Consider the following 226,423-nt stretch of genomic DNA (forward strand, 5'->3'; position numbering starts at 1 on the left):
TTTTTGAGACAGAGTCTCATTCTGTCACCCAGGCTGGAGTGCAGTGGTGCGATCTCAGCTCACTGCAACCTCTGCCTCCTGGGTTCTAAGAATTTGCCTGCCTTAGTCTCCCAAGTAGCTGGGATTATAGGCCTGCATCACCACGCTTGGCTAATTTTTGTATTTTTTTGGTAGAGGCTGGGTTTCACCATGTTGGCCAGGCTGGCCTCAAACTCCTGACCTCAAGTGATCTGCCTGCCTCGGCCTCCCAAAGTGCTAGGATTACAGGCATGAGCCACTGTGCCCAGCCCCTGTCTTCACTTTGAGTTGGTCATACACTTCATGGAACTTGGGATCTCATTGATGACTTCAGGTATAAGAATCAATGTGGAATCAAAGCTCGAAGAAATTTAGCGCTTGCATTAAGCCTGGTCATTTGAGCTTCCTTTGCAGTCATATGCACTTGGACCATTATCGGCACAGCTGGGCCTATTAGGTCAGTATTTCAAATTCCTACTAACACTTTGTGACACCATATTTGTGCCACAATAAATGTAACTGAGACATCATAGAAGGGTGGAGACGGCATGTGCACCATAGCAACATCGCTGCCTGTTTTGAAAGCACTGAATCAGCTTTTGGCAGAGTAAATGTGGCTATTGTCATGAGAATCCCTGAACAGTGCAACCAGAATGTTGAGCACTACATGATACAGACCACATTCTGGTTTTCCATATGGAGCAGGCTATCAGACTTGGAGGTGATGGTGAATGGCACATGTCCCTTAGAGCTGGGCAGACTGCACAGAGGACTGCTGCACAAATTCTTTTTTTTTTTTTTTTTTTTTTTTGACAGATTACTTTGTCGCCCAGGCTGGAGTGCAATGGCACGATCTCGGTTCACTGCAACCTCCACCTCCCTGGTTCAAGCGATTCTCCTGCATGAGCCACCGCGCCCAGCCTATCCAATAATTTTTAAACATACAATTTTCATTGAGGGCTTTCATTAAAAAAAAAAAAAAAAAAAAAAAAAAAAACCCCAGCTGGCCACGGTGGCTCATGCCTGTTATCCCAGCACTTTGAGAGTCTGAGGTGGGTGGATCACAAAGTCAGGGGCTCCAGACCAGCCTGACCAACACGGTGAAACCCGTCTCTACTTAAAAATACAAAAATTATCCGGGCATGGTGGTGCACACCTGTAATCCCAGCTACTTGGGAGGCTGAGGCAGGAGAATTGCTTGAACCTGGGAGGCAGAGGTTGCGGTAAGCTGAGAGGGGCCATTGCACTCCAGCCTGGGCAGCAGAGCAAGACTCCATCTAAAACAAACAAACAAAAAATCACCACTGTGCAATTAAAAACTAAATAAAGGCCGGGCACAGTAGCTCATGTCTGTAATCCCAGCATTTTGAGAAGCCAAGGCAGGCGGATCACCTGACTTTAGGAGTTCAAGACCAGCCTGACCAACATGGTAAAACCTCGTCTCTACTAAAAATACAAAAATTAGTCTGGTGCAGTGGCGCATGCCTGTAATCCCAGCTACTCAGGAGCTGAGGCAGGAGAATCGCTTGAACCTGGAAGGCAGAGGTTGCAATGAGCCCGGGCAACAGAGTGAGACTCTGTCTAAAAAAAAACACGGAAAAAAAATCAACTAACTAGGAAAAAAGTTTTTTAATTCAAAATCATTTGTGTCTCTTCCCAGTGTCACTATTCTCTGCCCCTTTCTTCATTTTCTGACACCCCTCCAAACTCTTCTCCATTTACCTCTCCTCCCATAAGGTGCACATGCACACACAGTGGGCATTTGATAGTTTTTGACAAGTACCTAACGACTCTCTGGTCTTCTAAATCAGGATTTGGCCTGACCCTATTCTCAGGCCCTCAATCTCTCTCCATCAGCTTTACCAAAAGAACCAGACAAAAGGTGACATCTTATTTGTGGTGTGTGTTCTGTAGTTTGTAAAATGCAAGGGTGATTCTGGGTGTACAAGGGAAGGGCAAGTAGGCCATTAGCTGCTTCCCGCCACAAATACTGCACACGACCAGACACTGCAATAGCCAGGTACTGGGAATACAGACATCAGCTGGGTAGACTCCTCCCTTCCCTCAGCCATCCAGGGTCATTATTTTAAGTGATGATTACAAAGTCGTCAAATCACTCCTTCGCTAATACAGCAAAAGTGTCAGTATTTCAGCATTGTGAGAATGAGACAAAATCATTCTTTTGAGATTATTTATTCTTTTTGAGCCAGGCGTCTTGCTATGTTGCCCAGACTGGTCTTGAACTCCTGGACTCAAGCAGTCTATCTGTCTTAGCCACCCAGAAAGCTGGGATTACAGGCTCTCTGAGGTTAAATAGAAGGCTGAGAAAGGTGTTCTGTCTGAAAATCAAGGAAAGACGTGCGTTTTCTCCTGCTCTTGACAGGTGAACATTTATTAATTCTCTTTCCTTGCACTGAATCATTCAAATAGAGCAACAAAATCTGGTAGGGCTCTGGGTCGTTCTGCCTGAATACCCACTAAGCAGAGTGTGATGAATTGGGACTAATTTTTAAACACTAACTACAGGTCCTGGGACTTGTATGCAGACTCCTGACCAAAGCCTTTGAAGTAGGGGTCGCCTGTTCTCTGTGGCTTGATCAAAGGCACACAGGTGTGGCGCGATGGGGAGGACAATGGAGGGGACAGGGTTCAAACCAGCTCTCCTGAAGCCCGAGTCCTGGGCAAGGCATTCCAATGAGGTGGGTGGGGGGAGTGCGGCCCCGACGCCTCCCAGCAGGGCGCCTCGACTCGGGCTCCCCCGCGGTCCTGGGTCACAAAGGCGGTTGCCAGGCGCCAGGCGGAGAAAGGGCGCCACGAAACAGCGGCTGCCACTGTGGATCGTGCGACCCTCAGAATTCAGCCCCGTGAACCCCCGGGCCTGGATGGTGGGGCTGGGCTGGGGTTCCCACCGTCTCCTCCGCCTCAGCCAGAACCGTCTGGTCCCTGCCCCCGGGTAGGGACCCCCTTCTTCTGGCGGGGACTGGGAGCCTCTCGCTCTTTTGGGCAGCTCCGGACCCTAGGGATCTCCATTTACAGTTCACGACCTCAGCTGCACTTTGGCGCTATCGCCTGCCGGGTTTCCCAGGTGGGGAAATCAAAAGATGGGGTTCCTTGGAACTAGAAGTGCGGTGTGAAGGGGAAAATTTTTTGGTCAGGAGAATCCGGTGTTCCCTATATGGGACCTATTGAGCAGCCTGGGCAGAGTTCGCAGGTTCAAGCCCTTCTGCAGTAGTTGAGAGTGACTTCTGGGCGGTGGGGATGGGGTGAACCATCTTTAAACTTTGTGCGAAGTGGTGCAGGGCCCTAGGTTTAGAAGCCCTCCCGTCCCGTGTTGGTTCTGCCGAATATTTAGACTGACTCCTGACCTCAAGTAATCCGCCTGCCTCGGCCTCCAAAGTGCTGATTGCAGGCCTGAGCCACCGTGCCCCGACCTAGGCTGGACATTTGACCAAGCCCCCACCCCGCCCCGCTCTTTTTTTTTTTTTTTTTTTTTTTTGAGACAGAGTCTCAATCTTCTTGCCCAAGCTAGAGTGCAATGGCCCTCGGCTCACTGCAACCTCTGCCTCCCGGGTTCAAGCAATTCTTCTGCCTCAGCGTACGGAGTAGCTGGGATTACAGGCGCACACCACCATACCCGGCTAATGTTTTGTATTTTTAGTAGAGACAGGGTTTCACCAGGTTTGTCAGGCTGGTCTCCAACTCCCGACCTCGTGATCCGCCTGCCTTGGCCTCCCAAAGTGCTGGGATTACAGGCGTGAGCCACCACTCCCAGCTGTGACAAAGCCTTTTACTTCTGCCTCTATTTCCTCTTAGAAGATGTGGCAAGAAAAGGATCCTGAGATTAAATACTTTTTTTGGTCATATGCTTGGCAGCGTTCATACCTTCTACATACCTTGTCATGGTGGTGTACCAGAGTAGTCCCTCTCTTGGGTGTGCTCTGAAGGTCAAGTTATCAACACCAGAAGCCTTTCACAAGCTGTTTGGAATAGGTAACCATCCCTTGGTTGTCCCTTTCTCATTCTAAAACAGCCCATATATTTGAACACTCAGTAATTTTCAAAGAGCCTGCATAGATCACGAGAAACATACTAGTTGGAGAAAATCAACAAATCCCCCTATACTAAGCATTATCAGGGGCAGGTCTTCTGGTCTGAAATGTCAACAACAGTTTTTTTTTGTTGTTGTTGTTGTTGTTTTTTTAATGAGGCAGAGTCTTGCTCTGTGGCCAAGGCTGGGGTGCAATCGCTCACTGCAACCCCCGCCTCCTGGGTTCAAGTGATTCTCATGCCTCAGCTTCCTGAGTAGCCAGGATTACAGACGTGTACCACCACACCCAGCAAGTTTTTGTATTTTTAGTAGACACGGGGTTTCACCATGCTGGCCAGGCTGGTCTCAAACTCCTGACCTCAAGCGGTCCACCTGCCTCAGCCTCCCAAAGTGCTGGGATTACAGGCGTGACCACTGTACCCAGCCATTGGTTCTTTTTTTAAAATGAACTTTTCTACCTCACAAACGGTGGTGAAGGTGTCAAAATTTTCACAGTATTTCTGGGGCAATTACTGGATAGGATGGGATCTATCTGCTTCTATCTTCTATGGGAAAAAAAGGGGCAGAGAAATACACTTGGCTAGAAAGAAAGGGGAGCTGCTATGCCCACTAACACAAAAGGTAGGTGCTAAAAAAAATTGGCTTCTGAATTCAGTAAAACTTCTTACATACTGGCAATGTTGAAGGAGAATGATGGAAAATTTGAATTTTACTCAGATAAATTTTGAGTTAGCAATATCCTCACAGCCCCCTTTTTTTTTTTTTTTTTGGAGACAGCGTTTCACCCTTGTTACCCAGGCTGGAGTGCAATGGTACGATCTCGGCTCACCGCAACCTCCGCCTCCTGGGTTCAGGCAATTCTCCTGCCTCAGCCTCCTGGGTAGCTGGGATTACAGGCACGGGTCACCACGCCCAGCTAATTTTTTTTTTTGTATTTTTAGTACAGATGGGGTTTCACCATGTTGACCAGGATGGTCACGATCTCTTGACCTCGTGATCCACCCGCCTCGGCCTCCCAAAGTGTTGGGATTACAGGCCTGAGCCACCGCGCCAAAACAATTTTTAAAAAAACACCCACACCTAGAGAAACAAAAATCTTTCGTAATTTTTTGACTGGACTTTGAAAAAGTTTTCCATGCCCAGCCTGGTGTAGCTCTTCTGAGGTGGTATATAAATAGCCCAGGGGTCTGCAAGTTGCTCCTTTATGCTAGAAAATACAGACGGCTTTTGGGCCAGGAGATGATTCTCAGTAATGAACAGTTAAAGCCGGAGTAGATTGGAAGGAATAGCATAAGAAATTCTCTTAATAGACAATGCAAGAGTCCCCTAGAGGGCTTATATAAGTGCAGATTGCTGGGCCCCACTTAGAGTTTTTTTCTGTTTGTCTGAGGTGGGGCCCCAAAATGTGCATTTCTCCAAGTTTCCAAATGATGTTGAAGTTGTTAGTCCAGGGTTCATACATTGAGAACCTCACAATTTTTTTTTTTTTTTTTTTTTTTTTTGAGACGGAGTTTCGCTCTTGTTACCCAGGCTGGAGTGCAATGGCGCGATCTCAGCTCACTGCAACCTTCGCCTCCTGGGTTCAGGCAATTCTCCTGCCTCAGCCTCCTGAGTAGCTGGGATTACAGGCACGTGCCACCACGCCCAGCTAATTTTTTTGTATTTTTAGTAGAGACGGGGTTTTACCATGTTGACCAGGATGGTCTCGATCTCTTGACCTCATGATCCACCCACCTTGGCCTCCCAAAGTGCTGGGATTACAGGCTTGAGCCACCGCGCCCGGCCACAAATTTTTTTTTTTTGAGACTGAGTCTTGCTCTTTTGTCCAGGTGGGAGTGCAGTGGTGTGATCTTGACTCACTGCAACCTTCACCTCCCGAGTTAAAGCGATTCTCATGCCTCAGTCTCCCAAGACATGGCTGGGACTACAGGTGTGCGACACCAGGCCTGGCTAATTTTTGTACTTTTTTTTTTGAGATGGAGTCTCACTCTGTTATCCAGGGTATAGTGCAGTGGCTTGAGCTCAGCTCACTGCAACCTCTGCCACCCTGGTTCAAGTGAGTCTCTTGCCTCAGCTTCCTGAGTAGCTGGGGTTATACAGGCTCCTGACCCCATGCCTGGCTAAGTTTTGTATTTTTAGTAGAGATGGGGTTTCACCATCTTGACCAGGCTGATCTTGAACACCTGACCTTGTGATCCACCCACCTCGGCCTCCCAAAGTGTGAGCCACTGCACCCGGCCTAATTTTTATATTTTTAGTAGAGACAGGGTTTCACCAAGTTGGCCAGGCTAGTCTGGAACTCTGACCTCAAGTGATCCGCCTGCCTCAATTTCCCAGTGTTGGGATTACAGACATTAGCCAGTGTGCCTGGCCACAAATATTTTTGAGACATACTTTCGTGAGCTTGTTCTAATCTCAAGTAATAAGGTCTCATCATGAAGTCCCAGTAGCTTCTGTCACCCTAGAAGATACAGATTCTGTCATTAGCAGCTAACAACACAGCATGGGTCCTAACAGTGGACTGGGATAATCATTTCAGAAAAATCCACTTCCTCATCTATAAAATGGTTAAGACCAACTTCCACAGGCTTGTGAAAAAGTAAGTTATAGTACACATAGCAGTGGCCAGATTCAATACTTGTAATCGTTCCCTACTTCCTTTATTAGAATTACTAACACCCAGGCTGGGTGTGGTGGCTCATGCTTGTAATCCCAGCACTTTGGGAGGCTGAGATGGGTGGATCACTTGAGGTCAGGAGTTTGAGACCAGCCTAGCCAACATGGCGAAACCCTGTCTTTACTGAAAATACAAAAGTTAGCTGGGCGTGGTGGCGAGTGCCTATAATCCTAGTTACTCAGGAGGCTGAGGCAGAATTGCCTGAACCCAGGAGGCAGAGGTTGCGGTGAGCTGAGATCTCACCACTGCACTCCAGCCTGAGTGTGAGACTCTGTCTCAAAAAATTAAGAATTAATACACTAACACCTGTTGGAATCTATTCATGGGAACTACAGATTAAGTTTATGTCAATAGTAAGACAGAGATGGGAATTTGAAAGGCCATACCCTCACGAAAAGTATGCCAGGGAAATTCCATGTTCTGATTTCTCTCCTTTAGGACTGTCAATGGCAGGATACCAGCTTTGGTCACCATGGACCCCACTGGACGAGAGCTTCCAATGGCTGCGGCACACAACACCTACACCTTCCTCCAAGCACCCCTTTAGGGCCTCCCCCTGCTTCCCACACACACCGTCTGACCTAGAAGTACAGCTGTGCTTTCAAGAGGTCACTCTAGTCCTAGACAGTCTGGAATCTGGATTGAGTCCCAAGTTACCCTGCCACACATCAGAGTTGCGAAACATGAACAACAAAGGACTGGTCAGGAAGCCCCAGCCCATACGCCTCAGTGGAGTAGATTCTGTCTTTGGCAGGGTTATCACAGCTCAGCCACCAAAGTGGACTGGGACTTTCAGAGTTTCAGACAAGTCAGCCTTTTGCAAAATCATTAGCAGGGAGCACCAGTGGCCCATTGGACTTAAGGAAGCTCAAATTCAGATGACAGTGACTATGTGCAAACAGATGCTGCGCTCTATCCTTTTGCTGTATGCAACTTACAAAAAGTGCACCTTTGCCTTGCAGCACTCCAAGTAAAGGGTCCTCATTTGATCCCTATTTCTTCATACCATGCCCTTTGGTATGTAGGTACCTGAAGCTTACAGAACCCTGCCCATGTAAATGAAACTGTGACACTGCCCCAGCCGTCTTGCTTTTGTCAGGCAGTGGTGATTCAGGAGCCCCTGATATCCCTTCCCCTTCAAAAAAGGGCCAATGATACAGAAAAAGGGAGAAAATTCCCATTGTAAAGTTGAACCATTTTGAGTCAGACTAGCATTGACATGTACATGATAACCATTAAAGAAATAATATAAACCAATGAGCCTAGTGTGAACTCATGCAAACACCTGAGACCACAATGACTTGCGGGGAAAAGGGGTGCTGAGGATAAAGATGTATGGATTTCTATGTACCAGAGGATGTAAAAAAAATTCTATAGATAGGTCACAGATTCATTTAAAAACAACCTCCCAGCTGGGAATAGTGGCTTACTCCTGTAAACCTAGCACTTTAGGAGGCCGAGGAGGGCAGATCACCTGAGCTCAGTTCAAGACCAGCCTGGCCAACATGGTGAAACCCTGCCTCTACTAAAAAGATAAAGATTAGCAGGGTGTGCTGGCAGGCGCCTGTAATCCCAGAGAGCCTGAGGTAGGAGAATCGCTTGAACCTGGGAGGTGGAGGTTGCAGTGAGCTGAGATCATGCCATTGCATTCCAGCTTGGGCAACAGAGCAAGACTCCATTTCAAAAAATAAAACCAAACAAAACCAAAAACCAACCAAACAAAAAACTTCCCCCCACCAAAACAATAAAAATTAAAAAAAAAAAACAACCCCAAAAACCCCTAACTAACCACACCCTATTACCACTCGATACTGGAGTGTACAAAGGTGGGTAGAAATACTGATATTAAACAATACTTACAGCCTGGCAAGAAAAATCTTGGTAGCAGCATTGAAACTAGGCTTTCTGATAGGCTACATGGAACTCATGAGTGTCTCCATTTTAGCTGAAATGCACTCCTAATGTTCTATTTCTAATAAACTACAAGTAATTTTGTGGCATTGTTTTTTGGAGACAGGTCTTATTCTGTCACCTGGGCTGGAGTGCAGTGGCACGGTCTTGGCTCACCACAGTCTCAAACTCCCAGGCTCAAGCGATCCTCCCACCTCAGCCTCCTCAGTAGCTGGGCCACCACCACTGGCTAATTATAGTATTTTTTTTTTTTTTAAGAGATGGGGCTTTACCACGTTGTCCGAGCTGGTCTCGAACTCCTGGGCTCAAGCAATCCCCTCGTGTTTGGGATTAAATGCATGAACCACTGTAGCTGGCCTTTGTAGCATTCTTATAACTATGTTAGGTATAACTCAGAATATGGAAATAAAACATTTTATGTACAATGTCAACATGAGTGTGATGCTGCTTTTTTATTTTTGATCTTACACGAACACACCAATAAAAAAAAATTTAGGCTGGGCGTGGTGGCTCAAGCCTGTAATCCCAGCACTTTGGGAGGCCGAGGCAGGTGGATCACGAGGTCAAGAGATCGAGACCATCCTGGTCAACATGGTGAAACCTCGTCTCTACTAAAAATACAAAAAATTAGCTGGGCATGGTAGTGCGTGCCTGTAATCCCAGCTACTCAGGAAGCTGAGGCAGGAGAATTGCCTGAACCCAGGAGGCGGAGGTTGCGGTGAGCTGAGATCGTGCCATTGCACTCCAGCCTGGGTAACAAGAGCGAAACTCCGTCTCAAAAAAAAAAAAAAAAATTTAAAAAGCAGCCATTGACAAGAAGTTCAAGTTGGCCAGGTGTTGAGACCAGCCTGGCCAATATGGTGAGACCCCATCTCTACTAAAAAATACAAAAATTAGCAGGGCATAGTGGTGCATTTTAGCAGTCCCAGCTACTCAGGAGGCTGAGGCAGGAGAACTGCTTGAATCCCGGAGGCAGAGGTTGCAGTGAGCCAAGATTGTGCCATTGCACTCTAGCCTGCACAACAGAGTGAGACTCTGTCTCAAAAAAAAAAAAAGAAGTTCAAGTCAATCTTTCAGAAAGATCAGATACATCTCATCTCAAATGAAGTTGGTTCTTACAATAGGAGACGTGATTTTAATTGGCAGAACTGTTAGCACCAGTCTCCATAATTTCTCTGCATAAATCTCAATTCAACTTCACCTAATTCTTGAACAATGAAGCAAATCCAGAAAGATAAATCAGGCAGCTGAGGCAGAACTTAGAACAGAATTTATTTATAAAACTGGTACAAGCCTAAGTTCTAGAATAAATCAGAGTTTCAAAACTAGTTCCCTAACTCCAGAATAATGACTCAAGAGATTTTACTCTGCAGTGTAGCAAGGCTGGGTTTATCCAAACCAATAAATAATGCTATATTAGAATCTTGATCCAGGGATTGTGATGATGTTAGACAATCCGTGATGTCCACAATTAAGTTAATAAACCCCTCACTTTAAGAACAAAATAGGACCTAGCGCAGTGGCTCACGTCTGTAATCCCAGCACTTTAGGAGGCTGAGGTGGGTGGATCAAGAGATCAGGAGATCAAGATCAGCCTGGCCAATATGGTGAAACCCCGTCTCTTCAAAAAATACAAAAATTAGCTGGGTGTGGTAGCGTGTGCCTATAGTCTCAGCTACTCAGGAAGCTGAGGCAGAAGAATCATTTGAACCTGTGAGGCGGAGGTTGCAGCGAGCTGAGATCACGCCAATGCACTGCAGCTTGGGCAACAGGGTGAGACGCCATCTAAAAAGAAAAAGGAACAAAATAGGATGCTTCCAGTAAGAAAGGCAAACGGTGGATTTCAAACTCTAAACACAAAAGGTCAGAGGCTCGCAGAGAAACAGAAGGGGACAAAAATCTGTCTGCGGTCTAATCAGAGTCGTCAGAACTCTCATCACTATCTTGCTCCTCTTCTCCAGCACTTAATTCCTCTTCTTCACCATCCTAAGGGAGAACAAATAAGTATTTTAGGTCTCTGCTCTGGGTGATAAGGGTCCCAGGGGATACACAACTGTACTATTATCACTATTAAAACTAATGATAGACTTTACACCATTTGTAAATAAATTTGTTCTTCTTGACAACAGGAACTGTAAGCCAAGACCAGAGAGGGAGATTGGTCATTTTAATGCTGATTGATGCCATTTGCAACCTAACCAATTTGCATAATTTTATTTATTATTATCTTTCTTTTTTTACACTGTCACTCTCAGGATATATTACTATTATTTTTTGAGACACAATTTCACTCATCACCCAGGGCTGGAGTGCAGTGGGGTGATCTTGGCTCACTGCAACCTCTGCCTCCCAAGGTCAAGCGATTCTCCTGCCTCAGCCTTTCAAGTAGCTGGGATTACAGGTGAGTGCCACTATGTCCAGCTAATTTTTCTATTTTTAGTAGAGACAGGGTTTCTCCTTGTTGGATAGGCTGGTCTCAAACTCCTGACTTCAGGTGATCCACCTGCCTCAGCCTCCTGAAGTGCTGGGATTACAGGTGTGAGCCACCGTGCCGGGACCAATTTGCCTAATTTTAAACAAGCCATGGTCCTCCAGCTCTACTGCATGTATATGACACAGGAACAAAGTGGGCATTGAATATAGAATGAAATATTTATTAAAAGTGCTGGTGTGGCCAGGCGCAGGGAAAAATGGCTGTAATCCCAGCTATTTCAGAGGCTGAGGTGGAGGAATCGCTTGAACCCGGGAGATGCAGGTTGCAGTGAGCCAAGATTGTGCCGCTGCACTCCAGCCTGGGCAATAGAGTGGGACTCCATCTCAACAACAGCAGCAACCAAAAAACAAAAAAAAAAAAAGAAGAAGAAGAAGAAGAAAAGAAAAGAAGAAGAAGAAAGAAGGAGGAGGAAGAGGAGGAGGAAGAGGGGGAGGAAGAAGAAGGAAGAAGGAAGAAGGAAGGAAGAGGAGGAGGAGGAAGAAGAAGAAAGAAGAAGAAAGAAAGAAGAAAGAAGAAGAAAGAAAGAAGAAAGAAGAAGAAAGAAGTAGTAGTGCTGGTGCATCTCAACAGGAATCCAGCACAAAATTGTTTGGCTTAAAATTCTAGTACGAGAGATTTGCTTAAAGTACCAAACTAAGGATATGGTCTGCCTCAAATTCTCTGAGAAAAAGGTAGAAGGGGTATATTAAACAAACAAAACTGGAGACCATGTAAATAAAGGGCTTTTTTTTTGGGACAGGGTCTCACTCTGTCATCCAGGCTGGTGTGTGATGATGGCTCATTGAAGCCTCTACCTCCTGGGCCTGAGCAACCGTCCCACCTCAGCCTCCTGAGTACAGGGACCACAGGATACATCACCATGCCTGGCTAGTCCAAAAAAATTTTTTTTGTAGAGATGAGATCTCAGGTTGGTCTTGAACTTTTGGATTTAAGCAATCCTCCCACCTCAGCCTCACAAACTACTGCAATTACAGGTGGGAGCCACCCCTCCAGGCCAGACTTTACACATTAAATGATCGTTCTGCATCAGACTCAAATTGTATTACAGAGAGGCCCCACAGCAGTGGTTCTTAAATCTGAGCTTTTTGGTGTCTATAACCTGCCTGAATTGTAACAAAATTTTATAAACGTACACTTTTTTTTTTTTTTTTTGAGATGGAGTCTCGCTTTATCGCCCAGACTGGAATGCAGTGGAGCAATCTCGGCTCACCACAACCTCTGCCTCCGGGGTTCCAGTGATTCTCCTCTCTCAGCCTCCCAAGTAGCTGGGACAACAGGTGTGTGCCACCATGCCCAGCTAATTTTTGTAATTTTAGTAGAGACGGGGTTTCACCATATTGGCCAGGATGGTGTCAATTTACTGACCTCATGATCCACCTGCCTCAGCCTCCCAAAGTGCTGGGATTACAGGCGTGAGCCACCGTGCCTAGCTTTATTTTTCATTTTTCTTTTTCATTTTTTTTTGAGACAGGGTCTTACTCTGTTGCCAGGCTGCAGTGCAGTGCAGTGGCACCATGTTGGCTCACTGCAACCTCCACTTTCCAGGTTTAAGTGATTCCCCTGCCTCAGCCTCCCAAGTAGCTGGGACCACAGGTACGTGCCACCATGCCCAGTTAATTTTTTTCTATTTTACTAGAGATGGGGTTTCACCATGCTGGCCGGGATGGTCTCAATCTCTTGACCCCATGATCCTCCCACCTGGGCCTGCCAAAGTGCTGGAATTACAGGCATGAGCCACCACGCCTGGCTTTCATTTTATATGGAGATAGGGTCTTGTTACGTTGTTGCCCAGCTTGGTCTTAAATTCCCAGGCTCAAGCAATCCTCCTGCCTTGGCCTCCCAAAGTGCCAGGATTACAGGCATGAGCTACTGTGACAGCCATATATACATTTTTATTTAGTTTTCTTTAAATTCTCAAAAGCATCTGTACCACAAAAAAGAGTAAGAAGTTCTATTTTTATTTCAGTTCTCTAAGGTGTCAGCTTCTGACTCTGTGCTTTGGCTTTCACATTTCTATTTTTGTATGTTTCAAATGTGTTTAAATGGTTTAACTCATTCTTCTCAACCCTCAGTAAACACTTTGATGACTTCTTTTCTCCCTTGTAAAATGGTTTCAGATATGAATTCACGGAAAATGAGAGGCTATAATGTAGAGAATTGTCAACTCCATAATAAATGCCATAACTTGAGATAATCAGGAACGATTCTAAGATTGTGTGGTTGCTTTTTCTGGGTCCCACAAAATTATATAAGCACAGAAGCTTTTATGGAGGGAATGAAAATGGGATAGAAGTATTTGATATAAACATAAGTAGGCAAAGTTCTACTCCACCAACTTAGAACAATTAACAAAATGCAACCATCAGTGCCAGACTCTGGTGCCTTTTGCAGAGATACCTCTGTGGCTTTACTCTTGGAGACCTGGGATGACACCTCATCCTCACTCTCATCTGCTGTGCTCTCCTGGGAATTTTGGGAAATAATCTCTTCACCCTAAATGTGAATGAACAAAGAAAAATGGTGCGTTATAATGATCACATTTAGGGATCAGGAGAAAAGGCTGAGTTTATAGGCAATACAAAGGAAGATATTCTAGCCATTCCAAACAGTCAAACATGGATACTGACTTGTGATTCAGTATCTAGAAGAGGGACACTCAACTCCAGGTTTCTGAGATGCCCGTGGCTCTGACACAGTAATGGAACAAAAGGTTCATCTTTTTATGCTGGTATCACAACTAGATTTTACAAGGCTAGATTGTATTGGTGACTCTAAGTTGTTGCCGAACATGGTTCTAAAATTTCCCAAATACCTTAAAGCACCATCACACCAACCACAAATGGCCATGCGGAGGCTAAAGGGCAGTACCGTGAAGTGGTTTAAGAACATCAACTCTGGATGAGGACTGTTTGGACTCAAACCCTGGCTCCACTCACTTATTGCTGAATGACAGTAGGCAAATTACTTAACTTCTAGCTTCAATTTTCATACAGAAACAATAGTATCTACCTCATAAGGCTGATGTGAAGAAAGGAAGCTAATTCTCCGTGGTGCTATTTTATATATTTCATATATAACTTACTAGAAAACTCAGATACTGTAAGCATGAAAGAAAAGGGCTTATATTACCTTATCTGAAAAATGCTGTAACTCCAAAGTAGTAGCATAAATAACAAGATTTCAGCTAATCAGACAAGTGAAAAATCTCAGAAACGCTAATTAGTTAAAATTAGAGATTAAATTGTAATTTCAGGAATAAGACAGAGTGGCTTAGGGGAAAAAAATAACTAAACAAAAGAAATGTTTGTCCCTATACAAAAATGTTATTATGAATCTACCCTCAGTGGGGCTTTAAGGAGCCCCTCTGGCTATGGAGAGAGGTTTTTGCTCTGGCTCCTTTATCTCAGAGCCACTATTTATATCAATGGCATGTTTTGCTGCCTTCCTGCCTAAGGAGGAGTGCAGCCTGCCTTACATACCATTTGATGTTATCACAAAGAATGACAGTGGGGGATTGTCACTGGCAGGACCCAAGGCTTACCTGCAAGTCCCGGTTTTTTAGATTGCCCAGCCAGAAAGCCTCTCTACAGTTGTTGAGGGTGAGCATAGCTTTGACCCTGCAAACTAACAGTTCCAGGGTCTTTTTGAGCAGAGGCACATGTTGGGTGAGTCTCGTGTCCTGGTGAATCTGAATGGAAACAAATAACATCTGTCTCTTGTGAGTTTATTATCATGCCTTCACATTTCCTATAGACACTTTTGAACATTGAATAAGAACGTAAGTCCTGCCAATATGGGCCAAAGGTATGTTCCATCAAACAGGAGTAGTTTGGCAGACTAATCCAAAGAGAATGGTAGCTAAAGAACTGAAAGCCTAGAAAACATACTACCAACACCTCTAGTTCCTCTTCATAAGCTCTTACTGGTCGATCATTAATGAATTTACCTAAAATGTTCTTGAATATATATTATACTGATATTAAACAATAGAGAGTAGCCCTGTTTAAGAGAAAACTTAAAAATTCACTGTTCAGGTCTGGCGTGGTGGCTCATGCCTCTAATCTCACCACTTTGGGAGGCTGAGGCGGGCAGATCACAAAGTCCGAAGTTCAAGATCAGCATGGCCAAGATGGCAAAACCCCGTCTTTACTAAAAATACAAAAATTAGCCAGGCATGGTAGAGGGCACCTGTAATCCCAGCTACTCAGGAGGCTGAGGCAGGAGAATCGCTTGAATCTGGGAGGCGGAGGTTGTAGTGAGCCGAGACCGTGCCATTGCACTCCAGCCTGGGCAACAGAGTGAGACTATGTCTCAGAAAGAAAAAAAAAAATCACTGTTCAACACCTTCTAAATTTAAGAATAAGGGGAGAAAGTAAGTAATAGCAACTGGGCCGGGTGCGGTGGCTCAAGCCTGTAATCCCAGCACTTTGGGAGGCCGAGGCGGGTGGATCACGAGGTCGAGAGATCGAGACCATCCTGGTCAACATGCTGAAACCCCGTCTCTACTAAAAATACAAAAAAGTAGCTGGGCATGGTGGCACGTGCCTGTAATCCCAGCTACTCAGGAGGCTGAGGCAGGAGAATTGCCTGAACCCAGGAGGCGGAGGTTGCGGTGAGCCGAGATCGCGCCATTGCACTCCAGCCTGGGTAACAAGAGCGAAACTCCGTCTCAAAAAAAAAAAAAAAAAAAAAAAAAAGTAATAGCAACTGGACTGAAGAATCATTTGGTCTGCCAGTGACTGTAGAACTCTCAGGTTCTGTGTTCATTCAGACAAAACGTGACAATACTCCATCAACTATAAGGCTTCAAGTGGAAAAATCCTTTAATGCTAAGATGTTCTCATAAGACATAGATGCATTCCTTTAAAGTAGCACAGATGAAAGTCTCTAAAAATGGCTGCTTTAGAGCCACCTCCTGCAGAGTCATCACTTATAACACAGACTTCCCACCTAGAGGACTGTGCAGAAGTAAACATATACCAGCATTCTATTTCTCTCACCCAGGAAGTTTCTAGGAGAAAAAGAGCTTTGGAGTGTGAGTCACATTTCAGATGCATAAATTCCCCTCTAGAGGACTGCCCAATCTCAAGCAGCAACTAAGAACTTGCTCTGAATAAACTGACTTTGGTTTTACACCCACACACCCACACACACATACCACACAAAAACCTGCCTCTGGACAGACACATTCCCAGATATAAAGGAAGCAGGACAGTAGCCCATGGATACTCCAATAACAACTGCAGATTAAGCCAAAAGGCAGGCTGCTGATAGGACCTGCCCCCCTTCTTACCTTGGAATGACCACACAGGTGATGAAGCAGCCTTGTGTCCAACTGGAAGGTTTCCAATAAGCTCAGCACATCTTCCTATAACCAATAAGTTTATACATGCTCTATGATATGTCCTGATTTCATCGCAGATGCAAGATACCCTTGCAATCAAAAGCTCCAAAGAGGATAAACTCTGCAGGTTCCAACCTATGCTGATAATCATCTTAATTTGGCCCTCAAGTAGGAAGAATGGTGGCTACCCCTTATTCTCAACTCTTCCACTTCTGTCCCTTGTATAAATCTGAGAGTTCTAAGACCTGCATTTTCGTTTTAAATAGGTTACCATGTCTCAGCTTTCCCTTCTGCAATATTAGGATAAAATAATACCTCCCCTTTCTCTTTCAGAGCTATGAGAGATCAACCAAATATGGTGAATGTTTTGTTCGACTTGTTAAATATGTATTGGAAATTATCTGTTTCTGTCCTTACTTCACCACTCTAGTCCTGGTTGTCACTGGCTAAAAAAGTGTCAGGACTGTTCATTACCAAAGCAAAGGGTTTTATGACACAAATGAGTTTTTTTTGTTTTAATCTACAGAAGCATAAAGGAGTAAGCAAATGACACACTGATACATGACATCCTGAGAGTACAGTAGCACAACAAAATCATGCTAAAAGGAAAACCACCATCAGATTTGGAGAAGTAGAAAGGTGGGTCTGATCCAGAGTAGGTCTCAGTAGTTCAGCCTACTTTGGAATATTCAGTCTCATTTGGGCATCTCTGGCTACAGCTGAAGTAGACCAGAGGACCCAGGTAGAACACTCCCAGCCTCACCCAGGAGTCACCAAGGACATATCTTCTGAGCAACTCTTCAGTGCATATCTTTGTTGTCTGCTCTTAGCTCTTACCCGGTGTTTTCTAAAACTGAAGTCTAGCAGAGGCATACATTGCTTCAGAAATGCTTCCACAAAGAGACGTCCGTACTGAAGAAGAGAGACACACTGTTATCCCTAGCTGAGGTCTCTCATTGGAAGGCCCCTTTTTGAGGCAGAACAGCCTCATCCAGCCCAAGTGCTTTATTTTTGTATTTATATATATATAAAACAAACTGGGAAGGGTCCAAAAGGTTTATTTGGAGAATGTAACTTAACACAAAAATCCAATAGGCCTGTTAAATAAGACCCAGAATTAGGCAGACTTACCTACCACAGATACGGTCAATGGCCAGGGAACTTGCTCAGCTTAGGAGTGAGGACATAGAGTAGAGGGGAGCTTTATCTGAGGGTAACTTACTCCCAAGAGGGAAAAACTGGGTAAAGCTAAGGAAGCAAATGACCAATTTCCAAATTTCCCAATCAGATAAATCACACCTTTCTCCAACACACCCATCTCCCACACTAAACAGGATAGAGTAACAAGGGAAAGAGAGACCAGTAGATAACAATGGGGCGCCATCCACTTGAATGAAAACTTCAGGAGTGGGGAAGTAGCATTCTCCCCTTAACATTCCGACTGGGCTTCCCATCAAATCTAGGGCTAATATAGGCTATTCCCACGCAAGATAAGTTTGCAATTATCAGGATATCAGATCTCACATTTCTAAGGTCACCACACAGACTTTAAAGAAGAATCATCCACTCCTCTTTCCTTCATGTTGCCTGATAAGGAATGGTAGGGAAAGTAACTACTGCTCCTCAATTTTTATTTTCTTATTTATATATATATATATATATATATATATATATAACAAATTGAGAAGGGTCCAAAAGGTTTATTTAGAGGATGTAACAACTCAAAAATCAAACGGATTTTTTATTCCATTTGAAGCCATTCCTCCTATTACTAAGATTCTTACCAAACGTTTTCAAATTCATAGGAAAACTGGCTTCTCCAGTCATCTATCTAGAGTGGGGAAATGTATTCATTGTCTTCCCTACACTGGCATAGATTCTGGAAACTCTGGCATATAGGCAAGATATTGAGGAATTTATCTTAGCTGAGGTCCTCTCTAGAGTGATCCACAGGAAGAATAAATATGTAATAGGGCCCCGTAAGTCTCTCACCTTCAAACATACATGCAGAACAGGATGACTATCAAATACCTGAAGAGGTGAAAGAAAAGAAACCAAGGCTGAGATCTGCTCCTTTGGGCACTCCAGCCTCTTTCCCACTGCACAAAGCACAGCTTTGGGTGCTGTAGAGAATTCTAAAATGGAGGGATGTCAACATTTAAATTAATATTACAAAGCAGAATAAAGTAATCATCACAACGGAAGTTCAAGAAAAGAAAGAGACAAGCAAAGAGAAACAAACTGATTCTAACTGGGGGTGTTGAGAAGATGGCATTATTCAAAGTCCAAAACCTTGATCTGAAGACTGACGAAAGACTCAGTGAAGCTAGGCATGCTGGCTCATGCCTGTAATCCCAGCATTTTGGGAGGCTGAGGCTGGTGGATCACTTGAGCCCAGGAATTCGGGGCCAGCTTGGGCAACAGAATGAGACTCTGTCTCTACAAAAAATAAAACATTAGCATGTGCCTTTAGTCCCAGCTACTCCAGAAGCTGAGGTGGGAAGATTCTTAAGCCTAGGAGGTTGAGGCTGCAGTGTGCTGTGATCACCCTACTGCATTCTAGCCTGGGCAACAGAGTGAGACCCTGCCTCAGAAAAAAAAAAAAAAAAGAAAGAAAGAAAAGAAAAAGAAAAAGAAAAAAAGGGCATGAAAGAGGTGGAGGTGGAAAAGAAAGGATACTTCAGGCTGGGGGCATAAGCAGAGCAAAACCATGATTGAGTGGGTGAGAGTACAGTGTGTCTGAAGAAGATCAAGGGCATTCAGGATTACAAGAGGGAATACATGCTCAGATCATAGATGACCCAAGGCAAGATGAAAATGTTAGGGAATTATAGACAGAAGGAGTCATTAAATAATGCCTACTGGCCGGGTGTGGTGGCTCAAGCCTGAAATCCCAGCACTTTGGGAGGCCAAGGTGGGAAGATCACCTGAGCTCAGGAGTTTAACACCAGGCTGGCCAACATGATAAAACCCTGTCTCTACAAAAAATACAAAAAATTAGCCAGGCATGGTAGCAGATGCCTGTAATCCCAGCTACTTGGGAAGCTGAGGCAGGAGAATCGCTTGAACCTGGAAAAAGGAGGTTGTAGTGAGCTGATATCAGGCCACTGCACTCCAGCCTCAGTGACAGAGTGAGATTCCATCTCAAAAACTAACTAAAAATAATAATAATGCCTGCTAAGAAAAGGGGTTATCCAGGATGAGTAGGGGGACAAAGAAAAATGATGACTCAGGGAGAGCAGGCCCCAAGGAAGAGTGGGAAGAGGAGCAGGGAGAGTCCATTCTGGAAGCCAGGACACTTGGTTTCTGCAGTGATTTGGTGAGATGGGTCAAGGAACCTCCATACTCACCTTTATCAAGTTGATGAGGATACTGAAGTCTCGAACAGCCATGTTCCAGTAGAGGAGCTTCTTTTCATGTATCTGGAGCAGCCAAATATATGGGCACCTCTGAGTCACAGCCAAATACTTCCCTTACTGTATTCCCACTAAGATATAGTTCTTGAATTACTTAGCTATTCTGAGATTTAAGCCAATTATCCTTCCAAAGAGATGTAGCACCAGTGCATCCACAAGATGGTTCTGAGGCCTGCACATGTTGTAGTAACATTAGAATACCTCATAGATACAGACTTTCTAAAAAGTTTCCTCTTCAGCAATTCCCAAGTAGGTAAAAGCCATTGCAACACATACTGGCCATCAGGCCAGGTGCAGTGGTTCACGCCTGTAATCCCAGCACTTTGGGAGGCTGAGGTGGGAAGACTGCTTGAGCCAAGAGTTCGAAACCAGCCTAAACAACACGGCAAAACCCCACCTCTACTAAAAATAGAAAAATTAGGGCCGGGCGCGGTGGCTCACGCCTATAATCCCAGCACTTTGGGAGGCCGAGGCGGGTGGATCACGAGGTCAAGAGATCAAGACCATCCTGGTCAACATGATGAAACCCCGTCTCTACTAAAAATACAAAAAAAAATTAGCTGGGCATGGTGGCGCGTGCCTGTAATCCCAGCTACTCAGGAGGCTGAGGCAGGAGAATTGCCTGAACCCAGGAGGTGGAGGTTGCGGTGAGCCGAGATTGTGTCATTGCACTCCAGCCCGGGTAACAAGAGCGAAACTCCATCTCCAAAAAAAAAAAAAAAAAAAAAAAAGAAAAATTAGCTGGGCATGGTGGCGTACACTTGCGGTCCCAGCTATTCGGGGGGCTGAGGTAGGAGGGGCTGAGGTAGGAGTATCACCTGAGCACAGAAGACAAAGGTTGCAGTGAACCAAGGTCGTACCACTGCACTCCAACCTGGATGTGACTCAGACCCTGTCTTAAAAAAAACAAAACAAAACAAAACAAAAACTGGCCAGGTGTGGTGGTTCACGCCTGTAATCCAAGCACTCTGGAGGACAAGGTGGGCGGATCACCTGAGGTGGGGAGTTCAAGACCAGCCTGACCAACTGGTGAAAACTCATCTTTAAAAAAAAAAGTAAAGAAAAGAAAAAACATATACTGGCTATAGCTTCTCTGCTTCCCTATGCCAGCCCTTTGTTACTAGTCTAGCACCGTTCTAGTTAGCAAGCTGCCAAGATCCACAGTATCTCAAACAGGCTGACTTACCTCATGCCAGTTAGCAGGAGGCAAAATGAACAGTAGCCAAGGAAAAGAGAGCCCATTCCTCACCTCCAACTAGAGGGAAAGGAAATTAAACTAGGAACTCTGCAAAAAATCCTAAATCTCAGAAAGTCAAAACAAAACAAAAACAAAAAACAGCTTGGGAGAAAACTTGGACACAAGAAACAGAAGAATCAGCAACTTCCAAGTAATCCAGAGTCTACTTCTTGGGGTGGCTGTATCTTACTCACCTGCTGCGAGTCTGCTGCTGTGCCAGGCTCAATTTTTTTCACTGTCTTCTCTAGTTCAGCCATCATCACACGGAAGAAAACAACAAAAGTGTGCCTAGAAGAGGGGAAAAGCATGCATGCCCACTGCTTAGAACTAACTGGGAAGAGTCAGGAACCAAAAGTAGCTTCCTTCCCTACCTCTCTAAATGTCCTTTCACCAGGGTCCTTTCTAAGAGGATGGGGGAGGGGAAAGGATTTAGTAATAAGCCTAAGACGACGGCCTGTCAAACAACGGAATTAACTTTATGAAAGGAAGTAGTATGGTAGTATGGAAAAAGCAGTGAAGTAACAGTGAGATCTGAGTTTGAGTCCTGGTTCTGTCTATTTTATTACATGTGTAAGCTTGAGAAGTTCCCTACTTCTCATTTTCCTCAGCAATAAAATAGGGGCAATGATACCAACCTCACAGAATTATCAAAGGATCAAATGAGATAAAATGAAAGTGCTTTATAAACTGAAAAGGCTACAAGTGTTAAGATAACTATTGGTATTCTGAGACACAAACCCATTAAGTGAGACATACATGTGATCACCCAGTTCTCAAGATGGTTAAAATTATTGGAATAATCTCAAATTAAAGGATTAAAGTATGGATAGGAGAAGTTTGGTGACTAAACCTAAATGTTCATTGCCTTTGAAGACTGTAAATTCATTCCTCAACAAGGTCCTTGCAGCTGCACGCAGCTGCTCACGCCTGTAATCCCAGCACTTTGGCAGGTCAAGGCAGGCAGATCACCAGAGGCCGGGTTCAAGACTTGCCTGGCCAACATGGTGAAACCCCATCTCTACTAAAAAATACAAAAATTAGCTGTGTATGGTGGCGGGCGCCTGTAATCCCAGCTACTTGAAAGGCTGGGGCAGGAGAATCGCTTGAACCCAGGAGGCGGAAGTTGCAGTGAGCTGAGATCGTGCCACTGCACTCCAGCCTGGGTGACGAGAGTTTTTTCAAAACAAACCAACCAACCCACCCACCCACTCCCAAAAACCCACCAAGGTCCTCTCACATGTATTAGCTGACAGCCCTTGAAAGGAATGCATAGCAGGCTCTCTTTATTGAATGAAAGATTATATCTACCATGTATATCAGAATTAGATGAGGAGGAGTAAGGCAGTTGCATGGAAGCTACAAACACTGGACAGTATGATTATGATTTTTTTTTTTTTTTTTGAGACAGAGTTTCACTCTTGTTGCTCAGGCTGGAGTAAACTGCAACCTCCCTCCACTCCTGGGTTCAAGCAATTCTTCTGCCTTAGCCTCCTGAGTAGCTGGGATTACAGGCATGTACCACCACGCCCGGCTAAGTTTTGTATTTTTAGTAGAGACAGAGTTTCACCATGTTGGCCAGGCTGGTTTCAAACTCCTGACCTCAGGTGATCAGCCTGCCTCAGCCTCCCAAAGTGCTGGGATTACAGGAATGAGCCACTGTGCCTGGCCTGATAATGATTCTATCTTACAGAAAAAACTGGAGGAGATAACTCCTTTACCTGGTCAGTGTAGGGAAGGTGGAAGACGATGCATCTTTAGGAGAGTTGATCAGTTCTGGGACACCAACACCAGCAATCTCCTCTATTGCCTTCAGAACGCTGTCTGTGTGCTCCAGGTAGATACTGCATTGAGAGTCAAATATTTGACCCATTGATTAACAAAGTAGAAAACAACTGCAGATTCCTCTAATTCCTTTATGATCTGAATTAACAATAAGCAGTAGCTAGCAGTATAAAACAGAACTAGAGAATCTTAAGATCCACGTATTCCAAATTGTGTTCATTTTTAACTTACCAGTGTTTTCAAATTCTCACTAAAAAAGGTCATTTGTCAGTCTCTGACAAACAACAGTAGCAAAATAGAAAAACGCAATTTGGCTCATTGGAAGAAATCAAACATCTTACCAGAGCAAAGCATGGAGCTGGTCATTAGAGATGTGGCTCTTTTCTTTCTCCCCACTTGGCCACACCCGACAGAGGAACTGTCTGGCCAGGGAAGCTGTTAGAAAAGACAAAAAAAATCTTACATTTGGGAACCTGACCTCACTTTTGCTTTTCAGGCTTTTACAATATGATTATTGGTCAAAGGGATTTTTAGTTTAGATTTACTAAGAAGTTCCCAGTCTAACAAGCAATTTATAAAAAGCTGTCATGTTCCTGCTCCACTGGCCCTTTTGTCAGACATAAACTCATTTGTCTAAGGCCCAACATGTCCTACCCCAACCCCATCCTGAAACACGCAAACATGAACATAAATATGGACACACAGAGAAAAGGAATGCTGCTGGGCAGTGGGAAGGCCAATCTTGCTCCTCCTGGGCTGGCCAACAGCAGTGGTCACCTCCAAGATTCAGACCAAACCTTCCCCTTTTAATCAATAGGGAAACATAAAGGTTGGTTTTGCATTTTTTTTTTTTTTTTTTGAGACGGAGTTTCGCTCTTGTTACCCAGGCTGGAGTGCAATGGCGCGATCTCGGCTCACTGCAACCTCCGCCTCCTGGGTTCAGGCAATTCTCCTGCCTCAGCCTCCTGAGTAGTTGGGACTACAGGCACGCACCACCATGCCCAGCTAATTTTTGTATTTTAGTAGAGACGGGGTTTCACTATGTTGACCAGGATGGCCTCGATCTCTTGACCTCGTGATCTACCTGCCTCGGCCTCCCAAAGTGCTAGGATTACAGGCGTGAGCCACTGCGCCCGGCCGGTTTTGCATTTTTATCTGGCTTTCTGATGTGTTGCCAACTAGGATAAGCTGTCTTCTAAGAGCTATAATAAAAGACAGTTAAAGAAAAAGGCCAGGGAAGAGGCTAGTATTTCTTTTACACTTGACCCTCATTTCCTCTTTTACTCCTACTTTATTAACTTCATGGTTTTTATCTCTTTTTGTTAAATGTCTCAGATAATTTTTTTTTTTTTTAGAAAGGAAGAACATGACTAAACTTAAGCCAAAGAGAAAACTAACTGAATAGCTTGTTTAACCAAATTCAGACTAAGCAATGTTAATAGAAATCAGTCAGGTTGTTCTGGGAAAATGACCTTCTTGGTATAGCAAGAGGGCCTGTCCAAGGTTATACGGGGATTTACATGTAAAAATGTCCTGGGAAGCTCCAAGTTTACAAGTGTGAGATATTAATCCTATTCATTTAAAAAAAAAAAAAGGATCTGGGTCCATCACCAATTTTTTCTTTGTTCTGAGTAGAAGCTGTTGATTTCTCCAAAATAACCATCAAAAGTCTGATGAGATAAAGAGCACACTGGAAATTGGGAATACTTTGATGGAAATTCTGCAAATAATGGAAGCTCTGGCTGTAAGGAAACAAGAAAAACAAACAAATGCAATAGTATCCTATGTATTGCAGAGATACTTAAATCCACATGACGTGCTCAGGTCCCTTTTCAGTGTTTGATGGCCTAATCACAATCCTCCTTATTTTCAGGTGCTTTAGTATCAACCTGTTTCAAGGATCTTCATAGAAAACCATATCTTTGTATGGAAAAAGCCAGGGCAGAAGATTGTCCCATGAATGGAATGTTGGCCTTGAAGGGGTCATAGATGCCAAGAAACCCAAACACCATGCTAATATGTACAACCCTAGATAAATTATCTGTTCTTTAAACCCTTAGGTAATACACTGAAAAAAAAAATTTTTTTTTTCCAGATGGATTTTCGCTCTCATTGCCCAGGCTGGAGTGCAATGGTGCGATCTCAGCTCACTGCAACCTCTGCCTCCTCCGTTCCAGCGATTCTCCTGCCTCAGCCTCTTGAGTAGCTGGGATTATAGGCATGCACCACCACGGTCAGCTAATTTTTTGTATTTTTAGTAGAGACAGGGTTTTACTATTTTGGCCAGGCTGGTCTTGAACTCCTGACCTCTGGCGATCCACCAGCCTTGTCCTCCCGAAGTGCTGGGATTACAGGTGTGAGCCACTGGCCCGGCCAATAATTTAAAAAATCTGGGTTCACAGGCTGGGCATGGTGGCTCAGGCCTATAATCCTAGCACTTTGGTAGGTTGAGACCGGTAGATCACCTGAGCTCAGGAGTTAGAGACCAGCCTGGCCACATGGTGAAACCATCTCTAGAAAAATATAAAATATTAGAAGGGCATGGCAGCATGCACCTGTAATTCTAGCTACTTGGGAGGTTGAGGCAGGAGAATCACTTAAGCCCACAAGGTGGAGGTTGCAGTAGGCCAAGATCACTCCAGCCTCGGTGACAGAGCGAGACTCTCCCTAGAAAAAAAAAAAAAAGAAAAGAAAAGAAAAAAAGAAGGAAAGAAATAAGGTCCTGACCTACAGACAGGGATGATAAGCACTGATGACCCAGTGATGGTCTAGGATATCAAGGGAAGTGAGAGAAGAACCAAGTCACTTTGAGAGAAGGGAGAGGGGGCTGAAAGCCATGCCCCTGAGATAATCTCACTTCCCTTGTTCACTGCCTACCCCTCAGCCATATATGGTCTTCCTACAAGACAAGGGGAAAGAAACAGGCTAGTAGTGATAACTAGCTGTTGCCTAATTACCCATCCCAGCTGGGAGACAGTAAATTAAGAGTTGATTACAGACGGTCAATGTTTTCATCATTATTACTTGAAAAGGCTGAGTTTACAGGCTGATGCATGCATGAATAAGCCTGATTATTCAAGGTTTCTAATACTTCAAGATTTATCAGAATACATAGATGAGAAAGCTCACATATGAGGAGAACAGCTGAAAATAATTTCCTTTACAACTACTGAAAGACTCCAGGTTATTTTAAAGAAAGTTGCCAATCCTGTTCCTAGGATTTTCTTGGGATGACAATCTTGGTTATGCAGTCTGACTCACCTGAGCAGTGCCTCCAAAGGCTGGTTGTGTTCTCCCTGCTTTAGTCGGCTACTAAGGACACAGAGGGCTGAGTACAGTAAGCTCTGATTTTCAGGTTGAGAAAGTCCACTCCTAAGGAAGTCAAGGTAAGAGGGGTTAGCTCAGTTTCTGGAAAACTACTTGGATACTATTTAAGGATCCAGGCCTCCAGTCTGTACCATCAATAGTTCATCAGTTTGAAAAAAGAATTGAGAGGCCGGGCGCCATGGCTCATGCCTGTAATCCTAGCACCCTGGGAGGCCAAGGTGGGCGAATCATGAGGTCAAGAGATCAAGACCGTCTTGGTCAACATGGTGAAACTCTGTATCTACTAAAAATACAAAAATTAGCCGGACGTGGTGGTGCGCTCCTATAGTCCCAGCTACTCGGGAGGCTGAGGCAGAAGAATCACTTGAATCTGGGAGGCGAAGGTTGTGGTGAGCCGAGATTGCGCCACTGCATTCCAGCCTGGTGGCAACAGAGCAAGACTTTGTCTCCAAAAAAAAAAAAAAAAAATCGAAAGTACAGAAGTACCAAATTCAATCACAGCTCTAAGTATCATATTAGAAACTGAAGTGCATCCAAAGTAATATTTCCTGAAGTTTATTTTCAAGGGCAAAAAGCTTACACTTTAGAGATGCGTAGTCTTCTTTAAAAACATAGAATTAACTTTGTCAAACTGCTAAAACAACGTCCAGCCCATAGTGGTACTTATCCCTTCTCCTACATTAATGAGTCAAAGCTTGACATTTCTATCTTTGGATTACCTTTCATGTTGTTCCTTCCTTTTCAATCCCAGACCATCGTTTTGGCCAGGCCCCATAAGCACATGTGTGGATCACAGTGACAACTTTATATTTTTTTTTTTTGAGACTGAGTCTTGCTCTGTTGCCCAGGCTGGAGTGCAGTGGTGCAATCTTGGCTCACTGCAACCTCCGCTTTCTGGGTTCAAGTGATTCTCCTGCCTCAGCCTCCTGAATAGCTGGGACTACGGGGACGTGCCACCACATCCAGCTAATTTTTGTATTTTTAGTAGAGATGGGGTTTCACCATGTTGGCCAGGATGGTTTCAATCTCCTGACCTCGTGATCCACCATCTCGGCCTCCCAACATGCTGGGATTACAGGAGTGAGAACCACTGCGCCTGGCCCATAGTGATACCTTTTGAGTGTTCTTTTTACACCCCCTTTCTTTCTTTTTTTTTTTTTGAGACAGAGTTTCGCTCTTGTTACCCAGGCTGCAGTGCAACGGCGCGATCTCAGCTCACTGCAACCTCTGCCTCCTGGGTTCAGGCAATTCGCCTGCCTCAGCCTCCTGAGTAGCTGGGATTATAGGCACATGCCACCATGCCCAGCTAATTTTTTTGTATTTTTAGTAGAGATGGGGTTTCACCATGTTGACCAGGTTGGTCTCTATCTCTTACCTTGTGATCCACCTGCCTCGGCCTCCCAAAGTGCTGGGATTACAGGCTTGAGCCACCACGCCCGGCCTCAATAAACGTATTCTGAGGGCCTATTAGGTGTCAAGTTTGTCTACCATAGCTTCATTGAGGTACAGCTGATGTACAATAAACTTCATTTATTTAAAATGTTGAATTTATTGTACTGAAAAATGGAACGTGTCAAAAAAAAAAAAAAAAAAAGTTGAATTTAGGCCAGGTATGGTGGCTCACACCTATAATGTCAGCACTTTGGGAGCCTGAGGCAGGTGGATCACTTAAGCCCAGGGGTTTGAGATCAGCCTGGGGGCAACATGGTGAAACCCTGTCTCTAACAAAAAAAAAAAGAAAAAAAAAAAAATTAGCTGAGCATGGTGGTACATCCCTGTAGTCCTAGCTCAGTTGCTCGTGAGGCTGAGGTGGGAGGATTTGTAGGCCTGGGAGGCATAGGTTGCAGTGAGCTGTTGTTGGAGGAAGCATTAATTTCCAGCCTGCTGTTTGCTGGTAAAAGAAGTAAAACAGCAAAAAGTTGAAGTCAGTAGTCAGGCAAGATGCTGACTTCACCAGCTTGGCAGGGCCCGAGGGCTAAAAAAATTAACTCCCCTCTCTGTAACTGGTGCCTATGTTACCTATAAGCCTCAAAAATGTTGCAAAAGAAAAAAAAGTTTTTCCTGCTGCCCAAGGACCTTCCCTAAGTCATGCTGGCATAAACCAGACTCCCTACTACTTAAAAAATGCCTTTAACATTTTAATTTACTGCCTTTGTTCAACTTCTACAGCTCTCCCCCTTTGCCTCTTCCGGTGCGCACTACATGTAAATTAGCAAATCAATGAAGGCCAAAGACTAAGGTTGGCTGCCTGGCCAATGGGCAATAACACAGTTTCACCTCTGCTCCCCCTTGGGTTGTAGGTCTTTAAAAAGAAAAAAAAAACCCTGCTTTTTGGGGAGCTTGACTTTTAAACACAAGTCAACCGATGCTCCATAGCTAGCTAAATAAAGTCTCTTCCTTCCTCACTCTGGTGTCTGAGGGGTTCTGTCAGTGTCTCATCCTGCAACACTGTGATTTGTGTCCTTGCACTCCAGCCTGGGCAACAGAGCAAAACCCTATCTCAGGAAAAAAAAAAAAAAAAAAAAAAGACCAGGGAGGTGGCTCAGCCTATAATCCCAGCACCACTTTGGGAGGCTAAGGCAGGTGGATCACGAGGTCAGGAGTTCAAGACCAGCCTGGGCAAGGTGGTGAAACCTGTCTCTGCTAAATAGGCAAAAATTAGCTGGGCGCAGTGGCAGGTGCCTGTAATCCCAGCTACTCAGGAGGCTGAGGCAGAAGAATCACTTGAATCTGGGTGGCAGAGGTTGCAGTGAGCTGAGATCACACCACTGTACTCCAGCCTGAGTGATAGAGTAAGACGCAGTCTAAAAAAAAAAAAAAGGATGGGAAACAAGTTTAGAATATACTATGTAAAACCACAGGCTAAATTGCTAAAAATGTTCCTATTATCAGACCCTAGTGGACATATGGTTTCATTTCCCTTGGGTAAATAAATACCTAGGGATGGAATGGGTGAGTTACCTGGTAGATGCATGCCTAACTTTTCAAGAAACTACCAAACTATTTTCCAGTATGGATATACCATTATAAGGTCTCTCTAGCAGCATATGAGAGCTCTAGATGCTCCACATTCTCACCAACACTTGGCATGCTAAGTCTTTTTAATGTAGCTGTGCTAGTGAGTATGTTATGCTATCTCATCGTGCTTTTAATTTGCATTTCCTTAATAACTAATAACAGTAATAAACATCTTATGTATTTATTTTATTTTTTGTTTTTATAATTTTTAGAGATGGTTTATTTTCTGTGTTAACTTTCCTGGGCCATGGTGCCCAGAATTTTTTTTTTTTTTGAGACAGGGTCTGGTTCTGTTGCCCAGGTTGGAATGCAGTGTTGGAATCTTGGCTCACTGCAACCTCTGCCTCACAGGCTCAAGCCATGCCCAGTTTATTTTTGTATTTTTTGTAGAGACAGGGTTTTACCATGCTGCCCAAGCTGGTCTCAAACTCCTGAGCACAAGTGATCTGCCCACCTTGGCCTCCCAAAGTGCTGGGATTACAGGCATAAGCTACCATGTCAGGCCCTGTTCCCATGTTTATTAGCCATCTATAAGTCTCCTTGATAAATTGTTCAAATTTTTTGTCGCGTACTGCTTTTAAGTACTGAGTACATAAAAATGACAGATATCTGCCTCCATGGAGCTCGGAGTCTAGCAGGAAAGACTGGATGAACAAATAATTATAATAAAATGTGATTAAGTTTTATCATGAATGGATACCAGAGTGTTAGGAGACAACTGGGGGTTAGAGAGGCAGGATGGGTGCTTAAGTCCAGAACTCAAGATATGTGATGAGTCAGAAAAAGTTGTGGATCAAGAAGAGTGGGGGTCCTGACAGAAGAATGAACATGTGCAAAGCCTCCCACGTAAAAGTTATATAGGGTGCTAAAATTAACTCAGTGAGGCTGGAGGCAGAGTGTTAGACAGTAAGTGGAATAGCAGGAGTCAGAAGAAGACCTAGAGGCTAGGTAAGAGAGTTATAACTCAAGAAAAATCTAACAGCAATCAGAAATCAAAATTGGGATAGGATCAAATTGAGTTTGTGTTAGGATGATCACTCTTACTGCCATGTGAAGAATGGACTGAGAGAGGTCAAGTGTGAACCTAGCCCAAGCCAGATTGAGAGATGATGGGAGTCTGGAAGCAGTGGAAAAACAGGGACAGATGACTAGAATCTGAATGCTATTTATAATAAAATCAACAGGAATCAGATGTGGGAAAAAGATGGTGGAGAACAGAGGGAGGGACAAAGAATAATTTCTGGTTTCTGCTTTAGGCAACTGGTGGTACCATTTACTAAGCCAGGCAAAGCTGAAGGAGTGTGCTAGGGATGACACATTCCATTTTGGATGTGGAGTCTGAGGTGTCAATGACACATCTAAGGAGGTGTTGAGTAGGCAGTTGCATATAAATGCCTATAGCTCAGAAGATAAATTTTGGCTAAATTTAAGCTTGGGCAGAATTGACCAGAAATCTTATATAATGAGAACAGAGAGCCCAAGGCCTGTCCCTGAGGAACAAAAGTATTTAAGGGGCACATCACCCTTAGTTCTACTTTTGTCCATGTTGTACCTTCTACCTCCTTTCTTGTTTTGTTTTTTTTTTTCTCTCTAAAGGCCATATACCTTTCTAGGGTTCCCTCGAGTCTCACTGTTTCCATGAAGGTATCATGAAATAGCCCAGCTTACAATGGGTTCAGGTTGTAACCAAACAATGTGGAATTAAAGCATGCTAAAAGAAACTGGACTGAGGATCAGATGGCCAGATTTGTTATACGTGAGCTCATCAGCAAGTAACCTAATTTGTCAAATGGGTTAACAACAGTGGCTCCAAAGGACTCAGAGGGTACAAGATCAAATGAAATAATACAGACAAAAACACTCCCCCCAAATTAAAGCACCACATTTACATAAAGTTTTTGAGCCTTTTCTTTCTTTTCTACATTTCAGTGCCTTGGTAACTGTCAAGGAAAAGCAAGTATACACTCATTTCTCTCCACACTTCCCACATACTCACCAAGCAAAAAGCCCATGAAAAATCTGCAGCAGCCTCTGATAGCAGGAAGACATTATGTGGTACTCTGAAACTTTCACTCCTGATCCATCAACTACATCATGGTTCTCAGCAGCTAAGCACTAAAAATAAAAATGATTTTAGGATAGTTGCTTCAGTAATTTTCCTCATTTTCCTTTTTCTCAACCAAAAATGAAATCTTATATTCACTTAGTGGCGTCTAAGTCTAGGCTTCTGACCTGAAAATAGTTGTGAATGTTCTCCAGATGGTTACACATTGGGGTCAGCAGTTGAAAAACACAACAAACAATTTCTTGGGCAGATCTCAGACGGAGATGTGAGAATCCAATATTCCGGCTTCCTTTGTTCTATAATAAATTCAGAGTTATGGGTGAAGACACTGCTGGATAGCTTCTCAGAAACTAAGGGTTTGCAATGGAGTCAAGTCACCTGTGTCACTAGGTAGGAGCAGATGGGAGAAATGAGTTGTTCACCTATGATTATATTCTGATAGAGGGATAAAAATCCTGCTCTATTTCCCAATAACTGAGAAATTGGCTTCTGAAGAGTAGGAACAGTGTTTGATTGAGACATACAGACCTATCGTAACTAATCAGGTAAGGGTCATATAAAAGCAGAAATCATTTAGGTTGACAAATGTAGAATAGACTCCTTATAATTTTTTTTTTTTTTTTTTTTTTGAGACAAGGTTCTTCTCTGTCATGCAGGCTGGAGTGCGATGGCACGATCACAGCTCATTGCAGCCTTGAACTTCTGGGCCCAAACAATCCTTTTACCTCAGCCTCCTGAGTAGCTGAAACCATAGGCACATGCCACCAAGCATGGCTAGTTTTGGTATTTTCTGTAGAGATGGGGTTTAACCACATTGCCCAGGCTGGTCTCAAACTCCTGAGCTCAAGCAATCCACCCACCTTGGCCTCCCAAAGTGCTGGGGTTACAGGAGTGAGCCACCATGCTCAACCTCCTTCTTGTAACTGGGGGGAAAAAAAAAAAGTAGAAGCCTGGGCAACATGCTGAAACTCTTCTTTATAAAAAATACAAAAATTAGCTGGGTGTGGTGGCACATGCCTGTGGTCCTAGCTACTCAGGAGACTGACATGGGAGGATTACTTGAATCCAGGAGGTAGAGGTTGCACTAAGCCAATATTGTGCCACAGGACTCCAGCCTGGGCAACAGAGCAAAACCCTGTTTCAAAAAGAAAAAGTAGAGCTGTAGTGGGAAAATCCTACAAGCGCCAAGGCAGGAGCAAAAGGCCTCAGCCTATTTCCATGTAAATAATGAAGAAACTAACTAGAAATATAACCATAGTAGTTATTAGTTATTCATATGTGATCTTAGCTATGTACATGTAATCTTACCAGTTATTCACGGGTGATCTTAATTCCTTTATTAATGCCTATCAGGTCGGAAGTGTGAACCTGGGGTGACATTGTGAAATGAATGACACTAAGGCAAGATGCTCTAAGCCCTCTGTCATGCCCACATAAGGGCTGCTGGAGGGTACCTTGGCTGTGTGGCAGCGCCAGCACTGTGAAAGTGCTTGCTGTTTAGCCAGCTAGGGAAGGAGATGTCCAAAATGGCTGAGACATCTCCTTCCTGGGGAAGTTTGGAGAAAACTCTGCTTCTCTAAGCTCTTACGGTAAGGCCTGACGGCTGTCAGGCACACCTACAGACATCTGGGGGCTTAACTGTCTCTATGTGATGCTGTGCTTCGGTGGTCACATTCCATGTCTACTCTTGAGTTCTATTTCTGTACCTGGTTCCTTTTGTCTTAGAAAAGATAATCAGTAACAGTAATATAAATCTTAATGTTTTAGTTCTTTCTTGATAAGGATAGAAAAGGTGCTGATGCATTATGCTCCTTACCTCAATTCAGGTGCCAGAAATTCCTGAGTTCCTACCTGAATGACACCTGATATACTTGACCCTATCACTGCCATGCCCTATCTACCCTGCCCAGAGTCTTCAACCACCAAGGCCCTGCCTACCCCACCCTGAGATTTGCAACTCAATAAAAGTGAGAGTATCCCTGCATTCAGGGCCACTACTGGTCTCCTCAATTTGGGTAGCAGTGGAACCCTGGGCCCAAACTCTCTCTTCTCTATCTCTGTGTCTTGTGTCTTTTATTTCTACAATTTCTTGTCTCTGTACCATCCGGGAGAAGCTCACAAACCCTGTAGGGCTGGACCCTACATAGAGCCAATAGTGAATACAAAGAAGAATGAATCAACTGGATATATTAGTGTTTAAAGGCATATACCCAAGATTTTCATATTTTGTTAATATGCACCACCTAGGTGCACATTTGTATACTGTATACACATCTGAAGTTCTGGCCTCTCTAGACAGCCTACTACTATACTGAGGCAGGGGCCCGGGCTTAGTTTGGGAGGACAGGATTCAGGAATGTTCAGAGCATTTAGAAATACATTTATTATGCTGGGCACTATGGCTCATGCTTGTAATGCCAGCACTTTGGGAGGCCAAGGTGGGTGGATTACAAGGTCAGGAATTCGAGACCAGCCTGACCAACATGGTGAAACCCTGTCTCTACTAAAAATACAAAAATTAGCCAAGCATGATGGTATGTGCCTGTAATCCAGGCTACAGAGGAGGCTGAGGCAGAATTGCTTGAACCTGGGAGGTGGAGGCTGCAGTGAGCCAAGATCACACCACTGCACTCCAGCCTGGGTGACAGAGCAAGAATCCACATCTAAAAAAAAACCAAAAAATGAAATAAGATTTCTTATTCTAGGTGCTGTTGTTTTCTGATTCAGACTTCCTTTTTTTTTTTGAGATAGAGTCTCGCTCTACTGCCCAGACTGGAGTGTAGTAGTGCAATCTTGGCTCACTGCACCTTCTGCCACCCAGGTTCAAGCAATTCTCCTGCCTTAGCCTCCACAGTAGCTAGGACTACAGGCATGCGACATCATACCCAGATAATGTAATTTTTTTTTTTTTTTGCAGACAGTTTTGCTCTTGTTGCCCAGGCTGGAGTGCAATGGTGCCATCTCGGCTCACCATAACCTCTGCTGGGTTCAAGCAATTCTCCTGCCTCAGACTTCTGAGTAGTTGGGATTACAGGCAAGCACCACCACGCACGGTTAATTTTTGTACTTTTAGTAGAGACAGGGTTTCTCCATGTTGGTCAGGTTGGTCTTGAATTCCCGACCTCAAGTGATCCACCAGGCTTGACCTCCCAAAGTGCTGGGATTACAGGTGTGAGCCACTGCGCCTGGCTTTTTTTTTTACATTTTTTATTTTTAGTAGAGACAGGCTTTTGCCATGTTGGCCAGGCTGGTCTCAAAACTCGTGACCTCAGGTGATCCACCTGCCTCAGTCTTTCAAAGTGCTAGGATTATGGGTGAGTCACTGCACTGGTACACTTCCTTTTTTTGGGGGGACGTACTCTGTCACTCAGACTGGAGTGCAGTGGTGCAATCTCAGCTCACTGCAACCTTCACCTCCCAGTTCAAGTGATTCTCATGCCTCAGATTCCCAAGTAGCTGGGACTACAGCCATGCCACCACACCTGGCTAGTTCTTTTTGTATTTTTAGTAGAGATGGGGTTTCACCATGTTGGCCAGGCTAGTATGGAATTCCTGAACTCAAGTGATCTGCCCTCCTTGGCCTCCCAAAGTGCTGGGATTACAGGCATAAGCCACCACACCCAGCCTTCAGACTTCCTTTTCAAAGCAAGATGGATATCATCTGGCAATACAGCTGCACCCATGCTACCCAGTGACCCAAACACAATGCCAGATAAAGTGACAACTTTTTCAGCACTAATATCTCCTTTGTTTCCAAATCCACTAAGCCCAAGTCCTATGCTTCTGCCTATACTAACCTTGAGAAAGGGAATTCTCCTGGCAATAAAAGGTGTCAGCGTACTCTCCAGCTTCTGGGAGAGATCTTCCAGCAAGAAAAGTAGCTCAGGGGGCCCAAGTTGCACAACTTCTGTAGCCTGCCACATGGATGAAAGGATTAGTTTCAAGAATGTCCTAGTCATTTCATGTTAACTCTTTTTTTTTTTCTTTTTTGTAAATGTACAGTGGCAAGATCATAGTTATTCCAGCCTTGAACTCCTGGGCTCAAGTTACTCTCCCATCTCAGCCTCCTGAGTAGCTGGCACTATAGGTGCATGCAACCATGCCCAGCTAATTTTTTTTTTTAAATAAGAAATGAGGTTTCACTATATTGTCCAAGCTGGTCTCAAACTCCTGGGCTCAGATGATCCTTTTGTCTCAGGCTCCAAAACTGCCAGGAATACAGGTATGAACCAATACACCTTGGCCCAGCTAATTTTTAAATTTTTTATAGAGATAGGGTCTCACATTGTTGCCCAGGCTGGTTTCAAACTCCTGGGCTCAAGCAATCCTCCTGCTTTGGCCTCCCAAGGTATTGGGATTACAGACAGGCATGAGCCACCATACCTGGCTATTTCATGTTAACAGCCAGGGTGAAGAATTTTTTTTTTTTTTTTTTAAAGACAGAGTCTCATTCTGTTACCCAGGCTAGAGGGTAGTGGTACGATCTTGGCTTACTACAACCTCTGCCTCCCAGGTTCAAGCAATTCTCCTGCCTCAGCCTCCCGAGTAGCTAGGATTACAGGTGCCCACCACCATGCCTGGCTAATTTTTGTATTTTTAGTAGAGATGGGTTTTACCATATTGGCCAGGCTGGTCTCGAACTCCTGACCTCAGGTATCTGCCTGTCTTGGCCTCCCAAAGTGGTGTGATTACAGGCGTGAGCCACTGTGCCCAGCTGGGTAAGTAATTTGATTTGTATTTATTTTTTTACTTATTTTTGAGACAGGATCTCGCTCTGCTCTCAGGCTGGAGTGCAATATTGTGTTCACAGCTCACTGTAGCCTCAACCTCCTGGGCTCAAGTGATGGTCCCACCTCAGCCACCCAGGTAGCTGGGGATCACAGGTATGTGTTGCCACACATGGCTACTTTTTTTTTTTTACTTTCTGTAGAGACAGGTCTCACTATGTTACCTAGGCTGGTTTCGAGCTCCTGGGCTCAAGTGATTCTCCTGCCTTGGCCTTCCAAAGTGCTGGGATTACAGGTGTTAGCCACCATGCCTGGCCAAGAATCTGACTTTTAACAAAAAAGATCTGAAGTCACTCATGTTGTAATTCCAGTAATTTGGGAGGCCAGGAGTTCAAGACCAGCCTGAGCAACACAGCAAGACCTGTCTCTATTAAAACAAAAGCAAAAACAACATAAAAATGGCCTGTGCAGTGCCTCATGCTTGCAATCCCAGTACTTTGGGAAGTCAAGGCAGGATCACTAGAGGTCAGGTGTCTGAGACCAGCTGGACAACATGGCAAAATCCTCTTTCTACTAAAAATACAAAAACTAGCCAGGTGTGGTAGCAGGCACCTGTAATCCCAGCTACTTGGGAGGCTGAGGCAGGAGAATTGCTTGAGCTTGGGAGGCAGAGGCTGCCGCAAGCCGAGATCGCACCACTGCACGCCAGCCTGACCAACAGAGCAAGACTCCATCTCAAACAAACAAACAAAATAACTAGCCAGGTGTAGTGGGGCATGCCAGTGGCCCTAGATACTTGGAAGGCTGAGACGGAAGGATCACTTGATCCCTGAACCCAGGAGTTCAAGGTTGCAGTGGGCTATGGTCTTGCCACTGCACTCTAGCCTGGGTGACAGAGCAAGACTGTCTCTAAAAATTAAAAAGAGACAAAGGAGGAAATTTCATCCATCTCATATAAAGAAGAGCTATTATGCCCTGTTATATAATAAAGTCAAGCATGTCCAAAATAAATATTCAGAATAATAAAATAGGAATTCAAGACAGTATACTTCAGAAGACATACTTTTTCTCTATTCCTCTGTATACCTTTCCAACTATGGATCTAAGATGCATTTCCTAAATATCCTGTGATTAAAAAAATGAGTTTGAGCCGGGCGCGGTGGCTCAAGCCTGTAATCCCAGCACTTTGGGAGGCCGAGGCGGGTGGATCACGAGGTCAAGAGATCGAGACCATCCTGGTCAACATGGTGAAACCCCGTCTCTACTAAAAATACAAAAAATTAGCTGGGCATGGTGGCACGTGCCTGTAATCCCAGCTCCTCAGGAGGCTGAGGCAGGAGAATTGCCTGAACCCAGGAGGCGGAGGTTGCGGTGAGCCGAGATCGCGCCATTGCACTCCAGCCTGGGTAACAAGAGCGAAACTCCGTCTCAAAAAAAAAAAAAAATGAGTTTGAAAGCCACATGCAGGGTTTGGGAAAATAAAAATAAAAAAAAGACTAATTCAAGGGAATTTCACTTTTCTCTGTTTATTAAATAATTCTTTCATACTTCTTCTCCTCTAATGTTCTGCTACTATTAACTCTGGGCAGGATCCCAGAGTAATAACTATATTACACTGCCAGAAGGAGAATGGGTGAAATATGGTCTCACTGTAAACTGTTCACTCAATACACATTTATGTGGAATCTCCTAAGGGCGAGACAATGTAGAAAGATTAAAAAAAAAAAAAAGGTATTATTTCTTCTCTGAAGGTACCTACACTTGTGTAAATTTCAGGTAAAAATCAATGCTATTTCAAGTTCTCTTAACCTGGAGAAATTCTACTCTGATGAAATCCCATCTCAAAATTTACTTTTTCTGTGAAAATGCTCTCTACTCCCAACTTCAATATAAATATCATTCTCTCACTAAAGTTTCACTAGTCCTTGGTTAAGACCATTAATACGGTATCTGGCATCAATAAAGAAGGTCCTGCTAGCTGTTTCTACTTCTCTGATTAGATTTTTTTTTTTTTTTTGAGATGGAGTTTTGCTCTTGTTACCCAGGCTGGAGTGCAATGGCGCGATCTCGGCTCACCGCAACCTCCGCCTCCCGGGTTCAGGCAATTCTCCTGCCTCAGCCTCCTGAATAGCTGGGATTACAGGCACGTGCCACCATGCCCAGCTAATTTTTTGTATTTTTTAGTAGAGACGGGGTTTCACCATGTTGACCAGGATGGTCTCGATCTCTCGACCTCGTGATCCACTCGCCTCGGCCTCCCAAAGTGCTGGGATTACAAGCTTGAGCCACCGTGCCCGGCCTCTCTGATTAGATTATAAGCTATCTGAAGGCAAGGATCATGCTCTATGTACTACTGTATTGCAAGTGCCTTGTTTAGTGGCAAACACAAAATAGGACTCAGCAAGCATCTTTCAGACACTGAACAAATGTCATGAAAAAGTAAAAAGGGAATTGACCTCTAAAAATCAGAAGAGTGCTCCTCTACAAAAATAATCAAAGTAGCTTATTTTTTATTTTATTTTTTTGAGATGGAGTCTTGCTCTGTCACCAGGCTGGAGTGCAGTGTTACGATTCTGGCTCACTGCAAACTCCGCCTCCCGGGTTCAAGTGATCCTCCTGCCTTAGTCTTCTGAGTAGCTGGGATTACAGGTGTGTGCCACCACACCCAGCTAATTTTTTTTTTTGCATTTTTAGTAGAGATGGGGTTTTGCCATGTTGGCCAGGATGGTCTCCATCTCTTGACTTCGTGATCTGCCTGCCTCAGCCTCCTGAAGTGGTAGGATTATAGGTGTGAGTCACCGCGCCTGGCCAGTTTATTAGTAGTAGTAGTAGTAACCTAAACGTAAGTATCACATCATTGGCATGATATTTTATGTCTAACACATTATTAAAAATCTTATGACTTACAAACACCAGTATGCTGAGGATGATTATTCATCATTACTTTCACATACAAAGGCTTGTAAAGCCAGTCTAACTTTTCTCCTCAGTGTCACAGTGTTCTTTTTGAAATAAGAATAGAACTGAGGAACCTTCTGAAAGAAGATTAAGTTTTGCGATCCCAGCCTGTCACTTACTTCAGTGTGCATTTCGGTATCTAAGATGAATTTGGTCACAAGTCCACAATGTAGAATAGAGAAGACCTCAATGTCCAGCTCTCGAAAAAAAGCATGGTAATTATGTAGTAACAATGATGACTTTTCTTCCTTCCCTGTGAACTCCTGCAGAGAAGTCACAGCAACAAAGAGAATAAATAATACATTAATTAAATTTTAATAAAAATTTTAAAGTGCAAATATGCATTTATTTAATGCAAAAAATTACATTTTCATTATGCCAACAACTTCCTCTAGCCCAAGTCCCTAAATATTCCCAAGACAGAGCTCTTACAGAGCAGATACAAGTCACACATCAAGATCCTTAGCTGGTTTCTATTTAGGAATGATCTATTAAGCAAATCAAGGCATTAAGGTCTAACATAGAAAACTATGAGCTTAGGGGCCAGAATGATCTGGCTTCAAATCCTAGCTCGAGTACTTGTTAACTGTGTGACTTCAGGCAAGTCACTTGCCCTCCGTGGGTCTTAGTTTCCTCATTTATTAAATGTGGTATTAATATTAAACTTGGGCCCTTAGGAGGATTATAGAAACTATACCTCATAAATATACAATAAATGGTAGCTGATAAACAGAAATAATTGGGATTAATGTGGTCCAGGCAATTTTACAAACACATGAAACTCATTCTGTAAACAGTACAAATGTAAAGTAAAAGGGCACTACTGTTAATCAAATACTTCAAGAGAGAATTCAGTGTACTGCTGGGGTACAAAAAAGGGAGTAAAACAGTCAAGAGAATAATTTAAAAAGACAGTCAAACCGAGGCGGGTGGATCACGAAGTCAAGAGATCGAGACCATCCTGGTCAACATGGTGAAACCCCGTCTCTACTAAAAATACAAAAAAAATTAGCTGGGCATGGTGGCGCGTGCCTGTAATCCCAGCAACTCAGGAGGCTGAGGCAGGAGAATTGCCTGAACCCAGGAGGCGGAGGTTGTAGTGAGCCGAGATCGCGCCATTGCACTACAGCCTGAGTAACAAGAGCGAAACTCCATCTCAAAAAAAAAAAAAAAAAGACAGTCAACAGTGTGTGGCAGGAATAAGGACATAGAGTCTAATCCAAACTTTGCTACTAAGGAGATTATTCTAAAGCCTAAGAAAGTTTTGCCTCGCTGTTTTTCTTTGCAAAATGCAGAGAATAAAGCTGGGTTTCTGTTAATCACACCGGGATGTCACAAACCTTCATGAACACCCATCATTCCAATACCTTGTTTAGCTGGCCTCTATGTAATGGCGTAGGGTCACATTCTGCATTTTTCTCTTCTGAAAATGTGTCGGAGGAGGATGTCTTACTGCCACCTGCTTTTTGTTTCCTTTCTTTTATATTAAAAAGAGAAAAGTGCCTCAAGTAATTAATAATCATGTCTGCCAAATATCATTGCCCTCAGAAAGCAACCTCTTGGAAACTGCCTAGAGGTAGAAGAGATAATTTTATAACTCTACATTACAGTGTATTTATAAATCTAATAAAGAGAGGGTTCAATTATGCAATTGCTCCAATTATTGATGCCATGATACACATAACTTTTAGGCTAATTCAATGCAGCTTATTTAGAGACACAAGACAAGAGGAAAAGAACATACTTACCTATTTTTCCTTTCTTTCTGATTTTTGCTGAAACAGCAGCACCAGTATGAGGTGTTGTATCTAAAGTTTCCACATCAAAGTTTCCAAGAGGAGGGACACAGTCTGGGGTGACTGAAACAGAGAAGAGGCTGAAGTTCAATGTGTACCAATGACACACCACCATTAGACTTGAAATTCGGTCACTCGATTGGCTAAAAACTAGTTTCCAAAATTACCAAGTGTGGCTGAATGCTTATGACATATCCAAGTCATCTGACATTGTTTTGGCATAGCAAACTGGCCAGAAATAACACAGAAATATCATACTAATTATGATAAATTATCATAAAACCATTCTAAATAATGATACATAACTATCAAAAAGATAAGGACTAAAACAAACATTTAAATTTAAATGGTGGCCAGGTAGGGTGGCACATGACTGCAATCCCAAGCACTTTGGGAGGCTGAGGTGCACGGATCACCTGAGGTCAGGAATTCGAGACCAACCCGGCCAATGAAGTGAAACCCTGTCTCTACCAAAAATACAAAAATTAGCTGGGTGTGGTGGTGGGTGCCTGTAATCCCAGCTAGTTGGGAGGCTGAGGCAGGAGAATTGCTTGAACCCAGGAGGCAGAGGTTGTAGTAAGCAAAGATCACACCGTACTCTAGCCTAGGTAACAAAGAGAGACTCTGTCTCCAAAACAAAAAAAAAGTAAAGGTGTATATATTGATGAGGTACATGAGCTATATTTTGATACAGGTATACAATGCATAATAATCACATAAGGGTAAATGGGTATCCATCACCTCAAGCATTTATCCTTTCCTTGGTTATTAACAATCCAATTATACTATTTTAGTTATTTTAAAATGTATAGTAAGTAATTGTTCACTGTAGTCAACCTGTTGTGCTACCAAAAACTAGATCTTGGCCAGGTGCACTAGCTCATGCCTGTGATCCCAGCACTCCGGGAGGCTGAGGCAGGTGGATCACTTGTGGTCAGAAGTTTAAGACCAGCCTGGACGATATGATAAAACTCTGTCTCTACTGAAAGTACAAAAATTAGCTGGGTGTGGTGGTGCACAACCCTCGTCCCAGCTACTTGGAAGGCTGAGGCAGGAGAATTGCTTGAACCCAGGAAGTGGAGGTTACAGTAAGCTGAGATTGTGCCACTGCATTCCACCTTGGCTGACAAAACGAGACTCCATTTCAAAAAAACAAAAACAGAACTAGATCTTATTAATTCTATCTAACTATATTTTTGTACCCATTAACCACCCCCATTTCTCCTAGTCCCCCAACCACCATTACCCTTCCCAGTCTCTGGTAACCAACCTTCTACACTATCTCCATGAGTTTAATTATTTTAATTTTCAGCTCCCACATATATGTGAAAATATGTTGTGCCTGGCCTATTTCACTTAACACAATGTCCTCCAGTTCCATCTGTATTCCTGCAGACAACAGGATCTCATTCTTTTTATGGCTGAATAGTACTCCATTGTGTATATGTACCATATTTTATCCATTCACCAGCTGATGGACATTTAGGTTGCTTCCAAAACTTGGCTATTGTGAATAGTGCTGCAATAAACATAAAGTGCAGATTATCTCCTTGGTATACTGATTTCCTTTCTACCAGTGGCATTCCTGGAACATATGGTGGTTCTATTTTTAGTTTTTTGAGGAACCAAACTGTTCTCCAGAGTGCTCGTACTAATTTACATTCCCACTAATAGTGTACAAAGCTTCTCTTTTCTCCATATTCTTACTACCATCTGTCATTGCCTGTCTTTTGGATAAAAGTCATTTTAATGTTGGGCACCTTTTCATGTATCCACCATTTGTATGTCTTCTTTTGAGAAATGTCTATTCAGATCTTTTGCCCGTTTTTCAATCAGAATGTTTTTCCTATACTTATATATTCCAGTTATTAATCCCTTATCAGAGAGTTTGCAAATATTTTCTCCCATTCTGTGGGTTGTTGCTTCACTTTGGTGTTCCTTTGCTATGCAGAGGAGAGAGACTCAACTTTTTTTTTTTGAGATGGAGTTTTGCTCTTGTTGCCCAGTCTGGAGTGCAATGGCATGATCTTGGCTCACTGCAACCTCTACCTCCTGGGTTCAAGCAATTCTCCTGCCTCAGCCTCCTGAGTAGCTACGATTACAGGTGTGCACCACCACACCTGGCTAATTTTTGTGTTTTTAGTAGAGATGGGGTTTCACCATCTTGGCCAGGATGGTCTTGAACTTCTGATATCTGATGATCCACTCACCTCGGCCTCCCAAAGTGCTGGGACTACAGGCATAACCCACCACACCCAGCTGAAACTTAACTTTTTAACTTAATGTGATACTATTTGTCCATTTTTTGCTTTGGTTGCCTGTGCAGTATTCCTCAAGAAGTCTCTGCCCAGTCTAATGTCTTAAAGAGTTTTCTGAAAGTTATTGTTGTTAGTAGTTTCATAATTTGAAGTCTTAGATTTAAACCTATAATTCAATTTTATTTTTGCATTAAGCAACAGATAGGGGTCTAGTTTCATTCTTCTGCATATGGATACTCGGTTTTCCCAACACCATTTATTGAAGAGAGTGTCTTTCCCCACTGTATATTCTTGACACCTTTGCTGAGAATGAGTTCACTGTAGATGTATGACTTTATTTCTGGGCTCTCTTCTGTTTCATTGGTCTACGATTTGTTTTTATGTCAGCATCATGCTGTTTTGGTTACTACAGCTCTATAGTATAATCTGAAGTCAGGTAATGAGATTCTTCCAGTTTCATTCATTTTACTCTGGGGAGCTTTGGCTATTCTGGGTCTTCCGTGGTTCTGTAAAAATTTTAGGATTTTTTTTTTTCTATTTCTGTGAAGAGTATCATTGGTATTTTGATAGGGATTGCTTTGAATCTGTAGATTGTGTTGGGTTATTATTCTAATCCATGAACATGAAGTATCCTCCTTTTTTGTGTGTGTTCTTCAATTTCTTCCATCAATGTTTCAGTTTTCATTGTAGAGATCTTTTACTTCTTTGGTTAAGTTTATTTCTAGATATTTTATTTGTAGCTACTGTAAATGGATTATTTTCTTGATTTCTTTTTCAGATTGTTAGCTGTTGGCAAACAGAAATGCTACTCATTTTTATATGTAGATACTGTATCTTGCAATTTTACTGAATTTATCTAACAGTTTCTTGGTGGAATCTTTATGCTTTTCCAAATATAAGATCATACCATCTGCAAACAAGGATAATTTAATATCTTCCTTTCCTATTTGGATGCCTTTTATTCCTTCTCTTGTCTGACTGTTCTAGCTAGGACTTCCAATACTATGTTGTATAATAGTGGTTTTACATAAGTGGGTATCTTTGTTTTGTTCCATATCTTAGAGAAAAGGCTTTCAGTTTTTCTCTGTTCAGTGTAATAGTAACTATGGATCTGCCACATACAGTCTTTATCGTGTTGAGGTGTGTTCCTTCTACATACAGTTTGAGGTTTTTTTTTTTTCTTTTTTATAATCAAGGGATGCTGAGTTTTACAAAAAAATTTAAAGCATCAATTTGAATATTACATGGTTTTTGTCCTTCATTCCGTTGATATGATGTATCACGTTGATTTACGTAGGTTGAATAATCTTTGAATTATTGTATGTTGAATATACGTTAAACGTATGTTGAATTTATTCCTGGGATAAAGCATACCATTTGGTCATGATGAACGATCTTTTTTTTTTTTTTTTTTTTGAGAGCCTTGCTCTGTCGTCCAGGCTTTGAGCGCAGTAGCATGACCTTGGCTCACTGCAACCTCTGTCTCCTAGGTTCAAGCAATTCTGCCGTCTCAACCTCCCAAGTAACTGGGATTACAGGTGCCCACCACCAAGACTGCTAATTTTTGTATTTTTAATAGAGATGGAGTTTCACCATATTGGCCAGGCTGGTCTCAAATATCTGACCTCAAGTGATTTGCCTGCCTTAGCCTCCCAAAGTGCTGGGATTACAGGCATGAGCCATCACACCCCGCTGATCTTTTTATTGTGTAGCAAGCTGAATTAAGCTTGCTAGTATTTTGTTAGGATTTTTGTATCAACATTCATCAGGGATATTGGCCTGTAGTTTTGTTTTTGTGATGTGTCTTTGTCTGGTTCTGGTATCAGGGAAAGCTAAGTGCTTTATCACCTCACTACTGGCCTAGCAGTACTATGAGTATAGGACACTTTCCTTACCTGCCAAGTACTTTTCCAGGATTATTTGCAGTTCTACAATGTGCTTTAACCGGGTAAGCACCTTCCCCTTCATCTCAGGTGATCTTTCTTGGCAGAAAGCATTCACAATCTGCAAAAAACAAATTACATTCTTATACTTCCAAATGTTCAGATATTAACCTTGTTTGTATTATTTATCCAGAGCTGTGAGATGTCTATGAACAGTAGGATCTTTTGAGTTTAGTCTGTAATAGAAGTGTCCTCAGCAAGGTGGTATAAAGAAATCTCTGGGCCAAAAACAGGAGATTCAGCCAGGCATGGTGGCTCACTCCTGTAATCCCAGCACTTTGGGTGGCCGAGGCAGGGGGATCACTTGAGGCCAGGAGCTAGAGACTAGTTTGGCCAACATGGCAAAGGCCATCACTACCAAAAATACAAAAATTAGCCAGATATGGTGGCACAAGTCTGTAATCCAAGCTACTCGGGAGGCTGAGGCACGAGAATTGCTTGAACCTGGGAGGTGGAGGCTGCAGAGAGCTAAGATTGTGCCACTGCACTTCAGCCTGGGTGACAGACCAAGACTCCATCTTCAAAAAAAAAAAAAAAGGAGATCCTAGTTTTGCTTATTACTAGTTATGTTACAAGGTAGAATAGCCAGAGAGCACACACTTTAATGAAACAAGTTCTATTCTGCTACTTATTAGCTGTGTGACCTTGGCTGAGTCTTTAAGCTTTCTAAGTATTTCTTCAGAAAAAAATGAGTCCAGCACTTGGTATAGTGAAAGTACTTAAAACTTTTTAATTACTTTGAATTCCCTATACTTGAAATTCAGTATGTGTAAATTGAGGGCAATACCTATCCTGCCCACATCATAACAGAGCTGTGGTAATCAAATAAGCTCATTCAAATGCACAAACATTCCTGAAATAATATGTAAGGGGAAGGCAGTGAGATAGAGATGTAAGATGTTGCCATCATTGTCATTATCATTAAACACAGTATGTTCTAATGGGAGGGAAACTACCACCACAGTAAAATCAAAACAGTAAGCACATGCCTGTGCTAGGATGACCAGTAGTTTTACAGTGGAGAAAGTGAGGTCATTCTAGGTAGAAGGCAGCTTGGAGAAAATAAAGCATAGGCAATGTGAAGTGAATTCTAAGTTTCTGATTTGGCTACGTAAGGAGGTATATCTAATTGGGGGTTGGTGGGACATAACAGAGAAACACACAGGGGTTAGTGCTTGGTGGAGACTTTTAGTGAGTCTTGCAGGAACCAAAAAAATAGTTTTGAGAAAAACCATGGAGAGTAAATGAAACATCTTATTAACTCTGCTCACCTCTCGGAACCAGTTGAGAGTAAGAAATATGAGAGAACACATGAATGAACGCTCTTTAGAAGACATGGACTCCAACCTCTCTCCAGGCTCCAGGTCAGTTAGGAATATAGGACAATCTGAGAGAGAACAAACATTTCCAACTACCTTTAGTTCAAGCCAATAAAATCTGGAAGCTACCTCTAGAGCTAGCTCTCCTTGCTACTTACTTTCCCCTTTAACTCATATTTGAAGGCCAAGATCTGATTAAAATATTTGCATATCATGTAGCAAACCAACAAATATAAATAGAAAGTTTTTGCAACAACTGATTTGTTAACATAATGGGATTCTGCATGTACTGTTTTGTCTTTGGAATTCCAATGCTAAACTACTCTGCTGAAGTTGGAAAATTCCTCCCCACATATACCATGTATTGATCTGCCCTTTCCTTAAGTTTACCAAAGAGTGTAAAGAAGAAAGGATCTGATGACTTCATCCTATACCTAGTAGACCATCAATCTCCTCCAAGTTTCCATTATGTTGTCTCTCCACACAAAGTCTCAGTAACCGGAAATAGGGAGCCAGGCACAGTGGAGACACCAATCTGAAAAGGAAAAATCAATTTCTAGACCACACTTCATAGGAATATTACTCCACACACATAGGGAGCGCAACTTTTTCTTTTGAGACAGTCTTGCTCTGTCACCCACGCTGGAGTGCAGTGGCACGATCTCAGCTCACTACAACCTCTGCTTTCTGGATTCAAGCAATTTTCCTGCCTCAGCCTCCTGAGTAGCTGCGATTATAGGCAGATACCACCATGCCCCACTAATTTTTGTATTTTTAGTAGAGATGGAGTTTCACCATGTTGGCTAGGCTGGTCTCGAACTCCTGGCCTCAAGTGATTCACCCAGAACTTAATGGATGCTCCATTAAGAAAATAAATATAATGAGCTGAATTGTAGGATGGCAGAGGTATGAGGAATGAAAGTCCATGTGTTAGGAGAACCAGAAATAAGATAAAGAGAAGGTTAAGAGAGGCAGAGGTAGCCAAGGATGTTCAAGGGAGGGAAAGAATAAGAAACAAAAAAGAATGTAGTCTCAGAATATCTGTTGGCTCACACAAGGCACTATAAATCTCAAGCCAAGGATCCAGAAAAAAACAAGGAATCTTCCCCATTCTCCCTAACCTCTCCAAATACCATTTGTCCTCAGAGAAACTTTTTGACTCAAGTTCCTCATATATTGATGAAAGAACTGTGGAATTCCCTGTGAACATTCAAAACACTAACAGGTTTAGGAAAGAAAAACTATACTGACTTTTGGCCTGATTCCTGTGAAGTCACTGGACCTCCATCTTTTGCAAACTCCTGAGAGAACAGCAGCGGCAGAAGGTTTATGGCAATCCCATCCTGAGTTTCGTATTCTTCCAGTCCGTACAGAGCTTTCACAGGGAATGGAAAGTCACTGCGGAGAAAAACCAGAATTTGATGCTGCAGCTCAGGAATACACAAGGCTATGGGATAAACCACTAGAGCAAACCAATTTCAAACACAACTATCATGGGGAGAAATTAGAAACAGAAGAACGAACAGTGAACCTTTTAGGAATTTTGGAGCTAAGGGTGCAGGAGTGCTGAGGTTGGGAGGAAAGAACCTGTGGGAGTGGGTAGCTGTAGCTGAGGTCAAGGGTATTCTAAAGCTGTATCAGCTACTGACAGAATGTAACTTCACCAGTACAACCAAGCCAGCAGGTAAACAATACCTACCCTTCCGGAACAACACAGATGTCCACTACGAAGGCATCTTGGAAATCATTACAGATGGTATGCCCAACCCATTCCTTCAAGAAGCAAACAAACAAAAAAGGCAGTGCAGGGTGTATTTACTGTTAACCTAAGTCTCAGTTCCCTCATTTCTAAAAAGGAAGTAACTAAATATTATTGTGAAACAGAAAAAAGAGTGCATAAAAAGCACTTAGCACAAGGCCTAGCATAGAACAGAGTTCTCAGACAGATAGCAGCCATCATCATTAACAACCTCAATCTCTTCTTTACTATTGTTATTGTTATTAAGTGAAGGAGGCCTCAGAGAAGAGCCCTGAGGCAGGGTAGGGCAGAATCGCCTTTCCCAATTAGAATTTAGAAGAGCTCACAGAATGATCTCTCTATTTTTGCACTGGAGAGAAAGACTTGAAGAATATAGTAAAGCAGCTCTCATGCTTTATTGCTTTAAGACAATTGGCTTTACCAGGGCTTTTGGATCCAGCTTTTCTCGTTGGATTAGGTTGGCAAATTCATCATAGTAAAGTGCAGAGGCCTGAGGAGACTGCTCACTGCAGGAGTGAACCAACTGCAACAAGGAGGTCACCTGGAACAAAGAGGAAGAATGGTTTAAACCTTGGGCTGCCAATCCTTCCTAAACTCCATTCGCCCCATTCAAGACTAAGTTTCTCACTTTCTTATTTTACTGGCAAAGCTCTATTTCTCACTTGAAGTTTTCCTGAACGTCCTGACCAGTATGTCTCTTTTCAATATCATCCTTTTCCAATCTGTCAGACACTGCAGCCAGATTAATTTTTCTAAAGCAAAGCTTTGATTTAACCATTTCCATGACAAGAAATCCTGAAGAAATACCTCTGCCTGAAGAATGAAATAAAAATGTATTGCTTTGCATTCAAGGCCCTCTGTTTTCTCTCAACTAGCTTTTTCTTTTTTTCTTTTGAGACGGAGTCTTGCTCTGTTGTCCAGGCTGGAGTATAGTGGGGTGATCTTGGCTCACAGCAACCTATGCTTCCTGGGTTCAAGCAATTCTCCTGCCCCAGTCTCCTGAGTAGCTGGGACTATAGGCACCTGCCACCATGCCCAGCTAATTTTTTTGTACTTTTATTAGAGACAGGATTTTACCATGTTAGCCAGGCTGGTCTCAAACTCCTGACCTCAAGTGATCTTCCTGCCTCACCCTCCCAAAGTGCTAGGATTACAGGCTGAGCCGCCGTGACCTGTGGGTAACCCCCCATATAGGCACCGAGGAATGAGAGCTAAGCAGAACACTGGCACAGTTAGGGTTTGAGGAATATCTCACTTTACACTGTTACTACTCAGCTATTTCCTTTTATGTAATCCTTTATATAATCATATATTGTTTATAGAAATAGGGCTTGTAGGCTCCCTTTATATATAATCATATAATAGTTGATAGTGTGAGTGCCTAAAGAATATTTCCCTACATATATACCTATAATTATATCTTAGTTCCTAATCGGAGGAATGCCTAGAGTGGACACAGTACAGAACATGAATTAAGGAATAAGCAGCTTATAATCAGAGGAATGCCTAGAGCAGATACAGTGCAGAGCATGAATTAAGGGAAAAACAGTTATACCAGGACAAGAATCCATGGCCCAGGTGGCAGCATTCAGTATTGTAAAGATACCCGCTGTATGGCAGGCTCGGGGCGAGAGCCACTCCTCCTGATAAAGGAGTTGTAGGACCTTGCTCCAGTTCTTGTGGAAGGCTGCCCTCAGAACGGCAATCCACCTTGGTGACTGTGAACTTTATCAGCTCTTGCTACTGTGCTGCTTGAAAAGCATCTTCCCATAGAACCCATTGGAAGCTGCCAGTAGGTGGCAGTAACCTTGAGAGCTCTGTCATTGCTATGTGATTCAAGCATCCTCCAATAAATCTTCTTAGAAGTAGTTTCCCATAGATAGAAGTATCGCACTCTGCACCCTCTTCACTTCGCATGGCCCACCTTCAAGCCTCGGTGACCTAATGGGGGTGGACCCCTTACTGCACATGGCCCTTGTCTTTGTGGGAACGGGCCCCTTGCTGCATGCTGTCCATCTCCTGGCCTAGGTGACCTAATGGGGGTGGACCCTATGTTTTATTGCTCACGACCCTATCACTATCTTTAAAGAAGATTTCACTCACTGCCCTGCCCCCTAACCTATACACAATAAATACTCACGCTTCTGGACATTCAGGGCTTCGTCACCTCACCAGGCGCCTTGCCAGCCAGCCTCACCTGACTCCGCTTATAGGTGGCGTGGCCCCCTGAGCCCAGCTGCATTTTCTTTGTACTTCGGTGTCCTGTCTCTTTATTTCTCGGATCCTGCGCCTCAGCACAGCATAAGGCTCACCCCACGACCCTGTGAGGCACTTAGCCTTACATTGGGCTCCCAACGTGCTCTCCAGTGAACTGCCTAAACTAGCTTTATATCCTACTTTCCAACTATACACTTATTTGTCCCCATGCTCAACCAAAGTGCTATTCCATAAACATGGCAAATCTTGCTTGCTAAGACTTTGTAATTTAATTAGAGAGATTAAATGGATATAGAAATAAATGTAATGGGGCTGGGTGAGCTGGCTCACGCCTATAATCCCAGTACTTCGGGAGGCTGAAGTGAGCAGATAGCCTCAGATCAGGAGTTCAAGACCAGCCTGGCCAGCATGGCGAAACCCCGACATGGTTAAACTCCGTCTCTACTAAAAATACAAAAATAGCTGGGCATGGTGGCACAAGCCCATAATCCCAGCCTCTTGGGAAACTGCGGCAGGAGAAACACTTGAACCCAGGAGGCACCACTGCACTCCGGCCTGGGTAACAGAGTTGAGATCTGGGCCCAAAATAAATAAATAAACATAAAAGAAGTTCAGGAAAACTTCTTTTTCAAAAGAAGCACTTTCTGGTGAACTGACAGTGACTAGAAGCAATTCCTCAGTTACCCATTAACATATCCAATTACATTATAAGAACTTGGCAGGGCACCGAGGCTCATGCCTGTAATCCCAGCACTTTGGGATGCTGAGGCAGGTGGATCACTTGAGGTCAGGAGTTCGATACCAGCCTAGCCAATATGGTGAAACCCTGTCTCTAACAAAAATATAAAAAATTAGCCAGGTGTGGTGGTCAGTGCCTGTAATCACGGCTACTCTGGAGGCTGAGGCAGGAGAATCACTTGAACCTGGAAGGTGAAGGTTGCAGTGAGCTGAGATCTTGCCATGCACTCCGGAGTCTGAGTGACATGGCAAAACTCTGCCTCAAAAAAAAAAAGAGAGAAGAAGAAGAAAGAAGAAAGAAGAAAGAAGAAGAAGAGGAAGAAGAAGAAGAAGGAGGAAGAAGGAGGAGGAAGAAGAGGAGGAGGAGGAGGAGGAGGAGGAAGGAGGAAGGAGGAAGGAGGAGGGAAGAAAGAAGAAGATGAAGAAAGAAGAAGAACAACAACAACATCAACAACTCACCTGAGTGCACTGCTCATCACTCAGACTGGCTCTCTCTTGGGTTGAACTAGATGATCCACTTCTAAAAACAAAGAATTGTAATTTCCCTTATGTAATATTTTGTAACAATTGGCAATAAGTTTAAGAATTCTGACTTCTCTGGAGTAGGGTAAAGATAAAAGTGTATGAAGGCAGAGAAGAGTATTTATTTCGTCCATATAAAACAGACTAGAGCAAAGAATCGTTATCTATTTTTTTCTTTTCTTTTTTCTTATATATATAAAGGGCAAATTAGTAATAATTAGAGCAAGTGCTTCTTTAGTACATATTATGTGCTGGGCATTGCTCTAACCCTTTAATGTTCTCAACAACTCTATGAAGTAAATACTATTATTATCCTGTAAATGTGAGTCTACAAAGGCAGAGATAAAGTAACTTACCCAAGGTAATTTAGCTAATAAACAAGGAAGCCAGAATTTGACCCCCGGCAAGCAGTATGGCTTCAGTGAATGAACTCTTAAGAGTACACTCTGCAACCTCTTTCCATTAATGTGTCACAGAGGAGCAACGATTATCTGAGCTGCTAGCAGGAGGAGAGCTAGGGAGAATTTACCAAGACAGCTGTAGGTAAAGAAAGGCAGATTTATTAGAGAGAAAGTATGAAAATACGTTGCAAGAAAGCAATGGCCAGCCAGCAATAGAGGAGCTGACTGCAAGGAAACAAAGGCTTGCTGGGGATTTATAGAATAGTATTTATGAGGTATGCTATCTGCTGAAGAGAGTTTTGTGCAGTACTGATGATGCCAAGGTTGCAGTGAGCTAACTTGCAGGTGTCTTGGTGTTAAGTTTGACACAGGAAAGCTGCATGTCCTGGACTATGAAAAAAGGCAGAATTATACATTTTCTCTCTTTGCTTTCTTTGCTCCCACTAGTCTGACTCCTTTTCCCTAGTTAGGATTCCACAATGTGGGTTCTAAAGATGTCTCCTGATGTCTCAGAAAATAATTTCCAAGGAGCATGAACTGAATTGCAAACTGAACTTTGTATAAAGTTCCAGACAGAAATGACACAGCAACGTAGACACCTGAGTTGTCTAGTGCCTATATCAGAAGCAGATACAGAAAAATGCATTCCAAAATAATCAGGTTTCCCTTTTTGTGCAAAGATTTCTAGAATTTTACCTCTAGGCAATCCTTAGTTTTCACCCACAGACTGTAGTGGCTAGGAGCACAATCCAGCAAAAAACATACATGGTATCATATACAGTCACGATTAGGAGGAAACATGGAAAAGTTCCAAAACACATTTGCTCATTTCTCTTATAGTTGTAACATCTACTGTTAAAATGTCTATGTGATGTAATACTTAGTTAGCAAGATTAACTGATCTTAAACCACAGAAGTCAGAATCTCCATGTCTACCTGTCTGCTGCCATTATGCCAGCCATGGTGACAGCACCAATAATCCCAATGAGTTTGTACTTGAATATGGTGCTAGAGAGCTGCTTTCTTATCACCAAGTGCATGTCATCCTGCAATGAGACGATGAAGAAAAATGAAAATGCTGGCATGGCACAGCAAAAGAATGAATGGATATTGAGTTATACAGCTAGACCATAAAGAGTTCTACTGTTTCCTTTTTTTTTTTTTTTTTTGGAGAACGGAGTTTAGCTCTTGTCAGGCTAAAATGCAATGGTGAAATCTCTGCTCACTGCAACCTCTGCCTCCTGGGTTCAAGCAGTTCTCCTGCCTCAGCCTCCTGGGTAGCTGGGATTATAAGTGCCTGCCACCACACCCGGCTAACTTTGTTTCACCATGTTGGCCAGACTGGTCTTGAAGTCCTGACCTCAGGTGAGCCGCCCACCTCGGCCTTCCAAAGTGCTCGGTTTACAGGTATGGGCCACCATGCCCATCCCTCTGTGTCTTTAGCAAGTCATTTCATCTCTCCAAGTTTTAATTTTTACATCTGTGAAATGGGGAAGGTTGTTTTAAGGATTCGAGACAAATTACCAAAATCTTCTAGAACAGTGCCTGGCACATGATGGACATTCAATCATAATAGTTTTTATTATTAATATTTCTATAAGGATATGAAAATTATCATAATGTTGATGACAGCTCAGCTAGAATACTGAACTAGAATAAAATACTTAGGTAAAGATTTAAACATGGAGGCAAGGCTGGGCGTTATTTTTTTGTAGAGACAGGTTTCACTATGTTGCCCAGGCTGGTCTCAAACTCCTGGGCACACATGATTTTCCTGCTTTGGCCTCCCAAAGTGCTGGGATTACAGCCTGGCTTTTTCAGTGAATGATGTCCACAAACAAAAGCAAGCCCAGGTTAAGTTCACATTAGATGGACATGTTTCTTAGGAAACAAGGCAATTATGTGCCCCCACTGCATTCAGAAGCTGAATAGTTTCATGATTAGCTGATCACAGACCCATCTGTACCCTAAGAGACAAAGCTTTTTTTCTGAGGGCAGAGGATTGATCTAATTTATCAGTGCCTCGCAGAGTAGGCCCTTAATGTTTGTGGTAAGAATAAAAAATTGCTGGAACTATGGCTATGTACTCTATTTCCACTACTACACAGACTAGTAAATCTATCATTTGCTTGGTTTTGTCCAGCAAATTTCAAGTAAAGTGGTTTAAAAATACAAAAATTAGCTGGGTGTGGTAGCATGTGTTTGTAGTCCCAGCTACTCGGGAGGCTGAGGCAAGGAGAATTGCTTAAACCCAGGAGGCGGAAGTTGCAATGAGCCACTGCACTACAGTCTGGGTTATCTCAAAAAAAAAAAAAAAAAAAAATTTCCCAACATATTGCCCCTTACCTGGATGTGGCTGCTGGCTTCATTCTGTTTGCTAAACGCCAGTGTGCTGAGAACATAGAAGAGTTTTCGTATTTGCTGAGGGGATATGTTATCTAGATAATCTAAAATGCCCTGTGGAAAAATGATACCAACAATGACGCTAGCAACTAACATTTTTTTCCCTTAAAAATAAAAAAATTAAAATCCCTGTAAGAGAGGCACACATAGATAGCCAGGTATCTAAAACTTTTTAGTTTCCTTAAAAGCTTAAGTCTTAGGCTGGGTGTGGTGGCTCAAGCCTGTAATCCCAGCACTTCGGGAGGCCGAGGCGGGTGGATCACGAGGTTAAGAGATCGAGACCATCCTGCTCAACAAGGTGAAACCCCATCTCTACTAAAAATACAAAAAATCAGCTGGGCATGGTGGCGTGTGCCTGTAATCCCAGCTACTCAGGAGGCTGAGGCAGGAGAATTGCCTGAACCCAGGAGGCGGAGGTTGCGGTGAGCCGAGATCGCGCCATTGCACTCCAGCCTGGGTAACAAGAGCGAAACTCCATCTCAAAAAAAAAAAAAAAAAAAAAAAAAGCTTAAGTCTTAGGCTTGGCGCAGTGGCTCACGCCTGTAATCCCAGCACTTTGGAAGGTTGAGGCATGTGGATCATGAGGTCAGGAGATGGAGACCATTCTGGCCATGGTGAAACCGCATCTCTTTAAAAAAGAAAAAAAAAAAAAAAAGAAGAGCTTAAGTTCTAAAAGCTCTGCTCAGAGCCCAAAGGTTTGATAGACTGGATATAAACTGAGAAAACTCTTAAAGCTTTCTAATTCTCTTATTATCAGAGAGTAGGAACAAATATCAGGAAAGATGTTTTCTTTGTCCTCTTCACTCTGAACCACAATAATCCGGGGCTTTAATAATCTTCTGCTTAGTCATTCTAATGCATCTTCCAGTTCTCCGTTCTCTGTATTTTTTACTTCCACCTTTCCTTTTTTTTTTTTTTCGGTGAAAACAGTATTCTATCAAAAGCTATGTCTTTACCCTATTCCTTGCCACATCATCCCTTCCCAGCTTCTACTCAATGAACTTTTTCTTCTTTCTCTACAGATCTGGAAGGAGTCACAAGGAAACTATTTACTTTGTGACCTTGGAAAATGCTTCAGCTTTTCTCATCTGTAACATGGCAATAACAGCTATATTCCCTTTCATAGTTTGTCTGAGGAAAAAGTAATAAAACAGCTTTGTAAACTTTTAATTTTAAAAAATTTCCATTTCCTCCTCTCTATTGAATCTTCTCTCAGCCTAAAAGCAATCTCAAACCTCCTCATCTAAAAAATCTCTCTTGCAACCAGCTTCTCTCTTAAGCTACTTTTCTTATTTTCTCTTCCTCCTTGATGCTTCTCAATATTGACTCTATTCCCCCAGTTTTCAAGTTACTCTTCTCTGTCTTCCATCCTTACAATTCAACTAACATTGTTCTTTCAAAGGTTACCAGAGCTATCCTAATTACCAAAGCCAATAACCTATGCTCCATCTTCAACTCCTACAGTATCCAACACTTGAGATAAATTCCTCAGTCCTGAAACTCATTCCTAGGCTTTTGCTACCTGACATCCTTCAAGCTCACATTACTCACCTTCTAGTTTTTTCATTTTCCTTCTATGGACATTTGCTTTAGTCTGCCACTTAAACTGCAACGTTCTCAAAATGTCTGTGCTCTTCTAAGCTTCTATGGTCTTCTGCCTCTAAACTGCCTCAGTTGAGCTCACATTTATATGGTTATGAATACCCAAATTAAATCTTCTACCAAAGGGTGCCCCACAGGGTTCCAAACCAGAATTTCCAACTATCCACTAACCATCTACACGTGGCTATCCCAGAATGAACTCATCATACTTCCTACAGAAGATGTTCTCCCTCCTGGTCTCAGGAAAATGACACAACCATTAGTTTTCTAAGATGATAAACTCAAACCTAGTTTTCCTGTTTTTTATTGCCACCATATTCTTAACAGTCACCAAGTCATGTTAATTCTAACACCAAATTGTCTCTTAAACCATCATTTCTTCTACATTCCCATGACCAAAATCTGACCCTACTCTCACTCCCTTAGACCATTTTAGTGGTCTCCAATCCACCCATTATATAGCCTACTGAGTTATCTGTCAAAGTCGAGTAGATTAGGTCAACTCTATCTAAAAACTGGTAATAGCTCCCTATTATCTAGAAAATAAAGTTGAAACTCTTTAGCAGGTTATTTGAGATTCTTTGCAACATGGGCCTGTCCTGTATCTTACCAGCCTCACCTCCCACCACTCCTCTCCATATATATCCTATACTTCAGTCATGCTTGTTTGCTTCTCATTCCTCCAAGTCACACCATTGACTTGGGCAACAATTTGCTTCTGCTCAAACTTTTCTCTGTCTAGAATCCAATTCCCTTACTTGTCAACCATTCCTATCCTTCAGCAATCACTCAAATTGCCTCTTTGAAGATTTCTCCAGCTTCCCAGGCTAAATAATTATTCTTGCTCTGTTGCATCTATAGTACGTTACTGGAAAATTCACCATGTTGTATTTATAGTGACTTGCTTAGGTGTCTTAGTCTTTAATATCAAAGGCAAGGACCTACTTTACATGCACAGCACCCAGAATAGAGCTTAGCCCATAGATTAAGTATAAAGAAGTGTTTACTGAATGAATTAACATATAGAAAAGTCACTTTTTATTTATATTACTCGCCCATTATTTCACCTCCTTCCCACCTCCTCCTACCAATTATATATTCAATATCTAAGGTACAAGAAGCAATGAGATACCTTTACAAAGACAGCATTCATCATCATAGCAGATGGGTTTAATACCACCAACTCTAGGAGGACATCTAATGCAGTATCAACTTCAGCTTCATTCCCACTGCAGATATGGGTCACTAAGGCACCAACCACTTCCTATACAGGGGAGAGTCAATAGACAGTCTAAAACAAAATATGGAATGGCTGCTCTAAAAGGGTTTACCCCAAGGCCTCTTCAATCTCTACTTTGTTAAAATAACAATCAACCCAATCCCATCATCTATTATTTAGTTTTCATTAATGGTGGCTTCAGGAGATATAGGAATAAGCAATGTAACTATTATCAACCACTCTTGACCTATTTCCCATAATTTATCAGTGAGCACTACCTAAGCCCTCCTGATTTTGCTTCTTGGCATAGTTTTCCTCTTTCTTTTTCCTCATATGTATTAAATTTTACACTTTAAGTTGGAGTTATACAAGATCAGTTGAAATTTCTCAAAAAGATGGCACTCAAGGAGCTAAAAGCTTTAAAGGTTTTCTCTATATAGTACAGGCTAGACTCGCATGTTTCCAAGCAAACATGGAATTATGATAGTGTCTCTAAGATATTAAGAGGGTTCAAAAATGTCTTAGATGCCATTCTTCTTTTATACCATCGCTCCATGATAGTCATAACAGAATTATATTCTCAATTGCAACAGCTACCGCACGTCAGCTGCAACTATGGCTCTATTTGAAATTTTTTTTTCATAAATCTTCATTTTAAAAGTTCTATTTAAATGCATTTTAACATTGCTAATAATAGGAAGAATATATGTAAAAACACAAAATAAAGACACTGTTCAGTACTTGCTTTCATAAACATTTTACGCAAGTACAGTCCTCCCTCTCTGGACATACGCTATTAAAATGTGTCTCGGCCAGGTGTGATGGCTCATGCCTATAATTCCAGCACTTTGGGAAGTGGAGGCAGGTAGATCACCTGAGGTCAGGAGTTCAAGACCAGCCTGGCCAACATGGTGAAACCCTGTCTCTACTAAAAATACAAAAAATTAGGCTGGGCGTGGTGGCTCACCTTGTAATCTCAGTACTTTGGAAGGCCAAGGTGGGCGGATCACTGAGGTTGGGAATTCAAGACCAGCCTGACCAACGTGGAGAAACCCCATCTCTACCCAATATAGAAAATTAGGTGGGCTTGGTGGTGTATGCCTGTAATCCCAGCTACTTGGGAGGCTGAGGCAGAAGAATCACTGGAAGCCGGGAGGTGAAAGTTGCCATGAGCCAAGATCACACGATTACATTCCAGCCTGGGCAACAAGATTGAAACTGTCTCAATAAATAAATAAATAGCTGGGAGTGATGGTACGCGCCTGCAATTCAGCTACTCAGGAGGCTGAGATAGGAGAATCGCTTGAACCCAGGAGGCAGAGGCTGTAGTCAGCCAAGATCCTGCCGCTGTACTCCATCCTGGGCAACAAGAGTAAAACTCCATCTCAAAAAAAAAAAAAAAAAAAAAAAGTGTCTCATGTTCTTGGAAATAGGGTTAGAACCTCAAGCATTTCTTGTTCATTTGTTTTTTGCCACAATTTTTTCTAGAGAACAATTCCAAGATTGGAATTATTTACAGCTAAATTTAACTGCCATTCCTGTATTATGGAAACTACCTATTGATGACCCCAATACTTAAGCCAAGGTTTATTTGAAAGAGCCTGGATCTGGATCTTGATTTCAGACAGAGGATCTTAGAGCTCAGAACACAGAGTTAGATCCACCAGTCAAGTCTCTTCATTTCATCAAGGCTGGGACTAGAATTGAGCTTTCCTGAGACCCAGTTCAGAGTTCCTTCCCCTTCAGTAAGTTCCAACCAACAAGAAATAAACATCACATTATTTTCCCTTCCCCTGTTCCCTCCTTACCAAAATAAATGTTTCAACATACCTGCTGGCAGTATGTGTCAAAAAACTTAAATGCATATTTGTATAGAAGACTGCCAAATGAAATTATACTCTGGTCTAGAGAGTGAAGCAAACTCTGAGCCAGTGACAGAATAGATGAACACATATCCTTAAGAACCTTGAGTGGGGAAGAGTAGAGAGAGAAAAGAAGCTGTAGCAAACAGTTAATACACAGCCTAAGAGTTGCTTATCCTTTTGGGATATCAGATTTCTCCTCCCTCTCATTTTAACTTAAGAAATCTTAGGCCGGGCGCGGTGGCTCAAGCCTGTAATCCCAGCACTTTGGGAGGCCGAGGCAGGTGGATCACGAGGTCAAGAGATCGAGACCATCCTGGTCAACATGGTGAAACCCCGTCTCTACTAAAAGTGCAAAAAATTAGCTGGGCATGGTGGCGTGTGCCTGTAATCCCAGCTACTCAGGAGGCTGAGGCAGGAGAATTGCCTGAACCCAGGAGGCGGAGGTTGCGGTGAGCCGAGATCGCGCCATTGCACTCCAGCCTGGATAACAAGAGTGAAACTCCGTCTCAAAAAAAAAAAAGAAATCTTAATATTTGTTTTACACAGAATAATCTTTCACCATTCTGAGTTTTCTCTCAGGACCAATGGGATTGCACATTTGGATAATAATTAACCTTTAAGCTCAAATAAGTTAAATTATAAAGTCTAATAGTACATTCCTATCTGCTCAGTTTGGGATTGGAGGCCAGATCTTCTAAATTCCAGTTTCCTTACACAATCACACCATCCACCAGGGATGCTCCACCTTGGTTATAATTTGAAATAGGTATATTAAGGTTCAGTGTTAACTAAACTGATTTTTTTTAAAAAAGAAGATCAAGAAGAGAAGTGATCATGTCCTACTAATAATGCAATATACATACACAGACATTAATGGACCCAGAGTAAGTAATCAGTTAATAAACATAGCTTCCTTATTGATGTCATAATTTTAAAAAAAAATCTTACATTTAGTACTAAGCTGGGTATAATACTCTATTGGGGAAAATGAAATCAAAAATTACATGTGGGTTTTATCCTATAGAAAATTACAGCCCAAAGCATTTATCATTGGCAGAAATAAACACAGAAAGAACTGCAAGATAAAATAATACAAACATTAAATCTATTCCTAAATATAAAATCTTAAGACTCAATGAGGTGTTCTCATTAGCTCCTAGGCCAAACCCAATCCACTGGCTCATCCAGTTTTCCAAGTTCTATACTGCTAATATCCTGAACGTTCAGCCAGAAAAACACTATTCCCAGCTTATAGAATTCCAGTTTGAATAATTTACATATCTAGAGGACTGATTACCTTAAGTACACAGTTTTGAATAGCCAGAGTGACAGTTCAAATAAGTTCATATTCCTTTTCTACTAGTTTCTACAGGCTGGTCCTATTTTCTTCAAGATTTTTTTTTTTTTTTTTTTTTTGAGACGGAGTTTCGCTCTTGTTACCCAGGCTGGAGTGCAATGGCGCGATCTCGGCTCACCGCAACCTCCGCCTCCTGGGTTCAGGCAATTCTCCTGCCTCAGCCTCCTGAGTAGCTGGGATTACAGGCACGCGCCACCACGCCCAGCTAATTTTTTGTATTTTTAGTAGAGACGGGGTTTCACCATGTTGACCAGGATGGTCTCGATCTCTCGACCTCGTGATCCACCCGCCTCGGCCTCCCAAAGTGCTGGGATTACAGGCTTGAGCCACCGCGCCCGGCCTTCCTTCAAGATTTTTATAAGCTACTTAGGTAGGATACGGAAGGCCAGTTTGTCAAAGTTGCAAACTGCGTTGAGACAGACAATCAAAATGATTAATGCAAAAATAAAATTCAAAAATCTCAATGGGTGTGAACAATGGACTGAAGTAAGACGAAATTTTACATGGGAGTTTTAAAGCTTTCCTTTTTAGATTGTAAGTCAATAATCTCTGACACTTACTAGGTAATGAACACATAATGTACTCTGGAGCAGTTGTTCTTGAATGCAGCCTGATCGAATCTTGTTTCTTAGCACCCTTTCAATGTACTTCTTTGTCTGAGTATTGGTGCTATAGATGATAAAAAGCATCACCAGGTCAAAAACCTATTGTCAGATATGCAACAGAAGAACAGTCAGTAAATCAGTACCTTTGGTACAACAAAACAGCAGCTTTTTCCCATTGAAACACGGAATGGATGGTGCTCATTTGTTCAACAAATTCCCCTGGGAGTATCTATACTTTTCACAAAACCCAGAAATAATTCTTTTTTTTTTTTTTTTTTTTTTTTGTGACGGAGTTTCGCTCTTGTTACCCAGGCTGGAGTGCAATGGCGCGATCTCGGCTCACCGCAACCTCCGCCTCCCGGGTTCAAGCAATTCTGCCTCAGCCTCCTGAGTAGCCGGGATTACAGGCATGCGCCAACATGCCCAGCTAATTTTTTGTATTTTTAGTAGAGACGGGGTTTCACCATGTTGACCAGGATGGTCTCGATCTCTCGACCTCGTGATCCACCTGCCTCGACCTCCCAAAGTGCTGGGATTACAGGCTTGAGCCACCGCGCCCGGCCTCAGAAATAATTCTTAGAGAAATAAAGTGTCACAACTATTAACCACTGGTATCTCTTAAGAATACATTGCAATATACGTGAAAGTGGTATCACTATAGAAGTAACTTTGAACATCTTCACATTTACTAAAATATTCAATCACTTGCCAACTCCAGTATGTATTTTCACTATTATTAGGAAAATCACTTTGTGAAAAGTTGGAAAGCCTGTAAATGCCCATCAATATGGGAAAAGTTCAATAAATCATCAGAGTAATTTTAACTTTTGAAATATTACAGTCATCAAAAAGAACAAGACGAGCTGGGCATGGTGGCTCAGGCTTGTAATTCCAGCACTTTGGGAGGCCGAGATGGGTAGATCACTTGAGGTCAGGAGTTCAAGACCAGCCTGGTCAACATGGTAAAATCCCATCTTTACTAAAAAAAAAAAAAAAATTAGATGGTCATGGTGGCAGGGGCCTGTAATCCCAGCTACTCAGGAGGCTGAGGCAGATAAATCATTTGAACCCGGGAGGTGGAGGTTGCAGTGAGCCAAGATCATGCCACCACACTCCAGCCTGGGTGACAGAGCAAGACTGTCAAAGTTTTTAAATTAAAAAATTTAAAAATTTAAAAAAATAAAAAAGAAAGAGAGAATAAGCTAGATCAGGGATCCCCAACCCCTGGGCCACAGAGTCCGTGGTCTGTTAGGAACCAAGCTGCAAAGCAGGAGGTGAGCGACAGTCAAGTGGGCATTACCACCTGAGATCCACATCCTGTCAGATAGCGGCAGCATTAGATTCTCATAGCAGTGTGAACCCTATTGTGAACTGCACGTGCACAGGATCTAGGCTGCACATTCCTTATGAGAATCTAACTAGTGCCTGATGATCTAAGGTGGAACAGTTTCATCCTGAAATCATGTCCCGACACTGTCTGTGGAAAAAAAATGTCTTCCATGAAACCAGTCCTTGGTGCCAAAAAGGTTAGAGACTGCTGAGCTAGATTATATTTTTTGACAGAGAAAAGACATTCCTGACATGAAGTGGGAAAAAAAGCAACCTGTAAAGTAATAATCAGGCTGGGTATGGTGTCTCATGCCTGCAATCCCACTGCTTTTGGGAAACTGAGGAGGGAGGATCACTTGAGCCCAAGGGATTGAGGTAACAGTGAACTATGATCGTGCCACTGCATTCTAGCCTGGGTGACAGAGTAAGACCCTGTCTCTTTAAGCAATACCACTCGTAATCATAGTTAAGATTCTGCTTTGCAAAAACAATATATAAACATACATATGTGTAGGCATAAGAGTATACCTGTACTTGCATACAATTACAGCTTGTCTATGAACAGAAAAAATTTGAAAGGATGATTATCCCTGAGGAATGGGAAGAGAGTGGAGAAAAACTGTACCTTTTTTTTTTTTTTTTTTTTTTGAGATGGAGTCTCACTCTGCTGTCCAGGCTGGAGTGCAATGGTGCACTCTTGGTGCACCACAACTTCCACCTCCTGGGTTCAAGCGATTCTCCTGCTTCAGCCTCCTAAGTAGCCGGGATCAAGCCAAGGCATGTGGCATCACACCCGGCTAATTTTTGTATTTTTAGTACAGACAGGCTTTCACCATGTTGGTCAGGCTGGTCTCAAACTTCTGACCTTGTGATCCACCTGCCTTGGCCTCCCAAAGTGCTGGGATTACGGGCTTGAGCCACCACGCCCAGCCCTTTAAAACTGTACTTTTTACATCTGTAGATTCCTTGTGGGTTTTTCTCCACAATTAGCTTGTTTACCTAAAAAAGAAAAATTTCAGAGCTAGGTGCAGTGGCTCATGCCTATAATCCTAACACTTTGGGCGGCCGAAGCAGGAGAATCACTTGAAGCTAAAAATTTGAGATCAACTTGGAAAACACAGCAAGACCTACATCTCTACAAAAAATAGAAGAATTGGGCAGGTGTGGTGGCTCATGCCTATAATTCTAACACTTTGGGAGGCCGAGGTAGGGGGATCACCTGGGGTCAGGAGTTCAAGACCAGCCTGGCCAACATGGCAAAACCCTGTCTCTACTAAAAATACAAAAATTAGCCAGGTGTGGTGGTGGGCACCTATAATCCCAGCTACTAGGGAGACTGAGAGAGAATTGCTTGAACCCAAGAGGCAGAGGTTGCAACAAGCCAAGATAGTGCCACTTCACTCCAGCCTGGGTAAAAGAGCAAAACTTTGCCTCATAAATAAATACTTAATTAGCCAGGTCTGTTGGGGCTTGCCTGTGGTCCCAGTTACTCCGAAGACTGAGGCGGGAGGATCGCTTGAACCCAGGAGTCTGAGGCTGCAGTAAGCTATGATGTTGCCATAGAACTCTAGCTTGGGTAACAGAGCAAAAGCCTGTCTCTTAAAACAAACAAACAAACAAACAAACAAACAAAAAAAGCCGGGAGGGTATTCAGGGCATCTTGAGTCTATGCTTCCAGGAAAAAAAAAAAGTTAAAAAAAGGCAAGAAGGATAAAAAAAGAAAAAAAAACAAAACAAATTCTACTACTCCTCTCAACTGAATGCTCCATTCCTTAAGACACATTAGACGAGAAACATTAGATGAGAATACAGTCATTAAAAATAACAATGAATACAATGCAGAAGCACGTGAAATATTTATGACAGGAGAAAAAATGTTAAAAGAAAAAAGAATACAAACTATATTTATACAATTATTACAAATATGTACAAATAGGTATGCAGGCAACCAAGGTGGTCAATTTATGTTTATGCAAAACCAAAAACAGTGTGTTGGAGTACTTTGATATTTTTCACCACAGAAAAATTATAAATTTTTTCACTGCTTTATTCAGCATTATAAAAGCTTTTAAGATAGTCATCCAAAAATTAGATAACACAACCAAAATCCCACAAAACAGATTCCAACCAAAGAAAAATCTTTAAAAGCAACCAATCAGCACCTAAGAAACTCAATCATCTAGGTTTTTTTTGGAGACAGAGATTCTTACTCTGTTTCCCAGGCTGGAGTGCAGTGGCACGTGCCACCAGGCCAGGCTAATTTTTTTTTTTGTATTTTCAGTAGAGACGCGGTTTTGCCATATTCGTCAGGCTAATCTCAAACTCCTGACTTCAGACAATCCACCAGCCTCAGCCCCCCAAAGTGCTGAGATTACAGGTATGAGCCACTGTGCCCAGGCAATCATCTGGCTTTTTGATGGAAGATATTTCTAGAATTAAGAAAGACATAAGATCCAGTACTATCACCTTGACAGTGGACAGACTGATTTACTCCAGTCAGGTCTACCTGGGCAAAGTAAAGAAAAACATGAAATGCCATTATCTTGACAGTGGTGCTGGATGGAAGGAAGGGCAATTAGGCAGATATAGAAACCTAAGACTTAGGTGGTTATTTTCTTCATCTCATCAGTGGGGACTTGGCTTCTTTGACTGCATCTTGAAGTGCTTGTTTAAAGTGTATTTCCCCTTATGGATACTGTAAGCTTATTTTATAGCCAGAGTGAGTAGGGGCAGGCTGTCTGGCCAGACACCACCTCAGATTATCTTTCCCAGACAGCTAATGTTTATTAGAGCAACTACAGAAGAAAGAAAAGGGTGACTGGAAGGAGGGGAAAAAAAGAAAGCGGGAAGGCAAGCTAGCCACTGTCATTACTTTAAGTCTATAATACTTAAAATGCACAGTACATGAATATTACCTTGTGTTCAGACACTGAGGCAATGTTTTCAATTGCCTGAAAAAGCAAGAGAGAATCACAAAAATATTATGACACATCAGCGAAACACGTTTCACCTTAATCAGCATGCCTTGTTATCTCATCTGAGAGCCAATGTGTCCATATGGCAACCATCAGCTATCATTTCCATTTGAATAACTTTTGAGATTTTTATTTCAATTTACCTTATTTATACATCTGTCACTAATTGCCACTCATTTCCTCCTTGATAGTCAAAAGTTCCAAAGATCTCACCTTAATCCAGGCTTCTGAAATTGTTTTCTCATATCTAATAGCTGACTTTATTACATCAAAGAGGAGAATAATACAGCTCTGACCGCTGCCTTCTTGATTTCCTGAGGAACTACAAGTAGCAGAAAGGAAAATTACTCTTCTACCTACGAGAAAAGAACTTACAAGATCTGAGTTCCTGCTCAGTAGCTATGTATCCTGGAGCAAATGACAACCTCATGTGTAAGATGGCTAATAAACTTATACTGTAGTCTGTCTAGGATTGACCTGAATGGCTAAGAAAACATATAAACACATACATACTCACATACATATATGTAATTTGAATAATTATATAATACTAGATGTAAATGTCATAATAGTACCATTATTTGTAGTTGTAAGTATTAAGCTCTAACTCTGACTTTGAGATATCACAAAACTGTGACATCCTATGTGAGGAAAAGGGTGGCAATTATCCATGAGCTCTTTACCTTGCTCGTCCTTTACTTTTCAGCTTTACTTGGGAAGCCTGCAACCGTGATGGTAAAACACAATGCTGCAGATCCAACTTCTCCCGAAGCTCAGAAATTACCTGCAGAAAGTAAATATTAAATGGTGTTCTGTTCATTCATAGTGGGTAGGCACAGTCCAGTCTCTCAACCATAACAATCTCCTGAAAGACTAAGAAAAAACTGTAAATGTTGGACATTTTGAAAAATAGAGTTGATGAGAATAGCTAATGCAATGTCACAGAATGCCATACCCCAAATTTCAGAATTCTGTGAGGTACTACAAAAAAAAGAGTAAATATAACTTACAGCAGCTTATACAGAGTAATGAATCTGTTGAACAGCTTCATTCTCTTCTCTAAATGCTACCTGGATTAGTCAGTATTCTCAGTCTGGGGACAGAGAAGACCAATTGAGACTTACTAATTTAAGTCCCTTTACCTAGGTGTGATGGGATATAAAAGCATACCTCAAGTGCATCCACGGCTGTTACAGAATGAAGAATGAATTTTATTATCACAGGTAAATCCTCCAATCTGATCGATGACAACTTATCCATCACTAATTGGCGGATCTAAAAATTACAAGGACAAAAATTTTATACATTTTCATGTCACTACCTCAACTTTATCCTGAAGTATTAGATAAAATTAGGAAAAAAAAATCACTCCTCTCACTCAGTTTTCCCACTTATAATTTAGGGGAAAAAAAAAACCTTTTGATTTTCCCCAAATTACAATCTTTTAGTTGTTAATACCACAGCTTCGTCAAAAACAGGCAATAAATGTGAAAGAGAACTATTATCTTACATTTAGAGCCTAAATTATCAACTGGCTATTATTCCTCAGAAGCAGGTACAATTCAAGCAATATAGAAGATTTCCATTCAAAACTTCCTGCTTAAAAACAGATCTATGAATCTATCATATAAAACATCTGAAACTTGTTGAGAAAAAAAAAGAGAAAGAGAGTAATCAAATATGCCTCACTATAGTTTCAAAATGAAATGTTCATTACACAAGATTTTTCCCAAGGCAATGACTGACTAACACTTGTTCCAGGAAGTTGGAAAGCTGGCTGTTTCTGGAAAGAAAGTCTTTCCTACCTTCACCAGGAAGTTTGGGTCAAGTCGGAGACTGGAAAGGACATCCAGGATTGGGACAGTGAGTGAAGTATTCTCTATCAGTAGGTCACTGTGAATGGCAGAAAAAGAAAAAAGTTGTGTAATGTTTTAAACACAGCTGCGGAGACAATCACTTGAGAAAATAATTCACTAGAGTATGAAAAGAAACGATATACTTAGTTGCCATTAAATTATACTTTCTAGTATCTTTCATTAAAAACTGTTTTGACTGCAAAAAATAATACATGCTCATTATAAAAATTCAAATAAAAGTAGAAACAAGAAGCCTTCCTTCACAATCCCCACTATCCAAAGAACACCAGAAACTAAAGAGTTTGGTACATACCTTCCCCACAAAAAGAAAAAAGAAAACCCAAAGCATATACAATGAAATGTGATAAGTATGACAAACACATATAGATAGTGCTACAGGAGCACAACGTAGTGAGGACAGTGATTGTCGTTTGTTTTTCTTTTTTGAGACAGGGCTTACTCTGATGCCCAGGTTGGAGTATGGTGGCATGATCAGGGATCACTGTAGCCTTGATGTCCCATATGCAATTGATCCTCCCATCTCAGCCTCCTGAGTAGCTAGGATTATAGGTGCACACCACCACACATGGCTAATTTTTGTAGAGAGGGGGTTTCACCATGTTGCCCAGGCTGGTCTCGAACTCCTGGGCTCTAGCAATCCACCCACCTCAGCCTCCCAACATGCTGGGATTAAGGGTGTGAGCCACTGCACCTGACCAACAGTGATAGATTCTAAAAGAAGGCTATACAAAAGGAGATGAGCTGGCATCAGGCAGGTAAAGTGGGTGGCATAGTGCTTTGCCCAGAGGGAGCATCCTGCCCAAAAGCACAAAAGTAAGAAATCATTGGACGTTTTGGAGGTAGCTTTGCAGACTATAGGAAAGTATACCAAAAAAAAAAAAAAAAAGTTTAAAAAAAAAGTATTACAAATTGAATTTTAAAAAATACTTCCAATATAATAAAAAGTTGCATTAAGATGGACGCGGTGGCTCAAGCCTGTAATTCCAGCACTTTGGGAGGCCGAGGCGGGTGGATCACAAGGTCAAGAGATCGAGACCATCATGGTCAACAAGGTGAAACCCCATCTCTACTAAAAATACAAAAAGTTAGCTGGGCCTGGTAGTGCGTGCCTGTAATCCCAGCTACTCAGGAGGCTGAGACAGGAGAATTGCCTGAACCCAGGAGGCGGAGGTCGCGGTAAGCCGAGATTGCGCCATTGCACTCCAGCCTGGGTAGCAAGAGCAAAACTCTTGTCTAAAAAAAAAAAAAAGATAGAAGCTTTATTACCTAGGGATACTATTCTCTCCTTCTTAAATACTGCCCTACGAATTACTATTTTTCAAATGAATGGCAGTAAGCAATGGGTCTCAGCAAGGAGTCTGATGCAGGGCTGTGCATTACAATGAATAATCTAGGAATCCAAAGAATGTAGATGTTTAATAGGCTCCACAGATGATTTTAATGTGCAGCGAGGATTAAGGACCCTCTGAAGAACATGTTAATGAAACTAAGGGATCATGGTCAACTTCTCCACTGGCCAAATTTAGATACCCAATCCTAAGCCAGACTTCATTCTCATAACAGGTATACCATTTAAAACAAAATACATGGATCTATTCAAATATATACCTTTTTTTTTTTTTTTAAGTCAAATCCCATACCCGACTCATGAAAGTAGGTATCATCCTCTTTTTAGATATGAGACCACATTACTACTGCTCTATGCATACTGCAGTGATAAAGCTCCCACAGTCGAGCCTCGCTTAGATGATGACAGAGTGCTTATCCACCTGAGTTCTTTTCCCACATCAGCGTGCTGGAAATCCCCTAGGATCTCAGGTAGGCTGGTGATGATGTCATGCTGCAGGTACTCTGGAGCAACAGTGATCAGCTGCATGATCTTGGTGGTGAGGTCCTGCAGTTAAAGGACACTATTAGAACTGCAGCACATTACCCAGAATAGACAAAGACTATCTATTTGTGAAATGCAGAACTGAAATTATCTGAGAAATAAATAACACAGTTATCTCTGGACTTTGTAAAACAATCTTTCCAAATTTTTATTTAATAAATAATATCTACTGTTCATATTTGAATAAATGTTTCTGATGAAATTTAAAGGGTGAAAGATCTATAATTCCCAAATTATGAAAATTGGAAAAAGCTAATGGATGGATGGAAAAGTATGAATTTTCTGTTTAGAAAGATAAAAAAACAAGCAAACAACTTCCAAAAGTTTTATTAGATATAAGTTTTATTAAATTCAAGAGATAGCCGGGCGCGGTGGCTCAAGCCTGTAATCCCAGCACTTTGGGAGGCCAAGAAGGGTGGATCACAAGGTCAAGAGATCGAGACCATCCTGGTCAACATGGTGAAACCCCGTCTCTACTAAAAATACAAAACATTAGCTGGGCATGGTGGCGCGTGCCTGTAATCCCAGCTACTCAGGAGGTTGAGGCAGGAGAATTGCCTGAACCCAGGAGGCGGAGGTTGTGGTGAGCCAAGATCGCGCCATTGCACTCCAGCCTGGGTAACAAGAGTGAAACTCCATCTCAAAAAAAAAAAAAAAAAAAAAAAAATTCAAGAGATAAAGTCCATAAGCCTACCTTGCCATCAACTACTCTGTCAAGCCATTTTAGTTGACTGACAATGAGTCGAGGTATGTTGACTTCTTCACTGTTCTTGCTGAAATGTTAGGAAGAGAAGACAAGAAACTTAACCTTTCTGGCCAATATTAACAACAAGCATTAATACTACACAAAATGTTTTAGCATTCAATTAACATTTACTGAATACCTACTATGCATCTGGCACTGTGCTAGACACACAAGTGATACCCAATATGCAGGAGATATATGCTTATGTATGTTAAAAAAGATGTCTAGAAGACACACTAAATATTAACACTAGCTACATCCAGGGAGGGTTTAAAGAGAAGGGATGACAGGGCTAGACAGCATCTCTAAATAATTTTTAAAAAGATGTTAATGAATCTTAAAAACCAAATTATCACAAATATTTTTAAAAGATAGAACATTAAGTAGGGCAAGGTGGCTCATGCCTGTAATCCCAGCACTTTGGGAGGCCGAGGCGGGTGGATCACCTTAGGTCGGCAGTTTGAGACCAGCTTGACCAACATGGAGAAACCCCTTCTCTACTAAAAATACAAAACTAGCCGGGTGTGGTGGTGTATGCCTGTAATCCCAGCTACCTGGGGGGCTAAGGCAGGAGAATTGCTTGAACCCGGGAGGTGGAGGTTACAGTGAGCCGAGATCGCGCCACTGGACTCCAGCCTAGGCAACAAGAGCGAAATTCTATCTCAAGGAAAAAAAAAGTTAAGACACTAATAACATCAACACAGTAAGCGCTTTAAAAAGGCAAGCATAAGCCAGGCGCAGTGGTTCACGCCTGTAATCCCAGCACTTTGAGAGGCCAAAGTGGGCAGATCACATGAGGCCACAAGTTCAAGACCAGGCTGGCCAACAGGCTGAAACTCTGTCTCTACGAAAATACAAAAATTAGCCAAGTATGGTGGCAGACACCTGCAATCTGTTACTCGGGAGACTGAGGCAGGAGAACTGCTTGAACTCAGAAAGAGGAGGTTGCAGTGAGCTGAGATCCTATCACTGCACTCCAGCCTGGGCAACACAGTGAGACTGTTTTAAAAAAAAAAAAAAAAAAAAATTGAAAGTCAAATTAGATTATGTTCATGAAAGTATTAAAAAAAACCATTTATAAAGAAATGTTGGTTCAATTATCATTTCCCCAAAAATGATAGTTTCCACCTTCCTTCCAACCTCCTGTATCTGAAGTTTTTGACCACTTCCATCTCTTTGACAACATGGTCCTTCTTATTGCAACCAATCTTAACTGAAAAACACTGGCCAGAATATAAAGCATTCGGCATGAGCCATTTACCAAAACAAAACAAAAACAAATAAACAAACAAAAAAAAAACATTGGCTGGGTGCAGTGGTTCACTCCTGTAATCCCAGCACTTTATGGGGCTGAAGTAGGCGAATTATTTGAGGTCAGGAGTTTGAGAGCAGCCTGGCCAACATGGTGAAACCCTGAATCTACTAAAAATACAAAAAATTAGCTGGGCATGGTGGCATGCACCTGCAATCCTAGCTACTAGGGAGGCTGAGGCAGGAGAACCACTTGAACCCAGGAGGTGGAGGTTGCAGTGAGCCAAGATCGCACCACTGCACTACAGCCTGGGTAACAGAGTGAAACTCTGTTTCAAAATAAACAAATAAAACTTCAAATTTATTATTACTGGTATACAGGACCCTGAAAAAATTAAAAAGGAGAACATAGAAATGACTATAATCCTGTCATGCCAGAAATGTACACTATTAATATGCATATGTATATGTGTGCATCTTCCTTAACAAAATACTGAACTATTAATAGCAAAAACTACAATTACTTTTGCACCAACCTAATATAAATGCTATGTGTAACCTGGGTTTTTTAAAATTAATGTATGATATTAACTAGTTCTTTTTACAGTTATTAATGTGCATATGATATTTCAATTTTCTGAACATCTCGATTATTTATATTTCTTTATTTTAAACAGTAATCTTTTAAAATAAATGGAATACTTCACAAATTTGGGTGTCACCCTTGCAAAGGGGCCATGCTTATCTCTGTATTGTTCCAATTTTACAATTTGTGCTGCTAAAGCAAGCATTAAACGAATGTTATTTCATTTTCATTCAGTTATTATCTTAGAATAAATCACGAGACATAACATTAGGATTAAAGAGTATGCAAAATCTAAGGTTTTTGACACATACAATCTTTTGCTCTTAGAAATTGATGCCTGAACTAATTTATATGCTCACTAGCAATGTACAAGCATGCCTATTCACTACACTCAACAAGAAAACCATTTGAGAGTAGTTTTGAGACCAGCTTGGGCAACACGGCAAAACCTCATGTCTATCAAAAAACCACGAAAACCAGCCAGACCTGGTGGTACTCACCTGTACTCACAGGCACGCTGGGGGCTAAGGTGGAAGGATCACTTAAGCCTGGGAGGTTGAGGCTGCAGTGAGCCACAATCATGGCACTCCAGCCTGGGCGACAGGGTGAGACCCTGTCTCAATATACACTACAAAATTTAAAAGGTAAGGAAAAGTATTCAGAAAATACCTGATTCCAGCCAACTGTCCTTCTACTAGGGATTATCATAAGCAATAGATACTTTAAAAAAAATTGTTTTTAAATAGAGACAAGGTCTCACTACATTGCCCAGGCTGGTCTTGAATTCCTGGACTCAAGCAATCCGCCTGCCTCAGCTTCCCTATAACCCCTCAGTTGGGATTATAGGTGTGAGCCATCAAACCTGGCCAATAGTTACTTTTAACAGTAATCCTATTTATTTTTACAAAATCATATTAATAGATGAAACTTCAAAGACACTCCAGTAAAATTTTAGTAGTCACTTAAAAAGCATCATAATAACTATGACTTTCAGAGAAACCAACAGTCTTCAGAGTAACCTTTTCAGAGAGAAGCTTAAGTACACCAGGGTGCTTTGAACATTCCATAACAACTCCACTTACTTGTCAAAAAAATATTCTGGTAACTTCTCAAATAAGGTTTTGATAATGGCAGGCTAAAAAAGAAGATAAAGGGAGTTAGGAGATGATCTCAAAATACACAATAGAAATGTATAATCTGTTACTTGGAAGGCTGAGGTATGAGAATCGCTTGAACCTTGGGGAGGCAGAGGTTGCAGTGAGTGGATAGTGGATATCACACCACTGTGCTCCAGCCTGGGTGACAGGAAACCCTGATTCCAAAAAAAAAAAAAAAGAGAGAGACACAGAGAGAGAGAGAAATGTATAATTCTCTCTCCAGCTAGAGCTCCTGGAGGAAACACTTTGCTAAAGTTTATACCTTATTAAAAGGCTATCCATATGAATATTGTCTTTATTTTTAGAATATGCTATTGGAATACAAAGACTTAATTTGTCTTCTGAAAAACTGAAAATGATTATCAAGGCAAAGTTAAAATAAGCAGATAATCAAAATATTATTAAATATGGTAACTGTTAATCCATGAAATGCAGGCTTTAAAAGATGATTAAGTAGGTTGCGAGGGGAGCTCTCCACAGAAACAAGGGAGCTCTTAGACTTAAGAAAACTAAATTATAGTCAAGATTTCCAAAGAAAAGAAAGAGTTTAAGAGTGTGAAAAGATTAACAGTAGGGGAAAAGAGAAGAGGAAAAATGGAGAATGGAGTGGAGGAAAATTTTTCGCTCTATATACATTTGTCTAACTTGAGATATTTAAATCATATCAATGTATTGTCTACTTAATATATTAAAAGAGGTCTGGGTGTGATGGCTCACAACTGTAATCTCAACACTTGGAGAGGCCAAGGTGGGTGGATCACAAGGTCAGGAGTTCGAGACCAGCTTGGTCAACATGGTGAAACCCCGTCTCTACTGAAAACACAAAAATTAGCAGGGCATGGTGGTGCGCGCCTGTAGTCCCAGCTACCTGAGAAGCTGAGGCAGGAGAATCGCTTGAACCTGGGAGGTGGAGGTTGTAGTGAGCTGAGATTGCGCCACTGCACTCCAGCCTGGTGACAGAGCAAGACTCCATCTCAAAACAAAACAACAGGCCGGGTGCGGTGGCTCAAGCCTGTAATCCCAGCACTTTGGGAGGCTGAGGCGGGTGGATCACGAGGTCAAGAGATCAAGACCATCCCAGTCAACATGGTGAAACCCCGTCTCTACTAAAAATACAAAAAATTAGCTGGGCATGGTGGCGCGTGCCTGTAATCCCAGCTACTCAGGAGGCTGAGACAGGAGAATTGCCTGAACCCAGGAGGCGGAGGTTGCGGTGAGCCTAGATCGCGCCATTGCACTCCAGCCTGGCTAACAAGAGTGAAACTCCGTCTCAAAAAAAAAAAAAAAAAAAATTAGCTGGGTATAGTGGTGCATGCCTGCAGTCCCAGCTACTTGGGAAGGTGAGGCAGGAAAATCGCTTGAACCCAGGAGGTGGTGGTGGTAGTGAGCTGAGATCACACCAGTGCACCCCAGCCTGGGCAACAAAGGGAGACTCCGTCTCAAAAAATTAATGATAATAAAATAAAAAGAGAAGAGGAGGAATAAAAGGACAAAAATTAAATTACATAAGCATCTAAAAAGCTAAATGGGAGATGATGTAGATATGAATATAATAAAGATTACCAGGTACTCAGAGTACACAGGATGTAGCTTTAAGAACAGGAATCAGATGCTAAGGGAATAAATGAGACCACCAGGTGTGTTAGGCTAATAAGCACAATTTTAAAACAAACATTGCTCTACCAAACCCATCACAGCAACAGGGCTGTAGTGAAGCTGTTACAAACCCAAATTCCCCAATTAACCCTACTCTATCCTGTGCTCCCACTATTTAGACTTGAGCATACACCACAAACCTCATCCATCAAATGTTCACAGAAAAAGCAACAGTCTCACCTGTAATATGTCAATCCCCAGAAGAAGTCTGATGAGGCTCTTAGAATAAGATGCACCCATACTGTAAAAGAGAAATGTTTTCTACTTTGTTTTCCTTGTTTTAATGCTTTTATCATCGTTTCTCAATAAAATTGGTTAAATACATAATCTTTAAAGAGGATCTACCCTGTTAGACAGGAAATACAGATGTGACCATGGCTCTTAGCAAGGAAGAGGTAGAGATTTGAAATTCTGTCAACACAGGTGAGACACATTCTAGAAAACACTTATTTTTAGCCTCATGACCACAAACTTAGGAATTTTGAAGTTAGGTTTAAACTCTTAGGAAAAAAGAGCTTACACCAAAAATGAAATCTGAAACAACTGCACTCTCCCTCCCCATCCCCATGCAGTTTAGCTTAAAAGACTGAATTTCAGCAAGAGTCCATGCCTCCTTTCCACACCTGGCTTCCTCATCCTGCAGACGTTCACAAGATAAAAGGCAGTTCCTAAAACTGTCTTCATCCTCAATGTAAGACTCCAGGCCATTAACAAATTCTTCTATTATCTTAATAAGGAGATTTAAAAAACACAAAAGAAAAAAATTTTTAGTTTAATATTCGCTGTTAAAAATCATTCTAGCTCATTCTACTTTATACCAGTGTCTTTAAATTCCAAATTCCAGAGTTATGCTGGCACAAGCAAAAATATCAGGGGGGAAATACATACTTTGGGATAGGAAGGGTGTCTCCTCAGGGTCTGAAAGAGCTTCTTTTGAAAAGCTATTTGATCCACAGCTATGCAGAAAAAAGAAGAGCTGGTTACCAGTCTCCTAGCATAGTTTTCCTTCTCTAAAAACCCAAGTTTCTTGCCTGATGAAACCAATAAAAATATTTTCAACCTAATTTCAGAGCCAAATCTTCTAAACCCACATAAAAGACTTAGCTTTGATAGCAGGTAGCCACTAAATGTTCTAAAAAAGACCTGCCATAACCTTAGCAAGATAGAATAATTTGTTCCCCCAAAACAAAATCTTATATGGCTTTATACGTTTTCTTCTGAAATTATTCTGACACTGATAATAGTTGCTTTCTGGGTATCTATTTTTTCATTAGAAAACAAAAAAGAAATAACAGTATGTAACATTTTTCTTATAAAAGGATTAGAAATGCTTTACTTAACATGCAGTAATGAGGACCAAAGACTGTACCATTTTCTTTTTGAGGTGGAGTCTTGCTCTGTTGCCCAGGCTGGAGTGCAGTGGCATGATCTCGTCTCACTGCAACCTCCCCCTCCCAGGTTCAAGCAATTCTCCTGCCTCAGCCTCCTGAGTAGCTGGGACTACAGATGCATGCTGCCATGCCTAGCTAATTTTTTTGTATTTTAGTAGAGATGGGGTTTCACCATGTTGCCCAGGCTGGTTGCAAACTCTTGAGCTCAGGCAATCCGCCCGCCTTGGCCTCCCAAAGTGCTGGGATTACAGATGTGAGCAACCATGCCCAGGCTGACTGTACCATTTTCTAAAAAGCAATTAATCTTTGTCTCAAGATAGATGGTCCTCTCATTTCTAATCTTCATTGCCTCTCTATTTAGAAAACCCATGATTCAGTCCTAAGCTCTTTCATTAAACCCAGAGAATAAAATTAGATTAATATATTACCTAGCTGATTCTGACTCTCTCCGGTTTTAAGAATAATTCCTGATGTCTTAAGAAAGTTTACAAAGATGCTGTCATTTTCTTCAACTTCATTAAGAACCTGAGATTTCTTTGTCTTCTTAGAAAGTGATTGGTTCCTGGTTTCTGAAAACAGACACAATTTTCAAGAATATGGCAAATAGTAAAGGAAAAATTAAAACGTAAACCCAGGCCGGATGTGGTGGCTCACACCTGTTATTCCAGCACTTTGGAAGGCTGGAGAGGGCGGATCACTTGAGGTCTGGAGTTCGACACCAGCCTGACCAACATGAAGAAACCCCACCTCTACTAAAAACACAAAATTAGCCTGACATGGTGGCTCATGCCTATAATCCTAGTTACTCAGGAGGCTGAGGCTGGCGAATCGCTTGAACCCAGGAGGCGGAGGTTGCAGTGAGCCAAGATCATGCCATCCCACTCTAACCTGGGCAACAGAGTAAGACTCCATCTCAAAACAACAACAGGAATGATATAATGGACTTTGGGAATTCAAGAGAAAGGGTGGGAGTTGGTGAAGGATTAAAAAACTACGCACTGGGTACACTATACACTGCTCGGGTAATGGGGACACCAAAATTTCAGGAATCACCACTAAAGAACTTATTCATGTTCTTTAAACCTGTTCCCTAAAAACCTAGTAAAATAAAAACAAACAAAAACAAAGTTAGCATTGCTTTAATAGAGTAGATGAGTGCAATAAATGAACTATCAACCCCCTGACCCCCGCTTCCTTTATGAGACACGGTCTCACTTGCTCACTCTGTCGCCTAGGCTGGAGTACAGTGGTGCTACTGTGACTCACTGCAGCTTCAACCTCCTGAGCTCAAGTGATCCTCCTGCTTCAGCCTACTCAGTAGCTGGAACCACAGTGGGACCACAGGTGCGCACCACCACGCCCAGCTAATTAAAAAATTTTTTTGTAGAGATAGAGTCTTGCTGTGTTACCCAGGCTGGGCTTGAACTCCTAGCTTTAAGTGATTCTCTCACCTCAGTTCCTTAAAGTGCTTGGATTACAGGTGTGAGCAACTGCTCCCAGCCATCAGCTCCTTTTATCTGGACATTAACCACTTCTCGTATGGGCAGAGTGTGCATTGTTTCTTTGCCTCTGGTGTGCTTGCTTTGATATATCTTTCCTCTATACATCACTATTATAGCATGTGTCAAGATAATTTTTTTTTCAAAAGGAAGGAAGATCTTAAAGTTTTTTAAGGGTAGAGACTATGTTATGTCTTTGTGCCTTAACACCTAAATTATGCATAACAGAAAGTCTATAACAGTAATTCCTCTTACAGATGTGGAGACTGAGGCCCAGAGGCTGTGGGGATGCTCAAAGTTATATGCAGAATTCAAGGCAAAAACTGAATCCCAAATCTTCTATTTTCCCTTAATTCTCTGTGCTCTATCCATTACAGTTTGAATATTCTCAGCACTTTAAAAACAGAAACTTTCTATCTCTTTAAATGCCTCACACATTGCTACGGGAAATAAAGCAACAAATGACTAGATACTTACTGGAGGCATCTTCTGTCAGGTTGTCTTTATCCTCAGATTTTGACAGTCTTCTTTTGGAAACCATTTTGACCAATGTCTTCTGCAATTAAATTACTTCCTAGAGCAAAATGAGGGAACGGAAGTTACCCTCTAGAAAGCTAAATTCTGAGAAGTTAAAGGTATCAAAGAAAATTGCTCTATCCAAAAATCAGAGGGGCTCACACCTTCACATTAATGCTATCTAAATCCAGGTGCTAAGCAAATTTCAACTCCTGTATCTGGCCAATACTACCTTCCTTTCAAGATTTATTTTGTTTATTAGTTTCCTCTTAGGCAGATTACTTCACTGTTGCTGAAGGATAAAAGATATAGCTCTCCATCTGAGATTCAAGACCCTTCATTATCTATCCCCAGTCGACCTGTCTTTTTTTTTTTTTTTTTTTTTTTTTTTGAGACGGAGTTTCGCTTGTTACCCAGGCTGGAGTGCAATGGCGCGACCTCGGCTCACCGCAACCTCCGCCTTCCGGGTTCAGGCAATTCTCCTGCCTCAGCCTCCTGAGTAGCTTGGATTACAGGCATGTGCCACCATGCCCAGCTACTTTTTTGTATTTTTAGTAGAGATGGGGTTTCACCATGTTGACCAGGATGGTCTCGATCTCTTGACCTTGTGATCCACCCGCCTCGGCCTCCCAAAGTGCTGGGATTACAGGCTTGAGCCACCGTGCCCGGCCTTTTTTTTTTTTTTTTTTAAAGATGGGGTTTCACCATGTTGGTCAGGCTGGTCTTGAACTCCCGACCTCAGGTGATCCACCAGCCTTGGCCTCCAAAGTGCTCGGATTACAGGTGTGAGCCATCACACCCGGCCACCTACCTGTCCTTTTAACTCATTATTTCAATATTACATGTCAGGAACTGTGCTAGGTGTTGGAGTTAAAACTGTGAACTAGACAGACATGATATCTATCCTCAGGGAGTTTACAGATAGTAACAGATAGCCTTAATGTACTGAACTACGGTTATGTAAGTGCTATAAAAGTAGTTCTGTGAGAGATTACTAGGAAATTTAGACTAGTTGCTAGAAGGGGTGGTAAAGAGAAGCAAGGACATTTCTTAGGGACAATCTCCCTGAAGAAGTAATTTTTTTTTTAAAGTAGAAACAGGGTTTCACCATGTTGGCCAGGTTGTTCTCAAACTCTTGACTTCAAGTGATCCACCCACCTCAGCCTCCCCAAGTGCTGGGATTACAGGCGTGAGCCATCGTGCCTAACCTGAAGAAATGATTTTTAAGCAGGGACTTGAGGGCCGAAACAAGAGTTAGCCAGTAAAAGAGGTATGAGAAGAAGAATCCAGGCAATAAATACTCATACTGAAACAAGGAGATGTGGAGTTAGAAATGAGACAGAGGGCCGGACGCGGTGGCTCAAGCCTGTAATCCCAGCACTTTGGGAGGCTGAGACGGGGGGTGGGATCACGAGGTCAAGAGATCGAGACCATTCTGGTCAACATGGTGAAACCCGGTCTCTATTAAAAATAGAAAAAATTAGCTGGGCTTGGTGGTGCGTGCCTGTAATCCCAGCTACTCAGGAGGCTGAGGCAGGAGAATTGTCTGAACCCAGGAGGCGGAGGTTGCGGTGAGCCGAGATCGCACGATTGAACCCAGGAGGCGGAGGTTGCGGTGAGCCGAGATCGCACGATTGCACTCCAGCCTGGGTAACAAGAGCGAAACTCCGTCTCAAAAAAAAAGAAAAATGAGACAGAGGTAGGGGAGTGCCTGAACCACATGACCTTTTAGTTTATCTTGTAAATCAGAAACTTCGTGGTCTCAGTCCCTTTGCACAAAGGTGTTCATCTGAAGTGCTCTTATTTGCCTGGAAATTCCTACTCAGACCTAAACATTCAATCAAATGTCACCTTCCTTGAAAAGAGTTCCTCCTCTCCCTAAGGGCGTTTGCTATTGCAGCTTCCCTTTTCCACAGGGTATATTTAGGACCCCTGACCTCACACTAGACTGGGGCTCTCTGAGAGCAGGAACCCAGTCTCACTCAATGTCCCTAATGCCCAGCATACTTACTGGCATAAAGAAAACTTCTGAGAATATTCAGAGTGAGAAAAGCTGGCAGGGCAGGGGAAATGCTAAAAGCTAACAAAAACTGTTTCAAGTGCTTTATGTTTAATAATTCGTTTATTTCCCACAAAACTTTCTGAGGTGGGTATCATGATTCTTCTCATCGTCAGTGGCAGAACTGGGATTCTAACTCAGGCAGTCTGGCTCCAGCAGCCGCGCTCTTCACCACCTATACTTACTCTTAAATGATAATACTGACTTATAATAACGGTTAACACTTAGGAGGTACCGGGCACTGTGCTAAGCTTTTTATTTAGCGCCGCCACAGTTAACACGGATAACCATTATCAGCCATCTTGCGGATGGAAAAACTAAGGCAAGTCAGGACGTCCGGCTTCGAAGCACCCGGCCTTAACACGTGTGATACCATGAGGCTCCCAGAGAAGCCCAACAGATGGGAGTTGAGGCCGACCGCCTGGACTGGGTTCATCTGGAAGGGGGTGAGGGTAAAAACCTTTCTCGTTTCTTCCTGTGAACGACGCAGAGAGGTACCTGTGGGAATTATCCCATCTCAGAGCAGACGAGGAGGCCGAGGTTCAGGGCGCAGAGACCCAGAGGAGAACGCCAACCGCGGCCCGGGCTTAGAGATTAGGCCGCAGAGGAGCGGGGCTTCGAGAGACTAAGACCACCGCCCTACTTACCCACCGAGAAGCCGTCGCCGCCCGTCGTTTTCGACCTTCCCGCCAAGCCCGACGCCACTCTGACGCCACCGAGGGGCGCCACGACGTGACGTCAACTTCCGCGCCGGAAGTGGAAGGCCGGGCAGCCCAGCTGAAGTCAGTACCCTGGGCTCACCGCTGCAGCGGAGTTCTGAGCTAGCCCGGCAAAGGGGCGTGGGAAGGCCCGGAGGCGAAATCGAAGAGAAGCAACTGCGCCCCAGAGAAGAGAAGCTCGCCCATCGCCTGCTGGGAGCCAGCTTTCAGTGACGATGGCAGGGCCAGAACTGTTGCTCGACTCCAACATCCGCCTCTGGGTGGTCCTACCCATCGTAATCATCACTTTCTTCGTAGGCATGATCCGCCACTACGTGTCCATCCTGCTGCAGAGCGACAAGAAGCTCACCCAGGAACAAGTGTCTGACAGGTCAGCGCCCTCCCTTCTCCAGCCTACCTCACACTGCCGTGACCTTGGGCAGGAAAGTGCAGGAGTTGTGTCAATTTGCCTGGGTTCACGCCGCGCCCCCACTGGCACGGTGACCTTACCCGTTACCTCTGTGTTTCGCTTTTGTTTTCTGTGAGATGTGGCTGATAGCAGTACCTGCCTCATAGACAGGTGGGAATCAAATTTGATGATGTTTGTAAAACTCTTAGCACGGGATCTAGGACGTATGGAGTGTTGGAAAAAACAGTGCTGTTAATCTAAGTTAGTCGCCAACCCTCGCTAGGTATACCTATGAACTATCTCATCCCACCCTTTCGTTGGGAAGAGTGCCAGGTGCGTTACTGCTTCTAGTCTTTGTAACATCCGGTCAGGTCAGTGTGATAATCCGCGTTCTACTAAATTACTGTTGCAATGGTCAGTCGAGATGCTAAGTACCTAAGCTCTTTGCAAACTGTAAAATTGCCATTAGAGATGTAAGGAATTGTAATTATCATTTCCCCTCCTAGAGTGGAGGCAAGTTCCTCACATAATTCATTGCAGTATTTATTTTTATTTATTTATTTTCGAGACAGAGTTTTGCTCTTGTTGCCCAGGCTGGAGTGCGGTGGCGCCATCTGAGCTCACTGCAGCCTTGCCTCCCAGGTTCAAGCGATTCTTCTGTCTCAGCCTCCCGAGTAGCTGGGATTACAGGCGCCAGCCACTACACCTGGCTAATTTTTGTAGTTTTAGTAGAGACAGGGTTTCACCATGTTGGCCAGGCTGGTATTAAACTCCTGACCTCAGGTGATCCACCCGCCTTGGCCTCCCAAAGAACTGGGAGTACAGGCCTGAGCCACCACGCCCAGCCCCTCATTGCAATATTTATATACAGAGACAGGTATTTGAGATGATTGTAGGTGGATATCTAGCCATGTACCCCTTCATATTAAAATAATAGTTTCTCCCAGCTACTTGGGATGCTGAGGCAGGAGGATTGTTGGAGACCAGCCAGGGCAACATAGTGAGACTTTGTCTCTTAGGAAAAATTTTCAGTCAGTTGTTCTCATTACTTTCAGAAACAATCTCAGGTAAGTGCTGCTGTATCTTTAGCACCTCCCTCTCACTTAATAATTTCTCGTTTTAATAAAGAGAGTAAGCCTCAGGCTAAGAACTTTACACAGGGTAACAGTATGTAGTTAAAATGTAATGTTGTTTTGTTTCTACTGTACTTATTTTAAGTTACTCTCTTTTTTGTGACAAGTAATATTGGGTTTCCATTTGCTGGTAATTTAAAGATTCCTTTAAATTAAAAACATATAGGTAGTAACCGCCAGCTCACACCTGTAATCCCAGCACTTTGGGAGGCCAAGGCCAGCAGATTTCCTGAGGTCGGGAGTTTGAGACCAATCTGACCAACATAGAGAAACCCCATCTCTACTAAAAATAAAAAATTAGCTGGGCATGGTGGCACATGCCTATAATCCCAGTTACTTAGGAGGCTGAGGCAGGAGAATCACTTGAACCCGGGAGGCGGAGGTTGCAGTGAGCTGAGATTGCCCTATTGCACTCCAGCCTGGGCAACAAGAGCGAAACTGTCTCAAAAAAAAAAAAAAACATAAAGAACACATAGGTAGGAAAAAAGTTGATACATAAAAGGTATTAAATATGTAATGGTACAGCACTAGACAAAAATTCTAACATGACATGAGAATGACTCAAGTTTAGGAGGCACTGCTGTAAAATTTTCAGTTAGTTCTTCCCAATTATGCCAAGAAGAATGATAATCATTTACTCTACATCAGGCACTATGCTAAGCACTTATATTCATTAACTTATGGTTTTAAGTTCCATGGTCACACATGGTGACATTCAGAACTTTACAGCAAGTCTTCTGGTCTGGGGCTTTTTCCATTATACCACAGCAATCACGTTATCTTTCTGTGGCATTAGTTTCAGAACTGACCAGAGCCAGCACCGCACCCTGGAGCAAACCTTAACAAGTCAATTTACCACAGAAAGAAAGGCTGTAGAAAAATGCAAAGTGGGGGAAACTCAGACATTTAGCATTTATTGGCACCTATAAATTTTTCTTATTTTGTTCTTACATTAGCACTGAGGTAGTTACTCCTAAACCCATGTTTCCAATTGAAGAAAAGGAAGCCTGGAAAAGTTAAGCAGCTTTCCCAAAGTAACCAAAGTAGGCAAATGTTATGCCTGTACTTGAACTCAGGTCAGTCTCACTCTCAAGTTAAATCCTCTTCAACCATGATTCCTGCTGTCATTGATTCTCTGCCAAAATTTTCTGCCCCTGGTTCACTATTAGAGCAATGGTTCTGAATTATATAATATTGTAAAGCTTTCTTTTGTAACCCCAAAATGTAATTCACAGTTAGTGTAGTCTATATACAAGAACTTTTTTTTTTTTTTTTGAGACCAGATTCTCACTCTGTTGCCCAGGCTACAGTGCAGTGGCACAATTTCAGCTCACTGCAACGTCCACTTCTTGGGCTCAAGCAATTCTCCTGCCTCAGCCTCTTGAGTAGCTGGGATTACAGGCACATACCACCATGTTCGGCTAATTTTTGTATTTTAGTAGAGACAGGGTGTGAGCCATCTTGCCTGGCCACAAACATGTTCTTTTTTTTTTTTTTTTTTTTTTTTTTTTGAGATGGAGTTTCGCTCTTGTTACCCAGGCTGGAGTGCAATGGCGCGATCTCGGCTCACCGCAACCTCCGCCTCCTGGGCTCAGGCAATTCTCCTGCCTCAGCCTCCTAAGTAGCTGGGATTACAGGCACGCACCACCGTGCCCAGCTAACTTTTTGTATTTTTAGTAGAGACGGGGTTTCACCTTGTTGACCAGGATGGTCTCGATCTCTCGACCTCGTGATCCACCCGCCTCGGCCTCCCAAAGTGCTGGGATTACAGGCTTGAGCCACCGCGCCCGGCCGGTCAAACATGTTCTTAAGAAGGAATATAATGGCCAGGTCCAGTGGCACATGCCTGTAATCCCAGCATTTTGGGAGGCCGAGGCGGGCAGACCACTTGAGGTCAGGAGTTTGAGACTAGCCGGGCCAGCATGGTGAAACCCCGTCTCTACTAAAAATACAAAAATTACCTGGTATGGTGGTATGCACCTGTATTCCCAGCTACTTGGAAGACTGAGGCAGGAGAGTCACTTGAAGCCAGGAGGTGGAGGTTGCAGTGAGCCACGATTGCACCATTACACTCCAGCCTGGGCAACAGAGTGAGACTTTGTCTCAAAAGTAAATAAATAAGTAAAAAGGAATGTAACACCCTAGTTGTAACAATCAGAAGAAATAAAAGGAGAATAATTTGTAATAAAATAATTAATGTTTTATAAATGCTTGTGAACAGCTGTCCTAGAAGGTGTAATGCAGAAGTCAGTTGTCTGCACCTAGCTATAAAATCACCGTAATTGGGATAGGCCTCACTGTAGACTGTTAACAGATGTGTTAACTACTCAACGATTACAGAAGGCAGTTCTGCCTCAAAGTGATTTTCCTAGATGGTGTACCACTCTTGGTAAAGTTCTGAGCAAAACAAAGTGCAATTTTCCTTCTAGTTACTCAGTACTTACATACTTGCAAATTTAGTATAAGAACCATGTCCACTTCCCACAATGGAATTATTAGGTTTGAGGCTCAGATAATTAAAAACAATTTGTTGGTCTAGGTGTGGTGGCTCACACCTGTAATCCCAGCACTTTGGGAGGCCAAGGCGGATCACTTAAGGTCAAGAGTTCGAGATGAGCCTGGCCAACATGACAAAAGCCTGTCTCTACTAAAGATACAAAAATTAACCAGGCATGGTGGCGTGCACCTGTAGTCCCAGCTATTCGGGCGGCTGAAGCAGGAGAATCACTTGAACCCAGGAAGCGGAGGTTACAGTGAGCCAAGATTGTGTCACTGCACTCCAATCAGGTTGACAGAGCAAGACTCCTCAAAACAAAACAAAACAATTTGGTGAGATACTCAAAAGTCATGTGGGACATGGGAAAATTCTTTGTGTTATGTGACTGTCCCCAGGACTGAGAGATAATCATTTCTTACGTCTTACAATTGACAGTTACATGATTTTTCCCCTCAATTCCATCATTTTAACGATCAGAAATTTCCACAGATTTCCACGGGCCCCCTAGAGGGCAGTACCACCCCCAAGGAGAACCAACCACTGCTCTAGATAACACTGTTTATCTCTGGTTATAATTGCTGCATCCCTAAAGTGAGGTATTTGGATTATTATTATTATTATATACCAGCTCTGACATGGGAGTGGCTGGGCCTCATCAAGTCATCATTTGACTTGGGTAAAATGCTGTACACACTGAACCAGCCTAAATCCAAGAAAAAGGTGTTTTTTAGTTGTAAACTTTTTTTTTTTCTTTTTTAAGAGACAAGTCTTGCTCTGTCACCCAGGCTGGAATGTGGTGGCACAGTCATGGCTTACTGCAGCCTCACCATGTCAGGCTCAAGTGATCCTCCCACCTCAGCCTCCCGAGTAGCTGAGACTATAAGCATATGCTACTATGCCCAGCAAATGTTTAAATTTTTTGCAAATATAGGGTCTCCTGTGTTGCCTAGGCTGGTCTCAGACTCCTGGGCTCAAGTGATCCTTCCATCTCAGCCTTCCAAAATGCTGAGATTATAGGCATGAGCCACTGTGCCTAGCAGTATAAAATATTTTTCTAAATGTAATATAAATGTCCGTTCGCGGCTAGGTGCAGTGGCCCATGCCTGTAATCCCAGCACTTTGGGAGGCTGAGGCAGGCAGATCACAGGTCAGGAGACAGAGACCACCACCTAACATGGTAAAACCCCATCTCTACTAAAAATACAAGCAATTAGCCAGGCATGGTGGCATGCACCTGTAGTCCTAGCTACTAGGGAGGCTGAGGCAGAAGAATTGCCTGAATCCGGGAGGCAGAGGTTGCAGTGAGCTGAGACTGTCTCAAAAAAGATTAAAAAAAAATACAGTGGGACCCAGCTGGGTTTGGTTGCTCACATCTATAATCCCAGCACTTTTGGGAGGCTAATACAGACAGATCATCTGAGGTCAGGAATTCAAGACCAGCCTGGCCAACATGGTGAAACCCCATCTCTACTAAAAATATAAAAATTAGCTGGGCATGATGGTGCATGCCTGTAGTCCCAACTACTCAGGAGGTTGAGGCAGGAGAATCACTTGAACTCAGGAGGCGGAAGTTGCAGCGAGCTGGGTTTGTGCCATTGCACTCCAGCCTGGGCAACAGAGTGAGACTCTATCTCAAAAAAATACAGTGGGACCACATGATTTTGTATAGTCTGGCCTTGCACACCTCTCAAGTCTTGTTTTCACCACATTTTCTGTAGTTCTCCACTATACGGTCTTTCCTCAGGTCCTCAGAGGCAGAGTGTTTACTTCTATGAGGCTTTTGCCCATTTTGTTTACACCAGCACTTTGCCAAGGTAATCCTCACTCATCCTGAAGAGTCCAGCTTAATCCTACCTCCTCAGCAAACCTGTCTCTCAGACCTTGACTTCCCAGAATCCATCACCTCCCCATTATGCACTCCTGCAATACCATCCATCTCTCTTCCTATGGCATGATAATTGAACTTCACATTTATTACTCTGATTATTTTGTTAATGTCTTTCTCCCTCACTGGACTTTAACCTCTGTAAGAGATTTGTATTTTGGTCACTGTTCTTCATGTCACCTGGTGCTTTGAAGTTCAAGAAATATTTGTTCAATTAAAGAATAAATTTATCCTTGTACAGAACATGAATAGAGGCTTAGGGAATTTAAGTGACTTGCCGAAGATCACATGGCTGGTAAGTGGCAGAGATGGATTGAACACATCTGTTCAACTCCAGATCTTAAGTTTTTACCCATTGCTCTAGAGCTAGTGCTTCTTACAACTGTCAGCGGTGAAGGACCAGTTTTGGGTTTTTTGGTTTTTTTAATTTCTAATCTCTTGTAGGCTAATACTTGTGTAAAATATTTTGATCATGTATTTGGATGTTGTGACGATGTCAAATTATTATAAAAGTCTCTAAATCCTTACTTCCAATGTCTGTGCTTATCACAGACCAGCATTGGTACATTGACCACACTTTGAATATCTTTAGACTAGCACCCAGGGAGGAGAACGTATTACATGTTAACTCTGTAGCCCTGTAGATAAAGTGAAGAACTATATAGCATAATGAGCTCAGGAGGAGGAAGCAGAGAGAATTCCATGAGTGCTCCAGGCGTTGGGAAAAGCTCTATGGAAATGCTGAGGCTTGAAGAAGGTGTTAAGGCATGATGGATTAGAACTTGTAAAGGAAAGCGCACTGGAACATTCCCAGCATGTGGAGAAGCTAGAATATGTATAAGGTGACAAGGGAGACCCCAGGGGTACTGACTGCTTAGAACAAGTGATTTGTATTGAGTAGAGAGAAAAAGCCTAGCACAGTATTTATATGTTCATTTCTGTCCATAATTTTTTTTTTGCATTTCAAGAAGGATTTCCATTAATTTAAGGGCCTTTTCCTTCTTTCCTCCTCTAATGAACCTGAGTACCTAGAAAAGTTAATATTTTGATCTGTTTTATTTTTCATTTGTATCTTAGCAACACCCACTTGTTGCATAACACTAAATTTTTTTTTTTTTTTCCCAAGGCAGGGTCTCAACTGTCGCCCAGGCTGGCATGCAGTGGCACAATCTCAGCTCATGGCAACCTCTGCCTCCCAGGCTCAGGTGATCCTTCTACCTCAGTCTCCTGAGTAGCTGTGACTACAGGCATGTGCCATTAGCCTGACTAAAATTTGTTTGGTTTTTTTTTTGTTTTGTTTTGTTTTTTGAGAGACAGGGTCCTGCTGTGTTGCCCAGGCTGGTCTCAGATGGTCTCAGACTCCTGGGCTTAAATGATCCACCTGCCTTCGCTTTCCAAAGTGCTGGGATTACAGGCATGAGCCACTGCACCCAGCCTTACACAATATTTAATGATGAACTATGGCTTTAATAGTTGATTTAAGATCACCTAGTAATTTCATTTATTTATTCAATTAATGTTTACTGAGAGCTTTTTAATAGTCTGAATCCTGGGTAGAATTTCTATTTGTCCATCAGATAGCAACCCTCTCAAGGCCTGTTCTCATTTCTATATAGGTAGTAAGAAATTCCTTCTTTTATCCTTGCTCCTCTCCCTTTCTTCTGACCACAGATCTTCTGAGCAGTGTCCAACTGCTATTCTTTTCACTCAGAGAAAGTGTCTTCCTAGCTTATTATGAAACAAGAAAAAGTTGAATATAATGTCCCAAATGTACCTTCCTCATTTGTTCAGAGACATAGTCACTTCTGAAAAATACTTTTCTGAAAACCTAATTGTTAGGTTAAATATGTTTACATTGGTTTTAAAGACACTGTATTTTGGAAAGTTTCCACACATAGCTGTTGCCAAATAGGCCCTCTCTTGTGTTTAAATAGGTCTTCTACTTTACTCTCCCGTTTTCTTCTAGTGTTTCACTTTAAAAAATCTCATTGTGTTGGTTGTATTTTTCAGTCAAGTCCTAATTCGAAGCAGAGTCCTCAGGGAAAATGGAAAATACATTCCCAAACAGGTACTCATTTGTCTTTTATTAAAAAGCTCCACGATTCACTGTTGGGCGGTAGATATCTGAATGTTTTATAAGGGGCTCTTTGGGGAAAGCTGAAGGTTGGCAACTTAGTAATTAAGCTGTGGCCCGGTAGTGTTCGTTGTCGTGATGACCTCACCCTTCTTAGGAAATTGTTTTTAAATGTGAATCAGCTAAAGTGTCGGGTCGCCTGCCAAGTAGGCTGACAGCTCTAAGCGGAACAGCATATCCTAAAGGCCTTCTGACTAAGCCCCTGGGGAATAATTTGACAGTTTGCTGTGTCATAGTTCTTAGACTTAAAATGCTTTTTTTTCCTACTAGTCTTTCTTGACACGAAAATATTATTTCAACAACCCAGAGGATGGATTTTTCAAAAAAACTAAAAGGAAGGTAGTGCCACCTTCTCCTATGACTGGTATGTTTGCCTTCACTCATCTTTAAGGAAGATTTTTAAACATGGGTCATTGAGTGGGGTGGGGTGTCAGGGGGAGAGGGCACGGAGGGTGTCATTTTATTTAAATGTCAAATTGCAGAAGATAGTAATCCTTCATCTAATGTAGGGATCTATAGAAATGGAATTCTCTTTTTCAGTTAGATTTTTTGAGAACCCCAGGGTATAAAGTGGATTAAAAAAAATAATAATTCTCAGCTGATGGAGTCAGGGGGTCCAGAGCCATTGTCCCTGGGTCCTTCCTCATTGCTGTTCTCAGAACCCAGGGTTCTGGGGAGTACAGTTGGAAAAGCATTCTAGCGTGGCTCTCACCCAGTGTCTGGATCACCTTGCCGACAGATGGCTGCCCAGCTTCTGCCTGAATGAGGAAGAGTGTGCTGCTTCCAAGACCTGCCATTTTGTTGTTAGATGTGACTGTTTGGTCTACCCTACAGTGTTGGCTCTAACATTTTCTACTTCATTGATCGCAGTCATGTGAAAAATACAGCATGTTAAAAGTAAAGCAAAGTAATTTGCTGTTCTTTGTTGACTCTCCTCTCATTTTAGTACTACTTATTTCTTTAGCTGAGATGGCCAGCTATTTTAAACCCATACAGAAGATACTGTAATTAATTTTTTTTTTAAAGAGTGACTAGGTTTTATGGAGTTAATTTTTTAAACAAGTTTTTAAGAAAATTTACAAGAAACAAAAGACCATTAAATATATGAAAAGTTACTTGATGTCACTAATAATCCATGGAATATCAATTAAAACAAGGTACTCTTTCTTTTTACACCATTAAGCTGTCAAAAGATTGAAAAGATGGACAGGATCCACTATTGTCAAGGTCATAGAAGTTAGGCCCCCTCACCATTGGCAGGAGTGGCAAGAGTTGGAGCCTTGCTGACAGTCTGACAATGTCTATCAATTTTAAATGTACAAATCCTTAGACCTAGAAATTCTAAGATGTTCTCTTACAGAAACACATAAACATGCAGATGTATATGCAAGATGGTTGTCGGCAGCATCATTTATCATTTATTGGCAAAAACAATGGAAACAGCTAGGCGTGGTGGCTCACACCTGTAATCCCAGCACTTTGGGAGGCCAAGGCGGGTGGATCATGAGGTCAGGAGTTCGAGACCAGCCTGGCCAAAATGGTGAAACCCTGTCTCTACTAAAAATACAAAAATTAGCTGGGCATGGTGGTGGGTTCCTATAATCATAGCTACTTGGGAGGCTGAGGCAGGAGAATTGCTTGAACCCAGGAGGCAGAGGTTGCAGTGAACTGAGACTGTGCCACTGCACTCTAGCCTGGGTGGCAGAGCAAGACTCTGTCTCAAAAAAAAGAAAAAAGCAATGTAACCAATCTATAGGTCTACTTAAAAGTGATTGGTGTGACCACACAGTGGAATACTATGCAGACACTGAAAATATTGAGGCTGGGTACAGTGGCTTATGCCTGTAATCCCAGCACTTTGGGAGGCCGAGGCGGGCGGCTCACATAAGGTCAGTCAGGAGTTGGAGACCAGCCTGGCCAACATGGGGAAATGCCATCTCTACTAAAAATACAAAAAATTGCTGGGCATGGTGGCGTGTGCCTGTAAGCCTAGCTACTTAGGAGGCTGAGGCATGAGAATCACTTGAACCTGGGAGGCAGAGGTTGCAGTGAGCTGAGATCGTTCCACTGTGCTCCAGCCTGGGCGATAGAGTGAGACTGTCTCAAAAAAGAAAGAAAATATTGAGAGGGAACTATTATAGCAGAAAATATTGAGAGGGAGCTGTTATACCACTATGGAAATATCATCCACAAATACATTAATAATTATAAACATAGTATCTCTTTTTTGTATGTGTGTATATATACATAAAATTTATAGTGTATATGTATAGACAGAAAGATGGAAGGACATATAACAGACAGTTAAGTGTTTAGGGAGTGGGCTTAGAAGAACTGTACATCATATGTTTTTATGTCATTTTAATTTTTTTAAACAATAAACTTAATTATCAAGTACATTAAAAATGTATAGATAATGAGGAGAAAGTCCCTGAAACAGAGGTAACTCAGTGGTTTCTTGTTGGTGCTTTTTTCTTAGATCCTACTATGCTGACAGACATGATGAAAGGGAATGTAACAAATGTCCTTCCTATGATTCTTATTGGTGGATGGATCAACATGACATTCTCAGGCTTTGTCACAAGTAAGTTACAGACCCAGCAGACTTCATGTTACTCAGAGAAATTCAAGTACTACTGAGACACTAATCTCACAGGTCCTGTGTTTTCTTGTGGAAACTGATAACAGTCTTTGAACAAAAAATTTAATGTGATTATTTTTACGGCTTTTGCCCAAAAATGATCCTAAGTTCATGATTTGGATGCTTTTTAGCTAGATTAGAGTCAAGCAAGTGACTTTGTCTAGCTTACTTCCAAAACTAATATGGTATTCTAGTTGAACAGGATAAAGGGAAGCCTATTTCTATTTTGTTTGACTTCATTTGCTAGGTGTTAGGGTGAATTTTCTATTTGTTATAAGTTGATTTGATTTTAATCACTTTGGTTTCTTAGTAACATAGTTCTATGTATATATATATTCCACTTAGGGCTTAATAGATCAGTGCAGGTTTTTTTCCCAAATTTCAGGACAGCTCAGTTTGAGTCCCTGCTTCCTCAGTAAGCTAGAAGCAGGTATTATTCAGGGAAACTAGAGCACAGTGGTATTTTGACTGTCTTTTCTTCAGAAATTGCCACAGATTTCCTTGTGGAAATTGTTTTCCAAAAGCTATGTGGCACAGAATTCTCACCTCCTCAGGGAAAGATTCACACTTATTCTAAAAATAAAACAACTTAGAGTGGTTGTGAACTTTTTCTTCTCTGCAGCGAAGGTCCCATTTCCACTGACCCTCCGTTTTAAGCCTATGTTACAGCAAGGAATTGAACTGCTCACATTAGATGCATCCTGGTAAGAACTTTCTCTAGTTTAATAAAAACACAAACCACACTTTGGGAGGCCAAGGCGGGAGGATCACTTGAGGCCAGGAGTTTGAGAGCAGCCTGGGCAACAGAGCAAGACCATGTCTCAAAAAACCGAAAACAAAAACCACACAAACCAAACCAAAATCTAAAGCCAGTGTCCCTTAAAGATGAGGATTTCTAATCTGCATACTTCATTGGAATTGGTTTTTAAAGGTTTTTTTTTTTGAGACAAGAGTCTTACTCTGTCGCCCAGTCTGGAGTGCAGTGGCACGATATCACTGCAACCTCCGCCTCCTGGGTTCAAGCAATTCTTCCGTCTCAACCTCCCGAGTACCTGGGATTACAGGCGTGGACCACCATACCCAGCTAATTTTTGTATTTTTCATGGAAACAGGATTTCACCATGTTGGCCAGGCAGGTCTCAAACTACTGACCTCAAGTGATCCACTTGCCTCAGCCTCCCAAAGTGCTGGCATTACAGGCATGAGCCACCATACCTGACCAAAGTTTCTTTTTTTTCATTGAAACTTCACTCAAAATGCCATGGGTGGTTTATGGCAACTTTTACATGAATGTAGCAAAAGGAAAGAATGTGTCACCTCTTTTCTGTCACAACTGGGGGTTTAAGAATGCAGAGGTCAGTGTATCAACCGCTGGAAAGTTAAAAGTTTAAGCCAGGAATTCTGACCAATCAATCATTTTTAGTAATACCCTGGAGCTTATGGGAGTGGAAGTTTGTATTATTATTTTTTTCAAAGTACATTACTACTCATGATAGTGTTAATAGTTTTCATTAGTTCTAGTCATTGTGCTTGGTGCTTTCCATATTTTAACCTCATAGCAACCTATGAAGCCTATGTAGGAATTGACATTTATCATTTTCCATACTCATTTTTGTTTTTATTATATGCAAGCATATTTATTTTATGGAGGTAGAGTAGAAAACCTAAGCTAAAGAAAGCCTAGGTGATATAGTTCAAAACTTGGAATGGCTCTCCCAGTAGCTATAGTCCTCAGTACTGTATTTTCTGAAATCGACCTCTTATCCTTTCTTGTAAGTATGGAACACACCTGGTGGGTCATGCCTGTAGTCCCAGCACTTTAGGAGGCTGAGGTGGGCAGATAACTTGAGGTAAGGAGTTCGAGACCAGCCTGGCCAACATGGTGAGACCCCATCTCTACTAAAAATACAAAAATTAGCCATGCATGGTGGTGTGTGCCTGTCATCCCAACTACTTGGGAGGCTGAGACAGGAGAATCTCTTGAACCCGATGGCAGAGGTTGCAGTGAGCCAAGATTGTGCTGCTGCACTCCAGCTTGGGTGACAGAGTGAGACTCCGTCTAAAAAAAAAAAAGTATTGAACACATCAACACTTGTGATTTCCTCTAGGGAATGGCATTCAGAATGGGAGTCCTCTCTGGATTTTTAAAAATATAGTTCTGTATTGGTGAGACTGCTTTAACAACTTGTATTTCTTCTGTGGTTGTGCTTTGTGTGAATATAGCCCATCCAAGGTGGCTTCTTTACAAACACTGAACAACTTTGGGTGGTAGGGAAGAGGGAACTGAATTCCTTTCTGATATAACTAACCACACCATTTTGCTTTTGCTTTGCCAGGGTGAGTTCTGCATCCTGGTACTTCCTCAATGTATTTGGGCTTCGGAGCATTTACTCTCTGATTCTGGGCCAAGATAATGGTAAGAACAATGTCAGGTTTACTAAGCAAATACTTCCATAGATGAATCATTCATGTTAGAGGCAGAAAAATCTTGTAAGTTATGCTGTTTGATAGCATAGTCAAATAAAATGCCTCCTTCCTTCAGTTTCTGAGGTATTCTGAAAGAGTCTTAAAAATTCCAGGGGTCAAACTGAAGATCTCAGTTTTCTCTGGCAATGACTGGGACAGTATTTGATTTCCCAGAGTATGTGCCATCATATGAGGGATCCACCACCAGCAGTGTAAACCTGTGAACCTAAACCTTAAAGAAGACACAGTTTGATTAGTCAGTTCATTGACTAGAGCCCTTGCCAGTACTAATCCCGGCTCTCTTATTTACTGGCTGGGACCTCAGACAAGTTGCCTAACAACTTACTTAACTTTGAATTCTCTATTTGCTTGTCTGTAAATAAGGACTTTATCAGTTAACCTGCAGGGTTGTCAGGACTGGATGAGGTAGAACATGCAAAGCACTTAGTGAAGTACTTGGCATACAATAATTGCTCAATAACAGGTGGCTGTTATTGTTGAAATTTGAAATAAAGTTTAGAGCTTCCTTTAGTGATCTATCTTCTGCTGTTACTGTCCCCATTTTTCAGGAGACACAAAGTGACTTTCCCAGAGTCATAGCTGATGGGTGACAGAGCCAGTCAGTGAGGCTGTCATCCAGTTCTGTAACCTCTGTGAAACCCATTCTTCCCCTTGGGTGCTGGGGTGCTTGCTGAGTCCTGGCACTCATGTAGTTGTGTCTTATGCTGCAGCCGCTGACCAATCACGAATGATGCAGGAGCAGATGACGGGAGCAGCCATGGCCATGCCCGCAGACACAAACAAAGCTTTCAAGGTATATATATACTCCATTCACCTTCCAAAGCCACAGTGATGCTCAGAAAGGTGTTATCAAGAATTATTTTAAGAACAGGTTCCTTGCAGGGAGTGTTGTGTGGTTCCATCGTTTTAATTTAAACTTAGCAAAAACATATTTTACACATCTCTTTTTCCTGAGACAGAATCATCTATTAAGTAAATTGGAGATTCTTAGTACTTTTACTGGTTTGTAAATGCTCACTGAAATTTAATCCACACTATCAATGATGCTGTAAAATAATCCAGTCGGAGCTGCCAGGTAAATATTTAGAATCTTTTGAACCTTTTTTGAACCCCACAGACATCAGATATAAATTACATTAAAAAAAAAATACTAAGAGCATTTTCACAAAAGGTTCTAGAATTTGCAAAATCCAGTATGATTTTTATAGAACAAAATTACTTTGTTTCATGATAAAAACTAGAAATAGAAGGGAATTTCTGGAGGCTCAGTGACTCATACCTGTAATCCCCGCATTTTGGGAGGCCGAGGTAGGTGGATCACCTGAGGTCAGGAGTTTGAGACCAGCCTGGCCAACATGGTGAAACCCTATCTCAATTAAAAATACAAAAATAGGCTGGGCGCAGTGGCTCTCGCCTGTAATCCCAGCACTTTGGGAGGCCGAGGCGGGTGGATCACGAGGTCAAGAGATTGAGACCATCCTGGTCAACATGGTGAAACCCCGTCTGTACTAAAAATACAAAAAATTAGCTGGGCATGGTGGTGCGTGCCTGTAATCCCAGCTACTCAGGAGGCTGAGGCAGGAGAATTGCCTGAACCCAGGAGGCGGAGGTTGCGGTGAGCCAAGATTGCGCCATTGCACTCCAGCCTGGGTAACAAGAGCGAAACTCCGTCTCAAAAAAAGAATACAAAAATAGGTCAGGCATGGTGGCTCGTGCCTGTAGTCATAGCATTTTGAGAGGCTGAGGTGGGTGGGTGGATCAGCTGAGATCAGGAGTTCGAGACCAGCCTAGCCAACATAGTGAAACCCTGTCTCTACTAAAAATACAAAAAAAAATTAGCCGGGCATGGTGGTGGGCGCCTGTAATCCCAGTTACTCGGGAGACTGAGGCAGGAGAATTACTTGAACCCAGGAGGTGGAGGTTGCAGTGAGCCGAGATTGCAACGTTGCACTCCAGCCTGGGCAACAAGAGTGAATTCCATTTCAAAAAAAGGAAAACTACAAAAATGAGCCAGGCAGGGTGGCACATGCCTATAATCCCAGCTACCCACGAGGCTAAGGTAGGACAGTCACTGGAACCTGGGAGGCGGAGGCTGCAGTGAGCTGAGATTGTGCCACTGCACTCCAGACTGGACTCCATCTCTAAATAAATAAATAAATAAAACAAGAGAAGTTCCTCAACCCGATAAAGGGCATCTATGACAGACCCACTCAATGGTGAAACACTGAAAGCTTCTTCTCTAAGATCAAGAACAAGATAAGGATGTCCTTGCCACTTCTATTCAACATTGTCCAGGATGTACTATCCAGGGCAGTTAAGCAAGAAAAAGAAAAAGTCATTCAGATTAGAAAGGAAGTAAACCTATCTTTGTTTGCAAATGACATGGTCTTGTATATAGATCATCCTAAATAATCCACAAGAAAACTAACAGAGCTAATAAATAAGTTTTAACATACAAAAATCAATGTGTTTCTATATACACTGGTAATGAAGATTTGGAAATGAAAGTAAAACAATTTTATTTATAATAGTATCAAAAGAAATAAAATACTTAGGCCGGGCGCGGTGGCTCAAGCCTGTAATCCCAGCACTTTGGGAGGCCGAGGCGGGTGGATCACGAGGTCGAGAGATCAAGACCATCCTGGTCAACGTGGTGAAACCCCGTCTCTACTAAAAATACAAAAAATTAGCTGGGCATGGTGGCGCGTGCCTGTAGTCCCAGCTACTCAGGAGGCTGAGGCAGGAGAATTGCTTGAACCCAGGAGGCGGAGGTTGCGGTGAGCCGAGATCACGCCATTGCACTCCAGCCTGGGTAACAAGAGCAACACTCTGTCTCAAACAAAAAAAAAAAAAAAAAAAGAAATAAAATACTTAGAAACAAATTTAATGAAAGAAATGCCTTTTGTTAGATTTTAACTGAAAGATTGCTGAAAGAAATTAAAGACTTAAATAAATGGAAAGACATCCATGTTCATAGATTGGAAGACTTAATATTGTTAAGATGGCAATACTCTCCAAATTTTATCCACAGATTGAACACAATCCCTATCAAAATTTTACCTGCCCTTTCTTGCAGAAATTGACAATCTGCTCCTGAAGTTCATATGGAAATTCAAGGGAATCAAAAGAGGCAAAAATGGAGAACTTACATGTCCTGGTTTTAAAACCTACAGCTTTGTAATAGTAATCAAAACTGCACAGTAATAAAAACTGGCATAAGGAGAGATACAGATCAATGGAATAAAGTGGAGAGTTCAGAAATAAACCCATCCATTTATGAACAATTGATTTTCAAAGAGGGTACCAACATTATTCAGTGGGGAAAGAGTAGTCTCTATTCAGCAAATAGTGCTGGGAAAAGGATATCTACATGCAAAAGAATGAAGCTGGGCACCTATTTTACACCATGTATAAAAATTAAGTCCAAATGGTTCAACAGGCATGTGTAGTGCTGAAGAAAACAAAAAAAATTAGGTTCAAATTAGCCAAATATGGTGGTGCATGCCTATAAATGGGAGGACCACTTGAGCTGAGGAGTTCGAGGCTTCAGTGAGGTATGATTGTGCCACTGCATTCCAGCTTGGGTAACAGAGTGAGACCCTGTCTTTTTGTTTTTTGTTTTTTTGTTTTGTTTTGTTTTGTTTTGTTTTGAGACGGAGTTCCGCTCTTGTTACCCAGGCTGGAGTGCAATGGCGCGATCTCGGCTCACCGCAACCTCCGCCTCCTGGGTTCAGGCAATTCTCCTGCCTCAGCCTCCTGAGTAGCTGGGACTACAGGCACGCGCCACCATGCCCAGCTAATTTTTTGTATTTTTAGTAGAGACGGGGTTTCACCATGTTGACCAGGATGGTCTCGATCTCTCGACCTCGTGATCCACCCGCCTCGGCCTCCCAAAGTGCTGGGATTACAGGCTTGAGCCACCGCGCCCGGCAAGACCCTGTCTTAAAAAGAAAAAAGAAATTAAATGGGTCAAAGACCCAAATCCCAAATATTGCATGATATTACTTATATAAAATATTTGGAATAGAAAAATTCACAGAGACAAGTAGGTTAGAGGTTACTGAGGAAAGGTTGGGGGATAGTGGGGAGTTACTTCTTACTGTGTGCATTTTCTGTTTAAGGGGACATAAAACTTTGGAAATGATAGTAGACATGGGTATACATTGTGAATGTCATTAATTCCACTGAATTGTATATCTTAAATGCTTAAAAGTAGCATATGTTATGTTACATATATTTTACCACAATAAAAAAATAAAAATTTGACTGAGTGCAGTGGCTTACAGCTATAATCTCAGCACTTTGGGAGGTCAAGACAGGCAGATCATTTGAGGTCAGAAGTTTGAGACCAGCCTGGCCAACATGGTGAAATGCCATCTCTACTAAAAATACAAAACTTAGCTAGGCGTGGTTGTGCACACCTGTAATCCCAGCTACTTGGGAGGCTGAGGCTTGAGAATCACTTGAACCGGGGAGGCAGAGGTTGCAGTGAGCAGAGATGGCGCCACTGAACTTTACCCTGGGCGACAATGAGACCCTGTCTGAAAAAAATAAACAACTAAAAAACAGTGAGATGCCACTTCATGCCCACTCAGGTGGTTATAATAAAAAAAGATGGACAATAATAAGCGTTGGTAAGAATGTGGAGAAATTGGAGCCCTATCGTTGATGATGGTGCAGCCACTTTGGAAAACTGTTTTTTCCCCATTCCTCAAACAGTTAAAACATAATTACTATATGACCCAGCAATTTCACTCTTAGGTAAATACTCAAGAGAACTGAAAACCTATGTCCAGACAGAAACTTATGTGAGAATACTCAGAGCATGATTCATAATAATCAAAAAGTAGTATAACCCAAATGTCCATCATCTGATGAATCGATAAACAATGGAATATTTTGGAATATAAGGTATGTTGTATGTACAGTGGAATATACACAATGGAGTGTTACTCAGCTATAAGTAAGAGTAGAGTGCTGGATCATGTTAAACAGGGAAGAACCTTGAAAACGTGCTAAGTGAAAGAACATAACAAAAGGCCAGATACACCCAGAATAAGTGAAAAAAAGACACAAAAGATAAAGTAGTAGTTGCCAGAGGTTGTGGAAGGTGAATAATGGGAACCGTCTACTATTTGGTATGTGGTTTCTTTTTGTTATGATAAAGTGTTCTGGAATTAGATAGTGGTGGTGGTTGCACATATGAATATACTAAAAATCACTAAATTGTACACATTCAAGGGGTAAATTTTGTGACATGGAAATTATATCTCAAAAACCCACTCATGAACTAACATTTGTATTTCATGTTAAATAAGCTTTATTTATTTATTTTGAGAGGGTCTCACTGTGTCCCCCAGGCTGGAGTGCAGTGGTACAATCCTAGTTCACTGCAGCCTTGAACTCCTGGACTTAAGCATTCCTCCTACCTCAGCCTCAGTACTGGTGCACGAGGAGCCAGTACTACAGGCGTCCACCACCACACCCAACTAATTTTTTTAAAAAATTGTGTAGAGATGGGATCTTGCTATGTTGCCCAGGCTGGTATTGAACTCCCATCCTCAGGTGATCTTCCTGCCTCAGCCTCCCAAAGTACTAGGATTACAGGCGTGAGGTACCATACCTCACAAGCTTTTTAAAACAATTTTTTTTTTTTTCTTTCTGAAAATGAAGTCTTGTAGGCTAGTCTAATGATAGGTTGTCCAGGCCAGGCTGAAACTCCTGGGCTCAAGCTATCCTTAGCCTCAGCCTCCAGAGTAGCTGCGACTGTAAATACATGCCCTTGCACCCGACTCATAAAGCATTTTTTAGACACTCACTAATTTAAGGCAAAGTAGTCAGATTAATAGAATATTTGTGAAATGCAGTTTCTTGGAAAATTCTGCAAATTTATTTCTGTTCAACATATTACTAGTTTACATGCAAATTATTATATGCCAAAATAGTTTTTTAGTTCACACCATCAAAGTCTTTATTTCCATGATTAGAAATGACTGGACTCCCACAAACTAATGAAGTGCCATTGTGTATCTGGACATAAGGATAGAGCAAGTGTTCTTAGGCGTACTGAAGATCTCCCGAGCCATTATGTCAAAGCAAAGCATGCACAATTTAAACCAGATGACAAATCCCTTGATGAAAGAGCTGAGACTCAGAAAGCATTAATTTGTCTATTGTACATCCCTCAAGAGTACTGTGGGGCACAAAGGTGCTTAGTGAGTGTGAGCTGATGGAGGGACTTTGCAGTCAGACCAAAATTTAAATCTCAGCCCCATTAGTTCCTAGTGCCAGTGACCTTGAACAAATTATTTGACCTCTTAGCCTTGGTCTCCTGATCTATAAATTGAGGCGGGAGGAGAGGATGAGGATAGCAGCATTTCCCTTGTAAGATTGAATGAGCTTGCAGGGCGCGGTGGCTCAAGCCTGTAATCCCAGCACTTTGGGAGGCCGAGGCGGGTGGATTACAAGGTCGAGAGATCGAGACCAACCTGGTCAACATGGTGAAACCCCGTCTCTACTAAAAATACAAAAAATTAGCTGGGCATGGTGGCACGTGCCTGTAATCCCAGCTACTCAGGAGGCTGAGGCAGGAGAATTGCCTGAACCCAGGAGGCGGAGGTTGCGGTGAGCCGAGATCGCGCCATGGCACTCCAGCCTGGGTAACAAGAGTGAAACTCCGTCTCAAAAAAACAAACAAACAAAAAAAAGATTGAATGAGCTTATACATGCAGATAGCTCACTCCAGCTTCTGGCCCAGAGTAAGTGGTCACTAAAGGTTAGCTACAGCTTTCAGTAACAATTCCCTCTTCCCCTGCCTGGGTGTTCTCTTCCATTACAGACAGAGTGGGAAGCTTTGGAGCTGACAGATCACCAGTGGGCACTCGATGATGTCGAAGAAGAGCTCATGGCCAAAGACCTCCACTTTGAAGGCATGTTCAAAAAGGAATTACAGACCTCTATTTTTTGAAGACCGAGCAGGGATTAGCTGTGTCAGGAACTTGGAGTTGCACTTAACCTCATAACTTTGTTTGGAGCTGGCACGTCTCAGAATAAAAAGGAGGATGCAGGAGCTGGCGGGCGTGCAGCAAGGCTTGTTTTTGTCTGGGCTGTGTTCCCCTTTATGTTTGAAACTAGAGGAAATAGGAGTAGTATGGTGGGCAACTTGTTATTTAAAAAATGTTTTAAATGTTCCTTCTGGTGACTCTAGTAATGAAATGCAGAGAAAGGGGGAAACCTCAAGCTACTGATAATGTATAAAATCTTAGCAGAAATCCAATCTTTGGAGGAAATGTTAATTATAACTAATGATTATGTGCAGTCAGCCCGACATCTAGCCACAGGAAACTCCTGTTTTCTTGGGATCCAAACACCCTCTGTTTTACCATTAGTTTTGTTAGTATTGTTAACTTTCATTACACAAGTCAACCATTTCCACTACCAAAGGTTTAGAAACTATGGATGAACAAAATGAATCTCCTTATATTGTTCATTTTGAGCCTACATAGACATAGAGAGCAAATATGTCAAAACCATATTCAAATAAACTCTTTTCAGAGTGAATACCCAGAGCCAGGACAGATACAGCAAACCTTCTATATCCCTTAATTCTGTCCAGTGAAAATCAGTGACCCTGAGGCACTGCCAGATACTAAAGTGCCTTTGCGATCATCAGAGACAGGTTATAAATAATGGAAGATCTTGATCTGGATGTCAGTATATCTATCAAATCCATTGACAGATCAGTGGTGCTATACTGGAAATGGCTACTCCTTTGGATGAAAGACCTCATTTCCCAGTTGCTCGGAACAAAATAGAATTTACATATTGCTGTAAGAAGGGAGAGACAGTAGTTTTTGGTAGAAACATAGAGAAGGGTGCCCAAGAGTAATTCTGTCTGGATTAAAGATCCCAGGGAAGTGACAGGGTGCCATTTCTGTACCGAGGTGAATATAATTTGCATGTTGAGTGCAGTAATTAAGAACAAACAACTCTTGACTCCACAAATTAAACCATCCTGTTTTCTGTTTGCCTGTGAAAGTGTTGCCTCTGTAAGTCACTAACAGCCTTCTGCCAACAGTTTTGACTATCTTGGACCAGTGCCGGAGAGGGTAAGATGACAGAGTTGTGAACCTTGCCCTCAACTCACAAGAGAGAGGCACATAAGAGAGGGCTTTTAAAAATTTTTTGTTATTTTTTTCGACAGTACCTAGCTATGTTGCCCAGACTGATCTTGAACTTGTGAGCTCAAGCCATCCTCCTGCCTCAGCCCCCAGAGTGCTCGGATTATAGGCATGAGCCACTGTGCCTGGCCAAAAGACCTTTTTTTGAGGTCACAGAATCTGAGAATCTGGAATTTCAGACCCTGCCCTCTAGAGTAACATACACGGGCATAGACACAGACATTTCCCTGTAAAGCTTATTCATAATGACCTGCAGACCCAAGTTAAGAAACCTTGACCTTTAAAGATAGTTAAAATGGCTGCTTATGCCAGATATTAAAGGAACAAGGATTCACAGGGGAGCTAACCTTTGCCCTGGGCCTTGAAAGACTTCCTCAGTGTAGAAGGGCATTCCAAGCAGAGAAAACAGAATCAGCAAAAGCCCATGGATTAAACTGTCTGCAGGGCCGGGCGCGGTGGCTCAAGCGGATCACAAGGTCGAGAGATCGAGACCAACCCGGTCAACATGGTGAAACCCCGTCTCTACTAAAAATACAAAAAATTAGCTGGGCATGGTGGCACGTGCCTATAATCCCAGCTACTCAGGAGGCTGAGGCAGGAGAATTGCCTGAACCCAGGAGGCGGAGGTTGCGGTGAGCCGAGATCGCGCCATTGCACTCCAGCCTGGGTAACAAGAGCGAAACTCCGTCTCAAAAAAAAAAAAAAAAAAACTGTCTGCAATTCATTGCACCCCAAGGAACTAGGGAGTGGAGTGGTCCAGTATGCCCTGGAAAGGTCCAGGTTGGGTAGTATGCAAATGGTAATTGGTGATTGAGTGGGAAGCCCCTCATTCCTGTGCATCGGGAGCATTTGAGTCTGTCTGCCTCTTCACCCACACAGGGTTTGGGCCTTTTTTCCTTGTAGCAAAGATGGGTGGTTAAAATGTGTGTGGCCAGCCTGGCCAACATGGTAAAACCCTGTCTACTAAATATACAAAAATTAGCCGGATGTGATGGTGCACGCCTGTAGTCCCAGCTACTCAGAAGGCTAAGGCAGGAGAATCACTTGAACCTGGGAGGCAAAGGTTGCAGTGAGCTGAGGTCATACCACTGCACTCCAGCCTGGGCAACAAGAGTGAAACTCCATTTCAAAAAAAAAAAAATAGTATTTGAGACTTTCCTGCCTTATTGTACTGGTAGTAAATGCACAGACTTGTCCTTTACATCATCAAGTCAAAAGGAAAAGCCAAGTTTGTTTTAGTAGGCTCTTTGCAGAACCAGCACACAGGTTTAGGGAGCAGTGCTTATTGTGTGTGTTCTTGGGAGTTCAATTTGGGCCAGGCTATAAATGAGAATTGCATCTCTTCTAGCCACCTGGACTTACCACCTGATACCATTTAGGACACTACAAATGTCCACTTGCTGATTATGATATACAACAGGGGTGTCCAATCCTTTGGCTTCCCTGGGCCACATTGGAAGGAGAATTGTCTTGGGCCATACATAAAATACACTAACGCTAACAACAGCTGATGAACTAAAAACACAAAAAAGCAGTGTTTTAGGTTTATGAATTTGTTTTAGACTGCATACCAAGCTGTCCTGGGCCACATGCAGCCCACAGGCCAGACAAGCTTGGTATAGAAAGTACCATACGAGGAAAGCTAAATACAGTTAACTACACAACACAACTCAGAAAAATACAACTTAGATTTGAGGTGAGTAGGTAAACCTGCACTTAGGGACAAGAATTGGCTTGATTCCTCTGTTTGGTCTGTAAGGTGTGTGATGGGTATGTGTGTATGTGAAAGAGGGTTACTAACTGGATTAGGAATATTGCAGTTGCAGGTGACAAGTTGAACTCAAGCAATTAAAAAGGAATGGAAATTGACTCAGTAACTAAAATGTCCAGTGGTTGGCTTCAGGCACAGCTGGATCCAGCTGATATCAGGACTCCGTTGTTGAGTTCTCAAGTCTACTTTTTTCTCAGGCAGTTAGTTTTCTTCTAGAGAGAGGCACAAGCTTAGTAATTCTAGTAAAAGTAAAGCACCCCTTTAAAAAAATCTAGCATAAGTTAGGATTGCATCTAACTAATCTGCCTTGGGTCACGTACAGATTCCAGGAACCGTGTAGCTTCTCATAAATAACTACAAGAACAGAAGGTAGAATAGAAGTGATTCCCCAAAGGAAAACGGATGCTGTTGCCAGAAGTGGCATGGGTACCAGACAAAAAAAAAAATCTTACCTTTAATTACCCAAACCATCTGGAATGTTCCCAACAGGAGGTGCTGTCCCTGTCCTTGGAGGTAATTACAGTCTGCAGACATTTGCAGGATTTCTACAGTGTGCTAAGGGCCATGCTAGATATTTTCAGATCTTTCTGTTCATTCAACCAATAGTGAATTGAGCGTTGCCAGGCACTGGACATGAATAAGATGTAGTCACAGACCTTAAAAAGTCAGACTACTGTAGACCATGCTGTGACAGGGACGATCCTAGGGAGTCTGTGGGAGCATCCTGCAGGTCATCCAATCAGGGAAGGCTTTCCAGCAGAAACATCTCAACTAAGATGTGAAGGATCTTGAATTTGCCAGAAAAAAATATACAGACTGTTCCAAACAGAAGCAACAGTGTGTGCAAAGTCCCAGAAGCAAAGGCACTGGTGTTTTCATGGAATTGAAGACCTGGCATGACCCTGCAGTATAGAATATGAAAAGACACTGATTTAGATTGTACACTTAAAACGGGTGAATGGTGTGGGGTGTGAACTATAGCTCACTAAAGCTGCAAAAGTGTCAGGAGGCAGCACTAGGACCAGATGGCAGAGGGGCTTCTAAGTCATCCCTCAGAGGCAGAACTTCAAACAGATGGTGGCAGCAGGAAGCCTTTGCAGGGACTGGTGTGAAGGGATTTGCTGCTGATCAAGGAATGGGATGCAGGAGCAGAAGTGGGTATGGAGAGAACTGCAGTGAGAGTGAGATGGTAGTGCCATCAGAGGAGAAGGCACAGCATTGAACCCATGTCCATTTTTAGCTCCTTTTTCATATTCACTGTGTTGCCTTGCAGAAGACAGTTTCCCTCTCTGAGCCTCAGTCACCCATCAGTCACAAGGGGATCATATGGTGCAGCTGCTTGGAAAAGTCTGACAGGTCCTCAAAAGTTTAAATGTAGAGTTTTCATATGACTCAGCAGTTCCACTCCTAAATAGATATATACCCAAGAGAAGTGAAAACATATTGGCTGGGCATGGTGGCTCATGCCTGTAATCGCAGCACTTTGGGAGGCTGAGGTGGGTGGATCATGAGGTCAAGAGTTCGAGACCAGCCTGGCCAACATGGTAAAAACCTGTCTCCACTAAAGAAGAAAAAAATTAGCTGGGCGTGGTGGTGCATGCCTGTAATCCTAGCTACTCAGGAGGTTAAGGCAGGAGAATCACTTGAACCTGAGAGGCTCAGGTTGCAGTGAGCTGAGATCGCACCATTGCACTCCATCCTGGGTGATAGGGCAAGACTCCATCTCAAAAAAAAGATAAAGAAAGGAAACATATGTCCAGGTTGGGTGCGTTGGTTCATGCCTGTAATCCCAGCACTTTGGGAGAATGAGGCGAGTTGGTTTGAGCCTCCTGTAGCCCCAGCCACTCAGGAGGCTGAGGCAGGAGAATTGCTTAAACCTGGGGGGTAGATGTTGCAGTAAGCCAAGATGGCGCCACTGCACTCCAGCCTGGGCTACAGACTGGGCAACAGAGTGAGACTGTCTCAAAAAAAAAGAAAAGAAAAGAAAACATGTCCACACAAATACATATACATGAATATTCATAGAGTATTATTCATAGTAGCCACAAACTGGGAAACAACCCAAATGTCAATCAGCTAATGGATGGATAAATAAAATATGGTATATGCATACAATGAGGTGTCATTCAGCAGCAAAAACAATGAAGTACTGGCCTGTTGCTGTGGCTTATGCCAGTAATCCCAACACTTTAGGAGGCTGAGGTGGGAGGATTGCTTGAGGCCAGGAGTTCAAGACCGGCCTGGCAACATAACAAGACCTTGTGTCTACAAAGAATAAAAAAATCATCTGGGCATAGTGGCACATACCTATAGTCCCAGCTGCTCAGGAGGCTGAGGTAGGAGGGTGGTTGCTTGAGCCCAGGTGTAGAGATTACAGTGAGCCATGATTGTACCACTGCACTCCAGCCTGGGCAACAGATTGAGACCCTGTCTCTTAAACAGTAAAATAGGGTAGACACAGTGTCTCATGCCTGTATTCCAAGCACTTTGGGAGGCTGAGGCAGGGAGTTGGAGACTAGCCTAAACAACATAGTGAGGCCTCATCTCTACAAGAAAATGAAAAATAAAAAATCAGCCAGGCATGGTGGCACACGCCTGTGGTCCTAGCTACTGGGGAGCCTGAGGTGGAAGGATTGCTTGAGCCCAGGAGGTCAAGGCTGCAGTGAGCCATCATTGCACCACTGCACTCCAGCCTGGGAGACAAGTGAGACCCTGTCTCAAAATTATAAATAATAATAATTATCACTATTTTGCCAGAATTTTATTTATTTATTTATTTATTTTTTTTTTTTTTTTTTGAGACGGAGTCTGCTCTGTCACCAGGCTGGAGTGCAGTGGCACGATCTCGGCTCACTGCAACCTCTGCCTCCCGGGTTCGAGCGATTCTCATGCCTCAGCCTCCCAAGTAGCTGGGATTACAGATGTCTGGCTAATTTTTGGATTTTTAGTACAGAAGGGGTTTCACCATGTTGGCCAGGCTGGTTGCAAACTCCGGACCTCAGGTGATCCGCCTTCCTCTGCCTCCCGAAGTGCTGGGACTACAGGCGTGAGCCACTGCACTGGGCCCAGAATTTTTAAATGTTATGTCCCAAAATAACTTTTGTGGGGGGAGTGAAGAGAGCAGGGGAGTTGGATATTTAAAAGTAAATCACAAATATGTCATTTCACACATAAATAGTAGGTGTAACGGAGTTTTTTACACATGACCCACAAGACCCATAAGCATAACACACATAACCTATAAGCATGTATGTATCTCACCTGATACAAACATGCTTTATACCTTAATATATTCTAAGACCCAATCTGTGTTTGTATTTCTCTAATTGTCTTAAAATGTCCTTTCCCCAGTAGATTTGTTTGAATGAGGCTCCCCATGAGGCCCCCGTGTGGCATTTGTTTGCTATGTCTCTTAAATCTCTTACATAACAGTTTTCCCCTCCCTTTTTTTCAAGACATTCATTTGTCAAAGAAACCATGTTTGTTGTCTCTGTAGAATTCTGTGAATCTTTGAAAATGTTATCTGAATGGGAAATTAAAGCTTCAGATTGTTTTTCACTTTAAAGAAAGATTAAGGGGAATGAGTTAGTGACAGATGCATAGAAAATTAAGCAAATGAAAAACCAAGCAGTACTTACTGCAGGAGAAACAGAATGTCTAGTGAGGGAATTCTTAGACTCACAGTACACTTGTTGAACCAGCTGTGAATAATTGTTTTACAGTTCTCATATTGTAAATGCAAACTAATGATAGCAAAAAAAAAGTACAAAAAAATGTGGAAAGTAATAGAAGAGCTATATTTTCATTTTATCTTCACAGTAGTCAATAGATTAACCCCCAAAACTGGAAATAATTAACATTAGCAGCATAAATCTGATGTGAAAATAGACAAATGCCAGAAGAAATAGCCAGAAGTACCAGAAAGAGTTGAAAATAATTACTTCTAGAAAGTGGGAATTGAGGGAGAGATCCAAGATGGCTGACCACTAGCAGCTCGGGATTGTAGCTCCCAGTGAAAGCGCAAAGAACGAGAGGACGCCATACCTTCACATGAATTCTTGTTGCTCACGCACCAGGAGATTCCCAGCGGAGGAGCCCCACGGGTCGCCAGCGCGACTCTTGTGACCGGCGAGGCGGTTTTGCCGGCGCCTCGGAGCGTCGGTTCTTGGTGCAGAGTCAGAAAAGCACCATCAATCTTAACGCCGCTGATTTAGTCGGCGCAGTGGGTTGCTCAGATTTCGGCGCTGAGAATCAATAAGCCGGACGTCCACTCAGAAAACCAATTACAAAGACGGTAAATACGAAGACCACAGATGGATAAATTTATAACGAAGGGAAGAAAACAGCCAAAAAAGGCTGAGAATACCCAAGATCAGAACGCCTCTCCCTCAACGGGGGATCACAGTTCCTCATCAGCAACGGAACAAGGCTTGATGGAGAACAAGTGTGTTCCAATTACAGAAGCAGGCTTCAAAATGTGGATAATGAGAAACTTCTGTGAATTAAAAGAACTTGTTTTAAACCAATCCAAAGAAACTAAGAACTTTGAAAAAAGATTTGACGAAATGTTAAAAAGAATACACAATTTAGAGAGGAATATAAGTGAATTGATGGAGCTGAAAAACACAATACGAGAACTTCGTGAAGTATGCACAAGTTTTAACAGCCGAATTGATCAAGCAGAAGAAAGGATATCAGAGGTCGAAGACCAACTCAATGAAATAAAACAAGAAGACAAGATTAGAGAAAAAAGGATAAAAAGGAACGAGCAAAGTCTCCAAGAAATATGGGACTATGTGAAAAGACCTAATCTACGCTTGATAGGTGTACCTGAAAGTGAGGAAGAGAATGAATCCAAGCTGGAAAATACGCTTCAGGACATTATTCAGGAAAATTTTCCCAACCTAGTAAGGCAGGATAATATTCAACTCCAGGTAATACAGAGAACACCACAGAGATATTTCTCAAGAACAGCAACTCCAAGGCACATAATCGTCAGATTCACCAGGGTTGAAATGAAGGAGAAAATACTAAGGGCAGCCAGAGAGAAAGGTCAGGTTACCCACAGAGGGAAGCCTATCAGACTTACAGCAGATCTCTCAGCAGAAACCCTACAAGCCAGAAGAGAGTGGGGACCAATATTCAACATCCTTAAAGAAAAGAACTTTCAACCCAGAATTTCACATCCAGCCAAACTAAGCTTCACAAGTGAAGGAAAAATAAAGTTTTTTGTGAATAAGCAAGCACTCAGAGAATTCATCACCACCAGGCCTGCTCTACAAGAGCTTCTGAAAGAACCACTACACATAGAAAGGAACAAACAGTATCAGCCTTTCTAAAAAAATACCAAAAAGAGCATCAATATAATGAAGAATTTACATCAACTAATGGGCAAAATAGCCAGCTAATATTAACTGGCAGTATTAAACTCACATATATTATTATTGATTCTAAATTTAAATTGACTAAATCCCCCATCCAAAGACAGACAGGCAATTTGAATAAAAAATTAAAACTGATCAGTATGCTGCATCCAGACCCATCTCACATTCAAGGATACACAAAGATTTAAAACAAGAGATGGAGAAGGATTTACCAACCAAACAGAGAGCTAAAATAAATAAATAAAAAGCAGAAGTTAAAATTAAGCAACAAAGATCAAAAGAAGCAAAGAAGGACATTATATAATGATAAAAGGATCAATGCAACAACAAGAAGAGCTAAAGATCCTAAATATATACGCATCCAATACAGGAATACGTAGATCAGTACCACATCATATCAACTTAGAAGTTTAAATGAAATGTTGGTTGGCTCCTTGTTTGTTATTCTCTTCCCTCATTTTCTTTTATATCTCCATTATTAAGGACAATTATAGGCATACCCATATTTAGATTGCATTCTAGCCCGGGCAATAAAGCAATACCCCCATTCTCTCTCCCTCTTCCTCTTTCTCTTTCTTCCTCTTCTTTATTCTTTTTCTTAAAAAAAAAATAAAAATAAAAATAAAAAATAAAAAAATAAAAAATAAAAAAAAGAAATGTGAAGATGTATCATACTAAAACACACACACACACACACACACAAAATAAAAAAAAAAGTGGGAATTGAGAGTGAAAGGGAATGGGGTAAGGATCTGATTTTATTTTTTTTAATTTAATTAATTAATTATTTATTTATTTATTCTGTTTTTCTTCACATGTTCTTGATTTAGGATCTGCTGATTTTAAAGTGGCATCAGATTTCACAAAAAAATAACCCTTGGCCAGGTGCGGTGGCTCATGCCTGTAATCCTAGCACTTTGGGAGGCAAAGGGCGGATTACTTGAGGTCAGAAGTTCGAGACCAGCCTGGTCAACATGGTGAAACCCTGCCTCTACCAAAAATAGGAAAATTAGCTGGGCACAGTGGTGCATGCCTGTAATCCTAGCTACTTGGGAGGTTGAGTCAGGAAAATGGCTTGAACCCAGGAGGTGGAGGTTGCAGTGAGCTGAGATCATGCCACTGCACTCCAGCCTGAGTAAAAAGAGAGACAGTCTGTCTCAAACAACAAAAACAAACAAACAAAAAAACCTCTTTAAAAAGATCAGGTTTGTTTAGTTGTTATTGGTGGAAGCTAAAGTGTGAGAATGAATAGGTTGACTCCAGGAACCCTTCAGGCAGAATTTGGCCAGTTTAGTAAAAGAGTATAACTTCCCGTACCCTCAGAGTTCAGGACAGTGGGCAGAGCACAGAGAAGGTTGGCCAGCCTGTACTCTCTCCTACCTGTTCTGCCTTTTGTTTATTTGCTCGTGCCTGCCAGAGCCACTGGCCAGAATGAAAATGCCAGCCAGCTGTCCTGGGCTTTGTCTGAGCAGCAGATTTCATCATTGCCAGCCCCATCTTTGCCTTTTCCTCTGTCTCTTTCCCTGGGAGGTCACAACAACTTCCAGCCCTGTTGGTTTGAAGACAACAGAGATCCAAACGGGAGGACCTAGTTTTATGGACTCAATTAACTCCAAATTCATGGACTCAATTAACTCCTAATGGGCTGCCTGGAAGGCCTGAGGTTTCCATGTCCCCCACTTTCCTCTCTGAGGTTCTTCCAGAGGGGTAGGAGGGTGTCACCACTATTAACAGCACCTGTTCTGGCCGGGCGCAGTGGCTCACGCCTACAGTCCTACCATTTTCGGAGGCCGAGGTGGGCAGATCACATGAGGCCAAGAGTTTGAGACCAGCCTGGCCAACATCACAAAACCCTGTCTCTACTAAAAATACAAAAGCAAGACTCCATCTCAAAAAAAAAAAAAAAAAAGGAGCACTAGTTCTGAAGTCAGACCTGCGGCCTGGCCCCTTAGTTGCTGCATGACCTTTAACAAGTGATTGAACTCTGAGCTTCAGCTTGCCAGCTGCATAATGAAAAACATAACACATAGGGTTGTCATGAGGACTTAAAAAGAGTAATGGTAGGCCGGGCGCGGTGGCTCAAGCCTGTAATCCCAGCACTTTGGGAGGCCGAGGCGGGTGGATCACGAGGTCAAGAGATCAAGACCATCCTGGTCAACATGGTGAAACCCCGTCTCTACTAAAGATGCAAAAAATTAGCTGGGCATGGTGGCACGTGCCTGTAATCCCACCTACTCCGGAGGCTGAGGCAGGAGAATTGCCTGAACCCAGGGGGCGGAGGTTGCGGTGAGCCGAGATCGCGCCATTGCACTCCAGCCTGGGTAACAACAGCGAAACTCCGTCTCAAAAAAAAAAAAAAAAAAAAAAAAAAAAAAAAAAAAAAAAAAAAGAGTAATGGTGTGTAGCATAGTTTTTGGCAGAACAAGTGCTTGGTAAACAGGAGATACTGACCACCCCTTTTATACATGGAGTCATCTTTTATCCCCGCCATCCCAGAGTCTCCAGAAGGAGGCTGGGAGCTCCATCTGGAGCTGAAATACTCCCCATCCACACCTGCGCCTCGTGTTCCCTACTTACATTCACCTCCACCTCTTTCCGTAGGATCAGCTTTCACCTTGGCCTCTGGCCAAAGGGATCCTAATCTCTCTTGCCTTTGTTTGGAATCTCAGAACCCCTGCTGGTTGATGGTTTAGATACTTTGAGATTGGGGCCCCTGGTTCCAAAGAGGGCAGCCAGCAAGCAGACACATGGCCCTGCATGGACTGGGAGGTTAGGCATTCACACACCTGCCCTCCTCATGAGAAACTGAGGAAGGGAACCGAGCCAGCTCCGAGCCTGTGGAGGAGATCCAAAGGAGGCTCCCAGAGAGTTCACAAGAGAAAGTGAGAAGAAGAATCCAGACTCCTCAGCTTCTGTAGGGGGCCCTAGGACTGCCTTCCAGCCAAGACTGCCCACAGGGGAAAAGATACAGGTCCCCCAAAGGACGTTAGGATGCTGTCAGGAAGGGAAATGGTTATTGCACAACCCTCCAAAATGTCAATTCGGTATTATACGTAGAATCGGGATCCAGTTCACTTACTACAAGATTGGAACAACTGGCTAGATCTAACAAGATAAGCAACAAACAGCTGGATAATCCTACATTAAGAGTCAATAAACCAGTTGTACATGAAGAGATGGGAAGACCATACTGCCAAATCAATTGGGTAACAAAGTGAAGCTGCTGCTAGAAATTCAGTTTGAGGCCATGTGAATGGAGTAGAATCCTGGAAAAGAGAGGTGAAAGTTCAGCTTTACTCCCAACTAGGTTCAGTTCCAAGAGTCCGACTTTCAGGGGGACGTTGTTGAGCTGATAAGAAGCAAACAGAGAAGAGATGCCATGTGGTAAGAACCCAGAATCCTGTCTTGCAAGGAACAGCTGAAAAACTGGGAGGGTTTGTCCTGGAGAAAGAAGACTCCAGAGAAAGGAGAGATGCCTTTCCAATTCTGAAGACGCTCCAACAAGAAAAACAGCTGGTCAGGTGATGTGGCGAAATGGGTGAGGCCTGCACTCTCTCCCAGAGTCAAAGAGCTGGATGCAGACCCCACCATTTACCAGCCTTTAGGGATGGAATAGTCTTCAAACGGCAGCGCGCCGGACACAACTGGGGGCCAAGTATTGCTTTGCTGTGAGCCAGAGGTAGGAAGCCACTGGGAGGGAGATGGTAGCTTAGCCCTGGGAAGAATTTTTTTTTTTTTTAGTTAATTTTTTTTATCTGATACAGGGTCTCTTTCTGTCACCCAGGCTAGAGTGCAGTGGTGCAATCTTGGCTCACTGCAACTTCTGCCTCCTGAAGTGATCCTCCCACCTAACCCTCCTGAGTAGCTGGGACCCAGGTACCCACCACCACACTTGGCTACTTTTTAAAAATTTTTTTGGTAGAAATGGAGTTTTGACATTTTGCCCAGGCTGGTCTTGAACTCCTGGGCTCAGGCAATCCTCCAGCCTTGGCCTCCCAAAGTGCTGGGAATACAGGCATGAGCCATCACACAAGCCGAATTTTCTTTTTTTTTCCCTTTTTTGTGACAGTCTTGCTCTGTTGCCCAGGCTGGAGGGCAGTGGTCAGTGCACTCCAGTGACATGGCTTGTGGTCAATGGACAGAGTGGTCAATGCACTCCAGTAACCATAGCTCACTGCAGCCTTGACCCCTTGGGCTCAAGTGATCCTCCTGCCTCAGCCTCCAGAGAAGGTAGGACTACAGCCATGCACCACCATGCCCGGCTAGTGGTTTTTTTTTTTTTTTTTTTTTTTTTTTTTTTTTTTTTGAGGCAGAGTTTTACTCTTGTTACCCAGGCTGGAGTGCAATGGCGCGATCTTGGCTCACCGCAACCTCCACCTCCTGGGTTCAGGCAATTCTCCTGCCTCAGCCTCCTGAGTAGCTGGGATTACAGGCACACACCACCATGCCCAGCTAATTTTTTGTAGTTTTAGTAGAGACGGGGTTTCACCATGTTGACCAGGATGGTCTCAATCTCTTGACCTTGTGATCCACCCTCCTCGGCCTCCCAAAGTGCTGGGATTACAGGCTTGAGCCACCGTGCCCGGCCCCATTTTTTTTTCTTTTTTTTTAATTTTTAAAAGTTAAAAAAGATCTCACCATCTTGCCCATGCTGGTCTTGAACTCCTAGGTTCAAAACGATCCTCCTGTCTAGGCTTCCCAAAGGGCTGGGAGTACAGGTGTGAGTCACTGCACCCAGCCGTACCTCGTTTTTTATAATCACATATGTTTCTTGTGTGGATTTCCCTTAATGAGTTGAGCCTAGCAGTGAATGTTTAGTATATCAAGAGGTGTTCAAAGAAAGACCAGGAACATTTTGACAGTGTCTACCAGCCCTGAAAATGTGCAGACTCGTAGGTTTGACTACCATGCCTAAGCTAGGCAATTATCTGGTAGGTGCACCTGTGCACAAGGCACAATGAGGTCTCTGCAAGGGTGGCTCCTGCTCCATTATCCCTGCTAGTCAAAGGCTAGAAACAACCTGTGTCCAATCACAGGGGTCAGGATAAAGAACACTAGCTAGCTGACCATATGCTGGAATTCTCAACAGTGGATACAAGATATTAGATCTATAGATATTTACATGAAAAATGTACTAGAATATATTGCAAACTGAAAGAGAGAAAGGGGAATTACAGTGGCTGGGCACGGTGGCTCACGCTTGTAATCCCAACACTTTGGGGAGCCAAGGCAGGCTGATCACCTGAGGTCAGGAGCTGGAGACCAGCCTGGCCAACGAGGTGAAACCCCGTCTCTACTAAAAATATAAAAATTAGCCGGGCGTGGTGGTGCATGCCTATCATCCCAGCTACCAGGGAGGCGGAGGAAGGAGAATCGCTTGAACCTGGGAGACGGAGGTTGCCGTGAGCCTAGATCACACCACTGCACTCCAGCCTGGGCAACAGAGCAAGACTCCGTCTCAACAACAAAACAAAAACAAAAACGTGTACAGTATGATGTCATTTCTATTTAATATGTATATGTAACTGTGCATTGAAAAGGATCTGAAGGATACACGCCGAGCTGCAGGTAGGATTTACCTAAAAAGATATAGGGATATAGATAAGGAGGAAGTGAGCTCCCCGTCCCATGAGGTATGCAAGCAGAGGCTAGCTGCCTCGCTTTCAGGGATGCTGCAGAAGGCATTTCCACATCCCTCAGAGGTGACCTCGCTTCCACTCTGAGCCCTGAGAATCCCTGAGCGAGGGCAAGTCAGGGCTGGGAGAAGAGTCCACCCCTAAGGGGAAAGAGTTAAGCAGGGCTGCGCTCCTGTGGGCGGGCTTGCGATCGGCAGCGCCGGGCTCTGTTAGCCGAGTCTGAGCATCTCGGAGGATGCGGCGCGGCGAGCGGCTGCAGAGACGCGCGCAAGGTGAACGCGGGGGCTGCGGCGCGCAGGTGAGGAGCTGGCCCAGGGAGGGGGCGATGGCGGGGCCCCAGCGGGGATCGTGGCCTGCTGCCCCGCTCGCGGGCGCGGGCGACCAGGCCTACACGACGCCCACCCCCATCCTGGACACTGCGGGAAGGCGCGGAGCCAGGGAGAGAGGAGACGGAGGAGGAGGAGGAGGAGGAGGAGGAGGAGGAGAGGTAACCCGAGATGGACCAGCTCCGAGGCTCCCCCGCAGCGGCCTCGCCCTGTCCCTACGCCGGCCTCTCCCCAGTCCCTGCGGCAGAGAGATCCCCCACCCCCACAGCCTCTCCAGCAGTGGGAGCCCAGGGCTGGGCAAGCCGCCGCCTTGTCCGCAGGTGCCCACATCTCTTCGGTTGGCGGTGGTGGGTAGATGGCATGTTTATCTTCAGAGGCTCCTCTCAGCTGTCTTCTCAGCAACGCTTGTTGGACTCTGCACAAGATGAGCCTCCGAGGGCATCACAACCCTGATTGTGTCCACTCAGCTGGCTGTGTGACCTTGGGGGAGTTGCTTACCCTCTCTGAACCCCAGTTTCTCCCCCCTGTGAAGTAGTTATTCCCACACCTCGTATTGGGACGGTGGAATGACATGTTGCTAAGCTTAGCACAGAAGCCTAACTGGGGTAGAGCTGAACACGGGAGCACTGTTTTTAGCCAGTACCTGTGTTAGGGGCCTCTCAGCACACCCCTGCCTACTCCCAATCCTGGAGCTGAGCCCTGTCTCTGGACCCCCAGCACCTAGTCTGGACCAGGAGCCACCAGTGGGGCTCCGTGAGTGTTTGAGAAATGAACTAACAAGGCTTTAAGACAGAGTCTAAACTCGAGTTTGGAGGATGGGTCTCAGAGGTCTTTGAATTCCTTGAAATTGTCCACAACTTTTGGTGAGCCTGGATCTTTTCCCCGGGAGAGCACCTGAGGTTTTCAGTGGCTTTTCGAGGTGTCTGTGAGCCACCACGGGTTAAGAGCCAGGAAGCTTTGGGGACACCTGCTTCCCAGAGAGGAAAAGAGCAGGACCTCTTCCCCTAAACACACCCAGGCTTCAGCTCTTGCAGCCCCCAGGCACCGTCTCCTGGTGGTGGGGCCCCTTCCTGCCTCCCTGGCTCACCAAGAGGCTCTCAGGAACAGGAAAATTTGGGGGATAGCCACCTGGGACTAAGTATATACTGGAGGCCGCAGGTTTGAAACAAGAGGCAGGAGATTATTACAGAATGAGGCTAGGGTGACAAGTGCCCAGGAAGGTCAGAGAAGGAAGGCGGAAAGAGGAATGGCCAAGCTGAAACAAGCCACCATCCCATCTTACCTGGCTGTTTACACTGGCCTCTCTCTCCACTTTTTTTTGTTTTTGTTTTGAGACGGAGTCTTGCTCTGTTGCCCAGGTTGGAGTGCGTGGTGGTACAATCTTGGCTCACTGTAACCTCCACCTCCTGGGTTGAAGTGATTCTCCTGCCTCAGCCTCCCAAGTAGCCGGGATCAGAGGCCCATACCACCATACTCGGCTAATGTTTTTATTTTTAGTAGAGATGGGGTTTCCCCATGTTGGACAGGCTGGTCTCGAACTCCTGACCTCAAACAATCCACCCGCCTCGGCCTCCCAAAGCATTGGGATTACAGGTGTGAGCCACGGTACCCAGCCTCTCTCTGCTTTTTAAAACACAAATAAGGCTTTGTCATCCCCGTGCTTCCCATCCCCTCTAGCTCCCTGTAGCATGTGGAATAAAATTCAGGTGCCGTGTCAAGGCCTACAAGGCACCTGTGACCTTGCTCCCGCCTTCCTGATTTTCATTTTCTGTGCTTCAGCCGCAATCCTCCTGTTCTTTTTTTTTTATTTAGTTAGAGTCTTACTCTGTCTCCCAGGCTGGAGTGCAGTGGCACAATCTTAGCTCGCTGCAACCTCTGCCTCCTGGGTTCAAGCCATTCTCCTGCCTCAGCCTCCCAAGTAGCTGGGACTACAGGCACCTGCCACCGCATCCAGCTAATTTTTGTATTTTTAGTAGAGACGAGTGTTCAACATGTTGTTCAGGCTGGTCTTGAACTCCTGGCCTCAGATGATCCACCAGCCTTGGCCTCCCAAAGTGCTGGGATCATAGGTGTCAGCCACCGTGCCTGGCCCATACTCCTGTTCTTATTTCTTGAATTCACCCAGCTCATTCCTGCCTCGGAGCCTCTGACCTTTCTGTTCCCTCTGCCAAATGCCTTTCCCCCAAATCTTCAAACAGCTGACTCCTTCTTATTCAGCATTTAGCTTAAATGTCACCTCAGAGAGGACATCCTGGTACCTCCTGTGTAAATGGCCTCTCATACATCTCTTAGCCCTGTTTTATTTTCTTCATAGCTCACCTTATTTAAAATTATGTATTGTCTGTCTCTCCCCTAGAATGCCGTTCATGAGGGCAATCTTGTCAGTCTTGTTCACTGCTTTATTCTCAGGGCCTGGCACATAGTGTGTGTTCAAATTACTTGTTGAAATAGTTAAGAGGAATGGAGAGACAGAAAGCTTTTTGAACAGAGGGAAAAGTGAAATGGTTCTCATGCTTTTCAAGCACCGGGTATGGACCTTGCCTGTAAATGTTTTGTTAAGTCTTGTAAGAGCTCCCCCAAGTCAGGGATGCTTATTATCCCCATTTTGCTGATTGGAAAACTATAATGCAGAGAGGTAAAATGACTCCCCCAGGAAATGAAGACATTGGGATTCAAACTTAGGCCCCTCCCCAAAGGCAGGTGCATCCTCCTCTCCCTCTCCACCTGTCTTATTTTTGAAGTGGGCTTTTAGGAATAGGATTTCAGGCTGGGTGCAGTGCCTCACGCCTGTAATCCCAGCACTTTAGGAGGCTGAGATGGGCAGATCACCTGAGGTCAGGAGTTCGAGACCAGGCTGGCCAATATGGTGAAACTCCATCTCTACTAAAAATATAAAAATTAGCCAGGTGTGGTGGCACACACCTGTAGCCCCAGCTACTCAAGAGGCTGAGGCAGGAGAATCACTTGAATCCGGGAGGCAGAGGTTACAGTGAGCCGAGATCACGCCACTGCACTTCAGCCTGAGTGACGGAGCAAGACTCTGTCTCAAAAAAAAGAAAGAAAGAAAAGAAAAAAAAGAACAAGGTTTCAGCAAGTGAAGGAGAAGGGAGAGAGCATTCCCTGCTGAGAGAGCAGCAGCAGCAAAGGCTTGGGAATCACACAGTCCAGCGGGTGTTGGAGGACAGATGAATGGCCTGTGGTGGCCAGTCTTGGCAGGCCAGGAGAGGAGCTTGTGTTCTCTCCTGAGGGAAATGGAGGCCGCTGAAGGTTTTGAGGCAGGGCAAGTGCCACATCCAGCAGTTTTAAAAGCAGAGAAGTTGCTGCCTTGTGTTGCCCTTCCTTCCTGCCAACCCCTTGAGGAAGCCATGGAGACCCTCAGCCCTCACATGTCATTCCCCCTGTTTTTTTTTTTTTTTTTTTTTTTAGGCTCATCCAGTGAGGACTGGAAGGTGGGGGCTCTAGGCCCAGGCATCGGAGTAGACCATGGCCTCCAGCCCATGGGGCTGTATATGTGGCCTCCTGCTGTTGTTGCTGTTGCCGCTCCTGGGGACTGGCCCTGCCCTGGGCAGGGGCTTTCCCAGGCCACTTGAAAACTCTGAAACCCCTATGATCCATGGAGCCCACCCCAAGGGTTCTGTGGCCTCAGAGCCCCAGGACTTAGACGTCTTCTGGGAGAACCACAGAGCTGAGAGTCACAGGAACTCTGATGTCCACCGCGCCCCTGCTGCAGAGATGCCTGAGAAGCCTATGGCCTCTCCCCTTGGCCCAGCCCTGTATGTGCCCAAAGCAGCCCCTGGAGCTCAGAGAGAACGACTCTCAGTAACTGATGACCTCCAGATGGCTCCAGGGCCAAGTTCCCATGGCTGGACAGCACCTCTGGACTCACAAGAGCTTCTGGAGCAAGAAGCAGTGGCTCCCCACCCAGTGGGTCCCCCTCATCTTACTTTCATCCCCACAACTCCCAGACTTCAACTCAGGGTAGCCACAGTTCCTCCCTCCCTACAGCATGGAGGCCAAAAGGGACAGCGGCCACCTAGAGATGAGGGTCTGAAGGCCAAAACCAAGAGCCAGGTCCCACCTACTTCTCCCTCAGACCACCAGGGCCCACCCCACATGCTCGTTCCCCACTCAGACACTGTCAAGAGGCCAGTGCTGGAAGGACAGGGTGGGTTTGCGGAGGACTTCCCGGACTTCCAGGAGGCAGCTCAAGGCCCCTTCTTCACCCAGCAGGATCCAGCAGGCCCTGATGTTGGCTCGGTACCCCCCGCTGAGGTGGCCTACTCACAGGAACCAGGGGGCCAGCCAGACTTGGCATTGGCCAGAAGCCTTCCTCCTGTTGAGGAGCTGCCGGTTGAGACCCCCAAGAGGGCTGGAGCTGAAGGGGCCTGGGAAGTCAGCTCCCCAGGTTCCCTGCCTAAGCAGGGTGACCTCCCTGACGTTAAGGATTCACCAGGACCCCAGCCCATGGCTCCTCCTGCCTCAGAGGCTCCTGATGGGCAGTCCAAGCCAGGTGGGTATCAGTGAGGGTGCTGAATGATGTTCCGGGGGAACTGGATGCCTCAGTTCTGTTTGACCCTTGGTCCCTCTAGGTCTCATTTTCCTCATTGTGGCAAATGAGGGTGATTGTGCCTCAATCCTGAGGGATTAGGTTTTGAGGACTGTAGGAGGGTCAGGTACGGTGATGACTGCTTTGTCATTTCAGAGATAGCAGCAATGAATGGAGCAGACCCCATCTCCCCGCAGCGGGTGAGAGGAGCTGTGGAGCTCCCAGGCACCCCCAAGTCCCTCATCCCTGGTCCCTCAGACCCTGGCCCAGCTGCAAACCGAACAGAGAGCCCCATGGGGACCCTGCAGCCAGGTGAGGGCATGGCTGGAGTATGGGGAGAGGGGAATGTTCTGTTTAGTAACTGAGAACCTTTGTTGGGGGTGTATGGAGGTGGAGGGAGGGGAATAAATGGAGACAATCACCTGGAGTCTCCCGGGGCTTCCTTCAAACAACCTAGGATAATAAACTCCTATCACTGGGGAATCTGGGAGAAGTCATTTGCCCTTTTGGGACTAGAATGTTCTAATATGTGACATGGATATGTTTAGAACCAAAAAAAAAAAAAAATTAGTTGGGCGTGGTGGTGTGTGCCTGTAGTCCCAGCTATTCTGGAGGCTGAGGTGGGAGATCGCTTGACCTAGAGGTCAAGACTGTAGTGAGCCCTCATTGCACCACTGCACATTGGCCTGGGTGACAGAGTGAGAACCTGTCTCAAAACAAAACAAAACAAAACAAAAAAAGCAATTCCAATGCCTAAGCCATGTCCCAAGAAATTATTATTCCTTGGTCTCCAGATGATTCTAATATGCAGCCCATGTGTTGAACTGCTGGGGTACTACTTCCCTGATAGCAGCATTTAATAAAAATGATAGCTGACACCCACTTAACACTTATTGGGTGTTGGGCACCATGCTGTCTTCTCTACAACCCAGTTAGGCAGATGCTGTTATCTCCATTTTGCAGATTTGCTTGGAAAAGTTAAATGACTTGCCAACCACACTAGAGGATGATAGAAAATCAAAAGCACTTTTCAAAGGGCTATTTTAATATTGTTATCATTGCAGATGAAGCCGAGGAGTGGCCGGGGCGCCCCCAAAGCCATCCCCCAGCACCCCCAGTCCAGGCCCCCTCGACGTCACGCCGGGGCCTCATTCGAGTCACCACGCAGCGAGCCCTGGGCCAACCCCCCCCTCCGGAGCCTTCAGCCAGCTCCATGGCTTCAGCTCCGGCCTCCAGCCCCCCAGCCAATGCCACTGCACCCCCGCTACGCTGGGGACCCCTGCGGCGGGTGCTGAGTTTCTCCTGGGAGCTGCACGTCTACGGGGTTGGGGTGCTCTTTCTGCTGCCCGCGTTGTTGGCACTGGCTGCGCTGGCAGCTGCCCCGTCAGGGCCCCGGCTGGCATTGGTGGCCGCGGTGCTGGTGTTGGTGGCTTCGGGGCTGCGATCCGCCTATATGCTGACCGACCCTTACGGCTCGCAGGCGCGGCTGGGCGTTCGCGCTGGCCTGGTGCTCTACAACCTGCCCTTTCCCTTGCTGCTCACAGCGCTGGCCGCCCTGACGCTGCTCGGCCTGGGCGTGGGGCTGCCGCCACCACTGCAAAACCCACTCCTGCTGGGAGCAGTGGCGTTGGTGCATGGTGTGGGTTTGCTAGCAACAGACCTGCTGTCCCCATGGTCTGCACTCAACCTCCTGACGCAGGGCTTGTCGTGCGCCTGGGGCGCGGCCGTGGCTCTAGGCACTCTCTGCCTGTGCCGTCGCCGCCTGCTGGATGGGCCGCGGGGCTGGGATGCCAGCCCTGGCCCTCGGCTGTTGGCTGTGGCGGGCGCGCTGGGGCTGCTGGCCAGCGGCTTGCAGCTGGCGGCCGCGCTCTGGCTGTACCCGGGCCCAGGCCGCGTGGGCCGCTTCTCGTGGGCCTGGTGGGGTGTCCACTTCTGGCTGCGCCTCCTGGAGCTGACTTGGGCGCTCACCCTGGCGCTGGCCGCGGTGGCTGCCGCGAGACCCAGGCCGCCCACGGAGCACGCTTGCTGGGCTAAGCTGATGCGTCTGGCGTGCCCGGCGCCATCGGGCAAGAGCGAGGTGCCCGAGCGTCCCAATAACTGCTACGCGGGGCCCAGCGGCATTGGTGCAGGCGGCTTGGACATCAGCAAGAGCCTCATCCGCAACCCGGCGGAGAGTGGGCAGCTGGCCACACCTAGTTCAGGCGCCTGGGGCTCGGCTGCGTCGTTGGGTCGCGGACCCCAGGGTGACCCGGGATTGTCCCGCAATGGTGTAGGTCCGGCGCCATCGCTGAGCGAGCTGGATCTGCGGCCGCCCTCACCCATCAACCTGAGCCGCAGCATCGACGCCGCACTCTTCCGCGAGCACCTGGTGCGACACAGTGTGTTCCAGCGCTGCGGCCTCCGCGGCCTGGCTTCCCCGCCGCCTGGAGGCGCTCTGCGGCCGCGCCGGGGCAGCCACCCCAAAGCCGAGTTAGACGACGCAGGCTCCACGCTCCTCCGCTACCGCTGCAGGTCGCTCAGTGATGTGCGCGTGCGCGGGCCGGTCCCACGGCACGTAGTGGACGAGCCCGACGGGGCGGCCGCGGCGGCTTCTGGCAGCTCCCTGGACAGTTTCTCCAGGGGTTCACTCAAGATCAGTTGGAACCCCTGGCGCCATGGGCTGTCGTCGGTGGACAGTCTGCCCCTAGATGAGTTACCCAGCACTGTGCAGCTACTGCCTGCCCCGACCCCGGTCGCCGACTCTACAGCTGCTCGGCCCGGGGACGGCCCGGGAGAGGTCCAGCCGCGCGGCAAGTCCGGGGAATCCCGCAGCGCTTCCAGTGATACTATCGAGCTTTGAGGATCGGTCCTGACACAGGGCCAGGACCCTGCCCGATGCACACAAGGCATGGCCTACTGGGACAGTTGAGCCTTTAAAAAAATGGGCATCCTGGCCTGGTGCGGTGGCTCATGCCTGTAATCCCAGCTCTTTGGGAGGCTGAGGCGGGTGGATCACGAGGTCAGGAGTTTGAAACCAGCCTGGCCAACATAGTGAAACCCCGTATCTACTTTAAAAAAAAAAAAAAGCCGGGTGTGGTGGCATGTGCATAGTCCCAGCTACTAGGGAGGCTGAAGCTGAAGAATTGCTTTAACCCGGAAGGCAGAGGTTGCAGTCAGCCGAGACCACGCCATTGCACCCCAGCCTGGGTGACAAGTATCGAGAGACTCTGTCTCAAAAAATAAAAAATAAAAAATAAATAAATGGCATCCCCAGGCCTCCACTGGACCACAGTTCCTAGGGACAGCCAGGTGTGAACCCACCCCACCCCGTTTTTTGTTTTTAATATTTCTATTTTTTTTTCAGCCAGTATTTTGCACAGAGGCCATGTCCTATACGGAATACAGGGTGGATGTGCATGGATTTGGGCATGAGGAACAGGGAGCAGGTGCCCCAGACTCTCCAATGTGGAGTGATAAGCCTCACTTGTCTAGACTGACTGTCCTCTTTGTGCCAAAGAAATAAACCCTTAGGAACTGTCTCATGCTTCCCTCTGGCCATGCCAGGATTCTGTACTCACAGGAGGAAGAAGAAATTGGAGGCCCCGCCTCCCAGTCATTCTGTCCTGTGTATCGAAGGGAGGGGAGACTTCGAGGAAAGGTTGCTTGAGGCTTGGAGGCTCTGGTCATAAAGGCGACCACAATTTTATTGAACATCTCCTGTGTACTGTTCAGGTCTTCATATTTATCGCCTCACTTAATTCTCACGTTAAACCTGACTGGAAAGCATTATGAAGCCCATCTGAGAAAAGAGTGACGTTCAGAGGTAAAAGTCATCTTTCCAGGGTCCTTTGCCAAATGACAGCTGGCATGGAACCCTCCTAAAGCTGGTTCCTCTATCCTCCTTCTCCTAACACCACTTCAGGGGCAAGCTCTCTTTTCTCCACTCGCCATCAGGGAAGCCTTCAATTTCCCATGATTCTAGGAAATTTCCCCAAGGTGGGGGTGGTAGTAAGACTGAAGTCTTTTCACTTTCCAAGACCTTTCTTTATTTCCTGAGATGAATAAATAAATGGCAATGGGGGTAGGGATGTGGTGAACACAGAACAAGAGCTGGCAGCATGCAGCTGGCAGGAGGGGGCTATGATGGCCCCACCTCTGAGAGGACCCCCTCATCCTGAGCAGGGGCCAAAGCTCACTAGAAGCCACCATTAAGGAAAAACTTCAAATTCACACATTGTGAAGCCTGCCAGTCCCCCAGAGGTGAAGAGCTCATGGCATCCACCTTCAGGGCTACTTTTTACCACAGGGGCCTTGTCTGCCCAGGCATGGGTAGCTGGGTTGCTCTGTAAGGCAGGTAGGGGTGCTTACCCCCCTCCCAAAAATAAATCAAGCTGTCCTGAGTGTTCAGCAGGAGGGCAGCCCAAGCTCTGGGAGCAGCATGGGTGGGAAGAGATTCTATAGGTGGTAGCTGAGATTATCTGCCCTTGATGAAGCCCTCCAGCACACGGTCACTGCGCTCTGACAACCAGTAGCCAGTCATGGCTGCCACAGCCCCAATGAAAATGGCGGTGAACACCAAGTCGCCCTTAGCAGCCAGCGTGGCCAGAGCACAGATGATGACGCCAAAGAACATCTGCTGCAGCACCACCAGCTCGTCCTCTGTCATCTCTGAGAAGAAGCCTGCCGACTCTGCAGAAGAGCGAGAGACGCAGCCTGGCACTCCAACCCATTTGTGGCAGTTCTTGGAGCCTCCCCAGGACTCCCACACACCTGATCATCATGGCCACCAGGCCTGTCCAGCAAGCCAGGCACACATTTACTGCTCAAAACCACTCTGCAAGGGGTAGTTATCATTCCTGTCTCACTAAATGGGAAAGTGAGGCTCAGAGAGGTAAAGGGGATTGGACTTGCCAAGGCTATGTGGTGGGCAAGTTGGGAGCAGAGCATTTATTAATTACTTGTATGAGTCTCACTTCAGGGTCACACTGTCTGGATTGGGATCCCAGCTCTGCAACTTGCTTGCCACATAGCCCTGGGAAAGTAGCTTCATCTCTCTGCATCTTACTTTTTACATATGTAGAATGGGGATGAGAATAAAACCTCCAGCATCAGGTTGTTTCAGGGGTTAAATAAGATAAGGAATGTACCTGGAACAGCATCTGACACAGTGACTGCTGGGGAAATGGTCCCTGTCATCATCGTTGTGATTACCCTGCATCTCACCACAGGCCCAGCCTAGGACAGCTCTCAGCAGGCCAGGGCAAATACTGGTCCCATTGGATAGATGAGGAAACAGGTTAGGGAGGCAGACTGATTTGATGCCAAGTCTGATTCCCTTTGTACCCTGGAAGATATAAGGCTGCTGAGAGCCAATATGGAGATCAGATGTGGAGCCCAGTCTCAGTGCAGCCTCTGGGGGGCTGGGTGGCAGCAGGAGTGGGGCAGGGCCTGGAGTTGCCACTACTACCTGGGGAAGGGACTTGCCTGCCTTCTCTTTGAATAAGGACCCCCGCTCTCCTGCCCCAGGGCTCACCTGGGATCTGCTCCTTCACACAGATGCCCTCCATCTGCTTGTAGCCCTCAGCACAGATGCAGCAATAACCGCCCTCGGTGTTTTGACACTGCTCATTCTCTCCTGGACACACCTCGGTCTCACACTCATCCACATCTTGAGGGGAGAGAGGGGTCAGAGTTCTGCCAGGGTCCCCCAACTCCATCTTGTCCACCTCTCAACACTCCCCTCTGCCCTTGCTCAGGCAGCATTCCATCCTTCCTTCCCCTGCCCACCCATATTCCAGTCCCCTCTCCATTCATGCTGGGTGAGGCACTCCCAGGTGCCTGTGTCCCATCAGCAGGAGACTTACCGAGACACTTGGAGCCCACCTGCTGGTAGCCAGGGCTACACTTCTTACAGCGGCCTGGCCCTGCCCCCATGCAGCCTAGGCAGGCCTTGGCACAGTCTGGAGAGAGGAGAGAGAGATTTAGGTAAGATGTGCACCTAGGCCCAGGGGAACCATGCTCCAGAAGAGGAGGCCTGGGGCTGCTCTGAAGCCTGAGAAGGGGAAGGTTTGGAGAGACAGGTGTGGAGCAGCTCCTCCTCCCCTCCTCACATCTGCTCCTTTGCAGAAGTAGACACTGACCTCGGCACTCATAGGAGCCTTCAGTGTTCACGCAGAACTGATCGGCTCCACAGCTGGCTCGCTCTGTACCACATTCGTCAATGTCTGCAGAGAGGTGAGCAGGATGAGAATTTCAATCTCTATTCAGTAGGCAAGCTGGGGCCAGGGCCATTGGGGAATGGTCTTGCCTGGGATTAAATATGGCAGAGACTGCACACTGTCTACCAACAACATAGAAGCAGACATACAGGTGGACTTCAGGCTGCCCAGCCAGAGAACACATTTTCTAACCTGTCTTGAAGCTAAGTGTGGCCCTGTAATTGAGTTTTAGAGAACAGGATGTTAACAGGAGTGATGTACTCCACTGTTAGCTTGGCCTTAAAACAATGGGCTTGGACTCCTCAATGCACTTACTTTCCCTTCCTGAATGCTGGGACATGGGACATGGAGATGTCCAGGACTCAGCCTCAACCACGCAGACAACACGCCAGGGGATGACTGTGTAGTAAGTTAAAGGAATGATCTGGGTACTGGAATGACTGTGACTAGCAGAGCTTCCTTGCCAACCTGGACCACTCACTTTGGGACTGAGATATGAGGGAAAAAAATAAACCTCAACCCTCTAGATTCTTTTTTTTTTTTTTGAGACAGAGTTTTACTCTTGTCGCCCACGCTAGAGTGCAATGGTGGGATCTCAGCTCACTTCAACCTCTGCCTCCTGGGTTCAAACGATTCTCCTGCTTCAGACTCCTGAGTAGTTGGGATTAGAGGTGCCTGCCACCACGCCTGGCTAATTTTTGTATTTTTAGTAGATACAGGGTTTTGCCATGTTGGCCAAGCTGGTCTCGAACTCCTGATCTCAGGTGATCCACCTGCCTTGGCCTCCCAAAGTGCTGTGATTACAGGTGTGAGTGAGCCACTGCACCGGGCCAACCTCTATATTCTTTAAGCCACAGTCTTTTGTGGATTTTTGTTATAGCAGCTTAGCCTTTACTCTAGTCTATATAAGTGGCTAGGCTGGGACCAAACCAAGTCTTGAACCCAGGTTTCCTGATCCAAAGTTCAGAGTCCTAATTCTCCTGGCCAACCCTTCCTCAATTTTTAAGCCTTGGCCAAAGTAGCACCTCATCCAAGAAGCCTTTCCTGATTCCCCATCACCGCTTCCACTCAACTAGATCAGAGGCATCTCTCACTGTACACAGGGACTATACTGCACAGTACCTGTGTACTGGACTGTTAGTATCTGGTTACTTTTCTGCCTTCCCAGCAAGGTTGAGATCTCCATGAAGGCCTAAGCTAGCCCAGGCCTGTATTCAACAAATGCAGAGAAGGAGGGACCAAGCCCAGGCCCCTGCCCATCTTCCCCAGACCTAGCTAGGGCCCCACTTACCTACACACTTGAGGTGATGCAGGGCCCAGCCCTTCATGCATTGCAAACAGTTTGATTCCTCAGGTCCTGAGCATCGGGCACAGGGGCCAAAACAAGCTGGGCGGAAAGGGGTCAGCATGAGGATCGGCAGCCAGGTGCCCCATCTGCCCCGGCCCAGTGCCACACATTTTGGCTACCTACCCGAACATACCAGATGGCTGGCGTTGCGTTCTGCCTCAAAGTAGCCAAGGCCACACTGGCCACAGGCCTCACCCCCATAGCCGGCTTGGCAGTCACAGCGCCCGCTGCCCCCTCGTGTCCCTTCCCCTTCACACTGCCCGTAGCCACCACAGGGCCTCTCTGTGCCCCCAGGACAGGCTGTGGGAAGACATCAAACCAGGTGAGGTCATCTATACAACCTTGATACACAAGAGAGTATGTTCTGCTCTGCATATCATTAAACATTTTTGGAGAAGAAAATTAATTTTAATGACATATTTTGTCATAAAACTGAAATGTACTAATTTCCTCTTGTGGAACAATTAGGTTATTTACAAACATTTTATTTATTAATTTATTGACAGGGTCTCACTCTGTTTTCCAGGCAATGATGTGATCATAGCTCACTGCAGCCTCAAGCTCCTGGGCTCAAGCAATCCTCCCACTTCAGCCTAGGGGGAATACGGCTGTACCACCATGCCCCACTGTTTTTTTTTTTTTTTAAGAGACAGGGTCTTGATATGTTACCCAGGCTGGTCTCTCAAACTCCTGGCCTCAAGTGGTCCTCCTGCCTCAGCCTCCCAAAGTGCTGGGTTTACAGGCATTAGCCACTGCAGCAAATATTTTCTTTTATAAAGACTGAATTTGCCATCTTTGTAGCTAGCTCTTTATCTGCAGCTTCAGGAAAGACTGTTCTAAAAGAGGCTGGTAGTAAGTTCAGCTCTTGTGCCAGGACCGTGAGGATGGATGGTGACCGTGGGGGCTCCAGGGCAGCACCCGCCCCTCCCTAGAAGGAACTGATCTGGCATGAGAAATGAAGGGGATGGAGTTTATCGTTTCTTTAATACATGATGATAACCACACTGCATCTGACTCAGTCTAGCCCCTGTGCTTTCTCCAAGCTTTTCCCCACTGATTTGCCCATCTCCCCAGCCCTGTGAGGTGGGCAAGAACTGAGGTCCTGAAAAGTTATGAGTAGCCTGAGCTAACACAGCCAGCTAGGGACAGGGCCAGCAATGGATCTCTGGCCTCGGCAGTCCCCTCCCATCCCCAAGAGCAACTTAAAAACTCACGGAGGCAGGAGGGCCCGAAGGTGCCTGAGGGGCAGCAGAGCTTCAGGGAATCTGAGCACAGCCACTGGAAGAGGTCCGGGGCCTCCTGCTGCCTGAGGCAGGGACAGGATGGAGGGAGGTGGGGAGGAGGTGCTGACATAGTGTCACAAGTGCTGTTCCCAATCCCCACCTCCTGAATCTGTGATTCAACCCAGCTTGGACATAAGACCCACAAGGCCATCTGACCAATGCCCTTTCCCAATTTGGCAGAGGGGTAAACTGAGGCTGAAAGTGGCATCCCCCTGCAGGTCCTTAGCAGATCTGAGTTTAGAAGGAACAGAACCCGGACATGGGCCCTCAGCATGCACCCCGCCAACTTCTTGGCCAAGCCAAGGCCTTAACATCAGGCCCAACTGTGACCTACTCCCAGGAAAGGCCCCCTTGCCACTCACTTGTGAAACCACCAGTTCTCCACCAGCTCTTCACTCAGCTCCAGCAGGCGATGGCATTCGAAGTCCGACTTGCTGCACACGCCCTCCAGCACCTCTACCAGGCGGGTCTCACTGACCAGACAGGGAAGGGCTGGTGGGAAACAAGCTCCATCCCACCCACCATCCTCCTCAGGTCTCTCTCCACCCTTCCTCTTGCTATGACAATATCAAAGGAGAGGCCATGAGGTATAATGGAAGGGGTCATGATTCTGGGAAGCAGACAGACCTGGGTTCAAATCTAGTGGTAGGACCTTGGGCAAGTCACTTAATCTCTCTGAACCTCTTTGTTTTCTCATCTGTAAAATGAGGACAACAATACCGTCCCTGCAAGTTTGTTGTAATATACATCAGTTCCTGCATCCGAGCAATGGAATATAATACCCTTGCTGGATTGATATGGTTAAAAATACATCCTATAACTAGTGTTGGCAGGGATGTGGAGAAATTAGAATCCTCCTACACTGCAGGTGGGGATGCAAAATGGCATCACCACTGTGGAAAAGCAGTTCCTCAATAAGTTAGACATGGAATCACCATAGGATCCATCAATTCCACTCCTGGATACAGACCCAAAAGAATGGAAAACAGGTGTTCAAACAAAAACTTGTACACAAATGTTCACAGCAGCACTATTCACAACAGCCAAAAGGTAGAAACAATGCTGCTGTCCATCAACTGATGCATGGACAAACAAAATGTGGTACAGCCAAACGAGACTATTACCCAGCCATAAAAAGGAATAAGTATTGATATATGCTACAGTATGGGTGAACCCTGAAAACACACTAAGTGAAACAAGCAAGACACAAAAGGCCACATATTGTATGATTCTAATGAAATCAGCAAATCCTAATTTCTGCTTGACTAACACAAATTAGTGACTGTCAGGAGCCAGGGGAAGGGGAGAATGGGGAGTGACTACATAATAGGTATGGGATTTTTTTTGGGAGGGGGTAATGAAAATATTCTAGAACTAGATAGTGGTGATGGGAAATTTTTATGTATATTTTACCACATATATATGTGTGTGTGTGTGTGTGTGTGTGTGTGTATATACATATATACATACATTTGATGCCTTATAACCTGTATTTAAAGGGTCTGACACAGGGCCTGGCATATAGGAAGTGATTTAAAAAACCAAGCAATGCAGGAGCCATTGTAAAGCCAGAAGTGCCACTGGGGTTGTCTTGGCCAATCCCCTCATTCCTGAATAAGAAAACTCAGGCCCATGGAAGGAAAAGAGAAAATGACCACTGTTACTTAATAACAAAAACTTTTATTTCTAGTGGACATCCCAGTTAACCCTTTCCACACTCCTATGAAATAGGCAAATCAGGCATTAATAGCCCCATTTTATAGGTGAAGAAGCTATGGCTCTGAGAGATTAAATGACCTTCCCTAGGTTACAAATGGTAAGAACCAACAACCAGGTCTAACTCTGAGTCTTTGCTGACTCTTCTTTCATTTAACTTTGAAAAACTGCAGGGCTCAGGACTCAGGGCTCAGGGCTTGACTTTCTATATCCTTCCCATGGCTTTCTTTACATACTGACTATATACTGACAACTCTCAAATTCCTGTTTCCAATTCCTACTCTTTTCTGAATTCCAGACTTGGATGGAGTCTACTTGGATGTCTAATGGACATTTCAGCTCAATATGATCAAAGAACACCACATCCTGCCCCTCCCCTAAACCATCTCAGTTTCCCCTGTCTTACCATCTTAGAAAACCGCTGCACTATTCACTATTCACCCAGGTGATCAGAGAAGGATGAAGCGTTCGCCTCAGCCGGCGGGTGCCGTGGGCCCCAAAATCTAGTAAGCATCTTTTATTCTGTTTCTCTATACCCCATAATGAATCCATCACCAGATCCTATTGTTCTCTCTGCAAAATATACCTAGAATGTGACCCCTTCACCATGTCCTCCACTAGATGCCACACTAGCTTGTGTTGCCTTCATGCCTAGACAATGCACTTGCCTCCCAAACTGCTACTTCCTGCATCCTCCGCCCTTGCCCCCTACAGTCTGTTTGCTACATAGCAGTGTGAGTAATCTTTAAAGGTATAAAGAAGACTGTATCATTTTTTCTGCTCATAACCTTCCAAGAGCTTCCCACTACACTTCGAAAAAGAATCTAAACACCTTTCTGTAACCTTCAAGGCCTGAACCTCTGCCTTCACCTTCTACCACTCTCCCCTTTGCTCACTCCACTCCAGCCACTTTTTGAACATACCAAGCTCAGTCCCATCCTCTGCCCAATTCCCTCCCTGTCACATAGCTTGCTTCTTCACTTCAGGTCTCTCTGTTCAAATGCTACACTTTGAACACCTTGCCTCCCACCGTCCCACAGTCTACTGTGCTTCACTGTTTGTTCTTCATCTGACTTAATATTAGTCACTTACTCATTCACTGCTTATCTTCTCTATTAGAATGTGAGCTCCAGGAAAATGGGATTTTGCTTGCCTTGTTTACTGCTATATTTTAGAAGTTCGGTGACATTTGTTGAATGAATAAGTGCTCCCCAAGAGTTCCTAGCCCTCCACCAGTAGAGGAGAGATTTGGTGGGGAGGAGACTATACACCCCTCCCCCAAAAAGCCCCTTACCTGTCTTTGTATTTGGACAACTTCTCTTCCTCCCAGGCAGTGTTTCCACCTCCAAAGTTGTCCCGGATGGTTCTCTCCAGGCCCTGGAAACAGAAAATTAGTAATAGCTAAGTACAGTGCCTGGTATATGCTAGCACTCACTGTTCTACTAATCAGGAAACTGAGGCACAGAAAGGCAACCTGCCTAGGGCTATACAACTAGTAAAAGACCAACATGAAACTTGAATCCATGCAGATTTGCATCCTAGGGTTCCCCACTCTAAATCGCATTGTTACAGTAGCTGGGCCCCCTTCCAATGAGGCTGCCGGTGCACCCACCTTGTTGAAGCTGTCAACCAGTCCCCGGCAGGTATGACACGGATGGGGCTGAGGCGGGGGAGAAGACTGGGGAGGTGGAGAGGGCTGGAGCCAGATGGGGCCTGGGAGGCTGAGGAGGAGGCTCAGGCCCCAGAACACTGCTGGGACCAGGCCCTTCCGGGGCCGTGAGGCCATCTTTACCCAGGCTGGGGACCTGCAGATAAAGGGCGTGGAGAGGCTTCACTGAAGGAGTCAGGCCCCACGTGAGAAAGAAAAGGGTCTGTGCTGAGGTGCTGCGGCGCTGGGAGCCCAGATCTGCGTTATTACAACCAAAAGAGGCCAAACTGGGTACAGCAGGGGCTGCGGGGATGGGCGGGGAAAGGTGCATAACAGGCCATTCCAGAAGGGAGAGAAGTTATTCCCATTAGCATGGGGTGGGGAGAGGAAAGTGGCCTCGCTCCTTGGCAAGGGGGCAGAAGTCAGCCTCTTGTTTGCGGGCCTGATAAAGGCTACTGGAGGCTGGATCCGGAGAATTAGGGAGAAGAGATCAGATTCCAAGTAACGAAGCAGAGGCGGCCAAAGGAGTTGTCTTGGGGGAGGTGTCCGGCACCCCGGGCTTGGGGGGAGGAGCCCGGATCCGGTTAGGAAGGGAAGGGGTCAGGTTCAGGGCCTCGCAGACTGGCAAAGGCACGGCACACGAGCCGGCAGGGAAAGATCCAGACCCAAGTAGGCCACAGAGGAGGATGAAGCGTTCCCCTCAGGCGGCGGGTGCCGTGGGCCGTCTACTCACTGCGTCGCTGCCGCAGCCTGCGTAAAACGTACAACCCCCACCCGCGCCGCAGCCCAAGGGGCGGAGCTTGCCGCCCAGCCAATGGTGACGGGCCATGTGCCATTGCGTCACCCCACGCCAGCCAACCAGAGGCGGCACCGAGCTGCACCTGTCCGGTCTTAAAGGGCCGCGGGGCTAGGGAACGCCGTTTGCCACACCCGCCGCGGAGACACGTGTGGGCCACATGGGTAGAAAAACAGCGTCTACCTTTATTCAAGTCTCGTCCCCCGTCCCAGGTGCCACCCAGCGTCCCGGCCCAGGGGTCCCCGGAGGATGGAAGTAGCTCTCCAGGGCTGGTTGAAGGGCCCGGGACACTTGTTCCGCCCTCTCTCGGAGCCGCCCGGGACGCGGGGCGCTGGGCCGCTGCAGGGCCCCCAGGAAGTCCGGTAGCTGGGAGGGCAGTGAAAAGACCGGCACGGTACGGAAAAGAGCAGGCACGGCGTCCGGGCGGAGCAGCCTGTCGAAGCAGGCCGCCACGTAGCGGCCGGACGCCCGGCCTTGCAAGAAGTCAGGCAGCACGCAGCTGAGCGAGGCGCGGAAGGCGTCGTGCGGGCCGTGCGCCCCGGGCGCAGACACTCCATCCTGTAGCCACTCGCTGCACAGCGCCACCGCCCCGGGCGAGAAGAGCAGGACCACCATGCCGCCCTCCTGTAGGGTCTGGCGCCGCTGCGAATGGAACCAGGCCACGGGCCCCTGCGCGCTGAGTTCACGACGGCTCCACAGGTCTACGGCCACGCGCAGCGGCAGCTGGCACAGCGCCGACGCCAGGGCGCCCACCAGGCGCTCGAAGCTTGAGTCATCGGCTGAGTAGAGGAGCAGAGTCGCGCGGCTTCTGGCGGCTGCTGCCGAAGAAAAGAGACGGGGAGGGAAGAAGTGAGCTGGTACAGCCCTGGCCCCGCGCTCACCCCGGGGGCGGCCCCCCGCCCAGCGCTTGCGCCCACTCACCCCCCTTGCGGACGTCCTGTTTCAAGAGCCTCAGCCACCCTGGTAAGGGAGAGGGGCGGAGGCAGCTGATGAGCTTGCCTGCCACCTTCCCTCAGAGAACTCCCAGAGCCACTCTGGTCCTGCCCCTGGGGAATGGGGAGCCGGGAGGCGCTCACCTTTCTCGTGGTCCTTTCTGAGTAGGAGGAAGAGGGAAAGCGCAGCGGCAAAGAGTAGGCAGGCCAGCCACACGAGGGCCCAGCGCTTGTGGGTGTCTGGGAGACCCAGGGAAGAAGAATTAGAAACTTACATTCGCCCTCCACAGAGAAGAAAAACTGAGACTTAAGACAAATGAATTGACGGCGGGGCGTGGTGGCTCACGCCTGTAATCCCATCACTTTGGGAGGCCGATGCGGGAGGATCACAAGGTCAGGAGTTCGAGACCAGCCTGGCCAACATGGTGGAACCCTGTCTCTACTAAAGATATAAAAAATGAGCTGGGCATGGTGGTGCGCCTCTGTAATCTCATCTACTCCGGAGGCTGAGGCAGAAGAATTACTTGAACCCAGGAGGCGGAGGTTGCAGTGAGCCGAGATTGTGCCACTGCACTCCAGCCTGGGCTACAGAGTTAGACTCCCTCTCAAAAAAAGAAAAAGAAAAAGAAATGAATTGATTTGTGCAAAATCCACAGCACAGTGTCAGAGCCAGTGGATGAATATAGCTCCATTTGTGTAGGGGTCTTTGAATAAGTAACGTTACCATCTTCCTCAGTTTTCTCCTCTGTGAAGTTGTACCTACGTCACAGGGTTGGTGTGAAGACTAAATATATTAATAAATATAAAGTACTTAACACAATGCTGAGCATCTTACGTGCTAAAATGTCAGCTCATATTATTCTCTCCTAAGCTAGGGTTGCTGGGTCCTTGATCTTACTGTCCTGAGTGTCTGCAACAGCCTCCTGCCTGGTGTCCCAGCCCTGTTTTTTTTTAGCCTCCAGTTGATTCACCACATGGCAGCCTCAGAAATCTTTTAAAACTATAAATTGGATCGTAGCTCCTGCTGCTCTTAACGTAAGATTCAAATTCCCTACATGGCTCCTGCATCTTTACCTCATGACAGAAACCTGCCACATTGTCCAACACCCTGTAGCCACATTGGCCAACTTGGAGTTCCTCAAAAAAGTACCCCACGATTGAGAGGAAGATTGCAGTGAGCCGAGATCATGCCACTGCACTCCAGTCAGGCGACAGAGGGAGACTCTGTCTCAAAAAAAAAAAAAAAAAAAAAAAGTACCCCACAGTCTTCACAAAAATGTATCTCTACCCCCTTCCTCTAGCTCAGTTTTCAGAGTTCTGCTGGAACTTTCCCCCTGAGCCCCTCACCCATCCCAGGTCAGGTCTGCATTGTATGCATTTGCAGTACTGAACACTTGGTGGTGCTTCAGTAGCTCACACTTTAAATGAAGTGACTGGCTCATGTCTTGCTAGTCTAAGGGTTGTGGCCAGAGAATTTATTGATTGATTGATTGATTGATTGATTGATGTTCCTGGGATCCCTGCAAGCTCTCATCATTTTTTTTTTTTTTTTTTTTGAGACGGAGTTTCACTCTTGTTACCCAGGCTGGAGTGCAATGGCGCGATCTCGGCTCACCGCAACCTCCGCCTCCTGGGTTCAGGCAATTCTCCTGCCTCAGCCTCCTGAGTAGCTGGGATTACAGGCACATGCCACCATGCCCAGCTAATTTTTTTTGTATTTTTAGTAGAGACGGGGTTTCACCATGTTGACCAGGTTGGTCTTGATCTCTCGACCTTGTGATCCACCCGCCTCGGCCTCCCAAAGTGCTGGGATTACAGGCTTGAGCCACCGCGCCCGGCCTCTCATCATATTTTTTGAGTGAATGAAGGAATGACCCTCTGGTTTATCTGATCTCAGGGAAGGACAAGGCCAGTGGTCCCTGTCAAGATCCCTGCTCCTGGTACAGAAAGGAAAGGCAGTTCTTACAATACTCACATTTGTCCATGGGGCAGGCCCATATTGCTCCCAGGTCATCATTCCACAGCTATAAGATACAAACAGAACAAATCCAGTGCACCAGTTGGATGTTCAGCATTCACCAAGCTCTGGTGGCCTGATCTCCAAATTCCCATCAACTATGCGTATCTCCCGGCTACGGTTCCTGCAGGTGCTCTGCCTTTGCTTATGCTGTGCCCACTGCCTAGGCTATGACTTCTTCCATGCCAAACCTGGCTTATAGGAAGAAATTCTTCCCAGAAGCTCTCCCTGGAACCCAAAACTTAGCACCCATAGGTATGGTTATCTGTTTATGGATGTCTAGCTAACAGTGTGCTCCTTGGAGAGAGGAACTATGCCTCCTCTACTCTTAACTCTCTCAGGGCTGAACATAAAATAAACCTAAATAGATAGTAGATGAGTGCTAGTTTTAGGCCTGAGGCCCTTAGGCATTGAGGTGGGGCCCTTCTGCTACCTGCTCACCTGCAGACACTGGCCTGACTGCAGGTCTTGTAGCAAGTACTCTCCAAGGCGAGCTGCCATCTGCCAAGCCAAAGGACGGGGGCACTGTTACCTGGAGGCAGCACCCTTAGGGCAGCATCTACCAGGCTACAGCTGGTTAGAATGGGGTAGAGAGGACTGGGAAACTTTGATGATGCCACTGAATAGGGCCCAGGTCTGAGTCACCCCCATGTTTCCAGAGACCAGCACAGGGTGGATGGAGTAAAAATTTGAGGCCAGGTGTGAGATACATCTGTAGAGATCTGTGGAGGAGGGTCACTCAGTCCTTACCGTGGAGGTTCTGCTGGGCAGTGAAGTACAGCCACTGGGTTCCAAGGCACAGAGGGATCTGTTGTCCTGGGGGCCTCTTGTCTCCAACAGTAGCACATCATCATTGAGAGGCCCCAGGGAGTCTGGAAGGGGTAAGAGGCCACTCTGACCAAGACCCAACCTTGCTGGGATTGGCTACTTTCCCACCTCCCATGCTGTGACCACCCCTAGGAGATGGCCCTGCCTCAGCCACCCCCAGGCCCCACTCACCAGCCCACAAGCACTCTTGCAGCTGCAGCTTCTCCCAGCTGTTCACCTGCTGGGAAGAGACCATGGTTAGGGCCACTAAGAAAAGCAAAAGCTAAGGCCAGAAAGACCAGAACAGTGCAGGCAACAGGAGGCCTGTTGGGTTGGGAATCTACACTTGACCTGACCTTAGGCAGATAGGAGTTCAAGGCTGGGTAATTAGGAGTCAATTCATCTTTCTCTGTGCTAAAGGGTCTTCTGACCCTAAAGCTCTTTTCGTGTCTTATAAAGCATAGCTCCTCTCTCAACTAACCTTCTCAAAGAGATTTCCTTCCCACCTGACCACCATGCTAAAAATTGCAACCCCAATCCTCCCTTATCCCTTTTCCCATAGTATTTGTATGCAATTTTAAGGTATTATATAATTTATTTACAATGTCTATTGGCTGCCTTTCTCCATTACAAGGTAAGTTCTACGACAGTAGGGACATTAGGATCTATCACAAGTGCCTAAAACAGTTACTTGTGCTGCTCAAAAAATCTTGAATGAGTGAATATTCTTATAATCACCCTTTGAAACTGTAGAGCAACCCCTTCTACATAAATGGAAATAGCATACTGATAGCAATAATAAAAGTGGCTACATTTATTGAGCATTTAGCCTGTACCAGTTTCTAAGGGGAAGCACTCCTCTTATTTCATCATCACAACCACTCCATGAGGCAGTTACTGTATTATCATCTGCATTAAACAGATGAGACTGAAGTTTAGAGAGGTGAAGTGACTTGCCCAGGGTTCCACACACTGCTAAAGTAAACTGGAACTCCCAAAGAGGAAGCTGGCAACCACTATGCTTTAACAGCCCAAGAACAAAGACACCTTTGGCTGGAGGTTTGCTCAGGTCCAGCCCCCAGCCTAACGCTGTGCACCCCCTTCTGACCTGAACACAGAGGTTAGGGTGGCCTTCTAGCAATGGGAACTCGAGAACCTTCTGTGGAAAGAGAGGAATGGGTGAGATCACAAAACGGAGACCCCAGTTTCCCACTCTCCCCTCACCACGGGAGCCTCTGTTTTGCTTACGTTCACAGTGATATTCTCCCAGGAAAGCGGCGGGACCAGTGGCTGGCAGGGTTCCCCACCCGGAGCCTGCCAACACAGTGCCGCTTCAGCGGGCAGTGGGCACAGTGCCTCCAGTCGCCAGCTCTGCAGAGTCAGCAGTCGCAGCCGGGCGGCACGCCAGAGGTTCCGGTGTGCGCGTGGGTCTGCAAGGAAAGGGCGCAGTCACTGCGTACCAGGCACCTATCGATCACACAGCCTCAACCCCAGCCCCAGGCCAGTCAGCTCACCCTCCCTGAAGGGGCAGATGTTCGTCCTAAAGGAGTCAGGTTCCAGAGGCCACACCTGGAAAGGAAACAGGGGTCTGCTCAGGTCAGTTCCACCTAGCCACCTCTCCATGGGCATGTGCCCAGCCCTCTGCTAGACACTGGGGACACAGTCATTCAGCGGATATTTTGCAAGCACTTGCCAGGTCTTCTTGCCTTTTACAAAACCTGGAGATGCTCACATCCTTTCTTCCAGCAAACATAATGGCAGACACTGGCAATGTCTTAATTCAACAAACTTTTAATGAGTGCCTACCATGTGTCTTACCAGTATGACAGGCACAAGGGACCTTGGATAATTAATTTTTTTTTTTTTTTGAGAGGGAGTCTTGCTCTGTTGCCCAGGCTGGAGTGCAGTGGCCTGATCTCAGCTTACCACAACCTCTACTTCCTGAGTTCAAGTAATTCTCCTGCCTCAGCCTCCCGAGTAGCTGGGACTACAGGCCCAAGCCACCATGCTGGGCTGATTTTTATATTTTTAGTAGAAACAGGGTTTCACTATCTTGGCCAGGCTGGTCTCGAACTCCTGATCTCGTGATCTGCCCCCCTTGGCCTCCCAAAGTGCTGGGATTACAGGCATGAGCCACCATGCCCAGTGGATAATTAAATTGAATTCATTCCACAATCACTTTGTGAGCACCTACTACATGCTGGGGAATGTGCTAGATTCTGAGGACACATTCATTTATTCTTTCAACAGACATTTTAAGAGATTTTTTTTTTTTTTTTTTTTGAGGCGGAGTTTCGCTCTTGTTACCCAGGCTGGAGTGCAATGGCGCGATCTCGGCTCACCGCAACCTCCGCCTCCTGGGTTCAGGCAATTCTCCTGCCTCAGCCTCCTGAGTAGCTGGGATTACAGGCATGAGCCACCATGCCCAGCTAATTTTTTGTCTCTTTAGTAGAGACGGGGTTTCACCATGTTGACCAGGATGGTCTCGATCTCTCAACCTTGTGATCCACCCGCCTCGGCCTCCCAAAGTGCTGGGATTACAGGCTTGAGCCACCGCGCCCGGCCTGAGATGTTTTTATTATGTGCATAGCTCTGTGCTAAGCACTAAAGATAATATATTAATTTATTCATCAAACCTTTAATTAGAAACACCTACTGTGTGGCAGGCATTGTGTTTGACAATGAGGACATTTAAATCACAGCAAACATCTCATGAGCATCTGCTGTGTCCTATGGCTGTGCTAGGCAGTAAGATTGATTCATTCACCATTCAACAGTGAGGACCCTCATACTGTTACCTTGTTTAAAAGCAAAGCAAAACAAAACAACGAGTAGGCAGTATATGCCAGGCACTGTGCAAGGCTCTTGCAAAGTTATTACATTTGAATTAGATATGCTTTGCTTGCCTTCAAGGAGATCACAAACTCACACTTGTAGTAAGGATAAAATATGTATGTAAATTAGTAAATCACTCATTTCATAATATTTATTGAGCATCTGTTGTATACAAGAAGATGCCCAAATAAGAAAGGAAGTGATTGAGCTGGGTGTGGTGGCCCATCTCCACAAAAAAAAAAATTAAAAATCAAAACAGGGTTGGGCATGGTAGCTCACACCTGTAATCCCAGCACTTGGGAGGCCAAGGTGGGAGGATCTGTTCTGTTCATAGCACATGCTCTGCCCCACAGGGGAACACAAAGACAGAACTGGAGTAGGGAAAAGCCTCAAGGAGAAGATGACATTTGAATGGGGACTGAAGTTTAAATAGGAGTTCTGTGGAAGATCAGGGAGAGGATTCTGGGAATGTAACAGATAGAAGGCATAGGACAGCAAGGGTCAAGGGAGGATCAGCCACCCCAGGGAGCCACAGTCTCCACCTCAATGAAGGGTTTGAAGAATGGTGAGACCAGGAAGGCAGGGGTCACCCCCATCATCATCTTCCCATTCCTCTTCTGTCACCCAGCTGGACTCTGCTCCTACCTGAATACAGAGACAGGGAACCAGATCTGTGTGGTTCAAGGTAATGATCTGTGGTCCAGTCTGTGGAACAAGCAAAAGGAAGGAAGTTGGAGAAGATAAGGAGGAAGAGGAGGAGGCCAAGGTCAAGGAAACCAGGAAGGCAGAAGTTCCCCCACCAGGGTTCCCTTGCTTGGTATGAGTCCTCTTCAAGGGTCCTCTTTGATAAGGCACTGCATCCTTTGCATGGGCATCAGCCTATAGTGGGAATGGACTTGGGAAGGGGGCGGCCTCACCAGGTTTTTTTGCCACCAGGGTTTTGGGGGACCCTGGACCTGCTTCCAGTACAGGAAGAGGCTGAAGTGCTGCTCCTCGGAGACATTTAGGACCAGGCGCGCATTGTCACCATCTGCAGACACGTTGAGCCAGGGCAGGGCTGGTGGAAGAGGCAAATACAGCACAGCTTAGACTTCCTCATCTCTTCTGCATACCCAACTGATGCTTTGGCGTTTCCTTCAAACTCTTTAGACTGGAAGGCTCTTGGAGGGCAGAGCCTGTGTCCTCATCTCAAACCAGACTTTGCCCCTAGTAGCTGCCCAGAGCCAAGCCAGAGGAGGCCCCAGTGTGTGGTCTGAGGACAGCTCTTCTCCCTGCTTCTCCCTCTGCAGCCAGAAAGATCTTGTAACCTCTTTAAAACAAGTCCTTTTCTTCTGGTCAGAACTGTGACCTCTCTGACCTCACCTTTTGCCACTTGTGTCCTTTTCTTTTTTTTTGAGAGAGAGCGTCTGGCTCTGTTGCCCAGGCTGGAGTGCAATAACATAATCTCAGTTCACTGCAGCCTCCACCTCCTGGGTTCAAGTAATTCTCTTGCCTCAGCCTCCCGAGTATAGCTGGGATTATAGGTGTGCCCAGCTAACTTGTATTTTTAGTAGAGACAGGGTTTTGCCACGTTGGCCAGGCTGGTCTCGAACTCCTGACCTCAAGAGATCCTCCTACCTCAGTCTCCCAAAGTGCTGGGATTGCAGGTGTGAGCCACCTCGCACAGTGTATGGCACTTGTGTCCTTAACTTGCTGCAGAGTTATTAAGGACCTCCTTACTGGCCGGGCGCGGTGGCTCAAGCCTGTAATCCCAGCACTTTGGGAGGCCGAGGCGGGTGGATCACGAGGTCGAGAGATCGAGACCATCCTGGTCAACATGGTGAAACCCCGTCTCTACTAAAAATACAAAAAATTAGCTGGGCATGGTGGCGCGTGCCTGTAATCCCAGCTACTCAGGAGGCTGAGGCAGGAGAATTGCCTGAACCCAGGAGGCAGAGGTTGCGGTGAGCCGAGATCGAGCCATTGCACTCCAGCCTGGGTAACAAGAGCGAAACTCCGTCTCAAAAAAAAAAAAAAAAAAAAAAAAAAAAAAAAGGACCTCCTTACTATTTCTTAAATATTCCTGACACACTTCCACCCCAGGCACTTTGCACTGGCTATTCTCTCTGCGTGGAATCCTCTTCCCTCAGATACATGGCTCCTCCCTCACCTCTTTAAGGTCTCTGCTCACCAGAGTGAGGCCATCCCTGACTTCTGCAACTCCCAACCTACCTCTCCCCCTTCTGCAAACTTTCTCCTTATCTCTAATCACTGTCTAACTTATTGCATTATTCACATCTCCATGTATTTGTCATGTCCTTCCTCATCCCCACCCTCACCCTGACACCCAGCTCCATGAGGGTGGGATTTTTGTTATCTTGATTTATTGATTCCTTAATATTTTCAGTGTCCAGGGATTTGCCTGGTACACAGAAATTACATAATAAATATCTGTTGAATAAATGAATCGACATCTACTGAATGAAGGAAGAAATGAAATGCATGATATATATCTGTATTTTTAAAACTCTGGTGTTGAGTAGTCTCTAATGAGTTGCCAAAAAGGCAGACTAAGTTTAATTTTAAGAAGCCAAAAAGAAAATGAAGTGGAAAAAATTCAATAGTTCAGAAAACACCACAGTATTTATATATTGATCTGGGTGCTTGTTATGCAAGTATATACATATATAAAAATGAATTGAACTGGACATGAAAATTAGTACACTTTACATACTTTAATGTATGTATGTTATGTTATACACAATAAAAAAGAAAATACAAAACCCAAACAAAATCCAAATAGCACATGGGAAAAAAGTCAGACCCTTGACTTTCTTAGCTTTTATTTCAAGTTTTTTTTTTTTATTGTGACAAGAGTTTTGCTCTGTCACCCAGGCTGGAGTGCAGTGTTGCAATCTCAGCTCATTGCAGCCTCTATCTCCCAGGCTCAAGCAATTCTCCTGCCTCAGCCTCCCGAGTAGCTGAGACCACAGATGCACACTACCACTGCCCAATTACTTTTTGTATTTTTGGTAGAGATGGGGTTTTGCCATGTTGCCCAGGCTGGTCTTGAACTTTTGAGCTCAACGATCCTCCCACCTCAGCCTCCCAAAGTGTTGGGATTACAAATATAAGCCACTGAGCCTGACCCAAGATTCATCTATTTCCAGTGCTTAGCACAGAGTAGCAGCTACTGCAATTAATGTGTTATGAATGAATGAATGATTGTGTTCTGCGAGCTTCTGAGATGTGGCAGCCCATATCTGAAATGGACTCCAAGGTTCTCTCACACTCCAGACCCTGCCCCTCCCTCCTCCCAGCCCACTTGCCCTATCCCCTACCCCAGCAGCTCCGGATGCTGTTCCGGACTTCGAGCCCCCTGCAGTCTGGGGAGAGATCACAGAAGAGCCTCCGGTGGGGCTGGGGGCCAAGGAAAGACGAAGGGCAATCTGGCTCCCAGAGGGGAATTAGGAAGGGCTCCCCATCCCCTAGATACCACCCACATCTATCTGATGCTCAGAACACCTTCCCTAGGGGCTGGAAAGCCACATTACCCAGGGAAAGAAGGCCTGAGGGACTGACTCTGGGAAGGATATGAGTTCAGACTCCTGCCTGAGTGTGGATGGAGCTAGCAGAGGGTGAAAGCAGGAAGGGAGTGGCCAGAGGGGACAGAGGCTAGGGGTCCAGGACTTGGGGTCCACTTACCAGGCAGCTGCTGTGTGAGGTTGAGTTTCTTCTCATACCTGGGCTGAGTATAGGACCAGATTTGCACCTCACTCCCTAGGGCAGCCTCGAAGCAGTCATATACTACAGATCCCTGTGAGGAGACGGTGGGGAAGGCTGGCGGTGCAGGGCTCAGAATCCAGGCCAAGGGCTGTGGGATCATCTTTAGGGACCACTCTGCTCACTGCCCTTCTCTCCCAACCAATGACTGTATTTATACTGTATAGGCTGGAATCTACCATTCACCTTTCCTTCAAGGGGCCTCAATTCTAAAGCACATGTCCTCAGTAAGAGGGTCACCAGGGTGGGAAAAGGTCCTAGCCATTTAAATCCCTGCCCCAACCCTGCTGTGCTAATCACCTGGCCAAAGCCAAGGAGATGAGACACCACAATGCAACATGGGACACCCCTCCCCACAGAAATGGTTCTCACACTTGACCCAGTGCCTCAGTGGTCCTCACAACTGCTGGTGACATGGGCCAAGCAGATGTTCTCCCAGTCTACAATTCTCTAGATAAAAAGATATCAGCTGGAAGCTGGAGGTTGGAGGGGAAGCCAAAGGGTTTGAGTGATTTGACCCCGTTGGAAATAGATCTTCCAAGCACATGTAGCCTCCTGAGGCAGGGAGAAGCCCCAACACCCTGCATCATGGTACTTGCACCATGGTATGTACCCCATGGTATGTATGGCAGACTCTTCTTTTGGTCCAAGAGTACAGAGAAGTGCATCCAGCCCACAGACCTCCTCTCTCCAAACCTCACTTTCTTTATCTGGGAAATGAGGATCATAATAATGCCTAGTTCATCAAGTAGTTTTGAGGATTACAAAGTTATTATATTTATTGAAACCCTTCAGTGCCAGGCATTACAGCCGGTGTTTTACCGGCCTCAACTTATTTAATTCTCAGAACACCCATGTGAGGTGGGACTATTTTTTTAATGTGGCCCCCCCAAAAAAATTTTAGAGATATTTCACAAGGAAGTTACACTAACAGCCAATAAGCATATGAAAAAAGTGCTCAACTTCATCAATCATTGGGAGGCACAGATTAAAACCACAATGATAAAACAGCACATATGCAGTAAAATCATTACAATTATAACACCTATGCTTGTTTTGGCACCACATATACCACAATTGGAACAATACAGAAAAGATTAGCACAGCCCCTGCCTGAGGATGACATGCAAATTCATGAAGGATCCCATATATATATATAATTCAAATAGATTAATTTAAAAATAAAATAAAATTGCATCACTGAGTGTTGGCAAAGATGGGAAGCAACTGGAACTCCCATCCACTGCTGGGGAGAGGGTGAAATAGTAGCGGTACCCTGGAAAACTGCTTGGTGTTTTCTCACAGTCAAGCACATGAAGTAGGACTATTCTTATCCCCATTTTACAGACATAAAAATTGAGGCATATCAGGCTGAAGGGGCTTTCCCCTTCAGCACTGATCAGAATCAAAAGAATAGTCCTACCTCACATGGCTGTTTTGAGAACTAAGTAAGTTGATACCTATAAAATACTGGCTATAATGCCTGGTACTGAGGGGGTTCAATAAATTTAATTCTTTTGTAATCCTCAAAGAGATAATGCATATGAAAGTGTTTTATAGATTTTAGGTTTAGAAGGTGGTTATTATTATTTTGCATACCACAGACTGACCAAACTGCACAAGGGCAGCAGGCACTTGCACCTCCAGCAGGACGCAGCGGGCTGTAGGGTAGGCCTGGAAGGAGAGCACGACTTGGGCCTGGAGAGAGGCTGTGGGCAACAGGGCAGGGATTGGTCAGGCCTAGGAGCGGCAGGCCAGGCCTTGGCACGGGGCAGTTGGGCCAGCCAAGTTCTCCTCACCATTCCTAGGCGTCTCAAGCCCTGGGTCAGCTGCTCCTCCAAACTTTTTCTCATCTTCAGGCTCTTCCCAGTGACCTAGAAGGATGCAAGAGCAAAGCCCCCGGTGAGGCCCCCTGCTCTGGACTGGCTTTGGCACTGGCTTCCTTCTGGAACGCCCAGTGCTGGGAAGCAGGGGCTGGGGAGACCACGTTGGCCTGGGGGTCCTCCCAGTGTCCTCCAGGAGGATGCCCAGCACTGCCCGCGAGATCCCCTGGCCCTCATGCCCACCCCAGACATGCTCACATGTGCACACACACTGTCACAGGATGACTTGCTCACCATGCACAGCCAAGTGGACAGCCACACGCACGCAGAGGTCACAGTCGGTCTCCTGGCCACACCTCAGCACCAGCTCTGTCTGCAGGTGTGTAGGCACCAGCACGGGGCCCAGAGCAGGCACGATGTCTCCAGGCAGGCAGAGTATATCATTGTCTGTATATGGAGGGGTGGATGGGAGCTGAAGCTGTTCTGAGCCCAGAATTTGGTGGCACCTAACATACCCAGAGAGCCAAGGAACTTGGCTCTCCTGGGCTGAGGTGGGCCTGGGACACCTCAGCTGAAGCTGTTCCGAGCCCAGAACTTGGTGGCACCTGACATACCCAGGAGAGCCAAGGAATTTGGCTCTCCTGGGCTGTTGCCATGGGCCTGAGACAGCTCTACTCCCTCCAGTCAGCCTTGGAAAATCTTTTTAAAAGTAGGGATACTTACCCCAGAGTTGGCAGGAGAGGCCCTGGGAAGGAGGAAAGGAGAGTCAGAGTTTGTGCCCCCACATCTAGGCACTGTTCTCTGCCTGAGACCTCAACTTACATTTTTCTGGAATTCTGTTTTCCCAGACCCTCCCAGAAGAAGACAGACCCAACTCTTGCCCCTTCCCCATTCTTCTCTTCTCCCATCAGCACCAGACAGACCAGACAGGGCAGTTCTGGCAGTGGCAGCAGTGACAGGAGCCAGGCTAGGGCTTTGCTGAGCCAAAAACGGAACTCTGGGCCTTCCCCCATCTCCTCGGGGTTCCAGACTCACCGGTGAGCAATGAGTAGCATCCTGAGGCCCCACAAGCCTCTCCAGAGGAAGGACCATGGGGCTTCGGCCCAGTGCCAAGGACAGCAAAAACCAGGGTACAGGCATCTTCCAGGTTCCAGGCGGCACACAGGCCTGAGGTCCTGTGCTGCCCCCCAAAGGGGGGCAGACACCTGACCCCTGACCCCAGTCAGCCCGTGTCTGTGTGTGGCAGGGGCTGGAATCCTTCCCCAGCCTCCAGAGGAGGCAGTGGGGGCCGAGCTGGAGAGTTTGCGCACTCCCTCTCCTGGGAGTCGACTCTCGTCCTACTTCCAGCCTGGAGTGCTTTCGTTTTGGCTCCCGGCAGGCAATCGGCTGTTCCCGCCCCTCTCTGTCCCTCCCACCAACACCAGGCTTGGGAGCCAGCAGCCTTGGACTAGGGTGGTGCCCGCACCTCCTCCTTTTTTGGCTCTCCTCCCCCTCTGCTGACACCTGGCTGGGAGGGGCCCCTGAAGAAGGCAGCGAATGCATCATGGCTGAGTAAGGGAGCTCTTACTCACCCCAGGAGCCCCAAGGAGGACACAGCCCTGGGGTCCTAGGCCCACTAGGTCTCCCCTTACTAGGCACCCTTGGTCCCCTCACACACTCCTTGGGCCTCAGTGAAACTTTGTGGGACAGGAGCTCTAAAAGCACAGCCAAAAGGGCACCAGAAAGTGGGCTTTTCACCACTGCCTGGCCTAGGCTCAAATGTGGTATGAGGGCTAGAAGGAACCCAGGACCCAGGGCCCAGGGCCTGGCACACAGGGGTCCGATCTGTGCTGTTGCTGTGGGCCGGTTGTGTGACAATGGACATACCACCTGGCAAAGCCTCTGTTTTCCTCTCTCCTTTTGGAAGAACCACTGGAGGGATCAAGGAGATTGCCCCATCCTCCTTTGCTTTTGGAGGCATTGCTTCTAAGAATGTGATAGATATCATGCAGTGTGGATACTGAAGATTTGCACCCACAAACTGACACATACCCCCAGGCAGGCTCTTGTGGATCCCAGCCCCAATAGAGAGGCACATTGCGTTTTCCAGTTTGTCATGTTTGTTTGCCTTTATTCATCTTTTTGGATCTTAGTCCCCCCGCCCTCCCAGCACCCACCCATCCCATCACCAGTCCCCATTGTCTTAACCACCCAGAGCCAAAAGCCTCTTTTCCTAGGTCTGGAGTCCTCGCTCCCTCTGGGCAGAGCCTCAGTGTGGGAAAGGGACTCCCTGGCCCGCAAGGAGGTTTTCTCTCACCTGCCCCCGCCCCACTTCAGAACTGATATGGCTCCTGCCTCCCCTACCCCGGGTCCTACCTCTCCAGCCTGGACTGGGGCATAAGCACACTGCTCTTTCTGGAGTTCTGGAGAAAAAGTGGGAAGCCCGCCCTCCCCCATCAGAACAGGGATTAGAGGAGCTTTCTGTCAAGGGAAAGTATGAGGAGGAAGAGGGACACGCGCGGGGACTCGGCTGGGACTTCCAGCCTGGGAGGCAGGGAATAAGGCTTTAAGGCCAGTCGTCCCTGGTCCCTGGGGCACTCCAAGGATTCCAGAGTCGAAGGCTCATTCAGGGGTTCCCTTTATGTTGTGACCGCAGACACCCGGGACTGCGGTGGAGCTCTGCTCAACCTAGGTCTGCGAGTTGGGCGACCTCTCGCTCGAGCTGGCTGCACAGCTCTAGACGGCTCCGCCGGCGCGGCAGTGCCCCGAGGAGTCCCCAGCTGGTGGCTTCCGCGGAAGGCTGCGCGTCCAGCGCCCGCAGCAGGCGCGGCAGGTCGCGTAGCAGGCGGTAGCGCGGCAGAGCGCGCAGCGGCTGGGGGATGTCACCCTCGGCGCAGAGCCGACTGAAGTAAGCGAGCAGCAGCAGCGGGCGCGGGGCAGCGTGGAGCAGGGCGAGCAAGGGCGCCGTGCGGGGGTTCGGGTCGCTGGTGGGGCGGAGGCCTGCGCTGCTCCACAGCAGCAGCACAGTGCCCTGCTCCCGCGCCACGCGCTCCCGTGCCGCCCAGAGCCACGGCAGCGAGCCCACGCGCGCCACATGCCTCCCCTCCCACAGGTCCACGATCACGTTGCGCCCGCTGCCCAGCGCTGCCCGCAGCAGTTCAGCCAGCGCTCCCACCAGGCGCCGCTGAGCCTCAGAGTCCGCTGTGTGCAGGAGCAGCACTGGCCGTGCTGGGCGCCGGCCTGGTGGCGGGGAGCAACAGATGAAGGAGTGTGAGCTGAGGGACAGCTCAGCTCTCTCCTCTCCAGTCTCTCAGGATACCGTAGGGTGCTCGCCTCTCGCCTTCACCCCTTATTTGTTCTCGGGGTTGGTACACAAAGCAGCCCTAGACTATAGGGTGCCCCTGGGCTAACTAGATAAAGACGCCCCTCCCAAAGACAGGGCCAGGGCTCCAGGCTGGATAAGTACAGCGCAGGCTGGATTTCTGCCCCACTAGCCTTTTGTCCACAGACTCTGTACAGTGACAATCGGCTCACTGGGCCCTTTGCCCTACCTTAACCATTCTGCCCACTTGGGTACCAGAGGCTACCTGCTTGGGTAACAGAGACTGGGTGCTGTGCAGAAAGCTCAGACAGGGGAAGGTGAGGGAACAGCTAGTCTCGGAGCTGGGCAGGTCTCACTTCAGTGAGCTTACCTGACTGTGGGCGCCGCCGGCAGGTGAGGGCCAGAACAACACCCAGTAGGGCGAGGAAGGCCAGCAGTGCCAGGATCAAGAGCCCCAGGTGTCTGTTAGAGACTGAGTCAAGTAGGGTGAGGCCCACCCAGTTCCTCAGTGCCCAACCTCCCTCTTATCTCCCTCTCCCAAGAACTTACCATCTGGACACAAAAGGTGCTTCCAGGCAAACTGGACATCTGATCGCCACACCTAAGGGCACAGAGTCCCACACCCCTGTGAGTCAGGCATCTTCTCCTCCCAGAGGAGCTGAATGAAGCATGGAGCTAGGGGAGAGGGGAGTTGCACTGGCTAGGGAATTCTTCTGGGGTGGGTTTGTGTCTGCTCCAGCTCCTGGCCTGGCACAGAATAGGTCAAGGGTGGCAAACTCAAGTGTGACAGGGGCCAAACTCGAAAAGTAAACTCAAAGTTGACCAAGGCTGCTGTGAGGACCTGGAGAGCACAGGCCCTGACTGAAACAATCAAGACGGCACTGAGCTCCAGGCATTGTCACCACACCAGAATGTGGACACGCACCACCAGGTTTTCGGACTTTTCAACAGAAGCCAGAAATCCAGCTTTGTTTATATATGCATAATAGTGGTAATATTAGTAATAGTCAGGGTAAATAGTGGTAAGCAATTTCTTTCTTTCTTTTTTTTTTTTTTGATACAGAGTTTTGCTCTTGTTACCCAGGCTGGAGTGCAATGGCGCGATTTCGGCTCACCGCAACCTCCGCCTCCTGGGTTCAGGCAATTCTCCTGCCTCAGCCTCCTGAGTAGCTGGGATTACAGGCACACGCCACCATGCCCAGCTACTTTTTTGTATTTTTAGTAGAGACAGGGTTTCACCATGTTGATCAGGATGGTCTCGATCTATTGACCTCGTGATCCACCCGCCTCGGCCTCCCAAAGTGCTGGGATTACAGGCTTGAGCCACCGCGCCCGGCCGCAATTTCTATTTAAAACACTGGTGGTCAAACCAAACATTTTTGCAGAATGGATTTTCCATGGGTGCGTGCCACCAGGGAAGTAGAAGCCAGGGCTCTGTATGTAGAGTGAGGGTAGGTTTTCTTACCAGGACACAGCACCCTGGCCTCAGGAAGGGAATGATGAGGTCTAGTGTCACTGGGCTTGAGCCCTGGGCCTGAAGAAACAAAGAGCAGAAAGGCTGTTCCCAGGGAGGTGGATCTGGCCCTGTCCGGCCTTAAATCTTTGCCCCTGCTGTTCCTCCCCACCACACCCCAACCCCACCATCCTACAACGCTTAGGCCAAGTGCCATCTCTGACAAAAAGGCTTCCCAGCCAATCTGGCTCCCACTGATCTTTCCCAGAGCTCAGCTCCTGCTGCAGTCAAGCACTTGTCAACAGACAGACTCTGAGTGTGTCCTCTGTGCCAAGCCCTGAGAAAAAAAAAAGGCGGGTACAGACATTGTCTCTGTCCTCTAGTGGCTCACAAACCAGGGAGGGTAATTTATCTGCTGCCTCACTTTACTCTCCTGCACGGCAGAAGAGGTATCACAAGGTATCATTGAAAAGAATTTAAGTTTTGCTGGGCACTGTGGCTCATGCCTGTAATCCCAGCACTTTGGGAGGCTGAGGCAGGCGGATCACCTGAGGTCGGGAGTTCGAGACCAGCCTGACCAGCATGGAGAAACCCTGTCTCTACTAAAAATACATAATTAGCCGGGTGTGATGGCGTACGCCTGTAATCCCAGCTACTTGGGAGGCTGAGGCAGGAGAACCACTTGAGCCTGGGAGGCAGAGGTTGCAGTGAGTCAAGATCGCACCATTGCACTCCAGCCTAGGCAACAAGAGTGAAATTCTGTCTCAAAAAAAAAAAAAAAAAAAGAATCTAAGTTTTGGGGGTCAGGAGACCTGGGTTCAGGCTTAGCTATTGCCTTTGTAGTCCCTAGCTATGTGGTCTTTGCAGGGAGAAAGGTTACCTCTCTTTCCTAAGCTTCACTTTTATCATTTTAATTTATTTATTTTTGAAACAGAGTTTTGCTCAGTAGCTCAGGCTGGAGTGCAGTGGTGGAATCTCAGCTCACTGCAACTTCCATTTCCCCAGTTCAAGCTATTCTCCTGCCTCAGCCTCCTGAATAGCTGCAATTACTGGTGCATGCCATCATGCTGCCACGCTAATTTTTGTATTTTTTAGTAGAATGGGGTTATGCCATGTTGGCCAGGCTGGTCTCAAATTCCTGACCTCAGGTGATCTGCCTACCTCAGCCACCCAAAATGCTGGAATTACAGGTGTGAACCACTGCGCCTGAGTACTTTCCTCATTTTTATATGGGGGATAGTACTCTTTATTTTACTGGGTTATTGAGAGCATCAGATGGGTATAGGCACATGAATGTCTTTTTAAATAAACACAATGTATATTTTTTTATTGGTAACAGCTATTATTAATCTGTGAGCTCCTTAACTGCTATATACTTGTATCTCCCAGAGCCTGCTACAGGGTGGGCACAATGCATCCTGAATTGGATAGAATTTTAATTAAAAACTTTTTTTTTTAAGAGTCAGCGTCTCATGCTGTCACTCAGGCTGCAGTACAGGGGGATGATCATAGCTCCATGCAGCCTTGAACTCCTCACCTCACACAGTTCTCCCGCCTCAGCTGGGACTACAGGAGTGAGACACTGCACCTGGTCATCTTAAGCATGACTTAGTCTTACATATTTTGTTGCTATCACCTGACTGCTTGGGAGTGCTCATACAATGTAAAACAAATGAGTAAGTTGCAAGTGAGCATTTAACAAAGAACTGGAAAGAGGTAGTCATGCTTAGTCAGCTTGGTTCTGTGGTATTGAGGGTGTATTTGACTGTGGTTTTTATAATAGACACATGGAACAGATAGTCTGATAAACTGCACCTAGTCCACAAAACAGGTGAAATCTGTCAGTAGTTTACAGGATTGTGCAAAGAACCCGTCAGCTGCTTGGGCTCTGCCTCCTGGGATAGAGAATGTCTGCACAGGTCCCTCATGGAGGCAGGAGAGTAGTGGTAGTGGACAGCTGGGTTCGAGGGAAGGCATCAATATAAAATGTTGTTTGGGTAGGCTACAGCAGTGGTCCCTGACATTTTTGGCAACAGGGATTGGTTTCATGGAAGAAAATTTTTATACAGGTTGAAGGGGTTGGGATCAGGTGGCAGGGGATGGTTTCAGGATGAAACCACCTCAGATCATCAGGCATTAGTTTCTCTTAAGTAGCTTGCAACCTAGATCCCTTGCATGTGCAGTTCACAATAGGGTTTGTGCTCCTATGAGAATCTAATGCAGCCACTGATCTGACAGGAGGTGGAGCTCAGGCAGTAATGCAAGCTCACCCTCCACTCACCTCCTACTATGTAGCCCAGTTTCTCACATGCCACAGACAGGTACTGGTCTGCGGCTCAGGGATTGGGGACCCCTGGGTTATAGACTACCTGAATGTGGGAGGGCCAGTCCCTTGCCTCTGTTATTGCTGTAAATTCAGAAACTGAAAGGATTAGAAACTATTCCCTTGAGGACCCCACTATCAGCAAGTCAGCTGAACGAAGGCTGATCATGTAAATAAAGTAACCAGATGGTAGGAGTCAGGGATTTGTTTGTTTCTATCTTTCCAGGGTCTATTTCAATGAGGTGACAAGGAAATTGCGAGCTGTGCTCTGAGCAATAGGACCTAGTAAAGGCGAGGCCATACCTGGCTTACAGTGTACACAGGGGGCACCAAAGTATCCTGCCCCAAGTCTTCATGGCTCCAGGCAGCACTGAAGGTGGCATGTGTTCTTGAGGAGAAGTGAAGGATCAGCTGCTGGGCTTGGGTATCCATGCTCACATTCCAGGATGTGAGAGATCCTGTTTGGGGCAGGGTGGGGAAGGTTGATAAGAGCTGGGCTTCAGGTGATGAATTCAAGACTGGGCTAGGGTTTAGCTTGGTCACAGTTGGGTGAAGATGAAATGGGGCAGGAGCTCCTGGCAGAGGTCCCTTATAGGCTCACCAGTCTGGTGGGGGCATTCAACATGGCTGCTGTTTCCAAAAGAGAACTGAAAAATAACAGGAAGCACAGGTTAGCAAGTCCAGGCAGTACCCAGTACCCCCACATCTTTTCTCAGCCATGGTTGTACCTTGAAGCAGAGCTGGGGGTGCAGGTCCACCTTCTCCAAAACATACCACTGTGGGAGGAGAGGAGAATTTGTTAGGGAGAAAATCCCTGGGCCCCAGCCCTGCCCTTCCTAGTCCTGCGGGGGGCAGGGGGAATCCTTACCCCCTCTGACTCTTGAGCTGTGGCATTCGGGAAGTCTTTGCAAAGGGTATGCCAGTCGTGCCTCTGGCAGAGGGCAGCTTCCAGCTTCAGTGGGCAGCGGAGTGTCACGGCCATGACCATCTGAGTGTGCTGGCTGTAGTCGGTGAAATGCACTGACTTCCAGAAGTCTGAGCCATCTGGGAAGGTGTCAGGGTCAGTGGGTAAGGGTCAGCCCTGCTTCAGCCCTACCTTGCCAGCCACATCCTGGGGATAGCAGGAGATGATGTTTGCAAAAGTAACCAGCACTATTCCTGGCCTGAACAGGTATTCAAGCAATCAGTATTCCTTTCATTATCTTTTTCTTTTCTTTTTTTGAGACAGAGTCTCACTCTGTCACCCAGGCTGGAGTGCAGTGGTCTGATCTAGGCTCACAGCAACCTCTGCCTCCCAGGTTCAAGCAATTCTTATGCCTCAGTATCTGGGATTACAGGCATGTTCCAACAAGCCCAGCTAATTTTTGTAATTTTAGATATGGGGTTTCACCATGTTGGCCAGGCTGGTCTCGAACTCCTGACCTCGTGACCCACCTGCCTCAGCCTCCCAAAGTGCTGGGATTACAGGTGTGAGCCACCATGCCCAGCCTCCTTTCATTATCTTTCTGTTTTGTTTTGTTTTTTTTTTGTTTTTGAGACAGATTCTCACTCTGTTGCCCAGGCTGGAGTGCAGTGGCCTGATCTCAGCTCACTGCAACCTCTGCCTCACAAGCTAAAGCAATTCTCCTGTCTCGGCCCCCCAAGTAGCTGGGACTACAGGCATGTACTACCACTCCCAGCTAATTTTTACTATTTTTAGTAGAGATGGGGTTTCATCATGTTGGCCACGGTGGTCTCAAACTCCTGACCTAAAATGATCTGCCCGCCTCAGCCTCCCAAAGTGCTGGGATTACAGGTGTGAGCCACTGCGCCCGGCCTTATTATCTTTCTATCCAGCTGTCTCTCTCCTCTCCTTCCCAGGCCTACATTCTGGCCAGCTCTTTGCTTCTCCCCAAACTCGAAATCTGCTTAGGGTCCTCTCAGAACCAGGAATGCCTTCCCCTCCTATCTCTGTTTCCAAATCCTGCTCTTTTTCTGACCCCAGCTCAGGTGCCACTTACTTCCCCTAAGAGGCCTTCTCTGCTTACGATGGCCCTTCTTAGGCTTCTCCCTTTCCTGAGTTATTGCCCTACAGCCTAATCCTTATTTATAACCCTGCCCTGTAAGTTTTGTAAGCTGCTTTGTGCGGTCACTTGTGTCTGAGTGTCCTGCCTCTCCCTGAGAAAAACAACTTGAATACAGCACTTCAGACATCAATGGCCACTTTCACATGTAATATTTAACTCAAGCTTCACAAACACTTTGAAGGCAGAGCAGGTATTGAGATTTTAAATGAGGAAAATGAGGCTCAGAGAACAACTGACAGAACTGGGACGGGAATTGGGTCTTCTGGCCCATCCTCTCAGGACACCAGAATCTCCTAGGCCTCATATTTCTAAACTTCTTACAGTGCTGCAGCGCTTAGCACTCTGATCTATTGGCAAGCTGACTGGTAGACTTGGCAGCCCTCTTCCCCTGCTGACTCCAGGGAAAGTATCTGCATACCTTCTGGGGGCTTCGACCAACAGGTATGAAGGGTGTTTATGTGTGTGTGTAGGAGACAGAGACAAAGGGTGTGTACATGCATAAGGGTGCATGTCAGCCACACTCACAGGCTTCTGGCCAGCTCTGGAAGGGACATCTTTTGCGCCTCACAGTGTCCTCTTGCAGGTATGATGCCTGGGGGAACAGGGGAGCAGGTGGGAAGGGTCAGAGGAAAGGCTTTTCCAATCTCCCTCAGACCTAAAACTCATTCCAGCTTTCCCTTATTGTGAAACAAGCTGCTGGAGCAGGTTAGGCACTGAACAAGGTGGGCAATGTGGGGTGGGGACAAGGGTGGGGAGGAACTCCAGAACACAGGAGAGAGATCAGCAAGTGAGGGGCTGACTCCTCTTCCTCCTAAAGAGAACTATCTCCAGAAAGAGGGAAATCCTGAAGTCACATTTCTCAGCTTTGGCCTTCTCTGACCTCCACTCTCAGCCATCCCCGAAGTACCCAGTGCTCTGCCGGCTCCTGACTGTGGAATACCCAAATGCTCACCTGTTATCCACCCTGGCAATTGCTCATGGCTCTAGGTCTCTGCCAGCACCCTCCCTTAGGTCTCCCAGGTGACAATCTTCCTTGCCTTTTCTATCTAGTCCAAAGAAAATGTTCTGCTATGTTCCTTAGACTTGTAAAGAGAGAAGGAGGACTGCCACAGAGGCTTAGAGGGGACAAGACTTCTGGGGGCATATAGAACCTTGCAGTGGCTATGCACACACTCCTTCCTTGGCTCCTCAGAACACATAGCAATGACAGCTGTCTTTCTGGCTCTGTGGGCTCAGGCCAGGTCTGGGCCAGGGAAAGCTGGGTTTGGATGGGGCTGAGGTTGGAATCACCCTAAGAAGGTCCAATGTTCAGCAGGATCCTTCCATCTCTGACCCAGTGTGGCTCACAGCCAAGCTGGCACCAGTCTTCTAAGCATGCCAGTAACACCCAGTCCTTTTAAAACCTGACTTACTAGAGATATGCTTGACCAACTGTACTACCTTGGGGGCCTAGGAGCAGAGCCATGGACAGCCCACACCTTTTCCTTTGCTCACCTCTATGCACAGACAGGGCAGAAGGAATTCGTAAGACAGTTCTACGGTGTGGCCCCCAGAAACGATTTTCTGTGGATAAAGCACCAAAGAAAGACAAAAGATGCCTGAGAAAGAGCACAGCACATAGATAGGGCAGGAGGGAGCTGGGATCTTGGTCAAAACACACCATGTTTTCCCTCTTATATGAGACACTTGTACTAAGAAATTTCCTCTCAAAGATTCTCTGCTTAGTAATCTAACCATTACCTCTAGGTGCTCTAGGTGGAGCTGCGGGGAAGGAGACTGGAATACATTCCTTTATTGAGGCCCTACTATATGCCAAGACATGTGGTGGGTGCCAGAAACATTATATCAATTAACTTCATGCTAGCATCACAGTGACCTTATGAAGTATCCTCGCTGTTATAAAAATGTAGAGAGCTGAGGGCTCAGGGGTACAGCAGCAGTCCTTGCAAATGGTACCAACTGTGTACAATGGCATTCATGACAAAGGGAGGTTGAGGTGGGATGTTAGGGCCCAGGTTGGGAGAATGGGGAACATCTTTCTCTGAGAGACAGGAACAAAGGGAAGGAGATGGAAAGGTACCAAGGCAGATGTGACCATTTTGTTATGTTCTCTGGGGGGAACAACCTCTTTGGGGAACTAAAAAGCCTTTTCAAAAAAAAAAATTTTTTTTTTTTTGAGATGGAGTCTTGCTCTGTCATCAGGCTGGAGTGCAGTAGCGCCATCCCGGTTCACTGCAACCTCTGCGTTGTGGGTTCAAACGATTCTCCTGCCTCAGCCTCCCAAATGGTTGGGACTATAGGTGTGTGCCACCATGCCCAGCTAATTTTTGTATTTTTAGTAGAGGTGGGGTTTCACTATGTTGGCCAGGATGGTCTCAGTCTCTTGACCTTGTAATCTACCCGCCTCAGCCTCCCAAAGTGCTGGGATTACAGGCATGAGCCACTGTGCCTGGCCTTAAATTTTTAATTACAATTCCTTTTTCTTACTTGTCACTAACTTGAAGCTCAAGAAAAGGCTGCTTAATGCCTGAGTCACACTAAGAATCCTCTCTCTGGGGATAAATACCATACTAATTTCTCTGTTCATTTATGGTCATTCATTGCCGCTCCAGGTCTCTGCCTCCCTTTCCTTTTCTTACAGGTGACAAGGCCCTCTGCCTTTTCTGTCTAGTCCAAGGAAGTCTTCCTTTTATTTTATTTTTTTAAATGTAGCAGCAGGATTTCACTATGTTGTCAAGCTGGTCTTGTACTCCTGGCTTCAAGCAATCCTCCTGCCTTTGCCTCCCAAAGTGCTGGGACCACAGGTGTAAGCCACCATGCCAGGTCCAAAGAAGTCTTTTTTTTTTTGAGACGGAGTTTCACTCTTGCTACCCAGGCTGGAGTGCAATGGCGCGATCTCGGCTCACCGCAACCTCCGCCTCCTGGGTTCAAGCAATTCTCCTGCCTCAGCCTCCTGAGTAGCTGGGATTACAGGCACATGCCACCATGCCCAGCTGATTTTTAGTATTTTTAGTAGAGACGGGGTTTCACCATGTTGACCAGGATGGTCTCGATCTCTTGACCTCGTGATCCACCCGCCTCAGCCTCCCAAAGTGCTGGGATTACAGGCTTGAGCCACTGCGCCCGGCCCAAAGAAGTCTTAATCATAGAGTCTTCAGCTTGTAAGGAGGTCTTAGACAGTTTACCTTCCCTTTCTGGGCCTCAGTTTCCCCATTTGTACAACGGGTGGCCTCTCTTGCTAGCACTGTGTGATCAGGCTTTTTATAGGGGGATGACATGCCATACCTGGACATCATAGGGACTGCTCAGCTCTTCACACTGCAGTGCCCACTGGTGACAAAGACGCACACTGACCTCAGGGCCTGAAGGTATAGTCACCCGAATAGCCCGGGCCTCATGCAGCAAATCAAAGGAGAACTCGGGCCCTGGGGAGAGGAAGGACTCAGTGGCCTTATCTCTTGACCTTAGCATCGGTACCACTTGGCTGAACCCATCTCCTGTTCCACCCTGTCCCCACCTCTGTGCCTTTGTGAGTCCAATCTAGGAAGACTTTTCCATGCCTCTGGATCCGAAGGTTGGGTTCTTTTAGAGCGAAATGCCTTGTGGGAGATATCTGGGGAGGGGATGGAAATGTGATGGCTCTTCTCAGACAGGCAACGACTAAGCAGCAGCTTCCTCTAAAGGCAGAGAACAAGGTTGGTCTCAGGCCAGGATTGGGAAACCTGGCTTCTGTTTCTGCCTCTAGAACCTGAGGTACTGCAGGCAAGTTGCTCAAACTCTTTTGGCCACAGTTTCCCAGCTGTGTAATAGACAGAATACTTTATCTCCATACTCTCTCACATGGCTGGAGAACCAAATGAGAAGCCAGAAAGCAAAGGTCTGTGGGGCATTGGGTAGGGCTGGAACTGACAGGGAGAGTACCTGAGCAGGTGCTGGGATCTTGTGTTTCCTACAGAACTTGAATGTGGAAGACTTTTTGGACTTCTGCACCAAGAGGCCGAAGAAGCTCCACTGAAGACCTGTGTGTGGGGCAGGGAGACATATTTACTATTTAGCCCCCATTACCCCTCCCCTACCTGGAGATGTGGCCCCATGTTAGATAGTAAGTCATTTTAAATCAAGGAGGGTAAGGGTATCAAGTTCTTTAGTCTTGAAAATTATGATGCAATCAAGAAAGGATTAATTTCTGAAGTATAGAAAAAACGATATATACAAAGATATTCATTTCAGAATTTTTTTCTTTCTTTTTTTTTTTGAGACAGGGTTTTGTTCTGTCACACAGGCTGGAGTGCAGCGGCACAATCACTGCTCACTGCAGTCTTGAACTCTTGGGCTTAAGCAATCCTCTCACCTCAGCCTCCTAAGTAGCTGGGACTACAGGCATGTGCCACCACATCCAGCTAGTTAAATTTGTTGTTGTTGAGACGGGGTCTAACTATGTTGTCCAGGGTGGTTTCAAACTCCTGGGCTCAAGTGATCCTCCCATCTTGGCCTCCCTAAGTAACTGGGAGTACAGGCAAGCATCACCATGCATGGCTAATTTTTAAAAAGCATTTTTTTCAAAGAGATAGGGTGTCACTATATTGCCCAGGCTGGTTTTGAACTCCTGGACTCAAGTAATCTCCCTGCCTTGGCCTCCCAAAGCATTGGGATTACAGGTGTGAGCCACCACGCCTGGCCTGTAGCATTATTTCTTTCTTTCTTTCTTTTTTTTTTTTTTTTTAAATAGAGTCTCGCTCTGTTGCCCAGGCTGGAGTGCAATGGTGTGATCTCGGCTCATTTCAACCTCCACCTCCCAGGTTCAAGGAATTCCCCTGCCTCAGCCTCCCAAGTAGCTGGGATTATAGGCGTGCACCACCATCCCTGGCTAATTTTTGTATTTTTAGTAGAGATGGGGTTTCACCATGTTAGCCAGGCTGGTCTCAAACTCCTATTCCTGACCTCAGGTGATCTGCCCACCTCAGCCTCTCAAAGTGCTAGGATTACCAGGCATGAGCCACAGTGCCCGGCCCTATAGCATTATTTCTAACAGCAAACAATGAGAAAAATTAGAAACTGCCCATTCTTTTGTTTTTTAGTTTTTTGTTTTTTTTTTTTTTTTTTTTTTTTTTTGACACAGGGTCTCACTCTGTCATCCAGGCTGGAGTGCAGGCACTATCTTGGCTTACTGCAACCTCTGCCTCCTGGGTTCAGGTAATCCTCCCACCTCAGCCTCCCAAGTAGCTGGGACTTCAGGTGTGTACCGCCACATCCAGCTAATTTTTGTATTTTTTTGTAGAGATAGGGTTTTGCCATGTTGGCCAGACTGGTCTCAAACTCCTGGACTCAAGCGATCTACCCACCTTGGCCTCCCAGGGTGCTGGGATTACAGCCGTGAACCACCACACCCAGCCCAGAAACTGCCAATTTTTTTTTTTTTTTTTTTTTTTTTTTTTTTGAGACAGAGTTTCGCTCTTGTTGCCCAGGCTGGAGTGCAATGGGATAATCTCGGCTTACTGCAACTTCTACCTCCAGGGTTCAAGCGATTCTCCTGCCTCAGCCTCCCAAGCAGCTGGGATTATAGGTGCCTGCCACCACGCCCTGATTAATTTTTTTGTATTTTTAGTAGAGATGGGGTTTCATCATATGGGATAGGCTGGTCTTGAACCAGGTGATCTGCCTGCCTTAGCCTCCCAAAGTGCTGGGATTACAGGCGTGAGCCACTGTGCCTAGCCCAGAAACTGCCAATTTTTAAGAATACAAGGGCATTTAGTATGTACCAGGCACTGAGCTGAGCAATTAAAATATAGAGTTGAATAAGAAAGAAGATCCTGCTTTACAAATAGAAGGTAATAACAGTAAATTCATAACTTTTAATTCCAAGAATCTCAGCTGAAAAAAATTAATACCTTCACAAAATTGTACGACCGCACTTGTGAATATCCGTCATAGCATGCTATTTTAGGATGATCCAAGTCCCTTTTGAGGGTAAAACAAGAAAAATATCTGTTCTAGTTAAGCCCCACTTGCCTCAGCCTAGGTGGCCCTTCAGAATGTTCCCAATTCATCTCTTCACTGAGAATAGTCCAAGGAGCTGTTTCTCATACCTGAGTGACCTGACAGTAGATGCTGGCACAAACAGCGGGAACAGTGCCAGACTCGTGCACACCAACGCTTTGTGGAGAAGCAGGCCCACCAGGTACGGCAAGGGATATGGGCAGAACTTGCTGGGAAAGATGGAAGGGAAAGCAAATGATAGGGTCTAAGGAGGTTCCTCCTACCTCAGACAAGCTGGATTTGAGGCCAAGCTCTGTTACTTACATCCTGGAAGTGTAACTTTGGGGGTTACAGGACCTGTCAAGGGTCAAATTCCTCATTCATAAAGCAAGTCTGTTATAAAAATCAAAATGGGAAAATGTCTTGTGCATGGGAAAATGTCCTGTGAAGTAGAACATACCATAAAACAGGATTATTGTTGTATTACTGATAGAAGTGAGGGACCAGTTAAAGGGAGGAAGCAATATTTACAGAGTGCCTGGAGATTTACCCATGTCTCTTATCTAATCCTCCCTACAGATCAGAAGTAACACTACATTTTAGTGTACAATCATTTCTACTATGCTACTACCCCTCAGAAACTGAGGGTCAGTGGAGGGGGCAGGTGCACAGTCTGAGGCCACATGGGAGTCTGGCAGAACAGCAATGTGAATCCAGGCTTGTCATGATTCCAAACTTTTTTCTTGATATTGTGCTACTTCCCAGGTTGGGAACCAAAAATTAGAATGGAGGGCTTGCTGGGCATCTGGAAAAACAGTGGGCATGGGGAGGAACAATGGGTCAGGAAATGCGACTCACCAGTGAAACTGTCATCCTGAGGCAAAGGGCCCAGCAGGGAAAAGAAAGGAAAGAGCTATTATTAGGAGGGACTCCCAAAAGGAGCATTCCTGGGTTCTTTGCCTCAAATCAGCGAATTCTGAGCCCCATAGCTAATAGCCCATACCATCTGGCTCTTTTCTTCCCAGCTCCACCCCGTCCAGGCCTTCAGCACAAAGGATCTCGACTACCCCTTTGAGACTATGTAGAGGATACACCGAAGCTGTCACCAGAGCACAGGGACTGGGGAGGTAGCACAGGGACTGGGGAGGTAGCACAGGGACTGGGGAGGTAGCACAGGGCAGGCAGGGGAGCAGCGAGCTTTATGGCTGTGCCAGGCAGGTGTCCCTACCTGGCAGCAGCACCTTACCATGTGGGAGGCCAGAGGACCCCGGGTGTTCCAGTGGGGCAGGTGGGGACAGCCAATACCAGCAGAGTCAGAGAGGTCAATGAGTATCAGGAGGAGAGGCAGGAGCAGGGCTGCTGGTCTGGAGCTCCCCATGGGCTTCTATGCAGTTAAGGCTCCTGGAACATGGCTGCATGGCCTGAAGGTGGGTGGCAGGGCCTTGCTGTGCAGCAGCAAAGAACACAGAAACAGCAGGAGCCCTTGCCTGAGCCTGCCCGGGCCCCGCCCTGACCCCGCCCTGCCCGAAAGCTCCTCCTCGATCCTAACCACCCAGCCAGGCCACATTCCTTCTCCTCCAAGTGGAAGGACTGAAGGAAGCTTATGCCCCCCAAAACCCTACTGCCCCCACCTGAAAGACAAGGGGCTCCTGCTGTGGCTGAGAAGTAACAGGAAAGGAGCTAGCATCAAGTTGGGGGGCTCACCCATTTCTTAGCCCCTCCTACTCCTGAAACACACTGCAGATTTGACCCACCATCAGCACACTCCTAAACTTGTGTCTCCCACGGACGAGCTTAACCCCTTTACTTAGAGAATTAACAGATCTCTGGGTGCTAGAGATACAGAGGTGACTGAGGCACCGTTTAGAGAGGGGAGAAAAAAATGCACTCTGGGATGTATGTAAACCCCATATATATCTTGGCTTCCCACCTGGTTAACTCTCAGGACTATAACCGAGCTCTCTCTACCCATGAGCCAGGTCCAGCTCTTCTACGCAAAGGGCTTCATGTCAAAGGGGCCTCTAGCTTCACCGACCTACTAGTCACTACAGCCTGATCAGGAAGCCCCAGAACTCACAGCTGAGACCTGGAGCAGAGGGAGCGGGCCCCATGCACTGACCTGGTTTCCTTGGTTTCCGGTGCTGGAGAAAGGCTGACGAGGCTCCATCTTTGTGGGAACCCTCCCCATCATCCCACAGCTTCCTCCCCCTCATGGAGCATTTGAACTGCTTCAGCCCGCACCTTGGTAACACACACACTGGAAAAAAAGTTTGGGGCACATCTAGCAAGTCAAGGCATCTTGAGATTGTTATTATCCCCCTGTAACTCGTTCTAGACCACCTTTCAGTAGCCTAACCCCAGCCTGCTTTTGGCCAATTCTATTCGTCTTTAGGTTCATTGTCTGAAGGCTGCATCCTACCCATTATCCTAAAAATACCCTCTAGCTTTTGAGTTCATGAAAGGATTAAAAACTCTTATTCTTTATGTTTCTCCAAGACTAGCAGTGGATATCATGATGTACTGTGTAACTGAATAAATGTCACGATACATTTCAATTATGTAATTTATCTATTTCACACTTCACAAAGCACTTTCATATTTAATCCTTCTAACCCTACCTTGTGAGACAGGTGATAATTATTGTTTTCATTTCATAAAAAGAGAGATAAGGAAGCAGACTGATAATGACTTTGTCAAGGTCAAAGTCTATATCCCAGGGAGCTCCACTTTTGCTAGGCCCTCGCAACTCAATTCTTTTTTTTTTTTTTTGAGATGGAGTCTCACTCTGCCACCCAGGGTAGAGTGCACTGGCACAATCTCAGGTCAGTCCAACCTCTGCCTCTCAAGTTCAAACATTTCTCCCACCTCAGCCTCCCGAGTAGCTGGGATTACAGCTGTGTGCCACCACACCAGGCTAATTTTGGTATTTTTAGTAGAAACGGGGTTTTACCATGTTGCCCAGGCTGGTCCCGAACTCCCGACCTAAGGTGATCCAAGCCCGCCTTGGCTTCCCAAAGTGCTGGGATTACAGGCATGAATCACAGTGCCAGGACTTTTTTGAGATAGTCTCGCTCTGTCACCTAGGATGGAGTGCAGTGGTGCAATCTTGGCTCACTGCAACTTCCACCTCCTAGGTTCAAGTGATTCTTGTGCCTCAGCCTTCTGAGCAGCTGGGATTACAGTTGCGCACCACTATGCCTGGCTAATTTTTGTATTTTTAGTAGAGACAGGGTTTTGCCATGTTGGGCAGGCTGGTCTTGAACTCTTGGCCTCAAGTAATCCACCCGCCTCAACCTTTGAAAGTGCTAGGATTACAGGCATGAGCTGCTGTGCCTAGTCCCAACTCTCTATCATCCTATGGTCTCCTCCCCTCCCATGGCCTCATCCTCCTTTGCTTGCCTGACATAGACCCTAACACAGTATTGCTTTTTGGCCTTGAAGCCAATCTCTGCAAATAAAACAGTAAGATCTGAAGGGAGGAAAGGGTGGCTTGACATACTGAGAATAGATTAGGGAGACTTCCCCCAAATTCTGCCTAACTCACAGTGGTTTAGAACTATATAAATTATTTTTTCTTTTATTTTTTCTTTTATTTTTTTTTTTTGAGACAGAGTCTCACTCTATCACCCAAGCTGGAGGACAATGGCATAATCACCACTTACTGCAGCCTCCACCTCCTGGCCTCAAGTGAATCCTTTTACAGGCACATGCCATTTTGCCTGGCTACAGCATCTGGCTATGATGCTCAGGCTGGTCTCCCAACTCCTGATCTCTAGCAATTCTCCTGCCTCTGCTTCCCAAAGTGCTGGGATTACAGTTGTGAGCCACGGCGCCTGGCCAATAATGAGTTCTCCTAATGCTGGAGGGATAAAGTGAGAAACTTGATTCTAAAACAATCCTTCTTAACTGTTATCTTCTGATCTCTCACAGAGAAAATATCTCCTGGTTAAGCTATGGGAGGAAAAGCAGAAAAGAAATAAAGAAATGGAGAAGGAAGGAAGGGAGGGAGGGAAGAAGGAAGAAAGGGAGGAAGGGCAGAAGGGAGGGAGGGAGGACGGGAGGAGAGGAGAGAGGGAAAGAGGAAAGAAAGGGAAGAAAAACAGCATTCCAGGACCCGCTGGAAAAGTAAAAGGAATAAAGGTGAGAAAGAAATGGGAGGAAAGCAAAGGAGGTGGGCATTTTATTTATTGTCTTGCTGGTTTATTTATTGTGGACACTGTTCCAAAATGTATTTAAGGTAAGAAGCACAGGGGTGAATTCTGGCACAACCTAGGGATGGGGAGGGATGGGATCAACATTTGCTGAAATCCTACTATCAGGCTTTGGGTCATACATTTTGCCCAGTTTGTTTGTACTACAACCCTTGAGTTCAGTTTTATTACCCCATTTTACAGACTGGGAAATAGGAAGATTAGGTAAAGTCCAAACACAGCTAAGAGATGAAGTCAGCCCCTCACTTGTTGATCTCTCTCCTATGTTCTGTAGTTCCTTCCCATATTGTACCACCCAGGCAGCTTGCATCATGGTTAGGTAAAGCCAGAATGAGTTTTAGGTCTGAGTGAGACTGGAAAAAGCCTTTCCTCTGACCCTCCCTACCTGCTGCCGTTCCCCCTGGCATCCTACCTGCAAGAGGACACTGTGAGGTGCAAAAAAATGTCCCTTCCAGAGCTAGCTGGAAGCCTAAGTGTGGCTGACATGCACCCTTGTGCACACACATGCCCTGTCTCTGTCTCCTACACACACACTTCACACCTGTGTTGGTGGAAGCCCCCAGAAGGCATGCAAGTACTTTCCCTGGAGTCAGTAGAGGAAAGGGGCTGCCAAATCTACCAGTCAGCCTGCCAACAGATCACAGAGCACTGAGCGCTGCAGCACTGTGAGAAGTTCAGAAATATGAGGCCTAGGAGATGGTGTCCTAAGAGGATGGACCAGAAGACTTGGGTTCCCATCCCTGTAAATTATTCTTCTCTGAGCCTCACTTTTCTCATCTGGGACTTACCACTATGTCTTCCTGGCTCTTTCTGCCAGAGCACACTACTTAGCGAGATCAGAGGGTTTCTGGACCATGTAGTTCTCAGAAAGTACTAAACTTAGCAGTGCGATACAACTAGCAGGGTTAACAATGTAAAGAAACTGAAATTGTTGGAAAGAAAGGAAAGTAGATTTTATAATCATGAGTTACCAGTGGTTAGACTTGTAGGAGAGTTGGGATTGTTTGGCAAGTGTCAATAAGGGAGGAGCAAACGTGGCTGGAATAGGTGGTGGCCAATTGGAATAAAGGCAACAGAGGTGTGTTGTAAGGCCTGACTCAGCTGTAGTTTGTGTCAAAATGAGCTGACCAAGACTTCATGCTTAATAGCCTTTACTTGGGGACCAAGTCAGGAGCTCAGGAAGTCCTGGCAGGCCCCTGTACATGCTTAGGAAAGAGTGCACTGTGGGGACCTTGGGCAGCTGTTTTTCTTATCACAGCCTTATCTGTGAATGAACTCTGGTCAGACCATGGAACAGTAGCTCCAGGTTCTTTCTGTAATGGCCAATTTCTAATGTCTTCTGGGACAACTCTGTTCACTGATAGGGAACCCTGGGCAGGAAGGCCCACCAAGTAGATCATTGTCCACCAAGAGTGGACAAGTATCCCTTCTTTATATCTGCTCTTCCAGAAGGATCAACCTCCAGAATTTTTTTTTTTTTTTTTGAAACAGAGTCTTGCTCTGTCACCCAGGATGGAGTGCAACGGCACGATCTTGGCTCACTACAACCTCTGCCGCCTGGGTTCAAGCGATTCTCCTGCCTCAGCCACCTGAGTAGCTGGTATTACAGGCATGTGTCACCATGACCGGGTAATTTTTGTATTTTTGGTAGAGAAGGGGTTTCTCCATGTTGGTCAGGCTGGTCTTGAACCCCCAACCTCAGGTGATCCACCCGCCTTGGCTTCCCAAAGTGCTGGAATTACAGGTGTGAGCCACCAGCCCCGGCCAACCTCCAGAATTCTGAGGCAAGAAATTACTACTGAGAGATACAGACTCCCCAGTCTTAATGAGGAAGCCATCACTGCTCATCAAGAGAAGGCATTGTTACTTATTAAACCCCAACTATGTACTAGCCTGTTCATACAAAACTACCCTGGGGGTAGCTAAAATGATGCCCATCTGTCAGATCAAAAACAGAGGCTCAGGTATCCTGCTCAAGGCAAAAGTCAGTAAAATGTCTGGCTGGAATTCATACCTATGTCATCAGTCTAACATCAGAAACTGTTGGCCAGGCACAGTGACTCATGCCTGTAATCACAGCACTTTGGGAGGATGAGGTGGGCAGATCACTTAAGGTAAGGAGTTTGAGATCAGCCTGGCCAACATGGTGAAACCCCTTCTCTACAAAAATTTGCCAGGTATGAGCAGACATTGCGCCACTGCACAGCCTGGGTGACAGAGTGAGTCTCAAAAAAAAAAAGGAAACTGTTCATTCTACTATACCACATTGCCGTGATGATCTCTAATAGTCCCTTCAACTCCTATTTTCTCTAGTCCTATAAATATCAGGAAATAACCATCTTTCACATTTGCATAATACTACACAGTTCATAAAGCACTTTCACAATATTTCACCTTATCTTTTTTTTTTTTTTTTTTTTTCTGAGACACAATCTGGCTCTTGTTGCCCAGGCTGGAGGGCAGTGGCGCAATCTTGGCTCACTGCAACCACTGCCTCCTGGGTTCAAGCGATTCTTCTGCCTCAGCCTCCAGAGTAGCTGGAATTAGAGGCACCTACCACCATGCCCAGCTAATATTTGTATTTTTAGTGGAGACAGGGTTTCACCGTGTTGGCCAGACTGGTCTCAAATTCCTAACCTCAGGTGATTTGCCTGTCTCAGCCTCCCAAAGTGCTGTGATTACAGGTATGAGCCACTGCGCCCAGCCACCTTATTTGATCTCTAAAACAATCTGTGAAATACGGAGGGCTGATTTTAGTCCTATGATTGGTAGTTGCATTGGTACTTGAACATGTCTTCTGATTCAAATAATGTTCTTTCTACTAAATCAAGATCCAATAAGGGAATCTTGTTTGCTTCAGGGAAAACTACAACCATGAGGCAGGAAAAAGTAATAGTAAAAGGAAAATTGCAACCACCTAAGAAGCAGAAAACTAACATAAACCAAATGATTTTGGGTGGTTTGCATTGTTGACAATAATTTTCATAATGGGTCTTTAACAGTACTCTAAGTCCATAAATTACCATTCCAGTGCGGTAGCTCACGCCTGTAATCCCAGCACTTTGAGAGGCTGAGGTAGGCAGATCATCTGAGGTCAGGAGTTCAAGACCAGCCAGACCAACATGGAGAAACTCCATCTCTACTAAAAATACAAAAAATTAGCCAGTTGTGGTAACACATGCCTGTAATCCCAGCTGCTCAGGAGGCTGAGGCAGGAGAATGGCTTGAATCCAGGAGGCGGAGGTTGTGGGGAGTCAAGATCACACCATTGCACTCCAGCCTGGGCAACAAGAGCGAAACCCCATCTCCAAAAAAAATAGTAATACCATTCCAGTAACCAAAGAAATTTCAAACTATTTGCATCCCAATTCTTTAAAAATGAGCAATCTATGTCTGGTGCACATACTAACTCCATTATTCATACATTTCCATCTACTTCTGCTCTCCAAATTTCATCTCTACTTCAGTTTGGTTTTATCCTCTGTGAAATACACCCTGACTTTAGTTTACAATAATTCTGTCAAGAATGCATGTGAGGCCAAGCACAGTGACTCAGGCCTATAATCCCAGCACTCTGGGAGGATGAGGCAGGAAGATCACCTGAGGTCAGGAGTTTGAGACCAACGTGGCCAATATGGTAAGATCCTGTCTCTACTAAGAATACAAAAATCAGCCAGGCATGGTGCCACTCCCAGCTACTCAGGCTGAGGCAGGAGAATCACTTGAACCTGGGAGGGAAAGTTGCAGTGAGCCCTGATCACCCCACTGCACTTTAGCCTGGGGAACAGAACAAGACTCTGCCTCAAAAAAAATAAATAAATAAAAAATAAAAAAATAAAAAGAATTGCATGTGTCTTTTACACCTCTTGTGCAGTACCTAAAATCCATAAGATAAGAACTCAAAAGCTGGGTGTGGTGGCTCATGCCTGTAATCATGAGGCAGGCAGATCACAGCATCAGGAGATGGAGACCATCCTGGCTAACATGGTAAACCCCGTCTCTACTAAAAATACAAAAATTAGCCAGGTGTGGTGGCATGTGCCTGCAGACCTAGCTACTCAGGAGGCTGAGGTAGGAGAATTGCTTGAACCTGGGAGGCAGAGGTTGCATTGAGCTAAGATCATGCCACTGCACTCCAACCTGGGTGACAGAAGGAGACTGTCTCAAAAAAAAAAAACAAAACAAAAACAAAAAACAGGCCAGGCACGGTGGCTCAAGCCTGTAATCCCAGCACTTTAGGAGGCAGAGGCGGGTGGATCACGAGGTAAAGAGATCGACACCATCCTGGTCAATATGGTGAAACTCTGTCTCTACTAAAAATACAAAAAATTAGCTAGACATGGTGGCGCCTGCCTGTAATCCCAGCTACTCATGAGGCTGAGGCAGGAGAACTGCCTGAACCTGGGAGGTGGAGGTTGCGGTGAGCCGAGATCGTGCCATTGCACTCCAACCTGGGTAACAAGGGCGAAACTCCGTCTCAAAAAAAACAAAAACCAAAAACCAAAAACAAAAAAAACAACAAACTCAGAATTCACGTTCCTTGAAGGAACCAGAAAGCTCAATAATTAACATATTAACTGGGTCTAAAGGGATAATTAATAAAGCAATGTAAAAACAGAAAAGGGAAATTTTTAAGCAAAGGAAACTGGGAAACCATGAAACCTACATGGGGATCCATAAGAGGTTTAGTTGACTAAGACAGTGTGAGACTGGAAGTATTAGGAAATAATGCAGGACTGATGGATTGGGACCACTTTGGAAATCTCAGAGCTTAAGGCATTTAAGTTGTACCACTTAATAGTAGGGACTTAATGATCATGGAACAGATGTTCCAGAGCTATACTCTTGGTATACTCACTGGAACACAGGGATGTAGAAAGAGGAATGGGTATGAGGCAGAAAGGCGAAGGTCTGTTTGGGACATACTGATTTTGAGATGATAATTATGACATCTAGAGGAAGAGGTTTTAGAGTTGCAAGTACTGTCACCCAGGCACAAGTCACGCCTGTAATCCAAGCACTTTGAGAGGCCAAGGCAGAATTTCTTGAACTTGGTACGTAGAGGTGAGCTATGTCGCCACTGCATTCCAGCCTGGATGAGGGAAATAAAATCCTGCCTTAAGAAAAAAAAAGTGACTCAGTAATAGTCACTAGGTACATACATAATGTTTATAGAACAAAATAATGACTACGACTCTGGAGAGGGCAGAGCTCCACAATTAGAGATCTGGGCATCATCCAGAGACAATAAAGTCAAGTGCAAAGAGATACATTTCTTCCATGTGATAAATACTGTGCGTCCGAATTTTAGGTGTGAAAGCACCTTTAGTTTAATCACAGATCTCTCCCTGTCTTTAATGTACTTGCTCCACCATTAGATAGTATGTTCACTGGTTTCACATGAATAACAAGTTTCTACTAGATTATAAATAAACTCCCCATAAACAGAGGTACTTTAAAATTCTTTTGGTTGCCATTAGACAGTAACAGACTCATTAACTCTGAATGGTAAATGTGAATATCCAACTAAAAGAGCCCATAACCTAAGCTAGATAAATGAGAATGGACCATTTCATAGATGGAGAGATTAAATGTCTGGCCCATGGTAGTTCTTACCAATCAGCTGTAGGTTAGAAATATGACTTAGGTTCCCCCTGCCCAATCTACTTGTATGGCCATTGCTAGATTTCTCAGCTTTTATCCATCTTCTCGTAGTGTCTAAGGCCACACCTTTCATACTCTATCAAGCACCAAACACAAGGCACAGTGGGGACAGGGCCATTTTTATTGAGATTTTTAATTAAAATGGTTTGCAGAAGAGACCACAGCCTGGAGGAGGAACAGCTTCCCAAACGCTTCCTGACCATGACCTACAGATGAAGAATTTGATTTATTCCCTATTTCCTTCACTCTTGGTGGCTAAGGGGTAATGGCTGGAAATGGGGAGAATGACTGAGAGGAAGCAAGGATGAAGCTCATTCTTAAAAGAAAAACCTCAAAACGCCCCAACTTCAAACAACTGAAGTTTGTTTCATAGCTGTTGGTCACCCAGTTCTACCCAACCAGGAATAAATTACAGTTTTGCCACCTCAGCAGATTGCAACAGCTTTCCAGAACTTTGGCCTGGTCTGCACCAGGTACCAACATCACAGCTGCTAAAATCACCAGAAGGGATTTTAGAACCGCTCTATTCCTGTCCCTTCGTTCAATGAGAGGTCCAGGCTTCACCCCTAAGAGCAGTCCATTGGGCTTCATTTACGCTTCTTCTCCTGTGTGCTGGTGAACCAAGAGTCTAGGAGCTTCTTGCTGTAGTACAACTGCCAGGCATGCACTTGGACTGCCAACACCAACACCAGGTACATGATGGAAACAGCAGAAAAACCAAAGAGGAAACGGTAGGCCTTGCCATGGCGGTAGAGCTGCTGTGCAGCAGGGAACATCTCCATGCTGCCATAAATGAGAGGAGCGATGGAAAAGAGCCCCATGCTGATCATGGAGAGCACCAAGTAGCTAATGTTGTTGCGAGGAAAAGAGAGAAGGCCCAAAAGAGAGGGCAAAATGCTCAGCAAATACGGGTATTCCCACTGATAGGGCATGGCCACCTGATCATGTGACAAGAGCCTCAGGTGTCCCACGCTCATCTTTGCAACCAGCAGCAGCCATATGACCAGATGTACGTAGATCAGCTTCTTGATTTCATACTTGAGGGTCACACTGTGGGGCAGAGCAGAGGGAGAAGTACCTTTCAAATTTTTCTCACCACCAACTATATGCCAGGAAACTGTACTGGACACTGGGATACAAATTTGAATAAAACAGCCTAGAAGCCGGGCACAAAGAACAGAGGAGGAAAAAACTAATTAGAAAACGAAGTGAAAAAGTTCTAGTAAATATATGTTTCAAGATATATGGGAACACAGGAAGGAGGAATCACTCTGCCTGGGATGGAATGTCAGAGATGGCTGTCTAGAGGCAGGTGGTATTTGAACTAGGCTCGGGAATGAGTGAAGATGGACATTCCATGCAGGAGCACACAAGCAAAAAGACACAAGTATTTGTGTTCAGGAAAGCAAGTGGTTACGTGTGGCAATAACACATTGTAGGAGAGGAGTAGAGGGATATGAAGTCGCAAAAACTATGAAAGAGTTAGTTTAAAGGCAGAAGAGGCCAGGCATGGTGGCTCACAACTGTAATCCAAGCACTTTGGGAGGCTGAGGCAGGACTGCTTGAGCCCAGGAGTCTGAGACCAGCTTGGCAACAAAATGAGACCCCATCTCTATAAAAAAAAAATAACAATAATAATAAAATGGCAGAAGAGTAACTCAGAGCTGTGTTTAGCAAGATGACTCTGACTGCACCACAGTATTAAAGCCTGGAGGGAGAATGTATTGGCAGAGAGGAAAGGCACTCAGGCTGCTCATACTTCCCCAGCTAGATTTTTCATCTAAAGGAAGTACATACTTATTCTTCTAATTCTCTCAGGTCCCAAATGTATCCTCCTCATACCCTTAAGGGCAATGTTTCTGCTCTGGGCTAGCAGGAGAACACCTGCTTAAGTTGTGAGGCCCCCTTCCCCTGGGGCCTAGAGATGTGAAGGAAATGAGGGTTTCAAGAGCTTATCATTCTTCAAAACTCGGGAGAGAAAGATGTGAACATTCTGGGGAGATAAATGGATTTAAGGAAGTAAAAATTTTTAAATTTTTATTTAAAAACATTTACTGTAGAAAATATGGAAAGGTGAAAACAACAACAACAAAAAAAAACCCAGTCACCTCTGGACTTCGAGCTCCATGAAGGGAGGGTACAGTTTTGTTTTCTTTTGTTTTTGTTTTTTTTTTTTTAATAAAACTGTTCATTGCAAGCATAACATGCATACAAAGACCATGTCTGCTTCTGCCCCCTATTATAGCCTAGTGTCTAACACAGTGTATGATGGCTGGAAGCTCAGCAATATTGTCGAACTAGTAATCGAATGTAGAAATACCCCTTACATGGGAGTGTTTATAAAATTCATTTTAGACAAGGAATCTTTAGGAAAGGCTGCCTTTTACTGTCTGTATTCCCCCAAACGGCCCAAAATACAACACCTACCATATATTACGTGGTAGGCCTTATGCTACTTCCTTCACACGAATTACTGCTTACTCTCTCACCAAAACCTAAAAGGTAGATTATTCTCTCCCTTTGCAGATGAGGAAGCTGAGGCTCAAATTAGAAATTCGGTTTCGAAGGTGACACAGCGGGGCCAGCATCGACGTGACTTGGGAGCCCACGCGGGGCTAGATCCCGTCAAGGCACAGGGCGGATCAAGGGGTGGAGCTCGCGGGGGCGATGGGGCTTTCCAGGATTGGGGACAGGCCCGAAGCCGTCACGGGAGGAGGGGACTTGGCACGTGCGCGGGGGCTGGCTGGGGAGCAAGACCCTGAGGCCTGGCGGCGTCGTTCCCCAGGCCCCGCAGGTTCCCGCGGGGGAGAAGGCCTCCGTGCTCCTCGCCTCACTTCATACCTCATCTGGTAGTGCATGGCGACGCGCTCCCGGTGCTCAAAGTCGCTGCCGTCGGTGCCGGCCGCTCGCGGGCCTGCCCGAGACGCCATTGTGCCCGCCCAGAACCCCCGAACCCCTCACGAGGACCTGCTACCGCAGCGGCAGCGCCCAGAAGCCAGCGGACCCGACTCACGCCGCCTCAGCGTCGCCACCCAAAAGCCGCGCGGCTAGATGAAGAGCACTTCCGGCCTCTCTGTCTCTGGAGGACCGACTCTGTGATCACTCCTCCCCGCGCAGGCGCCCTCGTTCTCTCGGTCCTGTCCCGCCCAGCCCCGCCTCACGCGGAGCGCGCCGGAAATTAATCCTCAGCTTTGGCGTGTTTTTGCTGGCGCCAAGAGGCCGCCCGAACACTTTTACTTTCTTAGCCTGTACTACGTTTAGGACACCATTGTCCACCCTTCCCGGAGGGGGAAACTGATACTTGGAAGCATTCTATGACTTTCCCTGTAGCATACACACATCATTCACACAGCCTCGCAACCTGTAATCCCAAAACTTTGGGAGGCCGAGGCGGATGGGTCACGAGGTCAGGAGTTCGAAACTAGCCTGGGCAAAATGGTGAAACCCCCGTCTCTACTGAAAATACAAAAATTAGCCGGGTGTAGTGGTGGGTGCCCGTAATCCCAGCTACTTGGGTGGCTGAGGCAGGAGAATCGCTTGAACCCGGGAGGTGGAGGTTGCAGTAAGTTGAGATTGCACCACTGCCCTCCACCCTGAGGGACAGAGTACAGAGTGAGACTCCCTCTCAAAATGTTTCTCACATTTAATCATTGCAAAGAGAAAATGGGAACCTCTCAATGAGGAAATCTGGCTTGTCCCCCTTAACCAAATAGTCAGTTAATTTGATCAACAATGAGATAAACTGGTATCTTGTGCCTCTTAATAAACTAAGGACACAGCATCGCTTCTATGATGTTTCTGCCAAAAACCGCTAACTGAATCTCATCTGAAGAAATGACATAAATCCAGACGGAGAGACAGTGTAGAAAAGAGCTGGACTGTACTCAAAAACATCAAGGCCATGAAAGAAAAATTATTTCCAAATAAACGTTATCCGTAAAGACAAAGTAGAATGACGGTTGCCAGAGGCTTGAGGGGTGAGCAGGGAATGGGGAGTTAGTGTTTAATGTGTACAGAGTTTCAGTTTGGGAAGGTGGTAAAAGTTCTGGAGATGGATGGTGGTGCTGATTTGTACAACTGTATGTATGAGCTTAATGCCACTGAACCGTACACTTAAAAATTACTCACATAGGATGGGGCGAGGTGGCTCACGCCTGTAATCCCAGCACTTTGGGAGGCTGAGGCGGGTGAATCAGGAGGTCAAGAGATCGAGACCATCCTGGTCAATATGGTGAAACCCCGTCTCTACTAAAAATACAAAAAATTAGCTGGGCATGGTGGCGCGTGCCTGTAATCCCAGCTACTCAGGAGGCTGAGGCAGGAGAATTGCCTGAACCCAGGAGGCGGAGGTTGCGGTGAGCCGAGATCGCGCCATTGCACTCCAGCCTGGGTAACCACAGTGAAACTCCTTCTCAAAAAAAAAAAAAAAAAAAAAGTACTCACATAGTAAGTTTTATGTTATGTACATTTTACCACAATAACAAAATGCTAAGCAAAAATTTAAAGAAAGAAGTTGTGTTATCTGAATAAAGAAAGAAAAAAGCATGTACTCTGAGCATCCATACTCTGCTATGACCTGGGGACACAGAAATCAACATGGTCCATTTCCCCTGAGGGATCACAGTCCATGAAGCTAAGAAATAGAAGAAAGCACAGTGGGCTGAGGGAGGAAAGACAAGCCCTCTCTCCCAGACCTGGAGGGTTAGGAAAGTCTCTCTGGAGTTTAAGCAACTGAGCTGAGGTCTGAAGTCTAAGTGGGAATTAGCTAAAGAGGCTGAGGCAGGAGGATTGCTTGAGCCCAGGAATTAGAGATCAGCCTGGGTGACATAGCAAGATCCTATCTCTAAAAAAAAAAAATTAGCCAGGCCAGACGGCATGTGTCTGTAGTCTCAGCTATTCAGGAGGCTGAGATGGGAGGATCACTTTAGCCCAGCAGGTTGAGGCTGCAGTGAGCCATGATCGCACCATTGCATTCCAGCCTGGGCAACAGTGCAAGATCCTGTCTCAAAAAGCAAATACAAATGATCATACAGAAAGGACACTAATGCAAAAGCAACTGTTTAGAGCAGAGGTTTGTAGCTGTTTTTGTGCCATGAATTTCCTTGGCAGCCTAAGGAAGCTATGGACTCTCAGAATATTTTTATTTTTTATTTAATTGAATTATTTTTTGAGACAGGGTCTTGCTCTGTTGCCCAGGCTGGAGTGCAGCGTTACTGTCATGGCTCACTGAGCCTTGACCTCCTGGGCTCAAGTGAACATCAGCCTTGCGAGTAGCTTGGACTACAGGCACGCACCACTATGCCTGGCTTAATTTACATTTTTTATAGAGATGGGGGTCTTGCCATGTTGCCCAGACTGGTCTTAAATTCTTGGCCTCAGGCAAACCTCCTGCCTTAGCCTCCCAAAGTGCTAGGATACAGGCATGAGCTACCACACCCGGCCTTATTTTATTTATATTTTTAGAGACAGGGTCTTGCTCTGTCACTCAGACTGAAGTGCAGTGGTGCAATCATGGCTCACTACAACCTCGAACTCCTGGGCTCAAGGGACCCTCCCACCTCAGCCTCCTGAGTAACTGGGACGTGTGCTGCCACACCCAGCTAATTTTTGTTGGGTTTTTTTTTTTATAGAGACAGTGTCTCACTGTGTTGCCCAGGCTGGTCTTGAACTCCTGGTCTCAAGCAATCCTCCTGCCTTGGCCTCACAGACTACTGGGATTACAGGTGTGAGCTACTGTGCCCTGCCCCTACCCCTGCCTTGTTTTGACTGAACAATAGCTCTTGGATGTCTTCTCCAGATCAGTACAGAGTACTTACTCTTTTTTCTTAGTGCCATTCTCTCATATGATTAGAACATAATTTACTTGACCTGCCCCCTCTTGTTGGACATTTGTGTTGTTTCTAATATTTTGCTCTTACAAATATAGCTTCAGAGAGTAACCTTGTACATACATAATTTCACTCATGGTCAAGTAGATCTGTAGTTTGGAATCCCAGAGGTGGTATTGCTGGATCAAAGAATACATTGTGCTTGAAATTTTGATAGATCTTGCCAGAATGCCTTCCATAGTGGTTATACCAATTATATTCTCACCAGCAATGTATGAGTGTGTCTGAGTCCCTGTTTGCCCACAGCCCTAGCATCAACTTGGTAGTCTGATGGGTAGAGAATGGCATCTCAGTGTAGGGGTAGTTTAAAATGCATTTATGTTACTGTAAGCGTGATTAAACATCTTTCTATGTGTTTAAAGGTCATTTCTATTTCATTTCCCTGAACTGTTTTCATTTTTCTATTATGTTATAAATCTTTTTTTCTTTTTCTTTTTTATTTACTTATTTTTTTTTAGATGGAGTCTTGCTCTGTCGCCCAGGCTGGAGTGCAGTGGCATGATCTCAGCTCACTGCAACCTCCACCTCCCAGGTTCAAGCGATTCTCTTGCCTCAGCCTCCTGAGTAGCTGGGATTACAGGCGTGCACCTCCATGCCTGACAAATTTTTGTATTTTTGGTAGAGACGAAGTTTCACCACGTTGCTCAGGCTGGTCTCGAACTCCTGACCTCATGATCCACCTGCCTTAGCCTCCCAAAGTGCTGGGATTTCAGTCGTGAGCCACCATGCCCCGCTTTTTTCTTTCTTTTTCTTTTCTTTTCTTTCTTTTTCTTTTCTTTTTTTTTTTATTTGAGACGGAGTTTCACTCTTGTTACCCAGGCTGGAGTGCAATGGCGCGATCTCGGCTCACCGCAACCTCCGCCTCCTGGGTTCAGGCAATTCTCCTGCCTCAGCCTCCTGAGTAGCTGGGATTACAGGCACGCGCCACCATGCCCAGCTAATTTTTGTATTTTTAGTAGAGACGGGGTTTCACCATGTTGACCAGGATGGTCTCGATCTCTTGACCTTGTGATCCACCTGCCTCGGCCTCCCAAAGTGCTGGGATTACAGGCTTGAGCCACCGCTCCCCGCCTCTTTTTTTTTTTTTTTTAAAGAGATGGGGTGTCTTGCTATGTTGGCCAGGTTGGTCTCCAGCTCCTAGCCTCAAATGATCCTCCCTTCTCGACCTCCCAAAGTGCTAGGATCACAGGCATGGGCCCCTGTGCCGGCTCAGTCTTCCTAATTTATATGTAGATACAGGTGGGACGACAGAATGAGAGACAAAGAGAGATCACCTTCTTGTCTGTGATGTTAGCTTCAATATACAGTATTTTCTTTGTTTATTTTATGCCTTTTGACTTTTTTCATGGTGTTATAAATGTAACATGCAGAATATATTTTAAACTTAATGGCTTCTCAATTTTGAGTTGTAGCTACAGTCCTGCTCCAATCCAAGGGGTCCCAGATGAATTTTCATGCACTACAGAGTTTGAGAACCATGCTCAGACACTGCCTTTCTCACTAGAATGAGAATTCCCAAAGGCAGAGATAAGAACTAAGTCATCCATGTCCCCAGCCACTCATAGTGCCTGGCATAGTGTAAAATTTCAACGTCTGTAATCCCAGCACTTTGGGAGCCTGAGGCAGGAGGATTGCTTGAGCTGGAGTTTGAGACCAGCTGGGAAACATGGCAAAATCCCATCTCTACTAAAAAAAAAGAAAAGAAAAAAGAAAAAAAATTAAAAAAGAAAGAAATGCTGGTTGAATAGATAAATTCCAACAGAGCCAAAATTATCCCCTCTCCTAATCACTGTGAAGAACCCTTGGGTTCATCCTTTACCCCTGGCCAGTGCTATCTGGCTTTAGCTCGCAGTTATCTTTGTCTTTCTGTGTCTGCTTTTCTGTCAGGCCAGATCTCTCCTGAGTCATCCATTGGCCTATCTGTCTCAGGACACCAAGTACACAGTGAAGTAATAAATATTTGAGGCATGGCTGTCGAAGGGAGGGGCCCTGACTCTTTCTCCAGAACCACTTCCTTAAAGGGTTTTGCTTGTACCTTTCTCCTAGCTCTTGGTCTGCCCTTACGTTTAAGTTATTTTTGTTCCTGTCTCCTCACTCTGCACGTTCCCCTCTCAAATCCTTTGCATTGGTGTTTCCTTTGTCTTGATCATCCTCCAGGATTTAGTCAGGATTTAGCTCAAAGCTCACCTCCTTGGAGGCATTTCTCATACTCACAGGCCAACCTAACTCTCCAGCGGTTGTTATTATATCACCTTGTTTTGTTTTCTTCCCAGAACATCATTATCTGAAATTATTTTGTTTATTTGCATATTTATTCATGGTGTGAGTTCCCACCTTCCTCAGGAGTGTCAGTTCCTTGAAGTGTGGGACAGGGCTGTCTTGTTTCCTGTTGTATTTTTAGCCCCAGAAGGACTGGCATATAGTAAGTGCTTAATAAAAATTTTCTGAATGAATGAATGATGGTTGCCTGAGAACCCCTCCAAGGAAGGATTTAGATTTAAATAATAATTTTCATTTATTGAGCTCTGAGGATGCACTAGACTCTAGCAAGTACATTTCATGGTTATCTCATTTAACATTCATGGAAACCAGATGCAGTAGAGCTATTTTTACCCCAGTTGTTGGATCAAACTGAAGCTTAGAGACATTAGCTCACACAAGTAGCGATAGCCCACTGGTTCTCAAAGTGGGCTCCCTAAGCAGTAAGCTTCATAAGTGAAGGAGAAATATAATTACGAACAAGCAAGTACTCAGAGATTTCATCACCACAAGGCCTGCTTTACAAGAGCTCTTGAAAGAAGCACTAAACATAGAAAGGAACAACCAGTTCCAGCGACTCCAAAAACATACCAAATGGTAAAAAGCATTGACACAATGAAGAATCTGCATCAACTAATGGGCAAAACAGCCAGCTAGCATCAAAATGACAGGATCAAATTCACACATAACAATATTAACCCTAAATATAAATGGGCTAAATGCCCCAATCAAAAGACACAGACTGGTAAATTGGATAAAAAGCCAAAACCCATCTGTGTACTGTATCCAGGAAACCCATCTCACATGACAGGATACACATAGGCTCAAAATAAAGGGATGGAGGAAGATTTACCAAGCAAATGGAGAGCAAAAAAAAGCAGGAGTTGCAATTCTCGTCTCTGATAAAATAGACCTTAAAGCAACAAAGATCAAAAGAGATAAAGAAGGACATTACATAATGGTAAAAGGATCAATGCAACAAGAAGAGCTAACGATCCTAAATATATATGCACCCAATACAGGAGCACTCAGATACATAAAGCAAGTTTTCAATGACACAAAGAGACTTAGACTCCCACACAATGATAGTGGGAGAATTTAACACCCCATTGTCAATATTAGACAGATCAATGAGACAGAAAATTAACAAGGATATCCAGGACTTGAACTCAAACCTGGACCAAGCAAACCTAATAGACATTTACAGAACCCTCCACCCCAAATCCACAGAATATACATTCTTCTCAGCACCACATCACACCTACTCTAAAATTAACCATATAATTGGAAGTGAATCACTCCTCAGCAGATGCAAAAGAACGGAAATCATAACAAACAGTCTCTCAGACCACAGTGCAATCAAGTTAGAACTCAGAATTCAGCAACTAACTCAGAACCGCACAGCCTCATGGAAACTGAACAACTTGCTCTTGAATGTTGACTGGATAAACAATGAAATGAAGGCAGAGATAAAGATGTTCTTCAAAACCAACGAGAATGAAGACACAACGTACCAGAACATTTAAAGCAGTGTCTAGAGGAAAATATGTAGCAATAAATGCCCACATGAGAAGCAAGGAAAGCTCTAAAACCGACACCCTATCATCAAAATTGAAAGAACTAGAGGAGCCAGATCAAAAAAACCTCAAAACCTAGCAGAAGCAGCCATGGCTTTTGAATCACTGGGAACCTCTTGTAATGCAAATTCCTTGGCACCACCCCAGACTTACTATGTGAGAAATTCTGGGGTGGAGACTAGCAATCTGAATTTTTTTTTAAAATTTTTTATTTTTTAGGCAGAGTCTCGCTCTGTTGCCCAGGTTAGAGTAACAGTTATGCGATCTCAGTTTACTGCAACCTCCGCCTCCCAGGTTTCAAGTGATTCTCCTGCCTCAGCCTCCTGAGTAGCTGGGATTATAGGCGAGTGCCACCAGGCCCAGTTGGTTTTCTGTATTTTTAGTAGAGATGGAGTTTTACCGTGTTAGCCAGGATGGTCTCAATCTCCTGACCTCGTGATCCGCCCACCTCAGGCTCCCAAAGTGCTGGGATTACAGGCGTGAGCCACCATGTCCAGCTGCAATCTGAATTTTAACAAACCTGCCAAGTTATTCTGATGCACCAAAATGTGAAAAACCCTGTGCTAAAAGAAAGATGAGGTTAAACGTTTTTTATAAAACAGCTTTATTGAGATATAATTCACACCACTCACTCAAGTGTACAAGTCAATGATTTTTAGTATATTTACAGGGTTGTGCAACCATCACTACTGAAATAGTTTGTAATTAATAGGTTTAAAACAAACAAACAAACAACAACAACAAAAAAAAAAAAACACTCGCCGGTCATGGTAATTCCTGCCAGTAATCCCAGCACTTTGGGAGGCAGAGGCAGACAGAGCACTTGATGTTAGGAGTTTAAGACTAGCCTGGCCAACATGGTGAAACCCCTGTCTCTGCTAAAAATACAAAAGTTAGCTGGGTGTGATAGCAGGTGCCTGTGGGAGGCCGAGGTTGCTGTGAGCTGAGATCGTGTCATTGCACTCCAACCTGGGTGACTGAGCAAGACTTTGTCTCAAAACAAATGAACAAACAAACACCCTAAAAGAAACCCTGTACTAATTAGCAGCCACTCCCCATTTCCCTCCCATCCCCTACTCCCAGCCTTAAGCAACCACTAAGCTATTTTGCCTTAATAGATTTGCCTATTCTAGACATTTCACATGAATGGAATCACACAATATGTATACGATTCCTGTGACTGTCTTTGTCTACTTTGTGAACTATTTGTAAAGTTCCTCCATGTGGTAGCACATATCCCTTTTATTTACAAATAATATCCCATGGAATAATATGACACATTTAAAAAATCCGTTTATCAATTGAACATTCATGTGTTTCTACCTTTTGGCTATTATGAATAATCCTATGAATATTCACATACAAGTTTTTTGTGTAGACGTATATTTTCATTTCTTTTGAATATATATATGTGTATATATGTATGTGTGTATATGTATATATATGTAATTTTGTTTGGTTTTGGTTTCATTTCTTTTTTTTTCTTTTGTAAAGACAGGGTCTCCCTTTGTTACGCACACTAAATTTGAATCCTGGGCTCAAGTGATCCTCCTGCTTCAGCCTCCTTCTGAGTAGCTGGGACAACTGATGTGCTCTATATGACACACACACACACACACACACACACACACAAGTAGCTGGGACAACTGGTGTGCTCTATATGACACACACACACACACACAAGTATGACTGCTGGGTCATAGATTACTGTTAACCACTCCCACATTTCAGCTTGTCTTACTCTGCTATGACTTAATACATACATTATCAAATTGAGAAAAAAATAAAAAATTATCAGTAATACTGATAATCACTTTGATCTATTGAGTGTTTATGTTTGCAAAGCCTTTACTTTTTTTTTTTTTTTCTTTTTTTTTTTGGAGACATGGTCTCACTCTGTTGCCCAGACTGGAGTGCTCTGGGGAGATCTCTGATCACCACAACCTCTGCCTTCTAGGCTCAAGAGATTCTCCTGCCTCAGCCTCCTGAGTAGCTGGGATTACAGGTGTATGCCACCACACCTGGCAAATTTTTGTATTTTTAGAAGAGACAGGTTTGACCATGTTGGCCAGGCTGGCCTTGAACTCCTGACCTCCAACGATCCACCTGCCTTGGCCTTCCAAAGTGCTGGTATTATAGGTGTGAGCCACTGTGCCCAACCTACATACTTTTTTTTTTTTTTCTTTTTCAGAGACAGTGTCTTACTCTATGGCCCAGGCTGGCCTCCACCTGTCCTCAAGCAATCCTCCTACCTCAGCCTCCCAAAACACTGGGATTACAGGCATGAGCCACTGTGCCCCTTTACTTTCTTTTTCTTTAGACAGAGTTTTGCTCTTGTTGCCCAGGCTGGAGTGCAATGGTGTGATCTCAGCTCACCACAACCTCCACCTCTTGGGTTCAAGCTATTCTCTTGCCTCAGCCTCCCGAGTAGTAGGGATTACAGGCATGTGCCACCACACTCAGCTAATTCTGTATTTTTAGTAGAGACATGCTTTTTTTTGAGACAGAGTTTCACTCTTGTTGTCCAGGCTGGAGTGCAATGGTGTGATCTTGCTCACTGCAACCTCTACCTCCTGGATTCAAGCAATTCTCCTGTCTCAGCCTCTTAAGTAGCTGGGATTATAGGCATCTGCCACCATGCCCAGCTAATTTTTTTTTTTTTTTTTTTTTTTTTTTTTGTATTTTTAGTAGAGATCAGATTTTACCATGTTGGTCAGGCTGGTTTCAAACTCCTGACCTCAGGTGATCTGCCTGCCTCGGCCTCCCAAACTGTTGGAATTACAGGTGTGAGCCACCTAAAGCCCGGCCACCCCTTTACTTTTATTGTGACTAATCTTCACCACTACCCTATACAACAGGAATCAATATCCTCGATATACAGAGAAGAGAAACTGCTGGAGTTTCTTTTCAGGTGATCTGTCAGGTGACCTGTCTAAGTTCAAGCAAGCTTATGTGGGGTGGAGTTGGGACCACAACTCTCAGTTGGGTGGGAGTTGGGACCCACATCTGCCTGCTCTCTGTGCCTTCTGTTCTTGATCTCCTGTCATGGGCCATCCCCTTTGCCAAAGCTTTCGAAATGTGCCTTCTCCCCTCATTTCAGGCCTTTTCTGGAAAGTCAGGCTGGCTGGAAGCTCTCACCCCAAGCTCTTTTCCCCAGCTGGGGCTGAAGGCTAGGGAGGGGCTTCCTGGGGGCTGGAAATAAATGAAGGGAGGGCTGGGCAGGACAGGGCAGTATTTCCAGGAGACTGTGAGGGGGAGGTAAGGAGTTTGTTATTGTTTTGGGTTTGGGGTTTTTTTTTTTTTTCTTTGCTCCTGGGGAGCAGGTGAGGTAGTGCTTGGTAGAGTTTTGCTGGGGATAGGAAGTGGGTGAGGCTGAGGCAAGCAGAATTCTCCTGCCTCAGACTCCCACGTAGCTAGAACCTGAGCTACTGTAGTGCTAGGTGGGGAAGAGGGCTTTCTGCCTCTGTGGGACCTGGTCTGGAAAGTCTCCCAAATTGTTAAAAGGAGAGAATGAGTGTCTCCAACTGGCAAAAGGGGGCTTTTGTTCCATGTCCACTCCTTGTGCCCCTTGCTCTGTGCGAAGCTCTACCTGTGTTGGGGGTTGGGAATAGGAAGAGGACCTCAGCGCCAGGCACCCAGGGACTGGGGGGCTACAGCAGAAACAGACACAGAGGCATCCTTGGCTAGGAAGGGCAGGATGAAGGGGTAATAATTCTGTGAGCCGTTTAAGAAGGCTTTCCTTTTAAAGAGCAGAAAGCAGTGAAACTGAGGCTTCAAGGCTGCACACGTTTTGCCCTGGATCAGAGAAAGGCACTGAAGGTGGAGGGAACTATCTGTGCAAAGACTTGGGGCCTTCAAGAGCTGGAGCACAGAGGTTTAGGAGAGAAAGTGGTGAGAGATGAGCCTAGGGCTATCTGCTTAGACCTGTGGTCTAATATGGGTGCCAAAAGCCACATGGAAAGGTGGCTATTTAAATTTAAATTAGTGAAAATTAAATAAAGTAAAAAATACTGCTCCTGGGCTGGGTGCAGTGGCTCACACCTGTAATCTCAGCACTTTGGGAGGCCAAGGCAGGCAGATCACCTGAGGTAAGGAATTCAAGACCAGCCTGGCCAACATGGTGAAAACTGATCTCTACTAAAGATTAAAAAAAAAAAAAAAAAAAAAAAAAAAACACAAAAAATTATCTGGTTGTGGTGGCAGGTGCCTCTAATCCCAGCTACTTGGGAGGCTGAGGCAGGAGAATTGCTTGAACCCAGGAGGTGAAGGTTGCAGTGAGCAAGATCGCGCCCTTGTACTCCAGCCTGGGCAACAAGAACTAAACTCTGTCTTTAAATAAAAAAAAAAAAAGGCCTGGCACAGTGGCTCACACCTGTAATCCTAGCACTTTGGGAGGCTGAGGTGGGTGGATTGCCTGAGCTCAGGAGTTTGAGACCAGCCTGGGTAACACGGCAAAACCCCATCTTAGGGAAAAAAAAAAAAAAAAAAAGCAGCTCCTGAATCACACTACTAGTTATATTTCAAGTACTCAATAGCTACATGGGGATAGTAGCGATGGTATTGGAGAATATGTGCACAGCATGCCTCTATTATCACAGAATGCTCTTTTGGCCAGTGGGAAGCCTCAGGAAGGGGTTAGGATTGCTCAAGGACCCATAGGAGAGAGCAGGGTTAGATTGGGCTGGCTGCCTGCCTGTGAGGTCTCTGGACTAGAGGTGAGGGAACAGTCCCTAGAAGTGTGAGGTGGAGTGACTCACCTCCTGCCAGCATAAAGTGGACTCTGTCCCCAGGGACAGGAACAAATCAGGCAAGGCTTTTTCAGCCCTAACTTGGGATCTCTGCTCAGTTTGACCAGAGCCAGGGGCTGAGAAACATGGAGTGAGTGGGACTGAGGCAGGAGCAGCAGCTGCTGAGTGAGGCTGAGCCTGAGCACTGAGTCAGGAGAGGGGAGGGGTCTCCAGCTTGGTCTTGGTTGGCATACATGGGGTCGGACAGGAGAGGGGCTGGGGGAGGTGTGTGTGAGTTGGGATAGGAGACCAGGGCAGAGGTTTGCTGAACAGGGGTTGGGTTTTACCATGTCTAACAATTAGAGAGATGGGAACCCTCTTATTCACTCTGATGAGTTGTTTCTGCTTCCTTTCCAGGTCCAGCACAGTCCAGCTGACGAGGATGGAATATGCCATGAAGTCCCTTAGCCTTCTCTACCCCAAGTCCCTCTCCAGGTGAGGAAAGCCAGGGGCAGAAGGGAAAGGGATCCACCTATGAGCTGTAAGCCAGAGCTTCTCAAACTTTAACATGTATGTGGATCACATGAGATCTTGTTTAAGTGCAGATTCTGATTCAGGAATCAGAAGTGGGACCTGAGATTTTGCACTGCCGACAAGCCCCTGGGTGATATTAATGGGCGCCACCACCGCACCGTGCATAGAAAGGAGTAGACACTATGCTTGGTGCTTTCACTCCTGATCTCATGTAAGCCTCACAACAATTTTGGGAAGTGGGGGTTGTTATATCAAATTAATAGGTGATAGAACTGAGGCACACAGTGGGTACTCTCAATCCCAGCAAATCCATGAGGGAGCCCAGATTCTAAAATGAGACTGCCTGTCTATAAAATCCAGGTCCTCTTCATTCCTTTGGTGCTAAATTGAGTGCTTCAGTTAAAAAAATACCTTACATTGACTTCAGGCTTCCCCCACTTCACCCAACTTTACAGGTGAGGAGAATGAAGCCAAGAGAGGTGGTAATTGGGAGAATGCAGGGTGGGTCTTTTATCATGTTGTTGCTTACTTCTCGTGGTCTGAGAACCAGCATATCAACATCACTTGGGAACTCGTGAAACATTTGCAATTTCAGGCCTCACTCAGGTCTACTCAATTAAAATCTCTGTTTGAACAGATCTCCTGGTGACTTACATGGCCTTCAAAGTTTGAGACGCACTGCTAGAGCAGCCTTTTTTTTTTTCTTTCTTTTTTTTTTTTTTTTGAGACAAGGTCTCGCTCTGTTGCCCAGGCTGGAGTATAGTGGCGCCATCGCAGCTCACTGCAACCTCTGCCACTTCCTGGGTTCAAGTGATTCTCGTGTCCCAGCCTATGGAGTAGCTGGGATTACAGGCATGGGCCACCACGCTGGCTAATCTTTGTATTTTTAATAGAGATGGGGTTTTACCGTGTTAGCCAGGCTGGTCTTGAACTCCTGACTTCAAGTGATACGCCCACCTCAGCCTCCCAAAGTCCTGGGATTACAGGCATTAGCCACCGTGCCTGGCTCCTAGCAGGCTTTTGAGTAAGACTAGAGTAGGACTGGCAGGTGATGGGGGGTTGGCTGATCATGAACCCCGTGTGGACGGGTGGGGAGGTGGCTCCCCTGTGTGGTGGGTGAGGGCTGGGCTAAGTGGTCAGCTCACCCCGATGCTCCAACTGCCCCAGGCGTGTGGCAGTGTGTACCTCTGTGGTGACCCAGCAGCTGCTGTCGGAGCCCAGCCCCGAGGCCCCCAGGCCCCGGCCCTGCCGTGTAAGCACTGCGGATCGAAGCGTGAGGAAGGGCATCATGGCTTACAGTCTTGAGGACCTCATTCTTAAGGTGAGAGTGCCCTGAGTGTTGCACAGCCCAGCTGTGAGCTGGGATTCAGCAGAGATGGAGGTCAGGGCTTAGAAAGTGACACGGTTTCCTTTCTGATACCAGTGCCTACTGATGGTAATGCCAGCCTGGAGAGTTGTCCAACTGAGTAGCAATGGCTGATGTCTGTTTGGTAACAGGAGGAGGGCAGTATGTACATTACCATCGTATGCTATCAGTAGGTCAGTGTTATTTTCAGGGCACATTTTTCTTGCTGGAAAATACCTGGCTTCCCTCTTCCATCAGTTCTTAAACTTGTAGAAATGCCTGAAAATTAGGGAAATGAGCATGAGTTTAGAGATTTCCTTCCCATCTCCTACCTTCAGCCAGGGCAAGTTCTCCTTAAATGTGCCTTCCAAAGAGGAACTTCATGGAAGGCTTTGTTAATAACTGTGGAAGACTTTCCTCAAAGTATTGATTGGGCCAGCTTCCAGAGAAGGAAACCAGGGGCACACAGCTATTGTGGACAGTACTAACAGCAGGCAAGAAAGACAGGCTCCCCCATTCCTATTATCTGTTTCCACTTTGTTGGGCGTAACTTTCCCCCTTCCCCTCTCACAGCCTCTTCTCATCTTGCTCTGTATTAGTCACACAGTCACACGGGCACCAGCTTAAATGGCCCATTCGCTGATCATCTCATCTCTTCTTTTTTTTTTTTTTTTGAGACGGAGTCTCGTTCTATCACACAGGCTGGAGTACAGTGGCGTGATCTCGACTCACTGCAACCTCCACCTCCCAGGTTCAAGCAATTCTCCTGCCTCAGCCTCCTGAGTAGCTGGGACTACAGACACATGACACCACGCTCGGCTAATTTCTTTGTATTTTAGTAGAGTTGGGTTTTCACCATGTTGCCCAGGCTGGTCTCGGACTCCTGAGCTCAGGCAATCTGCCCACTTCAGTTTCCTAAAATGCTGGGATTACAGGCACAAGCCACTGTGCACAGCTCAAGATGAAGTCTTGCTCTGTCACCCAAGCTCTAGTGCAGTGGCGTGATCTTGGCTCACTGCAGCCTCCTCCTCCCAGGTTCAAGCGATTTTTGTGCCCCAGCCTCCTGAGAAGCTGGGACTACAGGCACACACCACCATGCCCAGTTAATTTTTGTATTTTTAGTACAGATGGGGTTTTGTCATGTTGGCTAGGCTGGTCTCAAACTCCTGACCTTAGGGGATCCCAACTGTGCCTTCCAAAGTGCTGGGATTACAGGCATGAGCCATCGCACCCATCCTCGATGATTATCTTGATGGGGGTGGAACCCTCTTACCTGCAATCCCAGGTGCCTGGTACAGGTCAAATGTTTGCATTAAGCTTCTAATTATTAGACCAATTGTAACATAAATTACAATTTCGTGTAGAAATCATAGCTAAGCTCTTTAAGTTTCCTCCCCTATTTCTGTGTATTAGTTCTGTTCTTCTAGGGAGCCAGTTTCCCCTCCTTTGTAAGGCTTCTGGCTGTGCACACTACATTTCTTGTGCTTTCAATCAAAAGGATTAATTCATACTCTAGTCTGGACTTGGTGCTGTTTTTTTTTGCCCTGAAGTCTTGCCATTCCTGGCATCAAAATGTCCTTGTATATGGCTTCCCCTGGAGGAAGGAACTGCGAACTAACAGTACCTTACATTGTACATAGTACAAATACAATATAAAACTTTTCCTGAATCATTTGAGAGTAAGTTGCCAACTTGCTGCTTGTTACTCTTAGATACTTCAATGTGCATTTTCTACAAAGGAGGATATTCTCCTGTGTAGCCCTCATGTAACTATTAAAATCAGGAAACGGTATTACATTACATTACTGTAATTGAATCCTGAGACTCAAGCATTGCCAGTTGTCCCAATAATACCCTTTGTAGCAAAAGGACCCAGGTCAGGATCAAGTGTTTATTTAATTGTGTGTCTCTTTAGTTTCCTTCAGTCTGGAACAATTTCTCAGTCTTTCCTTGACTTTTACAGCCTTGACTATTTTGAAGATTATGTGCCAGCTATTTTTGTTTACTGTCCCTTGGTTTAGAACTATCCATTTCTTTAATTCAGGTTGTATATCTTTGGCGGGAATATGATAAAAATAAGTTGCAGGCCAGGTGTGGTGGCTCACGCCTGTAAACCTAACATTTTGGGAGGCCGAGGCAGGAGGATTGCTTGAGCCCAGGAGTTCAAGACCAGCTGGGGCAACATAATGAGACTGCATTTCTACAAAAATAGTACAAAAATTAGCTGGACATGGTGGTGTGCACCTGTAGTCCCAGTTACTCACGAGGCTGAGGCAGGATGATCGCCTGAGCCTAGGAATTTGAGGCTACAGTAAACTGTGATTGCACCACTGCATTCTTTTGTGTGATAGAGTGAGACCCTGTCTCAAAAAATTTTAAGAAAAGATTGTCATTGCAAAATTATGTGCAATTTTGATTTGTCACCTTACTATTTTGTTTTGATTATTCAAATAAGGTGGTAGGTATAGTTAAGCTTCTTTGTGTAACATTTTTCCCTCTGTTATTTATTTTCTAGGTCAATATTTTGTACTAAGTAAACACTGAATTCTGCGTTTGTCAGTGTATTCACTTGCTGTTTTTTAGAGAAAGGGTCTTGCTCCATTGCCCAGGCTGGAGTGCAGTGGTGTGATGATGGCTCACTGCAGCCTGAAACTCCTAGGTGTAAGTGATCTTGTCACCTCAGCCTCCCGACTCGCTAGGATTATAGGTACATGATCTCACACCTAATTTTTTATTTTATTTTATTCTTTTTAATAGAGATGGGGTCTAGCTATGTTTCCCAGGCTGGTCTCAAACTCCTGGTCTCAAGTGATCCTCCCATCTTGGCCTCCCAAAGTGCTGGGATTAGAGGCATGAGCCACCACACCTGGCCTGTTTATTTATTCATTTATATCAAAAGGGATAAACATATTCCTATTTTAGTAGAATATATGAATGGTAACAGATTATTTATTGATGCTCAAGTGGTCCCATACTTGTCTGGTTGAATATCTTTCAACCTCCACTTCCGTGTCTTTTTATCATGTCCCCATCATTCTTTGCATGCTTTCTTACTTTCTGGTGCAGCAAAGTATTACAGGCTCATCTTGTATTTTCCCTGCCCCAGTTCTTGAATTGGTCATTTTTTCTAAGGAGGTCTGCTTCATTTTAGCGGAGAATGGTGTTCAGAAACCAAGACCAGGAAGCTAGGTATGCTCATTGCTATTGGTGTGTTGCTGATCCCAGGCCATTACTGAAAGATTTTTAAGTAGCAAAATATATTCCTTAGTGAATCCAAGCAAGAAAAGTGAAGTGAGAATTCCATTGTTCCAAGATAACTAATGATGTGATTGTAAATGTCCTAAGGAGTCTATTCTTATTATGGACCATGCATTTTGGCAGGTGACTTGCAGCATTTCTTCTCATGAGAGCCTTAAGGTAGTTACCACTATTTTCATTCTCCAGAGGCAGAGGCCAAGTACATTCAGTGGGATTGAAACCCAGGCAGTTAACCCAGGTTGTGACACTTTTGCATTTAATCACTGTAACAATTTAAAAACTGTACTTGCAGCTGGGCGTGGTGTCTCACACCTGTAATCCCAGCACTTTGGGAGGCTGAGGCGGGCAGATCACCTGAGGTCAGGAGTTTGAGACCAGCCTGACCAACATGGAGAAACTCCATCTCTCCAAAAAAAAAAAAAAAAAAAAAAAAAATTACTGGGTGTGGTGGTGCATACCTGTAATCCCAGCTGCTCTGGTGGCTGAGGCAGGAGAATCACTTGAACCTGGGAGGTGGAGGTTGCAGTGAGCCGAGATCACACCATTGCACTCCAGCCTGAGGAAAAAGAGTGAAACTCCATCTAAAACAAAACAAAACAATACTTGTCTCAACTTTTTTTTTGATTATGAAACTAGTTCAGAGAAGTGAGATAAGTAAAAATGGACAATAGACCTAAATGTAAGAGCTAAAACTATAAAACCCTCAGAAGAAAACATAAACATAATATGTAAGTCTTCATTACCTTGATTTCCTAGATACAGCACCAAAGCAAGGCAACCAAAGGAAAACAACTAGACTTCATCAGCAATAAAACCTTTTTTTTTTTTTTTTTTTTTTTTGAGACGGAGTCTTGCTTTGTCTCCCAGGCTGGAATGCAGTGGTGCAATCTAGGGTCACTGCAACCTCTGCCTCATGGGTTCAAGTGATTCTTGTGCCTTAGCCTCCTGAGTAGCTGGGATTACAGGTGCCTGCCACCACATCCAGCTGATTTTTTGTATTTTTAGTAGAGACAGGGTTTTACCATGTTGGCCAGGCTGGTCTCGAACTCTTGACCTCAGAAGATCCACCTGACTGTGCTTCCCAAAGTTCTGGGATTACAGGCTTGAGCCTAAAACTTTTATACATCAAGAGATGCTATCAAGAAAGTAAAAAACACAACCACAAAATGGGAGAAAATACTTGCAAATCATATAGCTGATAAGGGTCTAATGTTAAGAATATATAGAGAGCGCTTACAACTGAACAATACAAAGACAACCCAATTAAAAATGGGCAAAGGATTTGAGTAGAGATATTTCTCTGAAGAAGATACACAGTGGCCAACAAACACATGAAGAGATGCTTGGCTGGACGCATTGGCTCATGCCTGTAATCTAGCACTTTTGGAAGTTGGAGGCGGGCAGATTGCTTGAGCCCAGGAGTTCAAGACCAGCCTGGGTGACATGGCAAAACCCCATTTCTACAAAAAAAAATACAAAAATTAGCTGGGAATGGTGGTGCATGCCTGTAGTCCCAGCTACTAGGGAGACTGAGGTGGGAGGATCACTTGCGCCTAGGAGGCTGATGCTGTAGTGAGCCGTGATGGCACCACTGCACTCCAGCCTGGGTGAGAGGGCAAGACCCTGCTTTAAAAAAAAAAAAAAAAAAAAGGCTTAGCATCATTAATCATTAGGGGAGTGCAAATGAAAATCACTTCATCCACTAAAAAGTGGCTCTAAGGCCGGATGTCATGGCTTATGCCTGTAAAATCCAAGCACTTTAGGAGTCTGAGGTGGGAGGGTTGACTGAGCAACCAGGAGTTTGAGAACAGCCTTGGCAACATGGTGAAATACTGTCTCTACTTAAAAAAAAAAGAAAGAAAAAAAGAAAAAAATTGATTTGAAAGTAGATATAAAAAGGATTTTTGGCTAAAATACAGACAATAAAAGCATCAGTGAGGATGTAAGGAAACTGGAATTCTCATACATTGCTAGTGGGGAGGTAAAATGATACAACCACTTTGTAAAACAGTTTGGTAGCTCCTCAGAGTTAAATATAGGCCCACTGTGGTGGCTCACACTTCTAATCCCAGAATTTTGGGTGGCTAATGAAGGAGGACTGCTTGAGCCCAAGATTTTGAGACCAGCCTGGGCAACAAGGCAGGATGCTGTCTCGACCAAAAAAAAAAAAAAAAAAAAAAATTAGCCAGACCACGTGGCACAAGCCTGTAATCTCAGCTCCTTGGGAGGCTACAGCGTGAGAATCACTTGAACCCAGGAGGTTGAGGCTGCAGTGAGCTGTGATCCTACCACTGCATTCCAACCTGGGTGAAAGAGCAAGACCTTGTCTCCAAAAAAGGAAAAAAAAAATTTTTTTTAACATAGAGTTAATGTATGACTCAGCAATTCTACTTTTAGGTATATACCCAGGAGAATGGAAAACATATGTTCATATAAAAACTTGTATACAGGGACCAGGCGTGGTGGTTCATGCCTATAATGTTGGCACTTTGGGAGATAGAGGTGGGTGGATCGTGTGAGGTCAGGAGTTCGAGACCAGCCTAACCAATATGGTAAAACCCTATCTCTACTAAAATTACAAAAATTAGCTGGGTGTGTTGGTGTACATCTGTAGTCCCAGCTACTCAGGAGGCTGAAGCAGGAGAATTGCTTGAACCCGGGAGGCAGAGGTTGGAGTGAGCCAAGATCACACCATTTAACTCCAGCTTGGGCAACAGAGCGAGACTCCATCTCAAAAATTAACAAAAATTAAAAATTAAAAAATAAAAACTTGTACACAAAACCTCACTCATAGCAGCATTACTCATAATAGTCAAAAAGAATCACTCCAAGTGTTCATCCATTATAAATAGATTTTAAAATGTGGGATATATCTATATAGTAGAATATTATTTAGCCCCCCACCACCCTCAGCAACAACAAAAAAACACATGAATCACTTCCAGGCATGATAGCACATGTCTGTAATCCCAGCACTTTGGGAGGCTAAGGTAGGAGGATCCCTTGAGGCCAGGTGTTTGAGATCAGCCTAAGCAACATAGCCAGACACCATCTTTACAAAAAACATAAAAATTAGGCAGATGTAATAGCATGCACCTGTAGTCCCAGGAGGATTGCTTGTGCCCAAGAGTTTGAGGCTGCAGTGAGCTATGATTATGTCATATGCTCTCCATTTATGTTTATGATATGTTTATGATATGATATGATACTGCATTCCAGCCTATTAGTCACTGCACTATTAGATAGTGGTGATGGTTGTACAACTTTTTGAATATACTAAAAAACCGTGAATTGTATACTTTTAGAGGGTAGCTTTTAGAGGATGTAAACTATACCACAATTAAAAATTATATATGGCCGGGTACGGTGGCTCATGCCTGTAATCCCAGCACTTTGGGAGGCCAAGGCGGGTGGATCACAAGGTCAAGAGATCGAGACCATCCTGGTCAACATGGTGAAACCCCGTCTCTATTAAAAGTACAAAAAAAAAAAAATTAGCTGGGCACGGTGGCACGTGCCTGTAATCCCAGCTACTCAGGAGGCTGAGGCAGTAGAATTGCCTGAATCCAGGAGGCGGAGGTTGTGGTGAGCCGAGATCCCACCAATGCACTCCAGCCTGGGTAACAAGAGCGAAACTCCGTCTCAAAAAAAAAAAAAAAAAAAAAAAAAAAAAAAAAAATATATATATATATATATATATATATATATATATATATATGACTTACATTATATTTTATGGAACAATATTATTCCAGACTATGAACCCTGAAGCCAGGAGCCAAGAGGTATCATGATAAAGTCTCTGGGTAGTGATTCCACAGCAGAGGGCCTGGTCTCCTGTTCCACCTCGCAGATCCCAGCCCACTTGTTCTTTCCCTGGTAGCCAAGGAGCTATGATGTGGGGTTTCATCACACTGGCTCTGTGGCTCCATAGGGATGGCAGAAGCATCACTGACCTTATTCCCCAGGTTCAGGACACTCTGATGCTGGCAGACAAGCCCTTCTTGCTGGTGCTGGAGGAAGATGGCACAATTGTAGAGACAGAAGAGTACTTCCAAGCCCTGGCAGGGGATACAGTGTTCATGGTCCTCCAGAAGGGGCAGAAATGGCAGCCCCCATCAGAACAGGTGAGGTCCCACTTGTCAGGGGAGAAAATCAGGACCCTGGGAGAAATCTTCAAGGGGTGCTAACCATCTGCTTGTCTCCACACAGGGGACTAGGTACCAACTGTCCCTCTCCCATAAGCCTGCCAAGAAGATTGATGTGGCCCGTGTTACCTTTGACTTGTACAAGCTGAACCCACAGGACTTCATTGGCTGCCTGAACGTGAAGGCGACATTTTATGATACGTACTCCCTTTCCTACGATCTGCACTGCTATGGGGCCAGACGCATCGTGAAGTGAGTGAATTGGGATTTGGTGGGGACAGGGCAGGTACAGGCAATGGGAGAGCCCCTGTCTGTTCACGTGGACTCAGCCTGGGTCTGACATTGGTGCTGACAAAGCATAGCCTGTAACAGACAACACGGAGCCTGATGGGTTCTTGAAGTGCTGTGGATGACACTGGCGTGTGACCAAGGGCCACACATGTTCCTCCTGGTAGAACCTGGATGCATTTTGTTTTTATGACTACCTTAGCAACTACATTTTTAAATTGAAAATAGGAAGTTTTCCTAAGTAGTATTCTAGTCAATTTTTAAAAAATGAACATGCGTTGGCCAAGCATGGTGACTCACACCTGTGATCCCAGCACTTTGGGAGGCCAAGGCAGGTGGATCACTTGAGATCTGGAGTCTGAGACCAGCCTGGTCAACATGGCAAAACCCGATCTCTACAAAAATACAAAAATTAGCCAGGCATGGTGGTGCATGCCTGTAACCTCAACTACTCAAGAGGCTGAGGCAGGAGAATTGCTTGAACCTGGGAGGCGGAGTTTGCAGTGAGCTGAGATTGTGCCACTGAACTCCAGCCAGGACAACAGAGCATGACTCTGTCTCAAAATAAGAAAAAAAAAGTAGTACGTGTGAAAGATTTTTTTTTTTTTTTTTTTTTTTTTTTTTTGAGATGGAGTTTCGCTCTTGTTACCCAGGCTGGAGTGCAATGGCGCGGTCTCGGCTCACCGCAACCTCCGCCTCCTGGGTTCAGGCAATTCTCCTGCCTCAGCCTCCTCAGTAGCTGGGATTACAGGCATGTGCCACCATGCCCAGCTAATTTTTTGTATTTTTAGTAGAGACAGGGTTTCACCATGTTGACCAGGATGGTCTCGATCTCTTGACCTTGTGATCCACCTGCCTTGGCCTCCCAAAGTGCTGGGATTACAGGCTTGAGCCACCGCGCCCGGCATACGTGTCAAAGATTTAATGGGATTCATTAATTAATGAGAGAACTAGCAAGAAGTTACAATCGGTTCAAAGGAGAATTCAAAATTTCATACATATATAGGTCCAGCAAGAATGATGAGATAGGCTGGGTGGAGTGGATCTTACCTGGAATCCCAGTACTTTGGGAGGTCAAGGAAGGAGGATCTCTTGAGCCCAGGAGTTTGAGAGCCTGGGAAACATAGTGAGACCCTGTCTCTACCACACTTGCACACACATGTGCACACTCACACAAAATGTTAGGAGTGGTAGTCTGTGCCTATAATCCCAGCTAGGTGGTAGGATTGCTTGAGCCCAGGAGTTTGAGGCTGCAGTGGGCTGTGTACTCCAGCCTGGGCAACAGAGTGAGACTTTGTCTCTAAAAAGAAGAAAAAAAGAGATGAATGTATATATACAAAATTGAGTTATTTCCCCCATGGGGATGGGAGGGATGAAATAATCTTTCCTCCATAAGACGGAATTAATTTGCAAGTCTTATGGACCAGAGTCATTTGTATTATATAATAAACTTTTCTTAAAACTTATTTTGACAGTCTAACCAAGTGTTGCAGGCGGCATGAGAATATGTGAGGTCATGAGCCAAGTGCCGTCATGGTGATGTTTCCCAAATTCGGCTGCTCCGGTGGCACGCTAGGGCATCCTTACCTGTTGGGTGGATGTAGCCACCAAAGCTGAAGTGATGGAATCAGTCCAAAGCTGCAAAGCTTGCGAGCAGCAGAGCATGACCGCTGGTCCATCTTTCCAATTAGAGTCTATTCTTCCCCAATTCCTTCATTCAGTATTTCCTGAGTGCCCACTGTGTGCCTGGCCCTATGCTGTAACTACAGATTCAGAGATGAACAAAATACCAGAACAAGTTCCATGAGGGCAGGACTTTCTGTGGCCTCCAGTACCTTGATAAATGCTGACATGCAGTAGTTGTTTAAATGACGGTGGAATAAATGAAGACACAGGTGATCTCTATTCACATGGGCCTCCTGAGAAATCCTGTTCAGGGTCCCAAGAGTTCTACAAGATCACGTGTAGCTAGAACATATCAGACCTTCTTGCTTTCTTCGTTGATCTCCTGCAGACCCAATCTGCGGATGAGGACGCTGAGGCTGTGTGGGTATCTGCTTGCCAGAGACAACAGTCGGTGGCAGGCTTGAGCCTGGTTCTGTGGCTGAGAGTTCCATTTTCTCCATGGCTACCTCTTCCAGGATACTACCATCTCATGTTCCCTCTTGATCTTGGACTGCCACCAAGAGTCTGCATATTTCAAAATTGAGAACAAGAAGTTTCAGACCTTAAACTCAGTCCAGTTAGGGGAGGTGGTATTCTTAGACCTAAACACAGTAGATATGTTGGTATCAAAAAAATAATGGCAAGCTGGAATCAACTTAGTGACTCAGTGTTATCACTGGGCTTTTAAAAATTGTGATAAATATATATAGCGTAAAGTCTGTCATTTGAACCATTTTAAAAGTGTACAATTCAGTGGCATTAAGTGCATTCACAATGTGGTGCATCCATCCCTGCCATCCATTTCCAGACCTCTTGCATCATCCCAACCAGAAACTCTATCCCTGAAGCATGAAGTCTCCATTCCTCCTCCCTGAAGACCCTGGTCGCCTCCATCCCACTTTCTGCTATGAGTTTGCCAATTCTAGTACCCGCATGGAACTGGAATCAGACAATACTCGTCCTTTGGGTCTGGCTTCCTTCACTTCAAATAATGTTTTCAAGGGTCATTCATATTGCAGCATGGATCAGAATGTCATTTCTTTTAAGGCTGGTCAGCTAGGTTGAAAGCCTCAGTTCCCTAATTGGAGAAATAGGTATACTTCTAAGGTATAGCCTTGAAAATGTAAAACATTCTCCTGTGCAGATGTGAATAGTTCTAAGTGTCTTTCTGCCCCCCACACCGTGGTCAGGCCATAAGTTTACTTATTTATTATTATTATTATTATTTTGAGACAGAGTCTCACTCTGTGGCCAGATGCCAGCCTAGAGTACAGTGTGGCACAATCTTGGTTCACTGCAACCTCCGCCTCCCAGGTTCAAGCAATTCTCCTGCCTCAGCCTCCCGAGTAGCTGGGACTACAGGCGCACGCCATCACACCCAGCTAATTTTTATATTATTAGTAGAGACGGAGTTTCACCGTATTGTCCAGGATGGTCTCGATCTCTTGACCTTGTGATCCGCCTGCCTCGGCCTCCCAAAGTGCTGAGATTACAGGCTTGAGCCACCGCACCCGGCCAAGTTCACTTATTGAATGAACATTAATAAAAGACTAAAGTTTGAACAATAGCCAGGGAGCACTTCTTTGCCTTTTTTTTTTTCCCTTCCCTAATCCCACCTATGACTAGACACCTTGAGTGACCCTCACCTATCTCTTTCAAACGGATTTGGTAAGAATTTGATTAAAATTGTTTAGCATTATTTTTATTTTTTTTTAGAGACAGGGTCTCACTCTGTCATCCAGGCTACAGTACAGCCGTGCAATCATGGCTCATTGCAGGCTCAACCTCCTAGCTCAAGTGATCCTCCTGAGTAGCACAAGTATGTGCTACCATGCTGGGCTAGTTCTTTAATGTCTTTGTAGAGACAAGGGTTCACCATGTTGACCAGGCTGGTCTCGAATTCCTGGCCTCAAGCCATCCTCCTCGGCCTCCCAAAGTGCTGGAATTATTGGCGTGATCCAGAACAACTGGCCAAAGTTATCTAGCATTCAGCTGCTCTGGAACCCACCCCTGCTTCTCCTTTTCCCCTACTTTCTAAATATCCGACCCTGTGTTAATTGCTTTATGCTATTTCAGCCTCATGACCCTGGATGGCAGGTGTGGTCCCATTTTACCCATGAGGGAGCTGAAGCTCAGAACTGGAACAGTTTGCTAAAGTTCACCCAGTTAATGACTGGATTAGGATTTAGCCCTGCCTTATTCAGGTTCTGTTCTCAGATCATGATCACACCAGGCATGGGTGTCTTCATGTCCAGCACTCTGAACATGAGCTAGACTGAAGGTGACTTGGAAAGGCCTCAGAGTCTAGAACAGCAGTCTCAAGGGGCAGAGCCACGTGGTGGAGATTAATCTGGTTGGTCCAAAGTAGCAGTAGAAAAATAGAAGGCCTTATGAAATAAGCTGGGGTTTCGCATGAGAAAGTAGGGAGATTCCGGGCATCTGAGATAGAATTGCAGGTCCTTGCCCTAGTTCTGATCATGTTGGCATCATCTGTTCCTATTTGCGAATTGCTCTAGAATTGATGAAGTGCTTTTAGTGCCACTACCTCAGTGGTATTCCAGTGTTATTACTGAAGAAAACAGGCATAAGGAAACCAATCCCTTCCAGGCCAGCATTGGAATATGGGGGTGCAGGGAGGGGTATACTCATGTTTTATTTTTATTTATTTATTTATTTTTGAGATGGAGTCTTGCTCTGTCACCCAGGCTGGAGTGCAGTGGTGCAATCTGGGCTCACTACAACCTCTGTCTCCCGGGTTCAAGCAATTCTTGTGCCTCAGCCTCTCGACCTTGAGTAGCTGAGATTACAGGTATGCACCACCATGCCCGGCTAATTTTTTTATTTTTTAGTAGAGATGGGATTTCACCATGTTGGCCAGGCTGGTCTGAAACTTCTCACCTCAAATGATCTGCCTGCTTTGACCTCCCAAAGTGCTGGGATTACAGGCATGAGCCACCAAGCCTCATGTTTCGTTTTTTTTTTTTTTTTTTTTAAGATGGTCTTGCACTGTCACCCAAGCTGGAATTCAGTGGCACCATCTCGGCTTACTGCAACCTCCACCTCCTGGGTTCAAGCAATTCTCCTGCTTCAGGTTTTCAAGTAGCTGGGATTACAGGCACCCACCACCATGCCTGGCTGGTATTTGTATTTTTAGTAAAGACGGGGTTTTACCATGTTGGCCATGCTGGTCTGAAACTCCTGACCCCAGGTAACCCGCCTGCCATGGCCTCCCAAAGTGCAAGGATTACAGGCGTGAGCCACCATGCCTGGCCTACTTTGTGGTCTTGACTTGTGTGCCCTCTCATTCCACCCAGGGAAGCTCTCCGCTGGGCCCTCTTCAGCATGCAGACCACGGGTCACGTGCTGCTTGGCACCTCCTGTTACCTACAGCAGCTCCTCAATGCTACGGAAGAAGGACAGCCCCCCAAGGACAAAGCTTCATCCCTCATCCCGCCCTGTCTGAAGATACTGCAGTGAAAGCCCAAGCCCTTGGAAGCTTTCCCCAGCGAAGGACTAGACTGGGGGCCCCATGCTCAACTGGTAGTGCCCACAAGCCTGGCAGCTGTAGAGCCGCTAACCTCCCTACACCTCCCTCACCGTGCAGGGCCCTGAGTGAGGAGGAGAGTCTGGGAACCTGTGTGGGTTGGCCAAAGGAGAATCTCAGGCTCCTAGCCTGGCCCAGCTCCTTCCTGCCCAAGGCAGCTTAGCCAACCCAGACTGGCCCCTGCAGCTGTGGCATGACGTCTGCCCCTCAGCAATCCGGCCTTGTAGGCTGCACTTTCATGGTGCTCTCGACCTCCTGGCCCCCAATCCCAGAACATTCCTGAGTGAATTCTCAAGCACACCAGGATGTGATATTAGGGAGTTTGCAATAAATTATTGATGCTGATATATCTTCTTTGCCTGTGTTATTTGGGGGTGGGGTTCCATCTGGAAGGTTGGAGAGGGCTAAGGGAAGAGAAGAATCTATTGTCAAACTATTCTCTATAAGGTAGGATTACAGATAACAGCACCTTTTCTATCAGAGGGAAAAAAAAGAGCTGGGCACAGTGACATGTGCCTGCAGCCCCAGCTACTCAGCAGGCTGAGGTGGGAGGCATCCCTTGAGCCTAGGAGATCAAGCCAGGCCTGGGACATAATAGCGAGACCCCAGTCTCTCTAAAAAGCAAAATTGCAGTTGATTTTGAAACTAAAGTCTGCTGAATTTGAGACTTGAGTTGACCATGTAATCAATACCATAAGTAACAATTTCCTAATTAAATTCACCTATCAGAAAAGCTTCAATTGAGCAGGTGGGATTAATCACTCTTCTAATTTCTCAGTGTCCCATTTTGTAATAACCGTTTAAGTGGTTAGGTGAAAAAGTACTACTCGAGCTGTAAGGCATTGCTCCGTCAATGCCCAACCTAACTTGCCAGACAGCTTATTTTTCATGTTCAGGACTTTCAACCTCAGGATTTCGAAGTGGGCTCATAGGTATCCCCAAAGAGTATGAGTTTTTCATCAGTGTGAGCTGGAATTTTCGAATATAGAACAACTCAAGACGAACATGAAAGGCCGAACTTAGGCTGGGCGTGGTGGCTCATGCCTGTAATCCCAGCACTTTGGGAGGTTGAGGTGGGTGGATTAGCTGAGGTCGGGAGTTTGAGACTAGCCTGATCAATGTGGTGAAACCCAGTTTCTACTAAAAACACAAAAAAATTAGCTGGGCATGGTGGCAGGTACCTGTAATCCCAGCTACTTGGGAAGCTGAGGTAGGAGAATCGCTTGAACCCAGGAGGCGGAGGTTGTGGTGAGCCGATATTGTGCCACTGTACTCCAGCCTGGGTGACAGGGCAAGACTCCATTTCAAAAAAAATTAAAAGCTGAACATGTAGGTGACTGTTTTATTTAGTCTGTTACTGAAAGATTTTAAAACTTGGCCAGGTGCAGTGGCTCATGCTTGATGTCCTGGCACTTCAGGAGGCTGAGGCAAGAGTACCGCTTGAGGCCAGGAGTTCAAGACCAGCCTGGGCAACATAGCCAGACCCTGTTTCTACACAAGATAATAAAAAAAATTAGCAGAGCATGGTGGCTGTAGTCCCAGCTACTCAGGAGACTGAGGCAGGAGGTTCACTTGAGGCCAGGAAGTCACAGCTGCAGTGACTCTGATTGTGCCACTACACTCAAGCCTGGGCAACAGAGTGAAAAAAAACAAAAAGATTCAAAAACCCTATCACAGCCAGGCATGGTGGCTCATACCTGTAATTCCAGCACTTTGGGTGGCCGAGGTGGGTGGATCATGAGGTCAGGAGTTTGAGATCAGCCTGGCCAACATGGCCAAACCTCATCTCTACTAAAACTACAAAAAATTTTCTGGGTGTGGAGTTGGGCATCTGTAATCCCAGCTACTTGGGAAGCTGAGGCAGGAGAATTGCTTGAATGTGATAGGTGCAGGTTGCAGTGAGCAAAGATCATGGCATTGTGTTCCATCTTGGGTGACAGAGTGAGACTCCATCTCAAAAAAAAATCCAAAGACAAGGCAAAACAAAACAAAACCTGTTGTTTTAGGACTCTTTCTATAAAGCCTATTTGGATTTAGTAAATACTAAGGCAAAGGCCTGTATTACCAAAGCTGGTCTGGGAGCTATTGCTGGCAGCACACCCGAACCCTGCAGCCTGTGGGTGAAGCTGCTGAAGCTCACTGAAGAGGGCCTGCTATTCTGGGTTCTCCTGCTCTTGCAATTAGGGCTAGAGGCTGGCCCAGTGCCAGGCTGGCTCTATGGGGTGGGCCTTCTGGCAGGAAGGCGTGATGTTTGTATTAGCACAGAAGCTATCCCCGTCCACCCTTGCCAAAACTGTGGCCAGGCCTACCTGCTCCTCCTGTAAAGTGCTCAGGAACAGAGTTAGAGTGGGGGTGGGAAGTTCGGTATTTGTCCCAAGCTTCCGTCCTCCTGAGATCTGGAGTTTCATAAGTGAATCTTGAGCAACTGCCCACAGTCTCTTGGCACTGAGCCCAGGGAAAACAAGGTTCTTCCTTTTCTTCCAGGACCTCAAGGGCTAATGGAGTCAAAGCAGCGGTGGTCAGTGAACAGGAAAGGGCAGCCTTTGATGAGGCTTGGGGCTGGGGAGGGAAGAGTCCAAACAGCAAGGGAGAGCCAGCCTCTGCAGGGCCTGCTGGTCCTAGTCGGGGAGTGGCCTTTCCTAGAGTCCCTGCACAGCCAGGAGCAGCTGTCATCAAGGTGGGCTGTATCCCAGCCCCTCGGCTGAGCCTTTTCATTTGCTCAAGCTGTGTTCCGGAGTGCACAGGATGCCTTTCAGAAGGAGGATTCTAAATCCCAGGGGCCTGTGAGGGCAAAGTCACGTATCTGAGCACAAAACGAGAGAACCACTTGTGTTTTTGCCACACTTCTCGGCAGCACTGTCCATATTTGTGCATTTTTTTTTGAGACAGTCTCACTCTTGTCACCCAGGCTGGAGTGCGGTGGTGCAATCTCGGCTCACTGCCACCTCTGCCTCCAGGGTTCAAGCGTTCTCCTGCCCAAGCCTCCCAAGTACCTGGGATTACAGTGACCTGCCACCATGCCCAGCTAATTTTTGTATTTTTAGTAGAGACAGGGTTTTGCCATGTTGGCCAGGCTGGTCTCAAATTCCTGACCTCAGGTGATCCACCTGCCTCGGACTCCCAAAGTGCTGGGGTTACAGGCATGAGCCACCGTGCCCAGCCCTTGCGCACATAATTTTATTTTATTTGAGACGGAGTGTTGTTCTGTCATCCAGGCTGGAGTGCAGTGGCATGATCTTGGCTCACGGCAACCTCCACCCCTCAGGTTCAAGAGATTCTCGTGCCTCGGCCCTCCGAGTAGCTGGGATTACAGGCGTGTGCCACCATGCCTGGCTAATATTTATATTTTCAGTAAAGATGGGGGTTTCACCACGTTGGCCAGGCTGGCCTCAAACTCCTGGCCTCAAGAGATCCATCTGCTTTGTTTTCCTAAAGTGCCTTGGATTCCCAAAGTGCTGGGGTTACAGCTGTGAGCCACCATGCCTGGCATGTGCACATCATTTTAAAAACTGAAATCTTTTACACACATTATCTTCCAAGAAAAAGAAGAAAAAAAAACCCTGGTATCTTAGAAAACATTAAATTTATTGACATAATTTATATACAATAAAATGTATTTTATTTACAGGTATGTGGTTCAGTAAGTTTTGGCAAACTTATAGTTATGTAACCACCATTTCTAACAAACCAAAAAGCTGCCATCTGTCCCTTTACAGTCATGTAAATAGAATTTTCTAAAATGTCATGTAAATATCATACTGTCTTAATATTTTTCTATTTTCATAAATTAAAAACATTTTAGAAAATTATTATGAAGCATAAAGTCTTTTATATCTGGCTTAGATTTTTCAACTCTGTATATGCGTGTGAAGAAGAAATATATCAGTGAGGTAAAACATTTAAGCAGTTCCAAAAGGTAAACATAATTGTTCATCTAACCCCATCTGATTCCTTCAGAAGTAAACATCATCTTGTTTTTGTGTGTACTTTCAGAAACACAGAAGGATGTAAATAAGAAATAGACATCCATCACAGCCTGGGCTCAGTGGCTCATGCCTGTAATCCCAGCACTTTGGGAGGCCAAGGTGGGCAGATCACCTGAGGTCAGGAGCTTGAGACCTGGCCTGACCAACAAGGAGAAACCCTGTCTCTACTAAAAATTAGCCCAGCGTGGTGGTGCATGCCTGTAATTCCAGTTACTTGGGAGGCTGAGACATAAGAATCGCTTGAACCCAGGAGTCGAAGGTTAAGGTGAGCCGAGATCATGCCATTGTACTCCATTCTGGGCAACAAGAGCGAAACTGTCTCCAAAAAAAAAAAGAAAAAAGAAATAGACATGCATCACATATGCTTATTCTGGTCACATGGTCCTTTACTTTCCTCTTTTAATATATTCTGGAGATCAATTCACATGAACTCCTGTAGAATTATGCATTCTTCCCTCGATAGCTCCATGGTACAGATGTGCCAGAGCTGATTTAGCCACTCGTCTGATAGATTTATTGACAATATTTTGCTAATGCAAACCATAAATTGAAAGTTAAAGTGCTCTTAGCAAATAAAACAACATAGAGATTGCATGGAACTTCTCTACAGTTGTTATCATAAGTTAGAACTGTTTGTTCTTCGCCTTTTTCCTACTTCACATCTTGTTTCTCTTTGTTGCTTTTCCTCTCCTCCTCTGCCCGAGCCCCCCACACACCTGCTCCTCCTGGTGAATTCCCATTCCTTCTTCACCACCCATTAATCAGACCCCTGCTGGGAGCTTTACCAGACTGCGCCTCTGTTCCAGGCTCTTGTCTCTCTGCACCTCCCCAGCAGCATTTTGCAAGACAGTTTGTGATGCTGTAGCCTAACTCTGACACTTCCGTGACCTTGTAGGGGGCCTGAGTCTTGCTGATCTGTGTTTGCATCACACAGATGCCAGAGTTAGCATTCAAAAAATGTTGGGTGAGTGAGTGATGATGTCTTAGACTGATTTCTCCTGTAGAGCTCACCACAGTATAAGGTCGTTTAGGCCGACTGACTGTGCCATGGACGGCATGGTAACCTCTGTGACCTGCATGAACACCCTAGATGAGTTCCTGGAAATAGAAAGTCTGAAGCAACTGGAAAACCACAAAAGGTGAAGAAATGATCAACACCTGCAGCACCTAATAAACTTGAGACATTCTATTTTTCCTTATTCCCACCTCAACTGATAAGGCAATTGGACTTTGTAACCAACCTTGGTCAACCTTGTGACTCCAGACCCTATGACCCCCTCCCAGCTTCCAAACACCACCCTAAACTGTAACTTCTGTAACTTTCCACTGCCTACTCCAAACCTATAAAACCAACTCCTATCCCACCGCCCTCCCCTGACTCTCTTTCTGGACTCAGTCTGCCCGCATCTGGGTGAATAAACAGCCATGTTGCTCACACAAAGCCTGTTTGTGGGAGTCTCTTCATTCAGAGCATGCATTTTAATACACAAGACAATTTATGTTTCCCATTTTGAGATTCATTTCATCTTTGCATTGGCAAACAGTGCTATGGTGAACCCCTTTCTACCCCTGGCCTTTTTCTCCTTGGTTTTAGAAGCAGGTTTACTGAGACAAAGGGTGTGGAATTATTTTTTCTTCGCACTTTGCCTTCCAAAATTGTGCATACTGGTGGGGTTTTTGGTTTTTGTTTTTTGTTTTTTAAGTTAGGAAGCTCCTAAGAATCAGAATGGTCATCAAAAACTGTCCCGACCTGCAGGACAACAACAGGAGCCCGAAGGGAGGGAGTGGGGATGGATGGGCAGGAGACGCGAAGAATGGAGACAAGACAGGAGTCTGATCAAGTCTCGTTTATTGGTGCTGAGCTCACAGCTTAAATAGGCCAGGCAGGGAGGCGGGGCAAAGGAAGCTTGCAGTTGGGAAATTCCGGCCAGGTGTGCCAGGTGCCGCTACCAGCCTCGTGCCGTCCACGGGCGGGACCTGAATCATCAGGCCTTGAGCCTCCCACAAGCGGCACCTGGGCTCTCTTGGCCCCAGGATTTGGCCTGTGCTGCTGCCCACAGGTCCCCCTTTTTTATTTTATTTAGAAATTAGGCTGAGTGGTAGTTATGCCCACGGGAACCGTGCCTGTCTTAGGTCAGAGGACCCCACATGAGAGAACATTGACTCCTTATCCATCATGGGGAGGGGAAAAACGTTTTCCTCCTTATCTTAAGCGGAGTGTCCTTACTCATGCTCCTCAGTTGCCCGTCATTGGCTAACCGGTTCAGCTCGCCGGGTGACCTGAGAGGAAAGGTATCAAGCTCCATCTCTAGGTCTGCCATCTCCAGCCTGTGGTAATGGACCTGAATGGGCTGCATCTTTATGGCCTCAATTTGTGATCCTGAGAAGTTCCCGAGTTTGCTGAGTATAACAAGACCGATTAGACAATAAGACAAGGAGGGAAAGCAATCAGGATAAATAATACCATGTTGTCGACTCCTAAAAAGGGAAAAGATAGAAGACCCTCAGGGCTCAATATCGTCCCTGGTGGAGTCGGTTTTTCGGATTTTTTGGTATCTACTTGCTTCACAAGTCTCTCGGGAAGCCACCTGATAAATGCACGCATCCTCTTTTACCTTTCCTAGTTTGATTTTTTCTAATTGCTCAATAAGGTCCTGATGTTCAGTTTCAAGCTTTGAGTTTTAAGATATTCTATTTTAGATTGGATTTCTTTTTGAGGGAACCAGGGACAAACGTCCTTAATATAATCAAAATATTTAATTAACCGGTTTACTTTCACCTTTACTCCTCGCGCCTTTAATGCTATGCTGAGTTCTTCTACAAACAACTCATGCTTACTAATTTCCTGACCCATAATATCGTCGTCCACTTACCAGAGAGCAAGGCCGCAGCAGGTTCCCGTGGTGACTCCTCCTCTGGATTTCTTCCTTCAATCCGGCCGGCTTCGACGACGTCCCTCACTCTGTCCCTCTTACTTTGGGTCCCTGTTCGGGCGTCAAACTGTCCCGACCTGCAGGACAACAACAGGAGCCCAAAGGGAGGGAGTGGGGATGGATGGGCAGGAGACACGAAGAATGGAGACAAGACAGGAGTCTGATCAAGTCTCGTTTATTGCTGCTGAGCTCACAGCTTAAATAGGCCAGGCAGGGAGGCGGGGCAAAGGAAGCTTGCAGTTGGGAAATTCCGGCCAGGTGTGCCAGGTGCCGCTACCAGCCTCGTGCCGTCCACGGGCTGGACCTGAATCATCAGGCCTTGAGCCTCCCACAAGCGGCACCTGGGCTCTCTTGGCCCCAGGATTTGGCCTGTGCTGCTGCCCACAAAAAACCTTGACCTTCCTTCATAGTTTATAATTGCCTGATGGGGTCTTCCTGCCCACTGCACAGACAAAACCAATTCATTGAGACTGTGGCATTGCGTTTAACTGACATGCAGCTGGCCATGCTACCCAGGAGATGGAGTTGCTACTCAAATCAACCTCCCCGAAAATGTGGAGGCTGGATTTTTTCCAGGGTAGTTTGGTGGGCAGGGGTTAGAGGAATAGGTGCTGCTTCCTGGTTGGGGATGCAGTCAGAGGGGTGTGGGAAATGCTCCTTGCTCACTGAATCTGCTTCTTGGGGGGGCCACAGGACTGGTTGAGCCAAGACAACCAGGTGGGACCATCTGGTCATCAGAAATGCAAAACTCTGAAAGGATTTTGGTTGAAATGAAAGGGTTGCATTTCAAAAGGCCAATCTTAGCTTCTACAACAGTGAATTGGAGAAGTTGCAAATCTTGTGACCTCCAGAATAATGACTGGTAACCATTTAACAGAATTCTGAGCAGAATTCAGGTGGCTTTTCATTCGTTGGCTCCAGGGGTTGTGGGAACCAAGTGGGCAAGACAGCTGAGGTTCGGCCACACACCCAGGAAGCACTGACCCTGTGTGGGATGAGAGAGGCTAGGACAAACACGGGACCTGGGACCTGATGTGACAGCCGTGGGAACAACAGTGCCATGGTGATGTCTAATGGACAATTGTCAGTGAGTGCTGTTGGCCCCACTTTCAAGGGACATCCAGAACCTAGCCCTTCCCCCGACCCCTGCTGCCACCCCTCTGGTCCCACCACTGTCATCACTTGCCTGGATCATTGCAGTGGCCTTTCTGGGCTCCCTCCCTCCACTCTGCTCCCTTGATAGAGACAGAGAACTCAGAGAGTCCTCCCTCCTCCTCCCCTCCCCCACCACACAAGCTTCCTCGACATTTCCCCAACGAGCCAGGCACCTGTGGGCCTCCAGGTGCACACAGCTCACTCGCTCACTTCCTTTAAGTCTTTGCTTCCACTGTAACTCGCCAACACAACCCACCCACCCCAGCTGGATCTTTCTCCTAAGCACATTTCCAATCGAACAGACAACAGGTGATTTCTATTTACCATCATTATTATCTGGCTTTCCTCACTGAAACGGAAACCCTGGAGACAGCAATTTTCTTATTTTGTGCACTGTGGTAACTGCTCAGCAACTGGAACAGTGTTGGGCACGTGGACTAGAAGCTCAGTAAATATTTATTGAATAAATGAATGAATGGTGTTTGCCGAAAGAATCTTCACACTCAGGAATACCTGAAGTGTTGCTGCAATTCCAGACCAGCAAGATGCAGAGGAAAACCTTGAGAAGAGGACCCAGAGGAGGAAACCACAGTGTTTACACATCAGCATCTGAAAGAGTGAAATATGCCAGCTCAGAGCTGGAGCCTGGCCAAGGAGGACAAAGGTCCTGACAAGGACTGCACCATGCAGAGGTCACTGCCCCTGCCTGGGGTACGAGACTCTCTTTGATTCAACAATATTCCTATGAGACAGTCAGTCTGCAAAAGAAGATTCCTGACAGAAGGGGCTGAGGCAAGGTGGTCTAGCCAGCTAGTAGGATTCAGTGACAGCCCCAGACCCATGCCAGAATTAGAGGCCGAGCAGGAGGTTCCACAAAGCCCTCTCCTAGGTGCTGAGTGCTGAGACCACAAAGCCAAAACAATGAGATGTCTTGGTTTGATTGCAGACTCAGCAAAAACGAACCTAAGCCTGCTCCCCATGGCTGGATCATGTCTTGGGAAGGCATCAGGGTTCAGCTCAGCCTGCTTCAGTATAGAGATAGTTTTTAACCCTGCACGTGTTCTAGTGGCACTCTGGACATCTAGACATCTGTGCAGGGGGGCTCATGAGGAGAACAGTCTCCCTGGCCAGCCTAGATGTGGCCTAGCCTGAGGTGGGAGGAAACCAGAGATGGGGCTGGATGTTCTTTCAGCCTCCCTGGCAGAGATAAAGGTCGGCTTGGCCAAGCTTTTGAGGGCTGGCTGTGATGTCGGGGAGGGAGGTAGTTCCCAGAGCAGGAATGCCTCTCCTGGGGCTCCTATCCTTGCAGGGGAAGAGCTGGCTCTCCTCCCTTCACAGCCTTCTTCCCTGCAGCCCGCTGGGGGCAAGTGACCTGGGGGATCTGTGCCCCAGGGGCAAACCTCCAGGCTCTGGCTTAGCCCCACCCTGGGGAAACATTGACAGCACCCCTGGAAGAGAGCCTTGCTTCAGGAAGACTCTAGGGAGGGGCCCAGCTGTGGGTCCTGGGCTGTTGGTGACAGTATCCCAGACTCCAAACTCTGTGCCTGGAGGCAGTTCCCTTCCCTGGTTACAACGGATTCCCATCTCACCCTGCCCTACTGCACGCCCCTGGGCAGGGAGGCACAGGGAGATGGCAGGGCAGGGGAAGCAGGGGCCAGACAGGAGAAAGAGATGATGCCCTGGGCGAGGTGTTCACCACCCCTGCTGAAGTGGAAAACCCTGGCTTCTCCCAGTAGAAACTTCAGGATCCCCAAAATTGGACCAGCAAATAAACTTAGTGACAGTCACACCAGCCTTCTGGAAACTCATAGTAAGTGTTCGCTGCCCCTGCTGGTCCCCAGGAACCCTCTGCCGGTGGCCTCGGGGACCCAGTACTGTACTTCCAATGCTCTGCAGACACACCTTGAGCTTGAATCCTATCTCACTAATTCCACAAATATTAATTTATGGCCTATTGGGTGTGAGCCCTGTGCAGCTGTAGGGGAGGTAAGGACCCTGCTCCAGTGGAAATGACAGGTGTAAAACAGGATGACTTAAGAACCTGGGAAGGGGGACAAAGCAGAGTACTGGGAAGCGGCTGGGTGAGTGCTGGGCGGCCTGGGACGGGGTAAACAGCAAATCTTTGCCATCCTTTCCTGGCCAGATATCTTTGGGATGCTACCCGATCTCTCTTCAGTCTGTTTCCTCACCTGGATGCTGGAGCTGGAGCTCCCCCACTACCTGACCCTGCTCCATGGCCAGGCCTGTTCCCTGTCTCCATGGCTGTCAGTCCCTCTGGAGAATGACCCCCACAAAAAGGATGCCGTTGGCCAAAAAGGGAGATGAACAAGTCAAGGTTGCTTGCCCTGTACCTAGGGTCTCGTGGCTCCTGAGGCCTAGCCTGGGTGGACCCTGGAAGGGGCTTTGTCTGACTGTGGGTTTTGCCTTGGTGCCTGGAGCTCCTTCCCTATGGGAACCTCTGAGCCTGATTAACACGGGCAGACGGGACCTGAAGGGGCCGTTGGTCCTTCTGAAAATGCTCACCAGGCAGTGTGAGTGTGGGGAGGCCATGCGCAATGTGTGGGACTCTGCCCTGCACCCTCTCAGAGCCTCAGCCCTTCAGAGACACTGCAAGGACATTGAAACAGGCAGGAGACTCATTTTAACCCAGGAGGCAGAGGATGCAGTTAGCCAAGTTAGCACCACTGCACTCTAGCCTGGGAAACAGAGTGAGACTCTGTCTCAAAACAAAACAACAAAACAAAACATTCACCAGAGTTTTGTTTTGTTTTTTTGTTTGTTTTTTTTTTCTCCAGGTTCTAAATGGCTTTATTTTTTCCATGACTTCTTCCCCCTAATATTCAATGTCCTTGCAATACTGACGGATCCTAGGGTTTGACTCCACAAAGAATCACAAATGCAGTTGATGGTCTGACCACAGGACTGAAGAAAGCCCGCGGTTGAGCCCGGTGACCCCGATTGGCTTTTACGGTGCAGCCATGCCACAGCTTGGGGACATGGCTCAAGACAGAGTCCCTCCTCTCACGATCCAGCCACAGAGGCTTGCCTGAGTCCTTGGGAAGATTCCAGATCAGGTTTCCCGACAGATGCCATCCTCACCTCCGATGATCTGCTCCAATGGCATCTGTGACTCTGCCAAAGCCCTGCTCTTTCAGAAGGGCCTCCAGTTCCCGCTTGATTCTTCCCACCACGGGTGGCCCCCAGAAGGTGAGGGCCGTGTACAGCTGCACCAGGGAGGCCCCTGCCCGGATCTTCTCCAGCGCGTCCTGCCCGCTGCTCACACCACCAACCCCAATTATGGGAACTCGGCCTTGGGTGAGTGCGTACATCTCTCGAATGGTCTGAGTTGATAAATCCCGGAGGGGCTTCCCACTCAGCCCTCCTGTTTCAGAGCGCAGGTGCCCTGCTTGCAAGGAACTCGGCTTAGCAGGGGAGAATGGGGAGGGGGTCTATGAGCTTGCCTTGCTGTGACCCTAACAGTGGCAGGCACCTGTAGTCCCAGCTACTTGGGAGGCTGAGGGAGGAGAATCTCTTGAACCCAGGAGGCAGAGGTTGCAGTGAGCTAAGATTGCACCACTGCACTCCAGCCTGGATGACAGAACGAGACTCTGTCTCAAAAAAAAGAGAGAGAGAGAATTGAGACAGTCTTCCTCTGTCACCCAGGCTGGTGCACTCCCTCCTGTCCAGCACCCATAAGCCGCCTAGGTCTCTTACTGCAGCACCCTCCCAGCTACTCCTCCTTCCAGACCCAGTGAAGCAGCTCCTCTGAAACATCTCTCCTCCCACCGGAGGGACCAGTCACCCTTCCTCAGCCACATCTTCAGAGCTGCCCCCTTCCCACTGTGTGTCACTGCATCCTCCCTCTTGGAGGGGCTTCCCGTTCTGCCCAGCACAGGGTCTGGCCCACAAGAGGCGCTGATCTATGGCAACAGAATAACTAAATCTCTTCACCAACAAGAAACACTCGTGAGTACCGACTGTGTGTCGGGTAGGCCTTGTCCTAGGGGTTGTCCTCAGGTATGTAACTTCTAGTTGGGAAGATGAGCGGAAACTCCCAGTTTAGGCTCTTCTCCCCAACTCTCCACTTCCCAGGGGACCAGAGGACAGGGCTGGAAGCCTCCTGCAGCCAGAATGGAACTGCGGGGAGGGGAGGAGGGAGAGTGGCCAAAGGCAAAGGCCAAGCTGAGAAACGCCCAGGCCCACGGCTGGCTGGGGGCACGGAGGATCGGTAAGCCGCCCGTGCCGCCCATGTAAGCGAGCTCGAGGGCACAAGGTACAGATGAAGAGTACCTGGGTTATTTCATGCAATGACTTACAGTAGATTAACAAAGATCCAAGATGGACATCACGCTTACACTCCAAAACCATGGCTATGTAACTTCAGCATCGTCACACCAGGCCAAAACAGGCTGAGGAGCAGGGTCCGGGAGCCACTGATTCACCCCAGCTTTTTACATTTTCCCCAAGAAAACCCACTGGAAAGTTACAGAGAGTAATGAGTGCTTTCTTTGAGAACTCAGTTGGAGGCTCTGACTTGAAATTCCTGCAACGTGACTGCTGTCAGGAGTGGGCAGGTCCTTCACAATCAAAGACGTTCTGTGGTGCACCTACGGCAGAGCCCCGCGCAGGGCGGCACAGGAGAAGGCTTTTTCTCCTTTCTTCTCCTTGAGAAAAACCGTTTTGCACATTTTAAACAAAGACATAAAATGGCAGTGGGGAAAATCAATTGCTTTTCCACTCAGTTTCCCAGTGGATGGGCGTCCAGTCGTCATCTCTGGAGCCCTTGGAGCCTGGCCTGCCCCTCAGGCTGGCACGCAGCGGCTAAATGTCCCACAGAGTCATGCTGTAAGGGGGCACCCACCAGGCCACCCTGGAGGCTTGGATAATGGAGGACACTTGGCTGCTTGCTGGTGGCAGAGCGTGACCTGCACTCACTCGTAACTGCACTGTGCATGCGCTCACACCACACAGCTTCTCCGTGCATTCCAGACACACCTGCCTCCTGATTGACGCACAGGAGAACGTTTGTGAGGGGAAGGATGTGGTGGTGACCCATGCCCGGAATGAATTCTAATTTCTCAGTGCTGAAGGTGCCACCTGAGAATGTCGACAAACACTGAGCCAAGGGGAAATCTCATCATCAAGTTGGAGGTGACAAATGCGCATTGCTCATTAAAATGCCGTGAGTGCAGCCAGAGGCAACTCTGTGCAGTCTGGGGCTGAAACCGTCACACGCCCTGGAGCTTCGCAGGCCTCACGACTCTGCCTGCATCATCTCTGCCCCCACTTCCTGGAGCCCTGATCACATTTCAGAATTGTCTCCTGCCAGGTGGCGACTGCAGGGGAGAAGGGACCCTGCAGCTATTTCTGAACGTCACTGGAGCCATCGACTTCTATTTCCTGCAGCCTGCTTGTCAATGTCATGTGATGGGCCAGGTGGGGCCATGGGAGCCTGGGCTCCCAATTACTTGCCCGTCAAGGGTGGACCTAAGCTCACACGAAAATCACAGGCACTGAGTGGGTCCCTGGCCTGGGCTCTGGATGACACTGCATGCAGGACCAGGCCAGGCCTGTGACCTTCCTGAGCATGAGGTCTGGGAAGGTGTCCCACTGTCCACACATTGGTCTCAGGGAAAAGGAGGACGCACCTGACTTCACGCCCTGCAGCTGCCGCCCACCCCTCATCCTGGACACGTGTCCTTGCCTGGACCACGGCCCCACGATGGTGCCCAGGGCACCTGCTTTTCCTCCTGTCTGTGCCCTGCTTCCTCTGCCCTGCCCCTCACCCTCCTTCCCCCCCGCCCAGGTCCCTGCAGTCCTCTCTCCACCTTTCCAAAGTAAACGCAGCTTGCTGCTCTCCTGAGACCCCCTCCAAGGCTGTGACTCTGGTCCCCGCTGACCTCTGGCTCTTTATTTCCCTGGCCTCCTCCCCTGTGTCTTTTCTGTTGGTCCCAGCCCCACCCCCAACTCCCTCTCCCCGGCTGCTCCTCTGCCATTCCCAATCCCTCATCCTAATTTCTTTTCTCCTACATTTTCTGTAGCCCTAGGTATCTGCCTTGTGCAACACAAAATGACAAAAATGTAGAAACTGGAAGCTAATCCTGGCCCTAGTCAAGACTCAGGTTTTGTTGAATAATGATATTAGCCTAAATGCTAGTTAAGCTCCATTTTCCTGAGCAAACTGGAGGCTTCTCTTTAGGCAAGGGTTCTGGGAGGAGAGGCATGGCGGTAGCTGCCTTCCTACCTACCGTGCTGGAAAGTGGAGTACTTATTGCTGCACGCCCAGCTTCTGCATTTGCTTTCCTGTTTCCTCTTGCCTCTAGGGTCCCACCTTTTTGATGGCCTTGGCAATATGTAACAGCTATTTTCTTAGGTTCCCATACTGCATCTAAAAGTTGGCATGGCTCCAAAATGCCATGTTTATTAGCATGATTTGCTACGCCTAAAACAGCCTCCTGTGGTATGGGATTTAGTAGAACTCCCACTGTTAGTTCTACTACCACTGGAGCATGATTCACGGCTAGTTCAGGTGGATTGTTTCCAAAGCTCTTACCTTTGAGAATAACTTCCTTCACTTGCTGTATAGGTCCCTTCAGCAAATAATTGCCACTCAGCTGTGGTACTGTGAAGGCTAAAATCTAAAGTCATGTTATCTTTAGGCTTAAAAGAAATTTAAGAAATTTGTAGTTTTTGGAGCAGATTCCTCCTTGTACCACACCTCTTACCTTCCAGTGACATATTGGCAAAAGAGTTTGTTTTCTTGCCCTCTTCCACGTCTTCCTCCACATCCTTTCATTATCCCAGCTTTTCTTTCAACTAAATCTGCCTTTTCCTTTGCCGCACGCCTTGCCCTTCTCTTAGCAAGAAGAGTGTCTGCAATGCACCTGCTACCTTTCCAATGCTACAAGATTTGCAAGAAGCAAAGTCATTTATCAGGAACCATCTTTATTAAAAAAGATAAACTAGGGCAGGGGAGAAGTGCTGCAGGCTCCAACGTTGCTCCAACATGGGCGTCTCACCCGGCTCCTCCCCACAGCCATTGGCATCCACTGTCAGGTTTCAATGTTCCTGGACCTCAGGGCCTTCATCCTCTCCAATCTAAATGCAGAGACATTTTAGATTGCAAAATGCAATGTGTTCTTATTAACTCTGGTCACCCCGCTGTGTACTAGAGTCAAAACCTCTTCCTCCTGTCTAGCCTTTGGTCTAGACAGCCACTCTCTGGCCCCGGGTCACCATCCATCTACTGGCTATTTCAATGGGGTCAACTTGTTTAGATCAACACTTCTGGGGCATCATGTGGAATTGATCTCTCTGAGGTGGTGGAGATGCTGAGTAGTGGGATTTCCTCATTCCACAGTGCACACATCTAATCCTCACACTGCACCCCATGAATGTACAAGCATGATTTGCCAATTAAAACAATACTAATAAAGACAGAATAAATATAGTAAAATGCAAGAAGTGCTGCTTCACCGCCCTACCTACTTGATTTCATCAGCTGTCCAACTTTGCTGGGGCTATCTTATTCTTTCTCTTGGGTGGGCACAGGCAGAAGCATCTCATTAGTATTGAAATGCATCTCCTGGCAGCCCTGCGGCAGCCCCAGCTTCTTGTTGGCTGGGCCAACACAGCCTCGGGCTGCCTAGCTTGGAGGACACTCTGGGTGGTGCTCTGGGTGGAGGAGGCGGCCAAGAGGTCATGCTGGGGGGCTTGTCGAGCCAAATCTTCACTGACGATGGAGCACTTGATGGAGGCTGCGGCCACATGGTCACGCTTGAGGGCTTGCTGAGCCAAGATTTCTAAATCTCCACCACTGCTGATGGAGCTCCCACTGGAGGAGGCCACGCCGTCACGCTGGAGGGCTTGCTGAGCCGAGATTTCTAAATCTCCACCACTGCCGATGGAGCTCCCAATGGAGGAGGCCACACTGTCATGCTGGAGGGCTTGTTGAGCCAAGGTTTCTAAATCTCCACCACTGGTGATGGGACTCCCATTGGAGGAGGCCACGCCTTCGTGCTGGAGGGCTTGTTGAGCCAAAGTTTCTAAATCTTCACCACTGCTGATAAGACTCCCATTGGAGGAGGCCATGCCTTTGTGCTGGAGGGCTTGTTGAGCCAAGGTTTCTAAATCTTCACCACTGCTGATAAGACTCCCATTGGAGGAGGCCACTCCGCCGTCCACGCCGTCACGCTGGAGGGCTTGTTGAGCCCAGGTTTCTAAATCTCTACCACTGCTGATAGGACTCCCATTGGAGGAGGCCACAGGGTCATACTGGAGGGCTTGTTGAGCCAAGGTTTCTAAATCTCTACCACTGCTGAGGGGACTCCCATTGGAGGAGGCCACAGGGTCACGGTGGAGGGCTTGCTGAGGCAAGGTTTCTAAATCTCTACCACTGCCGATGGAGCTCCCAAAGGAGGAGGCCATGGGGTCATGCTGGAGGGCTTGCTGTACCAAGGTTTCTAAATCTCCAAAACTGCTGATGGAGCTCTCGATTCTCAGGGAGGCCATGGGGTCATGCTGGGGGTCTGGATTAAAACTCTCTGGCTTCCTCTGCAGGCCGGCAGGTGAACTGGAAACTTGAGTGGACAGAGAACAGCTGGGATCCCCAGGAGCAAGGGACTGTAGTGTGTTAGTGGATTGCTTTCTTTTTCTATCTAAAATAAGGTAGGTGGCCATGGGATAATTGAATAAGTTTTCTTTAAGTGCCTTGGAGACATTCTCAGCCTGGAATCCCATGGCCACCAAGAGCTGCATTGTTTCAGGGTTCGAGTGGTCCAGGGTTTGCTCTTCATAAGTTGTCAGAGGCAATTCCTGGCTGTTGTTCACCCACGGGTCCCTCATAATTTGTTCTACCGTGGGTCTCTCCCTGGGGTCCAGTGTTAATAGTTTTTTCATTAGGCTTTCAAGGCCTTCTGAAAAGGAGGCCGGGCAAACGTACTTTCCAGATTTAATTTTTTCTTTGAGGACCATAGTACTCACTGAGAAGAAGGGCAGAGCCTTGGCCATCATCTGGTACAAAGTGACGCCTAGGCTCCAAACATCCATGGCGGGGCATTGGTAACCCTGGCCTAGCAGGACTTCTGGGGCCATGTAGGCGTGGGTGCCACAACATGTTGTCAGCTTCTGCCCCTCATGGTAATTTATTGCTAAGCCAAAATCTGTAATTTTTACATTTCCTTCACCATCTAACAGCATGTTTTCCGGCTTCAGGTCTCTGTGTGCTATTCGTTTTCTGTGGCAGTACTGCATGGCCGACAGCATCTGCTGGAACAAGGCCCGGGCCTCCTTCTCCGTCACGAGGTTGCGGCACATCCACTGGTACAGGTTTCCTCCTGATGCATACTCCATGATCAAGTGGCACACGTCTGTGGTGTCAATAACTTGATACAGTTGTATGATATTGGGGTGGTGCACAGACTTTAAAATACTCATGTCTCTCTGGCTAGTGATGACGGAGGAGCCAATTTTGCGGGTGATTTTCACGGCCACCTGGGTCCTAGTCAGCAAGTGCTGGGCCAGCTTGACCTCACTGAAGGCACCACGACCAATGAGGTCCAGCATTTCATAATTTTGTAGCCCCTGGTCAGGTGGGGTGGAGGCCGATCCCCGCCCCATGGTGCCTGACACCTCTCTACACTAACTACACAACTACTCTACGCTAAAATACTAAGCAACAATACTGACTATACTAACTATGCTAAAATATTAAGCAACAATACTGACTATACCAAAGTACACTTAAATACTAAGCAACGATATTGACTATACTAACCACGCTAACAATGCTAACTAGAAAAACACACTAACGCCCCTCACACAGAAACCCTCCCCAACCCCAAACACCCCCCACACCCAACCCCCTCCACACACAGATACACACACAGATACACGCACACACACACGCGCACGCACACACACACACACACACACACACACACACACACAACTCGCTATCGCTAAGCTGGTCTGAGTCCACAGGTCACCAAAGAAGCTTCCAGGGATATATCGGACCAAAACCATGACCCAGCCAGGGCCTTATATAGGCCCTGACTGTGATTCCATCACAAAGGCTTTTCATGAGCTCAGAGCAAAGCAGGGGCCAGTCATGGCTGGGGATCATTCACAGAGGTTTTCTCACTTTTGGTCCCCAAAACATCTTCCTCTTTTAAAAAGAAAAGTGCTTTTTTCTAGATGGGTTATAGAGATCGATAGTTTCCTAGCTATTTAAACTGGTTCAACACTTCAACAGCATTTTCATTTGTAGTTTCTTTTTCTATAATTCTTTTTTATTATACTCTTAAGTTTTGGGGTACATGTGTAGATTGTGCAGGTTTGTTACATAGGTTTACACGTGCCATGGTGGTTTTCAATCATTTGTAATTTCGAAATCTGAAATAGCTTTTGGATTTTGAAGATCTCCTAATGTCTACATGCCAAATATTCAATTCCTTTTCTTTCATCTCTGAATGGTTGGTCTCAACCATTGAGAAGGGAGAGAATGTTTTCCTTTCCTCGTAGGGTTTTTCCTTCTTCATGTGGTTGAGATTATGTAATGGACACAGAGGAAACAGACACACCCTACCCTCCACGAGCCCATAGCCTCGTCAGGAAGGCCCCCCAGCCATGAAGCTCCTTCAGCCTGAGGAGCACCAGGTGAAGTGGGGACCAGAGAAGAGTGGCCTGGGCCGCAGGTCGGCGCTGGTGAGGGAGGAAGCGGGGCTTTCTGGAGGCCAGTGCGCTGAGCCCTGCGGTGTGAGGAGGGGTCGCCTAAGTGAGTAGGGACAAGGGCAGGAGGGTAGCCTCTGCGAAGTCCCAGGATGGCCCAGGGTGGCTCTCTGGAGGGATGAGCTAGTCTCAACGAGTGACTGGGGTCAGGTTGGGAGTGCTCGAGTCCCAGGACTCCTGGGTCTGGAGTGGAGGCCGGCAACTCACTCCACCTTGAGGGGCTGATGGGAGGCCTCAAAGAGGCCTTGGCAATGCCACTGGGCTCAGGAGCACTAGGGGCTTGTCAGGGCTTGTGGCTGGGAGCAAGGCCAGGCCCTGGTGCTTCTGGGCCTGCTCTTCCTTTTTTTTTTTTTTTTGAGACGGAGTTTCGCTCTTGTTACCCAGGCTGGAGTGCAATGGCGCTATCTCAGCTCACTGAAACCTCTGCCTCCTGGGTTCAGGCAATTCTCCTGCCTCAGCCTCCTAAGTAGTTGGGATTACAGACACACGCCACCATGCCCAGCTAATCTTTTGTATTTTTAGTAGAGACGGGGTTTCACCATGTTGACCAGGATGGTCTCAATCTCTTGACCTCGTGATCCACCCGTCTCAGCCTCCCAAAGTGCAGGGATTACAGGCGTGAGCCACCGCGCCCGGCAGGCCTGCTCTTCTTGAAGGGCAGCTTGCAGTATGACCTGGTGTTGGCCCGCGGGTGTCCCATGGCCTCCTGCATCTGATGGCCTTGCCCTTGCCCTTCAGCATGACCCTCTAGTGCCTTCATTGGCCTCCACAGAGCTCATCCTGGTAGAGGAGGTGAGGGTGAGCCTGGAAGAGGTGACCATCTACAACCGTCTTGGCTTCCAGATACAGCCCTTGGCCTGCCGGCTGCCTGGGTAAGACCCACTGGGGGACCCCCTCACCCTCCAACACATACACACAGCCCAACTCTCCCTGAATCTGCCTCCTGCAGGGGGAGCTCCGCCTCAAGAAAGACTCGGGTGACTTCTTCCTCAATACCAGTACTGCGGACGACATCAAGATGGCCTACCAGGAAACCAGGGACATTGCCATGGTAAGTTTGGGTCATTGGTCCCCAAGATGATTTTCATTCTTCATCTGAGCCATCGTGATGTTCATAGATTGGTATTTTAAAAGCTGTCACTTAATCTCATCAGCTATAACTAGCAAAGCTGTTAGAGTCTCTGATTTATTCTGCAACTTTAGTCATTTCCATGCTACCTTTGTGATTTTTTTTTTTTTTTTTTTTTGAGACAGGGTCTCATTCTGTTGCCTGGGCTGGAGTGCAGTGGCAGGATCACAGCTTACTGCAGGCTTGACCTCCTGGGCTTAAGTGATCCTCCCAACTCAGCCTCTGGAGTAGCTGTGACTACCACCACCCAGCTGTGCATACCACCACACCCGGCTAATTTTTGTATTTTTTGTAGGGATGGGGTCTTGCCATGTTGCCCAGGCTGGTCTTGAATTCCTGGGCTCAAGAGATCCACCGGCCCTGGTCTCTCAAAGTGCTGGCATTACCGGTGTGATCCTCCGCAACCAGGCTACCTTTATGATTTTCACTCCATGTCCACAAACTACCCACACTGTTACCTAATGGTTTCCTTTCTGTCAACCTTTTTATTAAAATTAAAATGTTATTACATAAGCAGCACTCTAACAACAATAAAGAAAATGGCTTTTAAAGAGGTTGCACCTTTGTCTGTTTCCCCAGGTTGATTTCTTGACCCTCTCCCTGTTCTTGCAAGTGTTGACTTATCTGTGCTCGTGGCATGGAAGAATTTAGTGTTCTGTTTTCCACTATCTTATTCTATTCTCACTTTTTCTATTTCCCCATGTTGATAAAGAGACAGGGTTTCACTATGTTGCCCAGGCTAGTCTAAACCTCCTGAGCTCAAACAATCCACCAGCCTCGACCTCCCAAAGTGCTGGGATTACAGGCATGAGCCACTACTGTGCCCGGCCAGATCAGGCACTTTCCAGACCTTCCTAAAAGCTGTGTCTTGGATTTTGCTTTCCTCTATTGCTAGGTGAGTCCATACGACTACCCATGATTGACTCTGAAAGTTGTTGATACATGGCAGTGCACTGAGAAAGTTCACACCTCACAGTGAATTTATGAAATGTGAGCATCGATTAAATAACTGGTTTCCTTGGCCCTCCATATATCTTTCTTTCTAAAATTCTTAATAAAGTATGGTTATTTTGTATGCCAATGCATACAGATTTTAACATTTGGATATATGTTGCTTTGAAAACTAGGATATGTTTTCTAATGCTCTTTCATTGAATTTAACTCCTAACATTCAACATAAATATGGGTTATGAATCCCAGTATGTACCTGAGCCTCGCTCTCCCTCCCCAAGCCCCACACGCTGCCCTGGGCCCTTCCTTGGCAAGTGGACAGATGAATGGGAGCCACTGGGGGCAGGGGCGCTGGGCTAGGAATCAGATTTGGAGTATAATCCAAACTCCCAACGGGCCCACGGCTTCTCAATAGCTCGAAGCTGCCCCAGCCGGTTTCCACAACAACCTCAAATCAGACAATGCTCCTTAGTTGGCCAGAACCTATTAGTAAAGGTCAAAGGGGGTGGGGGGTGGCATCAAAGTAATGGTGATGTCATAATGACAGGCTGAAGAGTAAGCCAGAGTTTTCCACTTCAGGTCATGGTATGGGTGGCGGCACTTCCAGAGGGGCCACAGCAGTTTGGCAGAGGGACAGACTCAGAGGGGCTCTTGGGGAGCTCAAGTGGGGCCCACAGAGACCTTCTCTCCGGGGTTACAAACTGGCATTGGGTGGAGAGAGAGTCGGTATTCACACCCGGGGGAGCCTCACCCCCAAAGTGGATTTTAAGGACTGCAGCACACTGGGGAGGCAAGGGCCCCACATCACTCTCACCCTCTCCCCAGCCCGCTTCTTGCTTCCTGGTCCTGCTCTTTATTGGGGAAGGAGAATCTTATCTGACTGGTGGAACTCCAGGACCATCCCTGGCCAGCATCAGTAGTGGGCAGGGTCAGTGCATGTTCAAGGCTATGCACACCGAGCCCCAGCCATGCACGAGGGCGGGGCTTTCTGGACCTTCCTCAGGCTCCCTAGGGACCCACGAGGAAACTCCCTGATGCGTGCTGATGGGTGTCGGTACCAACAGATTCACTGCCTGGCACAGAAACACAGGGTTCCTGGGAAGCTGGAACCTGCCTTATGAAAGCCCCTGTTCCCATCACCCCCTCCATCCCTCGGGGCTGCTCTATCTTGCCATCAACCCTCTCCTCACATCCAGGACACCTGCCTATTTCAAAAGCACCCCTTCAAGCTGGGCCTGGCTGAAGGCTCCCTCCTCCGTCAGGCCTCTGAGGGGGACTGCTTCGTGCTGCTGTTATCAAAAAGGGGAAACCATCATAGCAGAAAGGCCAATGCCACGCTATTCAGCCAGGAACCCAGCAGCACAAGTGGCCCCCTCAGGTGCTTTGGGGACCACACCCCCGCCACTGTGACTTCAGCACAGTCTGGTTCCCAGGACTTCTCCTCCTGGGAACCCCTCAGCATGATTAACACGGGCAGACGGGACCTGAAGGGGCCGTTGGTCCTCCTGAAAATGCTCACCAGGCAGTGTGAGTGTGGGGAGGCCATGTGCAATGTGGACCAATAGGGAGCCTGAGGAAGGTCCAGAAAGCCCCGCCCTCGTGCATGGCTGGGGCTCGGTGTGCATAGCCTTGAACATGCACTGACCCTGCCCACTACTGATGCTGGCCAGGGATGGTCCTGGAGTTCCACCAGTCAGATAAGATTCTCCTTCCCCAATAAAGAGCAGGACCAGGAAGCAAGAAGCGGGCTGGGGAGAGGGTGAGAGTGATGTGGGGCCCTTGCCTCCCCAGTGTGCTGCAGTCCTTAAAATCCACTTTGGGGGTGAGGCTCCCCCGGGTGTGAATACCGACTCTCTCTCCACCCAATGCCAGTTTGTAACCCCGGAGAGAAGGTCTCTGTGGGCCCCACTTGAGCTCCCCAAGAGCCCCTCTGAGTCTGTCCCTCTGCCAAACTGCTGTGGCCCCTCTGGAAGTGCCGCCACCCATACCATGACCTGAAGTGGAAAACTCTGGCTTACTCTTCAGCCTGTCATTATGACATCACCATTACTTTGACGCCACCCCCCACCCCCTTTGACCTTTACTAATAGGTTCTGGCCAACTAAGGAGCATTGTCTGATTTGAGGTTGTTGTGGAAACCGGCTGGGGCAGCTTCGAGCTATTGAGAAGCCGTGGGCCCGTTGGGAGTTTGGATTATACTCCAAATCTGATTCCTAGCCCAGCGCCCCTGCCCTCAGTGGCTCCCATTCATCTGTCCACTTGCCAAGGAAGGGCCCAGGGCAGCGTGTGGGGCTTGGGGAGGGAGAGCGAGGCTCAGGTACATACTGGGATTCATAACCCATATTTATGTTGAATGTTAGGAGTTAAATTCAATGAAAGAGCATTAGAAAACATATCCTAGTTTTCAAAGCAACATATATCCAAATGTTAAAATCTGTATGCATTGGCATACAAAATAACCATACTTTATTAAGAATTTTAGAAAGAAAGATATATGGAGGGCCAAGGAAACCAGTTATTTAATCGATGCTCACATTTCATAAATTCACTGTGAGGTGTGAACTTTCTCAATGCACTGCCATGTATCAACAACTTTCAGAGTCAATCATGGGTAGTCGTATGGACTCACCTAGCAATAGAGGAAAGCAAAATCCAAGACACAGCTTTTAGGAAGGTCTGGAAAGTGCCTGATCTGGCCGGGCACAGTAGTGGCTCATGCCTGTAATCCCAGCACTTTGGGAGGTCGAGGCTGGTGGATTGCTTGAGCTCAGGAGGTTTAGACTAGCCTGGGCAACATGGTGAAACGCTGTCTCTGCAAAAAAGTATATATATGAATTTGCAGGCTGTGGTGGTGCACACCTGTAATCCCAGCTACTCAGGAGGCTGAGGTGGGACGACGGCTTCAGCCTGGGAGGCAGAGGTTGCAGTGAGCTGAGATGGCAGCACTGCACTCCAGCCTGGGTTACAGAGTGACACCCTGGAAAGAAAAGAAAGGAGAGGAAAAGAAACAGCAAAGAAGGGAAATTCAGAAGGGAGAACGGAGAAAGGGAAAGGGAAAAGGGAAAACAAGAAAGGAAAGGGGAAAGGAAAACGGAAAGGAAATAAAAAAGAAAAGGAAAGGAAGGGAAAGAAAGAAGAGAGAGGGAAAGAAAAGAAAAGAAATAAAGAGGCCGGGTGCAGTGGCTCACGCCTCTAATCCCAGCACTTTGGGAGGCCGAGGTGGGCAGATCACGAGGTCAAGAGATCGAGACCATCCTGGCCAACATGGTGAAACCCCGTCTCTACTAAAAATACAAAAATTAGCTGGGCATGGTGGCGTGTGTCTGTAATCCCAGCTACTCAGGAGGCTGAGGCAGGAGAATTGATTGAACCCGGGAGGCGGAGGTTGCCATGAGCCAAGATCGCGCCATTGCACTCCAGCCTGGCACCTGGTGACAGAGCGAGACTCTGTCTCAAAAAAAAAAAAAAAGAAAAAAGAAAGGAAAGAAAATGAAAGAGAGGGAAAGGGGAAGGGGAGCGGAGAGGAGAGGAAGGGAGGAGAGGGGAGGCAAGGGAAGGGAAAGGAGGGAAGGGAGAAAAGAAGCTGCTCTAGGTTTCTTTCTTTTCTCTTTCTTCCTTTCTTTCTGTCTCTCCTCCCTCTTTCTATCATCCTTTCTTTCTCTTTCTTTCTTAGAAAAAGAATTCAAGGAGCCCCACAAAGAGAGATTTCACAGAGAAAGTGGATTTTGTGTTCAATCTGCCATAATGAACTAAGAGGCTAAATTAGGACTCTTACTAATAAGGGGAAATCCATACGCTTGTTATGTCAAAAATGTAAGTAAGCCAATTACATATTCTAGCACAATAGATCTGTGCTAGAAAGTCAGACCAAATATGAGAACAAGTAACACGAGGCATGACTTTAAACATAGAATGGATGATAAATCTAAACACCCGTTTCCACAGGAAGCAGTTTGAGGCAGGGCTGGTATGGATTCATTGTGTCCAATCTTAGGTCTTGGATCCATAGGGGGGAAGTTGCGTAATGATATTCGCCTAAATGCTAGTTATTTGGTTTACTTATTTATTTTACTTTTCTGAATCAGCACACAAAGCATGAAAAACTTAATTGCATTTATAGAAGATATAAAAATAAAATAATTTAAACAAGCTAGAGCTGACAGAATTTGGAGGATAGGTGGGCCGCGGCCATGGAAAGCTGTCAGTGGGGTTTCGGCCATGCCACCCTGAAGGCGCCCGATCTCATCGGAGAAGCTGTCAGTGGCTATGGGACTCATGAGTGGTACACGGATGTCATTTCCCCATGATGGCTCCTAAAACAGAGCTGAGAAGACAGGTACAAAGTTATACCACCCTGGTCAGCATGGTGAAACCCTGTCTCTACTAAAAATACAAAAAAATTAGGCAGGTATGATGACGCATGCCTGTAGTCTCAGCTACTTGGGAGACTGAGGCAGGAGAGTCACTTGAGCCCAGGAGGCAGAGGTTGCAGTGAGGTGAGATCGTGCCTCTGCATTCCAGCCTGGGCAACAGAGTGAGACTCTGTCTCAAAAGGAAAAAAAAGAAGAAGAAAAGGAAAGTGTCAAGTCCACTTGCAGTGGCTCATGCCTGTAATCCCAGCACTTTGGGAGGCAGAGGTAGGTGGGAGAGTCCCTTAAGCCCAGGTGTTTTATTTTCTTAAAGTATTATTTTTTCATTTTTATTTTCTTGAGCCCAGGAGTTTGAGACCAGCCTGGGCAACATCATAAGACTCCATATCTTAAAAAAAAAAAAAAATTAATTAGCCAGGTGTGGTGGCTCACACCTGTAGTCCCAGCTTCTCAGGAGACTGAAGTGGGAGGATTGCTTGAGCCTGGGAGGTTGAGGCAGCAGTGAACTGTGATTGTGCCACTGCACTCCAGCCTGGATGATGAGAGCAAGCAAAAAAGCACGTTAGGAAAAGGTTCACACCAAACTCAAAGTGGAGACTGGGGTGAGAGTGAAAACTGGAAGCAGGCAGTAAAGGGGAATTTACTTTTATCTCATTTCTTAAGCAAGAAAAACATTCAGGAAACCTATACATATATATTGTTACACAATGACTAATTCTGATGGTAGGAATGTGGGCAGTCATTGTATTATTTGTGTTTGTTTTTTTCTGTGTTCTTCTACCTTCTAAATAAAAATACCTTCCCTTTAATGTTAGTTGTAAGTTAGACAACTACTGTTATGTCCTCATCTTACAGATCGGTAAACTGAGGCTTAGGAAAAGGGCACAGGTTTAAGGCTCGGAGGTCAGGTGAGGATGGAGGAGTTCCAAGCTCAAAAGCAGGAAGCTTTATGCTGTCTTGGCCATGCAGAAGCCCCCTACCTCCTAAAGGTTGTGCCTACACCTCACAGCTTTCCAGGATGGGCCTTAGAAAAATCCTATAGGTGTCCCTGGAGATTCAGGCTGGCTCTTTGCCAGGCTGGGAATGAAAGAGCTGGCCAGTCATGTGCAAATACAGAATGTTTCTGTTTCTAGGATCTGGGGAAATGAGAATTACATCTACATGGAAGGAATTTTTCACAGACACATTGGTTCAACAAACCAACCCAGGCAGAGAGACAGGGAGTGCGGGAGGAGAGAGAAGAGGTGAAAGCAGGCAGGAACAGCTCATTTCTGGAGAGCACTGAGACATCCGAGAACTGTTTTTTTTATTAAAAATAAAAGTGTGCTGGTGGAGTGTGATGATTAACTATGTATCAACTTCACTGAGCCACAGAGTGATCAGATATTTGGTCAAACATTAATCTGGCCATTTCTCTGAGGGTGTTTTTGGATAAGATTAGCATTTGAATCTGTGGCCTGGGTAAAGCAGATGCTCCCTAAGGTGGGTGGGCCTCATCCAATCAGGTGATGGCCTGAACAGAAGCAAAGCATGAGCAAGACAGAATTCCCACTCTGGGCCTCCCAGTCATCGAGTGGGGATGTCAGTGTCCCCTGCCTTCAGACTCGAGCTGAAACATCAGCACTTCTGGGGGGTTGGGAGCCTGCTGGCCTTCAGATTAAAACTAAAGCATCAGCTCTCCTGGGATTCTAGCTGAATGCAGCTCTTAGGACTTTCACCTGAAGTGAAAGTGAATTCACGTAAGCAGCTCCATAGCCTAATTTATAATCACCCAATGGGTTCTTCCTGCCCACTGCACAAAACCAACACACCAAGACCATGGCATTGCGGTAAATAAACAATTTAATTGACACGAGCCTAGCCATGCCACTGTGCCACTGGGAGACGGAGTTATTACTCAAATCGGTTTCCTCGAAAATTCCCAGGCTAGGGTTTCTCAAGGATAGTGTGGCGGGCAGGGGCTAGGGAAGTGGGTGCTGCTGACTGGTCGGGATGCAGCCACAGGGGTGTGGGAAATGGTCCTCGCGCACTGAGTCTGCTTCTGGGTGGGGGCCACAGGACTAGTACACTCAAGAGTTGAGGGTCCAGGTGGGGT

At 45.7% G+C, this 226,423-nt stretch overlaps 9 protein-coding genes, 1 long non-coding RNA gene, 1 other non-coding gene and 1 pseudogene across 44 annotated transcripts; 5 read left to right on the forward strand and 7 right to left on the reverse strand.

Moving 5' to 3' along the window:
- Positions 1-2,869: 2,869 nt before the first annotated feature.
- Positions 2,870-31,411, forward strand: FANCD2OS (FANCD2 opposite strand). The gene is made up of 3 exons (XM_003927088.3): positions 2,870-3,103; positions 7,182-7,760; positions 31,202-31,411. Exon 2 carries the CDS (start codon positions 7,190-7,192, stop codon positions 7,715-7,717), a length of 528 nt encoding a protein of 175 aa, XP_003927137.1. The 5' UTR covers positions 2,870-3,103; positions 7,182-7,189; the 3' UTR covers positions 7,718-7,760; positions 31,202-31,411.
- On the reverse strand, positions 9,913-80,706 carry FANCD2 (FA complementation group D2). Of its 7 annotated transcripts, none has more exons than XM_074404801.1 (45): positions 80,606-80,706; positions 77,861-77,957; positions 76,313-76,453; positions 75,382-75,449; positions 75,117-75,220; positions 74,674-74,734; positions 72,763-72,815; positions 69,793-69,871; positions 68,977-69,101; positions 67,136-67,223; positions 66,501-66,605; positions 66,014-66,114; positions 65,544-65,652; positions 65,271-65,306; positions 60,982-61,125; positions 59,030-59,164; positions 57,113-57,244; positions 54,322-54,432; positions 52,912-53,021; positions 51,512-51,572; positions 48,519-48,638; positions 48,038-48,111; positions 47,590-47,736; positions 46,773-46,873; positions 46,291-46,406; positions 44,972-45,080; positions 40,771-40,881; positions 40,390-40,499; positions 39,142-39,285; positions 35,135-35,251; positions 31,505-31,633; positions 31,269-31,387; positions 26,189-26,299; positions 24,539-24,669; positions 23,269-23,362; positions 22,864-22,986; positions 21,340-21,433; positions 21,095-21,163; positions 19,843-19,914; positions 18,485-18,523; positions 17,330-17,404; positions 16,442-16,516; positions 14,690-14,836; positions 13,546-13,641; positions 9,913-10,640 (listed from the first exon to the last, which is right to left on the reverse strand). In XM_074404801.1, exons 2-45 carry the CDS (start codon positions 77,922-77,924, stop codon positions 10,566-10,568), a joined length of 4,425 nt encoding a protein of 1,474 aa, XP_074260902.1. In that variant the 5' UTR covers positions 77,925-77,957; positions 80,606-80,706; the 3' UTR covers positions 9,913-10,565. The 7 variants fall into 7 exon arrangements, with proteins under 7 accessions (XP_074260902.1, XP_039334685.1, XP_074260905.1 ...); XM_039478751.2 differs by having other exon boundaries at positions 80,610-80,689; XM_074404804.1 differs by lacking the exon at positions 35,135-35,251.
- On the reverse strand, positions 71,782-71,881 carry LOC120367628 (U6 spliceosomal RNA; annotated as a pseudogene).
- On the forward strand, positions 80,707-101,879 carry EMC3 (ER membrane protein complex subunit 3). Its single transcript, XM_003927080.4, has 8 exons — positions 80,707-81,047; positions 88,591-88,648; positions 88,985-89,078; positions 91,194-91,298; positions 91,978-92,059; positions 93,692-93,771; positions 94,553-94,635; positions 100,681-101,879. Exons 1-8 carry the CDS (start codon positions 80,893-80,895, stop codon positions 100,807-100,809), a joined length of 786 nt encoding a protein of 261 aa, XP_003927129.1. The 5' UTR covers positions 80,707-80,892; the 3' UTR covers positions 100,810-101,879.
- A 13,134-nt stretch (positions 101,880-115,013) lies between these two features.
- PRRT3 (proline rich transmembrane protein 3) lies at positions 115,014-123,203 on the forward strand. Of its 5 annotated transcripts, none has more exons than XM_010337802.2 (5): positions 115,047-115,111; positions 118,566-119,063; positions 119,367-119,649; positions 119,842-119,997; positions 120,750-123,203. In XM_010337802.2, exons 2-5 carry the CDS (start codon positions 118,623-118,625, stop codon positions 122,522-122,524), a joined length of 2,655 nt encoding a protein of 884 aa, XP_010336104.1. In that variant the 5' UTR covers positions 115,047-115,111; positions 118,566-118,622; the 3' UTR covers positions 122,525-123,203. The 5 variants fall into 5 exon arrangements, with proteins under 5 accessions (XP_010336105.1, XP_010336106.1, XP_003927126.1 ...); XM_039478753.2 differs by having other exon boundaries at positions 119,370-119,649; XM_010337803.2 differs by lacking the exon at positions 118,566-119,063 and having other exon boundaries at positions 115,014-115,111.
- A 483-nt stretch (positions 123,204-123,686) lies between these two features.
- CRELD1 (cysteine rich with EGF like domains 1) lies at positions 123,687-132,754 on the reverse strand. 3 transcript variants are annotated; one of them, XM_010337800.3, is made up of 11 exons: positions 132,611-132,754; positions 131,842-132,034; positions 131,524-131,606; positions 128,876-128,986; positions 128,445-128,536; positions 127,354-127,530; positions 127,174-127,269; positions 125,805-125,888; positions 125,529-125,624; positions 125,198-125,332; positions 123,687-124,353 (listed from the first exon to the last, which is right to left on the reverse strand). In XM_010337800.3, the coding sequence occupies exons 2-11, from the start codon at positions 132,013-132,015 to the stop codon at positions 124,139-124,141; spliced, it is 1,263 nt and encodes a 420-aa protein (XP_010336102.1). In that variant the 5' UTR covers positions 132,016-132,034; positions 132,611-132,754; the 3' UTR covers positions 123,687-124,138. The 3 variants fall into 3 exon arrangements, with proteins under 3 accessions (XP_010336102.1, XP_003927128.1, XP_074260898.1); XM_003927079.4 differs by having other exon boundaries at positions 132,543-132,754; XM_074404797.1 differs by lacking the exons at positions 123,687-124,353; positions 132,611-132,754 and adding an exon at positions 124,360-125,037 and having other exon boundaries at positions 125,197-125,332; positions 131,842-132,604.
- An 80-nt stretch (positions 132,755-132,834) lies between these two features.
- Positions 132,835-146,500, reverse strand: IL17RC (interleukin 17 receptor C). Of its 10 annotated transcripts, none has more exons than XM_003927072.4 (19): positions 145,885-146,500; positions 145,573-145,594; positions 145,144-145,296; positions 144,826-144,900; positions 144,626-144,735; positions 142,949-143,060; positions 142,585-142,629; positions 140,182-140,321; positions 139,910-139,969; positions 137,944-137,998; positions 137,678-137,859; positions 137,538-137,588; positions 136,622-136,667; positions 136,373-136,494; positions 136,064-136,123; positions 135,581-135,629; positions 133,750-133,845; positions 133,595-133,633; positions 132,835-133,491 (listed from the first exon to the last, which is right to left on the reverse strand). In XM_003927072.4, exons 1-19 carry the CDS (start codon positions 146,392-146,394, stop codon positions 132,863-132,865), a joined length of 2,556 nt encoding a protein of 851 aa, XP_003927121.2. In that variant the 5' UTR covers positions 146,395-146,500; the 3' UTR covers positions 132,835-132,862. The 10 variants fall into 10 exon arrangements, with proteins under 10 accessions (XP_003927121.2, XP_010336099.1, XP_010336098.1 ...); XM_010337797.3 differs by having other exon boundaries at positions 132,835-133,488; positions 136,622-136,670; XM_010337796.3 differs by having other exon boundaries at positions 136,622-136,670.
- On the forward strand, positions 144,078-144,180 carry LOC120367629 (U6 spliceosomal RNA). Its single transcript, XR_005581959.1, has one exon. It is a non-coding gene; the product is annotated as a U6 spliceosomal RNA (small nuclear RNA).
- A 440-nt stretch (positions 146,501-146,940) lies between the features above and the next one.
- IL17RE (interleukin 17 receptor E) lies at positions 146,941-172,762 on the reverse strand. 5 transcript variants are annotated; one of them, XM_010337792.3, is made up of 18 exons: positions 172,685-172,762; positions 162,088-162,225; positions 161,215-161,389; positions 160,827-160,842; positions 160,079-160,198; positions 157,914-158,011; positions 157,510-157,669; positions 157,278-157,417; positions 155,487-155,555; positions 154,518-154,584; positions 152,795-152,970; positions 152,655-152,702; positions 152,528-152,573; positions 152,230-152,384; positions 149,616-149,684; positions 148,700-148,751; positions 148,521-148,622; positions 146,941-148,068 (listed from the first exon to the last, which is right to left on the reverse strand). In XM_010337792.3, the coding sequence occupies exons 3-18, from the start codon at positions 161,344-161,346 to the stop codon at positions 147,512-147,514; spliced, it is 2,007 nt and encodes a 668-aa protein (XP_010336094.1). In that variant the 5' UTR covers positions 161,347-161,389; positions 162,088-162,225; positions 172,685-172,762; the 3' UTR covers positions 146,941-147,511. The 5 variants fall into 5 exon arrangements, with proteins under 5 accessions (XP_010336094.1, XP_010336096.1, XP_003927127.1 ...); XM_010337794.3 differs by having other exon boundaries at positions 161,215-161,413; XM_003927078.4 differs by lacking the exons at positions 162,088-162,225; positions 172,685-172,762 and having other exon boundaries at positions 161,215-161,591.
- Positions 169,947-172,936, reverse strand: JAGN1 (jagunal homolog 1). 5 transcript variants are annotated; one of them, XM_074404798.1, is made up of 3 exons: positions 172,685-172,768; positions 171,365-171,455; positions 169,947-170,893 (listed from the first exon to the last, which is right to left on the reverse strand). In XM_074404798.1, exons 2-3 carry the CDS (start codon positions 171,451-171,453, stop codon positions 170,431-170,433), a joined length of 552 nt encoding a protein of 183 aa, XP_074260899.1. In that variant the 5' UTR covers positions 171,454-171,455; positions 172,685-172,768; the 3' UTR covers positions 169,947-170,430. The 5 variants fall into 5 exon arrangements, with proteins under 5 accessions (XP_074260899.1, XP_003927135.1, XP_074260901.1 ...); XM_003927086.4 differs by lacking the exon at positions 171,365-171,455 and having other exon boundaries at positions 172,685-172,936; XM_074404800.1 differs by lacking the exons at positions 171,365-171,455; positions 172,685-172,768 and adding an exon at positions 172,857-172,928.
- Positions 172,937-180,072: 7,136 nt separating this feature from the next.
- On the reverse strand, positions 180,073-199,244 carry LOC141585426 (uncharacterized). The gene is made up of 3 exons (XR_012518885.1): positions 195,455-199,244; positions 189,890-190,012; positions 180,073-186,452 (listed from the first exon to the last, which is right to left on the reverse strand). It is a non-coding gene; the product is annotated as an uncharacterized LOC141585426 (long non-coding RNA).
- On the forward strand, positions 182,790-199,423 carry CIDEC (cell death inducing DFFA like effector c). 5 transcript variants are annotated; one of them, XM_003927083.4, is made up of 6 exons: positions 182,790-182,825; positions 184,712-184,789; positions 185,996-186,149; positions 193,400-193,558; positions 193,644-193,831; positions 198,847-199,423. In XM_003927083.4, the coding sequence occupies exons 2-6, from the start codon at positions 184,737-184,739 to the stop codon at positions 199,007-199,009; spliced, it is 717 nt and encodes a 238-aa protein (XP_003927132.3). In that variant the 5' UTR covers positions 182,790-182,825; positions 184,712-184,736; the 3' UTR covers positions 199,010-199,423. The 5 variants fall into 5 exon arrangements, with proteins under 5 accessions (XP_003927132.3, XP_039334696.1, XP_003927131.1 ...); XM_003927082.4 differs by lacking the exon at positions 182,790-182,825 and adding an exon at positions 184,375-184,445; XM_074404807.1 differs by lacking the exon at positions 182,790-182,825 and adding an exon at positions 184,396-184,480.
- Positions 199,424-226,423: the final 27,000 nt, after the last annotated feature.

This window comes from Saimiri boliviensis, chromosome 8 (assembly GCF_048565385.1).
Source record: "Saimiri boliviensis isolate mSaiBol1 chromosome 8, mSaiBol1.pri, whole genome shotgun sequence".
NCBI classification, from domain to species: Eukaryota; Metazoa; Chordata; class Mammalia; order Primates; family Cebidae; genus Saimiri; species Saimiri boliviensis.

What these genes read in the sequence shown, in the direction of transcription:
- FANCD2OS (XM_003927088.3), top strand. Translation starts at nt 7,190, where the DNA reads ATGGCAGGATACCAGCTTTGGTCACCATGGACCCCACTGGACGAGAGC.
- JAGN1 (XM_003927086.4), bottom strand. Translation starts at nt 172,773, where the DNA reads ATGGCGTCTCGGGCAGGCCCGCGAGCGGCCGGCACCGACGGCAGCGAC. An exon ending in GCCATGCACTACCAGATGAG is followed by an intron (nt 170,894 to 172,684) that starts GTATGAAGTGAG and finishes TCTGCCCCACAG; the next exon opens with TGTGACCCTCAAGTATGAAA.
- FANCD2 (XM_074404801.1), bottom strand. Translation starts at nt 77,924, where the DNA reads ATGGTTTCCAAAAGAAGACTGTCAAAATCTGAGGATAAAGACAACCTG. An exon ending in ACCTTCCCTACACTGACCAG is followed by an intron (nt 21,434 to 22,863) that starts GTAAAGGAGTTA and finishes CCCCTCTTCTAG; the next exon opens with GCACACTTTTGTTGTTTTCT. An exon ending in CCAAGAGTAAAGCCACAGAG is followed by an intron (nt 10,641 to 13,545) that starts GTATCTCTGCAA and finishes GTTCTCCCTTAG; the next exon opens with GATGGTGAAGAAGAGGAATT.
- IL17RC (XM_010337796.3), bottom strand. Translation starts at nt 146,394, where the DNA reads ATGATGCATTCGCTGCCTTCTTCAGGGGCCCCTCCCAGCCAGGTGTCA. An exon ending in CCTCTCCTGCCAACTCTGGG is followed by an intron (nt 145,297 to 145,572) that starts GTAAGTATCCCT and finishes CTCCATATACAG; the next exon opens with ACAATGATATACTCTGCCTG. An exon ending in CATCTGCCCCTTCAGGGAGG is followed by an intron (nt 137,860 to 137,943) that starts GTGAGCTGACTG and finishes CTTTCCTTGCAG; the next exon opens with ACCCACGCGCACACCGGAAC.
- IL17RE (XM_010337792.3), bottom strand. Translation starts at nt 161,346, where the DNA reads ATGGGGAGCTCCAGACCAGCAGCCCTGCTCCTGCCTCTCCTCCTGATA. An exon ending in TCTACTGTCAGGTCACTCAG is followed by an intron (nt 158,012 to 160,078) that starts GTATGAGAAACA and finishes CCCCACACACAG; the next exon opens with GTCTTCAGTGGAGCTTCTTC. An exon ending in GGCCAGGGTGCTGTGTCCTG is followed by an intron (nt 148,752 to 149,615) that starts GTAAGAAAACCT and finishes CTGTGCCCTTAG; the next exon opens with GTGTGGCGATCAGATGTCCA.
- EMC3 (XM_003927080.4), top strand. Translation starts at nt 80,893, where the DNA reads ATGGCAGGGCCAGAACTGTTGCTCGACTCCAACATCCGCCTCTGGGTG. An exon ending in CTCACATTAGATGCATCCTG is followed by an intron (nt 92,060 to 93,691) that starts GTAAGAACTTTC and finishes TTGCTTTGCCAG; the next exon opens with GGTGAGTTCTGCATCCTGGT. An exon ending in GATTCTGGGCCAAGATAATG is followed by an intron (nt 93,772 to 94,552) that starts GTAAGAACAATG and finishes CTTATGCTGCAG; the next exon opens with CCGCTGACCAATCACGAATG.
- PRRT3 (XM_003927077.3), top strand. Translation starts at nt 118,623, where the DNA reads ATGGCCTCCAGCCCATGGGGCTGTATATGTGGCCTCCTGCTGTTGTTG. An exon ending in TGATGGGCAGTCCAAGCCAG is followed by an intron (nt 119,650 to 119,841) that starts GTGGGTATCAGT and finishes TTGTCATTTCAG; the next exon opens with AGATAGCAGCAATGAATGGA. An exon ending in CATGGGGACCCTGCAGCCAG is followed by an intron (nt 119,998 to 120,749) that starts GTGAGGGCATGG and finishes TTATCATTGCAG; the next exon opens with ATGAAGCCGAGGAGTGGCCG.
- CRELD1 (XM_010337800.3), bottom strand. Translation starts at nt 132,015, where the DNA reads ATGGCCTCACGGCCCCGGAAGGGCCTGGTCCCAGCAGTGTTCTGGGGC. An exon ending in GGTGGGCTCCAAGTGTCTCG is followed by an intron (nt 125,333 to 125,528) that starts GTAAGTCTCCTG and finishes TCTCCCCTCAAG; the next exon opens with ATGTGGATGAGTGTGAGACC. An exon ending in TGTGAAGGAGCAGATCCCAG is followed by an intron (nt 124,354 to 125,197) that starts GTGAGCCCTGGG and finishes GCTCTTCTGCAG; the next exon opens with AGTCGGCAGGCTTCTTCTCA.
- CIDEC (XM_003927082.4), top strand. An exon ending in TACCCCAAGTCCCTCTCCAG is followed by an intron (nt 184,790 to 185,995) that starts GTGAGGAAAGCC and finishes CAACTGCCCCAG; the next exon opens with GCGTGTGGCAGTGTGTACCT. An exon ending in GGCAGCCCCCATCAGAACAG is followed by an intron (nt 193,559 to 193,643) that starts GTGAGGTCCCAC and finishes GTCTCCACACAG; the next exon opens with GGGACTAGGTACCAACTGTC.